At 46.2% G+C, this 270,285-nt stretch overlaps 1 protein-coding gene and 1 long non-coding RNA gene across 3 annotated transcripts; one reads left to right on the forward strand and one right to left on the reverse strand.

Annotated features, from left to right (window-relative positions):
- Nucleotides 1–53,180: 53,180 nt before the first annotated feature.
- Nucleotides 53,181–142,881, reverse strand: LOC134932821 (uncharacterized). The gene is made up of 4 exons (XR_010179497.1): nt 142,764–142,881; nt 89,876–89,974; nt 60,216–60,428; nt 53,181–53,388 (listed from the first exon to the last, which is right to left on the reverse strand). It is a non-coding gene; the product is annotated as an uncharacterized LOC134932821 (long non-coding RNA).
- On the forward strand, nt 142,680–237,059 carry USP44 (ubiquitin specific peptidase 44). Of its 2 annotated transcripts, none has more exons than XM_063927595.1 (6): nt 142,680–142,767; nt 146,251–147,751; nt 196,711–196,909; nt 215,606–215,714; nt 223,526–223,731; nt 236,838–237,059. In XM_063927595.1, the coding sequence occupies exons 2-6, from the start codon at nt 146,321–146,323 to the stop codon at nt 237,014–237,016; spliced, it is 2,124 nt and encodes a 707-aa protein (XP_063783665.1). In that variant the 5' UTR covers nt 142,680–142,767; nt 146,251–146,320; the 3' UTR covers nt 237,017–237,059. The 2 variants fall into 2 exon arrangements, with proteins under 2 accessions (XP_063783665.1, XP_063783664.1); XM_063927594.1 differs by lacking the exon at nt 142,680–142,767 and adding an exon at nt 142,870–143,103.
- Nucleotides 237,060–270,285: the final 33,226 nt, after the last annotated feature.

A 270,285-nucleotide genomic window follows, 5' to 3' on the forward strand; every position in this document is an offset into this window, starting at 1 on the left:
GTTCTCCTTATGAGCTTTAGCACTCTTGAAATGAGTGGAAGTGGAGGAAACACGTACACCGACTGGAACACCCACGGAGTCACTAGGGCGTCCACCGCCATGGCTTGCGGGTCCCTCGACCTGGAACAATACCGCCGAAGCTTCTTGTTGAGACGAGAGGCCATCATGTTTATTTGAGGTATACCCCAAAGATTTGTCACCTCTGTGAACACCTCCGGATGGAGACCCCACTCTCCTGGATGGAGATCGTTTCTGCTGAGGAAGTCCGCTTCCCAGTTGTCTACTCCCGGAATGAAGATTGCCGACAGCGCCAACGCGTATTTTTCTGCCCAGAGGATGATTCTTGTTACCACTGACATTGCAGCTTTGCTCTTCGTTCCGCCCTGTCGGTTTATGTAAGCCACTGTCGTTACATTGTCCGACTGCACTTGAATGGCCCGATTTCTCAGAGGATGGACTGCTTGGAGAAGACCGTTGTAGACGGCTCATAGTTCTAGAATGTTTATCGGTAGGCCGGCTTCCAGACTTGACCACCTTCCTTGGAAGGTCTCCCCTTGAGTGACTACGCCCCAGCCTCGGAGACTTGCATCCATGGTTAGAAGGATCCAGTCCTGAATCCCGAACCTGCAGACCTCCAGAAGGTGAGGTAGTTGCAACCACCAGAGGAGTGAAATCCTGGCCTTTGGCGACAGATGTATCTGCTGGTGCATATGTAGATGGGATCCCGACCACTTGTCTAGGAGATCCAGTTGGAAGGATCGAGCATGAAACCTCCCATACTGTAGAGCCTCGTAAGAGGCCACCATCTAGCCCAGAAGGCGAATGCACTGATGAACCGACACCCGGGCTGGCTTCAGGACATCCTGGACCATTGTTTGTATCACCAACGATTTTTCCTCTGGAAGAAACACCCTCTGCACTCCCATGTTGAGGATCATTCCCAGAAAGGACAACAAATTTTATTTTGGAAGATTCAGGATCCAACCGTGTTCCCTGATCAGGAAGGTCGTGAGAAGTATGGACTGTAACAGCTTCTCCTTGGATGGTGCCTTTATCAGCAGATCGTCCAGATATGGAATTATGTTCACCCCCTGTCTGCGGAGGAGAACCCTAATTTCCTCCATCACTTTGGTGAAAACCCTCGGTGCTGTGGAGAGGCCAAATGGCAGAGCCTGGAACTGATAATGACAGTCCAACAGTGCGAATCGGAGATAAGCCTGATGCATGTGGAGGTACGCATCCTTGATATCAAGGGATACCAGGAATTCCCCTCTTCTAGACTTGATATCACCGCCCTCAGAGATTCCATTTTGAACTTGAACTCCTTCAGAAAGGGGTTTAGCGATTTTAGATTCAGAATGGGTCTGACCGAACCAGACGGTATTCGGTACCACGAAAAGGTTCGAATAGTAACCTTTGTTTTGAACATGAGGAGGGACCGGTACAATGACCTGTGCCTCCACCAACTTCTGGACGGCTGCCTGCAGGACAGCCCTGTCTGCCAGCAAAGCTGGCAAACCTGATTTGAAGAATCAGTGAGGAGGGAGATCTTGAAATTCCAGCCTGTACCCTTGGGACACGATATCTTGCACCCAGGGGTCCAGGCCGGACGACACACAGACGTGACAGAAAAGCCTGAGTCTCGCTCCCACCGGCCCCACCTCCGGGGCGTGCAGTCCACTGTCATGCAGAGGACTTCTGCATACCTGAAACAAGTTTTTGTTCCTGGGAACCGGTCGCAGCCGGTTTCTTGGATTTGGGCCGGCCTCCCCTAAAGAAGGTGTTGGATGGTCTGGCCTTTCTTGGCTTGGCAGCCCGAAAGGGCTGTGATGCAGTTGAAGAAAAGGGTTTCTTCGTAGCAGGTGCAGCTTAAGGAAGAAAAAGTGACTTACCCGCCGTAGCAGTGGAGATCCACGCATCTAACGCTTCCCCAAAGAGAGCCTGACCTGTGTAGGGTAGGGTCCCCACACTTCTCCTGGATTCCGCGTCGGCAGACCACTGCCGCAGCCACAATCCTCGACGAGCTGAGACAGACATGGAAGAAATTCCTGCAGCCATGGAACCCAGATCTTTCATGGATTCTATGAGAAATCCTGCCGAATCCTGAATGTTACGCAAAAACAATTCAACATCAGATTTATCCATAGTATCCAAATCTTCAAGTAACGTGCCTGACCACTTTACTATAGCTTTGGCAATCCAAGCACTGGCAATAGTGGGACGTAATATAGCCCCTGAAGCCGTGTACATGGATTTGAGCGTATTATCAATTTTATGATCAGCCGGCTTTCAAGGCGGTGGATCCTGGAACAGGTAAAACCACCTTTTTTTGAGAGTCTGGATACAGACGCGTCAACATTGGGCGGGTTTTCCCATTTATTTCTATCCTCCACAGGGACAGAAACGCCACCAGGACCCTTTTAGGGATCTGGAATTTATTTATTTTTTCGGGTTTTCCCATGCTTTTTCAATAATAGCATTTAATTCTTTTGACGCAGGGAAGGTTGGCGAAGCTTTCTTATTTTCAGTAAAGTAAGCCTACTCAACCTGCTCAGGTGTTGTATCAGTAATATTTAACACATCCCTAATGGCCTCTATCATCAACTGCACCCCTTTTGCAAGAGATGCTGCCCCCCTGAACACATCCCCATCACCGTCCTCAGTGTCAGAATCAATATCCGTGTCATCTTGCATAATCTGTGCAAGAGCACGTTTTTGGGAATATACAGCGGGGGGCCCTGAGGTAACAGAACTGGGCCAGACTGCCATAGAGCTCTGTAAAGCCTGAGTTGCAGACTCATTCTGTGCAACCCTAGTAGAAATCTGAGAAATCATAGATTTGATCGAGGATAACCACTCAGGCTCCCTTGCTGGTATCTGTGCAATCCTGATTACATGGAATGAGATCATCCTGAGAGGACATATCCTCTGCAGCATATGACACAGAGTCCCTGGACATAGCTTAATGGAGACCGCAGACACTCCACCCACACACACACACACACGGGGAAGGGCAGACAGAGTTTCACCCCCAAGAATGGCAAGAGAGACACAGAGATTGGAGCCAACCCACACACAGCACTTTTTAGGTAAAGGGAGACCCCCAACAAGCGCTGACTGTGCACCTTAATAGGTTACACAGCCTGTATAAGCCCCCCCCCCCCCTTCTACAAACCCCTGGTACCGTGAGTGATAGCTGGAGTTGTTCTGGAGGGACTTGCTCTTCACTGACAGCGTTGTGCAAGCAGGAAAATGGCGCTGAATGCTGCTGGGTCCGCTCTGAGGAGAAGCTCCGCCTCCAAAATGGCTCTGTCTTCCCGCTCTTCATAAGATTATACTGGCCTGAGGAATTATGCTGGCAGCGATCCAGAGACCCTGACAGGCTGGAAGGTCAGTGTAGGCGCTGGCTCAGGGCGCCCCTCACAGCGGCGCACCATGTACCGCTGAGTCCCGGAGTGCAGTTAGTACTGCGCTCCATACCCTGTTGCCGCCATCTTCACACCAGCCCCCCGCTTGTTAGGGGGGTCAGTGACTCACTCGCCACCAATCTTCTGGCTCTGTAAGGGGGTGGCGGCATGCTGCTGGGGTGAGCAATCCCCTGTGGCGGGGAACGATCGATCCCCTCAGGAGCTCAGTGTCCTATCAGCGGAGATAGTGGCTCAGACCCCGCAGGGCGGACACTACTCCCCCCCCCCCCCCCCCCCCTTAGTCCCACGAAGCAAGGAGGCTGTTGCCAGCAGCCTCCCTGTAAAATAATAAACTCTAAACTTTTACTAAAGAAGCTCTGTAGAGCTCCCCTAGCTGTGACTGGCTCCTCCGGGCACATTTTCATTGTTACTTGGTAAGTAATGTTTCAGCGGTTGCTGCGTTTCAAGCTAGTTAGCTTGATATGCCTTGTATGTGTGAGCTGGTGTGAATCTCGCGACTATCTGTGTAAAATCCTTCTCTCGAAGATGTCCGTCTCCTCGGGCACAGTTTCTAAACTAAGTCTGGTAGGAGGGACATAGAGTGAAGAGCCAGCCCACACTCTAAACTCTTAAAGTGCCAATGGCTCCTGGTGGACCAGTCTATACCCCATGGTACTAATGTGGACCCCAGCATCCTCTAGAACGTAAGAGAAATTGCTTAGTGTGTACACTCAATTTCGTTTGTCAGGGCTCTGGGAAGTTCAAGGGAAATGCTTATCTTCCACATTGTTCATCTTTCACATTGGTCATGTCTTCTAGTGTGTAGGGCCCTTAATAAAACAAGACTGGTAATATAGCAGACATAGAGGTAATAGGGCCCTGCTCGCAAGTTTACATTCTATAGGGAAATACTGTAGCTCAGTGGTTTCCAAACTTTTTTGAATCACGGCGCCCTAGAATATCAGAATTTTTTTCACGGAACCCCTAGGCCAAAAATTTCTTATTGAGAAATTTAGAAAGAAATATTACATTAAGTAGATTGCGTTTATATGTCATCCTTAGGGTCAGTTGTGTGGTGAGGGACAAGGTTTGCTTCTGTTTGGCCACATATTTTATGATTGGCAGCCACCAGCACTGGTTTTGCCTATTATATTGACCATGAATAATTTGAATTGGTCCTGGACCACCAACCCAGGGCACCCCTGCAAGTGTCCCGAGGCACCCCAGGGAGCCACCGCACACAGTTTGGGAACCTCTGCTGTAGCTATTGATACACAAGTGCTAAATATTGCAGAGGTTCTTGGTGGGCTGTATGATTCAGTAACACAGCAATGTTGGCCTAGGGTCAGCAGGATGTGAAAGTGAAGAAACAGAAAATATGTAAAGTTATGTGTTTACTGTACAGAGGGGATGCAATTGGGTAAGATAACTTTTGGAGGTTATGTGGGTGGTTCTAGAATTTGATAAGCTTGTCTGAAGAGGTATGTTTACATGGAGAGCCTGAAGGTTTGAAGACTAGAGGAAAGTCTTACTGTGCTTGCAAGGGCGTTCAGCCTCCCTCCTACAAGACACCCCACCTAGCACATCCTCCATTCCTACTGTCAGACATCTCACATAACATGCAGCTCCTCCATCCTGCCAGACATCCCATCTGCCACACTATATCTCCCTACTACCAGACACCCCTGTTTAAACCTTAGTTTAAAGTATCCATAATTTATACATTATATTTAACATATGTTATTTTAATTTAAGTGAAAGCTATTTTTTTGTTATTGTTCCTTGCTAGTTATATGACACCACTGTAGCTCACCAAGGCTGTGCAGCTACATCTACTTGAGTCACTGTTTTTAGCTCTTCAGCTGCCTGGCAGACGTGTTGACTTAGGCACTAACTTAATGCTGGCATCTGCACAATTAAAAAGTTCTATTTTATATTCCCCTACCACCACATTTCCTCAGTGGGCCCCTTATAACTCAGTCTGACATTGGAGTGTGCCAACAGAATGTGTGTCAGTTGGAATTCTATGCTGCTCTCCTACCTATTTTTGCAGCTGCGGGTTCATAAGCTTCGTAACTTGGCCAAATTGTGGAATATTTAGGCCTGTTTGAAGATGAGATAAGAAAGGTAGTAATTACCTCCAGGAAAATGAGTGAACACTCTAAGCCACCCAAACTAACCACTCCCAACGTGAAAGCAATAGTAACCACTTACAATAAATAAACCCCATCCCTCCAACAAGGCCTCATAATTAATCCAGATTTAACATTGTATTATTAGCTCCTACAACATATTAATAAACCCCACTAGCCCACATTATATTAATAGATCCCAAATTTAATAACAAGAGACCCCACATTAAATGTATTGCCCTCACCTGCAACCTTACACTAAACCCCCCAAATTATATAAATAGCCTACACTAACAATCATATTAACTTCATATATATTTTATTACGTTAATATTTATATAAAACCAGTATATTCCATTGCGTTTTACATTTGTATAATCCCCACATTACATTAACAGACCCACATTCAATAAAAAAGTGAACCCATATAAAATGAATAGCCCTACATTACATTAATAGCCCTACATTACGTTAATAGACCAACATTACAACAATAGACCTACATTACAATAATAGCCGCACTACCACAGGGTGACTTAAGGTACACACCTACGGCACCTAAAACAATGTCTGAGTAACATAATATAATTTGCTGTTAATGTCCCCACGCTATATACCAGCCACTGACATGGCAAAGAAAAAGGCAGCGGTATCTCACCTGTAAAGCTGTTGGATGTTGTTACTCAGTACAAGCGATGGTCTGGGATTGGGGTACTGTCTGAAAAATAGTGATGAGCGGGTTCGGTTCCTCGGGATCCGAACTTCACCCATTTTACACGGTTCCAAGGCAGACTCGGATCTTCCCGCCTTGCTCGGTTAACCCGAGCGCGCCCGAACGTCATCATCCCGCTGTCGGATTCTCGCAAGATTCGTATTCTATATAAGGAGTCACGCGTCGCCGCCATTTTCAGTTGTGCATTGGAGATGATAGCGAGAGGTGTCTCTGTGTCGTCAAGTATACTACGCATCCGTACCTGTGCTGCATTTTAGTTGTGCGCAGTATAAATAGGAGGGGACAGTGCAGAATGTTGCTGTGACCACCAGTATATATATAGCAGTACGGTACAGTAGTCCACTGCTCTACCTCTGTGTCGTCAAGTATACTATGCATCCATATCTGTGCTGCATTTTAGTTGTGCACAGTATATAGTAGGAGGGGACAGTGCAGAATGTTGCTGTGACCACCAGTATATATATATAGCAGTACGGTACAGTAGTCCACTGCTCTACCTCTGTGTCGTCAAGTATACTATGCATCCATATCTGTGCTGCATTTTAGTTGTGCGCAGTATATAGTAGGAGGGGACAGTGCAGAATGTTGCTGTGACCACCAGTATATATATATATATATATATATATATATAGCAGTACGGTACAGTAGTCCACTGCTCTACCTCTGTGTCGTCAAGTATACTACAAAAGTTCAGTAAAATTACCCAAAAATAAAAATTAAAAGCGTCTGATGAGAAGCATAAACTTGCCAATATGCCATTTACGACACGGAGTGGCAAGGAACGGCTGAGGCCCTGGCCTATGTTCATGGCTAGTGGTTCAGATTCACATGAGGATGGAAGCAGTCATCCTCTCGCTAGAAAACTGCAGTGCCACTCCTAGATGGGCCAGGTGTTTGTGTCGGCCACTTGTGTTGCTTAGCTTAGTCACACAGCTACCTCATTGCACCTCTTTTTTTCTTTGCATCATGTGCTGTTTGGGGACTATTTTTTAAATCTGCCATCCTGTCTGACACTGCAGTGCCACTCCTAGATGGGCCAGGTGTTTGTGCCGGCCACTTGGGTCGCTTAGCTTAGTCACACAGCTACCTCATTGCACCTTTTTTTTTCTTTGCATCATGTGCTGTTTGGGGACTATTTTTTAAATCTGCCATCCTGTCTGACACTGCAGTGCCACTCCTAGATGGGCCAGGTGTTTGTGTCGGCCACTTGGGTCGCTTAGCTTAGCCATCCAGCGACCTTGGTGCACCTCTTTTTTTCTTTGCATCATGTGCTGTTTGGGGACTATTTTTTAAATCTGCCATCCTGTCTGACACTGCAGTGCCACTCCTAGATGGGCCAGGTGTTTGTGTCGGCCACTTGGGTCGCTTAGCTAAGCCATCCAGCGACCTCGGTGCAAATTTTAGGACTAAAAATAATATTGTGAGGTGTGAGGTGTTCAGAATAGACTGGAAATGAGTGGAAATTATGGTTATTGAGGTTAATAATACTATGGGATCAAAATGACCCCCAAATTCTATGATTTAAGCTGTTTTTGAGGGTACTTTGTAAAAAAAACCACCCAAATCCAAAACACACCCGAATCCGACAAAACATTTTCAGGGAGGTTTTGCCAAAACGCGTCCAAATCCAAAACACGGCCGCGGAACAGAATCCAAAACCAAAACTCGAAAAATTTCCGGTGCACATCACTACTGAAAAATGACCAGGTAAGCATTTGGTCAACATTTCTGGAAACCACCATTTGTAGGAACAAATCTTCAAAGAAATATTTACTGTATATTTTCAAAAATATACTCTCACCAGGAGACACTGCTTAAGTGGATCAGAGAAATGCTTTGTGCCACTGTTTCTGTCTGGTGCTAGGAGAAGAAGTGTGACATTAAGGCTAATTCAGACCTGATCACTGCTGTGCGTTTTCGCACAGCAGCCGTTCAGGTCTGAACTTCGCATGCACCGCCGCCGACAGCCGTCTCAGCCCTGTGATCGCCTCTGCCTGATTGACAGGCAGAGGTGGTCGCTGGGCGGGAGGGGGTGTGCTAGCTGCCGTTTTAGGGGCGCGGTCTGGGCAACGCAGGCGTGCCCGGACCATGCAGGGGGCGGGCCATGATGGCTGCATGACGTCACACACAGCCACTGCGACCGGAGATTGACGAGTAGCTCCCTGCCAGCACGCAGGAGTTGCGCTGGTAGGGAGCTACACTTCAAGTACAAAAGCATCGTCGCTGTTCGATGCTTTTGTACTTGAGCGGCGGGGTGGCACCTGACATGCGGGGCGGACTAGCCCTGTGCTGGGCATCCCCTCATATGTCAGGGAAGCTGATTGTAGATGTGCTAAATTTAGCACATCTATGATCAGGTCTGAATTAGGTCCATTGTGCTCTGCTGCAAAAATAAAATAAAAAAAAAAGAGACAAAGGGAGTAAGTTTAACTGAGGTACATTCATATGCCAGAAAATGGGAAACCTTGTCACACAAGAATAATAGGTAATTCCCATTCTGTGTATATGGTTCATTTACTAGATATCCTTTGTGCTGTATACTTCCCTTTTCTTTCTATAGGGGGTCATTCTGACCCGATCGCTCGCTGCAGTTTGACGCAGCACAGCGGTCGGGTCGGAACTGCGCATGCGCCGGAGTGCGCCGGCACATGGCAGCTTTCGTTACGTAGCGATCGCCTCTGCCCATAGGCCCAGTGGGCCTATGGGCACGAGAGCCCTCTATTGTTTGTTGACACATGTGGGATGGTGCTTCCGCCATGGTTACACGGTATACCTCTGGTGCTACCCATGTGAGGCCATTTTTACACATTTTTCCAGGTCCACTTTCAGTTCTCAATCTGCCACTGTATAGGAGCTACATGTGCGACATGTATAGGAGCTAATGTGCATACGTTACTGCCAGCACTGTATATATGCACACAGGTGCAGTGGTGGAACTTGCAGCGGAGCAGTCGATGCATTGCATAGAATGCGTTTGCAATTAAATTGCGAACGCACCGCTGGGTGGCCTTGCCCTGTGCTGGGCGGTCCCCAGCATGTGAGTAGATGGACGCAAATCTTGCTGCGGGAAACAAGAGCTGCGTCTATCTCTGAATAGTCCCCCTTGTTCCACCTTTGCTTTAATTAGGCTCAAGGGTCCCGACATGGATCTACAGAAAACCCAACCTGTGACACTTATGCTTCAACCTACTGACTTTTCCTCCTCCACCTACTTTTATTTGCTCCATCTTTCTCATTTGCAAAGACATCATAGAACATTATCAAGACATTAATATGTTCTATATTTCAGCCCATGGTGCCCCAGTTCTGAAGAACTGCAATTTGGGCTTTCATTACATCATCTGAAAGCTCATACAATTTTGCAGCATATTCTTGGAAGAGCAGATAAAGGTATGCGGTTAGCATACCAACACACGGGATCCCAGCAGTCAAAATACAAATGCTGGTATCCCGATGGGGGCACCATACCGCTGCTGGTATACCGGAGAGGTAGGTTATTCTCCCTCTGGTGTCCACGACACCCATAGAGGGAGAATAGATCCTGTGGCGCCCCCCTGCCCGCATTCCACCACTCGAGATGCCGTTGTCATACAGAATCCAGATAAGGGCCATCTTTCCCAAAGACACATTTCCCAAAATGCTATAGGGCCTGCACTTTAACATTACAAAATATGGCAGCTTTTATTTCAATTAATAATAACATATTGTTGTCTAAAACACAAATTAATACATTATGGACATAATTTACAATTCAATCCAGTCCAATTGTGTGTTTGTGTAATACATGGTTACTGATTTCTACAATGTAGCTTGAGGCATTTTTCTTGTAAGCACACTGTATGGTTATCTTAGCAACCTCTGACCGTTCAAGATATCCTGCAAGTTGGGCAAGCCATTATATAACTTTTTACGTCAACAATTATACTATGAACTGCATAAGGTACAAATAATCTTGATAAAAATTGTAGAAAAATATTACTGATATCAGGGGCAAATGCAGGATTTATGGAGAGGGGTTTCCAAATAATTGGTTTTGGGTAAAGAAAAACATATACTTTGGAGGGTTGTTTTATCCTGTGTGAGCAGGCCGTCTTTTCACATGGGCTCAATGGCTAGTTGCCCATGTGCCCCAGGAGTAAAAGGGCCTTAGGCTGATAGCTGAAGGTCCGCTTTTTCCAGGGGTACCAGATTTTTTAAATCAGCGCTGGGGCACCGGAGATATCCGAATTCAGTGGTCCCTATCCGAGCCTGATATGCATTTGCTTGGCCCAAGGGCCCACACTTCTCTTAAGACGGCCATGTGCGTGAGTATTAAAAAACATTGCTAAAAAAATGCAAAAATAGTACAATTAGAAAAGAACAGTATATATAAATGTATGTATAGAAATAGAATGAGGCATATAGTAAGCTACATAACTAAATTATTATGACCCTCCTCTAAATAAATGCATCTTGACCATCTTACTAAACAAATAAACCTTGTACATTAATACAACTTTACGATATGAATAATAAATTCCCTAAACATTCAATTAAAGTAAAAAAAAATACAGTTAGTGTCACAGTTATATCCCTTTCAGACTGCCACAATTACCTGAGTTATTGCTGGATCGATCCGGGTCACAGCTCAGTCTGAAAGGGGCCAGGGAAAATAACCCGGTCGGGTAACCTGGCAATCCAACCTGAGCAGCTACCAGGGTTGGACACAGGACATGTTATTTTGATCTGAAAGGGGTATTACCCACCCAAGGCCTGCTTCAGGCCCAATGTTTGTTGAGTTGAGCGATTTTGTAAGTACTACGCATGTGTTTGAGTCACATTGCGCATGTGTCGAGATTGGTTACCGACGGTGGCCACAGTGATAATTTGGAGGCAGAGTTATTAACAGTCATTGTGTGTTTGTGGGAGGTAAGTAAGGCTGTGACTATACAAACACAGGTATGACGTGACCAGTTCATGGGTGTACTACAGCCAGTGACTGCATTTGTATAGGCAGTTTGCCAGACATTCTGAGCAACGATCAGAAGTTCAGTGGTGCGACCGATGTTGCATCTTTGTAAGATCAGAGAGGCTGGGGGGCATCTCTGTACACATCCCATCACTTGCGGCATTAGCATATTTTTCCAGGTTTGCTGCGTACAAAGACGCAGTTACAAATACATTTGTGTACACCTCTGAACCAGGCCCCCAGTGTTTCACAACACTCTTAGTTGCCTGGAAAATTCAGCAGACCATAGCTACTTTCCTTTTACCATAGTTTTCTTTTTCCTAAAGTCACAGAAAATGATACAATAGAGCCAAAAATAAACAAGAAAAATAATTGTAGCAAAAATTGATTAAAACATAGGGGGTAATTCCGAGTTGATCATAGTTGTGCTAAATTTAGCACAGCTACGATCATGTTCCCAGACATGCGGGGGGACGCCCAGCACAGGGCTAGCCAGCCCCGCATGTCTGTCCGGCCCACCCGCACGAGTACAAAAGCATCGCACAGCGGCGATGCTTTTGTACTTGTTGAGTAACTCCCGGCCAGCGCAGCTCCTGCGGCTGACCGGGAGTTGCTCGTCCCTGCCCCTGGTCGCAGCGGCTGCGTGTGACATCATGCAGTCCCTGCGGCCTTCCCCCCTACACGGTCTGGCCACACCTGCGTTGGCCAGACCACGCCCCCAAACCGGTGGCCAAATGCCGCCGTGCCGCCCCCTCTCACCCAGCGACCGCCTCTGCCTGTCAATCAGACAGAGACGATTGCTAGGGAACGCATGCACAGTTCCAACCCGATCGCTGCGCTGCGAACAACTGCAGCGAGCGATCGGGTCGGAATGACCCCCATAAGGCAGATCCCAACAATGAGACAAGACTGCAAAGAGTTGTTATTATTATTATTTAATGCAGGCATTAACTGGGAAGAGTGTATAAGTTGTTTACTATCTAAACCACAGAACAGCCATGATTTGAGTGTGCATGTGTTGGGGGAGGAAGTTACTGGGCAACCAGAAATCCTCCCTAAGGGGCTGATTCTGAGCCGGACAGATTTCTGCACATGGATACAAAGAGTCTTGTTGGGAGGTATGCATAAGGTACACAACTACAACCACTGTGCACCCTTACTGCTCCCCTGGATATTACTGATATAGGGTAGGATGTACTAAGCATTGCTTACGCAATGCGGTACATCCTGCCACTTACTGATTTTATATTAATCGCATACGTACTTATTTTTGCAATTTGTATCGCAAAGGACAGCTTTCCTGATAAGAGCAACCCTTTGCGATGTCGGGACTTCCGGGTTTCGTCCCCGGGAGTCCCTCTGTGTATGCGCAGCGGGACACGGCGGCTTTGGGAGGGATCCGATTGGAAAATGCAGAAAGAAGTTCATAGGCTTCTATAGGGTAACACCAAGAAAAACTGGCGTTACCCACCACATCCAAGCCCCAGAATGCATCGCATTTCAGTGCTTATGGGAAATGTGGCCAGTGTCCGAAAACTGCGTTTTATGGGTTTTGGACGCATTTTCCCTTTAGTAAATCCCACCCATAATCAAGGCCATTGAGAGCCACGCCAGGTCCCGGTAAAGGCCTGGGGGTGTGGCTTATTAAGTGGGCGTGATTATGCACTTTTGTATAAAAATATGTAAATTATAAAATAATTGCGGGGCCGCCGAGTGTGCTCCACAAGGGGGGATGCCATTTTAACATACGGGTGCACCTTTTTAACATAGAGGGGGCAAAGGGGAGGGTACCCGCTGCCTACCTTGCTTGATCTGGAAGCGTTCCCTCCCCAGCCAGCTCCATCTTCCCAGTGATATTTGGGAAGATGATGGTGGCCACTAGAGAGCAAAGACTTTCTATGCTTTCTATTTGCGGCACCATCTTCCCAAAGATATCACCGAGTGGATAGCACCACCACCGGCCGGCCACAGTACCGGTATCATTGGGGAAGGGGGGTTTTAGCGGAAAAGTAATTTTGAACGGACAGATCTTTTAAGAGTCTCGGGTATATTTACTTAAGGTTGATTTAGATCGATTTTAAATTGATGTTGTGTTTCATGGGCTAAAACACACATTTACTAACATTTAAAAATCAATATAAAAAATCATCTGTTAGTAAATGTGCATTATAGTCCCTAATATATAACATTCATTTAGATTGTTTTAGATCAATTTAAAAGCAAATGATCAAAATTGACACTTAGTAAATATGCCCCTCAGAGCAGAGGCGTCGCTCACCGCCTTAACACCCGGCGCGATGGCGGGAAAAGGGTGTGTGGCTTCGCCTGAATGGGTGGAGCTTAATTAGAGGGGTGGAGCTTCACCGGTGGCACACATTTTTCGTCCATTGACTGCCCGAAAAGGGGACGGGGCTTCGCATCCCGGCACCCATTTTTTTGTCACTTGAGGGGTGTGGGAGGTGAGGGCTGACTCCTGGGGAGTGCTGTCCCTGCAGTGCTGGCTCCTACACAGTGACAGGACCCGGCATTTTGGTGTCACCCCTCGGCGGGTGACACCCGGGAGCGGGCCGCACCCCCCATGTGACACCACTGTCTCAGAGTCTACGAGATTATAAAACGGTTATATTGTATAATATATTTTCAAGTACTTGTAGTTTTATGTAATACAGATATGTCCTATGTCCTCATAATAATAAGACTAATAATAATAATAATATTATTATTATTTATATAGCACTTTTCTGCTAACTGAACTCAAAGGGGGTATTCAAGTACCAGCGATCATTGATTGCAGGTAATTGTCTCGCCAGGGGCTATTCGGTTAGCTCCAATAACCTGGCACAGCTTATCAGGGATTTTGTTTTACCTGCCTCAGGCACGCAAAGCATGGGAGCAGGGGAGGGTTAGGGTACTTTCCAGTGGGCTGCCGTGATCCTGATGGTTGGGATCGCGCTGTCGGTATTCTGACCGCTGGCATCCCGTCCATTGGGATCAGGGGTGTAGTGAGGGTGGCTCTGGTGGAGCGCGAGCTCCGGGTGCTGGAAAAGATAAAGGGCGCGCTACCGCCTGACCAACCCCCTCTCTCCGTCTGCTATACCATGGGCCGCTGTACAGGCAGCCACAGAGCAGGACGAGGAGAAGCAGAGGGGCGGACACTGATTCTGACTCAGAGACTAGGTAGGGTACAATGCAGACCAGAGGCGATAGCAGGAGACACTGACAGCCAGCACATGCAGGAGCTCTGCCGCCCTCATTATATGTCTCACTGTCTGCTTGTAGCTGTGAAGCAGGGTTATTTCTGTCCTGCAATACCACTCTCTGCCCCAGCTGCTGCAGCACCTCTCTATATCCAGAAGCTGCAGGACCTCTTTCTGCCCCAACTGTTGCAGCACCACTTTCTGCCCCACCTGCTGCAGCACCTCTTTCTGCCCCAACTGCTGCAGCACCTCTCTCTGCCTCGGCTGCTGCAGCACCCCACTCTACCCGCCTGCTACAGCACCTCTCTCTACATTGATGCTGCAGCATCTCTCTCTGCTCCAGCTGCAGCACTTCTCTCTTGGCATACTGTGTATTTGTGTCTCTACTGTGGTGTAACGTATATAAGTGGCTCTACTGTGGTGTAACGTGTATAAGTGGCTCTACTGTGGTGTTACGTGCATAAGTGGCCCTACTGTGGTGTTACGTGTATAAGCGGCTCTACAGTAGTGTAACATGTATAAGGGAGTCTACTGCGTGTCGTAAAGTGTATAAGGGGTATTACTGTGTAGTGTAATGTAACGGACACTACTAAGTGGTGTAATGTGAATAGCGGACTATACTGTGTGGTGTAATAGGTACTATTATGTGGCCAAGCCCCTTCCCCATGATGCCACGCCCCCATATTTTTGTGCGCGACTTCGATGCGCACTGTCCCTACATTAAACATAGGGGCACCCAAAGGAAACTTCCACCCTTACCTCCACAAGGTCAATTTAGGATTTTTAAATATTTTTTCTTTTCAAATGTAACATGCCACCACATGTTGGCCAGGCCCTTCAGTACAGGGGAGGGGGCGCCAAAACATACCCTTGCTCCGGGCACCACGGCACCTAGCTACACCTCTGATTGGGATATCATACTGAATCCTTTTTTAACTATATGAAGCTACTTGCACTTTGTAAAAAAAATAATCAGCATTGCAATTGAGCAGATCTGTATTTTTAAAGTGGCAATAATTTACAAGGCAATACCACCCTGTTACATTTACACCCAAGTGCTGAAGACATGGGAGTGAAACACTATGAAAACACCTCTATGGCTTATACAAGCAAATAGGAAATAATTTGTACAACGAGTTGGGAAATTTTCAATCAAAATTGTGGAGTCTTTTGTGGCCATTTTTACCTTAGCATATTTGATAAAATGACATAAAATGTACTAACACTTGGCAATAGTTTTACACTGTACATTACAAAGAAGTACTAGCTTACTATTACAGTCAAACATACATTTGTTACCCTAATGTGATTAAAAATCATGTATTATGGTGATGTGACAAGGTATGATAAAAGTACTTTATTTAGAAGTAACATATAACAGACAAGAACACATGTAATACCCTATTGCCACCTAGTGTACATTGCTAGGTTTGCAAACAGGACATAATCTGTGATTATTACTGTAGATTAGTGATGGGCAACAGGTGGCACCAGGAGCTATTACTGGCAGCCCCCAGCTCCTTCCTGCTTTGCTGTCATATGTGTTAGTTTGTTATGGTTGTTTAAAATGCCTGTTATGTAATAAGAGATAGGTCAGGTATAAAAAAATGGATGAACACAATCATTTAGACAAACTGGTTAAAACCATCTGTTTTTGTCCGTCTTCCAATGTTTGGGAGCAAAAGGTTGATTGTAATTTGCTTCCAGATGTATCTTTCAACCAGTCAACTAGTTGGATGGTTGGGCAGACAATATTAAGGTGTTGGGCCAGCTATAAATTGATCAACCTGTAGAGCAGAGCTAAGTCACCGCTGAGCTTGTCTGATCGATGATGTAGAATAATTTCAGCCAATCTGTATCAATAAACTTTGAAAAATATAAGAGACCCCTAAGCACTACTACAGAGAGAGGTAACAGTACTGGACAATCATCATACAGATGTAACATACTGTATATGAATATATATATATATAAATACTATAAACAAACATGCAAACAATTCCGCATTATAGCAAATAGGTTGATACAATTATGCATAAATCCAACAGGAGAGACACACAGGATTTGATTCAATTATATGAAACTTATTCGCATCAGCAAGTGTGGCTATAGAAGCAGCATTTACTAGATCACCGGACTCACAGATTTTTGTTCACAGCCTGATAGGTGAGATCGGGCAGGGGGGGGGGGGGGGGGGGGGGGGCAAGTTGTGGGGCCTTTACAGATGTTTCCTCGCCATTACAACAGCAATTTGCCTCTTTGTGTCTAAGTGAACTGACCCCATAGAGTATGAGTTGTGTGCGTACAATAACAGATACTGGTGTGAATTTTGTGGGTATGAGTAAACAAACATCATGGCACTAACACAAAATTCTGCTAAAGAAAGGCAAAGGACTCACAAGTTAAATGGACAGTGCAGGGGCAAACGCAGGATTCATTGGCGGGGGCTTCCACATACATACATATATATGTGTCACTATATAACGTATACACACATACGTTGTACACACATACATACACTACACGCATAGGCTACTGAACATACAGTACATAAATACATACAGTACATACAGAACACACCACATACAGGCTATGGTACATTATTATTATTATCCTTTATTTATATGGTGCCTCAAGGGATCCGCAGCGCCCAATTACAGAGTACATAAACAAAATAATCAAAATAGGAAAACAGTGACTTACAGTTGAAGACAATATAGGACAAGTACAGGGTAAATGAACATAGTTACAGCAACAGACATATGGACTTAAGTATTAGGGTGGCAGAAAACCGCAGAATTTGGTGCCATCGAAGATAGTTTAAGTAAGAGAAGGATAGTCACATGAGGGTTGAGGGCCCTGCTCATGAGAGCTTACATTCTAAAGGGTAGGGCAGAGAGACAGGGGTGACACAGATGGGGTAGAGGGTTAGGATAAGATTAGGTTGGGTTTGGTGAAGAAGTGGGTCTTCAGAGCCAGTTTTAAGTTTTGTAGAGAGGTGGAGAGTTTTAAGGGAAGAGGCACAGAATTCCAGAAAAAGGGAGCAGCACGTGAGAAATCTTGAATATAGGAGTAGGATGAAGTAATCAGTAGTCTTTGTAAGTGAGTGTGAGAAGTTTGAAATGGATTCTGAAAGGGAAGGGTACATACATGCATACTCATACTGTACATACCAGGGGCCAAGAGGAGGCGACCATAATACGGCTCAGAGACTACCAATACAATTAATGGGTAAGAATTTATTATATGCTACTTTTCGATCCATGAACTACACTAGGATATTTACTACCACTACGGTGTAATTGTTGGACTACCATTATAAAGTTTCTATATGTGTCTAAACAACTTGCGCTACCAATTATTACACTGTCTCCATTGCAGCACCTATTAAGTGTGACTGCATTCATTCAAAAGACTTTTTAGCACTCCTGCCATCTGTTCTTTGGTTTTATAATTGTCATGTATCTTTGGACATTTATTTTATTCTATTTTATTCATTTATTGCATTCAGAGATGTAAAAAGAAGCTTTGTATGAAAAATGTATTGCACCCAATGAGCGCTCCCACTCAAATGTGTTTGTATTTGTTTCTTTTTTGGGGGTCAGCCCACCCCATTGTTGGTGAGCAGCTCTCTGGATGTTCTTAGTTGATTGACACTTTATAGCGCCAGTACTGCATCTGTTGCCAAGAGGAGAAGACTGATGGCAGCCAGGCTCTGCATATTGATTGTGAGGTCTGGAGAGAGCTGATTTGGCTGAGATGGCTCATGTGCTGCAGCTCCCACACTCCTTCTTATGCATAGAGCTCTGCAGATTAGAGTTCCCAGCAGCTACAATCATGATTGCGATCGGGGTCATAGTTAGTGTTAAGATGGAGACAAAAGCAATTTGGCCCATCAGGGGGGGGGGGGGGGGGGGGGGGTCTGGGTACTCGGAAACCCCCCCTGCGTGCGCACCTGTGGTGCATGGACAAGAGAAAAAAAAAGGTAGAGAGAACCCCCTAAAAAGAGGAACAGATGACACTGGGGATTCCATGAAGCATCAATGGTTATGTGAAAGGTCAATTTGCTCCTGTAACTTTTACTGATCTCCAAATCAAATTCTCGATCCCAGCCTCTTCCCATTACCAATATGTACAGATTATGAGTTTCGTTAACTCTCAACTTCCTTCTAACAAACTCTGCCTGTTGTCCCCGTTTGAACACCTTTGTACATACTCTGTAGGCCGCAAAGGTAACATTTCTGTTATTTACCGCTCCATTTGGACTCCACATCCCCCTGATGAGAACCTCACAAGCTCATCTGGGAAGCCGGTCTTCCCACCCCTATTGATGAAGAATGGTCCGCCATTAGTGTGAGAACGGCGTCTATTAGCATGGCCATCATAGAGGCCTGTTACAAGGTTTACACAAGATGGTACCTAACTCCATCAAAGCTTCACAACATTTTTCCATCGACTTCAAATTGATGCTGGAGAAATTGCAGAGCAGTGGGTACATTTTTTCACATATGGTGGTCATGTCTGGTTATTTCTGATGTTTGGAACCAAGTGTGGGCGTTACAGACTAGGATTTTAGGTACTCCTATCTTAAATGATGCTAAAGTGGCTATATTTTGCTCCGGTTCGATCTGTTAGTGCTCACCAGGATAAACTTATAGTACACTTGGAATGCCTCCAAATCATTGATTGCTAAGAATTGGAAATGTTGGTTGGCCCCGTCAATGACTGCTCTTTGCGTACCTGTTCATTTTGTAGTTTCTATGGAATAAATTACGAGTCTACAAAATAACACCATGACTACCTTCCATAAAGTATGGTCTCCCTGGTATCTTTTCCATTCTTCCCCCCTTCCTGGACTCTCTAAGATTGATTTTTTTGTGACAATTTGTCCTTCTCCTTTTGTGTTTTGTGCTTATTCAGTTTACGCTGTTAGTAATGTTTTCTCTATATTTGTTATATATATATATTGTGCTGAAGGCCCTCTGCTTGGGTCTCTGATGATTATTTTCTCCTGTACTCTGTATCAAATATGACTGTAGTACCACGTACATTACTTTTATGTATTCTCAGTTTTCTTTTTAGGTACTTTGTATGCCGTATCAATGTTGTAATTTGGTATGTCAAGAATAACTGATAAAATAAAAAAATAATATTGTTTATAAAAAATAAAAATAATAATAATAATAATAGCAGCATAATCCTTCAAAATCAGATGTCCACCTGTGCAGCTGCCTGTCAGCCCCTGTGCAGCGTGGAGCGCATCACCCACACTATTTTTTTTAGGGGGTATGGTCATGCCCACCAGCACCCCATCCTGTGGACGTTGTCTTACTATTTTTTCAATCATTTTTTTTACGGGGTATATTTATGTCCACCAGTACCCGAGCCGGTGGCCACTCTCAGGCAGACAGATGGCAGGCTGAAGGTGGTCAAACACTACCGCAACATATCTTAAGTTAATATCGCATGTGATTTCCCTTGAACTCCCTCCTGCAGCTTCCCGGGAGTCCTGTACTTACTATTTTGCACACAATTGCTATTTCCACATATGATTTACTCACAATATAGCACATAATGGTGACATAGATTGCATAAGATATATCTGTAGAACACACATTACTCACAATTTATCTTAAGATTCCTTATAAATGTAAATAATAGGCAGGACTATAGGGTATATAAAGCAGTGCAGGGATGTACATCGGTGGACAGTGTGTACAGCACCTACCAAAATCCGCTGGATGGTACTGCTCCCGCTTGTGTGCTGCTGCCGCCGCGGGGGTCGGCGCGTCCAGGGAAATCCTAGTTAAGTAACTCAACTGCAGATGTATCATGTGATAAATCGGAGGTACTAAATACACTCACAATGTGCACCGTTTCGCATGCAATTAAGATAATTCCTTATTGCAGCACTGACAATCTGACCGCGCATCGGATCAGAATTGTAAGTAAATTACATACGATTTGACATTTTTCACGCGAATTATCATCCCGATTTGTCAAAATCGCCACTAGTGTATGACCACCTTGAGATTTATCACCTCAGTAGGGTGATCATGTGACTGGCCTACATCATAAACCGTCTTTGTGATGTCATTCAGCTTTCTAATGCAGGGTACACACTAGGATGATGGATCAGACATCCCACTGATCTGCCGACCTATCTGATGATTAGTAAGTGGATACACACAAACCAATGGTTAGCCCAATGAGTCGTGCCTGACATCACATGTGTGCGGGCATTTACATGTGCTCACCCAGTTGTGCTGTCAGTCACCGGCGGCCTCTGCAGCTATTGTACAGGGTGGTCGACGGACCACCCATACTTACAGCACAATGCACCAATATATTGGCCATCGGCTGTGCTGCAGGGCCGAAGCAATATGTTTGTGAATGATGTTCACAAACATATCCCTGCTAGTACATACCCGCCAACACACCCTCGATATATTGGCTGTTTGATTGAATGGCCGATATATTGGTCAGTGTGTACCCACCTTGAGTCACTGCTTGGTATTGAACTGTCACTTACCAACTGTGTCTGCTGATAAGACACTCAACTTTTCAAGTAAGCTTATTTAGACCTAAATGTTATATGAAAATAATGTTAACTGGATAGAGAGAGTAAAGGACAGAGGTAAACAATGGTCCTGTTTCTGAGTCACATGAAATCCCGATATTCCTGTAAATGGTTAATGTTTTTCAACAGCGCATGTCTATGTACTGGGGGAGATTCAAATGTGTGAAAAGTCGGTTGGGTGTCTGTTTTTTCCTGTCTATTAGATACTGTAGGTGGCAATCATTTACACTGCAAAACCAGGTTGATCTTGCTGCATAAATTTACAAATATTAAATTTGGCCCATAGAGTGAATCTCTTAAATAGATTTTACATATTGATGCTTTTGATAAATATGAGTCCAATTGCAGAAAAAAATGGTTAGGAATATGATACATATTTAGGAACTACTTATTACACTATGGGGGAGATTCAAATGTTTGAAAAGTCAGTTGGGAGTCTGTTTTTTCCTATCTAATAGACAGGCAAAAACAGACTCCCAACCGACTTTTCAAAAGTTACAGCTGGTCGTGTACTGGAAGATTTTCTTTTTCTTTTTCCAAGATTTAAGGTGAAATGTAACAGGGTATGATAATCAGAAAGTGAGAGATTTTGGTAAAATTCTCCTGTTTTTTTTTTTTAAAGTGGGACATTTCCATGGCAAAATCAACCTGGTTTTGCCATGTAAACGATTGCCACTTTAAAAAAAAAAAAAACCATGATAATTTTACCAAAATCTCTCACTTTCTGATTCTCACACCCTATTACATTTCCCCCATTTATCATCTGATATTCCCACTAGCTGTGATTCCTAATGCAGATTGCTTTAACAGCACATGTGAATTTGATACTTACAAACCCAGAAACTGCAGGGGAATTTTGTAGCTGTTACACGCAATGTTGATTTTTTTTCACAATTTAAGGATTTCTAGAAATCATCTATTTGAAGAATTACATTACCTCCAACAAAAATGTTATTAAATGCTTTGATTATGTAAATTTAAGTTTGTGTGAACTAAAATATCCATCACATGATTAGTGGTGGTGGTGTGTGAACACAGGTCACGTTTTTTCATTTACTGACACAGGAAAGGTGTCTCTTGTATTATCAACTACTTACTATATATTTTGGATTAATTCTGTACTTCTATTTTTTTTTATGCACAGAATTCTTTGGGGATTACTTCATTCTGGAAACAGCTATGAATTGTCACATACATTCAAAACTTTTCTTTTATATTGGACTTATATATATTTTTTTTATCTAGAGTTTATTTAGAGCGTCAATATTTCACTTGTTGATGTAGTATATATTTAATATATACCCTTCCCACGGTCACAGTTTTCTCCACCAGTCTTTCCTTACAACATTTAAGGGGTGCAGCAAGCAGTTCCACTGAGTTCATACAATGCCGCCATAGGCAAACGCAGGGGAGGTTTCTGGTTGCCAGGAAACCCCCCTCCTCTTGGCAAGTGGCTCAAATTATGACAATAGCAATGGTGTATAATAGGATTACTAGAACTGCAAGCAAATCATGCAGTTTAAGGGACAGAGCGGAGCTGCTGCGCATGCCCAGTGGTAGTAGCTTCTTCTACCAAGTTTGCTGTGTGCGTGGATCTGAGTTCTCAATCAGTGCACTGGACCAGAGAGTATGTGTGGTTAGAAAGTGCAGTACTGGTTCTATTATTTTTGTGTATTTCTTTAATATGGTATGTTTAACCTTTTCCTGACCACTTATGTTATTTACTGTCTATGATTTAAATATGTTTGATACAGCCTATACTATAGACAATCTATAGTGTTAAATATTAATACTGCATTCCTTACAATTTTCAGTGTATAAAAAGACCAATGTGTACATTAATGTCCAGGGTTGTTACTGGATTCTTCTACCGCTCCCTTAGACTCCCACACTTGACACAAAGTTCTGCAGAGTGGGATTGTGGATTGCATTTTGAAACCCCCCTCTAGAAATCCTGCGTTTGCCACTGGCCGCTGCCCCAGGGTATCCTTGTATTTAGAAATACTGTGGCTGCATGGCGTGAACAGTCCTGTTACAACATGCATCCACAGTAATTCTATAGCCACTATAACCAGCTGTGGTGGAACTAATGTCGCAGCAGGATCGGTATGATATGCCAGCTGTCAGGATCCTGGCGGTCAGGAGACCGATGCCGGGATCCCGACAGCCGGAATCCTGTCGCAGCATGCCATGTCAGTGGCTGTTATAGCATAATGGGAAATGTGAGTTAAAGGCTATCATAACATTTTTACTAGATCTTATGTTTTTATTAATTCATATATTCACACACTTTGTGGACTGGTCACACAATTTTCCACAGGCTGGACGGCGGGCCCCTACAGTTGGTTTTCCCAGTGGGCCCTTCACGTCCTGAAGTTACTCACACACATACGTAGTGAAAGTGGACAAAATACATCTGTTCAACACTCAGGGCCTAATTCAGACCTGATCATAGCCCCCCTTCCCCGCACAGGTACAAAAGCATCGCATGGCGGCGGTGCTTTTGTACCTGAAGATCACGAGTGTTAACAGGAAATGGGTCGCATCGATCTGGCTCCCGTTTCTTCACCGCATAGCGAGCTGGGTTGAAAACGAGTTCATCATCAAGGGAGACACAGGAACATCCAATCAGTACCTTTTTTTGCGTACTGGGTTGAATAACCCGAGTCAGACCCTTTTACATTGCACATCGACCCGGGTTTAACCCTGCATTAATCCTGGGTTGAAATGCCGGGTTCACTTTGGCACTTTCACATTGCAGCTCAACCTGGGTCAACTCAGCAATAACTCTGGTTATTTTGGCGATGTGAAAGGGGTATTACTGTCCAATTGCTGTGCTCCTGAGGAAACTGGAGTTTGCAGCAGATAACAATTGAGGACCTAGGTGGTTATTCAGAGTCAGTGCCAGATTAAGGGAATACATACTGATTACCGGCGGACGGATCCCGTCCGCCAGTATGCCGGCAGCGAGGGAGCTAGAAAGCCCCTTGTGGGCTTGCCACAGGTTATATGACACCCTCTATGGGTGTCGTGAAATTATAAAGAGCCTATTGTGCACCACTGCAAGGTAATGTGACCAGCATGGTAGGGATGTGACTGCTTATATGGGGGTGTGGTCGGTGCAGTCCCTGTCCCAGTGGAGCTGGGATTCCCTACCACATGTACACGCACACACTAGAATTAATTTTGTTGTGAGCTAACTAACCTACCAGTATATTTTTGGATTGTGGGAGGAAACCCATGCAAGCATGGGGAGAATGTACAAACTCCCTACAGTTAGGGCCGTGGTGGAAATTGAACCCATGACCTCAGTGCGGTGAGGCAGTAATGCTAACCACTACACCATCTGTACTGCCCATGGTATATGTACCTGGACTTATCACAGCAGGAACTTGCACATAAGGTGAAAAGACTTTATCAGCGACTAGGAGCTTACCCCAGCTCTCCCCCATATTCCCAGTCCCCTCCATTTGCATTGTTTCCCTATTGTCTCTGTCTGTTACCCAGCAAAATATGGCACTTCATCAGCATCTTGTCATGATCAGGGCCGGTTCTAGCCCTTCTTGCGCCCCGGGCGGGAAATAGGGGTGTGGCTTCATACAGGGGGCGTGGTCAGTTACGCCCCCTGTACAGTAGAGCTGCTGAAATGCTGAGCGGTGCACGATGACGTCATCGCGCACCGCACAGCAAAGGTCCTCTCCACGAAGGAAAACTAGACGCCTAGCGTCTAGTTCCCTTCACAGGGGGACACAGCCGGGGGACACAGCGGGCAGCACAGCAGTAGCGGTTCTTGCCGTGGTGCGGCGCCCTCCGGATGGCGGCGCCCTGGGCAAAAGTCCTGCTTGCCCGTGGCAAGATTCGCTACTGGTCATGATCTGTGGATGCACAAACCCTGTCAGCTGCTAGCAACATAGTATTCATCAAAAACTACTGTTCACAACGTTATAGTATCATCTATAATCAAGCACTTCTGAGCCCACATCCAAATACACTGGGGGATATCCAATTAACTGCTGTAAATTACCCCGTTTAATGGATTCCCCAGGGGCTAGCCAATAAGCTCCTGACCACTGGTGCTTATTTGGAATTAGGCTTTGCGTGTAGAATCCCTGATAACCAAACCTCACAGACCTATTTTTGCGCAATACTCATGGGTCCGAGAATTTATCCCAGATCCCATGTGTTGTCGCTCCGGAAACGGGTAATTTACTGGCGACAATTGGATACCGACAATTGTGTTATTGTTGTTCAGCCTATTGTTACTCAGTTCATTTTAATACATCACAAATTGCCTAATTATTATATCAGACCCACTGATTCTCAACATATGGAATGATATTTTATTGTTTTCCTTTTATTATATATTAATAAACCTATTTGATACCTTTCATATTCTACTATACATCTGTTTACAATCCAAATGCTTATATAAAATATACATATTTTTTATCACACACTAATTTTGTTAAGTTATTATTAAACCAATTTTTGAGACTAATCTCCTTGTATTTAGACCATCTGAAACATACTCACCAAATCATACATTCCAGGTAATCCATCCTTACTCCACAGGTGAGCACTATCTACGGGTGTAGTATGAGTGACCGGCGATTGGGATCCCGGCGCCCAGCATACCGGCGCAAATGAGCCCCTTGCGTGCTTGCTGCGCACACCACGCTGCGGGCACGGTGGCGTGCCACGCTCTTTATTCTCCCTCCAGGGGGGGTCGTGGACCCCAAGAGGGAGAATAGTTGTCGGTATGCCAGCGCCGGTATACTGAGCGCGGGATCAGAACAGCCGTCATACTGAATACCACCCCTGTCTACTGTATATGATTCTGCACGTCCTCCCATCTAAAGGACACACACAGGTCACACACTGCCTCTGGTAGCACTATACTACCCCCTGTATTTCTGTAAGTTGTGAGGGTCACCCTGTGATCTGGCAGAATGGAGGGGATTTATGGGGCCTCCTGCCCTAAACATACATTAGCCTGAACTCACACACCCATCCTGTGCCGAAGTACTAACTATTGGTGATACATGAGATTAGACACATTGGGAGGGAGGGACAGAGGGGTGTTCAGATTTAATTGGTTATCATATTCTCTCCCCTGACAGTAAGTGTGGCTATATGCTGCACTTAGTGTCCCGCTTGACTCCATGATTTTTGTGAAAAGAGTGCTTTGCTTTGAGTAGAAGCAGATTGCTAATTTTAATTGAACAAAATTGTTGGCCATTGCATAGAAACATGAATTAGGACCAGTGTACAGACAGGACTTCTGCTTCTGTAGTCCATACGATATAATGTGCAGCGTACTGTTTGTCAATAGGCCATGAGAACAGGTTCCTGATTCAGATTATCTGTAATTTCATGCACTGTTGCCCATCTCTGGGACTGAACAAGTATGAGCACTCTCAGTTCCATTCCAGCATCCAGTAGCAGTTTATGACCACAGGCCTTGCGCTCAGACCCACTTTTCTGACTGATAGTCTATTCTGTGCATAATGTAACAATTTCCAGTGCAGCTGTTTTGCTAATGCTTCTGCAAGTGCCAATAAACATTCCACGTTCAAAGTCCATCGTATTACAGCAATGACCATTATTCAACGAGTGATACACTTTATTGGTCTGCACGTACCTTCACCTTTCCGTTCTGTTACAAAGTCAGACATTCTACATCATCATTATCTGTGTAATAGCTACTGTGCATAAAATTGCCTGGTATCCATAATAATTCAACTACTCAGCTTATACACCGTGGCAATATAACGCTAGATGGCAATAGTGAGCCATGCATTCTGTGTGGAGCAGGAGGGATCCGCCCACACAGGGAAGAAAAAATGTAATCTCACCTAAGGGTTGTGGTGTGGAGACAGTCCAAGAGGGACTGTGCAGTCAAATGAGGCTGCTGTGTGGTTAATAGAAGCTAAGTCAGGCTGCCTGTGGAGACAATCCAAGTGGAACTGTGGCAGCCAAAGAGCCCAGTGAGCGAGGACGCCAATTTACAAATCTTCAGTCGGCATAAAGGATCATAAAACTCTGTGACTGTGCATATGAAGTTGTGGAAGCCAGGCCAGGCTAAGGAACCCATTCTTGTGATAAACAGGACTCAAAAGGGGTGAGGCTTTGCATGCAGACCAGCTGCCTATTGAAGAGTGGGATTCAGTATGGGATCCCGGCTTTGCTCTCCACCACCGGAGGGGGAGTACTGGGAGTGTGTCGGGATTCTGTGCTCCGGCATGTCACTCGTTGTTGGGATTCCGGCATCTGTATCCCGACGTATCCTGACCGCCGAGATCCCGACCGCCAGTAAATTAAACGCATCCCGTAGAGGGGCAAAGAATTGAGCTAGTAACCTGAATGAGGACAAGGCTTTTTCTTTGTTTGTTTTTTGTATCCAATGCTGTGTAAGCTGACAATAAAAACTCCATTGCATATTTATTAAGCCTGGAAAAGCTGCTTGTTGACCTTGATTTCTGCACCTAAACAATGCGCCATTAAATACTCTACTCAGCTAAATACCCCAGATTGCCACGTATACAGTATATATATATATATATATATATATATATAATTTTTTTTGTTTCTCATGTGACAGGAAATCACATATACCGGATAAAAGTCCGACACACTATTACCAGCACAGGCAGGCTACAGCTACATACACCAGGCTTGCAGTTTAGGTTATTAGGCAGTTCTCAAAACCACATATGGTTGCAGCAGTACAGGATCATATCAGCATAGCAGCACAGTATCATATCACAGGCTCAGTGGCCCTGACATCCTCACACCCCCATCTGGATGCTAATAACCATCAGAAGCCCCATTCTGTGCTCTGAACACATTCTTAAAGGCTGATTACAGGTGTAGTTTAATTAATTAGCCTAGCTTCTGGCTGACAAGTGATTGAGGCAACACTTAAACTGGACACTTTAGTCCTGCTAAATATGGGATGTCTGGACATTCCACATTAACTTCATGTGGAACTATGGTGTCCCTGCCACTATATATATATATATATATATATATATATATATAGTAAACTTTCTACGTTTCGGGGTACGCAGCCCCTTCGTCAGGATAACCAGCATATAACAAATACAGTGTTTAAATACCTTAACCCACGAGGACGCTCCGCTCAGCCTCCATTCGCGTCGCCCGGGTTCCGGATCTGTCTCACCGGAAGTGACGACATCCCGGCCCGACCAGCCAGCGCCTTGGAGCTGTAAACAGAGTAACCATAGTTACCATGTAAATAACAGTGCACCACATATCATAACTGCTCATAACACAACATATCTACAGACAAACAATCACATAGACCTAACCCAATCGAATTTGCATAATCCGCCCTGCCATTAGCTATCCCCTGGATGTTGTGACTATACACATTTACTAACTGAGAGTTTTTCTTTACTCATATTAATTGATACTGGACCCCCCTCATGTGGATCCACCTCTCACAGTTGTCCATGTTCTCATCCCGCTGATCCCAAGCTTCTATCTGTTACAAAAAACATTTAAAATTGATCGTTTCATTAAGACCCTTGGGAACAATGGTATTTAGTTTGTTAATCCACATAGCTTCCACCTGTAACAGTCTTTTTGATCTGTCCCCACCTCTTATAGATCGTGGGACATGGTCTATCAATTTGTACCTTAATGTGGATACATTGTGCCTTGCCTGTGCAAAGTGCCTTGCAACAGGCTGCTCGCTCTGTCCAGATTTAATGGCCTCCCTTATCGCATACCTGTGTTGGGCCATGCGTATTCTGAACTCACAATCTGTTTAACCCACATATACCAATCCACATGGGCAGGTCAGTGTATACACAACAAACTTAGATTTACATGATAATGGGAACCGTATAGTGTATTTTCTCCCAGTATGTGGATGTTGGAAATATTCACCTGGGCTTAAAAAACTGCAAGTGGTACAACCACTGCAGCGAAAACATCCCTATCTCTGTTTCAAGAAGTGTGTTGGTTCAGAATTACATTTTTGACAAGTCCGTTTTCACTACCATGTCTCTGATGCTCTTATTTCTTGAGTAGCTAAATAATACCTTACTACCTGCTGTTTTCCCTAGCTCCTTATCTGTGGCTACCATTGGCCACAGCTTTTTTACTTGTTTGGCTAGGTGTGGGCTGCTTGAATTGTATTGTGTTACCCATGGAAATCTGTTGCCTAGTTCTTTCTTGTTACTGGGTGCCAGAAGTTTATCACGGGACTTTGACAGGGCTTTCTTTTTAGCTTTCTCTAAATCCGCTGCCAAGTACCCTCTTTGTAAAAATTTTTGGACCATTAACTCCAACTGTCTATCCCTCTCAACTTTATCACTATTGATCCGACATACCCGTAATAATTGGGAATATGGCAGGCCTTGTGTGGTTGATCTTGGATGAAAACTATCCGCCCTCAGTAAATTATTTCTATCGGTGGGTTTGCTAAACAGACTTGTCATTATATTCCCTTCATTTAGGGTAATGCAGACATCAAGAAAGTTTATTTGTTTTCGATCCATGGTAGCTGTAAATTTAACCGGACTGTCAGTCATATTATGCTCTTCCACAATACTGGTTAAGCTAGCTTCATCACTATTCCAAAAAATGATCACATCATCAATATACCGAAGGTACAATGTCAATAGTGCTGAAATATTGGGGTTCATCAGGAATAGATCTCTCTCTAGTTCCCACATATAAGCATTTGCGAATGCCGGCGCTACGGCCGACCCCATCGCACAACCCGTGCATTGGATAAAAAACTCCTTCTCATACAGAAAAAAAAATTTTGTAAGTGTAAATTCTAGCATTGATAAGAAAAATCCAATCTCTGGCCCGCTATACCGAGCATTATTGGTTATCAGATGTTTGACCGCCGCTAGTCCCGCTTCATGCGGGATACACGTGTAGAGACTCATGACGTCTAGTGACGCCAATAGTGTTTTGTCAGGAATTTTCCCCATCTCTACAAACCTTCGTAAGAGGGAAGAAGTATCTTTCAAATGCGTGGAGGTTTGTTGGATACATGGCTGTAGAAAACTGTCACAGTATACTGCTAAAGGTTCGTTTAAAGAGCCCCTGGCCGAAATTATTGGCCTGCCTGGGGGTTTCACGGGGTCTTTATGTAATTTAGGAATTACATAAAAAACTGGTGTGACCGGGAATTCCACTGTTAATGCTTTACTGACCGAAGGTGGTATAATATTATCCTTCACTGCCTGTGTCAGTAATGCACCCAGCTCATCCTTGAATTTAAGTGTGGGGTCTGACTTAAGGGGTCTATATGTGAGAGCAACCGTTTACATTCTTGTTTATAATCTGCTGTATCCAGAATCACAATTGCTCCCCCTTTATCTGCGCCCCGAATTATTATATCTTCCCTTTTACTTAGCCCTGTGGGTGAACGCCTGGGTATTCAGGGTGCCTTGATTTAACACTTGATCCACCACTGCGGGTTAACAAGTTAACAGCAGTTGAGGTAGACAGGCAGAATGATGTTCTCCCCTTACAGGTGAGAAGGTTCTCCAAATCAACTTTTGAACCCTATTCTGTCAATTCATCTATTAAAACGTTTAGTAGAATGTTAGAATGTTTACCAGGTGATTACACTGAATGTCTACATCCTAATTTTTCAAAAATTGAATCTGATGCACTAAGAGGGCTAAGTAAAAGGGAAGATATAATAATTCGGGGCGCAGATAAAGGGGGAGCAATTGTGATTCTGGATACAGCAGATTATAAACAAGAATGTAAACGGTTGCTCTCACATATAGACCCCTTAAGTCAGACCCCACACTTAAATTCAAGGATGAGCTGGATGCATTACTGACACAGGCAGTGAAGGATAATATTATACCACCTTCGGTCAGTAAAGCATTAACAGTGGAATTCCCAGTCACACCAGTTTTTTATGTAATTCCTAAATTACATAAAGACCCCGTGAAACCCCCAGGCAGGCCAATAATTTCGGCCAGGGGCTCTTTAAACGAACCTTTAGCAGTATACTGTGACAGTTTTCTACAGCCATGTATCCAACAAACCTCCACGCATTTGAAAGATACTTCTTCCCTCTTACGAAGGTTTGTAGAGATGGGGAAAATTCCTGACAAAACACTATTGGCGTCACGAGTCTCTACACGTGTATCCCGCATGAAGCGGGACTAGCGGCGGTCAAACATCTGATTACCAATAATGCTCGGTATAGCGGGCCAGAGATTGGATTTTTCTTATCACTGCTAGAATTTACACTTACAAAAAAAAAATTTCTGTATGAGAAGGAGTTTTTTTATCCAATGCACGGGTTGTGCGATGGGGTCGGCCGTAGCGCCGGCATTCGCAAATGCTTATATGTGGGAACTAGAGAGAGATCTATTCCTGATGAACCCCAATATTTCAGCACGATTGACATTGTACCTTCGGTATATTGATGATGTGATCATTTTTTGGAATAGTGATGAAGCTAGCTTAACCAGTATTGTGGAAGAGCATAATATGACTGACAGTCCGGTTAAATTTACAGCTACCATGGATCGAAAACAAATAAACTTTCTTGATGTCTGCATTACCCTAAATGAAGGGAATATAATGACAAGTCTGTTTAGCAAACCCACTGATAGAAATAATTTACTGAGGGCGGATAGTTTTCATCCAAGATCAACCACACAAGGCCTGCCATATTCCCAATTATTACGGGTATGTCGGATCAATAGTGATAAAGTTGAGAGGGATAGACAGTTGGAGTTAATGGTCCAAAAATTTTTACAAAGAGGGTACTTGGCAGCGGATTTAGAGAAAGCTAAAAAGAAAGCCCTGTCAAAGTCCCGTGATAAACTTCTGGCACCCAGTAACAAGAAAGAACTAGGCAACAGATTTCCATGGGTAACACAATACAATTCAAGCAGCCCACACCTAGCCAAACAAGTAAAAAAGCTGTGGCCAATGGTAGCCACAGATAAGGAGCTAGGGAAAACAGCAGGTAGTAAGGTATTATTTAGCTACTCAAGAAATAAGAGCATCAGAGACATGGTAGTGAAAACGGACTTGTCAAAAATGTAATTCTGAACCAACACACTTCTTGAAACAGAGATAGGGATGTTTTCGCTGCAGTGGTTGTACCACGTGTAGTTTTTTAAGCCCAGGTGAATATTTCCAACATCCACATACTGGGAGAAAATACACTATACGGTTCCCATTATCATGTAAATCTAAGTTTGTTGTGTATACACTGACCTGCCCATGTGGATTGGTATATGTGGGTTAAACAGATTGTGAGTTCAGAATACGCATGGCCCAACACAGGTATGCGATAAGGGAGGCCATTAAATCTGGACAGAGCGAGCAGCCTGTTGCAAGGCACTTTGCACAGGCAAGGCACAATGTATCCACATTAAGGTACAAATTGATAGACCATGTCCCACGATCTATAAGAGGTGGGGACAGATCAAAAAGACTGTTACAGGTGGAAGCTATGTGGATTAACAAACTAAATACCATTGTTCCCAAGGGTCTTAATGAAACGATCAATTTTAAATGTTTTTTGTAACAGATAGAAGCTTGGGATCAGCGGGATGAGAACATGGACAACTGTGAGAGGTGGATCCACATGAGGGGGGTCCAGTATCAATTAATATGAGTAAAGAAAAACTCTCAGTTAGTAAATGTGTATAGTCACAACATCCAGGGGATAGCTAATGGCAGGGCGGATTATGCAAATTCGATTGGGTTAGGTCTATGTGATTGTTTGTCTGTAGATATGTTGTGTTATGAGCAGTTATGATATGTGGTGCACTGTTATTTACATGGTAACTATGGTTACTCTGTTTACAGCTCCAAGGCGCTGGCTGGTCGGGCCGGGATGTCGTCACTTCCGGTGAGACAGATCCGGAACCCGGGCGACGCGAATGGAGGCTGAGCGGAGCGTCCTCGTGGGTTAAGGTATTTAAACACTGTATTTGTTATATGCTGGTTATCCTGACGAAGGGGCTGCGTACCCCGAAACGTAGAAAGTTTACAATAAAAGATTTATGCACTTTATTCCAAGTCTCCGAGTGCCGCCGCTGTCTGCTATGTATTGGTGAGGGACTGGCTGTCACTCAAAGAGGAGGGCACAGGAGCAAACAGTTTGGATTCCGTGGGGACGGAGGGAATGCCTGATTTCTCTGGACATTATATATATATATACACACAGGTTGAGTCTCCCTTATCCAAAATGCTTGGGACCAGAGGTATTTTGGATATCGGATTTTCTCTGACGTCCTAGTGGATGCTGGGACTTCCGTAAGGACCATGGGGAATAGCGGCTCCGCAGGAGACTGGGCACAAAAGTAAAAGCTTTAGACTAGCTGGTGTGCACTGGCTCCTCCCCCTATGACCCTCCTCCAAGCCTCAGTTAGATTTTTGTGCCTGAACGAGAAGGGTGCAAGCTAGGTGGCTCTCCTGAGCTGCTTAGAAGTAAAAGTTTAAATAGGTTTTTTATTTTCAGTGAGTACTGCTGGCAACAGGCTCACTGCATCGTGGGACTAAGGGGAGAAGAAGCGAACTCACCTGCGTGCAGAGTGGATTGGGCTTCTTGGCTACTGGACATTAGCTCCAGAGGGACGATCACAGGTTCAGCCTGGATGGGTCCCGGAGCCGCGCCGCCGGCCCCCTTACAGAGCCAGAAGAGCGAAGAGGTCCGGAGAAAGCGGCGGCAGAAGACGTTCCGGTCTTCAAATAAGGTAGCGCACAGCACTGCAGCTGTGCGCCATTGCTCTCAGCACACTTCACACTCCGGTCACTGAGGGAGCAGGGCGCTGGGGGGGAGCGCCCTGAGACGCAATAAAACACTATAAAAACCTTATATGGCTAAAGAAATGCATCACATATAGCTCCTAGGCTATATGGATGCATTTAACCCCTGCCAGTTTTCCTGAAAAAATAAGAATTTACTTACCGATAATTCTATTTCTCATAGTCCGTAGTGGATGCTGGGACTCCGTAAGGACCATGGGGAATAGCGGCTCCGCAGGAGACTGGACACAAAAGTAAAAGCTTGAACTAGCTGGTGTGCACTGGCTCCTCCCCCTATGACCCTCCTCCAAGCCTCAGTTAGGATACTGTGCCCGGACGAGCGTACATAATAAGGAAGGATATTGAATCCCGGGTAAGACTCATACCAGCCACACCAATCACACCGTACAACCTGTGATCTGAACCCAGTTAACAGTATGATAAACGAAGGAGCCTCTGAAAAGATGGCTCACAACAATAAACAACCCGATTTTTTTGTAACAATAACTATATACAAGTATTGCAGACAATCCGCACTTGGGATGGGCGCCCAGCATCCACTACGGACTATGAGAAATAGAATTATCGGTAAGTAAATTCTTATTTTCTCTAACGTCCTAAGTGGATGCTGGGACTCCGTAAGGACCATGGGGATTATACCAAAGCTCCCAAACGGGCGGGAGAGTGCGGATGACTCTGCAGCACCGAATGAGAGAACTCCAGGTCCTCCTCAGCCAGGGTATCAAATTTGTAGAATTTAGCAAACGTGTTTGCCCCTGACCAAGTAGCTGCTCGGCAAAGTTGTAAAGCCGAGACCCCTCGGGCAGCCGCCCAAGATGAGCCCACCTTCCTTGTGGAATGGGCTTTTACAGATTTTGGCTGTGGCAGGCCTGCCACAGAATGTGCAAGCTGAATTGTACTACAAATCCAACAAGCAATCGTCTGCTTAGAAGCAGGAGCACCCAGCTTGTTGGGTGCATACAGGATAAACAGCGAGTCAGATTTCCTGACTCCAGCCGTCCTGGAAATATATATTTTCAGGGCCCTGACTACGTCCAGTAACTTGGAGTCCTCCAAGTCCCTAGTAGCCGCAGGCACCACAATAGGCTGGTTCACGTGAAACGCTGAAACCACCTTTGGGAGAAATTGAGGACGAGTCCTCAATTCTGCCCTATTTGTGTGAAAAATCAGGTAAGGGCTTTTATAAGATAAAGCCGCCAATTCTGAGACACGCCTGGCTGAAGCCAGGGCTAACAGCATTACCACCTTCCATGTGAGATATTTTAATTCCACAGTGGTGAGTGGTTCAAACCAATGTGATTTTAGGAACCCCAAAACCACATTGAGATCCCAAGGTGCCACCGGGGGCACAAAAGGAGGCTGTATATGCAGTACCCCTTTGACAAACGTCTGGACTTCAGGCACTGAAGCCAGTTCTTTTTGGAAGAAAATCGACAGGGCCGAAATTTGAACCTTAATGGACCCTAATTTTAGGCCCATAGACAGTCCTGTTTGCAGGAAATGTAGGAAACGACCCAGTTGAAATTCCTCTGTAGGGGCCTCTTTGGCCTCACACCACGCAACATATTTTCGCCAAATGCGGTGATAATGTTTCGCGGTTACATCCTTCCTGGCCTTTATCAGGGTAGGATGACTTCTTCTGGAATGCCTTTTTCCTTCAGGATCCGGCGTTCAACCGCCATGCCGTCAAACGCAGCCGCGGTATGTCTTGGAACAGACAAGGTCCCTGCTGGAGCAGGTCCTTTCTTAGAGGTAGAGGCCACGGGTCCTCCGTGAGCATCTCTTGAAGTTCCGGGTACCAAGTCCTTCTTGGCCAATCCGGAACCACGAGTATAGTTCTTACTCCTCTCCTTTTTATGATTCTCAGTACTTTTGGTATGAGAGGCAGAGGAGGGAACACATACACTGACTGGTACACCCACGGTGTTACCAGAGCGTCCACAGCTATTGCCTGAGGGTCCCTTGACCTGGCGCAATATCTGTCTAGTTTTTTGTTGAGACGGGACGCCATCATGTCCACCTTTGGTTTTTCCCAACGGTTTACCATCTCTTGGAAGACTTCTGGATGAAGTCCCCACTCCCCCGGGTGAAGGACGTGTCTGCTGAGGAAGTCCGCTTCCCAGTTGTCCACTCCCGGAATGAACACTGCTGACAGAGCTATCACATGATTCTCCGCCCAGCGAAGAATCCTTGCAGCTTCTGCCATCGCCCTCCTGCTTCTCGTGCCGCCCTGTCTGTTTACGTGGGCGACTGACGTGATGTTGTCCGATTGGATCAATACCGCCTGACCCTGAAGCAGGGGTTTTGCTTGACTTAGGGCATTGTAAATGGCCCTTAGTTCCAGAATGTTTATATGAAGAGATGTTTCCATGCTTGACCACAAGCCCTGGAAATTTTGTCCCTGTGTGACTGCTCCCCAGCCTCTCAGGCTGGCATCTGTGGTCACCAGGATCCAATCCTGAATGCCGAATCTGCGGCCCTCTAGTAGATGAGCACTCTGCAGCCACCACAGAAGAGACACCCTTGTCCTTGGCGACAGGGTTATCCGCTGATGCATCTGAAGATGCGATCCGGACCATTTGTCCAGAAGATCCCACTGAAACGTTCTTGCATGGAATCTTCCGAAAGGAATCGCTTCGTAAGAAGCCACCATTTTTCCCAGGACCCTCGTGCACTGATGCACTGACACCTGGCCTGGTTTTAGGAGATTCCTGACTAGCTCGGATAACTCCCTGGCCTTCTCCTCTGGGAGAAACACCTTTTTCTGGACTGTGTCCAGAATCATTCCTAGGAGCAGGAGACGTGTCGTTGGAATCAGCTGCGATTTTGGAATATTTAGAATCCACCCGTGCTGACGTTACACTAACTGAGATAGTGCTACTCCGACTTCTAACTGTTCCCTGGACCTTGCCCTTATCAGGAGATCGTCCAAGTAAGGGATAATTAAAACGCCTTTTCTTCGAAGAAGAATCATCATTTCGGCCATTACCTTGGTAAAGACCCGAGGTGCCGTGGACAATCCAAACGGCAGCGTCTGAAACTGATAATGACAGTTTTGTACTACAAACCTGAGGTACCCTTGGTGAGAAGGGTAGATTGGGACGTGGAGATAAGCATCTTTGATGTCCAGAGACACCATATAGTCCCCTTCTTCCAGGTTTGCTATCACTGCTCTGAGTGACTCCATCTTGAATTTGAACCTCTTTATGTAAGTGTTCAAGGATTTTAGATTTAAAACTGGTCTCACCGAGCCGTCCGGCTTCGGTACCACAAACAGCGTGGAATAATACCCCTTTCCCTGTTGTAGGAGAGGTACCTTGATTATCACCTGCTGGGAATACAGCTTGTGAATGGCTTCCAAAACTGCCTCCCTGTCGGAGGGAGACTTTGGTAGAGCAGACTTCAGGAACCGGCGAGGGGGAGACGTCTCGAATTCCAGTTTGTACCCCTGTGATACTACCTGCAGAATCCAGGGGTCCACTTGCGAGTGAGCCCACTGCGCGTTGAAATTTTTGAGACGGGCCCCCACCGTGTCCGAGTCCGCTTGTAAAGCCCCAGCGTCATGCTGAAGACTTGGCAGAAGCAGAGGAGGGCTTCTGCTCCTGGGAAGAGGCTGCCTGGTGCAGTCTTTTTCCTCTTCCTCTGCCCCGGGGCAGAAATGAGTGGCCTTTTGCCCGCCTGTACTTATGGGAACGAAAGGACTGAGTTTGAAAAGACGGTGTCTTTTTCTGCTGAGAGGTGACCTGGGGTAAAAAGGTGGACTTTCCAGCCGTTGCCGTGGCCACCAGGTCTGATAGACCGACCCCAAATAACTCCTCCCCTTTATACGGCAATACTTCCATATGTCGTTTGGAATCTGCATCCCCTGACCACTGTCGCGTCCATAACGCCCTTCTGGCAGAAATGGACATAGCACTCACTCTTGATGCCAGGGTGCAAATATCCCTCTGTGCATCACGCATATATAGTAATGCATCCTTTAAATGCTCTATAGTTAATAAAATACTGTCCCTATCCAGGGTATCAATATTTTCAGTCAGGGAATCCGACCAAGCCACTCCAGCGCTGCACATCCAGGCTGAGGCGATTGCTGGTCGCAGTATAACACCAGTATGTGTGTATATACCTTTTAGGATATTTTCCAGCCTTCTATCAGCTGGTTCCTTGAGGGCGGCCGTATCAGGAGACGGTAACGCCACTTGTTTTGATAAGCGTGTGAGCGCCTTATCTACCCTAGGGGGTGTTTCCCAACGTGCCCTAACCTCTGGCGGGAAAGGGTATAGTGCCAATAATTTGTTAGAAATCAGCAGTTTTTTATCGGGGGAAACCCACGCTTTATCACACACCTCATTTAATTCCTCTGATTCAGGAAAAACTACTGGTAGTTTTTTCACACCCCACATAATACCCTTTTTTGTGGTACTTGTAGTGTCAGAAATGTTCAATGCCTCCTTCATTGCCGTGATCATGTAACGTGTGGCCCTACTGCACGAGAGTCCTGGGAAAAATGGTGGCTTCTTACGAAGCAATTCCATTCGGAAGATTCCATGCAAGAACTTTTCAGTGGGATCTGCTGGACAAATGGTCCGGATCGCATCTTCAGATGCATCAGCGGATAACCCTATCTCCAAGGACAAGGGTGTCTCTCCTGTGGTGGTTACAGAGTGCTCATCTTCTAGAGGGCCGCAGATTCGGCATTCAGGATTGGATGCTGGTGACCACGGATGCCAGTCTGAGAGGCTGGGGAGCAGTCACACAGGGAAGAAATTTCCAGGGCTTGTGGTCAAGCATGGAAACGTCTCTTCACATAAATATCCTGGAACTAAGGGCCATTTACAATGACCTAAGTCAAGCAAGGCCTCTGCTTCAGGGTCAGTCGGTATTGATCCAATCGGACAACATCACGGCAGTCGCCCACGTCAACAGACAGAGCGGCACAAGAAGCAGGAGGGCAATGGCAGAAGCTGCAAGGATTCTCCGCTGGGCGGAAAATCATGTGGTAGCACTGTCAGCAGTATTCATTCCGGGAGTGGACAACTGGGAAGCAGACTTCCTCAGCAGACACGACCTCCACCCGGGGGAGTGTGGACTTCACCCAGAAGTCTTCCAAGTGATTGTAAACCGTTGGGAAAAACCAAAAGGTGGACATGATGGCGTCCCGTCTCAACAAAAAACTGGACAGATATTGCGCCAGGTCAAGGGACCCTCAGGCAATAGCGGTGGACGCTCTGGTAACACCGTGGGTGTACCAGTCGGTGTATGTGTTCCCTCCTCTGCCTCTCATACCCAAAGTACTGAGAATCATAAGAAGGAGAGGAGTAAGAACTATACTCGTGGCTCCGGATTGGCCAAGAAGAACTTGGTACCCGGAACTGCAAGAGATGCTCACGGAGGACCCGTGGCCTCTACCTCTCAGAAAGGACCTGCTCCAGCAGGGACCTTGTCTGTTTCAAGACTTACCGCGGCTGCGTTTGACGGCATGGAGGTTGAACGCCGGATCCTGAAGGAAAAAGGCATTCCAGATGAAGTCATCCCTACCCTGGTCAAGGCCAGAAAGGATGTAACCGCAAAACATTATCACCGCATTTGGCGGAAATATGTTGCGTGGTGTGAGGCCAAGAAGGCCCCTACAGAGGAATTTCAACTGGGTCGTTTCCTGCATTTCCTGCAAACAGGACTATCTATGGGCCTAAAATTAGGGTCCATTAAGGTTCAAATTTCGGCCCTGTCAATCTTCTTCCAAAAAGAACTGGCTTCAGTGCCTGAAGTTCAGACGTTTTGTCAAAGGGGTACTGCATATACAGCCTCCTTTTGTGCCTCCAGTGGCACCTTGGGATCTCAATGTAGTGTTGAGTCTCCTAAAATCACATTGGTTTGAACCACTCACCACTGTGGAATTGAAATATCTCACATGGAAAGTGGTCATGCTGTTAGCCCTGGCTTCAGCCAGGCGTGTCTCTGAATTGGCGGCTTTATCATATAAAAGCCCTTACCTAATTTTTCATTCAGACAGGGCAGAACTGAGGACTCGCCCTCAATTTCTCCCTAAGGTGGTTTCAGCGTTTCACATAAACCAGCCTATTGTGGTACCTGCGGCGACTAGGGACTTGGAGGACTCCAAGTTGCTGGACGTAGTCAGGGCCCTGAAAATATATGTTTCCAGGACGGCTGGAGTCAGAAAATCTGACTCGCTGTTTATCCTGTATGCACCCAACAAGCTGGGTGCTCCTGCTTCTAAGCAGACGATTGCTCGTTGGATTTGTAGTACAATTCAGCTTGCACATTCTGTGGCAGGCCTGCCACAGCCAAAATCTGTAAAAGCCCATTCCACAAGGAAAGTGGGCTCATCTTGGGCGGCTGCCCGAGGGGTCTCGGCTTTACAACTTTGCCGAGCAGCTACTTGGTCAGGGGCAAACACGTTTGCTAAATTTTACAAATTCGATACCCTGGCTGAGGAGGACCTGGAGTTCTCTCATTCGGTGCTGCAGAGTCATCCGCACTCTCCCGCCCGTTTGGGAGCTTTGGTATAATCTCCATGGTCCTTACGGAAGTCCCAGCATCCACTAGGACGTCAGAGAAAATAAGAATTTACTTACCGATAATTCTATTTCTCGTAGTCCGTAGTGGATGCTGGGCGCCCATCCCAAGTGCGGATTGTCTGCAATACTTGTATATAGTTATTGTTACAAAAAAATCGGGTTGTTTATTGTTGTGAGCCATCTTTTCAGAGGCTCCTACGTTTATCATACTGTTAACTGGGTTCAGATCACAGGTTGTACGGTGTGATTGGTGTGGCTGGTATGAGTCTTACCCGGGATTCAAAATCCTTCCTTATTATGTACGCTCGTCCGGGCACAGTATCCTAACTGAGGCTTGGAGGAGGGTCATAGGGGGAGGAGCCAGTGCACACCAGCTAGTCTAAAGCTTTTACTTTTGTGCCCAGTCTCATGCGGAGCCGCTATTCCCCATGGCCCTTACGGAAGTCCCAGCATCCACTACGGACTACGAGAAATAGAATTATCGGTAAGTAAATTCTTATTTTTCCGTATTTTGGAATAATTGCATACTATAATGAGATATCATGGTGATGGGACCCAAGTCTAAGCACAGAATGCATTTATGTTTCATATACACCTTATACACACAGCCTGAAGGTCATTTTAGCCAATATTTATATATATATATATATATATATATATATATATATATATATATATATATCTATCAGCAAAGAAGAGGCGGCACTCGTAGACTTAAAAAGTGCAAATGGTTGTATTACACAAATAGACTTTCGGGGTCAATATGCCCCTTTGTCAAAGTGTACAATGTGTGAACAACGTACCTTAAATACCAAAGAATCCCGCTTTGTGCTCAGACGCCGGCCCGGCCGCGCTGTTTGCCGCTTCACTTCCGGACTCCCACTGATGCCGTCATTGGAATCGCGTCTGGTTGCCATGGTAACCATAGACGCCAAGCGGCCGGGTTGCGGCGCTGTGTGAAAAAAAGGAAAAGTGGATGACTATTAGTACAGTACCCTACTACCGTATTGAGGAGAAGAGGATTTAAAGAGAAAAACAACAAGTTCCAACTGGCACCCTGATTTGTGTTTTAGACGTAGTCAGTCTGTACACTAGTATCCCCCACGAGGAAGGCCTGTCAGCTATGGAGGAATTTCTGAAAAGTGAAAAGATGGAGTCGCTTGATCTTCCCTTCTTCATGACCCTCCTTTGTAGGACTTTAGAAAATAATTATTTCCTCTTTAATGGTAAGTTTTACCGCCAGAAAACTGGGTGTGCGATGGGGAGCAATGTCTCCCCATCGTTCGCCAATATCTTTATGTTTAAAGAGGAATTTGATGCGTTTTTCAGAGATGAATCCACAGCTGCCCACATCCTTCTGATCACACGGTACACAGATGATTTGTTCATCTTGTGGACAGGAGGTGTGGATCAGTTTAATTTACTTATGCTTACCATCAACTCCGGGGCTTCTAGCATTAAATATACGTTTCAGACAAGCACCAGCACTTTAAATTACCTGGATGTCCAGGTTACCATCCAGGATGGGGCATTGCATACCAGTCTTTATTGCAAGCCCACAGACAGGAATACTCTTCTCAAGGCCAGTAGCCATCATCTTAAGGCCCTTAAGGAAGGCCTCCCTCGGTCCCAAATGATCAGGGTATCCCGAATTATTAGTGATCGCCTTACCTTGGAGCACGAATTGGATCGCATGGCGTCTAAATTCTTGGAGAGAGGTTATAACCGTCAGCTCCTCCTTAAGCATAAGGAGGAAGTGATGCGGATTCCTAGAGAGTTGCTTTTAACTTCAAGACCTCAACAACAAAAATCTGTCATCCCATTCTCTTCAAGATATAACAGCTCCAGCCCAGTGGTGCAAAGAGCCACCAGAGCCCTGTGGCCTATAGTGGCCACTGATCAGACACTTCCCTCTCTCAATAGTAAAAGACCAATGATGTGTTACCAGAGAGGTAGGAATATTAAGGACAGAGTAGTCCATTCGGATGTCACGGGTTTTCAAGCCGAACTGGATAGACAAGGAAGGCTCCATTCTGTGTTCTTGGAGAAGAAACCGGGCTGTTACAAGTGCATTAAATGCACTACGTGTGAACATATGATTACCGGCTCCAGCTTCAAGCACCCTTACCGTGATAAAGTCTACAGCATTAAGCATGTTCTCACATGCACTACCACCCATATCATTTATATCATCAAATGTCCGTGTGACCTCCACTACGTGGGGAAGTCTATTAGAACCTTCATCGCTCGGCTGTTAAACAAGCGCTGCAGGATAAGGACTCCGAGCAACCAGTGGCGAAACATTTTGCATCAGTAGGTCACACTATGAAGGACTTACGACATCTAATCATTGACCATGTCCCTAAACATGTCAGAGGAGGGGACAGGGATGGCAGACTGTTGCAGTTGGAGGCCAGGTGGATATATGAACTTGGAACTACCAGTCCAAATGGCCCTAATGAGAAATTGAGCCTGAACATCTTCAAGTAGCTTTCTTTGCTTGTCTATCTATTGCCTCTTACTTTTCTAGTACCTTTTTGGGGTTATGTATCTTTATACAAACCACTGAGACATTTGTCAGGACCCATATGCAGTTCTTGTGGTTCAGCTGTGGGTCTGTTTATTTATTTATTTACTGGTATTTGGTTTTTCCACCCCCTTACAGTTGTCTTTCACGATCAGTCTATGATTTGTGATTGCCCTCCGTACCTCTTTAAGCCTGAACCCTGTCAAAGTCAGAAAAATATCACGCTACACACTGCCATATATGCACCTCATGCGAGTGCCTGCTGCGTGTGCATGAGCCCTCCCGTGCGTGCGCATACTCTCAGTTGCGTGCACCCGCAGGCGCACGGTATGCGCATTTACGGTAGAGTTTGTGTGCGTCTAGCGGGCGACTCAATCGTAACATATTTTAGTCATATAATGTATTTTGTAGATTATGGTCCCTTTGATAGAATCTGAAAGTTTAGTTAATGTAGTATGTTCAGAGACAAAGAGATCCCTCTTTGTATGATACGAAGGGTCAGACAGGGGTTACACAGTGGTGTTTAGTATCCATCGGAAGAGAATATAATTAGCAATATTCCGGTGTTGGTTTGAAGCGGATTAATCGCTCGTGCGTATAGTTATGGACATAAGAAGTTTATGGACATTTACTATATTTGCACTTTATTACCCATGCGGCGGGAAACCCAGTTTCCCACCCACCTGAGCAGTTAGGAATAGTCACAGCCCACCTGTATGAACCAACCTATGACCTTTTGTTATAATGCGAAGACGAATTCCTGTGTCCAATGAACAATAAGAATGTAGGGACCATTGTACTGTATTGTGTGTAGTGTATAAAAGGACAAGCCGATCTGGGCCAGCTCTCTACTCTCTTCAACGGTTCTCATTGCTGATAATCGGGAGCTGGATATCCAGAAAAGGCGCTTGCGATTGTTTCCCCTGGTGCGTAAGTTCTCTGCAACCATATTGTCTCTTATTTTAATGTTATAAGCTATTCTCTCTCTCCTTCCCCCTTAAATGTAATTGTATCTTTATTGTATTTTATGTGTAGTGATTCGGTTAGGTATTTTATGTTATCTTGGTAGTGTATAACTTGTATTGTATTATTCTTTTGCAATTGAACGTTCATTCATTTCCTTAAAAGGCGTTAGACCCTTAGACCGGTATTTGAGTGTTTATTATATTGCTAAGGGGTTCTCTGAGCGTCACATACGCTCATACAGCTTTTAAACTAACAAGGTTACACTGTGTTGCATTTACACCTTATCACTGCACAAGGGTTTACAGTATAAGTACATTGTTTATGGTATAGTTATAAAGGTTTAACTCTGTGAGCGTCAGCGCTGCTTGTGATCTCCTCGTGGTCTCGAGCGTCCGCTACGCTGATAGCGTATCATTACGTTAGTCGGCAGCCTATAGCGTGCTTGCCTTTACGCTCTAAGCCGTGAGCGAATGTGCCGCTCATGCGTCTCGTCCACGGCTAAGCGTTCGCTACGCTACGTGCGTACTCTTACGGTATTCCATACGCCAATTGCGTACTGTGTTCTTTAACCTTTTAGAGTGTTTTATACAAGGTATAGAATAGGCATTGTCAATTGAGGGCTCCTCCGGTCTTCACATATCTGCACTAGGTAATTTCAGCAGACATTATCGGTCAGCAAAAGGCGGGAGGTAATATTCCTCGTAGTGCTGACCAGATAAGCGTCTGCTTCGCTTAGTAAGGAGTGCTGAAGGAATCCAGAACCGGAAGGTAGGAACAGTACGTTATTGTCTTTTAAAACCTGTTTAGTTTCTGTTTTGCGAACGTAAGCAATAAGCATACACATCTGTATTTCTTGTTTAGTATTGTTTTCGTGCCTCATTCTCCTGATTGCCACATACTAGTGATAAACGTGTTGAGACATTTGTTGTTATTAATAGTTAAAAGTAATATTTAAGGGAATAATTGTAAAAGGCACGTACACAATCTCGCCTAGAATACAAGGGAGATTTGAGTGGTGGTCAGTGAAGGATTACTGTTAAAGATCATTCACATTGATAAACGTGTAGTGTGTAACTGTGGACGTACTTGGTCTGTGTACACGTGTCCTTACAAGGGCAGGGCGTACGCAGCAAGGGTCGACGCACGGAGCGTGTATTACGCAACGGAGCGTACGGATACGCCCACATGATACAAACCGCACGATAGTATTGTTTAGTAAGCGATAAGAAAGTAACGCGAAAATAACACAAATCTATCTCAAATCCAAAAGTTTAAAAGTTAAAAGGAAAAGACTTTCTCTGTTGCAATTCTTCTGGGTTAAGCTAATACCGAATGAAAGGATTTCTGCGCAGAAATACAAATTAAAGTGTACATGTGGTAAGAGTGTGTGTATATATAAGATTTCTCTTTTATTACGGAAGTGGGAACCATAGGCCAGTAGAAAGAGATACACCAGCGAGAGTGATATCGTGGGGTGGCTTGGGAGGCGTCCCTTGTTAGACTCGACACATTAATGAGCAGTAGAGTCTGCTGAACATAACAGACCAGGAGGTCACGGACCAGGAGGTCACGGACCAGGAGGTCACAGAACAAGAGGTTCAGGTACAGCAGACTAGAAGTAGAGAGCACAACCGAAGAGGGGTTGGTGCGAGACCCATATAGGCCAAAGAAGCTCATCGCTGAAGGAATTTGCAGCAGAAATTTTCAATTCCACTGATCGTTCCGCACATAAGATTAGTTGCTTGTGTGCGGATACGATTGTACCGCATGTGATTGTGTGCATTAGCGTGTCTTAAATTCAGAAGAACGGTACTTGCACATTGTTAACGTGATTTGTGTAATTTTTTTTATTTTAAGGGAAGTAGCCTGATCACTCGGGGACATTCCAACAACCGATACTTGCTGGGGACTGGAAGGTCCAACACGCCCCAGTAAATAAAGGTTCATAGGGGCCCTAGGTTGGGTACAGCAGCTCTGGGAACAGTGATTGCAGTACTGGCCAACGTGGGCGGAGTTAAGTGGGCGGACCTCGAGGCAAAACCCCCACCGCAGCCTTACCCCGGACATTTTGGTTTTCTGTGAGGGTTGCCGGAGACCCTGATTGGAAGTCAGAGGTAGTGAAAGCAACGCCTGCAGAGATGGGGGCCGCTTGTTCAGGTAAGGGGCGATCAACCCTGGTTCAGGTTGATTTGAAACCGATCAATCAGGTCGGCAAGGTAATGTGTGAGAAATCAGACCAAGATGGTCATCACACAGAAATATTATGCAATGAATGGGAAGGGATGACTGTACATGACGGGGAAAAGTTTTCCCGGGTAGGTACTTTTAACCCAGAAGTATTACAGAATTTAAGGAGAAGAGTGTGCCTGATTAAATCTTCAAAAAGGCGTATTAGACATTATGATGATTTAAAATTGTGGCAACAGGAAAGTGAAATGCAAAGAAATTTAACTTACATATCTGACTCTCATCTTGGGAAGAGAGACATGGCAATGGAGAGGATTATGGTTGCAGAGAATGGCGCAATGGTGTACGATAAAAATGCACTTAGCAACTGTATTATAGATGATAAGACTAATTGTAATAAACGTAACGATGATAATTGTAATACTGTTAAATGTACAACTATTAACCCATGCAAGTTGCACCCCATGTTAAACTTCCCTCAGTATTACAAACAAGAAAGTGAGCCCAGCACGATGTCGGTACCTCTTCCAGAAGCCATCCTACAAGACATCCAGGTGGACGCGACCAAATCGGTAAAGGCAGTAATCAAACCCCCTAACGGAGGGTCAGGTGAGGTCGTGTCCACAGGTACGTATGGTGTTATATATCACGCACAAACAAATGTACCTCATATTGTAGAACCAACACAGGGTGATGTAATTGAATTTAGTCCTGTCAGGGTGATCACAGTCCCCAATGGGAAGACTGACGATCAGGGAAGCATTCCCGTCAAGGACAGTGCAATGCGCCGTCCCTGGTCCCGGATGGAATTGAGAGCAATTATGTCTGAATTCCCTGATCCTAGGAAAGATCTAGTTGCATGTCAGAGATTTATTAAAGAACTAGGAAACTCTATTAAAGAACTAGGAAACTCAACAGCCAATATCTACACCGATTCTAGATACGCCTTCGGGGTAGTCCATGATTTCGGAGCCCTATGGCGCCTCAGAAATTTCATGACGGCAGCTGGTACACCGGTAGCGCATGCAGCTCACATCAAAAGGCTTCTAACAGCGATACAGGAACCCGACAGAGTGGCTGTTATCAAGTGTAAAGCACATACATATAGTCAAGACCCAGTATCACTTGGTAACAGCCGAGCAGACGAAGCTGCTAAATTAGCAGCAGGTACCCCCAGACAGACAGAAACCACACAACTGATGGTATTTAATACCGTCAACACACAGAAATTGTGTGAAATTCAAAATTTGTGTTCCACACAGGAAAAGGCAGTTTGGAGGGCAAAGGGATATGGCCAGGAGTCCTCAGGACTCTGGACAGATGGACAGGGTAAACCAGTGGCACCCAGAGCATACCTTCCAAGTTTGGCTGAAGCAGCACATGGGCTGACTCATCTAGGCAAGGAAGGGATGTGCAAGTTGGTAAGAGCATATAGGTGCGCCCCAGGATTTTCTTCCCATGCGGGAAAGAGAGCAATGTCATGCCTCACCTGCTTGAGGAAGAATATCGGAAAGGCAATACCAACAGAACCATCTCATATCCCACCTACAGGCGGTCCTTTTCAGGTAATACAGATTGATTTCATACAATTACCCCCTTGTCGAAATTTGAAGTATGTACTAGTTTGTATAGATGTGTTTTCAAATTGGGTCGAAGCATTTCCTGCGGCCACAAATACCGCAATGTTTACTGCTAAGAAAATTGTACAGGAATTTGTGTGTAGATACGGTATCCCTAGAATAATTGAAAGTGATAGGGGTACCCATTTTACAGGTGATGTCTTTCAAGGAATGTGTAAGTTGATGGGAATTGATAGTAAGCTGCACACTCCGTACCGCCCCCAGGCGAGTGCGAAGGTGGAAAGAGTGAACAGCACTATTAAAAATAAATTGAGCAAAGTTATGGCGGAAACAGGATTGACATGGCCAGAAGCTTTGCCCCTTGTATTATACAGCATCAGAACCACTCCCAGGTCCCCTCTTAATCTGTCCCCTTTTGAAATTCTGTTTGGTCGACAACCGCATGTCATGATTAACCCTCAGGATGATTTGAAGTCTAACAATGAAGTGACTGTAAAGTATTTGGTTAAGATGAGTAAACAGCTAAGGAATCAGAATGATAATTTGAAGCTAGTGATTCCTGATCTGCCAGATAGTAATTGTCATGACATTGAACCTGGGGATTATGTAATGATACGGAATTTTCTACGCTCAGGTTGCCTTATTGACAGATGGGAAGGACCATACCAAGTCTTATTGATTAGCACGACAGCATTGAAGGTTGCCGAGAGAGAGACTTGGGTTCATTCGTCCCATTGTAAGAAGGTTGCTGATCCAGAGAGGTCCCGTGATAAAGAACAGACGGTAGAGGAAGTTGTATCACTGGAGTGTCTGTTTCAGGAGGACTGAAACGGCACCTGAGCATTGAGAATAATAAGATCGGAGGCAGTTGTCGATTCCCTGTTCCCTTTTATTGTTTTTCTCCACTTCCCATCCCATCTCCCTCAATTGTTTCTTTCCCCCTTCTCATTCTTCTCCATTTCCTCCTATAAGATGGACTTGCCCCAAGAGACTGTGATCCGGATTTTCCTGTTGACCATGATGTTGACCAGAGCAGTCTGTTCCGGCGAGAGTACCATGGAGGTCGAGAGAGGTTCTGGAATGGGTTCTGATGACAGAGATGGAGGCGTAGATTTCCAAGAACAACATAATCACTGAGTAAAGGCGAGTATCAGAAAACGATCTGGTAGCATTGACAATAGAAGAAATTGTGAAGGATTGTTAGCTGAAGAGAACTGTATCTGTAGACTCTGTGACAGTGTAGTTGAGGATGGGTGTATCAAGAAATGTCAGTCCAGTTTTAATATCCACATGGACCGGCATCCATTGAGTGACTATCATTCCTTAGTGGGTAAAGTGTTAAATCAGACAGATTGTTGGGTATGCTCTCAAGTACCTCAAGGCCATAGCAAATCAGGATTAGTACCATTCCCTTTAACTATAGGGGAGGTACTTGAGCTAAGTGGTGGGAGGCCGGTGGACAGGAGGCTTAATATCTCCAGTCCTCCTAGTTTGAAGCTCCACCAATATCATGTGGATAGATCCCTAGTATGTTTTAACATTTCCAATCCCCGAAAGCCGGGAAATTGGGAAGTGTCATGGAATAACCAAACCATGACCTTTTCATACAGAGCCGATAGAATGCCTACAGATACAGAACTTATACGCCACATAGCCGGTAGTGGAAAATATTTCCGATATAGGTATACCCTAGGAAGTAGGACCATGAGAGTTGGAGAGGTATCACCAGGATACTGTGCACATATCGTACAAACTGATACGTGTACTAAACAGATGGGAGAATTAGGGTTAGGAGATTTCATATGGAAAATGTGTAATATGGTAATGTCCTACTCCGTCCCATATGTTCTCCCCGATGATGCATACTTCATATGCGGGAGGAAGGCGTATAAGTGGCTTGCCCCAAACTCAGAAGGGTTATGTTATATTGGAAAAGTACTGCCTGAGGTAATGACCATATCCCACACTAAAATGAAGGATATTCACCGCAGTGCCCAAGCTCCTTATACTCACACTCATTACGAACACATCGTTAAACGGCACCTAATAGAAAGAACAGAGCATCCGGCCTCTGACCTGATCAATGAATCCACCGGGATTCAATTCCTAATCGCGTTAGATATCACTCGTACCGCCAGAGGAGTGATAAATTATAAATATATATCTGCGCTTGCAAATTTATTAGACAATATCACTGAAATGTATGATGACACATTCAGGTATACCGGAAGGGAGCTCCAAGCTTATAAAACAGAACTGGTTCAGCATAGGATGATTCTCAATTATCTCACAGCTGTGACGGGCGGGTATTGTGTTACCCTAGCGACTCAGTATGGAATAAAGTGCTGCACATATATTACAAACAGCACCGAGGACCCGGTCGAGGTCATAGACAAAAAGATGGATGACATTTTGCAATTAAAATGGGAGTTCCGAAGGAAACAAAATCTCACCCTTGCCGCTGTGGGTAATGAGCTGACCAGTTGGGTGTCATGGTTGAACCCACGAAATTGGTTCTCTGGTTTAGGAGAATGGGCTCAAGGAATTATCATGGATGTAGGGAAATTTCTTTTGTGTATTCTGGGTGTCATCATATTGGTCGGTCTGATATTTAGATGCGTTCGGGTTTTAACAAAGTGTAAACGTAGCGCCCGAGTGATGAGTTTAGGAAGTGAAGATACTGTAATAACAACGACTGATTTGGTTTATGACCCAACGATAGAGACAATGTTGTGATGAAAATGTGATTCCACGGTCCGTTTCTTTCACCCGTTTCTCCTTTGTTTTCCTCCAAGGTACAAAGACATCCGCTTGGAAGAAGAATTTGACAACCTTTTACACAGACAACTGATGGACTATGCCATAGACCTCCCATATCCCTAGTACCTTTAATTTACGCTAGCCCAACACTTTTTGTAAGTCTATGGACATTGAAAAAGCTTTTTGCACACCGTCTATAGCAAAAGCATCGGGAGACTACAGTCAACATGTACATCGAGACAAGACAAGACAAGACACAAGACAAGACCTCAATCGGCAAATGTATATTAAACTCACATAGTTTATCACTGCATTTACCATAATTGTTCTTTATCTTCATCTCTACAACCTTCAGGTAATAACACACATAGTCGATAGGGAATATAGGCACAGATATCAGCACTCACATATTCCCCCATTCATGTATCATCAACTAAAATGTGCTCCCCCATTTTGTTGCAACCAAAAGCCGAAGAGAGCTCGGTAAAGTTTGACAGCCCATCCACAGACCCGTACCACGGGATAAGAAGGAATTCAAATGTATACTTCGCAATACCTCGAAGCTTGATTTAAAACACGTACGGCACGATGATACATGACCCCCCAAACATGGATTCATACATACATGCTTTTGCTATCTCACTAGGTCATACCCTTTTCCTACCTTCTCCTCTCCTCCCCTACCCAATCATAGAAATGTATTATACATGACATATATTTTTCTCTTTTTGAACTGTTTTAGGAAGTGGCAGTTATTGGTGACTGCCAAAGGGTGGACTGTCAAAGTCAGAAAAATATCACGCTACACACTGCCATATATGCACCTCATGCGAGTGCCTGCTGCGTGTGCATGAGCCCTCCCGTGCGTGCGCATACTCTCAGTTGCGTGCACCCGCAGGCGCACGGTATGCGCATTTACGGTAGAGTTTGTGTGCGTCTAGCGGGCGACTCAATCGTAACATATTTTAGTCATATAATGTATTTTGTAGATTATGGTCCCTTTGATAGAATCTGAAAATTTAGTTAATGTAGTATGTTCAGAGACAAAGAGATCCCTCTTTGTATGATACGAAGGGTCAGACAGGGGTTACACAGTGGTGTTTAGTATCCATCGGAAGAGAATATAATTAGCAATATTCCGGTGTTGGTTTGAAGCGGATTAATCGCTCGTGCGTATAGTTATGGACATAAGAAGTTTATGGACATTTACTATATTTGCACTTTATTACCCATGCGGCGGGAAACCCAGTTTCCCACCCACCTGAGCAGTTAGGAATAGTCACAGCCCACCTGTATGAACCAACCTATGACCTTTTGTTATAATGCGAAGACGAATTCCTGTGTCCAATGAACAATAAGAATGTAGGGACCATTGTACTGTATTGTGTGTAGTGTATAAAAGGACAAGCCGATCTGGGCCAGCTCTCTACTCTCTTCAACGGTTCTCATTGCTGATAATCGGGAGCTGGATATCCAGAAAAGGCGCTTGCGATTGTTTCCCCTGGTGCGTAAGTTCTCTGCAACCATATTGTCTCTTATTTTAATGTTATAAGCTATTCTCTCTCTCATTCCCCCTTAAATGTAATTGTATCTTTATTGTATTTTATGTGTAGTGATTCGGTTAGGTATTTTATGTTATCTTGGTAGTGTATAACTTGTATTGTATTATTCTTTTGCAATTGAACGTTCATTCATTTCCTTAAAAGGCGTTAGACCCTTAGACCGGTATTTGAGTGTTTATTATATTGCTAAGGGGTTCTCTGAGCGTCACATACGCTCATACAGCTTTTAAACTAACAAGGTTACACTGTGTTGCATTTACACATTATCACTGCACAAGGGTTTACAGTATAAGTACATTGTTTATGGTATAGTTATAAAGGTTTAACTCTGTGAGCGTCAGCGCTGCTTGTGATCTCCTCGTGGTCTCGAGCGTCCGCTACGCTGATAGTGTATCATTACGTTAGTCGGCAGCCTATAGCGTGCTTGCCTTTACGCTCTAAGCCGTGAGCGAACGTGCCGCTCATGCGTCTCGAACCACGGCTAAGCGTTCGCTACGCTACGTGCGTACTTTTACGGTATTCCATACGCCAATTGCGTACTGTGTTCTTTAACCTTTTAGAGTGTTTTATACAAGGTATAGAATAGGCATTGTCAACCCTTAGCCAGTGTGAAAATTATATATGTGGCCTTCCAACTGATTCATGTTATGCCACATGATTAATGCCTGATGTCTCAGTGGTTGTTTTTCTCTTTAAATCCTCTTCTCCTCAATACAGTAGTAGGGTACTGTACTAATAGTCATCCACTTTACCTTTTTTTCACACAGCGCCGCAACCCGGCCGCTTGGCGTCTATGGTTACCATGGCAACCAGATGCGATTCCAATGACGGCATCAGTGGGAGATCGGAAGTGAAGCGGCAAACAGCGCGGCCGGGTCGGCGTCTGAGCACAGAGCGGGATTCTTTGGTATTTAAGGTACGTTGTTCACACATTGTACACTTTGACAAAGGGGTATATTGACCCCGAAACGTCAGTCTATTTGTGTAATACAACCATTTGCACTTTTTAAGTCTCCGAGTGCCGCCTCTTCTTTGCTGCTGTTTGAACTGTACCCGGAGGGCACCGGAGCTCTTACCTATGGGGACGATGGAGTGCCGGTCCGTGTGGACTAATTATATATATATATATAACAACAAAATACAGCGTCACTCCAGGGCTTAAATAAAACTCTGCGTATTAACAAATCACAGTTCCAACGTTTCGGGGCCCGTAGCCCCTTTGTCAAGGTGTGAATAAGTGAAAGTGACAAACCTCTTACCTTTAAAGCTGTGGTCCACCACGTGTGCGGCAGAGTTTTCCCCGCGCTGCTCATTCGCTCCAGGACCCGAAGGGTTTCCGGCGCTGGGCTGGTGACGCCACATCCGCGCCGTCTCGCCGCATCCGGTCTCCCGTTGCCATGGCATCACGCTTGGTCCCTGGTCGGGTTGTCTAGGCAACCTAGCCGCTTTCCAATGCGCAAACGCGCCGGGGCCTACAAGGTGCAAATAGTGACAATAGTGACAATACCAATACATGTGTCCACATTCTTTTTTTTTTTTTTTTTTTTTTTTTTTATTGAGGCAACAAGGAAATAATACACATAAATCACAATAGTTACAATGTTACTTTGATAAATCTAGACACAAAGCGTGAGCAAAGTAAATATCATATCGTAGTACAAACTCTGGTATATGGAAGATAATCATAGAAATGCGTAACTCTCGTCTAGCATTCAGTGTCCATAGTACAGATTTCTCAGTTTTGAATAAAACTTATTGTATACAGTAGAAATCAATAACCGGCAATAGTAAAGTCCCAGACATTGTATTTAGACATACAGAGATTAATAATCAATTAAGTGATTCATTAAAACTAATTAAGACTGCGAGTCCTGAAACATAACAAAGGCCAGCAGGTAACAAGTGAGGATCCCTCTCCTCCTACGCTAAGGCAATCGGAGGATCTTGCATTATTAGCCTGGAAAGATACCAGGTGGTATCTTTAAGACTATAGTGAATCTGATTTCTAATTATGAGTGGGAGGGTGTCTATATATGATTCCCAGAGTGAAAAAAAACGTTCCACTTCCTTTTCTTTATGTAGAAGTGTCTCCATCCAGTCCATTCGGAAGAGAAAATATAATTTATTAAAAAACAACGGTAATTGAGGGGGTGAATTATCAAGCCAGCTTTGTAATATAGTTTTTTTACCCGCTGCGCTAATAGCCAGTAGCAATTTCTTACTACCTGGGGTGATTCGTAGCGCAGGATTGACCATTCCAAAAATTGCCCACTCCGGGGTAAATGGGACAAAATTTGTCAATTTCAATTCTGTATATCTACGTACTAAGTGCCAAAAGTATTTTACAACAGGGCAAGCCCACAGGCAATGGTAGTTATCTGCCTCCTCCTGATGGCACCTGGGGCAGTTATGAGTCGTGGAGGTTCCTATGTGAAATCTACGTAGCGGGGAAAGGTATGCATTATGAAATATGTTCAGGAATAGTTCAGTATACATGCTGGAAGGAAGTGTTTTGCGTGAATATAGAAGGGCCTTTTCCAGATCTTGGACTGTTAGTTCGGGAAAGTGAGACAACCACCCCACCACTCCTCCCGACACTTTAGTATGATCCATAACATCTCTGAGAAACGTATAATGGACCGAAATAGCCCTACGTTGAGGGACTGCAGTTTTCAAGTGGGTGTCTAGGGGTCTGTCCCAGTCTTTGTCAGAAAAGTGTTGTAGGACATGGTTTATATAGAAGCGTGCCTGTAGGAAAGCCAAAGGATATGGTCTAACCATGGCGTAATTAGTGGATAGTTCTGTGAAAGTGAGAGGGCGTTTCTCTTTTGACACCAGAGTCCCAATATTTTCTATTCCCGCAAGTCTCCATAGGGTGAAGGGATGGGCAGCCATGCCCCCTAGGAACTGAGGATTTTTGACCAGGGGTAGATGTAAAGAATAAAAACCATTGAGTCCAGCCTTGTGACGCAAGATGTGCCAAAGCCTCCGCGTTGACCATGATATGTTCCTCCACTTCTCGATCATGTTGGTGTAATAAGCCTATTAATGCAGTGTCCCTCAGAAATTCTTGTTCCAAAGAGACATCAGTATAAATCGATGTCCTCTGTAACCAATCTCTTAAATGTCGCAAGAGAGCTGATTGATTATACCCAGTTATATCAGGGAAGTTAATCCCACCGTTTGATTTTGGTTGGTGTAGCTTCCGTAAGGCTATGCGTGCGCGCCCTCGTTTCCATATAAATTTCCTAATTAAAGCGTTTAATTGAACCGTGTCCGCTTTAGTCAAAAGTACTGGAAGGTTTTGTAGTGGGTATAATATTCTAGGTATTGCTACCATTTTTAAGAGATCTGCTCGTCCCAGAAAAGAGAGTGGCAGGCGTTCCCAACGCTTTACATCGTTCATAAGGGTATGTATTACCTTTTTAATATTAAACTGGTATAGGTTGGCCGGATTTCGGGGCAGAATTATTCCCAAGTAGGGGATAAATGTTCTGGCCCATTGCAGAGATAAATGGGATGCCCAGCGGGGTTGGGTTAATGTACCCTTAAGGAGCATTGCAACAGACTTGTCCATGTTAAGTTGTAGGCCCGATATGGAATCATACAAGTTGATCATGTGTAGAATTTGGTCTAAGGAGTGTTCCGGGTTTGATATATACAACAATATGTCGTCTGCGAATGCAGAGATCTTTATTTCTCTGCACCCAATCCTGACACCCTGAAAGGCATGCCATTGTTGAAGAGTGCGTAATAAGGGATCTAGTGCTATGTTAAAGAGGAGGGGCGATAAGGGGCAGCCCTGCCGGGTGCCTCTTTCTAGTGTAAAGCTTGGGCTTACGAGGCCATTTACCAGCAGGGAGGTATTTGGATCATGGTATATGTACTTTATAAAATTTATAAAAGTATCATGAAAGCCTTTTTTTTCTAATACAGTATAAAGGTGCGACCAGAGTATAGAGTCAAAGGCCCTATGAATATCTAAGCTGACTAGTATATTTTGAGTGGGTGTCGGGTTTTGGGCCGCCATGACAGCCGCTATAGCCGTCCTGATGGCCTTAACTGCATGACGTCCCTGTACGAATCCCATTTGATGGTCCGAGAGGACGGATGGTAATATAGTCTGTAGACGTGTTGCCATGATTTTGGCCAGTATTTTGTAATCGACATTTAACAGGCTTATAGGTCTGTAAGATGTCAACAAACTCGGATCTTTATCTGGCTTGGGAAGTAGGGTCATAAAAGCATCATTAAAAGACGGGTAGGGAGTTTTCTTTTCATGTATAGACCTAAATAATTCTAGCAAGGTCGGGGCAAGGTGGGCTTGCAAGATTCGGTAGTAGTCACCTGACAGACATGTGTCCACATTCTTACATGTTTTGATAAAGAAACATTATCTGTTACAGCTATCTACATAATTTACTTTATATTACCACAATTCTTATACGAGGGAATCTAGACTTGGAGTCAGCCAATATCCCCATAGTGGGATCCACAGGTCACCATAGTCTACCTATCACTGATGCAATCATATTCATAGTGGGGGATACCTTTGAGATGTGGTATGTCAACTCTAACCAACATCCCAAAGGCGTTGAAGGTGGAAAGAAATGCCGGATAGGTGTTAAGGCAACCCTTCACCAACTACTCTTCGACCCCCATGTGGTACTCATAAATATAATATATTTAATATATAGTATATAGTGGGGCCTTAAGGGCTAAATAGTTCGATGTCTTCTCATGGATCAGTTCCTGCCCAACGTGTTCCACAGAATTTGTTCATTGAGGCCCTTCGGTTTTGTTGTCTCTAACTTAAAGATCCATCTCGCCTCCAATTTTAATAGTTTTCCATTCCTGTCGCCGCCTCTCAAATTACTGGGCACATGATCAATCACCATATGTCTTAATGAACTTAGTGGGTGCTGCTTATCCACAAAATGTTGAGCAACTGGTTGCTCCGATCTTCCACTCTTAGTTGCCGCAGAGATGGCGGAACGGTGAAGTGCCATCCGTTGTCGCAGATTTCTGATGGTCTTACCCACGTAGCCAAGCCCACATGGGCATAAGATGAGATACACTATATGGGACGTGGTGCAGGTCAGGGTATGACAGATATTAAAGGTACGGTCTTTACTTGGATGCTTGAAAGAGGTTCCCACCATCATAGATTTACAGGTTGTGCATCCCAAGCACTTGTAGCACCCTGGTGCTTTAGTTAGGAAATTCTTCGGTGTCTCGGTTCCAAAACCTGTGATATCGGCATGAACCAAGTTATCTTCGATGTTTCTTCCCCTCGTGAAACAGCACATGGGTCTTTTAGATCTGAAGCATCTGAGTTTCTCATGGCTTGCCACTATGGGCCACAAAGCTTTAGTAGCTCTTTGGGCTACCGGGCTAGAGGTATTAAATTTACTAGTCCATGGTATCACGTCTTTGGAACTCCTATCAGATTTGGTTAACAGCTTCTCTCTATCCAGGTTAAGGACTTCCATTTTCTGTTCCTGTAACATTGCTGCATCATATCCTCTTATTTTGAACCTCTCTACCACTTTGTTCAATTCAGCTTCCAGTGTAGCATGGTCACTATGGATTCTTGCTGTTCTCAATAACGGTGACCTAGGGAGGCCCCTAATTAGGGGTTTTGGATGGTGACTATCTGCCCTTAGTAATGTATTTTTGTCTGTTGGTTTAGAAAAGATGGTGGTAGAGATGTGATTGTCCGTAATTTTTACTGTGACGTCCAGATAGTTCATGCTTGCAGAGTCATTGAGGTCTGTAAATTTAATATGCGTTGCTTGCATGTTGATATCCTCTATCATTTGCTTAAATGACTCCGTTGATCCTGTCCACAGCATGAATACGTCATCTATGAATCGGCAGTATAGTAGGATGTGTTGGGCCCTGTCTCTGTTATCGAAAAACAGTTTTCTTTCTTCCTTAAACATAAAAATGTTGGCGTACGCCGTCGCTACGCTACTGCCCATTGCACACCCGTTTTGCTGTAGGAAAATGTTTCCATCAAATAGGAAATAATTCCTATGCAGTGTTAGGAATAGGAGCTGCATGAAGAGATCCACATCCACGTCCTTCATATTCTCATCGATCAAGAATTCTCTGGTGGCTTGTAGGCCCTCGTTGTGGGGTATACTAGTATAGAGGCTACAGACGTCCATCACGCACATCTGGGTGCCTTGTGGTATAGACCCTATGCTATTGAGTCTAACCAGGAAGTCTGTTGTATCCTTGATGAACGTGGGTTGCTTAACTACCAGTGGTTGTAGTACACTGTCTAACAACTGTGCAATTGGTTGGTACAGAGAATCCCTTGCCGATATGATCGGTCTTCCGGGTGGCCTTGTACTGTTTTTATGGATTTTCGGAGTAGTGAACAGGACCGGTACAACAGGGAACCTCTGTGTAAGCGCTACTTGCATCTTAGGGGAAATTTTACCCTCTTGTTTGGCCTCCTCTAGGGTCGCATCCAGTTCTAATTTATATTGGATGGTGGGGTCTCCCTCTAGCTTGCTATATGTCAGCGTGTCACCCAGTTGCCTGTAGATCTCTTCCCGATAGTCACTTACATCCTGTATTACTAAACCCCCTCCCTTATCTGCCTGTCGGAAAAGGACATCCTTGTAGTTGCTCAGGTTCCTCAGAGCCTCTCTCTCCTCTCTTGTCAAGTTGTTCCTCTGCTGGGTAGGGGTCTTGATGTAACGGGTTACTGAATCGTCCAACAGACGTGTGAAAGTCTTCAGGGAGTGGTTGGTTGAAGGTGGGTCAAAGGTTGAAGCTGATCGTGCCAACAAAAATTTGTCAAATATCGTAGGGGTAGTTTGTGAATTGCTGGAGTCTTGGAAGTGTTCCTGGAGTCTTAATTTCCGAGCAAATTTATGCAGATCGTGCTTCCATGTGAAATCATCATGTTTATTCGTCGGGATGTAAGACAACCCTTTGTTCAGGACTGCCATCTCAGATGGTGTGAACATCCTGGACGAGAGATTAAAAATCATACTTTGTTCTTGGCCGCTCGGCTTCTGTAATCTCTTGCTCTGGCCCCCTCTGCGGGTGGGCGTCCTTTTGCTCTTTGGGCCTTGGCCTGCTCTCCCCCTAAAGGGATGCCACCTGGGGTGGTAGTTTCATCTGAGTCTGGGGCCATGAATTCACTGTCGCTGTTGGAAGAATTGCTCAGTTTATTACCTCCTTCTCTCTTCTTTCTCCAGTCTTTCTTAAACGTATAACCCCGCTGGGTAGATCTTTGGGTGTCCCCTCCCAGGAGCCACCTGTAGACTTGGTTGTCTTCATAGTCACTTTTTACAATAAGGTGCTTATTCCTCTTAAATCTGATTAATTCCTTTTTGTACTAGTCACATTGGGTCTGGAGTTTCTTCATCCAGTCCTGGGATGGATCTTCCTGGAGTGTTTTCAAATTATCTTTTTCAAACGACAGAATCTTTTCTTTAGTCACTCAGTTCCCTTCCAACTTCCTCCACAACCAACAACACAAGGTCCAGACTGCATTTATTAAGGATTCCTGTCCATTTCTGGCAGAATTCCGGGTTAAACCTCCCAAGTGTGGGGACATTCTTTATCCTGAACCCCCTGGGGATCATTTGTTCCCGGTAGTATTGTGACAATGAGATCCCGTGCATTAGGTAGTCAGTCTCTTTTTTCTTTAATTTCAGCAGTTGGAAAAAGGTATCCTGGGCATCTAACTGAAGGTCGGCATCTGGGAGGGCGTCCTTAAATAGAAGCCTATCTGCATCACCTTCGTTAAAACTGAATAAACCCCCTTTATGTGGAAGGGGCATCGGATTCAACTGTAGTCCACTGCGGGGACCCTGGCTGGGAAGCTCCATGTCAAAGAGTTGACCCTCCATTGCTGCTGTATCCATGGGACACGTGCTGGTGTGCTTACAAGTGGTTAGTGCAATAATGCCAAGACTAAGTGCTAAGTGTCCGTGCTCCTAATGTGCTACCCGCACAGCTTGACTTGGTATTTATTTTCCAAATAAATTCTCATATCCTCATTACATGGACTCCTATGGGTGCCCTGGCTCGGGCTGGCCACTGTGTAGTATGCACTGGGCCAATATGCACTGTAGTCTGGTGCCCGGCACTCCTGGTCCTTAATTCCACTGGCCTGGGTGCCTTCCGTTATCAATCAAGTGACATAACAAAATACGGGGTCACTCCAGGGCTTAAATAAAACTCTGCGTATTAACAAATCACAGTTCCAACGTTTCGGGGCCCGTAGCCCCTTTGTCAAGGTGTGAATAAGTGAAAGTGACAAACCTCTTACCTTTAAAGCTGTGGTCCACCACGTGTGCGGCAGAGTTTTCCCCGCGCTGCTCATTCGCTCCGGGACCCGAAGGGTTTCCGGCGCTGGGCTGGTGACGCCACATCTGCGCCGTCTCGCCGCATCCGGTCTCCCGTTGCCATGGCATCACGCTTGGTCCCTGGCCGGGTTGTCTAGGCAACCTAGCCGCTTTCCAATGCGCAAACGCGCCGGGGCCTACAAGGTGCAAATAGTGACAATAGTTCATTAATGAACGAGATACCGTTCATATCTTTGAGTGTGGAGGCACCAGCGATGAACGATGCGTGGCCCCGCGCTCGTTCATCGCTGGTGCCCTGTCGGCTGTGCATGCAGGCCAATATGGACGATCACGTCCATATTTGCCTGCACTGCTGCGGAGCCGGGTGACGGGGGGAGTGAAGTAACTTCACTCCCCCCCCCCCCGTCACTGCCCCCGCCGCCGGGTCGGCCGTATCCGTCGGATTAGATTTGGGTGGGTTATTTTGTTTCTGTGCAGGTTAAATACTGGCTGCTTTATTTTTACACTGCAATTTAGATTTCAGTTTGAACACACTCCACCCAAATCTAACTCTCTCTGCACATGTTATATCTGCCCCCCACCCCCCCTTGCAGTGCACATGGTTTTGCCCAACTGCTAACAAAGTTGCTGCAACGATCAACTCTGAATTACCCCCCAAATCTATCTTTTTGCACTGTGTTCATTTGTATGCTTGCTTGTGTGTATATATATATATATATATATATATATATATACACACACATACACACACACATATACAGGTTGAGAATCCCATATCCAAATATTCCGAAATACAGGCTTTTTTGAGTGAGATAGTGAAACCTTTGTTTTTTGATGACTCAATGTACACAAACTTTGTTTCATACACAAAGTTATTAAAAATATTGTATTAAATGACCTTCAGGCTGTGTGTATAAGGTGTATATGAAACATAAATGAATTGTGTGAATGTACACACACTTTGTTTAATGTACAAAGTTATAAAAAATATTGGCTAAAATTACCTTCAGGCTGTGTGTATAAGGTGTATATGAAACATAAATGCATTCTGTGCTTAGATTTAGGTCCCATCACTATGATATCTCATTACGGTATGCAATTATTCCAAAATACGGAAAAATCCGATATCCAAAATACCTCTGGTCCCAAGCATTTTGGATAAGGGATACTCAACCTGTGTATGTATATATATATATATATATATATATATATATATATATATATATCTATCTATCTATCTATCTATCTATCTATCTATCTATCTATCTATCTATCTATCTATCTCTCTCATTGGAAATCCGCACTCACATCAGAAATACATAGACACATGTTTTGGGTGCACCCAGTGAAACTGACAAGTCAGCCACAAATACAAAACAGGAGTTCCACAAAAGTGGAAGGGGCACTCGCAATCAAGAAAAACATACAGAAAGTTAAATCTCATAAAATATTCATGGTTTAATAGTTGGATAATCTGTTGCACCAACTCGCCCTTAATCGACGTTTCGACCCCATATCTGGGTCTTTTTCAAGATAGGCAGATGCGGTGAGATTCAAACAATTTTTACAGACGTACATGTGATAACATCAGTAGAGATCTAGAAAAGAAATAAAACATAAAAACACACTTAGTGCCTCCCAGGCCTCATTGTTGCGCATTACATACTTCTTAATTACACAAGGCGCACTCACAGTGTACTCATCAGGTATACCTTAAGACCAGTGGGTAAAATACAATGCTACAGTGACCACCAATGTGAATCCAATTTACAAAAGGCTTACATAGACAAATCACTTTGGGAGATGTCCAGACAACACCTATCCATTCAACAGGTGGGCGTCCCAAATGCCTCTGAAACCGATATATACAAAATATCAGATGAATAGGGAGAGGAAGCATCACTTAATTTGACTCAAAAACAGTTCGCAAGTGACTACATACTCCAGTGGCCGTGCCTCCACAAACATCGGCTTGTTAATTCTTATTGTGTTGCTCACTTGTTACTCTCCCTATAAACAAAGGGGAAGCAAAGCTAAAGACTATAGGGGTATACACTGAGGCCATGTATAGACATAATAATCACTAGCTACTCACTATGTGCAGGCAATCATTCAAGTATGAATGTGTCCAGGCTGGCCACTTAATTAATTCCACAGTAGGTCAAAAAGATCACTAAAATAAAAACAATATACAATTTCAGTGTCAACCACCTGGAGTATAACTTTTAAGACAATAGTCATGACCACTAGAATGTAGGTACTCACATAGCCGTTGTCAAGCAGTCACATTGCACATGGCTCCACAAACACTGTCTCGGCGCCGGGGGTTATAACCCCAAGTAACAGGAAGTAGACGCGACATCACTTCCGCTCGATAAATTCATCTAAAAAATCAATATCCACATAACAAAACGAACACTGGAGTGGCCTCCCCACCTCCAGGTGGTGGCGCTCTCAGGCCTGCCGCTTTCCAATACCCTAAGGTCAGCCGCTAAACACAACGGTCCAGGACGCGCTCTGCGTCTCACGGACCGGAAGCGCATCCGCTGGCACGGTCCGGGAGGCGTCATGCGTTCCACAGACCGGAAGCGGAAGCATGCGTTCCACCGGGTAAAGGTGAGACACACCAGTTCCTACAAAATAGACACTCGCTTCATTCACTTACTGCGCTATCGGGATGAACCCACAAATACCGGCAACTGACCTGGCAGACAAAGTCCTTAGCAATATACCCACTGGGCTAACCTCACTGTGCGCTCAAATGACTTTAATTTAATAAATAGTGAACAGATGACATACATAAATATATATGTTCCTCATATTTAATATTGAAGTTGAAAAATAGATCAAAGCGCTCCAATAACACCCAAGGTTATAAATGTACACCAAACGGTGAAAAAATAAACCAATAGCAGTACCGTGATATATAATATCGATACACAATTATCAGACTTTGTAATTGATTTGTAGTTCCTTCACCTAAAAGAGCTTTTTACGGCTCAAAAAGGGAATAGAAAAGATAAAGTGCAATAGTGCAAATTATCTTTTTTTACAATAAAGAATTTATTTGATCCATCACATTTGTACCTAACGAAAATCAGTCACTGGCATATAGATATCCTCATAGGCAATAACAGCAGCAGGTGACCAAATCTTTGAAGGTTGTAAATCGAGACTCCACGGATGGATATTTCAATACCAAGATGTAACCCCTTCACACCTATATGAGTATGAATTACTCGTGGGGAGTATAAGTGATAAAAAGTGCAATAGTGCAATTAACCTTTTTAAAAGCATACACATTTATTTTTAAAACATCGCACTTACACTAACACAGACGTTAAAGAACACAGAAAAGTGTCTCCACATGGATTCAGCAGCAGCAGGAAACAGGGTTCTGAATGCTCCAGATGGAAAATGGAACCAAGGATAGGGGCTCCGGAAACCACGGTCCAGGTCAGCAACCCGATGCCAGCTGAAGATGTAAGTCCACACAGAGTACACCAGGGAGACACATACGCTTAACGCGTTTCAGACACAGTTTGTCCTTCCTCAGAAGCTTCTGAGGAAGGACAAACTGTCTGAAACGCGTTAAGCGTATGTGTCTCCCTGGTGTACTCTGTGTGGACTTACATCTTCAACTGGCATCGGGTTGCTGACCTGGACCGTGGTTTCCGGAGCCCCTATCCTTGGTTCCATTTTCCATCTGGAGCATTCAGAACCCTGTTTCCTGCTGCTGCTGAATCCATTTGGAGACACTTTTCTGTGTTCTTTAACGTCTGTGTTGGTGTAAGTGCGATGTTTTAAAAATAAATGTGTATGCTTTTAAAAAGGTTAATTGCACTATTGCACTTTTTATCACTTATACTCCCCACGAGTGATTCATACTCATATAGGTGTGAAGGGGTTACATCTTGGTATTGAAATATCCATCCGTGGAGTCTCGATTTACAACCTTCAAAGATTTGGTCACCTGCTGCTGTTATTGCCTATGAGGATATCTATACGCCAGTGACTGATTTTCGTTAGGTACAAATGTGATGGATCAAATAAATTCTTTATTGTAAAAAAAGATAATTTGCACTATTGCACTTTCTCTTTTCTATTCCCTTTTTGAGCCGTAAAACGCTCTTTTAGGTGAAGGAACTACAAATCAATTACAAAGTCTGATAATTGTGTATCGATATTATATATCACGGTACTGCTATTGGTTTATTTTTTCACCGTTTGGTGTACATTTATAACCTTGGGTGTTATTGGAGCGCTTTGATCTATTTTTCAACTTCTATACTATATCTGTTATATTTTTTGGTGCAAAGGGATATGCACTGTGAACTATAGATTTTAGCTGCACCGGTAACGTTTGCGCAGATTCTCATTATCTTTCTACTTCTTGTCATATTTAATATTCAAAACATCACGCAACAATAGGACCTGAGGACTAATTGTGGGGCAAATTCCACATCGGTCCTGCCCACTGTGTCCATACTTCAAAGATTAGCTTTTCAAAAAATTACGTGCATAGTTGACAATACAATATTCCAAATACAGGTTGAGTATCCCTTATCCAAAATGCTTGGGACCAGAGGTATTTTGGATATCGGATTTTTCCGTATTTTGGAATAATTGCATACCATAATGAGATATCATGGTGATGGGACCTAAATCTGAGCACAGAATGCATTTATGTTTCATATACACCTTATACACACAGCCTGAAGGTAATTTTAGCCAATATTTTTTATAACTTTGTGCATTAAACAAAGTGTGTCTACATTCACACAATTCATTTATGTTTCATATACACCTTATACACACAGCCTGAAGGTCATTTAATACAATATTTTTTAATAACTGTGTGTATTAAACAAAGTTTGTGTACACTGAGCCATCAAAAAACAAAGGTTTCACTATCTCACTCTCACTCAAAAAAGTCTGTATTTCGGAATATTCCGTATTTTGGAATATTTGGATATGGGATACTCAACCTGTATTACATAGAGCAGTTCATACATGTGATCAACTGACCATAAATCACACAGATACAATTTATTAACAGCAAAAATAAAAATACAAATCCACACCCCCAAGAATATGTATGGGAAACATGCTGTCAAAACACAAACTCCATATTGGACAGAACATCCCCATATCAGTAATGTGTTACAATCCAATACATTTCTGGGAGGTGTGACACTGGGATAACACATTCAATGTTTATATAGAACAATGTAAAAAATAAATCAATACATAAATGTTATATCATATCAGCATGCTCGTTTTAGTCAACTTAAGTGCAATGTTTAACAATTTTGAAGATAGAGACAGAGGCAGAACCACAAAATCTTGCCTGAGGGACAGACGTCTCCAGGCGAGACCATAACACTTGATCGGAGATTCCCTTTTAAAAGGGACACCTTCAACCAGTCTACATGCAAGCAAAAAGGTTTACCAACCAAGACGTGATAGGAACCCTCATTGGGGTGCCAGTACATAAACTCTAGTTATGAACAGCGGGGTGACATACCAGCCAGATATGACCCAAAGGCCGTTTACCGTTTGATAAAAAGATTCAATGGGAGACTTCCGGTGGGCGGGCCATCCAGCATGGCTGCTTTTTAGCTAAGCTCTGACATGCAGGTGGAAAATCCACTGACATCCCCTGCTAACTACCCTTTTCTCGCCTGAGAATCAGCCTACATCAATCCCTACAACGTAGGGAAGCTAACAATACCTCGCAAGGGTAGGAGCATACTTAAGTGCCCCCGAAGTTTGGCCCTCAAGAAGAAGGCCTGCATGAACGCCGGCGTGGGTCCCGGCGCGAAGATTAAAAGACCGGCAGCACTTGTCATCTGCTGATTAAGTGGAGACACCCCGGTACCTGAAACATACTGGTGGCGAATCAGCGTGGCAGCGGTGAAGAAGCTCCGGGTGATTCTGGTGGACCGGCGGCTCCCGCTTCCGAGTGCTCGGCTTCCCCTGAGGACTAACCGAGGTGAGGCACTGCGCAGACGGGGACCTCTGGTGCGGCAAGCCAAACCCGACACCCCCCCCCCCCCCCGCGTCAGCCCCCGCGTCTCCTCCCGGGACTGTGCGGCGGTGTCTGAGGACGAGACTGACAGGCAGGACGGCAGCGGACTGAAGACGGCGAGGCGTTGTGGCGGAGACGGCCCCTGAGACGGAGGAAGCTGGCATGACGCCCCCCTGCTGTCTAGCTTGTGCTGCGGTGAAGAAGCTACGGGTGATCCTGGTGGACCGGCGGCTCCCGCTTCCGAGTGCTCGGCTTCCCCTAAAGACTACCCGAGGTGAGGCACTGCGCAGACGGGGACCTCTGGTGCGGCGAGCCAAACCCGACACCCCCCCCGCGTCAGCCCCCGCGTCTCCTCCCGGCGGTGTCTGAGGACGAGTCCGACAAGCAGGACGACAGCGGACTGAGGACGGTGAGGCGTTGTGGTGGAGACGGCCCCTGAGGCGGAGGAAGCTGGCGTGACGCCCCCTTGCTGTCTAGCGTGTGCTGCGGTGGCCGGAGGAAACCCTGGGTGATCGGCTACAGCAAAGACGGGGCTCCCTTCTACATCTGTTGCACCGAGGCTGCAACTAGAGGGCCTCTGATACTAGTGCTGAGGCTCGGACGTAGGGATTGCCTTGTCCCTGTACATTGCAGCGGAGGTGTGGATCGGGTCGAGTCCCGGTGCCAACACGAGTGAACCCCTCAAGAGGAAACAACAAGCTGTGAATTGCCTCTACAGAGCTGCTGTCTGAACTGGCTGCGTGGTCCTGTGACCAGAAACTACAGCTTCCAACAGAGACCTTATACAACTCCCGGGTATAGTGCTCACTCTCCTCTTTCTACTCAAACCCCCAGGATATTGGGATGTGACAACACGGACACCTCTCATACTACTCCTTCTGCTTCCTGCTGGTCTCTTCCTTTCTATCCCTATACTTCTATTGCTATACTCTTCTCCTGTCCCTTTCTGTTTGCTGAAAAGCGAATATGCTGGGATTTATGTGCAATGATGTTGTGAGGTTACACTGCCATCTGGTGGCTACTTGATTATTGCACGTACTTGGCCACACTAATCCACTGGTACCTTCTATTGAGTTTCTTGCATTTTTACTTTTACTTTTTCTCAGGGGCAATTAATAATATCCCTCCCAATATTTGTCCTACGGTTGTTTTGCCCTGACATAAGCTACAACCAGGAGATTTCAGGGTACGGTGACATGGAATTACCCATATCTGTTCCACGTGTAAAGTACCCTCTATAAAGCTTCCTTTCATTTTTTTTTTTTTTTTTCTCAGAGGCAATTGATAATATTTCTCCCAATACTTGTCCCACGATGGTTTTGCCCTGACATAGGTCCCAATCAGGTGATCTCAGGGTACGGTGCTACTACACTACCTATATCCGTTCTACGTGTACAGTAATGTCTATTTAAATTTTGTTGTTATTTTTTGTAGCTGAGTAGCTCTGACATATCAGCTGACACAAATCCTTACGTAAGGTGTTTTATTATCATATATTGCAGGGTGTTGGTATAAAAGTCCCTAGCTGATTACAGTTAACGGTCTACGGACCGGGGGATGGACAAATACGTCCATAAAACTCCAGCGGTTAGATCTTCCCAGTCCTCAGTTACTACAAGAATGAGTAAATCCAAAAATACGACGGTAAAGCCTAACTCCCCCTCACCCCCGGAGACGGGAGGCTCCCGTGACCAAACTCAGGAGGTGGAAGCGCTTCCTGATCAACCATCGTTGGTACATATGGCGCAAGAGCTCTCCCGCCTCCTCATGCCCCAAATTGACAAGAAACTTGAGAATATCCCTTTAATTGATAAAAGGCTTGAACAGATACAGACATTACTTGACTCGACACTTGCAAAAATTGACCATAACACCTCACGGATCACCTCATTGGAACAGCGGGTTAGTGATGGTGAGGATCAGATACATACACTCCAGCGCTCCAATGACACCCAGGATTCCTCTCTTAAAGCCTTACAGGCGAAAATAGATGAGCTTGAGAACAGGGACAGAAGATCGAATCTACGATTCGTGGGCATCCCTGAATCAGTTAGGGACAGACAATTGTCAGATTTTGTAACGACTGATATATTTCAGGCCTTGGGAATCACAGATGCCCCATTCTTACCACATATTGAAAGGGTGCATAGAATTGGTCCTGTCCGACCTGATGCTGAAATTAAATCTAGGCCCGTCATTGCGAAATTCATGGACTTTCGTATGAAGGAACATGTGCTGCGCTCCTATCGCAAGCTCCCGCAAATGGTAGTGCAGGGAAAACGTATTTTAATTTTTCAAGACTTCTCGGCCTCGGTTGCGCAAAAGAGGAGGGAGTTCTCGGATGTTTGTAAAATACTACATGAGAGTAATACAAGATTCGCATTGATGTATCCCGCCAAATTACGCATCCATGACAATGGTCGCACATTGATTTTTGTTGATCCCGACACTGCACACTCCCATGTTACACACATGTTGAACCCTGTGAATCCACCACAACAAGACTAAATATTATGTGGTTGAATACTTTGTGTCAGAGTTGGTACAGATTCTACTCGAGAGAGACATTGGGTCTCTTTTAATGCTACTCAGCTTAAATTCTAATGTTAAATATTATTTTGATAAGCTTCTCGCCAGTGCTACCGGAGGGTCTAGCACTTGCGCGGTCTTTAGTTTGGTTTGGAAAAAATGGAAAATGTTATGTGAAGCAATGCGTGTTTTTTTAATTTACTTTTTTTTTGTTGTTCTGCCCGTGCCGTGCCTTCCTCGCCCGATCTGCTCCTGGGCTCTATGACATGGTGTGGTCTCGCTCGTTCCTCTCCGCTCGCTGGGAAGGAGGGGGACGGCAATGTGACATGACAGTCTCGTTGGAGTGTCACCCTAGGGTGGGTGTGGGTTGATGGACAATGACAGATCCTAGAATAGGGACCTCTACCACAGATTCTAGTTTTAAAATTTTATCCTGGAACGTGGGCGGCCTTAACTCCCCGATAAAACGTAAGCGGGTTGTTACACACCTGAAGCGGTTTAGACCTCAAATTATTTTTCTCCAAGAAACCCACTGGATGGTGGGCGCCTCCTCTGCTCTTCGGGCACCATGGTTAGATAGATGTATCTCTGCAGATAACACGAGGAAGACTAGGGGGGTGGCGATTCTATTTAGCAAACACCTACACTATACTGTTTTAAACTCTGTAGCTGACCCGGGGGGACGTTATTTAATTTTGGACGTAGAAATTTGGGGTAACAAATACACACTGGTTAATGTATACGCACCGAATAGCGAGACAGCTGCTTTTTTCCAAGAAATCAGCTCTCAACTGCTTCAACGCGATAATTCTCAGCTTATCCTGGGAGGCGACTGGAACACAGTTGATGATCCCACTATTGATAAACGCCCTATCCCGCGCACTGCCGGTTCCCCTTCTTGGACACATCTCCAGACACTGCAAACCTCCCTTCAGCTTACTGATATTTGGCGTCTCCTCAATCCCTCTGACAGATCATTCACTTTCTTTTCCGGGGTTCATAGCTCCTGGTCCAGGATTGACTCCATCTTGGTTGCAGACTCCTTAGTGACACGAGTAATGAAGGCTGATATACACAACATTCTGATATCAGACATGCTCCTGTGACATTGACGCTGCAAAGAACTCTTCAGTCAGGGGGCTCTAGGATTTGGAGATTTCCAAGCTCTCTCTATAATTGTGATGATTTTAGAAAATTCTTGATAACAGGTTGGGCCAATTATTTAGACGATAACTTAGAGCATTGGGACCGCCCAAACATTTTTTGGGGGGCGGCAAAAGCAGTCTTAAGGGGTCAAATTATTGAGTATGTTCACAGATTGAAAAAGAAAAACTTAGCGATTTATACCACCTTACACTCAGAATTAACCGATACAATGCATCGCCACCTTACCCTACAGACTGAGGAGTCCTTGCGGCTTTATTTACAGGCTAAACAGCTCTTAAACGACCACTTACTAGCGCAAGCAAAACGTGATGTGGTATTTTCTTCCCATAAATACTACAGATGGGGTAATAAATCCGGTAGACTACTGGCAACCATGGCTAGGAAAAAAACGACTCGCAAATTCATAACAGCTGTTAAACATCGAGCCTCGGGACAACTCATTACCACTTCCCCAGACATATTAGATCATTTTGAATCTTACTTTGCTGACCTATACTCTGATCTCCCCTTCAACGAATCCACCCACACCACACTCCTACCAGACACTTTATTACCGCCGATCACGACCGCACAATCGGATCTACTAGTGAGAACTATTACAGAAGAAGAATTGATCTCGGCAATGTCCAAACTCAAGTTACACAAATCTCTAGGCCCGGACGGCCTATCTAATGAATTTTACAAAATCCTCCAACCCCATGTGGTTCCGACTCTGCTGGAAGTGTTCAACAGTCTTTTACAACATCGTTCCCCCTTTCACCATTTCACGACAGCACACACTATTTTAATCCCTAAACCTACGCATGACCCACAGTTGGTGTCCTCCTATAGGCCTATTACATTGCTAAATACCGACATAAAACTATTTACTAAGATTCTAGCAGACCGGCTGCAAGTCATTCTCCCCCACACTTTAACTAACCACCAACTTGGCTTTGTTCGCAACACTCATTCGGTTAAAGGAATTAGAGCGGCGATCGCGGCAGTTGTAGCTTCTGCTCAATCACCCCAATCCAGAAATATACTCCTCAGTTTAGACACCACCAAGGCCTTTGACACAGTACTCTGGCCCCATCTATTCAAAGTCCTGGAACGTAGAATGTTCCATCAAGACTTTATTGAAACTATTCGCTACCTATATGATTCTCCCTCGACTTCCCTTTTGCTTAATGGATATATGAGCAACCCGGTGGTGATGCATCGTGGCATGCGGCAGGGTTGCCCCTTATCTCCCCTGCTGTTCATAGATCCCTTACATCGCTTGTTGTTAAACGATAATCAGTTTCAAGGAATCCAGATTGGTCGCAGAAAACTAAAACTTACTGCTTTTGCCGATGATCTTCTGCTATACATCTCCGATCCAGAGGCTTCATTGACACATATATTTAATCTACTACAGGCTTATGGCCAAGTTTCAGGCTTTAACGTTAACTGGGCAAAATCGGTGGCACTCAGATTGGGAAATGGTTCATTTTTGAGGCAGGGGGCGATGAATCTACCTTTACAATGGAGTTCGGATCACATAACATATCTAGGGATTCGAATATCGAGAAAGCCTGAACGATTATATCCCCTAAATTTTACCTCGGCCATCCGAACAATAGAAACAGAACATGAGACTTGGAAATCTATGCCTTTATCATACTTGGGGAGGGCTAGCTTGATCAAAATGATATCATTCCCCCGTTTGATGTACTTCATTCAAGCCATGCCACACACACTTCTACCCAAGGACGTTCAACGTCTCAATTTTCTCTTTAGGAGATTCATCTGGCAGGGAGGGAGACCGCGTATAGCGCTAATCAAACTGCAGCAGACTGTGGGGAATGGGGGAATTAACTTCCCTAATATCCTCTGGTACTCCCAGGCGGCCCAACTGCGTTACCTACATGACTGGATGCAAAACGATAACACATACACAAATACAGACATAGATAGAGAATTTATACAGGAGGGGGATCTTATTACATTTCTGCATCTGCATGATCAGGAGGTGTCCGAGGAGCTGAGGGGAAACCCCTTACTGTGGAACGTAAAAAAACTATGGAAGGAAATGCGACATAAACTGAATCTAAATGCCCACAAATCATTACACCTTCCGTTCGTGGTTAATCCTGACTTCCAAGAAGGCCAGGCACATTACCCGTTTACTATATGGAGGCTGGGGGGGGGGGTGTCCAGGATCGGTGATTTAGTTGACATGCGGGGCTCGAGGCCGCTCACGTTCCAGGAGGCCACTACTAAATACCCAGCTCTGAGGGCCTTTCCTGTAGCCTTTCTTCTGGCTCAACATTATATTTCATCCACTATCAGATGTTTTTCACCTGGGGATTGGGATAATCCGATGGATAGAATGTTGAAACAAACCCCTAGGGTTAAGAAAGCAATATCGAATGCGTATGGGTACTTTCGGAACATCCTAGACTACTCAAGGGGTTCGGGAGGGGTTATGTCTTGGAGAGAATGTCTTCCAAATGTTGAAATTACTGACCTACTGGCGGCACATGTTAAAACCTTCAAATTCTTTCCCTCTGCTAGATATAAAGAAATGTCTCTCAATATTTTGCATAGGACTTATCTATCGCCCCGTAGACGACACTTGATAGGACTGGCTGACACACATACTTGTTGGAAATGTGGCACTCCTCAGGCAGATATGTTTCACTGTCTGTGGACATGTCCTTTAATCAGACAATTTTGGATTCAGATCCGAAATTACTTGACGGCCAATCTGGTAAATTATTGGAGGTTGTCTCCGGAGTGGGCGCTCTTTGGTATTATACCACCGAATCAGCACCTCTCTTTGGGCAGTAAAAAACTGTTGCTGGCAGTTAGTTTGGCGGCTAGAAAAGCCATCTTACAGGTGTGGATAGCGAAAGATCCACCAACTCTATCATTATTTAAAGCCAAATTATTCTACCTCTTTAGGATGGAGTGGATAAGTGTCCTGCTAGAAAAAGACACCAAGATACACAATTTCTTCGAGGTTTGGGAGAGTTATTTAACGACCCTGTCAACAGCGGTTAGGAAACAACTCCACGACTCGTTGTCCAACACAGAATGGTTTCTCACTAGAATGGCTGCGGGGGATCCGCCGATTGTACTTTAAAAATTAATTGACAAACGGGGCACTGTGGGCGGTTTGGGGGGAAAATCGGGCACGGCACGGGTATTGCACATACGTGTATATATATGTGTGTGTATATTTGCTTTATTTTTTTTATTTATTTTATTATATTTTTTCCTATTGTAACTTCCTTCTTTTATCATATTCGATAGTATAAATATGGGTCAGTCAACTGAGCTGGATCTCAGATCAGTAAGACAGATGATCTCCAGAGGTCTTGTTACTTAACACTGTGATGCTGTTGATTGCTTATAACAGATCTGCCTCTTGACTAAGGACTCAAATGTATTCTTCTTGTTCTGTTTTCTTAAAATACCCTTATATCAAAGACTTGAAACATATTGAACATCTATGTATGTATAACATGTATTGCTTCAATAAAAAGATGTATTAAAAAAAAAAAAAAAGATTCAATGGATTATATTCATTCATTCCCTTGGGGGCGACAGTGTCCAGGGTGTAAATCCAATAACTCTCGCGCTGCTTAAGCGCGAGCACCCTGTCTCCCCCACCCTGTTTGGGTGGGACCCAATCTATCAGTTTACACCTCATGCTGGAAACCTGATGTCTATTTTCGAGGAAATATCGGGCTACTGGTTTATCAGTGAATCCAGTTTCAAAGGCTGCACGTATGGAGGTGCGGTGGTTGGCCATTTGATCTCTAAAGGCCCTAGTGGTGAGCCCCACATAATACAAACCGCAAGGACAAATTAGTATATAAATAACATGGTCTAAACGACAGTGCAAATGATATGTGATCCGTATTTTCTTCCCAGTTTGAGGATGTATCACAGTGGGACCCATCACCATGGATCTACAGGTCACACATCCCCCACAGGGGAAGCATCCAGGTTTCTGTTTCATAAGGATCTTATCAGGAGTGTCATCAGGGAACACCGTAGGGCGCATCAGAAGCAGTTTCAAATTCGGTCCCCTACCAAACGCCGTCATCGGTCTAATCATATTAGTAAAGGGTAATGCAGTGTCAGAGGTCACAATAGGCCAGTGTTTATTAATAGATCTCTGAACACAGCCAGACATCCCGTTATACACGGTGGAGAATGTAATTCTGTTAGTATTAGCTCGTCTAGCCCTAACTTCACCTTTAAATATCATTGTGGCTTTCCTTAGGCATCCCTTGAGGACCCTACGCTTGTAACCCCGTTCAACAAACCTGGCAGTCATCTCTGCAAGTTGTGCATCCATTGCCCCTGTCTCAGAGTTTATACGCATAACCCTGAGGTACTGAGATACCGGCAAATTATCTTTTAACAATGGGGGGTGGTGACTACTGGCCAACAGTGTGGTGTTACGATCAGTAACCTTCCGGAAGAGAGTGGTCACTAATCTCCTCTCTCGGACTACTATCTTAATGTCCAAAAAACAGTTCTCCTCAGTCGATACAGTGTATGTAAACCTAACCGGATTCACCAGCTGATTCAAATCCTCCACCATATTGACAAAAGTCTGCTCAGAGCCCGCCCATAATATAAATACATCATCAATGAATCGTTTATACAGACGTATAAATTTACCGTATTTCGGATAGATATACGTTTCTTCATATTGTGTCATATATAGATTGGCGTAGGAAGGGGCCAGGTTTGAGCCCATGGCCGTCCCTGATTTCTGCATAAAGAATGAATCCTTATATGAAAAGTGATTCAGACTCAAGACAAGCCTGACCAACTCCAAGATATACTCAATGGGTTGTTTAAGATTAACTGACCTCTGTAAGGCAATGGTCACTGCCTCCAGACCCTGATCATGCGGGATAATTGTGTATAAGGAACACACGTCCATTGTAGCCAATACCAGTGTTTCATCTAGCAGAGTGAAGGTCCGAATGAGCTCAAGAAAGTCGTTCGAGTCCCGAATATGACTCTTACTTTCTAATACTATTGGTTGGAGTATACTGTCGATATAAATAGCTAACGGTTGAAGCACGGACCCCTCTGCCGCTATGATAGGCCTCCCCGGTGGCTTATTTAAGGTTTTATGCACCTTGGGGAGGGTGTAGATAATAGGGCATTTTGGGTAATCAACCGTGAGATAAGCGTATAACTCCTGGTCCAACCAACCACTTTCCAATCCACGTGTCAAAGAACCATCAACCTGAGATTTGATCCCTATCACCGGGTTGTAATCTAATTTCAGGTAAGTATTAGAATCAGACAATTGTGATAGAATTTCACTATCGTAATCGGTCCAATTCTGGACCACCACCGCTCCCCCCTTATCCGCTGGGCGGATAACTATATTGGGATTATCTCGTAATTTATTCAAGGCATTTCGCTCATCAGGGGACAGGTTATCATACATTTTCGGAGCCTGACAGTCATTAATGTCCTTCTGGACAATACGTGTAAATGTTTTAATACTAGCATTTGAGGACATTGGATCAAACTGTGACTTAGGTTTGAACTTCGATACATTGGTGTCCGATGGTTTATCACTAAAAAATTCTTTCAACCTAAGGTTACGACTAAATCTATATAGTTCAACGGTGTTTTGGAACTTACTGTGCTTGGTTGTCGGAACAAATGTCAAACCTTTCAACAAAAGTGCTATTTCAGAATCACTTAATCGATAGTCCGACAAACACAGAATCTACCGTCGTCGCCTTCGTCCTCTTCTTCGGGTGGCCACCCCGCCTCGTGTGCGGCCGGTGACTCTTGGGTCTTCTATCAATGCTGTGGACATAGGATTGCTTACGCCTAAAAAATGTGTACCCTCTTGTTGTACTTCCCCCGTATCTGTGTCAGAGGTTGAATATGATGATCCAGGGTTATGGGTAACTGGTGTATAACGGCGTCTATACTGTGGCCGATAGTATCTATCCTGCCCCTCCTGTCCAGAGTTCCCCAGCAACCAACGGTAAACCATGTAGTTCTGATAGTCTAATGTCACTGCTGTTAACTTTTTCCTTTTGAATGAAATCAACTTGTTACGGAATGTCTCCATCTGTGTCTGTAGTCTGTCAATCCAATTACTGGATTTGTCATCGCATAGCAACATTAGTTGTTTCAATGTCAATTTTCACCTTTTTGAGATCACTTCCGACCTCTTCGATGTCAAGTGCAATAAGGTCAAAAGAACATTTATTTAAAATGCCACACCATTTACTACAGAACACTGGGTTGTTTCTACCGAGGGTGGGTATATTGTTCAAACTAAATCCTCGTGGGATCTGTTTGCACCTATGATATTCCGAGAAGGGACAAGAGGGAAGGACGAGCATAGACGGTCGTCACCCAAGGAAGGCTTACTTTGTGGTGCACTCTTTTTTAATATAATTTGTTAATGTTATAAAACTTAACATTTATTGAAAATATTAAAATGAAGTAGTCAGAAAAATAGGACATATAAACAGAGCAGGTTAATCATGATATGGTTTGCATCTGCTATAACAAAAAATATAGTCAAGGTATATGTATATTGATAATCAATTCATAATATAAATAGCTTATAATTAATTCCATAGTGGGAATGACCCATACAATTGTAATTGCAAAAATGCAGTATTAGAAAATGTGAAAAAAATGAAATATCAATTGAATAATATTACGGGTTACTCCAAATTTCCAGAGATCTTTTTTGTTAAATAATTAGATCTCATCCTGAGAATGTATACCCGTTGTGGCGGCCTCTGTCTATTAAATTGGTGTACAAACCCTTTTTAAAGGGAGTCATGGTCCTCCAAGAGGACAGAAATGGCTCAAATACACGATCCAGCAATCTATAATAGTTGATATCGCACCTAATACATCAAAAGATCAATTAAGGGATAATCAAATAACAGTTAGTATCTTAATTTTTAAACAATACACGTTTGTAAATCAGTTTCTTGATTGTCCAGGTTGTTATAACGCTTACATCTCCCAATTGCGCGTAGTGACTGCTGTCACTAATACAGAACTAACATAGTAACAATTCATTGAGAAACATCAGATGTTGTATCTGTTAGTACCAACATTGTTTCATAGTGATATATACCTTGTTGCGAGTAAATGTGCATGGCCCCTTGAGACTATACGTCTCTTTCTCCCTCTTTTGAATATTTACCTATGATATTCCGAAAGGAATTGGCCATGGAGTTGTAGCTCTACTTCACGTTGATGTAGTTTAAGTAATTTGGACAATGAAGAAAACAAAATGTAGACACTCTAGTAAACAAATCCCATCTGCTGTCTGACCTCATCCATGAGCGGAGGAAAGATGAGAGTAGGACCGTCGACTGTGCCGTGCAAGTGAAAAAGAAAGGAACACTGGCTAGGGACCCAGTCGTGGTGTTAGATGGGCCCTGGTGCTTATAAGGCCTTGCAGGGTCTAAATGCGCCACTAGGGTCTGAGCCAGAGTCCGAAATAAAAAAGGAAAAAAAGAAGAAAAAAAAAGGAAAAAAAAAGGGATCAAATTAAATTGATTTGATGATGCTATCAATTTGTATAATATGAGAGATGAGATCAATATATCTCTCTGTGGGTAGTCCCTGGCATATACTCCCCAGGGCAAAAAAAAAAAGAGAAAGGAAAAGTGTGGAACACACATACTGTATAATAATGCCACCTTAACCTTAGAGAAAGATTTTAATTTGTACTGCAATTGCCCATACCAAAATTACTCTTAATAGATAATGTTGCTATAGAGAATGATTATAGTGTATCTTTGTGAGCACAGACTAAATGATATCTCAGGTATTAATATAAGCACATTGGTTGGACTTTGCTCATTGCCATACTGCTCAAAGAGGTTGATACCTATTATAGTAGCAGACATACAAAAAATAAGATTTTACTCACCGGTAAATCTATTTCTCGTAGTCCGTAGTGGATGCTGGGACTCCGTAAGGACCATGGGATTAGCGGCTCCGCAGGAGACTGGGCACAACTAAAGAAAGCTTTAGGACTACCTGGTGTGCACTGGCTCCTCCCACTAAGACCCTACTCCAGACCTCAGTTAGGATACTGTGCCCGGAAGAGCTGACACAATAAGGAAGGATTTTGAATCCCGGGTAAGACTCATACCAGCCACACCGTATAACTCGTGATACTATACCCAGTTAACAGTATGAAATATAACTGAGCCTCTCAACAGATGGCTCAACAATAACCCTTTAGTTAGGCAATAACTATAAACAAGTATTGCAGACAATCCGCACTTGGGATGGGCGCCCAGCATCCACTACGGACTACGAGAAATAGATTTACCGGTGAGTAAAATCTTATTTTCTCTGACGTCCTAAGTGGATGCTGGGACTCCGTAAGGACCATGGGGATTATACCAAAGCTCCCAAACGGGCGGGAGAGTGCGGATGACTCTGCAGCACCGAATGAGCAAATTCTAGGTCCTCCTCAGCCAGGGTATCAAACTTGTAGACTCTTACAAAAATGTTTTAACCCGACCAAGTAACAGCTCGGCAAAGTTGTAAAGCCGAGACCCCTCGGGCAGCCGCCCAAGAAGAGCCCACTTTCCTCGTGGAATGGGCTTTTACAGATTTAGGGTGCGGCAGTCCAGCCGCAGAATGTGCAAGTTGAATCGTGCCACAGATCCAGCGAGCAATCGTCTGCTTAGAAGCAGCTTGTTGGGTGCATACAGGAGAAATAGCGAGTCAGTTTTCCTGACTCCAGCTGTCCTGGAAACATATACTTTTCAGGGCCCTGACTACGTCCAGTAACTTGGAATCCTCCAAGTCCCAAGTAGCCGCAGGCACCACAATAGGTTGGTTCACATGAAAAACTGATACCACCTTAGGAAGGAATTGGGAACGAGTCCTCAATTCCGCCTTATCCATATAAAATACCGATAAGGGCTTTTGTATGACAAAGCCGCCAATTCTGATACACGCCTGGCCGACGCCAAGGCCCACAGAATGACCACTTTCCACGTGAGGTATTATAGCTCCACGGATTTAAGTGGCTCAACCCAATGCGACTTCAGGAAATCCAACACCACGTTGAGATCCCACGGTGCCACTGGAGGCACAAACGGGGGCCGACTATGCAGCACTCCCTTAACAAAAGTCTGAACTTCAGGCAGTGAAGCCAGTTCAATTTTGGAAGAAAATCGATAGAGCCGAAATCTGGACCTTAATGGAACCCAATTTTAGGCCCATAGTCACCTCTGACTGTAGGAAGTGCAGAAATCGACCTAGCTTAAATTTCTCCTTTTGGGGCCTTCCTGGCCTCACAGTACGCAACCTATTTCCGCCATATGCGGTGATAATGGTTTGCGTTCACTTCTTTCCTAGCTTTAAATAGCGTAGGGATAACTTCCTCCGGAATTCCCTTTTCCTTCAGGATCCGGCGTTCAACCGCCATGCCGTCAAACGCAGCCGCGGTACGTCTTGGAACAGACAGGCCCCCGGCTGCAGCAGGTCCTGTCTGAGCGGCAGAGGCCATGGGTCCTCTGAGATCATTTCTTGGAGTTCTGGTTACCAAGCTCTTCTTGGCCAACCCGGAACAATGAGTATAGTTCTTACTCCTCTCCTTCTTATTATTCTCATTACCCTGGGTAAGAGAGGCAGAGAAGGGAACACATACACCGACTGGTACACCCACGGTGTTACCAGAGCGTCCACAGCTATCGCCTGAGGGTCCTTGACCTGGCGCAATATCTTTGTAACTTTTAGTTGAGGCGGGACGCCATCATGTCCACCTGTGGCCTTTCCCAATGGTGTACAATCATTTGGAAGACTTCTGGATGAAGTCCCCACTCTCCCGGGTGGAAGTCGTGTCTTCTGAGAAAGTCTGCTTCTCAGTTGTCCACTCCGGGAATGAACACTGCTGACAGTGCTAACACATGATTTTCCGCCCATCGGAGAATCCTTGTGGCTTCTGCCATCGCCATCCTGCTTCTTGTGCCGCCCTGTCGGTTTACATTGGCGACCGTCGTGATGTTATCTGACTGGATCAGCACCGGCCGGTGTTGAAGCAGGGGTCTAGCCTGACTTAGGGCATTGTAAATGGCCCTTAGTTCCAGATATTTATGTGTAGGGAAGTCTCCTGACTTTTCCATAGCCTTGGAAGTTTCTTCCCTGTGTGACTGCCCCCCAGCCTCGAAGGCTGGCATCCGTGGTCACCAGGACCCAGTCCTGTATGCCGAATCTGCGGCCCCCTAGAAGATGAGCACTCTGCAGCCACCACAACAGCGACACCCTGGCCCTTGAAGATGCGACCCGGACCACTTGTCCAACAGATCCCACTGGAAAATCCTTGCATGGGACCTGGCGAATGGAATTTCTTCGTAAGAAGCTACCATCTTTCCCAGGGCTCGCGTGCATTAATGCACCGACACCTGTATACGTATTAGGAGGTCTCTGTCTAGAGACGACAACTCCTTGGACTTCTCCTCCGGGAGAAACCCTTTTTATCCTGTTCTGTGTCCAGAACCATACCCAGGAACAGTAGACGCGTTGTAGAAACCAGCTGCGACTTTGGAATATTCAGAATCCAGCCGTGCTGTTGTAGCACTTCCCAAGATAGTGCTACTCCGACGAACAACTGCTCCCTGGACCTCGCCTTTATAAGGAGATCGTCCAAGTACGGGATAATTATTTCGGCCATTACCTTGGTAAATACCTCCGGGGACAGACCAACGGCAACGTCTGGAATTGGTAATGACAATCATGTACCACAATTTTGAGGTACTCCTGGTGAAGAGGGTAAATAGGGCCATGCAGGTAAGCATCCTTGATGTCCAGTGATACCATGAAATTCTCCAGGCTTGCAATAATCGCCCTGAGCGATTCCATTTTGAACTTGAACCTTCGTATATTAGTGTTCAAGGCTTTCAATTTTAGAATGGGCCTCACCGAACCGTCTGGTTTCGGTACCACAACATTTTGGAATAGTAACCCCGGCCTTGTTGAAGGAGGGGTACCTTGATTTCACCTGCTGGAAGTACAGCTTGTGAATTGCCGCCAGTACTACCTTTCTCCGAGGGCAGCAGGCAAGGCTGATGTGAGGTAACAGCGAGGGGGAGTCGCCTCGAACTCCAGCCTGTATCTCTGTGATACTATTTTCAGAACCTAGGGATCCACCTGTGGGCAAGCCCACTGGTCCCTGAAGTTCCCGAGACGCGCCCCTACCGCACCTGTCTCCACCTGTGGAGCCCCAGCGTCATGCGGTGGACTCAGAGGAAGCGGGGGAAGATTTTTGATCCTGGGAACTGGCTGCTGGTGCAGCTTTTTCCTTCTTCCCTTGTCTCTGTGCAGAAAGGAAGCGCCTTTGACCCACTTGCTTTTCTGAAGCCGAAAGGACTGTACCTGAAAATACGGTGCTTTCTTAGGCTGTGAGGAAACCTGAGGTAAAAAAATTTCTTCCCAGCTGTTGCTGTGGATACGAGGTCCCAGAGACCATCCCCAAACAATTCCTCACCCTTATAAGGCAGAATCTCCATGTGCCTTTTACAGGCAGCATCACCTGTCCACTGCCGGGTTTCTAATACCCTCCTGGCAGAATGGACATTGCATTAATTCTGGATGCCAGCCGGCAAATATCCCTCTGTGCATCCTTTATATATAAGACGACGTCTTTAATATGCTCTATGTTAGCAAAATATTATCCCTGTCTTAGAGTTATCTGACAGGGTATCAGACCACGCTGCAGCAGCACTATTTATGCTGAGGCAATTGTAGGTCTCAGTATATAACCTGAGTGTGTATATACAGACTTCAGGATAGCCTCCTGCTTTTTATCAGCAGGCTCCTTCAAGGTGGCCGTATCCTAAGACGGCAGTGCCACCTTTTTGAGAAACGTGTGAGCGCCTTATCAACCCTAAGGGATATCTCCCAACGTGACCTATCCTCTGGCGGGAAAGGGTACGCCATCAGTAACTTTTTAGAAATTACCAGTTTCTTATCGGGGGAACCCACGCTTCTTTACACACTTCATTCATTCATCTGATGGGCTGCTGCTTTTCACTGGCTGCTTTTTCTCCCCAAAAATAAAACCCCTTTTATGTGGTACTTGGGTTCATGTCAGAAATGCGTAACACATTTTTCATTGCCGAGATCATGTGACGGATGTTCCCAGTGGATTGTGTATATGTCTCAACCTCGTCGACACTGGAGTCAGACTCCATGTCGACATCCGTGTCTGCCATCTGAGGTAATGGGCGTTTTTTGAGCCCCTGATGGCCTTTGAGATGCCTGGGCAGGCGCAGGCTGAGAAGCCGGCTGTCCCACAGCTGTTACGTCATCCAGCCTTTTATGTAAGGAGTTGACATTGTCGGTTAATACCTTCCACCTATCCATCCACTCTGGTGTCGGCCCCACAGGGGGCGACATCCCATTTATCGGCCTCTGCTCCGCCTCCACGTAACCTTCCTCATCCAACATGTCGACACAGCCGTACCAACACACCGCACACACACAGGGAATGCTCTGACTGAGGACAGGACCCCACAAAGTCCTTTGGGGAGACAGAGAGAGCGTATGCCAGCACACACCAGAGCGCTATATAATGTAGGGATTAACACTATAACTGAGTGATTTTTCCCCCAATAGCTGCTTGTATACATATATTGCGCCTAAATTTAGTGCCCCCCTCTCTTTTTAACCCTTTAAGCCTGAAAACTACAGAGGAGAGCCAGGGAGCTGTCTTCCAGCTGCACTGTGAAGAAAAAATGGCGCCAGTGTGCTGAGGGAGAAGCCCCGCCCCTTTTTCGGCTGACTTTTCTCCCGCTTTTTTATGGATTCTGGCAGGGGTAATTTATCACATGCCCTGGGACTATATATTGTGATGATTTGCCAGCCAAGGTGTCTTATATTGCCCTCAGGGCGCCCCCCCCCAGCGCCCTGCACCCATCAGTGACCGAAGTGTGAGGTGTACATGAGGAGCAATGGCGCACAGCTGCAGTGCTGTGCGCTACCTTGGTGAAGACCGAAGTCTTCTGCCGCCTATTTTCCGGACTCTTCATGCTTCTGGCTCTGTAAGGGGGACAGCGGCGCGGCTCCGGGAACGAACACCAAGGTCGGGTCCTGCGGTCGATCCCTCTGGAGCTAATGGTGTCCAGTAGCCTAAGAAGCCCAAACTACCACCTGTTAGGTAGGTTTGCTTCTTCTCCCCTTAGTCCCTCGCTGCAGTGAGTCTGTTGCCAGCAGATCTCACTGTAAAATAAAAAACCTAAATATACTTTCTTTCTAGGAGCTCAGGAGAGCCCCTAGTGTGCATCCAGCTCAGCCGGGCACAAGAATCTAACTGAGGTCTGGAGGAGGTCTTAGTGGGAGGAGCCAGTGCACACCAGGTAGTCCTAAAGCTTTCTTTAGTTGTGCCCAGTCTCCTGCGGAGCCGCTAATCCCATGGTCCTTACGGAGTCCCAGCATCCACTTAGGACGTCAGAGAAACAATACCTATCAAATATGAGACTGAGATAAAGCAGTAGGCACTCCAGTTCACTGATCCCATCTGCTGTCTGACCTCATCAAATGCCAGGTGAGCAAGCCAAGGTGGTGAAACGTACGTCCAATAACGGCCTTACGCACGGACTCCTCACTGCATGGGGAGCCGTGATTAGCAGCAGCAATTCATAGTGATCGAGCGGTTTGGATCGACTGAATCCGGGGATAGCGCGGTCAGCAGCGGTGACATACAGCGACCCGCGTTTTGGATACTACAACCCGGTACTCCCCATACCTTCTCCCCCCCTTTCTTTTCCCCTCTACGGAAGGACACTTGGTTTCCGGTGGCGCATCCGGACCCTGCAAGGCAATCAGCACCAGGGTCCGCCTAACACCACTTACGGCTTCTCAAGTTGCCATTCGTCTTTTTTTGTATTCTACGGCACAGCCCACGATCCTACTCTCATCTGTCCTCCGCTCATTTGATGAGGTCAGACAGCAGATGGGATCAGTGAACTGGAGTGCCTACTGCTTTATCTCAGTCTCATATTTGATAGGTATTGGTATTGTTTTTGTATGTCTGCTACTATAATAGGTATCAACCTCTTTGAGCAGTATGGCAATGAGCAAAGTCCAACCAATGTGCATATATTAATACCTGAGATATAATTTAGTCTGTGCTCACAAAGATATACACTATAATCATTCTCTATAGCAACATTATCTATTAAGAGTAATTTTGGTGTGGGCAATTGCAGTACAAATTAAAATCTTTCTCTAAGGTTAAGGTGGCATTATTATATGTGTGTTCCACACTTTTCCTTTCTCTTTTTTTGCCCTGGGGAGTATATGCCAGGGACTACCCACAGAGCGATATATTGATCTCATCTCTCATATTATACAAATTGATAGCATCATCAAATCAATTTAATTTGATCCCTTTTTTTCTGTTTTCCTTTTTTATTTCGGACTCTGGCTCAGGTCCTAGTGGCGCATTTAGACCCTGCAAGGCCTTATAAGCACCAGGGCCCATCTAACACCACGACGGGGTCCCTAGCCAGTGTTCCTTTCTTTTTCGCTTGCACGGCACAGTCGACGGTCCTACTCTCATCTTTCCTCCGCTCATGGATGAGGTCAGACAGCAGATGGGATTTGTTTACTAGAGTGTCTACATTTGTTTTCTTCATTGTCCAATTTTTGTTCTCTTCACTGTCCATGTTATATTACAACATAATCTTTGTCATTCAACCCTATATGCATCAATGTGATTCCGGAATACAGACAGTTGCCTAGATGTATAGGATCTGTAATGTATATTGATACCTTTATCTAAACATGCTCATGTGTTGATTGGTTTACGTGGTTTGCTGAATGGTGACTAGAAATTGGTCCAAATTAAAAGGTGGCTGCCTAGGCACCTGCATCTGTTACACACACAATTGGATACAAATTACTAATGTGTCAGGATCATGCTTAAGAACACACAAAAAGGATACATATGAACTAAAAATGCAGATGATGTGCCCAGCATAGTCAAATCGCAACCATGTATTCTTTATTCAGTAAACAAAGACATGTACAGTATTTCTGATTGATTTCCATGGAAGAGGTACCAATCTTTAATGCACAAGTGCTTATTGAGGTGTGGGGAGAAGCCAATCCTAAGAAGGTATTTAGCACTATTCATACCGCCTGTTATAATCCAGACACATTATTGGTTTGGATTTTATATGAGATATCTAAGTTTCAATACTAAACACTAATGAGTTGTCTGATTAAATGTGTTTAAAATAATATCACTACTGCTGCTTGTTAAAAGTTTGATAGATTACTATCATTGCCTTTTTACTATTCTTTGAGCAAAATACATAATTTCAAGACGACAGTATTTGCTCCCATTTATAGATTTTTACCACTGTTTATAAGGGGATTCACCAAATGATATTCATAATATACCCCTTTCATTTTTTAGTCAAGTACTGAATAATAAAAGTTATGTTTTAATCAAAATAAATTATCCACGAATTCATACATATCATAAAAAAAGAGTGCTCCAAACAAAGGAATTGCTTTTCTTTTGGTGAGGTGTGGGTTTTTTCTACACCCACCAAATTAATTTGTATCTGTTACATTATTCCTGGGAGCACCTCCAACACAAGAACAGTTACCCATTGGGGCCTAATTTTACTTTGTTTAGTTGGTGATCACTACTTAATCAATTAATTATATTTAGTCTGGTGCAGGATAAACCTTGATTCGTAATATTCAACACATCCCTTATAGCCTCTATCATCAACTGCACCCTTTTAGCAAGAGATGCGGCCCCCTAAGCACAACCCCATCACCGTCTGCCGTGTCAGAGTCGGTATCATCCTGCATGATCTGTGCAAGAGCACGTTTATGGGAAACTCCTGAGGGAGGCCCTGTGGTAACAGAACCAGACCAAACTGCCATAGAGTTCTATAAAACATGAGTTGCAGATTCATTCTGTGCAACCCTAGTAGAAACCCGAGAAATCATGGATCTGATAGAGGATAACCATTCAGGCTCCCTTGCTGGTATCTGTGGTAAAACAGTGCAATCCTGATTACATAGAATGGGATCATCCTGAGAGGAAATATCCTCTGCAGTATATGACACAGAGTCCCTGGACATAGCTAATGAAGACCACAGACACTCCACACACACACACACAGGTGAGTACAGACAGAGTTTCACCCCCAAGAATGGCAAGAGAGACACAGAGATTGGAGCAAACCCTCACACAGCGCTTTCAATGGTATAGGGAGACCTCAACCAGCGCTGACTGTGTACCTTAATAGGTTACAGTCTTTACACAGCCTCCCGCCCCCCACACTCCCTTCTACAACCCCCTGGTACCGTGAGAGATAGCTGGAGTTGCTCTGGAGGGACTGCACATCACCGACAGCATTTCTGCATGAAGGAAAATGGCGCTGAACGCTGCTGGGTCCGCTCTGAGAAGCTCCGCCCCCTTAATGGCGCTGTCTTCTTGCTCGTCATAGGATTATACTGGCCTAAGGATTATTGCTGGCAGAGATCCCGGGACCCCGACAGGCTGTGTGACCAGTGTAAGGTGTAGGCGCTGGCTCAGGGCACCCCTCACAGCGCCGCACTATGTACCGCTGAACCCCGGAGCGCAGTTAGTACTGCGCTCCATACCCTGTCGCTTGCCAGGGGGGCCGGTGACTAAATCGCTACTGATCTTCTGGCTCTGTAAGGGGGTGGCGGCATGCTGCTGGGGTGAGTGATCCCCTGTGGCGGCGAACGTTCGATCCCCTCAGGAGCTCAGTGTCCCGTCAGCGGAGATAGTGGCTCAGACCCCGCAGGGCGAACACTACTCCCCCCCCTTAGTCCCACGACGCAGGGAGGCTGTTGCCAGCAACCTCCCTGTAAAATAAAAAAACTCTAAAATAAAAACTTTTACTAAAGAAGCTCGGTAGAGCTCCCCTAGCTGTGACTGCCTCCTCCGGGCACATTTTCTAAACTGAGTCTGGTAGGAGGGTCATAGAGGGAGGAGCCAGCCCACACTCTCAAACTCTTAAAGTGCCAATGGCTCCTAGTGGACCCGTCTATACCCCATGGTACTAATGTGGACCCCAGCATCCTCTAAGGCGTAAGAGAAAAGTATTTAAAGTATACTACCGTAAGCTTAATATAGTAAAAATTGTTATATTTTTATAAGCAAGTCTCTCGTGTATTCACTATATGAATTCACACAATTATATGAATTAAAGGTATATATTTAATATCTACAGGTTGAGTCTCCCTTATCCAAAATGCTTGGGACCAGAGGTATTTTGGATATGGGATTTTTCCGTATTTTGGAATAATTGCATACCATAATGAGATATCATGGTGATGGGACCTAAATCTAAGCACAGAATGCATTTATGTTACATATACACCTTATACACACAGCCTGAAGGTCATTTTAGCCATTATTTTTTATAACTTTGTGCATTAAACAAAGTGTGTCTACATTCACACAATTCATTTATGTTTCATATACACCTTATACACACAGCCTGAAGGTCATTTAATACAATATTTTTAATAACTTTGTGTATTAAACAAAGTTTGTGTACATTGAGCCATCAAAAAACAAAGGTCTCACTCTCACTCAAAAAAGTCCGTATTTCGGAATATTCCGTATTTCGGAATATTTGGATATGGGATACTCAACCTGTATTATCAGAACATCAAGCGCAATAATATTATATTTTATTGTTGTTTTTTCCCTTGGAGCTTTTGCATTAGCTCCAATTATTTGTAGCTGATGGTTATCTGATCGTGCTTTATACTGATTACACTTGCGCTGGGAATTTGGGTGGTTTTCCACTTTAAATAATAGATCGGAATGTGAAGGTTCGCATCCTTGATATCTAGGGATACCAGAAATTCCCCCTCCTCCAGACCTGAGATCACCGCTCTCAGAGACTCCATCTTGAATTTTAATTCCCTCAAATAAGGGTTCAATGATTTTAGGTTCAATATTGGCCTGACCGAACCATCCGGTATCGGTACCACAAACAGGTTTGAGTAATAACCTTTGTTTGTTAAGGGAGGTGGAACTGGAACAATGACATTTGACCTTAGCAATTTTTTAATGGCTTCCTGTAGGATAGCACTTTCTGTCAGCGAATCTGGTAAGCCCGATTTGAAGAATCTGTGAGTTGAGTTCTTGAAACTGCAGTCTGTACCCCTGGGTGACAATATCCTGTACCCAGGGATCCAGGCACGAGGACGCCCAGACATGACTGAAATTTCTTAGTCTTGCTCCCACCTGCCCGATCTATATGCTGGGAGGTCCATCGTCATGCCGAGGATTTTGAGGAAGCAGAAACGGCTTTCTGTTCTTGGGAACCTGTTGGTGCAGGTTTCTTGGATTTCCCCTGACCTCCTCTAAAGAAAGTGGAAGGGGCTTTGGATCTTTTAACTTTTGCGGTCCGAAAGGACTGCATTGTAGACGTAGAATAGGATTTCCTAGTCGTAGGTGGTGCAGAGGGAAGAAAAGTGGACTTACCCGCAGTTGCAGAGGAGATCCACGCATCTAACGCTTCCCCAAACAGAGCCTGACCTGTGAAGGGTAGATTCTCCACACTTGGATTCAGCATCCGCAGACCATTGGCGCAGCCAGAGCCCCCTACGTGCCGAGACAGCCATGAAGAAGCCCTCGCATTCAGATGTCCAAGGTCCTTCATGGCCTCCACCATGAAACCTGCAGAATCCTGTATGTGACGTAAAAACAATTCAATATCACTTCTATCCATGGAATCTAATTCCTCTAGTAAAGTGCCTGACCACTTTACTATGGCCTTAAAAATCCATGCACAAGCAATAGTGGGTCTTAAAGCTAAGCCATTAGCTGTGTATAACGATTTGAGTGTAGTCTCAATCTTGCGGTCAGCCGCCTCTTTTAGCGCGGTTGAACCAGGGACAGGTAAAACCACCTTTTTAGACAATCTAGATACAGAAGCGTCTATTACAGGGGGGTTTTCCCACTTTTTCCTGTCCTCCTCATGGAAAGGAAAAGCAATGAGAACCCTCTTTGGAATCTGGAATTTTTTCTCCGGGTTTTCCCAGGATTTCTCAAATAATGCGTTTAATTCCTTAGACGCAGGGAAGGGAGGCTTTCTTATTGTCAGTAAAATAAGCCTCCTCTACCTGCTCAGGAACCTTATCAGTAATGTGTAAAACATCCCTAATAGCCTCAATCATGAGTTGCACCCCCTTAGCAAGGGAAGCCTCCCCCCAAGTATATCACCATCACCTGAATCAGAGTCGGTATCCGTGTCGACTTGCATTATCTGGGCAAGAGCACGCTTTTTAGGGTACATACCAGGGGCTTTTGATGAGGCAGTGGGAGCTGAATACGACAAAACCTCTACAGATTTTCTTAAAACCTGTGTTTCAGTCTCATTATGAGCTATCCTAGATGAAATCTGGGATATCATTCCCTGGATAGAAGCCACCCATGGGGGTTCGGATTCAGAAGCCTGGGACAGAACATTACATTCCTGAGTACATGGAATAGACTCTTCAGGAGAAGATACACACTTTGCAGCACAAGACACAGAGTCCCTAGACATGGTAATGTGAGATATATAAACACACACACACACACACACACACACACACACACGCACACACACACACAGGAAAATGCAGACACAGTTTCCCCACAGAGACAGACAGAGTATAAGGAGCCAGCACACACAGCACCCCAGTAGGCAGTTATTATGATAATTGCCTGGCACTGACTAAACAACCCATATAGATCAAACAGTGAAAAATAACCCTATCCCCCCCCCCCCCCCCTTTGTCTAATACACCAACCCTGCGCTCCAACCCTTATGCTGCCATTTCACGCCGGTGACCCGCTTACCGGGGCACTGGCGTCATACTCACCACACCATCTTCTGGCTCTGTTAGGGGGTGGCGGCAGTGATGCGGGAGTGAGCGGTTGTCTCGTGGGCTTGCGATCATCACCCTCAGGAGCTCAGTGTCCTGTCAACAGAGATAGGAGCCATTAACCTCTAGGATTGGATCCCACTCCCCCCTAAGTCCCACGGAGCAGGGAGGCTATTGCCAGCAGCCTCCCTGCGCCTAACTCTATTTAAAAAACCAATAAAACCAGAGAAACTCCTAAGAGCTCCCCTAGCTGTGACCGGCTCCACCGGGCACATTTTGTAAACTGAGTCTGGTAGGAGGGGCATAGAGGGAGGAGCCAGCCCACACTAGTAAACTCTTAAAGTGCCCATGGCTCCCAAAGTACTCGTCTATACCCCATGGTACTAATGTGAACCCCAGCATCCTCTAGGACGCAAGAAAAAATAATTATATATATATATATATACACACAAAAAAAATGTCTTCCACCCCGCGCTCAACCCACCAGCAGCAATATGGAGAAAGTCCCTGTTAGTGAACTTTCAAAGAATAACAAACAAAACAATAACCAATTGCGCTTGGTATAACTTTAAAACACTCAGATTTTAGTATTTCCAGTAGCTGTTCTTCCACGGTGTGGATTCTTATAACTGGTATCACCTGCAAGTATACCCTCACACCAGAGAACACACCCGAACAAAAAGACGGCCAGAATGGCCTAAATTAGATATGATACCAATTTGTTTTTATTAAAAAAAAAAAAAAAACATATAGAATTCCATAAATTCATATGAACATTTTTTTTTTACATATAAAAGGTTCCATACATTCATATAAACATTCTTAAAAGAAATACATCCATATACAGTCAATAGGTTTTCTGTTCAAGCCTTTAAAGAACACCCTCACCCTTATAGGTGTATATTCTGTAGGGTGTACTGATGAACTAGATAAGAGACCGTAACGGATTCGACCCAACACGTTTTGTCAGAACGACTTCATCAGGGGTTTCTGTATGGTACCACTAAAACATAAAACGGGTGATTGGATGGTCCTTTAAAATTTCTAGGATAATTTTTATATACACACATATATGCATATACACATAAGGAAGGAAAATGGAGGAGAAAAATGGAGAAGGAAATATATACATACCAAAAAAAGGAACAAAGGCCTTCATGGATATAAAACATCCATAGTCCATATATATAGGACCAACTTTTAATAGAGATGGATAATTCACCCAGAATGGTTGTAGGATGGTAAAACCTATGGATATTATTAATTGGTTAGAAGTCCATAATTTTAATATTCGGACATATTTTTACTGGGTGCTATCAGGTGTGGGGTCTTATCATATAATTTTATACATACCAAGCATAAACGCATACGCCTTTAAGGGTATTCAGCTAGTTAATGAACCTGATTGCAGACTCTTTTCAGTTTGTATGCAGGGTCTGTTAAATTTGAACCCTAAAGAATATTTAACAACATTTCAGCTACATATACTTTAAAGTGCAATTATATCACAAACTCCAAAAAATGAATAATAAACGGTGTGTTCAATAAATTTACATATAGTGAATAACTGCACCACTCAGTGTCGATTTCTATGACATAGAGCTAATTTCATATATAATACTAATAATGGTATCCAATCTCATTACAATTGTGTTTCTTTCAATACCACATAGTTGCATCATATCTAACTCGTTTTCATAATATCTATTTAATATTCATTCCATTCATAATTTTAATACATAATACAAAAAATCAGGTGCTCACTTAGATCACAATATCAGTGATTACAATTTAAACATACAAGTCTTACATATTAGACAAATACAGTCTAGTACAATGCATTCCAAATACTTACTGCAGCCACCAGGAAAGAGACACAAGTAACAGCCAAATACAAAATGAACTGGCACAGCACTGAGACTGCTATTTATTCATCTCAGTGCAAGTCTCACTTCCTGTAATTAGTGGCTCTAATTATTAGTTTTTCCTGGATACTGCTCCTATTCTAAACATAATTCCACACTTAAAAGGATTAGAATAATCCCTAGATTTAGATGATCATTTTAATTTGAAAGAAAAAAGTGAATTGTGTTTAAAAACAATTTAAGTGTCTATGAACTAACTATCAGGTGTGTGGATACTGATTTCCTGCATGTGTTCCACTCAGCAAAGGCTGGAAGGCATATGTAAGGAGACAAAAAAAAAAAAGGGTTTAAATCCTATACTTCATTTATATATTGCTAATGCAAAAAAAGCAAGTGTTTGTGTTCAATATGCCTATTACCGCTAATCTTTATATCTCCATAGTAAATATCGACATTAAAAAAAAAAAATATCTAAGATTGGTATTGAAAAAGAATTTAGATCCTATATCTTATTTATAATTTGCTAGAAAAAGTGTCAAAAACCAAATGTTCGTGTTCAAAATATATTTTACCACTAATCTAGGTGGAGCAATTATCCATCTCTATTAAAAGTTGGTCCTATATATATGGACTATGGATGTTTTATATCCATGAAGGCCTTTGTTCCTTTTTTTGGTATGTATATATTTCCGTCTCCATTTTTCTCCTCCATTTTCCTTCCTTATGTGTATATGCATATATGTGTGTATATAAAAATGATAAACATTATTCTAGAAATTTTAAAGGACCATCCAATCACCCGTTTTTTTTTTTTTTTTTTAAAGTACTGTTTATTGACATTTTCGTCAACATACAATAGACATTGTAAAGAAAAGGGGGGTGGGGGAGGGGAAAGACAGAAGGAAAGAGGGAGGAGGGGGGGAGGGAATGGGGTACAGCACAGCTAATATGTGAAACATCAAATAAGCAAGTATATCAAAACCCAAATGTCAACGGGGCGGGGGGGGCATTTAAAGTGTGTCATCCATGGGGACCAAGTCTCAGTGAAAGCTACTGTCTTGCTCTCAATCACGCTAGAGAGAAACTCCATGTGGTAGGTATCCCAAACGGCCGCAACCACCGCCGCAGTGGATGGGACTGTGTGTGACTTCCAGTGAAAGGCAATCCTACATCTCAGTGCGGTCGCTATGTGCCATATGAGTTTTTGTGAGGGTTTTGGGGTTCCCGGGATTGGCCTCGGGAAGAGGAAGAAGGATGGGGAAAAGGGCATGTTTACTCCGGTGATTCGCAGAATCAATCTCCGGATGGCCCTCCATATCGGTGCTATCTTGGGGCAGTCCCAAAAAATGTGGAGCAGGGTACCCTCTAATCCACAGCTCCTCCAACATCTATCCGAAGCGGAAGGGAATATTTTACTCAGTCATGTCCGGACCAGGTACCAGCGGACATATATTTTAAACGCATTCTCTCTATGTCTGATAGAGGTCGCTGAGGAAACTAGATTCTGTTTTATCTGTTCCCAGGAATCTGGGCCAATGTGGTCCTGTAATTCAGTTTCCCACGCTATTTCATGAGGGGCCATTGTGGGTAGGTCATGAGAAAGCATAAGACGATATATTGAGGATAATAGGCCCTTTGAGGGAGAGCGAAGGAAGCATAGTGATTCTAAGGGAGAACGGGGTGTAGGGCTATGTGGTTGGAGAGATGCAGTGTGAAAACTACGCAGTTGCAGATATTGGTAGAAACATTGCAGCGGAAGTCCATATCGACTCTGTAATTCAGAGAAGGCTGGGAAAGAGCGAGATAGGGCGATATCGTTGATAAACAATAGGTCGTGTGCCCACCAATGTTGGAAAGAGCGTGGGGTCCGTCCACCGGCGAACAGTGGGTTGTCCCACAGGGGTGTGAGAGCGGGAGGAGAGGAGAGTAAAGCAAAGGTCTTAGTAAGTCTGTCCCATAGCGTGATGGTGAATGCCACAGACGGGGAAATAGTGTATTCCGGAGGGCTGTGTGAGCGAGGGATCCAGAGCAGGGTGGAAATGGAGCGCATCCGCACAAGTTCGGATTCTAATTGAACCCATCTACGGGAAGATGTGCGCGAGTGCCAAAGGACGGCTTGAGATAGTTGAGCTCCGTAATAATATAATTTAATGTTGGGCACTCCAAGTCCACCTTCCCTGGCCCTGCAATAGAGCGTCTTGAGACGAACCCGGGGTCTTTTGCCCGACCATAGGAAGTGAGAGAATTTCTTCTGCAAGGCCGAGAGCACCTGTGAGGGGATTCGGACCGGGAGCGCCTGAAAGAGGTATAGGAGGCGGGGCAGAACGTTCATTTTCAGGGCGTTGGCTCGTCTAGACCATGAAATGAACTGATCTGACCATCTCTGGAGGTCACTAGTAATGCCATGGATCAGCCCAGGGTAGTTGGCTGAATATAATTGGGAGTATTGTCTGGTGAGGAATACGCCTAGATATTTCAAACGTGATTTTTTCCAGTCGAATTTAAAGTTGTTACAGAGGGAAGCTTTCAACGGGGCCTGTAGGTGGAAGTCTAGCACTTCTGTCTTAGCAGCGTTGACTTTAAAGTTGGAAATAAGGCCGAATTCCTGTATAATTTTAAAAAGATTTGGGAGGGAGATATGCGGGTTTGAGAGGGTGAGCAAAACATCGTCTGCATATAGGGAGATCTTGAATTGAGAGGAGCCCACAGTGATTCCCGTAATATAAGGGCAGCTGCGAATCCTTGACGCCAGTGGTTCCATCATTAGTGCAAAAACCAAGGGTGACAAAGGACAGCCCTGTCTTGTGCCATTCGCAATCGAGAATGGGGGGGATAGTAGACCATTCACTAGGACACAAGCCGACGGGGAGGCATAAAGGGACGCTATGCCCGTAAGGTAACGGCCCGAAAGACCGAAGCGTCGGAGGGTGCGATCCATATATGACCATGAAATGCGGTCGAACGCTTTCTCAGCGTCCAGTCCCATCACCAGGGAGGGGATTCCCGAGGAGTCGGCAAAGTGTAGGGTATCGACTGCTCGTCTAATGTTATCAAAGGCTTGTCTGCCCGGAATAAACCCAACCTGATCCGGGTGGACCAAGGAAGCGATCATCCCCGCTAGACGGTTAGCCAATATTTTTGCAAATAGTTTCAAATCAGAGTTCAATAATGATATTGGGCGGTAGCTGCCACAATCTGTGGGGTCACGGCCAGGTTTAGGTATGACCACTATTTCTGCTCTAGTAGTGGCGCTGTCGAAGGGGGTACCAGCTAGGATCGCATTGAAAAGTCCCGTCAGGGCCGGGGTTAGTGTTTCACTAAACTTCTTATAGTATAAGGCCGGTAGTCCGTCCGGACCCGGAGCTGAGGCATTCCTCAATGACTTGATTGTGATGTCCACTTCCTCAATGGAGATCTCTTCATTGAGTAAGTCTATCTGTTGCTTAGATAGTGCCGGGAGGGGGCAGGAAGAGAGGAAGTTGTCTATGCGTTCTTGCAAGCTAGCGGGGTCGCCTGGGATGGGAAGGTTATATAGGGATTGGTAATACAACTTGAAACAGTGGGCTATTTTCTGAGGGTCATAGGTCAGCTTGTGGTGTTGGTCTTTTAGCGAAAGGATCCTGTTCCTCTGTTTGCGGGCGCGTAGGCGGGAAGCCAAGAGGGAGTCGGCTTTGTCACCCTTGGAATAGATTTTATGTTGTAACCATCGCATGGTCTTAGCAGCTTTGGCAGACAAAATTTGATATAGTTGGCCTTTGAGGGACAGAAGTTTGCTATAAATCGAGCGTCTGGGGGTTTGCTGATGTTGAGTCGTTAGCTCCCCAATTTGTCGTTCAAGGTCCGCAACTGCCCAGCGGTCCTCCAATTTTTGTGCTTTAGCTAGGGATATAAAATGACCTCGGATGGAGGCTTTATGTGCTTCCCATATGATTGCAGGAGAAATCTCATCTGTGGTATTTAAAGTGAAGAATTCTTTTAGGACTTTAGTAGTCTGGACTATGTTATCTTTTTTCAGAAGGAGAGCGGAGTTCAATCTCCAACGGAAGGTGGAGGGGGGCGTAGGGGAGGAGTCAATGGTTAAGGACACTGCTAAGTGATCTGACCACACCACTGGGGCGGTTGAGGCTTTGATCAGGCCCTGTACAGTGGAAGAGTCTACTAGAAAAAGATCTATTCTGGAGTGTAAGTCATGAGGGACTGAATAATGTGTGTACGTGCGTTCATCCGGGTACAATACCCTCCAAGCGTCGTAGTACCCAGAGGACATTATGTAATCGGATAATCGTCTAGATTCTCTGATTGTCAGTGGGCTGGGGGTGCGAGATTGGGTGCGGTCCCATACTAGGTCAGGGACGGCATTGAAGTCTCCACCAATAACCACACGTCCCTTCATTAGTTTATCTAGTTGGGGGCGGAAATCGTTAAGGAAGGCACCCTGCTCCAGATTAGGGGAGTAAATCGAGGCTACTGTTAAAAAGGAGTCCCCGAGTTGCAAAACTACAATGTTGAAGCGGCCCTCTGGGTCTGAAAAGGAGCTCTCAATAGCGTAATGGAGCGAGGCGCGGAGCAGAATGGCTGTACCTTTACGCTTTTGGGGGGTAGTGGAATAGAAGACCTGAGGGTAAGCTCTCGAGGCCAGAGAGGGGTGTACCGTTTTAAAGTGCGTTTCTTGTAAAAGAATTATATCAGCTCCCTGTTTTTTGAAAAATTGAATGGCCATGGTACGTTTTTGGGGGAAATTGAGTCAGTTGATATTTAGTGAAACAATGTTAAGAGTCATGGGGGGTACCAGAGCCGATTACGGCTCAAGGGGGGTCTGGGTCCCAACGAAGGAGTGCTGAGCTGTATAGGGGGGGTATGAGTGGAACTGGGAAGGCTAGGGGAGAGGAACAACAGGGGTGGAGGCCTTGCGGCCAACCAGGTATCCGAAAAAGGTCGCAGTCTTAAAGACACGACAAACAACACCACTAATGGGCTCCATCCATGTCGGAGGGGGGCCTGGTGTTGTGGGGGCGAGGCCAGGAGGTGGCCAGAAGTGCGCCAATAGTCAATCATCCAGATTGACAAGAGAAGGAGGGCCAGAGACGCGGACATGGGGGGGGGGTGGTCTGCAAGGCAGCAGGGGGGATACCACGGTATCTTTTTAAATAGGGATTAAGTGAATTTCTACTGGGGAGGGTTTACTCCGGTGACAACCCATTCCCTGTAAAGGAGCGGATGACATCCTATTGTATCAAAATGAGTCATCACAGATCAACACATGAACATAAGAACATAGAGAAAAAAAAATAAGAATTTACTTACCGATAATTCTATTTCTCATAGTCCGTAGTGGATGCTGGGACTCCGTCAGGACCATGGGGAATAGCGGGCTCCGCAGGAGACAGGGCACATCTAAAAAAGCTTTTAGGTCACATGGTGCGTACTGGCTCCTCCCCCTATGACCCTCCTCCAAGCCTCAGTTAGGTACTGTGCCCGGACGAGCGTACACAATAAGGAAGGATCTTGAATCCCGGGTAAGACTCATACCAGCCACACCAATCACACCGTACAACTTGTGATCTGAACCCAGTTAACAGTATGATAACACAAACGAAGTAGCCTCTGAACAGATGGCTCACAACAACAGTAATAACCCGATTTTTGTAACAATAACTATGTACAAGCATTGCAGACAATCCGCACTTGGGATGGGCGCCCAGCATCCACTACGGACTATGAGAAATAGAATTATCGGTAAGTAAATTCTTATTTTCTCTAACGTCCTAGTGGATGCTGGGACTCCGTCAGGACCATGGGGATTATACCAAAGCTCCCAAACGGGCGGGAGAGTGCGGATGACTCTGCAGCACCGAATGAGAGAACTCCAGGTCCTCTTTAGCCAGAGTATCAAATTTGTAAAATTTTACAAACGTGTTCTCCCCTGACCACGTAGCTGCTCGGCAAAGTTGTAATGCCGAGACTCCTCGGGCAGCCGCCCAGGATGAGCCCACTTTCCTTGTGGAATGGGCCTTTACAGATTTAGGCTGTGGCAGGCCTGCCACAGAATGTGCAAGTTGGATTGTACTACATATCCAACGTGCAATCGTCTGTTTAGACGCAGGAGCACCCAACTTGTTGGGTGCATACAATGTAAACAACGAGTCAGATTTTCTGACTCCAGCTGTCCTTGAAATATATATTTTTAATGCTCTGACAACGTCCAGTAACTTGGAGTCCTCCAAGTCGCTAGTAGCCGCAGGCACCACAATAGGCTGGTTCAAGTGAAATGCCGAAACCACCTTAGGGAGAAATTGAGGACGTGTCCTCAATTCTGCCCTGTCCGAATGGAATATCAGATATGGGCTTTTGTATGACAAAGCTGCCAACTCCGAAACTCTCCTGGCTGAAGCCAGGGCCAACAGCATGGTTACCTTCCATGTAAGGTATTTTAAATCTACCGATTTTAAAGGCTCAAACCAATGAGATTTGAGAAAATTTAGAACCACGTTCAAATCCCACGGTGCCACTGGAGGCACTATTGGGGGTTGTATATGTAGTACACCTTTGACAAAAGTTTGTACTTCAGGCACTGACGCCAATTCCTTCTGGAAGAAAATTGATTAGGCCGAAATTTGAACTTTAATGGACCCCAATTTGAGGCCCATAGACAATCCTGCTTGCAGGAAATGTAAGAATCGACCCAATTGAAATTCTTCCGTTGGAGCCTTCTTGGCCTCACACCACGCAACATATTTTCTCCAAATGCGGTGATAATGTTGTGCGGTCACTTCTTTCCTGGCTTTAATTAAAGTAGGAATAACTTCCTCAGGAATGCCCTTCTCTTTTAGAATCCGGCGTTCAACCGCCATGCCGTCAAACGCAGCCGCGGTAAGTCTTGGAACATACAAGGTCCCTGCTGAAGCAGATCCCTTCTTAGAGGTAGAGGCCACGGATCCTCCGTGAGCATCTCTTGAAGTTCCGGATACCAAGTTCTTCTTGGCCAGTCCGGAGCTACCAGTATTGTTCTTACTCCTCTTTTCCGTATAATTCTCAGTACCTTTGGTATGAGAGGCAGAGGAGGGAACACATACACTGACTGGTACACCCACGGTGTTACCAGAGCGTCCACAGCTATTGCCTGAGGGTCTCTTGACCTGGCGCAATACCTGTCCAATTTTTTGTTGAGGCGAGACGCCATCATGTCCACCTTTGGTTTTTCCCAACGGTTCACAATCATGTGGAAAACTTCTGGATGAAGTCCCCACTCTCCCGGGTGAAGGTCGTGTCTGCTGAGGAAATCTGCTTCCCAGTTGTCCACTCCCGGGATGAACACTGCTGACAGTGCTACGACATGATTCTCCGCCCAGCGCAGAATCCTTGCAGCTTCTGCCATTGCACTCCTGCTTCTCGTGCCGCCTTGTCGGTTTACGTGGGCGACTGCCGTGATGTTGTCGGACTGGATCAACACCGGCTGACCCTGAAGCAGCGATTTTGCCAGGCTTAGAGCATTGTAGATCGCTCTTAGCTCCAGTATATTTATGTGAAGAGACGTCTCCAGGTTTGACCACACGCCCTGGAAGTTTCTTCCCTTTGTGACTGCTCCCCAACCTCGTAGGCTGGCATCCGTAGTCACCAGGACCCAGTCCTGTATGCCGAATCTGCGGCCCACTAACAGATGGGCAGTCTGCAACCACCACAGGAGAGACAACCTTGTTCTCGGTGACAGTGTTATCCGCTGATGCATGTGCAGATGCGATCCGGACCATTTGTCCAGCAGATCCCACCGAAATGTTCGTGCATGGAATCTGCCGAATGGAATCGCTTCGTACGAAGCCACCATCTTTCCCAGGACTCTTGTGCATTGATGTACTGACACAGTTCCTGGTTTTAGGAGGTTCTTGACAAGTTCGGATAACTCCCTTGCTTTCTCTTCCGGGAGAAATACCTTTTTCTGAACCGTGTCCAGAATCATGCCCAGGAACAGCAGATGTGTTGTCGGGGTCAATTGAGATTTTGGAAGATTTAGAATCCACCCGTGTTGCTGAAGCACTACTTGTGTTAGCGCTACACCGACTTCCAGCTGTTCTCTGGACTTTGCCCTTATCAGGAGATCGTCCAAGTAAGGGATAATTAATACGCCTTTTCTTCGTAGAAGAACCATCTGTCGAAGTCAGAAAAATGTCTCTATGCACACTGCCATATTTGCACCGCACACTGGTCCGGGCTGCGCATGCGTGCGCTCTCCCGTGGAGGCGCATACCCGCAATAGCGTGCACTCGCAGGCGCGGTATGCGTATTTACGGTAGAGTTTACGTAGTCGTAGCGTGCGACCCATTCGTTACAACTGTTCACAATTAATGTAGTTTATAGATCATGGTCCCTTGGATAGATTCTGAAAGTTTGGTTAAAATAGAATGTCCCTGAGCTGAGGAATCCCTCTTTGCATCATACGAAGGGTCTAACAGGAATCATACAGCAGTGTTTGGTACCCATCGGAAGAGTATTTAATTAGCAATATTCCGGTGTTGGTTTGGAGCGTATTAATCGCTCGTGCGAATAGTTATGGACATAAGAAGTTATGTCCATTTATTTATTATTATTTGTTCTTACTTAGTCATGCATCTGAACAGTTGGAGACAGGCATCAGTAGGTCTCAAATGTCTCTTTGACCTCAGAGATCCCCCAAACAATAGTTTGCATGTTAAGAGGGCCTCATATCTACACATGCATAAGGTAAACACAGGAATAGTAATTGAAGATCAATTGTACTCCAAATCAGTATCTTTCCCGCAGACGGAGTACAATAGCCTTTAATTACACTGAGCTTTTGAGACTCAATAAGGAGGGCCAACACCTGTGTTTACAAATGGGGCTGGATTTGTATACAGGAGAATGAGGGCTGAGATGTCATTGTCTCAACTGAAAGTGGACATCATGAATATAGAACAAAACCCAGACAGGATTCTGTTTTGTATTCGCCAAACAATAGCTTCTCACTAGACAGGAATGTGTTGGTCATCACCCATTGTGTTACATAACCAAGGCCACTGATGCAGCTGGCTCACATGCTGGGAGGGACACACACTTCCTGTGGTTGACACACCCCCACAGCTGGAATGCAGGTATGATATACCCACTGGAGATCACAGGGCTGACTGACACTCAGAACTAAGCTAGCATCAAGCAGCATGGCGGCTACATCCCCAGGACAGAATTCCTTCCCAAAGGCTAAGTATAGAATCACATGGCTATAGAAGGAAATATAGACATATTGCTTTCTGGTTTAAATAGGATATTGTAACTTGGCTGTGATGATTGTTGGGTGTTAGTGTTGGTGCCCTGTGGAATCTGTGATGGTAGCTGGGATCTTGTTAATCATAAATACCACCATGCAGTACTTTTGAATATGTGCTGGTAGCAATGGCAGGCTGATACTTGTGAGTACCTGGTGGTCTGGTCTTGTGATAACTCATATGCTCTGGTTATAGAGATACTGTGTTTGCTTGAAATTGTGAAAGGTGATTTAGATTGTTTGGAATTGTAAAATCAGAACATATGCATTGTTTTGAGGCTTGGACATTTTGGAATAAAATGGAGTCTAGCTTCTGCCCCATGCGGCATTGTAGGGACGATTGTGTAGCTGGGTGTTGTGTATATAGGGACAGGCAGCATGGGTAAGCTCAAGTACTTTCTAAACAAAGATTCTCAGCATTGATTAACTGCGCAGCGATTGTTCCTCACATGTGTAAGCTTCGCTGCAACCATATTGTCTTTTAATGTTATTGTGAGCCAATCTCTCTCAAATCTCTCTCTCTCTCTTGTCTTCTCATCTTCTCTTATTTCTCCTTAAACTTAACTGTATTGTATTGTAGTGTGTTTCCTGTATAGTTATCTGGTTAGGTGGTTTATGTTATACTGTAGTGTATCATTTGTACTGTGATTCCTTTTTGCAAGTATATTAGTTATAATACATAGTTAATAGGCTTTGGAACCTAAACCAGTATCTGTGTATTTTCTATAGTGTTAAGTGTTCACTTGAGCGTCGGTGACGCTCAAGCAGCTTTGTAGTTAGTCAGGTTACACAAGGTTGCACTTACACCCTGTACTCACATTAAGGTATTCAGTGTATTTCATTGGTATAAGGTTTTAACATAAAGGTATAGTGTTGTGAGCGTCTGCATCGCTGGTGACCTCCTCGTGGTCTCGAGCGTAGGCTACGCTACAGCGAATCATTCCCCTAGACATAACCAATAACGTGTCCTGTGATCACTGGGCCGTGAGCGAACGTGACGCTTGAGCGTCTCGCCTACGGCTTAGCGATCGTTACGCAGATAGCGTACCCATACGGTATTTCTTAAGCAAACAGCGTACAGTGTTCTTAGCTTCATAAAGGGTTGTTTATACGACAAAAGTATTTAGTATTGTCAATTGGGAACTCGTCCTATACTTCTCACATCTGCACTAGGTAGATCAGCAGACATTATCCCCCAGCAAAGGGTGGGAGATTGTCTCATAGTGCTGGCGGGATAAGCGTCTGCTTCGCTTAGATAAAGAGTGCTGAAGGAATCGCGGCCGGAAACATCGATTCCATTGATCTTTCAGTACATGACAAGTAGTGCTCGTGTACTGAACGATTGGACCGCACGTAATTGTGTGCAGTAGTTAGTAATCTGACCTAATACCATTAGAGTAAAGTGGTCACAAACGCTATTTGTACATTCTGACGTGATTTGTGTAATTTTTTATTTTTGGAAGGGAAGTTCGCTGGTCACTCAGGAACTATCCAACAACCGATACTTGCTGGGGAACGCGCCCCAGTAAATAAAGGTTCACAGGGGCCCTGGGTTGGGTACAGCAGCTCTGGTTACAGTGATTGCAGCACAGGCCAACGTGGGCGAGAAGTAAGTGGGGTACTTGATAAACCACCACCGCCGGCCTGCCCAAGGACATCTTGGTTTGTTTGTAAGGGTTCGCTGAAAACCTTGAGATAAAGATCCAAGGAGGAATAAGCAACGCCTGCAGATTATGGGGGCCATTTGTTCAGGTAGGGGGCGATCAACCTCGGTTCGGGTTGATTCAGAGAACCGACCAGTTGGGTCGGCACGATATGTAATGTGTGAAAAATACGGTAGTCACACAGAGGTTTTATGTGATGAATGGGAGAGAATGACTGTACAAGACAGGGACAAATTCCCAAGAATAGGTAGCTTCAGTCCAGTAGTGTTACAAAATTTAAGGAGGAGGATAAGTCTCATTGAACCAACGAAGAGACAAAATAAACATTATGAATATTTACAGTTATGGCAACAGGAAAGTGAATTACAAAAAGAGTCTATTGACTTTTCTGACTCTTATCTTGAGAGGAGAGACAGTGGCATCAGGAGAGGGGTTGATTGCGGAGAGAAAGACACAAGGGTGAACAATAAAAACGCTCTTAGCAACTGTAATATAGATTATAAGAATAAGTGTAATAAATGTAACAATGATTATTGTAATACTGTTGAATGTACAACTATTAACCTGTGCAAGCTGCACCCCATGTCAAACCTCCCTCAGGAATACAAACAAGAAAGTGAGCCCAGAACGATGTCGGCACCTCTTCCAGAAGCCATCCTACAAGACATCCAGGTGGACACGACCAAATTGGTAAAGGCAATAATCAAACCCCCTAACGGAGGGTCAGGTGAGGTCGTGTCCACAGGTACGTACAATGTTTTATATCACGCACAAACAAATGTACCCCATATTATAAGACCAAAACAAGGTGATGTAATTGAGTTTAGTCCTGTCAGGGTGATCACAGTCCCCAATGGGAAGACTGACGATCAGGGAACCATTCCCGTCAAGGACAGTGCAATGCGCCATCCCTGGTCCCGGACAGAATTGAGATCAATCATGTCTGATTACCCAGATCCTAGGAAAGATCTAACTGTATGATCAAAGATTCACAGAAGGTATATCAACTCCCTAGACAACGACATAATCATGGTATCCAAGGAATCAGGTAGGTACAGGGAAAGCGGTTGATGGTGATGAGCATCCAAGCGTTTGAGGAGGCATCAAATCAACCAAAACCCCAGGCCATTGGCACATGGAGGAACTTAAGGATTTGTGATCTGTGCAAAAGAGAAGGGCATTGTGCTAGCAACTGTAATAACCCACATAAAGTTAGACCCCCTAGACCAAGAAATGAGCAAAATTACAATACACACCATTATAATCAAGGATCACATAGGCAGGAAAGGTGATTATTAGGAATGGAGGCAAGCCTGAAGTAACGGTTAATGAAGTGGGAGGTCATTCACTAAAGACACAGGAATGACCAGGTGAAAAGTTGTAAATGTATTTGTGAAAAATGTTTTTCTCTCCCTCTCTCTATCCCCATCTCTGACTAGTAGTGGTAAGAATTCACACATTGCATACCCACTTGGTCCTTGCAGAAGTCTACCAAACCCCAGCATGACCTCCGCCACAATGTATTTCTGGCCAGATACAGACAGTGGAGTAATGCAGGTGCTGGTGGGGAGGGACTGCTCAAGGAGACCAGTAGACACATAGATATGACAGCCTAATAAGTCTGACAATGTTTTTCTAATGCTAACAATGTTTTCTTACAATGTTTAAAAATGCTTTGTTTCTCTTTTCTTATTGATGGTTATTGTCGAGTTATGTAATGTATATATGCACATGAATTGTTCTCTATCTCTTTTGTTTTTTTTTATTTTCTCTCTCTTCTCACTCATGTTTCCATGGTTTAAAGATGCTATGTCACCCCTCAGTTGGACCAATGGTAATGCCAGATTTTTGCTCCTTACAGAAAGATCGTCGGTTAGGAAGGAATATTGCATCACCAGAATGATCGTTTTTGAAGACTGAGAGACAACACCTTTGAGAGGACAGCAGAACAAGAAGAACAACAAGACGAGAGAACTTATTATCGTAACGAGTTCTCTCCCCCTCAAACTGATTTTCTTATACCCCATTTACAAATTTCTTCTTTTCTCCTCCTGTAAGATGGACTTGCCCCAAGAGACTGTGATATGGATTTTTCCCGTTAACCATGATGTTGACCAGAGCAGTCTGTTTCGGTGAGAGTACCAGTGAGGTCGAGAAAGGATCCAGAAAGGTCCTGATGACTGAGACGGAGGTGTAAATTTCCAATAGCAACCCAATCACCAAGCAAAGGCGAGTACCGGGCACGATCTAACAACCATGTTATTTGTAAACAACTGTGAAGGAATGTTAGTTCAAAAAGAAAGTTGTATCTGTAGGCTCTGTAACAAAGAAATGCCAATCCAGTTTTAATATCCATATGGACCGGCATCCATTGAGTGACTATCACTCTCTAGTGGGTAACGTGTTAAACCAAACAGATTGTTGGGTATGCTCTCAAGTACCTCAGGGTCACAGCAAATCAGGGCTAGTACCATTTCCTTTAACGTTAGGGGAGGTACTTGAGCTAAGTGGTGGGAGACCGGTGGACCGGAGGTTTAATATCTCCAGCCCTCCTAGTTTGAAGCTCCACCAATACCATGTGGATAGGTCCCTCATATGTTTTAACATCTCCAATCCCAGAAAACCGGGAAATTGGGAAGTGTCATGGAGCAACCTTACCATGACCTTTTCACACAGAGCAGATAGAATGCCTACAGATACAGAGCTGGTACGCCACATAGCCAGTAGAGGAAAATCTTTCCGGTATCGATATACCTTAGGAAATAGGATTACTAGAGTTGGAGAGGTATCACCAGGATACTGTGCACATATCATACAAACTGATACGTGCATTAGGCAGATGGAAGAATTAGGGTCAGGAGATTTCACCTGGAAGGTTTGTAACATGGTCATGTCCTTCTCCGTCCCATATGTTCTCCCCGATGATGCATATTTCATATGCGGGAGAAAGGCGTACAAGTGGCTTGCCCCAAACTCTGAAGGATTGTGTTATATTGGAAAAGTATTGCCTGAAGTGATGACTGTTACACATGACAAAATGAAGGACATACACCGTGGTGCCCAAGCTCCTTATACTCACACTCATTACGAGCACCGAGTTAAAAGACAACTGTCAGAAAGGTTAGAGCATCCGGCCTCCGATCTTATCCATGAATCCACCGGGATTCAGGTTCTGGTAGCGTTAGATTTCACTCGTACCGCTCGAGGAGTGATGAATTATAGATACATTTCCGCACTCGCCAATTTGTTAGATAATATCACTGAAATGTATGATGACACGTTTAGATACACTGGAAGAGAACTTCAAGCCTACAAAACAGAACTAGTTCAGCATAGGATGGTTCTTAATTATCTTACAGCAGTAACAGGCGGATATTGTGTTACATTGGCAACACAGTACGGCATAAAGTGTTGCACGTATATCACAAATAGCACCGAGGATCCGGTAGAGGTCATAGACCAAAAGATGGACGATATTCTCCAATTGAAGTGGGAATTTCGTCGAAAACACAATCTCACCCTTGCTGCTGTAGATAATGAGCTGACTGGTTGGGTGTCATGGTTGAACCCGCGAAATTGGTTCTCCGGTTTGGGAGAATGGGCTCAAGGAGTCACAATGGATGTTGGAAAGTTTCTACTATGTATCTTGGGTGTCGTTATATCAATTGGATTGATATTTAGATGCGGGCAGGCTTTAATGAGCTGCAAACAAAGTACAAAAGTGATGAGCTTGAGGAGTGAGGAAACTGTAATTAACCTGGATTTGATTTATGACCCAATGATAGAAACCAGAATGTGATGAAAAATGCGATTATACGGTCCGTTTCTTTCACCTGTTTTTCTGCTTTTCTCCAAGATGCAAAGACCCCCTTGGACGTGGAAGTTGACGAGACGCTATACAGACAACAGACAAGCACCAAAGATGAAGTTTTGACAACCTATGATATGGACACTTGATGAACTTTGCCATGGATCCCCAGTTTCCCTAGTACTTTTAAACTCACGCTAGCCCAACATTTTTTGTAAATCTGATGGCTCAGACAAAGCTATTTGCTCATGCCTAAGGAGCAATACAGCGCAAAGAAGACGACTCTCAACAGATACCGAACACAACCTCAACGACAGATGTACATTTCCCTGACATAGAATATCATTGCATTCTCCATAAGTGTTCTTTATCTTCATCTCTACAACCCTCAGGTAATAACACACATAGTCGACAGGGAATACAGGCACAGATATCAGCAACCACATACCTCCCCCATTCATGTATCATCAACTAAAATGTGCATCCCCATTTTGTTACAACCATAGCCGAAATGAGCTCGGTAGAGTTTGACAGCCCATCCACAGACCCTTAGTACGGGATAAGAAGGAATTCAAATGTATACTTCGCAATACCTCGAAGCTTGATTTACCACACGTACGGCACGATGACACATGACCCTCCAAACATGGACTCATACACACATGCTTCTACTCTCTCACTAGGTCATACCCTTTTCACACCTACTCCTCTCTTCTTCCTTACCCCACCATGGAAATCAATTAACCCCTGACTTACATTTTTCTCCTTAAACGTTTTGTGGCAGTTATTATTGACTGCCAAAGGGTGGACTGTCGAAGTCAGAAAAATGTCTCTATGCACACTGCCATATTTGCACCGCACACTGGTCCGGGCTGCGCATGCGTGCGCTCTCCCGTGGAGGCGCATACCCGCAATAGCGTGCACTCGCAGGCGCGGTATGCGTATTTACGGTAGAGTTTACGTAGTCGTAGCGTGCGACCCATTCGTTACAACTGTTCACAATTAATGTAGTTTATAGATCATGGTCCCTTGGATAGATTCTGAAAGTTTGGTTAAAATAGAATGTCCCTGAGCTGAGGAATCCCTCTTTGCATCATACGAAGGGTCTAACAGGAATCATACAGCAGTGTTTGGTACCCATCGGAAGAGTATTTAATTAGCAATATTCCGGTGTTGGTTTGGAGCGTATTAATCGCTCGTGCGAATAGTTATGGACATAAGAAGTTATGTCCATTTATTTATTATTATTTGTTCTTACTTAGTCATGCATCTGAACAGTTGGAGACAGGCATCAGTAGGTCTCAAATGTCTCTTTGACCTCAGAGATCCCCCAAACAATAGTTTGCATGTTAAGAGGGCCTCATATCTACACATGCATAAGGTAAACACAGGAATAGTAATTGAAGATCAATTGTACTCCAAATCAGTATCTTTCCCGCAGACGGAGTACAATAGCCTTTAATTACACTGAGCTTTTGAGACTCAATAAGGAGGGCCAACACCTGTGTTTACAAATGGGGCTGGATTTGTATACAGGAGAATGAGGGCTGAGATGTCATTGTCTCAACTGAAAGTGGACATCATGAATATAGAACAAAACCCAGACAGGATTCTGTTTTGTATTCGCCAAACAATAGCTTCTCACTAGACAGGAATGTGTTGGTCATCACCCATTGTGTTACATAACCAAGGCCACTGATGCAGCTGGCTCACATGCTGGGAGGGACACACACTTCCTGTGGTTGACACACCCCCACAGCTGGAATGCAGGTATGATATACCCACTGGAGATCACAGGGCTGACTGACACTCAGAACTAAGCTAGCATCAAGCAGCATGGCGGCTACATCCCCAGGACAGAATTCCTTCCCAAAGGCTAAGTATAGAATCACATGGCTATAGAAGGAAATATAGACATATTGCTTTCTGGTTTAAATAGGATATTGTAACTTGGCTGTGATGATTGTTGGGTGTTAGTGTTGGTGCCCTGTGGAATCTGTGATGGTAGCTGGGATCTTGTTAATCATAAATACCACCATGCAGTACTTTTGAATATGTGCTGGTAGCAATGGCAGGCTGATACTTGTGAGTACCTGGTGGTCTGGTCTTGTGATAACTCATATGCTCTGGTTATAGAGATACTGTGTTTGCTTGAAATTGTGAAAGGTGATTTAGATTGTTTGGAATTGTAAAATCAGAACATATGCATTGTTTTGAGGCTTGGACATTTTGGAATAAAATGGAGTCTAGCTTCTGCCCCATGCGGCATTGTAGGGACGATTGTGTAGCTGGGTGTTGTGTATATAGGGACAGGCAGCATGGGTAAGCTCAAGTACTTTCTAAACAAAGATTCTCAGCATTGATTAACTGCGCAGCGATTGTTCCTCACATGTGTAAGCTTCGCTGCAACCATATTGTCTTTTAATGTTATTGTGAGCCAATCTCTCTCAAATCTCTCTCTCTCTCTTGTCTTCTCATCTTCTCTTATTTCTCCTTAAACTTAACTGTATTGTATTGTAGTGTGTTTCCTGTATAGTTATCTGGTTAGGTGGTTTATGTTATACTGTAGTGTATCATTTGTACTGTGATTCCTTTTTGCAAGTATATTAGTTATAATACATAGTTAATAGGCTTTGGAACCTAAACCAGTATCTGTGTATTTTCTATAGTGTTAAGTGTTCACTTGAGCGTCGGTGACGCTCAAGCAGCTTTGTAGTTAGTCAGGTTACACAAGGTTGCACTTACACCCTGTACTCACATTAAGGTATTCAGTGTATTTCATTGGTATAAGGTTTTAACATAAAGGTATAGTGTTGTGAGCGTCTGCATCGCTGGTGACCTCCTCGTGGTCTCGAGCGTAGGCTACGCTACAGCGAATCATTCCCCTAGACATAACCAATAACGTGTCCTGTGATCACTGGGCCGTGAGCGAACGTGACGCTTGAGCGTCTCGCCTACGGCTTAGCGATCGTTACGCAGATAGCGTACCCATACGGTATTTCTTAAGCAAACAGCGTACAGTGTTCTTAGCTTCATAAAGGGTTGTTTATACGACAAAAGTATTTAGTATTGTCACATCATTTCGGTCATTACCTTGGTAAAGACCCGAGGGGCCGTGGACAACCCAACGGCAGCGTTTGAAACTGATAATGACAGTCTTGTATCACGAACCTGAGATACCCTTGGTGTGAGGGGTAAATCGGGACATGTAGATAAGCATCTTTTATGTCCAAGGACACCATGAAGTCTCCTTCTTCCAGATTCGCTATCACTGCTCTGAGTGACTCCATCTTGAACTTGAATTTCTTTATGTACAGGTTCAAGGATTTCAGATTTAGAATAGGCCTTACCGAACCGTCCGGTTTCGGTACCACAAATAGTGTGGAATAATACCCCTTTCCCTGTTGTAGGAGGGGTACCTTGACTATCACCTGCTGAGAATACAGCTTGTGAATGGCTTCCAAAACCGACGTCCTTTCTGAGGGAGACGTTGGTAAAGCAGACTTTAGGAACCGGCGAGGGGGAGACCTTTCGAACTCCAGCATGTAACCCTGAGATACTATCTGCAGGACCCACGGGTCCACTTGTGAGTGAACCCATTGATTGCTGAAAATCTTGAGTCGACCCCCCACCGTTCCTGAGTCCGCTTGTAAAGCCCCAGCGTCATGCTGATGGCTTTGTAGAAGCCGGGGCGGGCTTCTGTTCCTGGGCAGGGGCTGCTTGCTGCCCTTTCTTACCCTTTCCTCTGCCTCGCGGCAGATAAGACTGTCCTTTTGGTCGCTTTTTATAGGAGCGAAAGGACTGCGGCTGAAAAGACGGTGTCTTTTTCTGTTGGGAGGGGGTCTGAGGTAAAAAAGTGGATTTGCCGGCAGTTGCCGTGGCCACCAGGTCCGAAAGACCGACCCCAAACAATTCCTCTCCTTTATATGGCAATACTTCCATATGCCTCTTGGAATCCGCATCACCTGACCACTGTCGCGTCCATAAACTTCTTCTGGCAGATATGGACATCGCGCTTACTCTTGATGCTAGAGTACAAACATCCCTCTGAGCATCTCGCATATAAAGGAAAGCATCCTTTAATTGCTCTAGAGTCAATAAAATACTGTCCCTATCCAGGGTATCAATATTTTCAGTCAGAGAATCCAACCACACTACCCCAGCACTGCACATCCAGGCTGAGGCTATTGCCGGTCGCAGTATAACACCAGTATGTGTGTATATACTCTTCAGTGTAGTTTCCAGCCTCCTATCTGCTGGATCCTTGAGGGCGGCCGTATCAGGAGACGGCAACGCCACTTGCTTTGATAAACGTGTGAGCGCCTTATCCACCCTAGGGGGTGTTTCCCAGCGCGCCCTAACCTCTGGTGGGAAAGGGTATAATGCCAATAACTTCTTGGAAATTAGCAGTTTTCTATCGGGGTTAACCCACGCTTCATCACACACGTCATTCAATTCCTCTGATTCTGGAAAAAATACAGGTAGTTTTTTCACCCCCCACATAATACCCCTTTTTGAGGTACCAGCAGTATCAGAGATCTGCAAAGCCTCCTTCATTGCCGTGATCATATAACGTGTGGCCCTATTGGAAAATACGTTTGTTTCTTCACCGTCGACACTAGATTCATCTGTGTCGGTACCCGTGTCGACTGACTGAGGTAAAGGACGTTTTACAGCCCCTGACGGTGTCTGAGACGCCTGAACCGGTACTAACTGGTTTGCCGGGCGTCTTATTTCGTCAACTGACTTTTGTAATGTGCTGACATTATCACGTAATTCCATAACTAAAGCCATCCATTCCGGTGTCGACTCCCTAGGGGGTGACATTACCATCATCGGCAATTGCTCTGCCTCCACACCAACATCGTCCTCATACATGTCGACACACACGTACCGACACACAGCAGCCACACAGGGAATGCTCTAATCGAAGACAGGACCCCCTAGCCCTTTGGGGAGACAGAGGGAGAGTTTGCCAGCACACACCAAAAGCGCTATAAATGTATATAAACAACCCTAGAAGGTGTTGTTTACTATATATGCGCTCTTAATATATAAATATCGCCAATTTATGCCCCCCTTCTCTTTGTTACCCTGTTTCTGTAGTGCAGTGCAGGGGAGAGACCTGGGAGCCTTCCTCACCAGCGGAGCTGAGCAGGAAAATGGCGCTGAGTGCTGAGGAGAATAAGCTCCGCCCCTTTTTCGGCGGGCTTTTCCCCGGTTTTTAAGAAACTGGCCTGGGTTAAAATACATACATATAGCCTTAATGGCTATATGTGATGTATTTATTTTGCCACTAAAGGTAATTATATTGCTGCCCAGGGCGCCCCCAGCAGCGCCCTGCACCCTCCGTGACTGAGTCAGTGAGCCGTGTGACAACAATGGCGCACAGCTGCCGTGCTGTGCGCTACCTTCAAGAAGACTGAGGAGTCTTCTGCCGCCTGCTTTCCGGACCTCCGTTCTGCCGTCTCTTCAGCGTCTGTAAGGGGGATCGGCGGCGCGGCTCCGGGACGAACCCCAGGCTGACCTGTGTTCCGACTCCCTCTGGAGCTAAGTGTCCAGTAGCCTAAGACTCCAATCCATCCTGCACGCAGGTGAGTTGGAAATCTCTCCCCTAAGTCCCTCGATGCAGTGATCCTGTTGCCAGCAGGAATCACTGAGATTGAAACCTAAAAAAAAACTTTTCTAAACAGCTCTTTAGGAGAGCCACCTAGATTGCACCCTCTCGGACGGGCACAAAAACCTAACTGAGGCTTGGAGGAGGGTCATAGGGGGAGGAGCCAGTACGCACCATGTGACCTAAAAGCTTTTTTAGATGTGCCCTGTCTCCTGCGGAGCCCGCTATTCCCCATGGTCCTGACGGAGTCCCAGCATCCACTAGGACGTTAGAGAAAAAAACCTTAAACAAATAACAGTTAGAGGAGAAAGATAGTTATCATCTGCATAGGTGAACGTATCCCCGTCGGACAACGGGACGGGGCACCCCCGGGGAATTCGTGCGGTGAGATCGCAATGTCAATGAGACAGTGCATCAGGGGGACGGCCTGTGAGGGCATGTAAGGGGGCCCCATGCCGTCATCCAGGGGGACCAGGCAACAAACACATCTACAATATAAGCAAAAGAACAAACTGCATCTCTATAATTTCAACTTAGAGAGGGAAAAACATTTTGATAGTCCATGTAACAAACATAAAACCTGAAAGACTCGAAGTCGGGAAATGTGATCAGCGGGCAGTCGACCATTCGGCACGTGGGGGCGATCTCGACTTCGGGTTCTCAGAGGAGTCTGAAGATGATGCCGGGGGAGAGGTTGAGAAGAGCCCCAGTCGTCTCAGGACCGCCAAGCCATCGTCGGGGTTCTTTACCGAATGGTTTCGACCATTGAAGGTGAATTGTAAGGCAAACGGGAATCCCCATCTATATAGAATCTGGCGGTTGCGTAAGGCCTTAGTGACGGGTAGCATTTCCCTCCGTTTTTTAAGGGTGGAGGGAGCCAGATCCTGGAAAACGAGGAGATTTGACCCCTTGTATGGGACAGCAGGGGTACCTCTGCAGGCATTGAGTACTTTAGACTTGATGTGGAAGAAATGCATGCGGAGGACAACATCTCTCGGAGGTTGGTCCGGGGGTGGTTTTGCGCGGAGAGCTCTATGTGCTCTATCCAGCAAGAATTGTTCATCCGAGAGGTCCGGGAGTAGCTGTTGGAAGAGGCCCAGGAGATACTCAGGTAGCGTGGCAATGTCTATCGATTCAGGCACATTGCGTATTCGAAGATTGTTTCTGTGCGAGCGATTTTCCAGGTCCTCGACCTGTTCGCGCATGAGCTCAACTTCCGACCGTAGCTCCGAAACTTCCTGGGTGACCACATCCTGATAGTTGCAGATATCATCTGTTTTACGCTCTAAAGCGTCGGTGCGGGAGCCAAGGGAAGATATCTCTGTTTTAAGTTCTTGAATGGCTGCCCGTAGTTCAACTCTGAATGTGGTCGCAATCCTCTGTACCAGTGAGTCATATGGATCTGCGTCTACCGTGAGGGCCGAATCAGATCTGGACGGGGAGGATCCCGTGTCCTGTAGTGTTCCGGGCGAGGCCGGGTGTTGATTTGTGTTTTTGCCTCGTTTAGGACCAAAGAATGTCGATGAGTCTCCTGGGGGGGCTTTACGGTTTCTGTTAGACATGGTCACTACGATTCAGGGTGACAATGTATGGATGTAAAGGAAAAACTGTGACGCGGATGAAGTGGGTCCCAGTGCCTTGCAGATGGGTAAGGGTAAATCACATGGGTGATGCGGGGATGTTACTCAGGGACAATTGGAGACCCGACCAGCGGCGGCTCCTGTGCCTCGAAGGCCCAAGGTTATCCTGGGTTCAGCAGATCCCTGGCGTATGAGGGTGTAGCAATAGGGAAATAGGAGGGGTACCCTGTATTCAATGAGCAGGGGGTGGGAGGATTGGTGTTAAGTCGAGTGAGTGAGTAGACGGCTAAAGGTAGCTCACCTCTCTGCTGGCTCCGTTCTGTCGGAGTATCGAGAACCTGATGTGAAGGGGACTCCTCTCCGATTAGGGGTGGCTCCGGGTGATGCGCTGGGCCAGTTATGGGTTCTCCGGGCCGTACCGCGTTTGAGTGGGGGACCACTGAGAGGCCGCGCTGGTTGCTGTGTGGTCTGAGGGTGGATGTCGGGTCTTCGCCTCCCGGAACCCGTCGGCCGCCCTGCGGGTCGGCCACAAGGTCCGCGAGGGAGCTGTGGGTATGAGCAGGAGCTGCGGACCAGGGTGTCTGTTCAGGTAGACGTCTAGGCCACGCCCCCAGTCTTCTTTATTTTAATAGAGCTCAGTAGGGTATTGCAGGGGAAGCCAGGCTGCAGACAGTGAGCTTTGTGGGCATGCAGCCCACAACCAATATGGCGGTGCTGGCTTCAACTCCAGGGCCTTCAGGGACGGGTTATCTGCTGTGCCCCCAGAGCAGTCTGGATCATTGGTGGCAGTGGAGGGAGCCCCCAGTTATCGAGGCAGGTTGGTGTTCGAGCAGGGCGGCGGGGTCCGGTGCACTCCTGCGCGCGGCAACGCCAGCTCCGGCGCTCTGCCGTCACCCGCCGTCAATCTGCGAGTCTCCGCTCCGGGCCGCACGGAGGAGACGGAGCGCCTCAGCAGAGCCCGCCAGACAGGGGGAAACGCTGTGCAGGTGAGAGAGGGATGGGGGAGTCTCCGTGTCCCTTCACTCCGGCGGGGCAGCGACTGGTTACCTCCGGCTGGGTTAGCTAAAAATTGAGTCCCCGGCTTCGGGTGTGCAAGTAGGCCTCAACCTGCACGGATGCAGGAGGCACCCGCCGGCTCTACAGGTCACTTTGCCCAGGGGAGAAGAGGGATAGGGGTATGGAAAGAAAGAAAGGGGACCTCGAAGATTCTGCTTAGCAGGGATAAATTGGTATCTCGGGAAGGAGCTCTAGTATCATACTTCTGCCTGGGTTCAGCTCCAAGCCTCGCCCCAATCACCCGTTTTATGTTTTAGTGATACCATACAGAAACCCCTGATGAAGTCGTTCTGACAAAACGCGTTGAGTCGAATCAGTTACGGTCTCTTATCTAGTTCATCAGTACACCCTACAGAATATACACCTATAAGGGTGAGGGTGTTCTTTAAAGGCTTGAACAGAAAACCTATTGACTGTATCTGGATGTATTTCTTTTAAGAATGTTTATATGAATGTATGGAACCTTTTATTTGTAAAAAAAAAATGTTCATATGAATTTATGGAATTCTATATGTTTTTTTTTAATAAAAACAAATTGGTATCATATCTAATTTAGGCCATTCTGGCCGTCTTTTTGTTCGGGTGTGTTCTCTGGTGTGAGGGTATACTTGCAGGTGATACCAGTTATAAGAATCCACACCGTGGAAGAACAGCTACTGGAAATACTAAAATCTGAATATATATATAAATATATAATAAGAATTTACTCACCGGTAATTCTATTTCTCGTAGTCCGTAGTGGATGCTGGGAACTCCGTAAGGACCATGGGGAATAGCGGGCTCCGAAGGAGGCTGGGCACTCTAGAAAGATTTATGACTACCTGGTGTGCACTGGCTCCTCCCACTATGACCCTCCTCCAAGCCTCAGTTAGGACACTGTGCCCGGACGAGCTGACATAATAAGGAAGGATTTAGAATCACGGGTAAGACTCTTACCAGCCACACCAATCACACCGTACAACTCGTGATACTATATCCAGTTTGACAGTATGAAAACAACTGAGCCTCTCAACAGATGGCTCAACAATAACCCTTTAGTTAACAATAACTATTTACAAGTATTGCAGACAATCCGCACTTGGGATGGGCGCCCAGCATCCACTACGGACTACGAGAAATAGAATTACCGGTGAGTAAATTCTTATTTTCTCTGACGTCCTAGTGGATGCTGGGAACTCCGTAAGGACCATGGGGATTATACCAAAGCTCCCAAACGGGCGGGAGAGTGCGGATGACTCTGCAGCACCGAATGAGAGAACTCCAGGTGCTCCTCAGCCAGGGTATCAAATTTGTAGAATTTTGCAAACGTGTTTGCCCCTAACCAAGTAGCTGCTCGGCAAAGTTGTAAAGCCGAGACCCCTCGGGCAGCCGCCCAAGATGAGCCCACCTTCCTTGTGGAATGGGCATTTACAGATTTTGGCTGTGGCAGGCCTGCCACAGAATGTGCAAGCTGAATTGTACTACAAATCCAGCGAGCAATAGACTGCTTAGAAGCAGGAGCACCCAGCTTGTTGGGTGCATATAGGATAAACAGCGAGTCAGATTTTCTGACTCCAGCCGTCCTGGAAACATATATTTTCAGGGCCCTGACAACGTCTAGCAACTTGGAGTCCTCCAAATCCCTAGTAGCCGCAGGCACCACAATAGGCTGGTTCAGGTGAAACGCTGACACCACCTTAGGGAGAAATTGGGGACGAGTCCTCAATTCTGCCCTATCCATATGGAAAATCAGATAAGGGCTTTTACATGATAAAGCCGCCAATTCTGACACTCGCCTGGCTGAAGCCAAGGCCAATAACATGACCACTTTCCACGTGAGATATTTCAGATCCACGGTTTTTAGTGGCTCAAACCAATGTGATTTTAAGAAACTCAACACCACGTTGAGATGCCAAGGTGCCACAGGAGGCACAAACGGGGGCTGAATATGCAGCACTCCTTTCACAAATGTCTGAACTTCAGGTACTGAAGCTAGTTCTTTTTGAAAGAAAATCGACAGAGCCGAGATCTGTACTTTAATGGAGCCTAGTTTTAGGCCCATATTCACTCCTGCTTGCAGGAAATGCAGAAATCGACCTAGTTGAAATTCCTCTGTTGGGGCCTTTTTGGCCTCGCACCATGCAACATATTTCCGCCATATGCGGTGATAATGCTTTGCCGTAACATCTTTCCTGGCCTTAATAAGCGTAGGAATGACTTCTTCCGGAATACCCTTTTCCTTTAGGATCCGGTGTTCAACCGCCATGCCGTCAAACGCAGCCGCGGTAAGTCTTGGAACAGACAGGGCCCCTGCTGTAGCAGGTCCTGTCTGAGCGGTAGAGGCCACGGGTCCTCTGAGAGCATCTCTTGAAGTTCCGGGTACCACGCTCGTCTTGGCCAATCCGGAACCACGAGAATTGTGTTTACTCCTCGCTTTCTTATTATTCTCAATACCTTTGGTATGAGAGGCAGAGGAGGGAACACATAAACCGACTGGTACACCCACGGTGTCACTAGAGCGTCCACAGCTACCGCCTGAGGGTCCCTTGACAATATCTTTTTAACTTTTTGTTGAGGCGGGACGCCATCATGTCCACCTGTGGTTTTTCCCAACGGTTTACCAGCATCTGGAAGACTTCTGGATGAAGTCCCCACTCTCCCGGGTGGAGGTCGTGTCTGCTGAGGAAGTCTGCTTCCCAATTGTCCACTCCCGGAATGAACACTGCTGACAGTGCTAGTACATGATTCTCCGCCCATCGGAGGATTCTTGTGGCTTCTGCCATCGCCATCCTGCTTCTTGTGCCGCCCTGTCGATTTACATGGGCGACTGCCGTGATGTTGTCTGACTGGATCAGCACCGGCTGGTGTAGGAGCAGGGATTTTGCTTGACTTAGGGCATTGTAGATGGCCCTTAGTTCCAGAATATTTATGTGAAGGGAAGTCTCCTGACTCGACCATAGTCCTTGGAAGTTTCTTCCCTGTGTGACTGCCCCCCAGCCTCGAAGGCTGGCATCCGTGGTCACCAGGACCCAGTCCTGTATGCCGAACCTGCGGCCCTCTAGAAGATGGGCACTCTGCAGCCACCACAGTAGAGACACCCTGGTTCTTGGAGACAGGGTTATTAAGCGATGCATCTGAAGATGCGATCCGGACCACTGGTCCAACAGGTCCCACTGCAAGATTCTGGCATGGAACCTGCCGAAGGGAATTGCTTCGTAAGAAGCCACCATCTTTCCCAGGACCCGCGTGCAGCGATGCACTGATACCTGTTTTGGCTTCAGGAGGTTCTGACTAGAGATGACAACTCCCTGGCTTTCTCCTCCGGGAGAAACACTTTTTTCTGGACTGTATCCAGAATCATACCCAGGAACAGTAGCCGTGTCGTCGGAACCAGCTGTGACTTTGGGATATTCAGAATCCAGCCGTGCTGGTGCAGCACCTCCTGAGATAGTGCTACTCCCACCAACAACTGTTCCTTGGACCTCGCTTTTATTAGGAGATCGTCCAAGTACGGGATAATTAAAACTCCCTTTTTTCGAAGGAGTATCATCATTTCCGCCATAACCTTGGTAAATACCCTCGGTGCCGTGGACAGTCCAAACGGCAGCGTCTGGAATTGGTAATGGCAATCCTGTACCACAAATCTGAGGTACTCCTGGTGAGGATGGTAAATGGGGACATGCAAGTAAGCATCCTTGATGTCCAGGGATACCATGTAATCCCCCTCTTCCAGGCTCGCAATAACCGCCCTGAGCGATTCCATCTTGAACTTGAATTTTTTTATGTATGTGTTCAAGGATTTCAAATTTAAAATGGGTCTCACCGAACCGTCCGGTTTCGGTACCACAAACATTGTGGAATAGTAACCCCGTCCTTGTTGAAGTAGGGGCACCTTGACTATCACCTGCTGGGAATACAGCTTGTGAATTGCCTCTATCACAGCCTCCCTGCCTGAGGGAGTTGTTGGCAAGGCAGATTTGAGGAAACGGCGGAGGGGAAATGTCTCGAATTCCAGCCTGTACCCCTGAGATACCACTTGAAGGATCCAGGGATCCACCTGTGAGCGAGCCCACTGATCGCTGAAATTCTTGAGGCGGCCCCCCACCGTACCAGGCTCCGCCTGTGGAGCCCCACCGTCATGCGGCGGACTTGGCAGAAGAAACGGGGGAGGACTTTTGCTCCTGGGAACCTGCTGTTTGTTGCAGCCTTTTTCCCCTACCTCTGCCTCTGGATAGAAAAGACCCGCCTTTTCCACGCCTGTTTTTCTGGGTCCGAAAGGACTGAACCTGATAAAACGGCGCCTTCTTAGGCTGTGAGGGGACATGGGGTAAAAATGCTGACTTCCCAGACGTTGCTGTGGAAACTAGGTCCGAGAGACCATCCCCAAATAATTCCTCACCCTTATATGGCAACACTTCCATGTGCCTTTTAGAATCTGCATCTCCTGTCCACTGGCGAGTCCATAAGCCTCTCCTAGCAGAAATGGACAATGCACTAACTTTAGATGCCAGTCGGCAGATTTCCCTCTGTGCATCTCTCATATATAAGACTGAGTCTTTTATATGGTCTATGGTTAACAGGATCGTGTCTCTGTCTAATGTGTCAATATTTTCTGACAGTTTATCTGACCACGCAGCGGCAGCACTGCACATCAAAGCTGACGCAATAGCTGGCCTAAGTATAATGCCTGAGTGTGTATACAGACTTCAGGATCGCCTCCTGCTTTCTATCAGCAGGTTCCTTGAGGGCGGCCGTATCCGGAGACGGTAGTGCCACCTTTTTAGACAAACGTGTGAGCGCTTTATCCACCCTAGGAGGTGTTTCCCAACGTGACCTATCCTCTGGCGGGAAAGGGAACGCCATTAGTACCTTCTTAGGAATTACCAATTTTTTATCAGGGAAAGCCCACGCTTCTTCACACACTTCATTTAATTCATCTGATGGGGGAAAAACTACCCGTAGTTTTTTCTCCCCAAACATAATACCCTTTTTAGTGGTACCTGTATTTATATCAGAAATGTGTAACACCTCTTTCATTGCCTCAATCATGCAGTGAATGGCCTTAGTGGGCATCAGGTTAGACTCATCGTCGTCGACACTGGCGTCAGTATCAGTGTCGACATCTGGGTCTGCGGTCTGAGGTAGCGGGCGTTTTAGAGCCCCTGATGACCTGTGCGACGCCTGGACAGGCACGAGCTGAGAAGTCGGCGGTCCCACATTTGGCATGTCGTCAAATTTCTTATGTAAGGAGTCTATACGTGCACTCATTTCTTTCCATAAGCTCAACCACTCAGGTGTCTGCCCCGCAGGGGGTGACATCCCTTCTAAAGGCATCTGCTCCGTCTCCACATCATTATCCTCATCAAACATGTCGACACAGCCGTACCGACACACCGCACACACACAAGGAATGCTCCAACAGAAGACAGGACCCACAAAAGCCCTTTGGGGGGACAGAGTGAGAGTATGCCAGCACACACCAGAGCGCTATATAATGCAGGGACTAACTGAGTTATGTCCCCTATAGCTGCTTTTTCTATATAATTTATACAGCGCCTAAATTTAGTGCCCCCCCTCTCTTTTTTTTACCCTTTTCTGTAGTGTAGACTGCAGGGGAGAGCCAGGGAGCTTCCTTCCAGTGGATCTGTGAAGGAGAAATGGCGCCAGTGTGCTGCAGGAGATAGCTCCGCCCCTTTTCCGCGGACTATTCTCCCGCTTTTTTCTGGATTCTGGCAGGGGTATTTTCCACATATATAGCCTCTGGGGCTATATATTGTGGTATTTTTGCCAGCCAAGGTGTTATAATTGCTTCTCAGGGCGCCCCCCCCCCAGCGCCCTGCACCCTCAGTGACCGGAGTGTGAAGTGTGTGTGAGGAGCAATGGCGCACAGCTGCAGTGCTGTGCGCTACCTTGGTGAAGACTGATGTCTTCTGCCGCCGATTTTCCGGACCTCTTCTTGCTTCTGGCTCTGTAAGGGGGACGGCGGCGCGGCTCCGGGACCGAACACCAAGGACTGGGCCTGCGGTCGATCCCTCTGGAGCTAATGGTGTCCAGTAGCCTAAGAAGCCCAATCCGGCTGCAAGCAGGCGAGTTCGCTTCTTCTCCCCTTAGTCCCTCGCTGCAGTGAGCCTGTTGCCAGCAGGTCTCACTGAAAATAAAAAACCTAAATCTATACTTTCTTTCTAAGGGCTCAGGAGAGCCCCTAGTGTGCATCCAACCTCGGCCGGGCACAAAATCTAACTGAGGCTTGGAGGAGGGTCATAGTGGGAGGAGCCAGTGCACACCAGGTAGTCATAAATCTTTCTAGAGTGCCCAGCCTCCTTCAGAGCCCGCTATTCCCCATGGTCCTTACGGAGTTCCCAGCATCCACTAGGACGTCAGAGAAATATATATACTAGGTATTCATCGCGCCCTGCGGGCGCTCTTCACACCGTCGTGAGGGGCTACGCCCCCTTAACCATTGCACACCCTTGTGGCGTGCAATATTTTTATTATATGGAGTATTACCTCCAATCATAATTGTGTGAGTGGTTAAATATTGCACAGACAAAGGGCGTGCAATGGTTAAGGGGTCGAAGCCCCTTGCAATGGCGTGAACAGCGCAAGCAGGGCCTGATGAATTACCAAGTAGGTGCTGTGGTTGGGGGAGTGGCGGGTGCGGGGAAGAAACGGATGGGATACAGGGGTGCCGTAGGAGGGGCGGTTGCGGTGGTGCTGCAGGTGGGGGAGGGGCTGGTGCGGTGGTGCCACAGATGGGGGTCCGGAGCCACCGCGGGTGGGGGAGGAGCAGTTTCGGGGGTGCCCCGGGTGGGGGATGGGCGAATGCGGTGGTGCGGGGGGGGGGGGGGGGGGGGGGGGCTGGTGCGGGGTTGCTGCAGGTGGGGGAGGGGGCCCGGAGCTACCGCAAGTGCTGGAGGGTGTGTGTACGGGTGCCGCAGATGGGGCTCAGAGGAAATGTGAGTGGAGGAGGGGCGGGTAATCCTTATCCTGCTTTTCCTCCTGTCAGCAGCTAAGCTGCTGTCCTCCCTTTGGCAGTGGCTCTCCCGGAGACTCGCACAGCAGCCAGTCACTATTGTTAGCGCCGGTGTCCCAACGCGCTGCATTACAGGGAAGAAGATGCACTCTATAAACTACAGCTCCCAGCAGCCCTAAGGGCCGAAATGCTTCGGCGCTAAAGGCTGCTGGGAGCTGTAGTTTAGGGGGTGTTACGTGTGTACGCATCCCTGGTACAGGGGGCGTTACGTGTGTAAGCATCACTGGTACAGGGGGCATTACGTGTCTAAGCGGCACTGGTACAGGGGGCGTTACGTGTCTAAGCGTCACTGGTACAGAGGGCATTACGTGTATAAGCGGCACTGGTACAGAGGGTGTTACGTGTGTAAGCGTCACTGGTACAGAGGGCATTACGTGTCTAAGCGGCACTGGTACAGGGGGTGTTACGTGTCTAAGCGTCACTGGTACAGAGGGCATTACGTGTATAAGCGGCACTGGTACAGAGGGTGTTACGTGTCTAAGCGGCACTGGTACAGAGGGTTTTACGTGTGTAAGCGTCACTGGTACAGGGGGCATTACGTGTGTAAGCATCACTGGTACAGGGGGCGTTACTTGTGTAAGCGTCACTGCTACAGGGGGTGTTACTTGTGTAAGCATCACTGGCACAGGGGGCGTTACGTGTCTAAGCGTCACTGGTACAGAGGGCGTTAGGTGTGTAAGCGTCACTGCTACAGTGGGCGTTACGTATATGTAAGCGTCGGGTACAGGGGGACGTTGCGCGTGTAAGCGTCACTGGTACAGGGAGGGCGTTACATGTGTAAGCGTCACTGGTACAGGGGGCGTTACGTGTGTAAGCGTCACTGGTACTGTGGGCGTTACTTGTGTATGGTCACTGGTACAGGGGGGCGTTACATGTGTAAGCGTCACTGCTACGGGGGCAGTACGTGTGTAAGCGTCACTGCTACAGGGGGCATTACGTGTGTAAGCGTCACTGGTACAGGGGGGCGTTACGTGTGTAAGCGTCACTGGTACAGGGGGTGTTACTTGTGTAAGCGTCACTGGTACAGGGGGGCGTTACATGTGTAAGTGGCACTGGTACAGGGAGCGTTACGTGTGTAAGCATCACTGGTACAGGGGGCGTTACGTGTCTAAGCGTCACTGGTACAGAGGGCGTTACGTGTCTAAGCGTCACTGCTACAGTGGGCGTTACGTATGTATGCGTCGGGTACAGGGGGACGTTGCGCGTGTAAGCGTCACTGATACAGGGAGGGCGTTACATGTGTAAGCGTCACTGGTACAGGGGGCGTTACGTGTGTAAGCATCACTGGTACAGTGGGCGTTACTTGTGTATGGTCACTGGTACAGGGGGGCGTTACATGTGTAAGCGTCACTGGTACAGGGGGCATTACATGTGTAAGCGTCTCTGGTACAGGGGGCGTTACATGTGTAAGTGTCTCTACTACAGGGGGTATTATGTGCGCTGTGCCTTTGTAAAGTATGCAAGGTTGCCAATTTATAGTTTGCAGGGGGGTGCCGAACACCCTAGCACCGTCCCAGACTGCACACCCACTGCACTGCACAGCACTGTCACCTTTTACATTGATTCAGCGTCCAGACATTACCCTCCGCGATATCACCCACTCTATACGTTACATTAGCCATCTCGGGGCTTCCAGGCCTGCAGCCCAGGTGCTGTGTTCCGGAGTCAGCGCCTCTGGGGATCTGGGTACGGCTGTGGCTGGGAGGCACTTCACACGCAGAGGAGGCTCTGGGGCTCAGAGAATATGCGATGCAGGGAGGGCTATGAAAGTCTTCTGCTGCGCCGCTTTCATACACATCTATGCCGGTGGCCGCAGCAGCTTTTGTTCCACGTGCGCGGCGGCAAGGGAGTGGGGATTGTTGATGCTGGAGGGGGCAGGCGGACCGGCAGCAGGACATAGGACGCTGCAGTAAAAGGATGTTTTTTCCCCTATCTGCAGCGCAGAGACTTGCTGCACATGCAGTGGCATACCCTCCAGCTGGACCTTTTTGGCAGGTACAGTACCTTTTTATAATGGTTTGTACCGATTTTTGACTCTCCAAGCTTCCATTGAAAGTATAGGAAAAGGGGCGTGGCCACGCGGGTATACCCGTGGCCACACCCCTTTTTTAATTTGCATCAATTTTAATGTGTCAATTGTTGGAGGGTATGTTGCTGCAGATGCAGTGTGGCTGTTTTGGGGTGTGGGGCTGGAGCTGCAGCTCCATCAGTCCCATTGCTAATCCTGCTCTGTGAAAACACAGCAGGCAAAGGGCAGAGCCTCCCTTTGGATGTAACCTGTGTGGGAGGGCGTTTCTCGTCCAATCAGCTGTGGACTGGCTGTGATAGACCTGCCACTAACCCAATGAGAGATGCGTTATACACACAGTCACAAAGTCACAGAGCTGTGCTATTATATAGAAGATATAAAAATAAAAGAGTTATTTCACTTTTAGAGCCAGCACTTTTAGATATATGTATATATCTTGGAGTCCTTCTTCTTCCCACACTATTGGCTTCACTGCTATCACAGCTCTGGTCTGTTTTCCTTAATCCCTCCTTACTACTGCTCAGTCTCTCCTTGCTCCCTCATCGTGTATAAGGAGCACTACTGTGTGGCATAACATTAATAAGGGGTACAACTATGGAATAACTTGAATAGGGGACACTGCTGTGTGATGTATGTGAATAAGGGATAGTATGCTATTAAGTGTAATGTGACTGTCACTATTGTGCAGCATAATTTGGACTGGGGGTACTATTCTTTTAAAATAGGGAGGTGTGCACCAATGCACTGTCTGGCACAGGGCACCAAAATCTCAAGTTACGGCACTAGAGGTAGCGTAGTAATATAGTGAGCGGATGCAGCGTAGTGATGCAGTTCAGTGATCTAGTACTGGAATGTAATGTGGGGTGGTTGTACAGTGATCCAGTGCTGGGATGTAGTGTTGGGAGGCTGTGCAGTGATATTGTGTGTGTGGTTGTAAAAATAGGATTTTAATACCTACCGGTAAATACTTTTCTACTAGTCCGTAGAGGATGCTGGGGACTCCAAAAGGACCATGGGGTATAGACGGGATCCGTAGGAGACTTGGGCACACTAAAAAGACTTTGACTGGGTGTGAATTGGCTCCTCCCTCTATGCCCCTCCCCCAGACCTCAGTTATAGGAACTGTGCCCAGGAGAGACTGACATTTCGAGGAAAGGATTTTTGTTAAACTAAGGGTGAGAAATATACCAGCCCACACCACAAACATACCGTACAACCGGATTAGCAGGAAACCAGATAACAGTATGAATTAACAACAGCAACAAGCTGAATATAACTGATACACAAACCTCGTGTAACCGAAAATAACCAGTATCAATACAACTGCAAGGAACAGTCCGCACTGGGATGGGCGCCCAGCATCCTCTACGGACTAGGAGAAAATAAGAATTTACTCACCGGTAATTCTATTTCTCATAGTCCGTAGTGGATGCTGGGGACTCCGTAAGGACCATGGGGATTAGCGGCTCCGCAGGAGACTGGGCACAACTATAAAGAAAGCTTTTAGACTACTGGTGTGCACTGGCTCCTCCCACTAAGACCCTCCTCCAGACCTCAGTTAGGATACTGTGCCCGGAAGAGCAGACCCAATTAGGAAGGATTTTGAATCCCGGGTAAGACTCATACCAGCCACACCAATCACACCGTATAACTCGTGATACAATACCCAGTTAACAGCATGATAACAACTGAGCCTCTCAACAGATAGCTCAACAATAACCCTTTAGTTAAGCAATAACTATATACAAGTATTGCAGACAATCCGCACTTGGGATGGGCGCCCAGCATCCACTACGGACTATGAGAAATAGAATTACCGGTGAGTAAATTCTTATTTTCTCTAACGTCCTAAGTGGATGCTGGGGACTCCGTAAGGACCATGGGGATTATACCAAAGCTCCCAAACGGGCGGGAGAGTGCGGATGACTCTGCAGCACCGAATGAGAGAACTCAAGGTCCTCCTCAGCCAGGGTATCAAATTTGTAGAATTTAGCAAACGTGTTTGCCCCTGACCAAGTAGCAGCTCGGCAAAGTTGAAGAGCCGAGACCCCTCGGGCAGCCGCCCAAGAAGAGCCCACTTTCCTTGTGGAATGGGCTTTTACTGATTTAGGATGCGGCAGTCCAGCCGCAGAATGTGCAAGCTGAATCGTACTACAGATCCAGCGAGCAATAGTCTGCTTAGAAGCAGGTGCACCCAACTTGTTGGGCGCATACAGGATAAAAAGCGAGTCAGTCTTCCTGACTCCAGCTGTCCTGGAAACATAAATTTTTAGGGCCCTGACTACATCCAACAACTTGGAAGCCTCCAAGTCATTCGTAGCCGCAGGCACCACGATAGGTTGGTTCAGATGAAAAGCTGATACCACTTTGGGGAGAAACTGGGGACGAGTCCTCAATTCTGCCCTATCCATATGGAAAATCAGATAAGGGCTTTTACATGACAAAGCTGCCAATTCTGAAACACGCCTGGCCGAAGCCAAGGCCAACAACATGACCACTTTCCACGTGAGATATTTTAAATCCACGGTTTTCAGTGGCTCAAACCAATGTGACTTTAGGAAATCCAACACCACGTTGAGATCCCAAGGTGCCACTGGAGGCACAAAAGGGGGCTGAATATGCAGCACTCCCTTAACAAAAGTCTGAACTTCAGGTAGTGAAGCCAATTCTCTCTGGAAGAAAATCGATAGAGCCGAAATCTGGACCTTAATGGAACCCAATTTAAGGCCCATAGTCACCCCTGACTGTAGGAAGTGCAGGAACCGGCCCAGCTGAAATTCTTCCGTTGGGGCCTTCCTGGCCTCACACCACGCAACATATTTTCGCCATATGCGATGATAATGGTTCGCGGTTACTTCTTTCCTAGCTTTTATCAGCGTAGGAATGACTTCCTCCGGAATGCCCTTTTCCTTCAGGATCCGGTGTTCAACCGCCATGCCGTCAAACGCAGCCGCGGTAAGTCTTGGAACAGACAGGGCCCCTGCTGCAGCAGGTCCTGTCTGAGCGGTAGAGGCCATGGGTCCTCTGACATTATTTCTTGAAGTTCCGGATACCACGCTCTTCTTGGCCAATCCGGAACAATGAGTATAGTTCTTACTCCTCTTCTCCTTATTATCCTCAGTACCTTTGGTATGAGAGGAAGAGGAGGGAACACATAAACCGATCGGTACACCCACGGTGTTACCAGAGCGTCCACAGCTATCGCCTGCGGGTCTCTTGACCTGGCGCAATATTTTTCTAGCTTTTTGTTTAGGCGGGACGCCATCATGTCCACCTGTGGTTTTTTCCCACTGGTTTACAATCATTTGAAAGACTTCTGGATGAAGTCCCCACTCTCCCGGGTGGAGGTCGTGCCTGCTGAGGAAGTCTGCTTCCCAGTTGTCCACTCCCGGAATGAACACTGCTGACAGTGCTAACACGTGATTTTCCGCCCATCGGAGAATCCTTGTGGCTTCTGCCATCGCCGTCCTGCTTCTCGTGCCGCCCTGTCGATTTACATGGGCGACTGCCGTGATGTTGTCTGACTGGATCAGTACCGGCTGGTTTTGAAGCAGGGGTTTTGCCTGACTTAGGGCATTGTAAATGGCCCTTAGTTCCAGAATATTTATGTGCAGGGAAGTCTCCTGACTTGACCATAGTCCTTGGAAGTTTCTTCCCTGTGTGACTGCTCCCCAGCCTCGAAGGCTGGCATCCGTGGTCACCAGGACCCAGTCCTGTATGCCGAATCTGCGGCCCTCTTGAAGATGAGCACTCTGCAGCCACCACAGCAGAGACACCCTTGTCCTTGGAGACAGGGTTATCAGACGATGCATCTGAAGATGCGATCCGGACCACTTGTCCAACAGGTCCCATTGAAAGGTTCTTGCATGAAACCTGCCGAATGGAATCGCTTCGTAGGAAGCTACCATTTCTCCCAGGATCCGCGTGCAGTGATGCACCGACACCTGTTTTGGTTTTAGGAGGCCTCTGACTAGAGATGACAGCTCCTTGGCCTTCTCCTCCGGGAGAAACACTTTTCTCTGTTCTGTGTCCAGAACCATCCCTAGGAACAGCAGGCGTGTCGTAGGGACCAGCTGTGACTTTGGAATGTTTAGAATCCAGCCGTGCTGTTGTAGCACTTCCCGAGATAGTGCTACCCCTACCAACAACTGCTCTCTGGACCTCGCCTTTATCAGGAGATCGTCCAAGTACGGGATAATTAAAACTCCCTTCCTTCGAAGGAGTATCATCATTTCCGCCATTACCTTGGTAAAGACCCTCGGAGCCGTGGAGAGACCGAACGGCAACGTCTGGAATTGGTAATGACAATCTTATACCACAAACCTGAGGTACTCCTGGTGAGGATGGTAAATGGGGACATGTAGGTAAGCATCCTTGATGTCCAGCGATACCATGTAATCTCCCTCGTCCAGGCTTGCAATAACCGCCCTGAGCAATTCCATCTTGAACTTGCATTTTTTGATATATGTGTTCAAGGATTTCAAATTTAAAATGGGTCTCACCGAACCGTCCGGTTTCGGTACCACAAACATTGTGGAATAGTAACCCCTTCCTTGTTGAAGTAGGGGCACCTTTACTATCACTTGTTGTGAATACAGCTTTTGAATTGCCTGTAACACTGCCTCCCTGCCTGAGGGAGTGGTTGGCAAGGCAGATTTGAGGAAACGGCGGGGGGGAGACGTCTCGAATTCCAGTTTGTACCCCTGAGATACTATTTGAAGGATCCAGGGATCCACCCGTGAGCGAGCCCACTGATTGCTGAAATGCTTGAGACGGGCCCCCACCGTACCTGGCTCTGCCTGTGGAGCCCCAGCGTCATGCTGTGGACTTAGAGGAAGCGGGGGAGGACTTTTGCTCCTGGGAACTGGCTGTTCCTGGCAGAAATGGACATAGCACTAATTTTGGATGCCAGCCGGCAAATATCCCTCTGTGCATAAAAGTGCGTCTTTTATATGCTCTACGTTCAGCAAAATAGTGTCCCTGTCTAGGGTATCTATATTTTCTGACAGGGAATCTGACCACGCAGCAGCAGCGCTGCACATCCGGGCTGAAGCTATAGCCGGTCTCAGTATCACACCTGTGTGTGTATATATAGATTTCAGGATAGCCTCCTGCTTTCTATCAGCAGATTCCTTCAGGGCGGCCGTATCCGGAGACGGTAGTGCCACCTTCTTCGACAAGCGTGTGAGCGCTTTATCCACCCTAGGGGATGTTTCCCAGCGTGACCTATCCTCTGGCGGGAAAGGGTACGCCATTAGTAACCTCTTAGAAATTACCATCTTTTTATCAGGGGAAGCCCACGCTTCTTCACACACTTCGTTTAACTCTTCAGATGGAGGAAAAGCTACTGGTAGTTTTTTCTCTCCAAACATTATACCCTTTTTTGTGGTACCGGGGTTAACATCAGAAATGTGCAACACATTTTTCATTGCCTCAATCGTGTAACGTGTGGCCCTACTGGAAGTTACATTAGTCTCTTCGTCGTCGACACTGGAGTCAGTATCCGTGTCGACATCTGTGTCAACCATCTGAGGTAGCGGGCGTTTTAGAGCCCCTGATGGTTTTTGAGACGCCTGGGCAGGCACAGGCTGAGAAGCCGGCTGTCCCACATTAGGTATGTCGTCAAACCTTTTATGTAAGGAGTCGACACTATCACGTAATTCCTTCCACAGCACCATCCACTCAGGTGTCGACCCCGCAGGGGGTGACATCACATTTACAGGCATCTGCTCCGCCTCCACATAAGCCTCCTCATCAAACATGTCGACACAGCCGTACCGACACACCGCAAACACACAGGGAATGCTCTGACAGAGGACACAAAGCCCTTTGGGGAGACAGAGAGAGAGTATGCCAGCACACACCAGAGCGCTATATAACACTGGGATCCCACTATCAATGAGTGTTTTCCCTATAGCTGCTTTTTTATATATATTACATATATATATATATATATATCTATACTGCGCCTAAATTTAGTGCCCCCCCCTCTCTTTTTTACCCTTCTGTAGTATTCTCAGACTGCAGGTGAGAGCCAGGGAGCTTCCTTCCAGCGGAACTGTGAGGGAAAAATGGCGCCAGTGTGCTGAGGGAGAAGCCCCGCCCCCTTTTCGGCGGACTTTCTCCCGCTTTTTCTGTGATACTGGCAGGGGTGATTTTACATCTATATAGCCTCTGGGACTATATATGATGTATATTTTGCCAGCCAAGGTGTTATTTATTGCCCTCAGGGCGCCCCCCCCCCCCCAGCGCCCTGCACCCATCAGTGACCGAAGTATGAGGTGTACATGAGGAGCAATGGCGCACAGCTGCAGTGCTGTGCGCTACCTTGGTGAAGACTGAAGTCTTCTGCCGCCGATTTTCCGGACCTTCTTCGTGCTTCTGGCTCTGTAAGGGGGACGGCGGCGCGGCTCCGGGAACGAACACCAAGGTCGGGTCCTGCGGTCGATCCCTCTGGAGCTAATGGTGTCCAGTAGCCTAAGAAGCCCAAACTACCACCTGTTAGGTAGGTTCGCTTCTTCTCCCCTTAGTTCCTCGCTGCAGTGAGTCTGTTGCCAGCAGATCTCACTGAAAATAAAAAACCTAAATATACTTTCTTTCTAGGTGCTCAGGAGAGCCCCTAGTGTGCATCCAGCTCGGCCGGGCACAAGAATCTAACTGAGGTCTGGAGGAGGGTCTTAGTGGGAGGAGCCAGTGCACACCAGTAGTCTAAAAGCTTTCTTTATAGTTGTGCCCAGTCTCCTGCGGAGCCGCTAATCCCCATGGTCCTTACGGAGTCCCCAGCATCCACTTAGGACGTTAGAGAAAAGGATTTACCGGTAAGTATTAAAATCCTATTTTCTCTTACATCCTAGAGGATGCTGGGGACTCCAAAAGGACCATGGGGTCTATACCAAAGCTCCAGACCGGGCGGGAGAGTGCGGACGATTCTGCAGCACCGATTGAGCAAACATGAGGTCCTCATCAGCCAGGGTATCAAACTTGTAGAACTTAGCAAAAGTGTTTGAACCCGACCAAGTAGCTGCTCGGCAAAGTTGAAGTGCCGAGACCCCTCGGGCAGCCGCCCAAGATGAGCTCAGCTTCCTGGTAGAATGGGCCTTTACTGACTTCGGCAACGGTAGCCCAGTCGAAGAATGAGCGTGCTGAATCGTATTACAAATCCAGCGTGCAATAGTCTGCTTAGAAGCAGGATTTCCAATCTTGTTGGAAGCATACAGGACAAACAGAGCCTCCGTTTTCCTAGCAAGAGCCGTTCTGGCGACATAAACTTTCAAAGCTCTTACAACATCAAGAGATTTTGGGACTGCCACAGCATCCGTAGCCACAGGTACCACAATAGGTTGATTTATGTGAAACGAAGAAACCACCTTCGGCAGAAATTGTTGACGAGTCCTCAATTCCGATCTATCCACATGAAAAAATAAGAATTTACTCACCGGTAATTCTATTTCTCGAAGTCCGTAGTGGATGCTGGGAACTCCGTAAGGACCATGGGGAATAGCGGGCTCCGAAGGAGGCTGGGCACTCTAGAAAGATTTCAGACTACCTGGTGTGCACTGGCTCCTCCCACTATGACCCTCCTCCAAGCCTCAGTTAGGATACTGTGCCCGGACGAGCGTACACAATAAGGAAGGATTTTGAATCCCGGGTAAGACTCATACCAGCCACACCAATCACACCTTACAACTCGTGATATGAAACCCAGTTAACAGTATGAAACAACTGAGCCTCTCAACAGATGGCTCAACAATAACCCGATTTAGTTAACCATAACTATGTACAAGTATTGCAGATAAACCGCACTTGGGATGGGCGCCCAGCATCCACTACGGACTACGAGAAATAGAATTACCGGTGAGTAAATTCTTATTTTCTCTGACGTCCTAGTGGATGCTGGGAACTCCGTAAGGACCATGGGGATTATACCAAAGCTCCCAAACGGGCGGGAGAGTGCGGATGACTCTGCAACACCGAATGAGAGAACTCCAGGTACTCCTCAGCCAGGGTATCAAATTTATAGAATTTTGCAAACGTGTTTGCCCCTGACCAAGTAGCAGCTCGGCAAAGTTGTAAAGCCGAGACCCCTCGGGCAGCCGCCCAAGATGAGCCCACCTTCCTTGTGGAATGGGCATTTACAGATTTTGGCTGTGGCAGGCCTGCCACAGAATGTGCAAGTTGAATTGTACTACAAATCCAACGAGCAATAGTCTGCTTAGAAGCAGGAGCACCCAGCTTGTTGGGTGCATATAGGATAAACAGCGAGTTAGATTTTCTGACTCCAGCCGTCCTGGAAACATATATTTTCAGGGCCCTGACCACGTCTAACAACTTGGAGTCCTCCAAGTCCCTAGTGGCCGCAGGCACCACAATAGGCTGGTTCAAATGAAACGCTGACACCACCTTAGGGAGAAACTGGGGACGAGTCCTCAATTCTGCCCTATCCATATGGAAAATCAGATAAGGGCTTTTATAAGACAAAGCCGCCAATTCTGATACTCGCCTGGCAGAAGCCAAGGCCAATAACATGACCACCTTCCACGTGAGATATTTCAGATCCACGGTTTTTAGTGGTTCAAACCAATGTGATTTTAAGAAACTCAACACCACGTTGAGATCCCAAGGTGCCACAGGAGGCACATATGGGGGCTGAATATGCAGCACTCCCTTTACAAATGTCTGAACTTCAGGTACTGAAGCTAGTTCATTCTGAAAGAAAATCGATAGAGCCGAGATCTGTACCTTAATGGAACCCAGTTTTAGGCCCATATTCACTCCTGCTTGCAGGAAATGCAGAAATCGACCTAGTTGAAATTCCTCAGTTGGGGCCTTTTCGGCCTCACACCATGCAACATATTTCCGCCATATGCGGTGATAATGATTTGCTGTAACCTCTTTCCTGGCTTTAATAAGCGTAGGAATGACTTCCTCCGGAATGCCCTTTTCTTTCAGGATCCGGCGTTCAACCGCCATGCCGTCAAACGCAGCCGCGGTAAGTCTTGGAACAGACAGGGCCCCTGCTGTAGCAGGTCTTGTCTTAGCGGCAGAGGCCACGGGTCCTCTGAGATCATCTCTTGAAGTTCCGGGTACCATGTTCTTCTTGGCCAATCCGGAACCACGAGAATTGTGTTTACTCCTCGCTTTCTTATTATTCTCAATACCTTTGGTATGAGAGGCAGCGGAGGGAACACATAAACTGACTGGTACACCCACGGTGTCACCAGAGCGTCCACAGCTATCGCTTGAGGGTCTCTTGACCTGGCGCAATACCTCTCTAGTTTTTTGTTTAGGCGGGACGCCATCATGTCATGTGTGGACGATCCCACTGATGTACAATCATTTGGAAGACTTCTGGATGAAGTCCCCACTCTCCCGGGTGGAGGTCGTGTCTGCTGAGGAAGTCTGCTTCCCAGTTGTCCACTCCCGGAATGAACACTGCTGACAGTGCTAGTACATGATTTTCCGCCCATCGGAGAATTCTTGTGGCTTCTGTCATTGCCATCCTGCTTCTTGTGCCGCCCTGTCGATTCACATGGGCGACTGCCGTGATGTTGTCTGACTGGATCAGCACCGGCTGGTGTAGGAGCAGGGATTTTGCTTGACTTAGGGCATTGTAGATGGCCCTTAGTTCCAGAATATTTATGTGAAGGGAAGTCTCCTGACTTGTCCATAGTCCTTGGAAGTTTCTTCCCTTTGTGACTGCCCCCCAGCCTCGCAGGCTGGCATCCGTGGTCACCAGGACCCAGTCCTAAATGCCGAATCTGCGACCCTCCAGAAGATGAGCACTCTGCAGCCACCACAGAAAAGACACCCTGGTTCTTGCAGACAGGGTTATCAAGCGATGCATCTGAAGATGCGATCCGGACCACTTGTCCAACAGGTCCCACTGAAAGATTCTGGCATGGAACCTGCCGAATGGAATTGCTTTGTAAGAAGCTACCATCTTTCCCAAGACCCGCGTGCAGTGATGCACCGATACCTGTTTTGGTTTCAGGAGGTCTCTGACTAGAGAAGACAACTCCCTGGCTTTCTCCTCCGGGAGAAACACTTTTTTCTGGACTGTGTCCAGAATCATCCCCAGGAACAGTAGACGTGTCGTCGGGACCAGCTGTGACTTTGGGATATTCAGAATCCAGCCGTGCTGGTTCAGCACTTCCTGAGATAGTGCTACTCCCACCAACAACTGTTCTTTGGACCGTGCCTTTATTAGGAGATCGTCCAAGTACGGGATAATTAAAACTCCCTTTCTTCGAAGGAGTATCATCATTTCCGCCATAACCTTGGTAAATACCCTTGGTGCCGTGGAGAGTCCAAACGGCAGCGTCTGGAATTGGTAATGGCAATCCTGTACCACAAATCTGAGGTACTCCTGGTGAGGATGGTAAATGGGGACATGCAGGTAAGCATCCTTGATGTCCAGGGAAACCATGTAATCCCCCTCGTCCAGGCTTGCAATAACCGCCCTGAGCGATTCCATCTTGAACTTGAATTTTTTTATGTACATGTTCAAGGATTTTAAATTTAAAATGGGTCTCACGAACCGTCCGGCTTCGGTACCACAAATAGTGTGGAATAGTAACCCCGGCCTTGTTGAAGTAGGGGTACCTTGATTATCACCTGCTGGGAATACAGCTTGTGAATTGCCGCTAGCACCGCCTCCCTGTCTGACGGAGCAATCGGCAAGGCAGATTTTAGGAACCGGTGGGGTGGAGCCGCCTCGAATTCCAGCATGTATCCCTGAGATACTACTTGAAGGATCCAGGGATCCACCTGTGAGCGAGCCCACTGATCGCTGAAATTTCTGAGGCGGGCCCCCACCGTACCTGGCTCCACCTGTGGAGCCCCACCGTCATGCGGCGGACTTGGAAGAGGAAGCGGGGGAGGACTTTTGTTCCTGGGAACCTGCTGTCTGTTACAGCCTTTTTCCCCTACCTCTGCCTCTAGACAGAAAAGACCCTCCTTTTCCACGCTTGCTTTTCTGGGTCCGAAAGGACTGAACCTGATAAAATGGCGCCTTCTTAGGTTGTGAGGGAACATGGGGTAAAAATGCTGACTTCCCAGAAGTTGCTGTGGAAACTAGGTCGGAGAGACCATCCCCAAATAATTCCTCCCCTTTATAAGGCAAAACTTCCATGTGCCTCTTGGAATCTGCATCTCCCGTCCACCGACGAGTCCATAAGCATCTCCTAGCAGAGATAGACAATGCACTTACTTTAGATGCCAGCCGGCAAATTTCCCTCTGTGCATCTCTCATATATAAGACTGAATCTTTTATATGGTCAATCGTTAGCAGAATAGTGTCTCTGTCTAGTGTGTCAATATTTTCTGACAGTTTTTCTGACCATGCAGCGGCAGCACTGCACATCCAAGCTGACGCAATAGCTGGTCTAAGTATAATGCCTGAGTGTGTGTATACAGACTTCAGGATTGCCTCCTGCTTTCTATCAGCAGGCTCCTTAAGGGCGGCCGTATCCTGAGAGGGTAGTGCCACCTTTTTTGACAAACGTGTGAGCGCTTTATCCACCCTAGGTGGTGTTTCCCAACGTGACCTATCCTCTGGCGGGAAAGGGAATGCCATTAGTACCTTCTTAGGAATTACAAATTTTTTATCAGGGAAAAGCCACGCTTCTTCACACACTTCATTTAGTTCATCTGATGGGGGAAAAACTACGGGTAGTTTTTTCTCCCCAAACATAATACCCTTTTTTGTGGTACCTGGATGTAAATCAGAAATGTTTAACACCTCTTTCATTGCCTCAATCATGCAGTGAATGGCCCTGACAGGCATTAGGTTTGACTCGTCGTCGTCGACACTGTTATCAGTATCCGTATCGACATCAGGGTCTGCAAACTGAGGTAGCGGGCGTTTTAGAGCCCCTGACGACCCCTGAGGCACCTGGACAGGCACGAGCTGAGATCCCGGCTGTCCCACATTTGGCATGTCGTCAAATTTCTTATGTAAAGAATCTATACGTGCACTCATTTCTTTCCATAAGTTCATCCACTCGGGTGTCTGCCCCGCAGGGGGTGACGTCCCTTCAAAATGCATCTGCTCCGCCTCCACCTCATTATCCTCATCAAACATGTCGACACAGCCGTACCGACACACCCCACACACACAGGGAATGCTCAACAGAGGACAGGACCCACAAAAAGCCCTTTGGGGGGACAGAGTGAGAGTATGCCAGCACACACCAGAGCGCTATATATATACAGGGACTAACTGAGTTATGTCCCTAATAGCTGCTTTTCATATAATATATGTATATATACTGCCAAATTTAATGCCCCCCCTCTCTTTTCCCTCTTACTGTTACTGTATATTGCAGGGAAGAGCCAGGGAGCTTCCTTCCAGCCGAGCTGTGAGGGAAAAATGGCGCCAGTGTGCTGAGGAGATAGGCTCCGCCCCTTTTTCGCGGCCTATTCTCCCGCTTTTTACGGAATTCTGGCAGGGGTATTTACCTCATATATAGCCTCTGGGGTTATATATTGAGGTATTTTAGCCAGCCAAGGTGTTATTATTGCTGCCTCAGGGCGCCTCCCCCCAGCGCCCTGCACCCTCAGTGACCGGAGTGTGAAGTGTGAGAGGAGCAATGGCGCACAGCTGCAGTGCTGTGCGCTACCTTGGTGAAGACAGAGTCTTCATGCCGCCGATTTTCCGGACCATCTTCTTGCTTCTGGCTCTGTAAGGGGGACGGCGGCACGGCTCCGGGACCGAACACCAAGGACTGGGCCTGCGGTCGATCCCTCTGGAGCTAATGGTGTCCAGTAGCCTAAGAAGCCCAATCCGGCTGCAAGCAGGCGAGTTCGCTTCTTCTCCCCTTAGTCCCTCGCTGCAGTGAGCCTGTTGCCAGCAGGTCTCACTGAAAATAAAAAACCTAAGTCTATTCTTTCTAAGAGCTCAGGAGAGCCCCTAGTGTGCATCCAACCTCGGCCGGGCACGAATTCTAACTGAGGCTTGGAGGAGGGTCATAGTGGGAGGAGCCAGTGCACACCAGGTAGTCTGAAATCTTTCTAGAGTGCCCAGCCTCCTTCGGAGCCCGCTATTCCCCATGGTCCTTACGGAGTTCCCAGCATCCACTAGGACGTCAGAGAAATCAAATATGGGCTCTTGTGAGACAAAGCCGCCAACTCGGACACTCGTCTGGCAGACGCCAAAGCCAAAAGCATGACCACTTTCCAAGTGAAAAACTTTACTCAACCTTACGCAAAGGTTCAAACCAGTGAGACATAAGAAACTGCAACACCACATCAAGATCCCCTGGCGCCACAAATGAAGGATGGATATGCAGCACTCCCTTCACGAAAGTCTGAACTTCAGGAAGGACGGCCAATTCTTTTTGAAAAAAAATAGATAAAGCCGAAATCTGCACCTTGATGGAACCCAATTTCAGGCCTGCATCCACGCCTGCCTGCAAAAAATGGAGGAAACGACCCAAGTGAAAGTCCTCCGCAGGAGCTGCTTTGGTTTCACACCACGACACATACTGTCTCCAAATACGGTGATAATGCTTCGCCGTGACCTCCTTCCTAGCCTTAAGGAGAGTGGGGATGACCTCCCCGGGAATACCCTTCCGAGCTAGGATTTGGCGTTTAACTTCCACGCCGTCAAACGCAGCCACGGTAAGTCCAGAAACACGCAGGGCCCCTGCAGTAACAGGTCCTCTCTTAGAGGAAGCGGCCAGGGATCTTCCACTAGTAATTCCTGAAGATCCGGATACCAGGCCCTCCGTGGCCAATCTGGAGCGACGAGTATAGCCTGAACCCTTGTTCATCTTATGATCCTCAACACCTTTGGAATGAGAGGAAGCGGAGGGAACACATACACCGACTGAAACACCCACGGAGTTACCAGGGCGTCCACTGCACAGGCTTGGGGGTCCCTCGACCTGGAACAATACTTCGGAAGCTTCTTGTTGAGGCGAGACGCCATCATGTCTAACAGAGGAATTCCCCAACGCCTTGTCACTTCTGCAAATACCTCTTGATGAAGAGCCCACTCTCCTGGATGGAGATCGTGTCTGCTGAGAAAGTCTGCTTCCCAGTTGTCCACGCCCAGGAGGAAGACTGCTGACAGAGCGCTCACGTGCTGTTCCGTCCAGCGGAGAATTCTTGTGGCTTCAGCCATTGCCGCCCTGCTCCTTGTTCCGCCTTGGCAGTTTACGTACGCCACCGTTGTTATGTTGTCCGACTGGATCAGGACAGGGAGACCCTGAAGAAGGTTCTTCGCTTGCAGGAGGCCGTTGTAAATGGCTCTTAACTCGAGAACATTTATGTGGAGACAAGATTCCTGGCTTGACCATTTTCCCTGGAAACTTCTTCCTTGCGTGACTGCGCCCCAGCCTTGGAGACTTGCATCTGTGGTCAGCAGGACCCAGTCCTGGATTCCGAAACGACGTCCCTCTAGAAGGTGAGAGCCTTGCAGCCACCACAGGAGAGAAATCCTTGCCCTGGAAGATAGACTTATTTTCCGGTGCATGTGCAGGTGAGACCCGGACCATATGTTCAGCAGATCCCACTGAAACACCCGGGCACAAAACCTGCCAAACGGAATGGCTTCGTAAGCCGCAACCATCTTCCCTAGCACTCGAGTGCATTGATGAATCAACACTCTTGTCGGTCTCAGAAGCTCCTTGACCATGGTCTGTATTTCCAGAGCTTTGTCCTCCGGAAGAAACACTCTCTGTAGCTCCGTGTCTAGGATCATGCCCAGGAAGGGCAGCCGAGTTGTCGGGATCAACTGAGACTTTGGCAAATTTAGAATCCAACCGTGATGTCGCAGAACCGACAGGGAGAGTTCCACATTTCTTAGCAATTGTTCTTTTGATCTTGCCTTTATCAGGAGATCGTCCAAGTACGGGATAATTGTGACCCCTTGCTTGCGAAGAAGTACCATAATTTCTGCCATAACCTTGGTGAAAACCCTCGGGCCGTGGAAAGCCCAAACGGCAACGTCTGAAATTGGTAATGACAATCCTGCACCGCAAATCTCAGGAAGGCCTGATGAGGAGGATATATCGGGACGTGTAAGTAGGCATCCTTTATGTCGACTGATGCCATAAAATCCCCCCCTTCTAAGCTGGAGATCACAGCTCGAAGAGATTCCATCTTGAACTTGAAAGTTTTCAAGTATGGATTGAGGGATTTTAGGTTCAGAATCGGTCTGACCGAGCCGTCCGGCTTCGGCACCACAAATAGGCTCAAATAGAACCCTTCCTCCCGCTGGGACAGGGGAAATGGCCCAACGACCCTCTGTTGACACAGCTTTTGTATTGCAGCATTTACTACTACTCTTTCTGGAAGAGAAACTGGCAAGGCCGACTTGAAAAAGCGGCAGGGGGGGCATCTCCTGAAACTCCAGTTTGTACCCTTGGGACACTGTGTCTAAAACCCAAGGATCCAGGGCCGATTGAAACCAGACCTGACTGAAGAATCGGAGACGGCTCCCCATCGACACGGACTCCCGCAGGGGAGCCCCAGCGTCATGCGGTGGACTTGGTAGAGGCGGGGGAGGACTTTTGGTCCTGGGCGCCTGATACTGCAGGCGACCTCTTTCCCCTTCCTCTACCCTTTGAAGCGAGGAAGGACGAGCCCTTTCCTCTTTTGTATTTATTAGGCCGAAAGGACTGCATCTGCTGATGGGGCACCTTTTTCTGTTGTGTGGGAACATAAGGAAGAAAAGATGACTTACCCGCAGTAGCGGTAGACACCAGGTCAGCAAGGCCGTCACCAAACAAGACACTACCTTTAAAGGGGAGAGCTTCCATATTTTTCTTGGAGTAGGCATCAGCATTCCATTGATGAATCCACAGCGCCCTCCTGGCCGAGACCGCCATGGTATTGGCTCTTGATCCCAAGAGGCCAACATCCCTCGCCGCATCCTTTAGGTAATCTGCAGCATCCTTGATATAACCAAGAGTCAAAAGAATGTTATCCTTATCAAGGGTATCCATATCAGAAGCCAAATTATCAGCACACTTAGCAATAGCACTACTCACCCATACCGACGCCACTGCAGGTCTGAGCAATGCACCAGTATTGACGAAAATGGCCTTCAATGACGTCTCCAGCTTGCGATCCGCTGGATCCTTGAGAGCAGCCGTGTCAGGAGACGGAAGCGCCACCTTCTTGGACAATCGGGACAGAGCCTTGTCGACATTGGGAGATGACTCCCATTTCTCCCTGTCATCAGAGGGGAAAGGATATGCCATAAAAATTCTCTTGGGAATCTGCCACCTTTTGTCCGGCGACTCCCAAGCCTTTTCACAAAGAGCATTCATTTCATGAGAGGGGGGAAACTTCAACTCAGGCTTTTTTCCCTTAAATAAGCAAACCCTTGTGTCTGGAACAGCAGGTTCCTCAGAGATATGTAAAACATCCTTAATAGTCACAATCATGTACTGAATACTCCAAACTACCCTTGGGTGTAAAGTAGTCTCATTGAAATCGATATCGGAATCAGAGTCCGTGTCGGTATCTGTATCTACCATCTGGGTAAATTAGCGTTTTTGGGACCCCGAGGGGGTCTGTACCTGAGCCAAAGCGTACTCCATGGATTTCCTCCATGTTTGTGTCTGAGAATCAGATTTATCCAGCCTCTTAGACAATAAAGCCACATTTGCATTCAGTGTACTCAACATATTCACCCAATCAGCAGTCGGCTGTGCCGACAGAGTCATTCCCAAATCCCTTTCTGCGCCCGCAGTAACTTCCTCCGGGGAGGAACACTCAGCCTCAGACATGTCGACACGTAGTACCGACACACCCACACTCACACCGGCCAAATCAAGGTGACAGACCCACAGGGAAGCCTGCAGAGAGAAACACAGAGGGAGTATGCCAGCTCACACCCCAGCGCCTAAATACTACAAAGCAATAATATATGTGGTTAGGGGTTTGTGGTTCATCAAATTGACAGTATCTAGGTCGACAATGTTTAGGTCGACCACTATAGGTCGACAGTCACTAGGTCGACATGGATGGAAGGTCGACAGGGTTTCTAGGTCGACATGTGCTAGGTCAACAGGTCTAAAGGTCGACATGAGTAAAAAAAAAATTTTGGGTGTCGTTTTCTTCGTAGAGTGACCGGGATCCCAAATTAGTGCACCGCGTCCCCTCGCATGGTGCCTTCGCTCCGCTACCGCTTCGCTCGGCACACTTTACCGTTCCAATCGTAGTCCACGTGGATCGTTAAGTATGAAAAAATTAAAAAAAAGATTTTTTTTTTTTTTTTTAAACTCATGTCGACCTTTAGACCAGTCGACCTAGCACATGTCGACCTAGAAACCTGGTCGACCTTCCATCCATGTCGACCTAGTGACTGTCGACCTATAGTGGTCGACCTAAACATTGTCGACCTAGATACTGTCGATCTTCAGACCGGATCCCGTGGTTAGTGCTGCCATATAATAATAAAAAGCACCAAAATGCCTGTGCCCCCCCCCCCCCCCCCCCGGTTTGCTCCCTTTTACTTGGAAGGAGCTTGGGGGTCCGGGCCAGGGTCTCTGCAGCGGCTGTGGAGAGAAAATGGCGCTGGTGAGCTGTGCGGCTAAGCCCCACCCCTTCCCGACGCGCTGTAGTGTCGCTAAAATTTGACATTTTAATACTGGCGGGGGTATAGTATACGGTGCCCGGGCACCGAATATGCCTTCTGCCAGTTTAATTTGAGCCCAGTAACTGCTGCCCAGGGCGCTCCCCCCCAGCGCCCTGCTCCCTGTAAGTGCCGTTGGTAAAGTGTGTGGGAGCATGGAGCGCAGCGCTACCGCTGCGCTGTACCGTTACTGAAGTCTTCTGCCGTCTGATGTCTTCTGTTCTTCTAATACTCACCCGGCTTCTTTCTTCTGGCTTCTGTGAGAGGGGTGACGGCGTGGCTCCGGGAACAAGCAGCTAGGCGAACCAAGTGATCGAAACCTCTGGAGCTAATGGTGTCCAGTAGCCTAAGAAGCAGAGTCCTTAACTAAGAAGAAGTAGGTCTGACTTCTCTCCCCTCAGTCCCACGATGCAGGGAGCCTGTAGCCAGCAGGTCTCTCTGAAAATAAAAAACCTAACAAAAGTCATTTCCAGAGAAACTCAGTAGAGCTCCCCTAGTGTGTGTTCAGTCACTCCTGGGCACAGAGTCTAACTGAGGTCTGGAGGAGGGGCATAGAGGGAGGAGCCAGTTCACACCCAGTCAAAGACTTTTTAGTGTGCCCATGTCTCCTGCAGATCCCATCTATACCCCATGTTCCTTTTGGAGTCCCCAGCATCCTCTAGGACGTAAGAGAAACAATGATGTAGTGTGGGAGATAAGTGAGTGGATGTAAGGTAGTGATTCAGTCAGTGTGGGGAGATAGTGCAGGGATGTAGTGTGGGTAGGTAACATGGTGATATAAATAAGGCCTGGGTCAGAGTTGTACACTGTGGTGGCGTTGGACGCAATCAGTCGTTTTCAATCTATGAATGCATCTGTGTAATACTGTGTATGCCGCTTGATGGTAGCAGCTCAAAGACCTAGATTGAAATTGCATGCATTTGAAGGAGTTGGGCTCCAAACCGATATGTTGCTTAGGGCCCCATGAGATCTAAATCCGCCTCTGACACCAACCCATGGCACCGCTGACATATCTGTATGCACTGGAGGCTCTAGTAAAATTACCATAATTTATTTCTAGACGTGTGTGACCATGTACATATGGCAGCATTTACTGTATGTAACATCAGCAGCAGCATAGTGTAAGATGCGGCCCCATTCCCTGGGTAAGGCGAGCACGCAGCAGTATGCATATACAGTCAGTGTAATGCAGAGCGTGTTCATGTATCCGGCGCTGAACATCCATCAGACAGCGGTACATGCGGAGAGGGTCTCGGTAGAATCCCGCAGCCTCAACGATCACCCTCTAAAGAGGTCTCCAATACGAGCCGTTATATAACGATTGTGAGGAGACCGAGAGCTTCCACGGGAAGGCGCTGTATACCGTGCGCAGTAACACAGTGTCCGAGCTTACCACAGTAGGTTCTCCTGCACCGCATGGGTTCATGTGCCCGGACATAACATGGCGCTCAGCCGCCGTACATGCCTACCCCACCACTTCCCAGCGCACCAATAGGCGTCCCGAGCTCCCGCTGCTCCCTCCCAGGACACGCCCACCCCCGGCGGCAGCGCTGCTGTGTGCCCGGATTCCCCATGGCTCCTCCCCCTCTCCCCGGCCGTCCCCAGACGTCATCCACTTCGTCACCGTCGAGAGAGAGCGAGAGAGCGGCGGGCTGAGCGAAAACCCCACTTTGTTGTTATTGTTGTCCGTGCTCCGCTTCTCCCTCCCCGGGGAGCAGCCCCACGTCTGCGCGGTGAGTGCCTGCCTGTGATCGGAGCTGTCCGCCGGCGGCTGCCTCACCGGACAATGGGACAGATGTCCTCCCGGGATGAGTGCGGCCGCGCCAGGCTATGTGCCCGCAATATGCACATGTCACCCGGCTATCAGCTCGGGGCTACTCTGCGTCCACACAAAGCATAGCCTGCCTGTCCCGGCACTGCTGGGGTTAATTATTGATGGACAAAGACCCTCGCTTGCATGCCAGCCGGGGCAGGGGTCTGGCGTCCGAGGTCTCCCCTCTCGCATACACAGGGAGCCCTGAGCCCACCCCGGGTGCATTACTAAGGTCAGGAGGGATAGTAGTGCAGCTGTGCCCGCTGCCCCCATGCCCCCTCACATGGGCAGCACACACACCACACTGACTCACAATAAAGTTCATTACTGAGCTGCAGTTACCGGGATACTACTGGTGTTACCTCTACATTGTACAACCCTTATACCATAAGTGGCATTATATGTATATCTATATATTACACACAGGAACCAGTAAGTGTTGTGTGGCTGCTGTGATTGTGTGTGACAGCCTTGTGCCACTCTTGCAGGACGCATAGCACATCAACAGAATCAATAAGTCCCTTCATTTCATTTGTAACAGTTGAATATCTGAGATACTGTCCTCCTTATAGTTCCAACGTCTTTGTGATTTGCTATACACATATCCTACTATGTAATATTTGTACTCCAGCTATATTACCAATATTGAAGCTTCAGCAATCATATCTTGTGTAGCGTTGGCAGCCTTTTGAGTGTGATAAAGAGCAGTTGATTTAGCCATGTTATTCTGTGTGGGGCTGTGGTACATATTTGTATGGGGATGCAGTTAATATACGGGCTGTCGGTATCCCGGCATTCAGATTATCGACACTGGAATCCCGGCAGCCGTTGAAATGCTGGCGGTCGCAATCATGACCACAGCCCCGTACTCCCAGTCGGGCGGGGGGGCCACGCCACCACCCGAGTGGGAACATAAGTTGGCACAAAGTATGGCGGGCACAGCAAGCCCACGAGGGGACTCGGTGCCTCGCAGCTGGGATGCTACTGTCGGTATAGTGACAACCGGCATCCCGTCTGACGTTCTCCCGTATGTATTCCTTTGTATGAACGTATGTGCCTTTCCTTCTCTAACGCTACCTTACCTCAATACTCCCTTTGATGGCACCTACTGTAACCCTTGTTTTCTTTTATATACCTTGTGCTTATCCTATATTATCTCAAACTATAAGTGCATTTTTCTTGTTTTGCTCATTTGTTTATCTATTCTGTAATGGGCGCTGCAGATCCCTTGTGGCACCATATGAATAAAGGATAATTATACCATTACCAGACTTCTACTTAGAATACAATAACTTTCACAATCACTGATATTGCAGATGTTTACTCTGCTTTTAATGTTATCTAATCCAAAGCATAAAGGAGCATAGGGGTCAATTCAATTCAACGTAAATTGAATAGCGCCGGGAGTCAGCTCCCGGAGCTATTCAATTCAGCGTGATGTTATTGAGGATTTCTTCTTGCACCCGTCCAGTAGTGCGAGCAGAAATCCAACAAAACTCATGACGTGATGCTGTTTCCTGCCTTTAGGACGCCACACACAGCATCGCGCCTAGCACTTAAGTCAGAGAATGCCGGCTCTCACAACTGATCACCATGTTTAAGGCGCGAGAACCGTCATTCTCCGACTTAACATCACACAGAATTTAATAGCTCCGGGAGCTATTCAATTCGCGTTGAATTGAATTGACCCCACTGATTGATGACCAGCAGTACTCCAATAAATCCCTTTGATTAGATGGGGGAAATTCAAGTAGCGGCCTTGGTTGTGAGGGACTTTTTCTGTGGCACCTCTTAAGTACAACATCTCTGATTTTTCCTAGCACCCAATAGAGATGAATAGGAAAATCTGTGATCCTGAGGTTCTGTAATAAGCAGTATTATACACATCCGCACGTTGTTGCCAATTAAATTGCCCTATATGTGTCCATATTATTATGCATTATTATTCATAATGTTTCTTATATATTGTGTTCTCAAATAGTAGCTCACACTTGCTTTTCCCATTCATGTCCATTTTGTACAGCTCACTGTTTTGTTACACTTTTTTTTATATTTGCTGGTTTATTAGTAATTAAATATTTTGGTCATTGCAGCATTTAAACTATAAAACAGTGAATCTTTTAAATGGTACACTTGGTTAGTAATCTTTTTTTATTCTGTCACTTTAATGCAACAATGTTGACTGGACACATAATAAGCTGCCTCAGGAGTTATTGGTAGCCAAAATAGTATAAACACCTTTTGTAGGCTGAAGAGTCTTGACTCCTGTATTAAAGCATTTTCTGCAAATACTACAGACTTACATTACAAACTACACTATATAGTCGGTATTATAAATTTAGAGATCTCTATATAGTATAAAGTCTTCACAGTCTATCAAACAAAGATTGCACACATGCAGTATATTCTGGTATATTATCTAGTGTATTTTATTGTTTTTAACTTCTATGCTGCTGATCCTTCCAAGGTCCCTGATTTACTTATTAGGGGGTATTTATGAATGCATGGAGCTTCTGTCATTTTTCAAACACAGCCTGTAAAATGACAGAAGCTGTTTGGTTAGTGCTTTATAACCCTCCACGCTAAGTTTAAATGATGCCAGAAAGTGGTTTGAGTGACTAAACTACTACTAGTCATTTATCTATGTCCACCCAAGTTCTTATCTAAAGTCTTAACAAGCACCCTGTGTGTTCTCTGTATTCACTGGCTACCTATGAATTCATGAGGCACACATCCCAAGAATTGCGGTAGAGCAACATCACAGATTTTTCTATGGACCTCTAAGGCCCTTAAGGAAAAATCTGTGATGTCTGTGACCGCCAAGTGTCACCAGAATTATCGGAAAGCCGGCACCTTGCAGCTTTCGTCGCTAGTTTAATTGCTTCCATTGACTGTTAGTTTATTGTTATACTCTAAAGCCCTGTCTCACAAATTGGCCAGAGAGGGCCTTGAAATAAAATATTTATTTTTTAATTTGGGTATTTGATATATGTATATTTTTGTAAGGTATACTGAAAATGTAATTGCACATTAATAATGACCTATTAATCATTTTATTTATTTGCAGGTAAAAATGTGCATGCTAAAAGCTGCAGAGCAGGTGCCACCAAGCTGACCACAGAATTTGAAGGTACAAGATGGATAAATGTAGGCATGTGGGCCGATTGCGGCTTGCTCAGGACCATTCAATACTGAACCCTCAAAAGTGGCACTGTGTAGACTGTAACACTACAGAATCTGTGTGGGCCTGCCTGAGCTGTGCACATGTGGCATGTGGTCGGTACATTGAAGAACATGCACTTCGACACTTTCAGGAAAGTAACCATCCTATGGCACTGGAGGTGAATGAACTGTACGTTTTCTGTTACCTCTGTGATGATTATGTTCTCAATGACAATGCCACTGGTGACCTTAAACTTTTACGCAGCACATTGAGTGCAATTAAAAGTCAAAACTATGACTGCACAACGCGTAGTGGCCGGACATTGCGATCAATGGTAGCTGTTGATGATGCATATTCTTCTCCTCAAGGTACAAAGGCACTTCTTCAAAATGAAGACCTCACGTTTACTGCTCTTTGGCATCGGAGACATGCTTTGTTAGGGAAAGTATTTAGATCATGGTTTTCTCTGACTCCCAAATGTAAACAAAGGTTAGAAGAAGAACGGCTCAAGGAGGTGACAAAACAAAAGAGGGAGGAAGCCAGGAAGAGACGTCAGATGCTAAAGCACAAGTTAAAAGAAGAGATGGAAAGCAATCCCCCAAGAAAGAGTTCCCGCTTGCAACAGCAATTGCAAACGCCGCCCAAGACGGTATCTCCAACATTGCAGAAAATGCACCAAAAAGCTTCTCCCACCACAAAACAAGAACAATCAGGACCTACCTCGGAGAAAGCATGTAAGACAAAGTTAGGTGATTCTCCAATAAAAAGGAAACCCACTGTGACCCCTGGGGTGACAGGACTAAGGAACCTGGGGAACACTTGTTATATGAACTCTATTCTTCAAATATTGAGTCATTTGCACGTTTTCCGGGAGTGTTTCTTACAGCTTGATCTCAATGAAACTCAGGAGTTATTAGCAGTTGCAGCCAATGGAAAGCCAAGATCGCAATGCCAGATACCTCCTCCTTCACATTACTCAAACACAAGAATAAAGCACACTAAAGTGGAAAGGTATTTGGTAAAGCGCCAAAATTCCTCATCTGGTCTAAGTGGCGGGGCGTCAAACAGTAGAAACATGGAACTCATTCAGCCTAAACCTAGCTCAGCACATATCTCCTTATGTCATGAGTTGCATACACTCTTCCAAGTTATGTGGTCTGGTAAGTGGGCGCTCGTCTCCCCCTTTGCCATGCTTCACTCAGTCTGGAGGCTGATCCCAGCCTTTCGTGGGTATGCACAGCAAGATGCTCAGGAATTTCTATGTGAACTTTTGGATAAAGTACAACAAGAACTGGAGACATCTGGGACCAGGTACCCAACCCTGATTCCCAGCTCTCAGAGGAAACTCATCAAACAAGTCCTGAATGTGGTCAATAATATTTTTCATGGACAGCTCCTCAGTCAGGTATGTTGATTAGTTGCAGCATGTAATTAGCAGATTCAGCCTGAGACTATTGCATTGATTTACGTTGGCTTAAGTAAGCTAAATTTTGTTGTGATTTTAGATTTTCACAAAAATGTGGTTATTGCACTGACAGATTATTCAAATATGCCAAATCTCACTTATAGATAATACTATTTGTGACTTTGTGCTCATGTCACAAAGCAGAGGCTTAAATGAATGTATCACAGTATGGATAAATGGGGTTTACAGGTTATCTGTTGTTCTTGGTTCACCAGATCCTTGTCTGTCATCACTATCTGTTATGTGAGCTCATGTTGTTCTTCCCTCATTAGTGGCATCTTTTTAATGTGTCGAGACATGTCATTAAACAGTTGCGTGAATCGTGTAGAGCGGTGGATAACATTGTGTGTTTAGGTAATCCCAAAGAGGATAAATTTGTGGGATTAATAAATTAATATGATGTTTAATTCTATGCTGTGTAAACCAAGGTTGGTTTATACAGCATAGAATTAAGCATCGTATTAATGTATTAATCCCACTATGGCTGGGTATACTAGTCACTTCAGGCTTCCAGACTGTAAAAGCTATACTGTGTATGTATATGTCTGGCTCATGTGTTTGTACCGTTGTTGGCCTTACATACAGAACTCTGTGCCATACACTGCTAGCAGGCATGGATTTTTTTAACCTTTCTAATTCATAAAAAAGCTCAGAGGAGCTTTTTCTTTGGTACACAGTGGTCAGTGGAAAGAAACCTTTTCACAGGCAGCGAAGCATAAAATCGAATCCTACCAAGGGCACGCTGAATTGAATGCAAGTGTTGTGAACAGAGTACTAGCAATCTCTCCTCGCCTGCGTGTCGTTGTTATTGAAGCCATTCTGGAGGGATTTTTCATCCTTGCTTTGTGTGTCTCATTTAAATTTTTAATCTTGAAACCAGGCCATAGTTTCCTAGGCTAGTTTGACGTTCAAAAAGCACTTAACGAAGTATATTCTTGTAAACCTTGGGCTGGCCATTTATACCACTTTAGTGTATTTATCTTGAACACTGGAATTTGTGTATGGAAGAGTAAATATAGCCTTTTATATAATTTGCTTGATCTGCTTTGCGCTTAATTCTTAGTATAGGCAGAACCTATTGTAATTCTTCTAATCCAGTTATTTTCTTTGCTCCACTGCTGTGTATTTGCCTGTATGTTTGTGTCATGTTGTTACTGTTATACATGGTGTGCTCTGTTAAAAAGTTGTGTTTACTCCCCCCCCCACACCCCACACACACACACCGCTTAATCCTAACCCTCCTGCTAGTGCCCAACCCTAACTGTGACCCCAGTACTTGCCATCGCGACGCCGCTGCTGGTATTCTGACAGTCGGGATGGTGGCTGCCGGGATATTAACTACATCCCTCTCCTGCATGACTCTGTTAACGTGTTTCATTTCTTGATGATGAAAGGTTAGTGATATATTCAAAAATCAAAAGAAACTCTTACATTTGGCTAGAGCAATGTTGTGCAACATGCAGCATGGGGAAGGGAAAGTGCTGTGCATTCTACAACACCTGCTCTCCCTCCTTCCTCTGTGAGTTCTTGTGGGGCAAATAACTGGGTTTAGACCTTGTGAGGACTTTTCAGTGGCATGTTGGGAGAAAATAGGAAAAGTTGTATGTAGGTGACTTTTGGATTTGAGGGAATTTTGTGGCAAAGAAGGGTTGACTGTCTGGTGCTGGGAGGGACATTTCTGAATGAGTCATGTGAGCATGTCAAGATTATTTTAGACTGTTTTTCATTCTGCAATTTAAGGTTAATACTGTATGCTAGCCCTTTTTGAAGGTTTAGGGTCACACATGCCACCCTTGAATTATAACTGGTTGCCCATTGATTGTCTAGAGCTGGAATGCAGTTAAAATGCCAGCTGTCGGGATCCCGGGGTTTAGGATACCGATGGCCGGAAGCCTGACAGCCGTCATTTTACCGACGCCTGGAATCCTGACCACCCGCCCCATTTTCCCACTCGGTTGGTGAGTACATGCCACCAACCGAGTGGGAATAGAACCTGTGGCGAGCAAAGCTCGCCACTGTGCCCGAAGCGCGGCAGAGAGACCGTGAGGGGACTCGCTGCCGGGATTCTGGAATATGAGATACTGCTGTCGCTATACTGACAGCTGGCATCCCGTCTACTGGTATTTCATACTGGACTCCTAGAGCTCACATATGGTTTTTCATGCATTTCAGTCATGCAAACAAAATAATTGCTGATTACATTTTGGTTTTGAATATTATTTTGTCACTTGCAAACTTGGTTGCTAGGACGGGCCTTTTGACTGCCCATTTTAATGTTGTGCATGTGATTTGATGCAGAACTTAGGAACTTCTTTTATGAACATTGAGACACTATCAGCTCAGCTTGCAGTGACATTTACAAACTATTAGAATTATGTTGTTTCTTTCAATGAAGAATTTTCCCACTGTTCATGGACAGTGGAGTTTAAAGTGTTCCCTCTTATGTTTTTATGTCATGGTTAAACTTCATGGTTGCTAAAGACTAGTGGTTAGTTTACTCCAGGGGTAGGCAGCCTGTTGCACTCCAGTGTCTGTGGAACTACACATCCCAGCATGACCTGCCACAGTTTTGCTGCTGTATCATGCTAAAACTGTGTCAGAGCATGCTGAGATGTGTAGTTCCACAGCAGCTGGAGTGCCACAGGTTTCCAACCCCTGGTATACTTAGAGGTGCTGCATAAATGAAGTGAGCATTCCCATGAAATGGCCTGCCCTGTCTTCTCCCTGTCTCCTACGCACCTGTTCGTTTGGCACCTCGCCCTAGTTTGTCACAGTCTTCCAAGTTGTGTACGTTGTCTGATTTATCGCCCAATGAGCCCTTTCCTATGTGTGTATTCTTCCATTCATTCATTTATTCCTTCCTCCTTGCGTTTAGGAAAAGTATATTGTGTTTAATCCCTGTGCTATATACTGTCCCACCATCTGCAGTGGAGACCAGCTATGAATCACCAGACCATGCCATCTTTAGGGCACCTAATTGGTTCCTAGCATTTATCCCTTACAGACATAGAGCCTGATTCTGAGTCGAACTGTGCACAGATGCAAACGGTGAGCTTTTGTATACAGTTTGTGCACAGATGCGAATTTCTGCACTTTGTGTATGTCTGTCCTATTCTGAGTTGTACGGAGCTTGGTTGGATCTGTCTTTGCGTGGAATTGGGCAATTAAGGGAGGCAACCATGTGAAGGCACGGAACATCCCTGTGGAAGTGTTGCGGGTGTATATTTAAAGCGTTAAGCAGTTCTGAATTGTGCATATTTGGAAGGGAAGACTCTCTCTGACAGATCTCTTGCAGCTTGTATGTGGCTAGTGCAGATACTAATGACTGTTGCTGCGGCTGGCGTCAAATCAAGGGTTGGCACAGGTTTCCACTCGCAGACACAAATACCCCCGCCACCAAAGTCTTACAGATTCTTGCATAAGCAGCTTCCTGCAACTATAGCCACTTTGCGTGCAACTAGAAATCATCTCCATGGCGCTCAGGTGTGTGCACCACTATTACTACATCCTCAGCTGGAAACTGATGTTCTGTGACTTGGTAGTAATGTAATTGCACAGCACTGAATATTTGTCTGTAGATTCCAGACCTCCATGCTTACATTGGGAGGGCGAGATCATTTTCGGATAAATCTGTTGTAATTCTTATTGTGAAGTCCAGGCTAGAATGTTAGCTTTATTGTGAGGCCACAGACTATTATAGTGTGTTTTACTATATTGGACTGTGTATAATATTCTCAATAGTTGCTATGCTTAAGATCTAATTCATTTTTCAAGCAATTATTTGCTGTTCGGTGTAAGGTAGAACTCTTTCCTGACTTTCTCAGTGGCCTGCAAATGTTTATTTCTACAATTGCTGACTTCACTACATTTATGCAGGCATCTAGCATAGACCAGCTATTATAACTCTTAATATTTTGCTGAATCCCATTTGCAAACCTTCTGTCATATCTTTGCACATATACAGTATGCTTCTATGTGATTCACCATGACACATACCACACCCACAAGGAGGAGTGCATGCAGCCCACATGTGGAATTAAACCTGCTTCAGTTTACCAGTCATTAGGAGATTTAAGGGTGTATATTACAGAAGAAAGGACAGTGAACTGTTTACCTGCTTATCTCCATGGAACTGTTTCTAATTTCATGAGACTAGGCGAGGAAAATTGCCTCATTTGCATAGACATTAACTCTGCATTCTAGTCCTTGTTTCTTTGAATATATAATTAGGTCATTTTGTGCTGATTTGCATATTGTTTGCTACTGTTGTATAAGAAAGGGTGAAATTAGCCCCTGTATTTTAGACAGGATTTCTTAACCATTTCAGTTTCCTGACTTGACAGAAACATGATTGCTATGTGATGGGTCAGACTCATCAGAATGGCTTTTTAGAACTCTGCAGGCAGGCGGCATTATTTCCACTATTTCAGAGACAGGGAAAAGTTGTAGACAGTTGTCCACGCCGCCATCATCTTTTGATTGGGTTGCCAGGAACGGCATTCTGGGACATTAAAAAGGCCACAGGCCCATAAATCACTGGTCTCCCAGATGACTTCTGGTACAGTATCTGTTAAAATTTATAGTAAGTAGGGTGTTATACGGTCGGATTCAGCTGCCGACGGAGACAAATGTCCCCCTTTGCAGTGTTCTAGCCCTGTGCCCGGGCCCCATTAAGATCTTGGCAGCCATGGGTATTATATCATTGTAACAAAAAGCCCCAAAAATACCTTTAACTGCTCTCCTGTTATTTTGTTTTTTTAATTGTTATTTTTTCTTTGAAAAGTGTATGTGGTAAAAAAAAACATACCAACCCCCCCCCCCAGAAAACATCAAATCAAAATAATGTAACCTAGCGAGAATGTCAAAAGGCACAAGCAAATGACAAGTGTAACCAGAACAGGCATGACAGAGAACATGCATAAAGAGCATACACCAAGCTTGTAGACAGCAAGAATGACAACGAAGTATAACAGAGGAGTTCTAATAAGGAGGTAATCATATGTAAAATAACATGGGGACATCGAATAAACGGAGGGTGGATAGACCATTACAAGTCAAGACAGGAAGGCTCCTGTAGACAACTGCTAGAGGGCCCAGACCCTGTTCAATCTAAGAGGACATTTTCTCTTGTTATACATAAAGCGTTCATCAGAGATTGTAACAGTGACCAGATCTCAGGGAGCCCAGCCCATCAACCCCTGACTGAGAAAGAAGAGAGGGATCAGCGCAACGTCTGAACAGGGGACCCAGATAAAACAGGGGTGTCCTTCCTCTGCTGTGCACAGAGGGCATGTCTGAGCTACAGATATGTGAAAAACAGTTGGGACGGAAGGCCATACGTAGACGACAGATTAGCAAAGGAGCGTAAGATCCCATTTAAGTACAGACTCTTAATTTTCATGTGTAGGGAAACCCATAGATTTCAGAACTTTCTACGGAATCTATGGGTTAACGTGCATTAACCCATGGCTGAGAAAATGCTGGATAATTGAATAGCTCCAGGTGTGAAACCCCAAACTTAATTCCCCCTGAAGGTATTTTCTGCCCCCCAAAAAGTATCATTTGCATGGGCTGTGCATAGAAAAATCTGTGATATTGATGTTGTAACAAGTGCAAATATGAAAAAGTGACTTCAAGCATGTAATACCCCTTTCACACCGCAGCTTATACCCGGTATTTTGCCGTTTTAACTGGCTTCCTAAACAGGTCAAGCTGCGATGTGAAAGGGTCCCCTTCAATTTACCGTTTTCAAAATACCGGTATTTTGAAACGGTAAAAAAGCAGGGTCCTACCCGTTTCAGTCCCATTTCACTGTGCAGTGTGAAAGGGACTGAAACGGTATTTGCAAGCCCCAGAAGATGATAGGCTGTCTCCATGTGTGATGTCACCAGCCACAACCAGGAAACAGCTTGGAAAACATAGGAGACACATGAGAGAGTGGCTTTATACACGTTTAAATGTGAAAAACACGGGAAAAAATGGCGTGGGGTCCCCCCTCCAAAGCATAACCAGCCTCGGGCTCTTCGAGCTGGTCCTGGTTCTAAAAATGCGGGGAAAAAATTGACAGGGGATCCCCCGTATTTTTAAAACCAGCACCGGGCTCTGCGCCTGGTGCTGGTGCAAAAAATACGGGGGACAAAACGAGTAGGGGTCCCCCGTATTTTTCACACCAGCATCAGGCTCCACTAGCTGGACAGATAATGCCACAGCCGGGGGTCACTTTTATGCCGTGCCCTGCGGCCGTGGCATTAAATATCCAACTAGTCACCCCTGGCCGGGGTACCCTGGGGGAGTGGGGACCCCTTCAATCAAGGGGTCCCCCCCCAGCCACCCAAGGGCCAGGGGTGAAGCCCGAGGCTGTCCCCCCCCCCATCCAATGGGCTGCGGATGGGGGGGCTGATAGCCTTTGTTGTAAATGAAAAGATATTGTTTTTCCCAGTAGTACTACAAGTCCCAGCAAGCCTCCCCCGCAAGCTGGTACTTGGAGAACCACAAGTACCAGCATGCGGGAGAAAAACTGGCCCGCTGGTACCTGGTAGTTCTAATGGAAAAAAATACCCAAATAAAAACAGGACACAGACACCGTCGACAGTAAAACTTTATTACACACTGCCGACACACACATACTTACCTATGTTCACACGCCGACATCGGTCCTCTTCTCCATGTAGAATCCAGGGGTACCTGAAAATAAAAGATCAATATACTCACCTCAGCCATGGTCCAGAGATAAATCCACGGACTTGGCAAAAAAAGAAAACGAACACCCGGACCTGCGGACCGAAAGGGGTCCCATGCTGACACATGAGACCCCTCTCCCCGAATGCCGGGACATCACGTGACTCCTGTCACTGAAGTCCCTTCAGCCAATCAGGAAGCGCTACTTCCGTGGCGCTCACCTGATTGGCTGTGCACTGTCTGAGCTGTCAGACAGCGCATCGCAAAGCCGCTCCATTACTTTCAATGGTGGGAACTTTGCGGCTAGCGGTGGGGTCACCCGCGGTCAGCCGCTGACCGGCGGGTGACCTCACCGCTAGCCGCTAAGTTCCCACCATTGAATATAATGGACGGAGCACAGACAGCGCACAGCCAATCAGGTGAGCGCCACGGAAGTAGCGCTTCCTGATTGGCTTAAGAGACCTTTCTGTGACAGCTGTCACTGACAGGTCTCATTCGTGGAAAGGGGTCTGATGTGTCAGCATGGGACCCCTTTCAGTCCGTGTGGTCGGTTGTCCGGTTTGTTTTTTTCTCCAAGTACGTGGATTTATCTCTGGACCCTGGCTGAGGTGAGTATATTGATCTTTTATTTTCAGGTACCCCTGGATTCTACATGGAGAAGAGGACCGATGTCGGCGTGTGAACATAGGTAAGTATGTGTGTGTCGACGTATGAAATAAAGTTTTACTATCAAGGTGTGTGTGTACTGTTTTTATTTGGGTATTTTTTTTCCAGTAGAACTACAGGTACCAGCGGGCCCGTTTTTCTCCCGCATGCTGGTACTTGTGGTTCTCCAAGTACCAGCTTGCGGGGGAGGCTTGCTGGGACTTGTAGTACTACTGGGAAAAACAATATCTTTTCATTTACAACAAAGGCTATCAGCCCCCCCATCCGCAGCCCATTGGATGGGGGGGGACAGCCTCGGGCTTCACCCCTGGCCCTTGGGTGGCTGGGGGGGGGGACCCCTTGATTGAAGGGGTCCCCACTCCCCCAGGGTACCCCGGCCAGGGGTGACTAGTTGGATATTTAATGCCACGGCCGCAGGGCACGGCATAAAAGTGACCCCCGGCTGTGGCATTATCTGTCCAGCTAGTGGAGCCCGATGCTGGTGTGAAAAATACGGGGGACCCCTACTCGTTTTGTCCCCCGTATTTTTTGCACCAGCACCAGGCGCAGAGCCCGGTGCTGGTTTTAAAAATACGGGGGATCCCCTGTCAATTTTTTCCCCGCATTTTTAGAACCAGGACCAGCTCGAAGAGCCCGAGGCTGGTTATGCTTTGGAGGGGGGACCCCACGCAATTTTTTTCCTGTATTTAACCATTCCATCTAAAAAAAAAAATAATAATTTTAAAAAATATATAAATAATACTTGTGCCTCCAAAAAAGACAAACCAAGTACCTAATCCCATCTAATAAAAATAGATATGCTTCAAGCTGCTGGGTTCCATCGTACGACTATCCAAATTATTAATAATGAATTAATTAGTGATTAATAATAATGTGTGGGCCAGAAAAGTCCATTTATAATGACAACCACTGTTTTCTATGGGTGAAACGGGTTCAGTGTGAAAGGTACCAAAACGGGAATGAAATGGTAATTTACTGGTTACAACATGAGATGTGAAAGGGGTTTAACTGCTCAGACCCGTTTTAAGAACCGTTTCAAATACCATTTCAAAAGCAGGTTTTGCGATGTGAAAGCAGCATAAGGGATACATCCTCAGCAGTGGAGGGGACTTCAAGCATGTAAGTGATACATCCTCAGCAGTGGAGGGGTTAATATAAAAATGTTGCAAATGACTATTACTATTTGAAATAACTGATTTAGAACCACATATGACCGTAAAGCCCCATTTTCAGCATCCGTTACTTCAGTGTAGTAGTGGCAAACTCTTCGCTTATCATAAATTGTTTTTTTTTTCCCAATGTTAATTGTTTATTAGAAAATCCATTATAATTGTGTACGCACAATTGAAGCTGAAACCCATTATTCTGTTCAGTAAAAGCAAGTTGATTGTCTTACCCTGGGTTACAAGCTACATTGGTACTTACAGTATAAAGGTCAATTCTGGGCTCAAAAATTTAAAAACAAAACAGCTTTCTCAAGAAAAATGTTTTTTTTTTCAGTAAAACGGGCAAACTGGATCTAACTACAATAAAAAAAGTGGAAGGCCCAAATGCACAACTACACAAGAGAATGGAAACATCAGGATTAAGGATTCATGGGGGTCGATTCTATTCGGCAACTAATGAATAGCGCCGGGAATTAGCTCCCGACGCTATTCAATTCAGCAACTAATTACCTGCAATTGTCGGGAATTCTTCTCTCATCCCCGGGGGATGAGAGAAAAAACCTGATTAAAGTGCTGCCTCGCGGCCGGCGCGAGGCTGATTCTGTCGGGAATCTGCCTCGCGCCGTAGAGTTAAGTTGGAGAATGCCCGTTCTCCCGACAATTCAGCCTGTATTGTCGGCGAGAACGGGCCATCGCCGACGTAACTAGTTGCTGAATTGAATAGCGTCGGGAGCTAATTCCCGGCGCTATTCATTAGTTGCCGAATAGAATCGACCCCATGGTGCATAGGGATATAGAGCTATAGGGGTATATGCAATTCCGGGCGAATTGCGGCTTTTTTTCGCCCGTTTTTAAATTCGACACAATCGACCGTCGAATCCCGGCCGGCGGGTGCCGGAATTCGACATATTCAATAAAAAACGGATTCGACAGTCCCGCTGTCGAAAATCGAACCAATTGACGGATAAGTGCGTCCTGGATTCGACTTTTCGGACGGCACAAAAATGGTTAAAAAACCCGGAAAAAAATTGCTTGGGGTCCCCCCTCCTAAGCATAACCAGCCTCGGGCTCTTTGAGCCGGTCCTGGTTGTAAAAATACGGGGGGGAAATGGACAGGGGATCCCCCGTATTTTTAGAACCAGCACCGGGCTCTGCGTCCGGTCCTGTTGCAAAAAATAAGAATTTACTTACCGATAATTCTATTTCTCGGAGTCCGTAGTGGATGCTGGGGTTCCTGAAAGGACCATGGGGAATAGCGGCTCCGCAGGAGACAGGGCACAAAAGTAAAGCTTTTCCGATCAGGTGGTGTGCACTGGCTCCTCCCCCTATGACCCTCCTCCAGACTCCAGTTAGGTACTGTGCCCGGACGAGCGTACACAATAAGGGAGGAATTTTGAATCCCGGGTAAGACTCATACCAGCCACACCAATCACACCGTACAACTTGTGATCTAAACCCAGTTAACAGTATGATAACAGCGGAGCCTCTGAAAGACGGCTTCCTACAACAATAACCCGATTTTTGTAACAATAACTATGTACAAGTATTGCAGAATAATCCGCACTTGGGATGGGCGCCCAGCATCCACTACGGACTCCGAGAAATAGAATTATCGGTAAGTAAATTCTTATTTTCTCTATCGTCCTAGTGGATGCTGGGGTTCCTGAAAGGACCATGGGGATTATACCAAAGCTCCCAAACGGGCGGGAGAGTGCGGATGACTCTGCAGCACCGAATGAGAGAACTCCAGGTCCTCTTTTTGCCAGGGTATCAAATTTGTAGAATTTTACAAACGTGTTCTCCCCCGACCACGTAGCTGCTCGGCAGAGTTGTAATGCCGAGACCCCTCGGGCAGCCGCCCAAGATGAGCCCACCTTCCTTGTGGAATGGGCATTTACATATTTTTTGCTGTGGCAAGCCTGCCACAGAATGTGCAAGCTGAATTGTACTACAAATCCAACGAGCAATAGTCTGCTTAGAAGCAGGAGCACCCAGCTTGTTGGGTGCATACAGGATAAACAGCAAGTCAGATTTCCTGACTCCAGCCGACCTGGAAACTATATTTTCAGGGCCCTGACAACATCCAGCAACTTGGAGTCCTCCAAGTCCCTAGTAGCCGCAGGTACCACAATAAGCTGGTTCAGGTGAAACGCTGACACCACCTTAGGGAGAAACTGGGGACGAGTCCACAGCTTTGCTCTGTCCGAATGGACAATCAGATATGGCTTTGTGAGATAAAGCCGCCAATTCTGACACTCGCCTGGCCGAGGCCAGGACCAACAGCATGGTCGCTTTCCATGTGAGATATATCAAATCCACAGATTTGAGTTGTTTAAACCAATGTGATTTTAGGAATCCCAAACTACGTTGAGATCGCCCAGTGCCACTGGAGACATCAAAAGGGGGTTGTATATGCAGTACTCCCTTAACAACTTCTGGACTTCAGGAACTGAAGCCAATTTCTTTCTGGAAGAAAATCGACCGGTCGAAATTTGAACCTTAATGGACCCCAATTTGAGACCCATATACACTCCTGTTTGCAGGAAATGTAGGAATTAACCTAGTTGAAATTCTTCCGTGGAGCCTTCCTGGCCTCACACCATGGAACACATTTTCACCTAAGCAGTGATAATGTTGTGCGGTCACCTCCTTCCTGGCTCTGACCAGGGTAGGGATGACCTCTTCCGGAATGCCTTTTTCCCTTAGGATCCGGCGTTCACCCGTCAACGCGGCTGCGGTAAGTCATGGAACAGACATGATTCTTGCTGAATCAAGATCCTTTCTAGTATCTCTTGAAGTTCCGGGTACCAAGTTCTTCTTGGCCAAACCGGAGCCACGAGTATAGTTCTCACTCCTCTCCTTCCTATCATTCTCCATACACTGGGTATGAAAGGCAGAGGAGGGAACACATACACCGACTGGTACACCCACGGTGTTACCAGAGCGTCCCAGCTATTGCCTGAGGGTCTCTAGACCTGGCGCTTCATGTGGGACGCCATCATAACCACCTTTGGTCTTTCCCAACGGTTTACAAACATGTGGAAACTTCCAGATGAAGTTCCCACTTTTCCGGGTGGAATTCATTCATGCTGAGGAAATCTTCCTAGTTGTCCACTCCCGGAATGAACACTGCTGACAGTGTTATCACATGATTTTTCGCCCAGCGAAGAATCCTTGCTGTCATTGCCCTCCTGCTTCTTGTGCCGCCCCGTCTGTTTACGTGGGCGACTGCCATGATGATGTCCTACTGGATCAGCACCGGTTGACTTTGAAGCAGAGGTCTTCCTAGGCTCAGAGCATCGTAAATTGCCCTTAGCTCCAGTATATTCATGTGGAGAGAAATCTCCAGACTTGACCACACTTCCTTGGAAATTTCTTCCCTGTGTGACTGTTCCCCAGCCTCTCAGACTGGCATCCGTGGTCACCAGAACACAGTCCTGAATGCTGAATGTGCTGCCCTCTAGAAGATGAGCACTCTGCAGCCCCCACAGAAGAGACACCCTTGTCCTTGGAGACAGGGTTATCCGCTGATGCATCTGAAGATGCGATCCGGACCATTCGTCCCGCAAATCCCCCTGAAAAGTTTTTGCGTGAGATCTGCCGAATGGAATCGCTTCGTAAGAAGCCACCATTTTTCCCAGGACTCCTGTGCATTGATGCACTGATACTTGGCCTGGTTTTAGGAGGTTTCTGACTAGGTCGGATAACTCCCTGGCTTTCCCCTCCAGGAGAAATACCTCTTTCTGGACTATGCCCAGAATCATTCCTAGGAACAGCAGACGTATCATCGGAAAACAGCTGCGATTTTTGGAATATTTAGAATCCACTCGTGCTGTCGTAGAACTACTTTAGATAGTTCTTTTCCGACCTCCAACTGTTCTCTGGAAACTTGCCCCTTTCAGGATATCGTCCAAGTAAGGGATAATTAAGATGCCTTTCTTCTTTTAAGAATCATCTTTTCGGCCATTACCTTGGTAAAGGCCCGGGGTGCCGTGGATAATTCAACGGCAGCGTCTGAAACTGATATTGACAGTTCTGTATCACGAACCAGAGGTACCCTTGTTGAGAAGGGCAAATTTGGACATGGAGGTAATCCTTGATGTCCAGGGACACCATATAGTCCCCTTTTTTCCGGTTCTCTATCACTGCTCTGAGTGACTCCATCTTGATTTGAACCTTTTTATGTAAGTGTTCAAAGATTTCAGATTTAGACTATGTCTCACCAAGCCGTCTGGCTTCAGTACCACAATATAGTGTGGAAGACTAATACCCTTTTCCTTGTTGTAGGAGGGGTACTTTGATTATCACCTGCTGGAAATACAGCTTGTGAATTTTTTCCCAATACTGCCTCCCTGTCGGAGGGAACCGTTGGTAAAGCAGGCTTCAGGAACCTGCGAGGAAAAAATGTCTCGACTCTCCAATCTGTACCCCTGGGATAATACTTGTACGATCTAGGGGTCAACTTGCGAGTGATCCCACTGCGCGCTGAGACTCTTGAGACTACCCCCCCACCTCACCTGAGTCCGCTTGCACGGCCCCAGCGTCACGCTGAGGACTTGGCAGACGCGGTGGAGGGCTTCTTTTCCTGGGAAGGGGCTGCCTGCTGCAGTCTACTTCCCTTTCCTCTATGTCTGGGCAGATATGACTGGCCTTTTGCCCGCTTGCCCACATGGGAAACGGAAGGATTGAGGCTGAAAAGACAGTGTCTTTTTCTGCTGAGATGTAACTTGGGGTAAAAAGGTTGGATTTCCCAGCTGTAGCCGTGGCCCCCAGGTCCGATGGACCGACCCCAAATAACTCCTTCCCTTTATACGGCAATACTTCCATGTGCCGTATGGGATCTGTATCACCTGACCACTGTCGTGTCCATGACATCTTCTGGGAGATATGGACAACGCACTTATCTTGATGCCAGAGTGCAAATATCCCTCTGTGCATCTCGCATACATATATATAGAATGCATCCTATTAAATGCTCTATATCAATAAAATATTTTTAGTCAGGGAATTCGACCAAGCCAACCCAGCACTGCATCTCCAGGCTGATGGCGATCGCTGGTCGCAGTATAACCACCGTATGTGTGTATATACTTTTTAGGATATTTTTCCAGCTGCCTATCAGCTGGCTCCTTGAGGGCGGCCGTATCTGGAGACGGTAACGCCACTTGATAAGCGTGTGAGCGCCTTATCCACCCTAAGGGGTGTTTCCCAACGCGCCCTAACTTCTGGCGGGAAAGGGTATAACGCCAATATTTGCTATCGGGGTAAACCCACGCATCATCACACACTTCATTTTATTTTATCTGATTCAGGAAAAACTACAGGTAGTTTTTTCACTCCCACATAATACCCTTTTTTATGGTACTTGTAGTATCAGAAATATGTAACACCTCCTTCATTGCCCTTAACGTGTGGCCCTAATGAGGAATACGTTTGTTTATTCACCGTCGACACTGGATTCAGTGTCCGTGTCTGTGTCTGTGTCGACCGACTGAGGTAAATGGGCGTTTTTTTTTTTTTTTTTTTAAAAACCCTGACGGTGTTTCTGAGACGCCTGGACCGGTACTAATTGTTTGTCGGCCGTCTCATGTCGTCAACCGACCTTGCAGCGTGTTGACATTTTCACGTAATTCCCTAAATAAGCCATCCATTCCGGTGTCGACTCCCTAGAGAGTGACATCACCATTACAGGCAATTTCTCCGCCTCCTCCAACATCGTCCTCATACATGTCGACACACACGTACCGACACACAGCACACACACCTGGAATGCTCTGACAGAGGACAGGACCCCACTAGCCCTTTGGAGAGACAGAGGGAGAGTTTGCCAGCACACACCAAAAAACGCTATAATTACATAGGGACAACCTTATATAAGTGTTTCTCCCTAATAGCATCTTTATATATATATTTATATCGCCAATTAGTGCCCCCCTCTCTGTTTAAACCCTGTTTCTGTAGTGCAGTGCAGGGGAGAGCCTGGGAGCCTTCTCTCCAGCCTTTCTGTGAGAGAAAAAATGGCGCTGTGTGCTGAGGAGATAGGCCCCGCCCCTTTTCCGGCGGGCTCGTCTCCCGCTCTTTAGTGAAGTTTGGCAGGGGTTAAATATCTCCATATAGCCTCTGGGGGCTATATGTGAGGTATTTTTAGCCAGTATATAGGTTTACATTTGCCTCCCAGGGCGCCCCCCCCCAGCGCCCTGCACCCTCAGTGACAGCGTGTGAAGTGTGCTGAGAGGAAAATGGCGCACAGCTGCAGTGCTGTGCGCTACCTTTAGAAGACTGTCAGAGTCTTCAGCCGCCGATTCTGGACCTCTTCTAACTTCAGCATCTGCAAGGGGGCCGGCGGCGCGGCTCCGGTGACCATCCAGGCTGTACCTGTGATCGTCCCTCTGGAGCTGATGTCCAGTAGCCAAGAAGCCAATCCATCCTGCACGCAGGTGAGTTCACTTCTTCTCCCCTCAGTCCCTCGTTGCAGTGATCCTGTTGCCAGCAGGACTCACTGTAAAATAAAAAACCTAAGCTAAACTTTCTCTAAGCAGCTCTTTAGGAGAGCCACCTAGAATTGCACCCTTCTCGGCCGGGCACAAAAATCTAACTGGAGTCTGGAGGAGGGTCATAGGGGGAGGAGCCAGTGCACACCACCTGATCGGAAAAGCTTTACTTTTGTGCCCTGTCTCCTGCGGAGCCGCTATTCCCCATGGTCCTTTCAGGAACCCCAGCATCCACTAGGACGATAGAGAAAATACGGGGGACAAAAGACGTAGGGGTCCCCCGTATTTTTTACACCAGCACCGGGCTCCACTAGCTGGAGAGATAATGCCACATACGGGGGACACTTTTATATCGGTCCCTGCGGCCGTGGCATTAAATCCCCAGCTAGTCACCCCTGGCCGGGGTACCCTGGAGGAGTGGGGACCCCTTAAATCAAGGGGTCCCCCCCTCCAGCCACCCAAGGGCTAGGGGTGAAGCCCGAGGCTGTCCCCCCCCATCCAAGGGCTGCGGATGGGGGGCTGATAGCCTTGTGACAAATAAAAGAATATTGTTTTTTGCAGCAGAACTACAAGTCCCAGCAAGCCTCCCCCGCAAGCTGGTACTTGGAGAACCACAAGTACCAGCATGCGGGGGGGAAACGGGCCCGCTGGTACCTGTAGTTCTACTGCAAAAAAATACCCAAATAAAAACAGGACACAGACACCGTGAAAGTAAAACTTTATTACATACATGCCGACACACACATACTTACCTATGTTCACACGCCGACTCTGTTTTTTTGCCAAGTACGTGGATTACAAAAAAAGAACAGGACACACTGGATTTAGGTGAGTATAATTTTATTTTCAGGTACCCCGGATTCTACTTGGAGAAGTGGACAGAGGTCGGCGTGTGAACATAGGTAAGTATGTGTGTGTCGGCATGTATGTAATAAAGTTTTACTTTCACGGTGTGCGTGTCCTGTTTTTATTTGGGTATTGTTTTGCAGTAGAACTACAGGTACCAGCAGGCCCGTTTTCCTCCTGCATGCTGGTACTTGTGGTTCTCCAAGTACCAGCTTGCGGGGGAGGCTTGCTGGGACTTGTAGTTCTTCTGCAAAAAACAGTATTCTTTGATTTTACACAAGGCTATTGGCCCCCCATCCGCAGCCCATGGATGGGGGGGACAGCCTCGGGCTTTCCCCCCCCCCCCCGTATGTTTTGCACCAGGACCGGACGCAGAGCCCGATGCGGGATCCCCTGTCCATTTTCCCCCCGTATTTTTACAACCAGGACCGGCTCAAAGAGCCCGAGGTTGGTTCTGCTTAGGAGGGGGGACCCCACACATTGTTTTTTCTGGATTTTAACCCATTCCCACCCCTTCCCACTGAAAACCATGCTCTCTCTATTTTAGTCAGTTTAAAAAAAAAATATTATTTAAAAAAATATATAAATAATAGTTGTGTCTCCTAATAGACAAACCAAGTACCTAATCCCTTCTAATATAAATAGATATGCTATTAGCAATAAAAAAAAACACAAAAAAAAACATGTTTTTAAAATTTTTTATTAGATTCCGCCAGCAAAGTGAGGCGGAATGAAATTGACGAAATTACTGTCGAAAAGCACTGTTGTCGAATCGACATTCTTCAATTGAATATACTTTTGTCGAAAAGCCGCATTTTTACCATTGCAGACATGTCGAATTTGACAACTGTCGAATTTTAAAAAGTCGAATCTGAAAAGTCAGTTTTTTTGTCGAAAAGTACTGTATTGCATTGTCGAATATTTTTTTTGTGTTGAAAATGTCCTGTTTTTCGACATTTGCGGCAATTCGACCGCAATTGCATATACCCCATAGAATGGGGCACACAATATAGTGTCTCCGTCCATCTCAAAAGAGTTGTCATCGTCTGGGGACTGCAGCAGCTCCATTTCCTCCTATATCCCATGGTGCTTGCAGGAGCCCAACCCCCTGCACTGACTCTACCCCCTCCTTCTCCCACCTGCAGTGCATACAGCTCCACAGATGTAACTTAATGGTATCGTACTGCTGCCCCCATTGTAATATGGCTTTGCTGTGTCTCTCCTAGATCATGTTGTGATTGCGATTCATGACAATAACTGGGACTCTTATGTTAGATAGATGTCCTATATAAGGACTATATAAGGACTGAAACGTCTGTTGATATTTCTGTTGCAAAGTGTTAAATAAATGAACACTAACCATGGGCCTGACAGACCTGAACAATTTTCACATTTGTAAATAAAACAAAGAAACAACTTTTTTAAAATCTGATATCTTCAGTAGCTTACTATAATATAATTAGATCTATATCAGCCATACTTCGGACATTTGCGGAATGTTGATAGTTTAGCTGTTATAGAGAAAACGGGTCTCTCAGACCCATGGTCAGCGTTAAGGTGTGTACACACGGTGAGATTTTTTCTTGAGATTTTGACTATATAGTCAAAATCGCAAGAAAAGTTAGTGCAAATCGCAAGGTGAAAGTCACCTTGCGATCCCGATGCGCGGCCCCGCCAGGTCGGCATCGCAAGAAAAGATAGACTGTGCAGGCAAGTCAATCCTTGCTAGATCGGTGTACTATCTAGTTCATCTCACATGTCAATGACATCTCACATAAGCCAAAATCTCACATAAGCCAAAATCGTAAGCACACATAGTCCATATCTCAAGAAAAGTTAGTCAAAATCTGTCCTATCTGGGCTCCGGGGAGTTCAAGGGAAATCGCAAGTAAAAATCGAACATAGCAAGGATCTCACCGTGTGTACACACCCTATAGTTTGAAGCAGTTTGACAATATACTCACCCTGGTTTCGTATGATCTAAAGTGACCAAAGTTTGTTGTTTTGCTATCTACAATGCACTCTGGAAAATACATCAATCCTACAATTGAGAAACCAGATATAATAACAACATACAAAACCACCAAAGGAGCAGTGCACAGATTTGACCAGTTGTCTCTATTGCCTCTTGCAGCGGAAAAAACAGCCAAACAACCAAATGATGGCCCTTATGTGTATTTTATGGTGTACCCTTGAGTTCTGAAATGTGTACTTTATTAGAATAAATATTTATTGATTAGTGCCGGAACAGTGTGGATCTAAAGGGTCCCATACACTAGGACGATAATGCCCGATTTAATCCGATTTCGGGCATTAGGCCCGATATATCGGATGATATTGGGCATTTTGGAGGCGTTTCCGATCCGATCCGATGCGCGTTCCCGTGAGCATCGGATCGGATCCTCCAGATTGAATGTGCTGCACATTCAATCTGGTCTGACCCCGCAGGCATGGCTGGGATCGCCCAGGATCGCCCAAGATACATCGTATGCAAAAGGACAGCATCCGATGTATCTTGGGCGATCCTGCCCCCCGGGAGGCTGCCGGAGTGATCGCCAGATCGATCATGCAGACATGTCGCGTAAGTGTATGGGGCCCTTAAGCTGGGTACACACTGGCAGATATATCTGCAGTTCAATTGATCTGCAGGTGTATCTGCCGATGGTGGTTGTTCATACACAAAGAATGATGCGCCAATATATCTTAAAGATATATCTCCTGTTCAGTCTATCTGCAGCTCTGTATGCATCCCATAGACTCTAAGCTTATGAGCAGGGCCTTCCTATCTCTTTGTCTGTCTGTTTTTAGCCAGTTTTGTTCTATTACTGTTGTTCTAATTGTAAAGCGCAACAGAATATGCTGCGCTTTATAAGAAACTGTTAATAAATAAATAAATAAATAAATATGGGGTTTGTTCATACACACAGAAAGATGCACCAATATATCTGCTGTGTTTCACAGCAGATGCAATATATCTGTGAAAAGAAGTTTATACAGACATATTGCTTGTACACACCTGCAGATCGGCAAAAGATATACAGGTTGAGTCTCCCTTATCCAAAATGCTTGGGACCAGAGGTATTTTGGATATGGGATTTTTCTGTATATTGGAATAATTGCATACCATAATGAGATATCATGGTGATGGGACCTAAATCTAAGCACAGAATGCATTTATGTTACATATACACCTTATACACACAGCCTGAAGGTCATTTTAGCCAATATTTTTTATAACTTTGTGCATTAAACAAAGTGTGTCTACATTCACACAATTCATTTATGTTTCATATACACCTTATACACACAGCCTGAAGGTCATTTAAAACAATATTTTTAATAACTTTGTGTAGTAAACAAAGTTTGTGTACATTGAGCCATCAAAAAACAAAGGTTTCACTATCTCACTCAAAAAAGTCTGTATTTCGGAATATTCCGTATTTCGGAATATTTGGATATGGGATACTCAACCTGTATTAGCCGATCAATTGATTGGCCAATATATCTGCCAGTGTGTACTCAGCATTAGTAGTTGGGTCTCTCAAACAAATGGTTAGTGATAAAAAAAAATGTTTTTTATTTTAAGGTTATGGTACCCATACACTTGTGCGATGCCCCGCGATGCGAGATCGCGGGGCATCGCACCGGCAGTTCAGGTGCAATGAAATTGCATCTGAACTGCCAAAGTGATTACCATGCAATCATGCGATAGAGCTCATGGTAATCACGTGGTGGACACGTCACCGCTGAGTGGGAGCGGCCTCTGGCCACTCCCACCGGGTGCCCATCACACATTGCAGTGCGATATATCGCATGTGGTTTTAAAATTATGCAATCGCACTGTGATGCGAGAAATATTAAGTGCAGCACATAATATCTTGAGACGCGACATTCGACCGGTGTGCCCGCGCATCGCGTCTCAAGGTACCTAAAATGTGCATACAATCCTTCGATTTCTCTCACAGATGAGGTCGAAATCAAAGGATAGCACCGATTATCTCACAAGTTTATGAGCACCATAAGTGTTCCAGGGCTAAATAATCTGATGTGTGCACCACTTGTTTATTCTATACTATGGACGCTGGATTAATATCCCTGCTTCTAATGTGCTTCACACAAGTTAGCTACTAATTATGATGTAACTGTGGACCAGCTTTATAGATATTTAAATATCTTGTGTGATGTGAAATATGTTTATGTTGACATGGTCTCTGGATAACGTCCACACAATTAAGTAGATCAAAATAAATAGTGTCTTACTTGGCGATCCCTAGCACTGATGTGATCGGCCAGCTGGACCGGCATCGATTGACCTGCCCACAGGAACTAGTACCTATGTAAAGGCTAAGCTTCACCCCAGCAATAACCTAATTACAATATTTAACAACCATTGTATCTGGTTGGTCCAGAGAAATGCAGACTTCAGTTACCAGTCATCTTACCATGGCCACATGGGGCCATTTAAGAACTGAGGAGAGTGTAAAATGACTGTTGAGAGAGGGTACCCCAATGGGCATGCCCTTTTATACAGTGCTGGGTACACGTCTCTGGTCACAGCTGACGTTAGTCCTATTTTTTCTGTGATGCTAACATTTCCCCTGATTAGCCCAAGTGCTCTGTATTGCTCATGTGACTACAGCTCAAAACTGGGGTTTGCCAACAATATATGTATTACTAGAAGTTGTGCCTGATGTTGCCTGTTTTTTTTTTTCTGTCTGTCATATCCCCCATCCTGAGAGCTCATCATTTCTCTCCTTTATTAGTTCCTGCTCTCAAATACATCTGTCCCATCACCCATAGAATTGTGTGTGTATGTTTTAAAAACCTCACGGCGCAGGGTTTTTCCTATTCAATTGAAGGGGAGAAAATGAGTCAAAGTGATTTGGGCATTTTTCTCGCACCCCCAGATTAAGTTTTATTTTTCCTAACATTGTTATTTTTAGGAAACATTGGGGGTAATTCCAAGTTGATCGCAGCAGGAAATTTTTTAGCAGTTGGGCAAAACCATGTGCACTGCAGGGGAGGCAGATATAACATTTGCAGAGAGAGTTAAGGCCCGTACACACTGGTCGATATATCGGCCATTCTCTTGAACGGCCGATACATAGCGGGACCGTCGGCCAGTGTGTACGGGCGATACGTCTGTGAATCCGTCGTTCACAGACGTATCGCGTCGGCTGCGCAGCACAGCCGACGGCCAATATATCTGACGATATATTGGTGCGTCGCTGTGTGTGTGCAGGGCGGTCGTCCGACCGCCCGTACACATGCTGCGGTGGCCGGCGGTGATTGACAGGTGAACTGGGCGGGCGCCCGGCCGCCCGCCCAGTTCATGACGTCAGTCCCCCGACGGATCGGGCAGTGTGTATGCACAGCACACTGCCCGATCCATACATAGATATATCTGCAGATCAATTGATCTGCAGATATATCTACTAGTGTGTACCCACCTTTAGATTTGGGTGGGTTATTTTGTTTCTGTGCAGGGTAAATACTGGCTGCTTTATTTTTACACTGCAAATTAGATTGCAGATTGAACTCACCACACCCAAATCTCTCTCTCTGTACATGTTATATCTGCCTCCCCTGCAGTGCACATGGTTTTGCCCAACTGCTAAAAAATTTCCTGCTGCGAATTACCCCCATTGATAGGACTTGCGCAGGAACCTTAGTAGCACCCCACCCTCCCCCATGACAATTTATGCATTTGGAAGTTTCCAATTAGCTTAATTAGTCCTTTCTGCAGCGATGTCTTCTTCCTCCAAGGGCTGGTCTTCTGCAGCAGTGGTGTGTATGTAAGTATGAGTGTGTTTGAGACCCCAGTGTCCCCCTGTGTGGGTGTGTGCCCCCACATGTGTCCAGAGACAGCAGCAGCCCCCTCCCAGTATCCTCCTCCGCAGTGGAAAAATGTCAGAGAGATGACTGGGAGCCGCGGAGACCACTGGACTGACCTAAACAATGGTATCCTTTTTTTTTTTTTTTTCACACTGCGGAGATTTAGCCCACAAAAAAACTTTGACCGATTTTTTGTATTTTTCTTTATTTTTTTACATTGAATGCCACGGGTATTGGGAGTGCGCATATATGTAGTAATCCAAAACTGGGTGCGAGGTCCACAAAGTTTTTTTGCAGCCAAAACATAACACCTAATTGGATAACCCCCAAACTCTCCTCCCTCTCTCTGCCTCTCTCGCTTTCTGTCTCGTCCTCTCCCTCTGCGTGTCAGGCTATGCTTGGGTAGTGATAGTCTGTGAAAGTCACAGCTCTGTGCCATGTCATGTTGGGTTGCTACAGAGCACATGATTGGTGGCCTGCTGATTGTTTTGTTGCTGGGCTCCGCCCACGTAGCAGCTTCTTTGTGACCTGTGACTGATGGAGCTGTAGTGATAGCGATTATTACATCACCCGCTACCTGATCTCTGTATAGCACAGGGCAGAGATTCTGGGGACGACTGTACACTGGGGATGTAGTTGATTTGCCGGCGGTTGGGATCCCAGAGGTCAGGAGGCCTACGCTGGAAAACATTGTTATAGCTGGGGTGCTGTAAGCAGACTGGAGAGGGAGTAGGTGGAGTCTGAGTAGGGAATATGTAAGGTGAAGGAGGAGTCATAATTCTGTTTGCCTTATATATTTCCTATTTATCTAATGCACTTTCTTCATTCCATCTGTTTCCAGCTAGGAAAGCAAAGGTTTTGGTTATGTTTGCAATGTTATGCAGAATGAAAGGTTATTAGCACTGAAATGATCTGCTCTATCCATACTATGCTGGTGCCGTGCTTCTGCTTCCATACAACTGCAGTAGCTATGAAGGGAAAGTGTTAACGTGCAAATAACTATCATTAGGAATTCAGGGTTACATTTACTAAGCAGTGATAAGAGCGGAGAAGTGGGCCAGTGGAGAAGTTGCCCATGGCAACCAATCAGCACTGAAGTAACATCTATAATTTGCATATTAATTATAAAATGATACAGAGCTGCTGTTTGGTTGATGCAGCAACCTCTCCACTGGCTCACTTCTCCGCTCTTATCACTGCTTAGTAAATGTCCCCCTGAGTAATGAACAAAATCTGTGCTTGTCATTTAATACTGCACAGCCAGCCAGCCAGGAAAATCTCTGCAAAGGAAAATAAGATTTTACTCACCGGTAAATCTATTTCTCGTAGTCCGTAGTGGATGCTGGGACTCCGTAAGGACCATGGGGAATAGCGGCTCCGCAGGAGACTGGGCACAACTAAGAAAGCTTTAGGACTAACTGGTGTGCACTGGCTCCTCCCACTATGACCCTCCTCCAGACCTCAGTTAGGATACTGTGCCCGGAAGAGCTGACAGAATAAGGAAGGATTTTGAATCCCGGGTAAGACTCATACCAGCCACACCAATCACACCGTATAACTCGTGATACTATACCCAGTTAACAGTATGAACATAACAGAGCCTCTCAACAGATGGCTCAACAATAACCCTTTAGTTAACAATAACTATATACAAGCATTGCAGGCAGTCCGCACTTGGGACGGGCGCCCAGCATCCACTACGGACTACGAGAAATAGATTTACCGGTGAGTAAAATCTTATTTTCTCTGACGTCCTAAGTGGATGCTGGGACTCCGTAAGGACCATGGGGATTATACCAAAGCTCCCAAACGGGCGGGAGAGTGCGGATGACTCTGCAGCACCGAATGAGAGAACTCGAGGTCCTCCTCAGCCAGGGTATCAAATTTGTAGAACTGACCAAGTAGCAGCTCGGCAAAGTTGTAAAGCCGAGACCCCTCGGGCAGCCGCCCAAGAAGAGCCCACCTTCCTCGTGGAATGGGCTTTTACAGATTTAGGCTTTGGCAGGCCAGCCGCAGAATGCGCAAGCTGAATTGTGCTACAAATCCAGCGAGCAATAGTGTGCTTCGAAGCAGGAGCACCCGGTTTTTTGGGTGCATACAGGATAAATAGCGAGTCAGTCTTCCTGACTCCAGCCGTCCTGGAAACATAAATTTTCAAGGCCCTGACTACGTCCAGTAACTTGGAGTCCTCCAAGTCCCTAGTAGCCGCAGGCACAACAATAGGTTGGTTCAAGTGAAAAGCTGATACCACCTTAGGGAGAAACTGGGGACGAGTCCTCAATTCTGCCCTATCCATATGGAAAATCAGATAAGGGCTTTTACATGACAAAGCCGCCAATTCTGATACACGCCTGGCCGAAGCCAAGGCCAACAACATGACCACTTTCCACGTGAGATATTTCAAATCCACAGTCTTAAGTGGCTCAAACCAATGTGACTTTAGGAAATCCAACACCACGTTGAGATCCCAAGGTGCCACTGGAGGCACAAAAGGGGGCTGAATATGCAGCACTCCCTTAACAAAAGTTTGAACTTCAGGTAGTGAAGCCAGTTCTCTCTGGAAGAAAATCGAAAGAGCCGAAATCTGGACCTTAATGGAACCCAAATTTAGGCCCATAGTCACCCCTGACTGTAGAAAGTGCAGGAAACGACCCAGCTGAAATTCTTCCGTTGGGGCCTTTCTGGCCTCACACCACGCAACATATTTCCGCCATATGCGGTGATAATGGTTTGCGGTTACTTCTTTCCTAGCTTTAATCAGCGTAGGAATGACTTCCTCCGGAATGCCCTTTTCCTTCAGGATCCGGTGTTCAACCGCCATGCCGTCAAACGCAGCCGCGGTAAGTCTTGGAACAGACAGGGCTTCTGCTGCAGCAGGTCCTGTCTGAGCGGCAGAGGCCATGGGTCCTCTGAGATCATTTCTTGAAGTTCCGGGTACCAAGCTCTTCTTGGCCAATCCGGAACAATGAGTATAGTTCTTACTCCTCTTCTCCTTATTATCCTCAGTACCTTTGGTATGAGAGGAAGAGGAGGGAACACATAAACCGACCGGTACACCCACGGTGTCACTAGAGTGTCCACAGCTATCGCCTGCGGGTCTCTTGACCTGGCGCAATACTTTTCTAGCTTTTTGTTTAGGCGGGACGCCATCATGTCCACCTGTGGCCTTTCCCAACGGTTTACAATCATTTGGAAGACTTCTGGATGAAGTCCCCACTCTCCCGGGTGGAGGTCGTGCCTGCTGAGGAAGTCTGCTTCCCAGTTGTCCACTCCCGGAATGAACACTGCTGACAGTGCTAACACGTGATTTTCCGCCCATCGGAGAATCCTTGTGGCTTCTGCCATCGCCGTCCTGCTTCTCGTGCCGCCCTGTCGGTTTACATGGGGCGACCGCCGTGATGTTGTCTGACTGGATCAGTACCGGCTGGTTTTGAAGCAGGGGTTTTGCCTGACTTAGGGCATTGTAAATTGCCCTTAGTTCCAGAACATTTATGTGTAGGGAAGTCTCCTGACTTGACCAAAGTCCTTGGAAGTTTCTTCCCTGTGTGACTGCCCCACAGCCTCGAAGGCTGGCATCCGTGGTCACCAGGACCCAGTCCTGTATGCCGAATCTGCGGCCCTCTCTGAGATGAGCACTCTGCAGCCACCACAGCAGAGACACCCTGGTCCGTGGAGACAGGGTTATCAGCCGATGCATTTGAAGATGCGATCCGGACCATTGGTCCAACAGGTCCCACTGAAAGGTTCTGGCATGGAACCTGCCGAATGGAATTGCTTCGTAGGAAGCTACCATCTTTCCCAGGACTCGCGTGCAGTGATGCACCGACACCTGTTTTGGTTTCAGGAGGCCTCTGACTAGAGATGACAGCTCCTTGGCTTTTTCCTCTGGGAGAAACACTTTTTTCTGGACTGTGTTCAGAATCATCCCCAGGAACAGTAGACGTGTCGCAGGAACCAGCTGTGACTTTGGAATATTTAGAATCCAACCGTGCTGGTGTAGCACCTCCTGAGATAGTGCTACGCCGACCAACAACTGCTCCCTGGACCTCGCCTTTATCAGGAGATCGTCCAAGTATGGGATAATTAAAACTCCCTTTTTTCGAAGGAGTATCGTCATTTCGGCCATTACCTTGGTAAATACCCTCGGTGCCGTGGACAGGCCGAACGGCAACGTCTGGAATTGGTAATGACAATCCTGTACCACAAATCTGAGGTACTCCTGGTGAGGATGGTAAATGGGGACATGCAGGTAAGCATCCTTGATGTCCAGTGATACCATGTAATCCCCCTCTTCCAGGCTTGCAATAACCGCCCTGAGCGATTCCATCTTGAACTTGAATTTTTTTATATATGTGTTCAAGGATTTCAAATTTAAAATGGGTCTCACCGAACCGTCCGGTTTCGGTACCACAAACATTGTGGAATAGTAACCCCGTCCTTGTTGAAGTAGGGGCACCTTGACTATCACCTGCTGGGAATACAGCTTGTGAATTGCCTCTATCACAGCCTCCCTGCCTGAGGGAGTTGTTGGCAAGGCAGATTTGAGGAAACGGCGGAGGGGAAATGTCTCGAATTCCAGCCTGTACCCCTGAGATACCACTTGAAGGATCCAGGGATCTACTTGTGAGCGAGCCCACTGATTGCTGAAGTTTTTGAGACGGGCCCCCACCGTTCCTGGCTCCGCCTGTTGAGCCCCAGCGTCATGCGGCGGACTTAGAAGAAGAAGCGGGGGAGGACTTTTGTTCCTGGGAACTGGCTGTATGCTGCAGCTTTTTTCCCCTACCTCTGCCTCTGGGCAGAAAGGACGCGCCTCTACCCCGCCTGCTCTTTTGGGGACGAAAGGACTGTACCTGATAATACGGTACTTTCTTTGGTTGTGAGGGGACATGTGGTAAAAATGCTGACTTCCCAGCCGTTGCTGTGGACACTAGGTCTGAAAGACCATCCCCGAACAACTCCTCACCCTTATAAGGCAAAACTTCCATGTGCCTTTTAGAATCTGCATCACCTGTCCACTGCCGAGTCCATAACCCTCTCCTGGCAGAAATGGACAGTGCACTTATTTTAGATGCCAGCCGGCAAATATCCCTCTGTGCATCTCTCATGTATAAGACAGCGTCTTTAATATGCTCTATGTTTAGCAATATAGTGTCCCTGTCTAGGGTGTCAATGTTTTCTGACAGGGAATCTGACCACGCAGCTGCAGCACTGCACATCCATGCTGAAGCAATAGCTGGTCTCAGTATAATACCAGTGTGTGTATATATAGCCTTCAGGAGAGCCTCCTGCTTTCTATCAGCAGGTTCCTTTAGGGCGGCCGTATCCGGAGACGGTAGTGCCACCTTTTTTGATAAGCGTGTAAGCGCTTTATCCACCTTAGGGGGTGTTTCCCAACGTGACCTATCCTCTGGCGGGAAAGGGTACGCCATTAGTAACTTTTTAGAAATTACCAATTTTTTATCTGGGCAAGCCCACGCTACTTCACACACTTAATTTAATTCTTCAGAAGGGGGAAAAACTACTGGGAGTTTTTTCTCTCCAAACATAATACCCTTTTTTGTGGGGTCACATCAGAAATGTGTAAAACATTTTTCATTGCCTCAATCATGTAACGAGTGGCCCTATTGGACATTACATTAGTCTCTTCGTCGTCGACACTGGTATCAGTATCCGTGTCGACATCTGTGTCTGCCATCTGAGGTAGCGGGCGTTTTAGAGCCCCTGATGGCCTTTGAGACGTCTGGGCAGGCACGAGCTGAGAAGCCGGCTGTCCCGCATTTGGCATGTCATCAAATTTTTTATGTAAGGAGTCGACACTTCCACGTAATTCCTTCCACAAGTCCATCCACTCAGGTGTCTGCCCCGCAGGGGGTGACAACACATTTACAGGCATTTGCTCCGCCTCCACATAAGCCTCCTCATCAAACATGTCGACACAGCCGTACCGACACACAGCACACACACAGGGAAATGCTCTGACAGGAGACAGTACCCCACAAAGCCCTTTGGGGAGACAGAGAGAGAGTATGCCAGCACACACCAGAGCGCTATATAATACAGGGATTAACTAAATTATATCCCCTTATAGCTGCTATATATGTATATTGCGCCTAAATTTAGTGCCCCCCCTCTCTTTTTTATCCTCCTGTAGTGTAGACTGCCGGGGAGAGCCAGGGAGCTTCCTTCCAGCGGAGCTGTGAGGGAGAAATGGCGCCAGTGTGCTGAGGGAGATAGCTCCGCCCCTTTTTTCGGCTGACTTATCTCCCGCTTTTTTATGGATTCTGGCAGGGGTATTTATCACATATATAGCCTCTGGGGCTATATATTGTGATGATTTTGCCAGGCAAGGAGTTTATATTGCTGCCCAGGGCGCCCCCCCCCCCCCCCCCCCCAGCGCCCTGCACCCATCAGTGACCGCAGTGTGAGGTGTGCAAGAGGAGCAATGGCGCACAGCTGCAGTGCTGTGCGCTACCTTGTTGAAGACAGGAGTCTTCTGCCGCCGATTTTCCGGATCACTTCTGGCTCTGTAAGGGGGCCGGCGGCGCGGCTCCGGGACCGAACATCAATGGCCGGTTCCATGCGGTCGATCCCTCTGGAGCTAATGGTGTGCAGTAGCCTAAGAAGCCCAAGCTACCACCAGTTAGGTAGGTTCGCTTCTTCTCCCCTTAGTCCCTTGCTGCAGTGAGTCTGTTGCCAGCAGATCTCACTGTAAAATAAAAAAACTAAAATATACTTTCTCTCTAGGAGCTCAGGAGAGCCCCTAGTGTGCATCCAGCTCAGCTGGGCACAATATTCTAACTGGAGGAGGGTCATAGTGGGAGGAGCCAGTGCACACCAGTTAGTCCTAAAGCTTTCTTAGTTGTGCCCAGTCTCCTGCGGAGCCGCTATTCCCCATGGTCCTTACGGAGTCCCAGCATCCACTTAGGACGTTAGAGAAAGACACCCAGGTATTGACAGAGCCAATAACCGTTCCCACCCTAGCAAAGGCGGTTTCCAAAGGTGCAGTTTTCTGAACATGGGTGCCTCTCCCTCCTCTGCCATCAGCTGCTAGTGTCTGAATCATCTAGTCCCCCCTCCCCATGTTGGTATGTGCAACATTTGCATTCTGTCATCAGAGGTGTCCTTTTTCCTTCAAGTCACTTCTGTAATCTACTTGGAAAGCAGCAGCCTGTGTTGCATAAATCAAATAACAGTGTCAGGCTTCACTATGTGATGCTTTAAACATCACCTTCTTTCAGCTTGGCGAGCTCAGCTTTTTGTTTTAGCTAATATACTTGAATTGTACCTGACATTCATATACTTCTATGTTTTGTAAGACTGTGAAGACCAACTGCTGTATGTCTGCAGTCCTTTTTGTAAATGGTGTCGTAGAAAAGAGAAGTCTCTCTGTGTCATACACACTGTGTAACGTTTGGGAATGTTATCCCACTCCTTGGTGTTTACAGCAAGTTCAGGCACCTATTGATTATGTGTCTTACTAGATTAGATCAGGTGGCTTTCTTTGCAGACGATCCTCACATCTGCACTGGGCACAGAAGCAGAAAAGCTGATGGCTGAAGTGCGGATGGATGCTTGGGTTGTGTGCGGAAACAGAACTCTCTACCCTCCTGTCCAAACATATATGATAACTTCCACAAAGCCAAAATTATTTTCTTACTATTCTCTACACGTATATGTATGAAAAATATATTCTAGCTAAATTGATTCCTAGCAGAGCTACTGTACATCAGCCACGTGAGAAGTATATATATTGGGTGTGAGTATGTATATGTGAGTAGAGGTGTTTAGGCTTATATGTGAGAAGTTTGCGGGGTCGAACAGAAATCTGCTTTAACTAGGGCTTTGGACTAGTCGCAGGCTCACTGGGTGTGGTAACAGCATCACGTCCGGCACAAAACACGGGAGATGCCGGGTTACCCTGACTAAGCCCCAGGCATGAGTAGCAGGAAACTGTATCTCCCAGGTTAAGTGCTGGGCACGATGCAGTCAATTGAATAGCTGAGTCACTTAACCCAGACACTACATGTCTGCGATGCCCCCTATAAATGGTTATAGATATATGTACAAGAGTTATCACAGGTTACAAATGTTTTCCGCATGGAATTCACCTTGAACTTGGTTTCCTACCAAACTTTGACCATTCCCACAAGTCATAAAAAACAATCCTCCTGCACCTGAAAAAGGGAATTAAACTGATCGACAACATGACAGGAGACAACGGGGGTCATTCCGACCCGATCGCTCGCTGCAGTTTGTCGCAGCGATCGGGTCGGAATGGCGCATGGCAGCTTTCGTTACCTAGCGATCGCCTCTGAGACAGAGGCGGTCGCTAGGCGGGAGGGGGCTGAACGGCGACGTTAAGCCGCCGTTTAGGGGGAGCGGTCCGGCCAACACAGGCGTGGCCGGACCGTTGGGGGGGCGGGCCGCAGCGGCTGCGTGACGTCTCACGCAGCCACTGCGGCCAGCAGGAAGCAGGAGCGACGAGCAACTCCCGGCCAGCCGCAGGAGCTGCGCTGGCCGGGATTTACTCCTCAAATACAAAGGCATCGCCTCTGTGCGATGCTTTCGTATTTGTGGGGGGGGGGGGGGCGGCACTGACATGCGGGGCGTACTAGCCCTGTGCTGGGCGTCCCCCCGCATGTCTGAGTTAACGATCGTAGCTGTGCTAACTTTAGCACAGCTACGATCAACTCGGAATGACCCCCAATAAGCAGACATTTAGTGGTTAGGCACTTTACTGCAACAGAAGTCACCAGATGGGCTCGTAGTGTTCCGTGATCCATCCAGATAGTAGCACAAGATTAGATGGCTCTGATTGGCAGCAAAGTGTCCCTGGAAAGTATTTTAAAATGTCCTCAGCAAAGGCATGCATGGTGGGGTTTGGTTTGTTCACATCCCTGTCCTTTTCTTTATTTTGCATTATTTCTATAGCATGAGAATATGTTACATCGCTTTAGAAATGTTTGCAAACACTGCAATTATACATGGTAAATGGAAGTGCAATTCTATATATTTAGTATTTTTTTAAAAAGACATTTTAAACATGAGATATTACCCATATTCCCATATTGCCCATACACATGTCACATATTGCTTTTTGGCCCAGTCATTGTAGAGAGAGGAAGCGGTTAAAATACCGCTAGTAGGGATATCAGCAGTCACAATGCTGATGCCGGAATCCCGACTAGCGGTGAAATGCCGCTGACAGAATACTGGCGCCTCAGTCTATTCTCACTCTGTGGGTGTCCACGACACCCATAGAGGGAGGGGATGCGGTCAACATCCCGCTGGACGGGATCCTGGCGGTCGAAATACCGACGACGGAATTCTGACCGCCACAGTCCCGACATATTCTCCCTCCGCGGGTGTCCACGACACCCATAGAGGGAGAATATAATAGTGTGCCGAGCGTAGCGAGGCACCGTGCCCGCAACGTGGTGAGCGAAGCGAGACCGCAAGGGGCTGCGTTCCGCTCGCCACCCCTGTCGGGATTGTGTGGTCGGGATTCCGGCGTCGGGATTTCGACCGCCGGGATCCCGTCCAGCGGGATTACGTACTGATCCCAGAGGGAGAATAGAACCTGTCGCGAGTGCAGCGAGCAACTGTGCCCGCAAGGTGCTTTCTAGTGCTCACCCCGCTGCTGGCATTACGGCGGATGGGATCCCGCTGACAGGATCATGACAGCTAGGATCCGGTCCGCCGGCATTTCATACTGATCCCGTAGAGTGAAGTTAATCGGGTAAAATAGCCTACAGAGGTTAAGAAGGTGGTACAGGAATGTGATGAGGCTACCTGAAGAGGTGAGGATTCAGGAAACAGTTGGAAGTTTGCAGGTTAGGGTGAACATCTTACTGTACACATCCTTGCCATTTGCTACAGTATATTCTTAATGCCCATTTGTTTCCCTAAAGGTGCATACACGTGGTGCGATTTGAACTACCTATATGAACTATATAGTCCATATCGGTAGAAAACATAGTACATATAGCACCGTGTGTATACAACTTATGATGTTGATTGGCACTCCTAAGGGGTCGGTATCGCAAGAAAAAATAGACTATGCAGGCAGGTCAAGTTTGACTAGAAAGTGTACCATATAGTTTCTAGTATAGTCAAAATTGTACATAGACAAAATTGCACCGTGTGTACAGTCAGAGCCGGTGCTAGAGTGTTCGGTGCCCTCCTGCAAACTATAAATTTGCGCCCTCCCATACTTTATAAAGGGACAATGCACATAACGCCCCCTGTAGCAGTGACACGTATACACATAATGCTCCCTGTAGTAGTGCTGCTTATACACAACGCCCCCTGTAGTAGTGCCGCTTACACACGTAACGCCCCCTGTACCAGTAACGCTTACACACGTAACACCCCCTGTACCAGTGACGTTTACACACGTAACGCCCCCCTGTATCAGTGATGCTTACACATGTAACGCCCGCTGTACCAGTGACTCAATGCCCCCTGTACCAGTGACGCTTACGTAACGCCTGGAGCAGACACACTGCACTGACACAGGGGAGAGGAGAGGAGGCTTCATGCTGCCGGTGCCGCTGCCTGCCATAGAGTGTGACAGGCGCAGCAGCAGCAGCAGGGTGACATCAGATCAGTACAGGGATGCAGCGCAGGGAGAGCACCTCTCCATTCCTGGCACCTCCCTGCACTGCATCCCTTTGCTGAGCGGCTTGCGTCGGCTCTGTGTACAGTCTATATCGGTGGTTCTGGGCTCCGGGAAGTTCAAGGGAAGTTGCAAAGTCACAATCAGCATTATGCAGAATCGCACCATGTGTTTGCACTGTAAAAGTCAGATAATCCTCCATATGTTTCAGTATCCCACAATGTATTAGCCCTGAAGGCAAATTATCCTTTTGCTGCAATACAACTACATTTCACATGTATAACAATCACTCTGATATCAGCAGGACAGTCGCTGTTTGAGGGCTCTGTCCTGCTGCCATGATCAGGACTTCATTGTCCCAATCTGCCTGGGAGTTGGGAGGTGCGACCCATTTCTGAATGGATGGTACAGGTATCGTAGAAAGGGTGGTAGGAGGGGGGACAAGGGTGGGATCAGTGGTAGCCTAGAGGCTTCAAGACCCTGGCACATGGAAATACCTCCTCTGTGATATGGACATGCCCCTACTTGATATTGATATCCTGTTCCTTCAGTCAAATTATTCTCATAAATTATTTTCTGCAGCGGGGTACACTGGTATTCCACAGGGAATAACATTGGGGTGTAGAGTTGGATCTTGATCCGAGGCATCAACAGGCTAAAGCTTTGACTGTTCCCATGATGCACTGCACCACCTCTTCTCTAACCCCGTCTCCAGGCACTGGAGCTCAGTTTGTAAGTTGGTGCCTGCAGTGCAGGTCACTAACAGGTGGGGCGGCACTAGGCAGCCCTGAAAAGAGCTTTGTTAGAAGAAAAAGGCTCCACAGTACCCGGTGGTGAAGTCCAGCAGAGGGGATAAGGCGCTGACCTGTAGCCCCTCCCCCAGCTCCAGGCACCATTTACTGCTTGTGTTCCCGTCCTGGAGCTGCATCTCTATTTCACTCCCTGAAGCAATTTTGGCGCCATTACATAGCTATGTTAAAAGCCCGTTAACCAGCTTCGGCTCGGATTTATTACAGAGTCTGGAATTCTTACTTCACCTGGTGTGCTGCTAAGAATTATGATACATGTACTTTCAGACTGTTGGCTTTTCTATAGCAAGGCCTAGACTTGGGCCTTCATCTGGCCTCCCTCAAGGTTCATAGCTCTGTCTTGTCGTGTGGTTTCAGAGAAAAATTGCGTCTCTTCCTGACGTTCGCACTGTTACTCAGGGTGTTCTACGGATTCAGCCTCCCTATGTTCCTCCTGTGGCTCCATGGGATCTGTCTGTAGTCTTGAATGCCCTGCAAGAGTCTCCATTTCAACCTCTTGAGTCTGTGGACCTTAAATACCTTACGCTTAAGGTCGTATTTCTGTTGGCTATTGCATCTGCTAGGTGGGTGTCGGACTTAGGCGCTTTGTTCTGTCGTCCACCCGTTCTGATTTTTCACCGTGACCGGGCTGTTCTTCGAAACTCGCCCTGGTTATTTGCCTAAGGTGGTATCATCTTTTCACTTTAACCAGGAGATTGTGGTTCTGGCTTTCACCTCTTCTAGTCTGTCTTCCAAAGAAAAATCTTTGGCTGTAGTACAGGCTCTCCGTGTTTATGTGGACAGGACTGCCTTCATCAGGAGGTCAGATTCCCTTTTTGTACTTTTTGTTTTTCACAAAAGTGGCTGGCCTGCGAATAAGCAAACCCTGGCCAGATGGATTAGAATGGTGATTGCACAAGCTTATGCGCAGGCTGGGCTGGGCTCCTAGCTCCTGCTGCTATCAAGTCCCATTCTACTCGGTCGATTGGACCTTCTTGGGTGTCCCGCCGTGGCGCATCCACAGAACAATTGTGCAAGGCGGCTACGTGGTCCTCTGTGAACACGTTCATCAGGTTCTATTTCTTCGATACCTCCGCCTCCCAGGATGCTTCCTTTGGACGCCGGGTTCTTGTGCCCGATACAGTGCGTCCCCTCCCATGAGGAACTGCTTTAGGACATCCCCGATGTTATTCCCTGTGGAATACCAGTGTATCGCACTGCAGAAAAGGAGATTTATGGTAAACTTACCATTGTTAAATCTCTTTCTGCGATGTACACTGGATTCCACAGGGTGCCCACCCTGACGCACTTAGCTTCTTTGGGTTTGTATGGCATTAGCCGCTAGTCCCTTCTCCTGTCGTGAGAATGTGGTTCTATGTGACTAACATCTACCGTCTCTCTTATCTGCTACTGCATTGGACTGGTTAACAAAACTGAGCTCCAGTGCCTAGAGGCGGGGCTATAGAGGAGGCGGTACAGTGCATCCTGGGAACAGTCAAAGCTTTAGCCTGTTGGTGCCTCGGATCAAGATCCAACTCTACACCCCAATGTTATTCCCTGTGGAATACCAGTGTACTCCGCTGCAGAAAATAATTTATGAGAATAATTTGACTGAAGGAACAGGATATGAACCCATATCTACCAACCTTAGAGGGTAAGCTAATGGAGACAGGGGCATGTCAATATCAGGTAGGGGCATGTCCATATCACAGAGGAGGCATTTCCATGTACCAGGGTCTTGAAGCCTCTAGGCTACCACTGACCCCACCCTTGTCCCCCCCCCCTCCTACCACCCTTTCTATGCCATTGATACCTGTACCATCCATTCAGAAATGGGTCGAACACATTATAAACCAAAAAGAAGGTGGCTTTTGAATTTTCTACTCCATTAGAACTATAAGTTCCAGCATGTCCCTGAGACCTTTACTTGCTCTTTCCTACTTTGTCATAATAGCTTTAGTACCTGGCGTTGCTTGGGTAAGGTCGTGACATTAAAAGGGGATTGACGTTTAAAGTAATATTCTGAAGAACAAAAACAATGGTATGGATGTTCGCCTTTTTATTGGAAGATTTGAACAAAGTTAAAGGTGCTATGTCTAAACTGGCTTGCGACATCACTGCACGATGCCATGTGAATGTCCTTCCAACTGTCAGCACTACAGATCTTCTTATGTGCTCTGCACGGATGGGTCCGAGCTGCGCATTCGCATTGGATTTCGGTATGCCAGTACCTCCAAAAGTGGATTTGAAAAACGAGACAGGAAAGTTTGCCTGCAGCTGCACGTAATTTGACAAATGACAGTGTAAAGGAGCTGAAAGTACCAGGACTGTGTAAACAGTTTTTGTAAAACAGATCCCAACATCTATCAGTATTCTTAGTGCTTAGAGTGTGCACCTGCGTTTTTCTTTTTCCTGTATGTTACTAGAAGCCTCAGCATGGTAGCACCTCTTATTATTTTTAAAATTAGGGTTTGGAGTCCAAGTCCCCCGCCCCCCATTTTATCTATAAATAACAGCAATCAGTAGACATGACATGTTTATTGTAGCAGACTTCTACACATCTGACCAAAGACAATGGGCCTAATTCGGAGTTGATCGCAGCAGCAAATTTGTTAGCAGTTGGGCAAAACTGAGGGACGCTGGGGGTGGACCGACACCGGCCTCCTGGAGGAGCTGAGTCGGATCCCGCTGACCGGACAACGGTCCTGAGGGTTAGTGTACCGCAGGCATGGCGCTGTCGCGCACACACCCGCAGAATATCGCACACCCCAGCACAGAGCCTGAAGATCAAGGTGGTAAGTGTTGCTGGGGGTCCCCCCTGTTACTGGTGCGGACTGGTCGCTAGGCGGGCATACGGACTCCCCCTATAGCCTCCCTGCGCAGACTGGCAGCGGTAGTGAAAATAGGTGCTTGTACCTCAATTTACATATTGTATGGGACTTTGCCAGTATAAATATGCAAGTAGCTCCAGCGCCATTGGAGGGGGCGGAGCTACCCCAGAGCAGAACCAGCAGCTTCCTAATGCCAATTCCTGCACTGCAGCAGGAAAGTCACCTCCTCCAGAGGATACTCCACGGCCAGACACTGGTACAGGGGTGTAGAAAAGGCTGAGAGCCTGCTGTGGGAACCTTATATTAGGCTCCTGACACATAATTATACCATATTCTGATATCTTCATTGTTAGATACAGGCTGGTGCTGGTCCCTCCTTTTCTGAGTCTCTCCACACATACTGGGCTGGGCTGGCTTGCTTGTACCTGTGTATTTGTGTGGATGTAAATGTTCCCTGTCAGCATGGTGAAAAAAGCTGTGTGTTCTCTCTGTCACACTAGATTTTCTCCCTCCCCTGCAGATTCTCTCATGTGTGAGCAATGCAGTCATCCTTCACAGGATAGTGGGGTGATTTGCAGGAACCAGCTTGGTTGAGTTCTATTAAATCTATGATGGTTGACATGTCCAATGAATTGACTACTGCTAGGCACGAAAGGCAGCAGTTGCAACAGTCCATGGCTACTCTGATTAAAGATAAATCAGTGGGCAGCCGTGTAACCCCTTTCTCACTTCCACTACCCCAAAAAAGGGAGTTACCTGACATCCTCTGAGGAGGAGGTGCCTGAGGTGGAAGAGGGGGAGGAGTTGGAATCAAATACTGAAGTGGATGATTCCTCTACAACTCAAGGAGTGGAGTCTCTCATCCTTGCTAATAGAGATGTCTTGCATGTTCCTGGGAACGAGGCAGATGCTCCACAATCCTTTTTCGCTGCACAAAAGAAAGTGCTAGTCACCTTTCCTGATTCTAAAAAACTGGATGATCTTTTCAAGGAGCCATGGGCTACTCCTGAAAAGAAATTCCAGGTGACAAAGAATTGATTGCTGCATTTCCTTTCACTCTAGTGGGGGGAAAAGTCTGGGAAACACGCCCTGCTGTTTATGCTTCAGTATCACGCCTGTCAAAAAATACGGTACCACCTGTTCCAGGGGCTACTGCCTTAAAGGAACCTGCAGACAGAAAAATAGAAGCCACTTTGAAATCTTTTTATGTGGCAGCAGGAGCCTCTCAGAGGCCTGTTCTGACTGTTGGATGACCCACGCCATACATACCTGGTCAGATAACATTCAAGAGGGCCTCACTGGGGATAAGTCCCTGGTTCAGCACATTCAGGATTCTGCTTGGTTTTTCTGTGAAACTATTAAAAGCATAGGTACTATAAATGCTCGTACTTCTACCATGGCGGTTCCTGCACGCAGGGCGCTGTGGCTACGCCAGTGGGTGACGGACGCAGAATCAAAGCGGAGTGTAGAGGCTTTACCTTTCACAGGTGCTTGGGTGTTTGGAGGTGAATTGAACACATGGATGTCGAAGGCTACCGCATGAAAATCCACGCTCCTACACAGGACCTTCACTACAATCCTATCGAACTGCTAGGTTCAAAGGGAAAGCAAGAGGCGCCTCAAATGCGACTAGAGGCTCCAGAGGTAAGTTTCGTAAGCCTGCCACCACAGGATCTCAGGACCAGGGCGTTAGCTCTGTCTTCTCAAAATCCTCAGCATGACGGTGTCCCTCAGCTCATGGGCAACCTCAGGGTGGGAGCCCGGCTGGGATTCTTCAGCCTTATTTGGGAAAGCTCCTGCCAGGATGCTTGGGTGAATGACCTGGTCTCCCAGGGCTACAAGTTGGAGTTCGAGAGTTCTCCACCTCACAGGTTTTTTGAAATTGGGCTTACTGGCTTCCGAGGACATGCGCCTCACGCGACAGGGCTATTCAAAAATTGATCCAGACTTCAAGTCATTGTCCCAGTGCCACTACACCAATGAGGCGAGGGTTATTGTTCCAGCCTGTTTGTGGTACCAAAACCGGATGGTTCCGCGAGGCACATTTTGAACCTAAAATCGTTAAACCCATATCTGTGGGTTTTCCGGTTCTAAATGGAGTCTCTGAGCAGTCATCTCAGGTCTAAAGGAGTGGGAGTTCTTAGTCTCTCTGGACATAAAGGATGCATACCTCCATATTCCAATATGGCCACCTCACCGAGCCTACCTCAGGTTTGCTCTGCTGGACGAACACTACCAGTTCCAGGCGCTGCCCTTTGGCCTATCCATGGCCCCAAGGGTTTTCACATGATAGCGGGGATGATGTTCCTACGCAGGATTCAGGGAGTGAACATTGTCCCCTACCTGGACAATCTGCTTATAAAGGCAAGATCGAAGGAACAACTGTTGGACAGAATCTGTCGCACAACAACACTACTGTCACACCACGGTTGGATTCTGAACTTGCAGAAATCCCATCTTGAGCCGGCCCAGCGTCTCCATTTCCTAGGGATGATATTGGGCATGGTGGCTCAATGTTCCTTCCTGTGGACAAGGCCAGGAGTTGGTACGAGTGGTTCTGCAGCCGAACCGTTTATCGGTACATCTTTGCACCCGCCTGTTGGGAAAGACGGTGGTCTCCTACGAGGCCATTCCATTCGGCAGATTCCATGCGAGGACTTTCCAACTGGATCTCCTGAAGAAATGGTTGGGTTCGCATCTCCAGATGTACCAGGTCACACGCCTCACGCCGCAGGCCAGAATTTCTCTCCTGTGGTGGTTGCAGTCGTCCAACCTCCTGGAGGGTCAGAGCTTCGGAATCCAGGATTGGGTTCTCTTGACCAGGGATGCAAGACTTTGATGTTGGGGAGCTGTCACCCAAGGGGAACAGTTCCAGGGCAGGTGGTCTACCCACAAAGTTGTTCTTCCAATAAACATACTGGAACTCAGAGTGATCTACAATGCTCTGTTGCAGGCGTCTACTCTCCTTCAAGGTCAGGCCATTCAGGTTCAATCAGACAATGCCACGGCAGTGGCATACATCAATCGGCAAGGAGGGATGGCCTGCATGCAGGAGGTCTTCTAGATACTCCTTTGGGTCGAAAGGAATGCAATGGCGGTGTCGGCCATATTCATTCCAGGAGTGGACAACTGGGAGGCAGACTTCCAAAGTTGTCACAACCTACACCCAGGAGAGTGGGGTCTCCATCCGCAGGTTTTTTGGATGGTGGCGGATCGGTGGGGCTATTCACAGATCAATCTGATGGCTTCTCAGCTCAACAAAAAGCTCTGGCACTATTGCTCCAGGACAAGGGACCCTTAAGTGGTGGCAGTGGACGCACTGACGACGCCCTGGGCCTACCAGCTAGTTTACCTGTTTCCTCCGATCCCATTGCTTCCCAGGGTGCTAAAAAGAATCAGAAGGGAAGGGGTTCAGGCAATTCTGATTGCCCCCGACTGGCCTCAGAGAGTTTGGTACACAGATCTTCTAGCCATGGCCATAGAAGACCCCTGGCCTCTACCTCTTCGGGAAGATCTTCAGCAAGGGCCGTTCGTCTACCTGGATTTACGGTGGCTTCGTTTAAAGGCAATGGCGGTTGAGCGGAACATTCTAGCTGAAAAAAGTCTTCCAGGTAAGGTTATTACAACCATGATTCAGGCCAGGAATGCTGTCACATCAACACATTACCACCATATCTGGAAAAGGTATGTCTCTTGGTGTGAGGGCCGAAGGCATCCTTCTACAGACTTCAACCTGGGACGCTTTTCGCGTTTCTTACAAGCAGGTGTGGACATGGGCCTGCGATTAGGCTCGCTCAAGTTGCAGATCTCTGCCTTGTCCATCTTCTTTCAGAAGAAATTGGCTGCTTTACCTGAAGTCCAGACGTTTCTACAGGGTTTCCTTCACATCCAGCCTCCTTTCGTACCTACCACGGCACCTTGGGATCTAAATGTGGTTTTGGCCTCTCTGCAGTCCTCTTGGTTTGAACCGTTGATGTCGGTAGAGGACAAGTACTGTACATGGAAGATGGTTATGCTGTTAGCCTTAGCTTCGGCCAGGCGTGTTTCGGAACTCTGAGCTTTGTCTTGCAAGAGTCCCTACTTGGTCTTTCATGAGAATAGAGCAGAGCTCAGTTCCTGCCGAAAGTGGTTTCTGCTTTCCACCTGAATCAGCCTATCGTGGTTCCGGTGGCTTCGGCCACTTGCTCCATTCCTGAGTCCTTGGATGTGGTACGAGCCCTGAGGATCTTTGTCAAGAGGACAGCTGCTGTCCGAAAGTCGGGTTCCCTCTTTGTGCTGTGTGATGCTCACACGAAGGGTTGCCTTGCTTCGAAACAGTCTGTTGACTGTTGGATTAGGCTTACTATTCAACAGGCCTATGCTTCGGCGGCCTTACCTATTCCTAAGTCTATCTAGGCCCTCTCTACTAGGTCGGTGTGTTCTTCCTGGGCGTCTGCCCATGGTGTCTCGGCTTTGCAACTATGCTGGCCCGCTACCTGGTCAGGGACAAACACGTTTGTCAAATTCTACAGGTTTGATACCCTGGCAAAAGAGGATGTCCAATTCGGACATATGGTGTTGCAGGTTTCTCAGCACGTTCTCACCCATTCTGGGAGCTTTGGGATGTCGCCATCGTTCTAAGTGTACCCAGTATCCCTTATGGATGTTAGAGAAAATAGGATTTTAATTACTTACTGGTAAATCCTTTTCTCGTAGTCCATAAGGGATACTGGGCACCCGCCTCTGGGCTTCCACTTCCTGCAAGTTCTTGTTTGAAAGTTGTTTGACTCAGCTGTTGCTGTTTTGTTCACTGGCTGTTGCTGGTTTGTTTGTTATGTTGTGTGCTGGTTTGTTAGTCTAACCACCTGGTGTCTGATCATGTTTCCTCGTCTAAAGTATGTCCATCTCCTTCGGGCACAGTTTTTATAGACTGAGATGTGGGGGAGGGCATAGAGGGGAGGAGCCAGTACACCCTGTTTGAAGTTTTAAAGTGCACCAGCTCCTTTGGACCCCATCTATACTCATTGTACTAAGTGTCCCCAGTATCCCTTATGGACTACTAGAAAAGGATTTACCGGTAGGTAATTAAAATCCAATTATTTCTTATGTACAAATGTATATCAAATGGTCTTCTTATTGTTGTAGCATACTTCACTAGATTTGAAGCTGAACACTTCTCTCTCGATACATTTGTATCTGGTCAGAATATTAATATGTTCTGAATGTCAACAGTCAGAATGTTGACAGGGACCTTTGGTCAACATAGTTGAAATATTGACATGTTCGTAATGCAGACATTTGCCATGTTGACTCCAGAATGTCAACAGTACAATTTAATGTTATTGTTAAGGTAAGGCTCAAATCTACCTTTCCTCCCCTGAGCTCTCACCTGCTCTTCTCACTTGTGTATCCAACTGTCTCTCTGCTATCTCTAATTGGATTTCCTAGCGCTTTCGTAAGCTTAAGATGTCTAAGACTGAGCTGATCATCTTACCACACAACCTCACCTCCCATGATTTAATTATCTAATGATGGCACTACTATATCCTCTAACCCGCAAGTGCATTGTCTTGGAGAAATTCTTGACTCCTCCCTGTCCTTCAAACCACACACTCAGCATCTCATGAAGATTACAGTAGTCCAGTCGGGAGATGTCCAGTGAGTGGATAAGGGTCTTAGTGGCATCCTGGATGAGAAAGAGTCTGATCCTGGAAATATTTTGGAAATCATTTTGATTTCCAAAATATTTCCAGGATCAGACTCTTTCTCACCCAGGATGCCACTAAGACCCTTATCCACTCACTGGACATCTCCCGACTGGACTACTGTAATCTTCTGCTGTCTGGCACCCCTGACAAATATCTCTCCCCACTCCAATCTTAATGCTGCTGCCCGGCTCATTTTTCTCACCAAACGTACTACATCCAGCTCTGCTCTATTACAAGCCCTTCAGTGGCTCCCCTTGCCTTTCAGAATCCATTTCAAGATTATCACACTCACTTACAAAGCCCTCACCAAGTTACACCTCTGACCTTATTTCCCTCTACACTCCCACCCATCCTCTTCGCTCTGCTAATGAACGCCGCCTCTTCTGCCAACTTATTACCTCCTCCCACTCCTACCTCCCAAGATTTGCAAGTTCTGCTCCCTTTTGCTGGAATTCTCTACCTCTCCCCCTCAGACTCTCCACCTCTCTACAAAGCTTAGTCTTTTAAGACCACTTCTTCACAAAACCCAGCCGTCTCCCATCATAAACCCAGGGCCGTTTCTAGCCAATTTGGCTCCCAGTGCGAGATTTCAAAATGCGCCCCCCCCCCCCCCCATTGCTATAAAAAAAAAATGCGCCCCCCCCCCCCCCCCATAGCTATAAAAAGAAAAAGCATGCGCACGCTCCTGACAAGGGTGTGTGGCCTGATTAAAATGGGCGTGGTCTCATTAAAGTGGGCGTGTCCACATCTGATATCATCACAGCCACCACAGGGGAAAAAAAATAAAAAATAAAAAGTCCCCATTTTACACATTACAGCAGGCAAGTGTCCCCATTTTACACAGTATGGCAAGCACGTGTCCCCATTTTACACAGTACGGTAGGCAAGTGTCCCCATTTTACAAAGTGCGGCAGGCAGGTGTACCCATTTTACACAGTACGGCAGGCAGGTGTCCCCATTTTACATAGCGCGGCAGGCAGGTGTCCCCATTTTACACAGTACGCAGGCATGTGTCCCCATTTTAAGCAGCGCAGCAGGTAGGTGTTCCCATTTTACACAGCACGGCAGGCAGGTGTCCCCATTTCACACAGCACGGCAGGCAGGTGTCTCCATTTTACACAGTACGCAGGCAGGTGTCCCCATTTTAAACAGCGCGGCAGGCAGGTGTCCCCATTTTACACAGCACGGCAGGCAAGAGTCCCCATTTTACACAGTGCAGCAGGCAGGTGTCCCCATTTTACACAGCACGGCAGGCAGGTGTCCCCATTTTACACAGTACGCAGGCAGGTGTCCCCATTTTACAGAGTGCGGCAGGCAGGTGTCCCCATTTGAAACAGTGCGGCAGGCAGGTGTCAAGTGGGGGGGGGAGGAAGGGAGAGAGAGAGAGACTACTTACACATAGAAGATCTTCCCGCTCTTCGGGTCGGGCCGCCTCACCTCCCTCGCGCCGGCCGCCTCCTCCAACGCTTGTCTGCTCCTCCTCCCTGGCTTGTCTGCTCCTTCTCCCTCTTGAGTACTCCTGCTTGGGGGGGCGGGATTTCGCGGGAGGAGGGAGACATAAGTACATGCAAAGCCCGCTAGAAACGGCACTGCATAAGCCCTCTGTGGCCCACACTCATTTTCTACCCCATCTGTGTCACCGCTGTCTGTGTGCCCCTCGCCTTTAGAATGTAAGCTCACACGAGCAGGGCCCTCTTCGCTCGTGCTTTTATGTCTCTTACTTAACCTATAGTCTTTTCAATATTCCCCTTTGACGGCACCAAATCCCTCGGTTTTCTGCCACCCTGGAACTTATTTCAGTGTTGTCTGCTAATGCAGCCATGTTCATATACCCTGTACTTGTCCTATATTGTATTGAATTGTAAGTCATTGTATTTTTGTTTTATGAACTCTGTAATTGGGTGCTGCAGAGCCCTTGTGGCGCCATATAAATAAAGGATAATAATAAAATGCAATAAAAAAAATGGTTTGCCGACATTAAATGTTGTAATTTTGACCATGGCGGGATTTTTTCTGTCGATCTCACATCCATGTTGCCTTTTCATACCACACCCGACACATTAAATTTGTTTTTGTGTAGTGTGTGTACTACTTAAAGAAAAAAAAACTGTTTAGAGATTGGGGTACACAAAGCAAAAAAGATGGAGAGGGAGAGTAGTGCACAGTAAATATTGCATCTTCTGCATTAGCTACAAAATGATCAGAAGAAAATAATAATTACTTTCTGTAGCATTTCAGTGAAAGTGGGGACTCAACTCTGGTTGTCTAGTCATTATTGAGAGGCAATAAGGGAATTGTAAAGAATCCCCATCGTGGTCAAGCTTGGGGAGCTAACCATGTTGGGGGTAATTCTGAGTTGATCGCAGCAGGAATTTTGTTAGCAGTTGAGCAAAACCATGTGCACTGCAGGGGGGACAGATATAACATGTGCAGAGAGAGTTAGATTTGGGTGGGTTATTTTGTTTCTGTGCAGGGTAAATACTGGCTGCTTTATTTTTACACTGCAATTTAGATTGCAGATTGAACACACCGCACCCAAATCTAACTCTCTCTGCACATGTTATATCTGCCTCCCCTGCAGTGCACATGGTTTTGCCCAACTGCTAAAAAATTTCCTGCTGCGATCAACTTGGAATTACCCCCCATGTTGCTAAGAGCTTATACAATGTGTTCGAGAGAATACATGAAATTTACTCCATTATATACACAAGTCAGACCCTGTGAGTGATGGTGTTTAGGGAAGGGGCATTTGGCCTTATCTCGAATGATGAGTTGTGACCACGTGTGCAGTTACGTATATTTCATATTGAGTGTTGAGTATGTTTAGGTGTCTTGAAATGAGAGATTAGGGGAGACCATGAGGCATAAGAACTTGTGTAATGGTAGAGATAAGGGATGAACTTTTCTATACAAAGGTTTATTTCCAAAAATGCAGTGTGCCTTTCTGCCCTCTACCGTGCTAACAAAGAGGCTTCAAGTAGTATTGTGTGCATCTGAGTAGGCACGCAAGGGAAGGTAGTGACATCATTAGAGCTAATGCTGGCACAAGTCTGTATTGAGGCCAGACCTCCTTAATATCAAGTGTAGTGGGTAGTGTGATCTCTATGTCTGCAGATAGAATACATTCACTCTTCAAAGATCAAATCTTTCTACCAACCCCCTCTATATGAAATACCACTTTTACATTAGCTTGTTGTGTCCAAAATTTGACAAACTGGTAATTGCTATTTTTATTTTCCACGCCAAACAAACATCTGTCCTGTCAGCATTGGCATAACTAAAATGAGTGTAGTGTTAGAGGTGCACATGGGTCCAGGGGCCCCACACTGCAAACCCTGCAGTTATGTTTAATGACTTACCTCTCTGGAGTCCCACATTGGTGCTGCAGCAGATATCACCCGGAAAATGGTGCAGCTCCTATTTTCCTGGTGATTCACACATTCGCAGTAGAGATTAGTCCAAGGAAACATGGCAGGTGCTTTGTTCCTGGAGACCTGCACATGTGCAGTAGACTCTGGCCGAGTGTTAGCGTGTTCTACTGCACCGCAGAGAGAAGGGGGCCCGCACGCAGTCTGCACATGGACCCCTCCTTTCTTAAACCGCCCAGCTTGTCAGGAAAGTTTATGAAATGTATTATGTTAAGGCACTGTAACAGCCAATCAAATGTTTACTTATATTTTGGAAACGATAACAAAAATGACAGAATCAATGTAAAAGTTTGCCTGGAAAGCTCTTCCTGTCATAGGCAGTTTAATTATTCGTTTGACAGTAGTAGGAGATATTACATAGTCTGCAAAATAACAGAAAAACAAAACACTGCTATACCAAGCAAAAAATTTTAAAAATAAAAAAGGTTAAAAAACCGAGCTTGTGCACTGATTTCTTAATCTAATTTATACAGTATATAGTTATGAACTAACCTTGTAAGTTCCTCCTCTGTGATGCTAATGGAAATTGTGTCTTGCCAGTTTCATCATTGACTCTTATAACAAGAAGCTGTATATTGTAAAATATTGATACCTTTGTCTTCTGAGGAAGTCATGGAGACCAGAGAAACATGTTTTCTAGGAAGGATCTCCTATCATAGTTGCTAGTGCTCTTCTTTTGTTTCCCTTATTTTTATCCATCTGTACATTTTTTTATTTTTTCCTGCATTTAAGGTAAAATAAGCTTTCCTTACACAGCATGATGTGGCATGAATAAAGTGTTCCTATATACAGTACACACTCCCTCACATACAGCTGATAACAGTTCTGTGTGTGTGGACCCATTGTGAATAAATGTTGGGAGGTATATGTGTGTGTGTGTATACAGGTGTGTCCTTATACATCTAATCTATCCCCTCCGTACGCCACGCAGCATGACCGGAGCTTGACAGGTCCTGTGCAATTTTGCTAGCATCAGGTGTCTTTTTTTTTATTATTTTTTTGCTGAAAATGTTGTAGTCGTAACACAATGCGACTAGGACTCACCAGGAGACTTTGCTGATTTACTTTTATATGTAACACTTGTATAGCTGTGTGTGCCGGAGTCTGTATACGATGCACAACTTGGCATGGAAAAAAGCCATGGCCACTGCATCATAGTACTTTGCATGCACATTCAGAGACTCAGCCACACCGATACATGTGTCACATAACAAACTAATCAGCACAGTTTCCGGCTGTGTCTAAGATACATTTTCTGTAGAAAAGACGCTAGCAGAGACTCGTGGGCTCTGACGTGCTGAGAGGGGCTGTTTGGCGTGACATAAAGCAATGGTGTATGACACATCTGCATCGATATATGTTTATATATTTATGTGTTTCATCATACGTATAGATATATATAATGTTTGTATATGAAACATTTTTATCTTTCTCTACTAGCTGTATAGAGGTCCGAGGAAGTGTTGAATAGTTTTATATGTGGAACGTAATACCTTTCGTAAAGCACTTTATTGTTTATTTCCTAGTCACCAGTGCATATCGCTTTTAATTTAGAGTTCAGATACTTTTCTAGTCAGCTTCCTCTAGTGGTTCTCTGAAATCTTTCAATGAATATAAATCATCTGCTGATCTGTGGAGAGTCATTTAATTTAAATACCTAATGTTTGCCTTCATCCAAGCCAGAAATATGTAGGCCGAAGGCCGGGGAGAATTTTATTTTTTTTAACAGTAGTGATCACAATTTTAAACTGGATTGATATCACTGTAGAAGATCTGTAATATTAACTTATACAACTTAGGGCAGTGTTTCCCAACCTCAGTCCTCCAGGCCTACTAACGGTCCAGGTATTACGGATAGCCACACTTGAGTGAGCACAGGTGACTTAGAGGCAGATATATTATCCTCTCCTTACCGTTCCTTAAGCGTGCTGTGTCACTTCTCTTCTTTTTCGCGGTGATCTGCCTGTGCAGATCACCGGAATGTATGACCCGCTGAGCAGCTGTCATAGCGATGCGCTATGACAGCCCTGCGGCGATATCTTCCTGGTTCGTTCGGTGTGGGTGCGCTCATGCGCTGTCCCCCGCTGGATCGTTTGCACATGCGCAGTTGACGGCGAAAGACGCCGGGAAAGGATGCTGTGTCTGGCCAGGCAGTGCATATTCAATAAAGTTTTTTCAAATACAATAAAAAAAAAAAAAGGATAGGAAGGAAGAACAAGGAAATGCCTGCAACGTCAGGTCGGGGGAGGCGAAGAGTGCAGGGAGGCATAACGTGGTGAAAAGCGCAGTATCCCCTTTCATACATTAGGTATGGTTCGCCTTCCTATGCACACAGCGCGGGATACGTTACAGTCCTGAGCGCTGTGTGCATTCATTAAAACTGCACTGACAGCCAGTTCTTATATCAGGGAGAAGCGTGCACTATGTGCACAATGGTACATAGCGCACTTTCTTACATCTGCCTCTTAATTAATTAGTACCTCAGTTATTTTGATTTAACCATCTGTGCTCAAGCATGGGTATCCTCAAAATCTAAACTGTTAATGTGCCTTGAGGATAGAGGTTGTTAAACACTGACTTACGGGAAGAAGTATTTCCTACAAAGATTTACATCTATGTTTAGAACTAGCATTTGCCTTCAGCTTCGCTTGCGTGGATGTCTGTTATTGCTCAGTGGAACTAATTTTACAAAGACCGTAGTGCCAGCTAATATTTTGATGTACAGTATATTGTACACGCTGATCAGAAAATGTCCTTGTAAACAGTATTTGCAGTTTATCCTTCAGTGATTAACATAAAAAGATGCTTGGGGCTACTAGCTTGTGAGCAAGCCACGTAAAGCTGCCCATGGGAGAAGCAGATGGTCCTGAGATCTACTGCTGCAGCACTGAGTGTTTGCGCCAGGGACTTGTTGACCATCATAGCGAAGCAGACACTTTCAGGAAACTGCGGGCGCTTGAATTGAAAAGGAAAATTGTTGTGGATAAAGGGGTATATGTGGTTTAAACACAGTCTCATCTGCGCCACATCCCGTTAGAATCTCTGCCTCAATGAGGTTCCTCTACAGAGCAATCACTTTAAGCTGGGTTCCGTTGCATAACTTGGGTAGACTCAAGGGGTGTGGTTCATAGGGTCGACAGTGTCCACTATTGGTCGACATGAGGTTTTTTAAAAAATGTTATGCCGTTTTCTTCATAGAGTGACCGGGAACCCCAATTAGTGCACCGTGTCTGCTCGCCATGCTTCAGGCAAGGTACCTCGCTGCGCTCGGCACAGGTTACCGTTCCCAATTGTAGTCCACGTGGATCGTAAAGTATGAAAAAGTTAAAAAAATGAAAAAAATTGTGAAAAACTCATGTCGACCTAGTGACCATGTCGATCTAGAAACCCTGTCAACCTATTGCATGTCGACCAGTAGTGGTCGACCTTATGACTGTCGACCTAAGTGTGGTTGACCTAGAGACTGGATACCGACTCAAGTTCCCCTGAAGCATGATCGCAATACCAACTTTCAGCGCACTGAATGTCAAATGTCTGTTTATTCCTTTATTGCTCCTCTCCCCGATCTATCAAATCGAAATCATACATACCTCAGTTTCTGTCTAGGTTGCTAAGCTATACAATAGTGAAAGTGTGATGCAAATTTATCTATTCGTTTTTGTGTGATGTTGGAACGAACAGGCAGACAAAAATTCTTAATTTTTTTTTCATCTCCATAGCTCATAAATAGTCCATAGAAGTATATTTCTCCAACAAATTGCTATATACAGACACAACCTTTACCTTTATTTTATATGCATTGATAACTTCAATATTTTGTCATTTTTGATGAAGAAACCTTAACTTTGTTTATTTATGTGTTTAGGTCACCTGTCTTGCCTGTGATAACAAGTCCAACACAATAGAGCCATTCTGGGACTTATCTTTGGAGTTTCCTGAAAGGTATCACTGCAATGGTAAAGAGAACGCTTCCCAGCGACCTTGTCTGTTGACGGAAATGTTGGCTAAATTCACAGAGACAGAGGCTTTAGAGGGGAAGATCTACGCCTGTGATCAGTGCAACAGTGAGTAGATGCAGTATGTATTAGCAAGGATATTCTGTTCTAAAAACATGTCAAATGCCCTCCTATGCAGACCACAGCGTGGCACTTTCATAGTCTTTGTAAAGCACATCTCCATACTGATTAAAATGAAAATATTCATGAATCAATTTGAAGACCCATGATTTAGTCTCTGGCTGGTATATTTGACAGGTTTGCACTCAATTCTTGTCTCACATTATTTCTCTAACGTCCTAAGTGGATGCTGGGACTCCGTAAGGACCATGGGGAATAGCGGCTCCGCAGGAGACTGGGCACAAAAGTAAAAGCTTGAACTAGCTGGTGTGCACTGGCTCCTCCCCCTATGACCCTCCTCCAAGCCTCAGTTAGATTTTTGTGCCCGAACGAGAAGGGTGCATGCTAGGTGGCTCTCCTGAGCTGCTTAGAGTAAAAGTTTATTTTAGGTTTTTTATTTTCAGTGAGTCCTGCTGGCAACAGGCTCACTGCATCGTGGGACTAAGGGGAGAAGAAACGAACTCACCTGCGTGCAGAGTGGATTGGGTTTCTTAGGCTACTGGACATTAGCTCCAGAGGGACGATCACAGGTTCAGCCTGGATGGGTCCCGGAGCCGCGCCGCCGGCCCCCTTACAGAGCCAGAAGAACGAAGAGGTCCGGTGAAATCGGCGGCAGAAGACGTTCCTGTCTTCAACTAAGGTAGCGCACAGCACTGCAGCTGTGCGCCATTGCTCTCAGCACACTTCACACTCCGGTCACTGAGGGTGCAGGGCGCTGGGGGGGAGCGCCCTGAGACGCAATAAAAACAGAAATACCTTAGGATGGCAAAAGAAATACATCACATATAGCTCCTGGGCTATATGGATGTATTTAACCCCTGCCAGTTTTCCAGAAAAAAGCGGGAGATAAGGCCGTCGTGAAGGGGCGGAGCCTATCTCCTCAGCACACAAGCGACATTTTCCCTCACAGTTCCGCTGGAAGGACGGCTCCCTGACTCTCCCCTGCAGTCCCTACAGAATCAGGGTAAAAACGAGAGAGGGGGGGCACTATTGGCAGCTAAATTATAAACAGCAGCTATAAAAGGGAGTAACACTTATATAAGGTTATCCCTATATATATATATAGCGCTCTGGTGTGTGCTGGCAAACTCTCCCTCTGTCTCCCCAAAGGGCTAGTGGGGTCCTGTCCTCTATCAGAGCATTCCCTGTGTGTGTGCTGGGTGTCGGTACGATTGTGTCGACATGTATGAGGAGGAAAATGATGTGGAAGCAGAGCAATTGCCTGTATTAGTGATGTCACCCCCTAGGGAGTCGACACCTGACTGGATGGTTGTATTTAAAGAACTACGTGACAATGTCAGCACTTTACAAAAAACTGTTGACGACATGAGACAGCCGACAAATCAATTAGTGCCTGTCCAGGCGTCTCAGACACCGTCAGGGGCGATAAAACGCCCGTTACCTCAGTGGGTCGACACAGACCCAGACACGGATACTGAGTCCAGTGTCGACGGTGAGGAGACAAACGTAATGTCCAGTAGGGCCACACGTTACATGATCACGACAATGAAGGAGGCATTGAACATTTCTGACACTACAAGTACCACAAAGAAGGGTATTATGTGGGGAGTGAAAAAACTACCAGTAGCTTTTCCTGAGTCAGATGAATTAAATGAAGTGTGTGATAAAGCGTGGGTTTCCCCCGATAAAAAAGTGCTAATTTCTAATAAATTATTGGCACTATACCCTTTCCCGCCAGAGGTTAGGGCGCGTTGGGAAACACCCCCTAGAGTAGATAAAGCGCTCACACGTTTATCTAAACAAGTAGCGTTACCGTCTCCTGATACGGCCGCCCTCAAAGAACCAGCGGATAGAAGGCTGGAAAATATCCTGAAGGGTATATACACACATACTGGTGTTATACTGCGACCAGCAATAGCATCAGCCTGGATGTGCAGTGCTGGAGTGGCGTGGTCGGATTCCCTGACTGAAAATATTGATACCCTGGATAGGGACAGTATATTACTAACTATAGAGCATTTGAAGGATGCATTACTATATATGCGTGATGCACAGAGGGATATTTGCACCCTGGCATCAAGAGTGAGTGCTATGTCCATTTCTGCCAGAAGAGCGTTATGGACGCGACAGTGGTCAGGGGATGCGGATTCCAAACGACATATGGAAGTATTGCCGTTTAAAGGGGAGGAGTTATTTGGGGCCGGTCTATCGGACCTGGTGGCCACGGCAACGGCCGGAAAGTCCACCTTTTTACCCCAGGTCACCTCTCAGCAGAAAAAGACACCGTCTTTTCAAACTCAGTCCTTTCGTTCCCATAAGTACAGGCGGGCAAAAGGCCACTCATTTCTGCCCCGGGGCAGAGGAAGAGGAAAAAGACTGCACCAGGCAGCCTCTTCCCAGGAGCAGAAGCCCTCCTCTGCTTCTGCCAAGTCTTCAGCATGACGCTGGGGCTTTACAAGCGGACTCGGACACGGTGGGGGCCCGTCTCAAAAATTTCAACGCGCAGTGGGCTCACTCGCAAGTGGACCCCTGGATTCTGCAGGTAGTATCACAGGGGTACAAACTGGAATTCGAGACGTCTCCCCCTCGCCGGTTCCTGAAGTCTGCTCTACCAAAGTCTCCCTCCGACAGGGAGGCAGTTTTGGAAGCCATTCACAAGCTGTATTCCCAGCAGGTGATAATCAAGGTACCTCTCCTACAACAGGGAAAGGGGTATTATTCCACGCTGTTTGTGGTACCGAAGCCGGACGGCTCGGTGAGACCAATTTTAAATCTAAAATCCTTGAACACTTACATAAAGAGGTTCAAATTCAAGATGGAGTCACTCAGAGCAGTGATAGCAAACCTGGAAGAAGGGGACTATATGGTGTCTCTGGACATCAAAGATGCTTATCTCCACGTCCCAATCTACCCTTCTCACCAAGGGTACCTCAGGTTTGTAGTACAAAACTGTCATTATCAGTTTCAGACGCTGCCGTTTGGGTTGTCCACGGCACCTCGGGTCTTTACCAAGGTAATGGCCGAAATGATGATTCTTCTTCGAAGAAAAGGCGTTTTAATTATCCCTTACTTGGACGATCTCCTGATAAGGGCAAGGTCCAGGGAACAGTTAGAAGTCGGAGTAGCACTATCTCAGTTAGTGTTACGTCAGCACGGGTGGATTCTAAATATTCCAAAATCGCAGCTGATTCCAACGACACGTCTCCTGTTCCTAGGAATGATTCTGGACACAGTCCAGAAAAAGGTGTTTCTCGCAGAGGAGAAGGCCAGGGAGTTATCCGAGCTAGTCAGGAATCTCCTAAAACCAGGCCAGGTGTCAGTGCATCAGTGCACGAGGGTCCTGGGAAAAATGGTGGCTTCTTACGAAGCGATTCCATTCGGAAGATTCCATGCAAGAACGTTTCAGTGGGATCTTCTGGACAAATGGTCCGGATCGCATCTTCAGATGCATCAGCGGATAACCCTGTCGCCAAGGACAAGGGTGTCTCTTCTGTGGTGGCTGCAGAGTGCTCATCTACTAGAGGGCCGCAGATTCGGCATTCAGGATTGGATCCTGGTGACCACAGATGCCAGCCTGAGAGGCTGGGGAGCAGTCACACAGGGACAAAATTTCCAGGGCTTGGGGTCAAGCATGGAAACATCTCTTCATATAAACATTCTGGAACTAAGGGCCATTTACAATGCCCTAAGTCAAGCAAAACCCCTGCTTCAGGGTCAGGCGGTATTGATCCAATCGGACAACATCACGTCAGTCGCCCACGTAAACAGACAGGGCGGCACGAGAAGCAGGAGGGCGATGGCAGAAGCTGCAAGGATTCTTCGCTGGGCGGAGAATCATGTGATAGCACTGTCAGCAGTGTTCATTCCGGGAGTGGACAACTGGGAAGCAGACTTCCTCAGCAGACACGACCTTCACCCGGGGGAGTGGGGACTTCATCCAGAAGTCTTCCAAGAGATGGTAAACCGTTGGGAAAAACCAAAGGTGGACATGATGGCGTCCCGTCTCAACAAAAAACTAGACAGATATTGCGCCAGGTCAAGGGACCCTCAGGCAATAGCGGTGGACGCTCTGGTAACACCATGGGTGTACCAGTCAGTGTATGTGTTCCCTCCTCTGCCTCTCATACCAAAAGTACTGAGAATCATAAAAAGGAGAGGAATAAGAACTATACTCGTGGTTCCGGATTGGCCAAGAAGGACTTGGTACCCGGAACTTCAAGAGATGCTCACGGAGGACCCGTGGCCTCTACCTCTAAGAAAGGACCTGCTCCAGCAGGGACCTTGTCTGTTCCAAGACTTACCGCGGCTGCGTTTGACGGCATGGCGGTTGAACGCCGGATCCTGAAGGAAAAAGGCATTCCAGAAGAAGTCATCCCTACCCTGATAAAGGCCAGGAAGGATGTAACCGCAAAACATTATCACCGCATTTGGCGAAAATATGTTGCGTGGTGTGAGGCCAAAGAGGCCCCTACAGAGGAATTTCAACTGGGTCGCTTCCTACATTTCCTGCAAACAGGACTGTCTATGGGCCTAAAATTAGGGTCCATTAAGGTTCAAATTTCGGCCCTGTCGATTTTCTTCCAAAAAGAACTGGCTTCAGTGCCTGAAGTCCAGACGTTTGTCAAAGGGGTACTGCATATACAGCCTCCTTTTGTGCCCCCGGTGGCACCTTGGGATCTCAATGTGATTTTGGGGTTCCTAAAATCACATTGGTTTGAACCACTCACCACTGTGGAATTAAAATATCTCACATGGAAGGTGGTAATGCTGTTAGCCCTGGCTTCAGCCAGGCGTGTCTCAGAATTGGCGGCTTTATCTTATAAAAGCCCTTACCTGATTTTTCACACGGATAGGGCAGAATTGAGGACTCGTCCTCAATTTCTCCCAAAGGTGGTTTCAGCGTTTCACGTGAACCAGCCTATTGTGGTGCCTGCGGCTACTAGGGACTTGGAGGACTCCAAGTTACTGGACGTAGTCAGGGCCCTGAAAATATATATTTCCAGGACGGCTGGAGTCAGGAAATCTGACTCGCTGTTTATCCTGTATGCACCCAACAAGCTGGGTGCTCCTGCTTCTAAGCAGATGATTGCTCGTTGGATTTGTAGTACAATTCAGCTTGCACATTCTGTGGCAGGCCTGCCACAGCCAAAATCTGTAAAAGCCCATTCCACAAGGAAGGTGGGCTCATCTTGGGCGGCTGCCCGAGGGGTCTCGGCTTTACAACTTTGCCGAGCAGCTACTTGGTCAGGGGCAAACACGTTTGCTAAATTCTACAAATTTGATACCCTGGCTGAGGAGGACCTGGAGTTCTCTCATTCGGTGCTGCAGAGTCATCCGCACTCTCCCGCCCGTTTGGGAGCTTTGGTATAATCCCCATGGTCCTTACGGAGTCCCAGCATCCACTTAGGACGTTAGAGAAAATAAGAATTTACTTACCGATAATTCTATTTCTCATAGTCCGTAGTGGATGCTGGGCGCCCATCCCAAGTGCGGATTGTCTGCAATACTTGTATATAGTTATTGTTACAAAATTCGGGTTATTATTGTTGTGAGCCATCTTTTCAGAGGCTCCTTCGTTTATCATACTGTTAACTGGGTTCAGATCACAGGTTGTACGGTGTGATTGGTGTGGCTGGTATGAGTCTTACCCGGGATTCAATATCCTTCCTTATTATGTATGCTCGTCCGGGCACAGTATCCTAACTGAGGCTTGGAGGAGGGTCATAGGGGGAGGAGCCAGTGCACACCAGCTAGTTCAAGCTTTTACTTTTGTGCCCAGTCTCCTGCGGAGCCGCTATTCCCCATGGTCCTTACGGAGTCCCAGCATCCACTACGGACTATGAGAAATAGAATTATCGGTAAGTAAATTCTTATTTTTTTGATGAATTGAGGGCACATTGGGACCAATTAGATGATGACAAAATTGCACATTTGAGGATAGATACTCATTGGGAATTGCCCACAAATCTGTTCTGATTGCGCAGAGCGACTGGATCTAATATTGATGCATGGAACTTTTTTTCCAGCTAGCTGATGACTTCTTACAGTCTCTAACTCTCATATGAAAAAACAGTGACACCCAGATTCAGTCTCCACTGATAAAAAGTGATAAAAAGTCCTGAGCAGTAGTTCTTGGAAGTACTTCATTAGTAAACACTGATGTCAAGGTGGAACCTGGTTTCAGCTTCTGCAGGCCCATTCAGGAATGGCGAATGGTTATGCAAAGCTGGAACACTGAGGGGTATATTCAATAACTGTTTGAAGCTGGGCAGCTTCCGACAGTTTTAGGTCGGAAGGGGTTCCGACCTATTCATTAGGGCCACGTTTATTCCGACAAGTCGGCAAACCCGACTTGTCGGAATGCACGCTGATCGGCGGCTTCAGCCACCGATCAGCATGCATTGTCGGAAGCGGGGCCAAACCCGACAGGTTTTAGCCCCGTTTCCGACCATCTCAATCCAACTTTAAAAAAAGTCAGATTGAGATGAGGTAAACTGAGAGCAGGAGACGGAAGGGGAAGGGGGGTCAGCGGGTAGAGCAGGAACCCAGCGGCAGCGTCCACCCGGCTCCAGCAAGCGAGGTCCTGCTTGCTGGAGCCGGGTGGACACCGCCGTGAGCCTTCGCTGCTGCAGCCGCTGCTCCCCCGTCTCCTCTCCGTCTCACCCTCCTCCGCTGCTCTCCCACTGCTGCCCCCACCGCCCCAGACATCCCTCCCACAGTAGCCGCTGACAGCTCCCCTTCCTCCTCCACCCCCCTTCCCCCCCCCCCCAGCAGTGGCATGACAAGACACCGGGAGCGGCCAAATCCGACAGTCTGAATTGGGCACTCTTTTGAATAGGGTTTGTCGGGTCCATTTCGACAACTGCATGTCGGAATGGACCTGACTCTTATTGAATATACCCCTGAGTTGTAATGATGAGCAACAGCTGGCGTGAGTAAGATGGAAAATCCTTTATTTGGAAGTCCAGTGCCTCTAATGAACCTGAGTAATTCAGCTAAAAGCGCACTGGATTCATAGCCTCACACATACACACGCTGTCCTTATAGCCTCACACACACACTGTCCTTATAGCTTCACACATACATACACTGTCCTTATAGCCTCACACATAAACACACTGTCCTTATAGCCTCACACATACACACACTGTCCTTATAGCCTCACATACACACTGTCCTTATAGCTTCACACATACATACACTGTCCTTATAGCCTCACACATAAACACACTGTCCTTATAGCCTCACACATACACACACTGTCCTTATAGCCTCACACATACACACACTGTCCTTATAGCTTCACACATACACACACTGTCCTTATAGCTTCACACACACACTGTACTCATAGCCTCACACACACACGCTGTACTCATAGCCTTACACAAAGGGGTGTATTCAATAACTGTCGGAAGCTGCCGTCTTGTCGGAAAGACGGCAGCTTCTGACAGTTTTAGGTCGGAAGGGGTTCCGACCTATTCATTATGGCCCCATTTTTTCTGGCAAATTGGGAGACCCGACTTGTCGGAATGCATGCTGATTGGCGGCTTCAGCCGTCGATCAGCGTACATTGTCGGAAGCGGGGCTAAATCCGACAAGTTTTACCCCCGTTTCCGGGGGAGCTGAGAGCAGGAACCCAGCGGCAGCGTCCACCCGGCTCCAGCAAGGGAAGTCCCGCTTGCTGGAGGCGGGGGAACGCTGCCGTGAGCCTCCAGTTACGCTGCTGCAGCCGCTGCTCCCCCCCGTCTCCTCCTCTCCTCCCCCGTCCGTTCCGTCTCCTCCGCTGCTCCCCCCACCACAGCAGTCATCTCCGCCCCTCACACACACGCTGTACTCATAGCCTCACACACACAGGCTGTACTCATAGCCTCACACACAGGCTGTACTCATAGCCTCACACACAGGCTGTACTCATAGCCTCACACACAGGCTGTACTCATAGCCTCACACACAGGCTGTACTCATAGCCTCACACACACGCTGTACTCATAGCCTCACACACACGCTGTACTCATAGCCTCACACACACGCTGTACTCATAGCTTCACACACACGCTGTACTCATAGCTTCACACACACGCTGTACTCATAGCCTCACACACACGCTGTACTCATAGCTTCACACACACGCTGTACTCATAGCTTCACACACACGCTGTACTCATAGCCTCACACACAGGCTGTACTCATAGCCTCACACACAGGCTGTACTCATAGCCTCACACACAGGCTGTACTCATAGCCTCACACACACGCTGTACTCCTAGCTTCACACACACGCTGTACTCATAGCCTCACACACACGCTGTACTCATAGCCTCACACACACGCTGTACTCATAGCCTCACACACACGCTGTACTCATAGCTTCACACACACGCTGGACTCATAGCCTCACACACACGCTGTACTCATAGCCTCACACACACGCTGTACTCATAGCCTCACACACACGCTGTACTCATAGCTTCACACACACGCTGGACTCATAGCCTCACACACACGCTGTACTCATAGCTTCACACACACGCTGGACTCATAGCCTCACACACACGCTGTACTCATAGCCTCACACACACGCTGTACTCATAGCCTCACACACACGCTGTACTCATAGCCTCACACACAGGCTGTACTCATAGCCTCACACACACGCTGTACTCATAGCCTCACACACAGGCTGTACTCATAGCTTCACACACACGCTGTACTCATAGCCTCACACACAGGCTGTACTCATAGCCTCACACACAGGCTGTACTCATAGCCTCACACACACGCTGTACTCATAGCCTCACACACACGCTGTACTCATAGCTTCACACACACGCTGTACTCATAGCCTCACACACACGCTGTACTCATAGCTTCACACACACGCTGTACTCATAGCCTCACACACACGCTGTACTCATAGCTTCACACACACGCTGTACTCATAGCTTCACACACACGCTGTACTCATAGCCTCACACACAGGCTGTACTCATAGCCTCACACACAGGCTGTACTCATAGCCTCACACACAGGCTGTACTCATAGCCTCACACACAGGCTGTACTCATAGCCTCACACACAGGCTGTACTCATAGCCTCACACACACGCTGTACTCATAGCTTCACACACACGCTGTACTCATAGCCTCACACACACGCTGTACTCATAGCTTCACACACACGCTGTACTCATAGCCTCACACACACGCTGTACTCATAGCCTCACACACAGGCTGTACTCATAGCCTCACACACAGGCTGTACTCATAGCCTCACACACAGGCTGTACTCATAGCCTCACACACACGCTGTACTCATAGCCTCACACACACACACACACACACACACACACACACTATACTCATAGCCACATACACACTGTACTCATAGCCTTACACACACACACTGTACTCATAGCCTTACACACACGCACACTGTACTCATAGCCACATACACACTGTACTCATAGCCACATACACACTGTACTCATAGCCTTATACACACACACACACATACTGTACTCATAGCCACATACACACACACTGTACTCAGTCTCACACACACAAACACAAGCTGTCTTCACAGCCTCTCTCTCTCACACCCACACACACACATACATCGTATTCATAGCCTTACCCCCACACACACACTGTGCTCGTAGCCTTACAGTGGAGAAGCAGTCACTTTCTCTTTCATCCACTAGGGGACACTGGAACAGCATTATACAGTAGGGGTGTGAAGCTTGCAACCGGAGGTGTGGCACAATCTAAAATTAAACATTGTCTGCACAGCCGGCTCCTCCCTGTTCACATACCTCATCCCTCAGTTTGAAAAATTGTGCTAGGAGGAAAGAAGCACATGGGAGCTCTGCTCCAAAAAGAATTTTAATTTTATTTAATTTTTTTAGTGTTTTGTCATTAAGACTGGCCCAATCCCTCCTATCTAAAAGGAGGTTGCAGGCTTTATCAAAAGAAAAAAGTGCCCAATCCCTCCTAAATGAAAGGAGGGTGCAGGCTTTACTAACAGAAGTTCGGACTACGTCAACCTACTAAAAGGGGGACAAGTGTCTTCAGAATTGAGAGACAAGGATCCCAGCTAAAGGGATCTACATCTCTCAACTGGAAAATCCGATGCAACATCAGGATTACAAGTACAGTGAGTACTGGTGGTAACAAGTCCTAGTTCGTATAGTCCCAAGGAGCTCCTATACCCTAATGGTTAGGGCTCCCGTCCTGCAGCTCAGCTTACGGTTTAATTACCCTGTTTAACTACAGCACAGAGCACGCTGCTGCCTTCTCGCTAACACTGACAGTCTAGCAGCGCAGCTTCCCCCGCTCCCCCCCCCCCCCTCCCTCCACTGGCTCTGTCAGTGTGTCCCACGGCTGGCAGCCGCTGCATCCATCTCCCTATGCCGCTCTTAGCGTACCCTGTCCCACGCACCCTACCTCCGGCTCTGTGTCTCCCGCGGCTGGTAGCCGCGGCATCCAGCTCTCCCTTTGCCGCTCTTGGCGTACACTGTCCCACGCGCCCTTCCTCCATCAGCACATCAAGCGGAGGTTCGGCGGGGACGGCAGGGGGATAGTGATACGCGCGGCAAGGGACCCGGTTTTATCCGCGCTGGGCGTTACAGTACCCGGGAGGGCAGTCAGGACCCAGAGCGCGGGAGGAGGCAAGAGAGGAGCAGTGACTCCAGCATACAGTGGGACCTGGGCTCCAGCCACCGATAAGAAGTATCCACAGTATTGTGGTTTAACACAGCGATGCTCAGGTAAAAGCCCTGAGTTAGAGGCCACAGAGTATGCCATTTTATAAACACTGGGTTTAGATGAGGTGTACTTTAATTTTCAGTGGTGACCATTTTTAAATAAGTTCAAGGCGCCAGAATGCTGAACAGTAGGGCTATACACATCAGTGGTGCCATATTTCCTGGCCAGTCAGATCAGGGGAAGGGGTTTTATTATAGAATACTCCCTCTGCTGGCTGCTTGTAGATAGACTCATGCAGAGGATTTTCCATGTGTTTCAATCAGACATGCTGTGAAAATAATGGGAACGACTGGATATCAACCGCGACCTCAGAACTGGATCACAGTTGGGTGTACGCGGTTTGCAACGAGGCTGTTGTTTAAAATCATTTTTATTTATTTATTTTCTCAATGAAGCCAGCCAGGTGAATCCAGTGTACATTTGTTCCCGTCATCCACTACGGTATTCCGTTGCCTATTGTAAAGATAAAATACACTGCAATGTATTCTGTGGGGGTGCATTTTCAACATCAATGCACAAACCAAGCACGCTAAGCCATATTACCAGCATGTTAAGTCCAGTTACCTTTGGCGTACATCTAATATAGATGTATATACATAATGTCTCCATCGGACGCTGCTAACAGGTTCGACGGAGGTGGGAGCTTCAGATATTGATACCCAATTCAACGCTACCTGTATCAGCAGTTGGTGGTTTTGTAGGTGATAGTTGGAGTATTTATATTAATAAATTGTTTATTTTTCAGCGGTTTTGAAAATACTCTTCAGAGCTCCCAATATTCCTACGGCTTTTCTCCTCCTATTCTCACAGGTGAAAATCCGGCTGAGTGGTATGTATATGTTTATCTAAGTAAAAAGGAAGGAGTTGCTCAAATCAATGAGCAATACGGTAAACAGCCCGGGGGTGCGCAACAGTTGACAACGGGCAGACAACTTTTAAGTATGGGCTGAGCACCCATCCGAAACAGGGAGGAATTCAGAGTTAGAATTACTCCGTCCACACAGTATAATATGATGGCCGAAAATGGTAATCCCCTTCCTACCCTAGCGTAAGAGTGGGGAGAGACGGTGGCTTCGTAACGGAGGGCGAACCGTTACAGGCTAAAAAGAATTGAGGTAAAGAGTGGGCGGCCAGTAAAGGCTTCCAAGTTACCCAAACACAATTTTTGACTAGCAGAGCATATCTGAGAGTTAGCCATGTATACTTATCAGGCTACTAAGGAGGTTAGCATCCCGATCTCGGATATATTGCCTAATGGTTCGGTGACTAACAGAATTTCGGATTCTACAGATGGGCTTACCTCTGCCTAGTCTGTAAAGGGGACATTCTTATTTTTTATATTCCCTCTGAAGAACAGGCATATGTAGTTTCTAATGGACATAGCGATCCAACCTCTAAGTGCAAGACCATCTCAAACGGACCTAGGATGTTCGTGTTTCGGTAAAGAGGCTAGAGTTACTGGTTTGGAAGACTTTTCCCTGGGAAGGGAAGCTTTCCTGGGTCCAAAAGAGAGTCAGACGGAATTTCTGCCTACCGGGTATCATGCAGTTGGGCCAAGGGGCAGTAGAAGTGACTCTGGTCCTTTATTCAACTAGTTTGGTTCCCAGTCTGGTTCTGGTGGAGTCTCGGATAACAAAGACTGTTCCAAATAGCCAGTAATCAGGTCTCTACAAATTCTCACCTTAGACCTCCTATGGGGAGTAGGGGTTGGAAGGCGGAGACCGGGTCCGAGACTTGAAGAGGGTTTGTCTCCTTACATTAACAATAGACCTCTACAACGCCCAAGCTGTCAGTCCGTTCAAAAGCGATAGGAATTACAAAAATTCAGAACTTACTTCCAAATACCAGACGGTCAGACTGATACTCAATTTAAAAGTTTTTAACCAGTTCTAACGGCCTATAGACTCAAGATGGAATCAATCCAATCTGTCATTACTGGCCTAGAATAAGGGGAGTTCATGGTGTCTGGGGGCATTGAGAATGCATACCTTCAATATCCCGATTTGGACTCCTCACCAAACATACTTACGAGTCATACTGGTGAAGGATCATTACCTGCTCTGAGCCTTACCTTTCGGTGTATCTTTGGACCCGAGAATTTTTAGAAAGATCAGGGTGATATGGGTCGCAAGATTGAGAAGGTTAAGGGTCACGATCATATCTTATCTAGACGATCTGCTGATCAGGGCCTCCTCTCAGAACAGCTGGCAAAGATGCTCAGACGACCCATCATTTTCTCACTCAACATGGGTGGATTCTGGATTTCCAGAAATCCAACCTACTGCCAACTCAAGGGACTCAATTTCTAGGTCTCACAGAGAACAAGATCCATGACATACAGAGGCTGGTGGCTCAAGTATTACAGGCACAGATGGTTTCCCTACACCTGGGTGTGTATCTGCTAAGGAAGATGGTGGCTCTACAGTATGACAGATTACAGGAACCTCATTGCTCAGGGAGCAGGTTCGCACTAGTTTCTATAGTGCAAATTGCGGATTTTACACGGGTCCAACCTTCCCTAATTTGGTGGTCGTTACATAGAAATCTCGCAAAGCAGCCAGAGATTCAGCATTTGGGATTGGAGGATCCTCGCAACGCATGCCAGTCTCAGAGGTTGGAGTGCCGTCCCTGAGGAACATCGGTTTCAGAACAGAGGGACGTCACGAAAGAGCAGTCTATTCCATGGAGATTCTCGGGCTCGGTGCTATTACAATGTAACTTCTCTTAGCTGGAGGCTTAGTGATGACTCACCACCTGCAGATGCAGTCGCACAATGTCACAACGATGGCATACATAAACCGTCCAGGAAGACCAAGACACAAGATGGCATTTTGATCTGGTTTTTGGGCAGAGAGGCGTAACAGCGTTCTTTGGGCATAGTTCTTTCCAGGAGTGGAGATCTGGGAACCAGGGTATCTCAGTCGCCAGGACGTGCATCCAAGAGAGTGGTGTCTACACCCAGTAGTTTTCGAGATAGTTGTAGGAGGATGGGGCCTACCTCGAGTAGACCTCTTGGCATTACGACACAACCATAAACTGCCCAGGTATGTGACCAGAACTAGGAATCCAGCAGCGGAAGCAGTGGACGCATTGATACTTCCTTGGTTTTACAGAACCTTTTCTTCTCAGACCCAGGGTAATAATGAAGGCCAAAACGGATAAGAGTGTGGGCAATTCTCATTGCTCAAACTGGCCCCGCAGAGGTTGGTACTCTGATTTGAAGAGGCTACTAGCGGAAGATCCCTGGAGGCTACCTCAGCGGGATGACCTGCTATCACAGGGGCAGTTCCTCCACCCAGACTTGATCAGGTTGCGTTTAACGGAGTGGTTATTGAGTCCCGGATATGGTGAAAGACAGAAATACCAAATGTGGCTTTCCCTACAACGATACAAGCTAGAAAGCCGGTCACTATTACAGTATATGGATGACAGCATAGACTGGTGTCAACGAGGGTTGGTTTCCAGGACTTTCTTTCGGCAGGTGCTGAGTATACAACCTCCTTTCCATCCTCGCACGACGCCGTGGGACCTAACCTGGGGGTTGGCCTATATCAGATCGGCTTTAGAACCTTTAGAAAGAGCAGGATTGAGATGTCTCTCCTGGACAGTCAAGCTGTTACTTGCCTCAGCTTCGGCCAGACGGGTCTCTGTTTTGGGGGCTTTATTGTGTAAGAGTCTTTTTTCTAAATTTCGATTCAGACAGGGCGGAACTCAGTACGACAGAGTTCTTCCGAAGATAGTACAAGGTTTCAGGTAAACCAGCAAATTGTGGTTCCATCTTTTCACGGAGTTGCAGATGGGGACGTGTCTTTGAACGTTGTCAGAGATTTACGGATTTACGTACAGGTTATGTTGTACATCAGACAATAGGAACATTTTGTTTGTTTTATTATGATAGTACAAAGGCAGGTTTGCCAGCATCTAAACAAATTTTAGCCAGATGGATTAGGCTTCCTATTCTGAAATAGTTATCCTGTGGGAACCGGGTTCAGGCTGGTACCCAAACCACCGGATCCGTGGGTGCCTCCCGGGTGGCCGCCAGAGGTGCCTCTACTACTCAGCTTGGCAACGTGGTCATCAGCACATACGTTCACGAGATTCTACAAGTTTGATACGTTGCGTCCGGAGATTCTAAGTTCGGACGTTTAGTTTTGCAGGACTCTGACAGCACTCCCACCCTTGGGAGTAACTTTGGGACGTCCCCTACTGTATAATGCTGTTCCAGTGTCCCCTAGTGGATGAAAGAGAAAAGAGGATTTTGGTACTTACCGATAAATCCATTTCTCTGAATCCTTTAGGGGACACTGGACGCCCGCCTCGGTGCTGTCAGCCTGCTGTGTTCCATAACCAGTTCATGCAAGCAGCGTTAGTTTTCTGTTAACAGAATTCTTGGATGCTGTTTGAATTGTTGTATGGTGGGCTCCTCGCCATTGGTTGTAAGTCTCATGTTCTATTCTCTCTGTCAAATTTTCCAAACTGAGGGATGAGGGATGTGAACGGGGAGGAGCCGGCTGTGCAGACAATGTTTAATTTTAGATTGTGCCACACCTCCGGTTGCAAGCTTCACACCCCTACTGTATAATGCTGTTCCAGTGTCCCCTAGAGGATTCAGAGAAATGGATTTATCAGTAAGTACCAAAATCCTCTTTTTGGATTATATTTAGCATGTTATTCAAATGGTGCCCTTCTGTGTGTGATCCCTTACATTCTACATGGACAATACACAGGTCAGACATACAAGCTTCAGGGTGCTGCATATTGATTATCAGTTATACACTATGTGAGACTATAGAACAGAAAAAAATATGCAAGTGTGATTTTCACCATCTAAGCTCTGTAGTTTTCTTCCCTATATGCAAAGAGATTTCCACTCCTTATAGCCTCACACATACACACACTGTCCTTATAGCCTCACACATACACACACTGTCCTTATAGCCTCACACATACACACACTGTCCTTATAGCTTCACACATACACACTGTCCTTATAGCCTCACACGGTATCCGTTCACATGGTCGACCATGTTATGGTCGACCACTATTGGTCGACATTGACATGGTCGATATGGACACATGGTCGACACATGAAAATGGTCGACACATGAAAGGTCGCCACATGAAAAGGTCGACATGAGTTTTTTAACTTTCTTTTCTTTTGGGGAACTTTTCCATACTTTACGATCCACGTAGACTACGATTGGAACGGTAATCTGTGCCGAGCGAAGCGGTAGCGGAGCGAAGGCACCATGCCCGAAGCATGGCGAGCGAAGCAAGCCATGCGAGGGGATGCGGTGCACTAATTGGGGTTCCCAGTCACTTTACGCAAAAAACGACACCAAAAAAAGTTAAAAAAACTCATGTCGACCTTTTCATGTGTCGACCTTTTCATGTGTCGACCATTTTCATGTGCCCATGTCGACCATGTCAATGTCGACCAATAGTGGTCGACCTAATGACTGTCGACCATAACATGGTCGACCATTCATACCGGAACCGCCTCACACATACACACACTGTCCTTATAGCCTCACACATAAACACACTGTCCTTATAGCCTCACACATACACACACTGTCCTTATAGCTTCACACATACACACACTGTCCTTATAGCTTCACACACACACTGTACTCATAGCCTCACACACACACGCTGTACTCATAGCCTCACACACACGCTGTACTCATAGTCTCACACACACGCTGTACTCATAGCCTCACAAACACGCTGTACTCATAGCCTCACACACAGGCTGTACTCATAGCCTCACACACACGCTGTACGCATAGCCTCACACACACGCTGTACTCCTAGCCTCACACACACGCTGTACTCCTAGCCTCACACACAGGCTGTACTCCTAGCCTCACACACAGGCTGTACTCCTAGCCTCACACACACGCTGTACTCCTAGCCTCACACACACGCTGTACTCCTAGCCTCACACACACGCTGTACTCCTAGCCTCACACACACGCTGTACTCCTAGCCTCACACACACGCTGTACTCATAGCCTCACACACACGCTGTACTCATAGCCTCACACACACGCTGTACTCATAGCCTCACACACACGCTGTACTCATAGCCTCACACACACGCTGTACTCATAGCCTCACACACACGCTGTACTCATAGCCTCACACACACGCTGTACTCATAGCCTCACACACACACACACTATACTCATAGCCACATACACACTGTACTCATAGCCACATACACACTGTACTCATAGCCTTACACACACGCACACTGTACTCATAGCCACATACACTGCACTCATAGCCACATACACACTGTACTCATAGCCACATACACACTGTACTCATAGCCTTACACACACGCACACTGTACTCATAGCCACATACACTGCACTCATAGCCACATACACACTGTACTCATAGCCTTACACACACACACACACACACACACACACACACACACACTGTACTCATAGCCACATACACACACACTGTACTCAGTCTCACACACACACACACACACACAAACACAAGCTGTCTTCACAGCCTCTCTCTCACACACACACACACACATACATCGTATCCATAGCCTTACCCCCACACACACACTGTGCTCATAGCCTTACAGTGGAGAAGCAGTCACTTTTGGATTATATTTAGCATGTTATTCAAATGGTGCCCTTCTGTGTGTGATCCTTTACATTCTACATGGACAATACACAGGTCAGACATACAAGCTTCAGGGTGCTGCATATTGATTATCAGTTATACACTATGTGAGACTATAGATCAGAAAAAAATATGCAAGTGTGATTTTCACCATCTAAGCTCTGTAGTTTTCTTCCCTATATGCAAAGAGATTTCCACTCATACTGTGGGAGAAATATGAACTTGTGAATAAGGTCTTGTAATGCCATGCTTCATGCATGGTATATGTTGAGCAATAACATAGCATAGCATGTGTTACTGCTCTGTATGCATACAGCAGTCACACTGAACAGGAATTCAGCAGTTCCCATTGATTATTATGTACCAGTAAACAAGATTCTGAACAGCTGCTGAAAGCTACACTTCCTGGGCTTGCCACACAATGCACCTGTGATACCACTGCTGAGACATACCGCTATTTACCATATTGCATGTCTGTGAGGGAATGACTGGTTTCATTGCACAGCGCTGCTTCTGACTGCTACTAGCAGCTGGAGGCATTGGATTTATAGCCGCAGGCTTACAAAACGATGAGTCTGCTTCAGAGCTTTTTTATTTTATTCATTATGGGGCGTACACCGTTACACATGACGTTCAGACAGGATTTAGGGTAAAAGCAAGCAGCATGAGGTTAAGGTACATTTTTCACCTGGATAAACAATACTGTGATACATGGAGTGCAAATGTCATTTCTGTCAGTATGCTGGTAAAATCCAGCCTGCTCCAACATATGGCACAAGTACTAGGCAGCTTTACATTTGCACTGAAATTTAGAGATGAGCACAAATCTGTATGCACAGTTCATATTTGTCTACACTGCAGCACAACGTGGGTTACGTAGCTGGATTCCCTCTAAATCTGGCCTTACGAGTTTACTTTCTCCAGCAGGGGACAGTGGGAAAATGCTAGCTTCATGTCATACACAATGTAAATCATACCTGTGGCCAATATATGCGATTGCACAAGGGGTACGTTGCATATAAATCAACTCGTACTCCCTTTTTACAGCTTTTTTTTTTTTTTTTTTTTTGCTTACACATGTCATTCTACAATACAACAATGATTACATGTACTGGACTTTTTTGGCTTCATTTTGTGCTTTTTTAGCTAGAATATTGATATGTATTATGACTACTTAAATTAGCAGTGCATACACCTTGGTGCTCATTAAGAAGAAGAATCTGGTTAGCAGCTGACTGTGTCTTTCCTGTAATATGTGCAGCAAAGCGCCGGAAATTCTCATCCAAACCAGTTGTCCTTACAGAAGCCCAGAAACAGCTGATGGTGTGTGGACTACCTCAGGTTCTCAGACTGCATCTCAAGAGGTTCAGGTAATGGGATATGCATGTTGTGGGCTGTATCACTTTACATTCACTTCACATTCAAAGCCCATATGACCTCTGTCCCTTGGCGCTATAAGGTATTTTATAGATTGTGCAAATCTTAGAATAGAAGGAATTTTGCCCTGTGCTTATACAGTCAGATGGGCTCCTGAACTAGAATGTTGCAGAATTATTATTTTCGTGTGTGATTCATATAGATCTGTTGTAGAGACATGGACTGCCTTGGATCCCTACCACCACTAAATGTGCTACACAGTCAGTTCCATATATATTTGTACACATACACAATTTTTGTTATTTTAGCTGTTTACCAAAATATTATCAAGATATAATGAATATAGTTTTAACGTGCAGATTATGAGCTATAATTTGAGGGTATTCACATCCAAATTGGAGGAAAGATTTAGGAATTACATCTGTTTACTATACGGTCCCCTTTCAAGGGACCAAAAGTAATTGGATAATTGACTCAAAAGCTAGGACAGGTATGGACTAGTCCTTCATTATTTATCAGTTAAGCGGGCAAAAGGTCTGGAGTTGATATCAAATGTGGCATTTGCATTTGGAAGCTGCTACTGTGATCCTGCAACATGTGGTCAAAGGGCCAGTCAACGCAAGTGAAACAGGCCGTCCTTAGGCTGCAAAAAAAAACAATCCATCAAAGAGATAGCAGGGAACTTAAAAATGTTCAAATCAACAGTTTGGAACATTCTGAGAAAAAAAGAATGCACTAGTGAGCTCAGCAACACAGAAAGTCCTGGACGCCCAGAGAAAACAACGGAGATGGATGATTGCAGGAGCAATTCCATGGTAAAGATAACCTCCTTACAACATCCAGCCATGTGAAGAACACTCTACAAGGGGTGGGGATATTATTATCTAAGTCTACCATAAAGAGAAGAAAAGAGAAATACAGAGGGTTCACCACAAGGTGAAAACCATTCATAAACCTCAAGAATAGAAAGGCCAGATTACACTTTGCTATATATATATTAAAAAAAAAAAAAAATTCTAAAAAGCCAGCCCAGTTCTAGAACATCATTCTTTTGAGAGATTAAATGAAGATCAAACATGTACAAGAATGCGGGAAAGAAAAAAGTATGCAGAAGGCTTGGAATGGTCATGATTAAAAGCATACTACATCACCTGTAAAACACGGTGGAGGCAGTGTAATGGCATGGGCATGCATGGCTACCAGTGGCACTGGGTCACTAGTGTTTATTGATGATGTGACAGAAGACAGAAGCAGCCAGATGAATTCTGAAGTTTTTAGGGATATATTGTTAGCTCAGATTCAACCACATTCAGAAAAGTTGATTGGATGGTGCTTCACAGTACAGATGGACCCAGGAGTTTTTTAGACAAAGAAGGGGAATATTCTGCAATGGCTGAGTCAGTCACCTGATCACAATCCAAATGAGCAAACATTTCACTTGCTGAAGACAAAACTAAAGGCAGAAAGTCCCACAAACATACATCAACGTACATGAAGACAGGTGCAGTAAAGGCTTTGCAAAGCATAACAAAGGATGTCTATGGGTTCCTGTCTTCAGGCAGTGATTGCCTGCAAAGGATTTTTGACAAAGTTTAAAAATTCACATTTTAGTTATGATTATGTTCATTTGTCCAATTACATTTGAGCTTCTGAAAGTAGGGGTCTGTGTATAAAATGGTTGCAATTCCTAAATGTTTCATACAATATTTTTGTTCAACACCTTGAATTAAAGATAATAGTCTGAACTTCAATTGCATCTCCATTGTTTAATTTCAAATAGATTGTGGTGGCTTACAGAGCGAAAATCATGAAAATTGTCAGTGTCCAAATAGATATATGGACCTAACTGTATGTGGTAACCAACATTCGCAATTGTTTTTTCCCCTATGCACCTAACTTAAACATTTATTGGTAGCATTTTAGCATTGTTTTATACTAGGGTAGCCTCCTGCAAATTAACTTGGTACAGGATCACCTGTAGGCCATTTGGTTGCATAAAAAAAATTGAAAGCAATTTTAATTGTTATTTCTCTTACGTCCTAGAGGATGCTGAGGACTCCAAAAGGACCATGGGGTATAGACTGGATCCGCAGGAGCTTGGGCACACTGAAAAGACTTAAACTGGGTGTGAACTGGCTCCTCCCTCTATGCCCCTCCTCCAGACCTCAGTTAGACTTTGTGCCGAGGACTGACTGGACACTCACTAGAGGAGCTCTCCTGAGTTTCTCTTGAAAAGTCTTTTGTTAGGTTTTTTATTTTCAGGGAGACCAGCTGGCTACAGGCTCCCTGCAGCGTGGGAGTGAGGGGAGAGAAGCAGACCTACTTCTTCTTAGTTTAAGGGCCCTGCTTCTCGGCTACTGGACACCATTAGCTCCAGAGGGTTCGATCACTTGGTGCGCCTAGCTGCTTGTTCCTGGAGCCACGCCGTCACCCCCCTCACTGAAGCCAGAAGAAAGAAGTCGGGTGAGTATGAAAAGATCAGAAGACTTCAGGACGGCAGCAGACTCCAGTGACCAGGTACAGCGCAGCGGTAACGCTGCGCTCCATGCTCCCACACATTATCAGGAAAGGCACTCACAGGGTGCTGGGGGGGGGGGGGGGGGGCGGCGGGCGCCCTGGGCAGCATGTTACTGAGGTCCGGGGCCGGCAGAAGCCTTTTCGGTGCCTCGGCACCGTTTCTCAGACCCCCGCCGGCATTTTTACATTTTCAAATTTGGCGGGCTGAAGCGCGCCGGGAAGGGGCGGAGCTTCGCCGCGCGGCTCACAGCGCCATCTTATCCTCCAACACGTTGCTGAAGGAGACGCTGCGCGGGACCTCCGCAACTCCTCTCACAGTAACGGGGAGCTAATCGGGAGGGGGTGGGCGCAGTTGTGGTGCATTTTATTGTGGTTTAAGCAGCGCTGGTCACATATATCCCTTGAGGGGATATATGGGCGCTGGGGTGTGAGCTGGCATACTCCCTCTGTGTCCTCTATCTGGGCTTCATTGTGGGCCTGTCCCCTAGCTGAGACATTCTGTGTGTGTCTGTGTGTCGTTACTACGTGTCGGCATGTCTGAGGCTGAATGTTATTCACCGGAGGAGGTTATTGGGGGAGCGGATGCAGGTCTAGATTTGGGCCTGTCGGCGCACCCGCCACCTTATTTACTCGCATTGCTCAGTACGATTAATACGAATGTGGCTTCTTTATCAAAGAGGTTGGATAAGTCGGAGTCACAGACACAGGTGTGGAAAAAGTAAATGGAGGAGGCTTTGTCTCAGGTGCAGACCCCATCGGGGTCGCAAAAGCGGCCGTTTAATCAAGTGGTAGATACTGATACCGACACGGACTCTGATTCCGACGTCGATTTCACTGAGGCTGCGTTACATCCACGATTAATTAAGAGTATTCAATACATGATTGTGGCTATAAAAGAGGTTTTACACATCTCTGAGGAACCTGCGGTACAGGAAACAAGAATTTGCTTGTTTAAGGGAAAAAAAACCTGAGGTGAAGTTTCCCCCCTCTCGTGAAATGAATACTCTTTGTGAAACAGCTTGGGAGTCGCCGGACAAGAGGTGGCAGATTCCCAAGAGGATTTACATGGCGTATCCTTTCCCCTCTGATGACAGGGAAAAATGGGAGTCGTCTCCAAATGTTGACAAAGCTCTATCTCGTTTGTGTAAGAAAGTGGCGCTTCCGTCTCCTGACACGGCAGCTCTCAAGGATCCAGCGGATCGCAAGCTGGAGACGTCTCTGAAGTCCATTTTCGCTAATACGGGTGCATTGCTCAGACCTGCTGTGGCGTCGGTATGGGTGAGTAGTGCTATTGCTAAATGGGCTGAGAATTTAGCTAATGATATGGATACACTTGATAAAGATAATGTTCTTTTGACTCTTGGTTAAATCAAGGACGCTGCAGATTACCTGAAGGATGCGGCGAGGGATGTTTGTCTCTTGGGATCAAGAGCCAATGCCATGTCAATATCGGCCAGGAGGGCGTTGTGGATACATCAATGGAATGCTGATGCCGACTCCAAGAGGGCTATGGAAGCTTTACCCTTCAAAGGTACTGTCTTGTTTGGGGACGGCTTGGCTGACCTGGTCTCTACCGCGACTGCGGGTAAGTCCTCTTTTCTTCCCTATGTTCCCAAACAACAGAAAAAGGCACCACATTAGCAGATGCAGTCCTTTCGTCCCAATAAATACAGGCGTGGAAAAGGTTCGTCCTTCCTCGCTTCAAAGGGTAGAGGAAGGGGAAGGAAGTCGCCTGTCGTGTCAGGCACCCATGACTAAAAGTCCTCCCCTGCCTCTACCAAGTCCACTGCATGATGCTGGGGCTTCCCTGGGGGAGTCCGGACCGGTGGGGGGCCATCTGCGAATCTTCAGTCAGGTCTGGATTCAATCAGACCTAGATCCTTGGGTCCTAGAGATTGTGTCTCAGGGATACAAGCTGGAGTTTCGGGAGGTGCCCCCTCACCGGTTTTTCATTTCGGCCTTACCAGCGTCTCTTCCGGAAAAGGGAGGTGGTGCTGGCAGCGATACAAAAATTGTGTCAACAGAGGGTCATTGTTCCCGTTCCCCCGTCCCAACGGGGGGAGGGGTTCTACTCGAGCCTCTTTGTTGTGCCGAAACCGGACGGTTCGGTCAGACCGATTCTGAATCTAAAATCCCTCAATCCATACTTGAAAGTTTTCAAGTTCAAGATGGAATCTCTTCGAGCGGCGATTGCCAGCCTGGAAGGGGGGGATTTTATGGCGTCAGTCGACATAAAGGATGCCTACTTACACGTCCCGATATATCCTTCGCATCAGGCCTTCCTCAGGTTTGCGATACAGGATTCTCATTACCAATTTCAGACGTTGCCGTTTGGGCTTTCCACGGCCCCGAGGATTTTCACCAAGGTCATGGCAGAAATGATGGTTCTCCTTCGCAAGCAAGGGTTACAATTATCCCGTACTTGGACGATCTCCTGATAAAGGCGAGGTCCAGGGAACGGTTACTGAGAAGTGTAAATTTGTCGCTGTCTGTTCTGCGACAGCACGGTTGGGTGCTCAATTTGCCAAAATCTCAGTTGATTCTGACCACTCGGCTGCCTTTTCTGGGCATGATTCTGGACACGGAATTACGGAGAGTATTTCTTCCAGAAGAAAAAGCTCTGGAACTGTAGACGAGGGTCAGGGAACTTCTGAGGCCAACGAGTGTGTCAATCCATCACTGTACTCGGGTTCTGGGGAAGATGGTTGCGGCGTACGAAGCAATTCCGTTCGGCAGGTTTCATGCCCGGGTGTTTCAGTGGGACTTGCTGAGCAAATGGTCTGGGTCTCACCTGCACATGCACCGGAAGATAAGTCTATCTCCCAGAGCCAGAATTTCTCTCCTGTGGTGGCTACAAAGTTCTCACCTCCTAGGGGGACGCCGGTTTGGTATCCAGGATTGGGTACTTCTGACAACAGATGCAAGTCTCCGGGGCTGGGGCGCAGTCACCCAAGGAAGAAACTTCCAGGGGAAATGGTCGCTCCAGGATGCTTGTCTCCACATAAATGTTCTCGAGTTAAGAGCCATTTACAACGGCCTGCAACAAGCAAGAAGCCTTCTTCAGGGTCGACCTGTTCTGGTACAGTCAGACAACATCACAGCGGTGGCACATATAAACCGTCAAGGCGGAACAAGGAGCAGAGCGGTAATGGCGGAGGCCACAAGAATCCTTTGCTGGGCGGAACAACACGTGAGCGCCCTCTCAGCGGTCTTCCTACCGGGAGTGGACAACTGGGAAGCAGATTTCCTCAGCAGACACGATCTCCATTCGGGAGAGTGGGCTCTTCACCAAGAGGTATTTGCAGAGGTGACAAAGCGTTGGGGAATTCCGTTGATCGACATGATGGCGTCTCGTCTCAACAAGAAGCTCCCGAGGTATTGTTCCAGGTCAAGGGACCCCCAAGCCAGTGCAGTGGATGCCCTGGTGTCTCCGTGTGTGTTCCAGTCGGTGTATGTGTTCCCTCCACTTCCTCTCATTCCAAAGGTACTGGGGATCATTCGACGAGCACGGGTTCAGGCGATTCTCGTCGTTCCAGATTGGCCAAGAAGGGCCTGGTACCCGGATCTGCAGGAATTACTGGTGGAAGATCCTTGGCCGCTTCCTCTAAGAGAGGACCTGTTGTTGCAGGGTCCATGCGTGTTTCCAGACTTACCGTGGCTGCGTTTGACGGCATGGAAGTTGAGCGCCAGATCTTAGCTCGTAAAGGTATTCCCGGGGAGGTCATTCCCACTCTCCTTAAGGCTAGGAAGGAGGTTACGGCGAAACATTATCACCGTATTTGGAAAAAGTATGTTTCCTGGTGTGAGTCTAAAATGGCTCCTGCGGAAGATTTTCACTTGGGTCGCTTTCTCCACTTTTTGCAGGCAGGTGTAGATGCAGGCCTGAAATTAGGCTCCATCAAAGTACAGATTTCGGCTTTGTCTATTTTCTTTCAAAAAGAATTAGCTGTCCTCCCAGAGGTGCAGACTTTTGTGAAGGGAGTAATGCATATCAATCCTCCGTTCGTGCCTCCGGTAACTCCATGGGATCTTGATGTGGTCTTACAGTTTCTTATGTCTTCCTGGTTTGAACCTTTGCGTAAGGTTGAGTTGAAATTTCTCACTTGGAAGGTAGTCATGCTGTTGGCGCTGGCATCTGCCAGGCAAGTGTCAGAGTTGGCGGCCTTATCTCATAAGAGCCCGTACTTGATTTTTCATTCGGATAGGGCGGAATTGAGGACTCGTCAACAATTTCTGCCGAAGGTGGTTTCTTCATTTGATATTAACCAGCCTATTGTGGTGCCGGTGGCTACGGATGCTGTGGCTGTTCCAAAGTCTCTGGATGTTGTGAGAGCTTTGAAGATCTACGTCACCAGAACGGCTGTTGCCAGGAAAACTGAGGTGCTGTTTGTCCTGTATGCTTCCAACAAGATTGGTCATCCTGCTTCAAAACAGACTATTGCATGCTGGATTTGTAGTACGATTCAGCAGGCTCATTCTTCGGCCGGGCTACCAGTGCCGAAGTCAGTAAAAGCCCATTCTACCAGGAAAGTGTGCTCATCTTGGGCGGCTGCCCGAGGCGTCTCGGCTTTACAGCTTTGCCGAGCAGCTACTTGGTCGGGTTCAAACACTTTTGCTAAGTTCTATAAGTTTGATACCCTGGCTGGTGAGGACCTTGCGTTTGCTCAGTCGGTGCTGTAGAGTCGTCCGCACTCTCCCACCCGGTCTGGAGCTTTGGTATTAACCCCATGGTCCTTTTGGAGTCCCCAGCATCCTCTAGGACGTAAGAGAAAATAGGATTTTGGTACCTACCGGTAAATCCTTTTCTCCTAGTCCGTAGAGGATGCTGGGCGCCCATCCCAGTGCGGACTGTTACTTGCAGTGTTTTCTTGCTGGTTAAATTAGTTTATACACGGTGGTGTATTTCTCGTTTTCAGCTTATTGCTGTTGTTAATTCATACTGTTATCTGGTTTACTGTTACTCCGGTTGTACGGTATGTTTGTGGTGTGGGCTGGTATGTTTGTAGCCCTTAGTTTAAACAAAAATCCTTTCCTCGAAATGTCCGTCTCTCCTGGGCACAGTTCCTATAACTGAGGTCTGGAGGAGGGGCATAGAGGGAGGAGCCAGTTCACACCCAGTTTAAGTCTTTTCAGTGTGCTCAAGCTCCTGCAGATCCCGTCTATACCCTATGGTCCTTTTGGAGTCCCCAGCATCCTCTACGGACTAGGAGAAAAGGATTTACCGGTAGGTACAAAAATCCTATTTTCCTTTATATATTGCTCATATTGCTGGGATTCTGTATTTTAGGTGGTCTGGTCGCAATCATCGTGAGAAAATTGGGGTACATGTTCGATTTGATCAAATACTAAACATGGAGCCATACTGTTGTAGAGAATCTACTGCAACCCTAAAGTCTGATTCCTTTAATTATGACTTGTCTGCTGTAGTGATGCATCATGGGAAAGGATTTGGTTCTGGCCATTATACAGCCTACTGCTACAACCCGGAAGGAGGTAACTAGTGAATGTGTTCAGTTTTTCGTCTGATTACTGCTATAGGACTATGAATAAATCCAGGAAGAATTAAGTTTCATATGATAGTGCCTTCAATAGTGGTTTTGTTTGTATTTTAAAGGGATATTCAACCTTCAGACAACTTGAATGTATTTGCAAAAAGGATAGATAAAATAAAGTGCACCAATTGAGGCAGCTCCTTGATCCCAAATGGAAAAAAAAAAAAGTGTTACCTTACACTCAAGAAATTTCATATAATCAAGTTCTCCAAATGGGTCCATGGGCACCCAAGAAATAAAGACAGATAAAACACACATAATGTAATATGTTCATAATATGTTTAAAATGAACTAAATATATTGGATAAGTCTCGTACCCAAACCAAAGGTCTACTGTTAGGGAGTAGACGACAGCGTGTGGTAGGGAGTCAGTACACTTAGCAGGATAAACAGCACTTGCAGCTTTTCCAATCAGGTATCTCTTCCTCAGTAAAGTTTATATGCAGAGAGAAGGAAAAACTTCCAATAGTGTCACACCATTTATTACAACACAGCATACATAAAAACAGGAAACAGAGAGGTTTTGATTGGTCTCTCACCATATGGAATGGTGAGACCTGCCATCTATCCAGATGATGGTCCTCCAAACGTCCCTCCTATTGAAAAGCCCTCCCACCAATGCGTTTCAACACACACAGGTGTCTTTTTCAAGGCATAGGGAGGGTCTACTATAGTCTCTATATTTATACCATTTTCTATAATTGAATGGACACGCCTATTTCCAGACATGGATCATCTAAGGTCTAAACATCCTATCTTACGATTAAGTCCTCAGTTCAAAAATCCACTCCAGTGTATGTTACTTTCAGCGGTGCCGGTCCGCCGACCGCAAGTTGTCATCCGCACTTAACTTCAACAGGGGGGACGTTTGGAGGACCATCATCTGGATAGACGACAGGTTCTGGGGACGCCTGGTTGTTACCATCTTTACTTATGCTGTTAAGTCTACTTGTTTGGTAGACCATTCCATATGGTGAGAGACCAACCAAAACCTCTGTTTCCTGTTTTTATGTATCCTGTGTTGTAATAAATGGTGTGACACTATTGGAAGTTTTTCCTTCTCTCTGCATATGAAATTCACTGAGGAAGAGATACCTGATTGGAAAAGCTGCAAGTGCTGTTTATCCTGCTAAGTGTACTGACTCCCTACCACACGCTGTCGTCTACTCCCTAAAAGTAGACCTTTAGTTTGGGTACGAGACTTATCCAATATACACTGCTCAAAAAAATAAAGGGAACACTTAAACAACACATCCTAGATCTGAATGAATGAAATATTCTTATTAAATACTTTGTTCTTTACATAGTTGAAAGTGCTGACAACAAAATCACACAAAAATTATCAATGGAAATCAAATTTATTAACCCATGGAGGTCTGGATTTGGAGTCACACTCAAAATTAAAGTGGAAAAACACACTACAGGCTGATCCAACTTTGATGTAATGTCCTTAAAACAAGTCAAAATGAGGCTCAGTAGTTGTGTGGCCTCCACGTGCCAGTATGACCTTCCTATAACGCCTGGGCATGCTCCTGATGAGGTGGCGGATGGTCTCCTGAGGGATCTCCTCCCAGACCTGGACTAAAGCATCCGCCAACTCCTGGACAGTCTGTGGTGCAACGTGGCGTTGGTGGATGGAGCGAGACATGATGTCCCAGATGTGCTCAACTGGATTCAGGTCTGGGGAACGGGCAGGCCAGTCCATAGCATCAATGCCTTCATCTTGCAGGAACTGCTGACACACTCCAGCCACATGAGGTCTAGCATTGTCTTGCATTAGGAGGAACCCAGGGCCAACCATACCAGCATATGGTCTCACAAGGGATTTGAGGATCTCATCTCTGTACCTAATGGCAGTCAGGCTACCTCTGGCGAGCACATGGAGGACTGTGCGGCCCCCCAAAGATATGCCACCCCACACCATTACTGACCCACTGCCAAACCGGTCATGCTGGAGGATGTTGCAGGCAGCAGAACGTTCTCCTTGGCGTCTCCAGACTGTGTCACGTCTGTCACGTGCTCAGTGAGAACCTGCTTTTAACTGTGAAGAGCACAGGGCGCCAGTGGCGACTTTGCCAATCTTGGTGTTCTCTGGCAAATGCCAAACGTCCTGCATGGTGTTGGGCTGTAAGCACAACCCCCACCTGTGGACGTTGGGCCCTCATACCACCCTCATGGAGTCTGTTTCCGATCGTTTGAGTAGACACATGTACATTTGTGGCTTGCTGGAGGTCATTTTGCAGGGCTCTGGCAGTGCTCCTCCTGTTCATCCTTGCACAAATGCTGAGGTAGCGGTCCTGCTGCTGGGTTGTTGCCCTCCTACGGCCTCCTCCACGTCTCCTGATGTACTGGCCTGTCTCCTGGTAGCGCCTCCATGCTCTGGACACTACGCTGACAGACACAGCAAGCCTTCTTGCCACAGCTCGCATCAATGTGCCATCCTGGATGAGCTGCACTACCTGAGCCACTTGTGTGGGTTGTAGACTCCGTCTCATGCTACCACTAGAGTGAAAGCACCGCCAGCTTTCAAAAGTGACCAAAACATCAGCCAGAAAGCATAGGAGCTGAGAAGTGGTCTGTGGTCACCACCTGCAGAACAACTCCTTTATTGGGGGTGTCTTGCTAATTGCCTATAATTTCCACCTGTTTATTCCATTTGCACAACAGCATGTGAAATTGATTGTCAATCAGTGTTGCATCCATAGTGGACAGTTTGATTTCACAGAAGTGTGATTGACTTGGAGTTACATTGTGTTGTATAAGTGTTCCCTTTATTTTTTTGAGCAGTGTATTTAGTTCATTTTAAACATATTATGAACATATTATACTATAGGGCAGATGTATTAACCTGGAGACGACATGAGAAAGTGATAAAGCGTTGATAAGTGCAAGGTAATAAACGCACCAGCCAGTCAGCTCCTAACTGTCAATTTACATATTGGAGCTGATTGGCTGGTACGTTTATCACCTTGCACTTATCACTGGTTTATCACTTCCTTATGCCGTCTCCAGATTAATACATCTGCCCCTATGTGTGTTCTATCTGTTATTATTTCATGAGTGCCCATGGACCCATTTGGTGAACTGTGATTATATGAAACTTGAATGTATTGCTTTGTACCTGCTCCCGTACCTGTTATATTAGTTACATTTACAAATAAATTTTCTCTTACGTCCTAGAGGATGCTGGGGTCCACATTAGTACCATGGGGTATAGACGGGTCCACTAGGAGCCACTGGCACTTTTAGAGTTTGAGAGTGTGGGCTGGCTTCTCCCTCTATGCCCCTCCTACCAGACTCAGTTTAGAAAATGTGCCCAGAGAAGCCGGTCACAGCTAGGGGAGCTCCATAGGAGTTATTTTAGTTTTATTATTTTAAATAGAGTTTAGGCACAGGGAGGCTGCTGGCAACAGCCTCCCTGCTTTGAGGGACTAAGGGGGGGAGTAGTGTCCGCCCTGCGGGGTCTGAGCCACTATCTCCGCTGACTGAGCTCCTGAGGGGATCGAACTTTCCCCACTACAGGGGATCGCTCACCCCAGCAACATGCCGCCACCCCCTTACAGAGCCAGAAGATCAGTGGCAAGTTAGTCACCGCCCCCCCCCCCCCCCCCCCCCCCCCCCGGCAAGCGGGGAGCCGGTGTGAAGATGACGGCAACAGGGTATGGAGCGTAGTACTAACTGCGCTCCGGGGCTCAGCGGTACATAGTGCGGCGCTGTGAGTGGCGCCCTGAGCCAGCGCCTACACTGACCACCAAGCCTGTCAGGGTTCCAGGATTGCTGCCAGCACTTTTCCTCAGGCCAGTATAATCTTCAGAAGAGCGGGAAGCAGCGCCATGAAAGGGGGCGGAGCTTCTCAGAACGTACCCAGCAGCGTTCAGCGCCATTTTCCTGCCTGCAGAAGCGCCGTCAGTGAGAGCTGTCCCTCCAAATCAACTCCAGCTATCTTATACGGTATCAGGGAGTTGTAGAAGGGGAGGCTGTATATCTGTACTGTGCAACCTATTAAGGTACACAGCAAGCACTGGTTAGGGGTCTCCCTATCTTGTAGCGCTGTGTGTGGGTTGGCTCCAATCTCTGTGTCTCTCTTGCCATTCTTAGAGGGTAAACTCTGTCTGCCCTCCCGTGTGTGTGTGTGTGTGTGTGTGTGTGTGTGTGTGTGTGTGTGTGGTCTCCATTAAGCTATGTCCAGGGACTCTGTGTCATATGCTGCAGAGGATATGTCCTCTCAGGATGATCCCATTCCATGTAATCAGGATTGCACTGTGTTAGCGCAGGTCCCAGCAAGGGAGCCTGAGTAGTTAGCCTCTATTAAAGCTATGATTTCTCAGATTTCTACTAGAGTTGCACAAAATGAATCTGCAACTCAGGTTTTACAGAACTCTGTGGCAGTTTGATCCGGTTCTGTTACCTCAGGGCCCCCTACTGTATGCTCCCAAAAACGTGCTCTCGCCCAGATTATGCAAGATGACACGGATACCGATTCTGATACGGCAGATGGTGATGGGGATGTGCTGCGGGGGGCGGCATCTCTTGCAAAAGGGGTGCAGTTGATGATAGAGGCCATTAGAGATGTGTTGAATATTGCTGATACAACACCTGAGCAGGTTGAGGAGGCATACTTCACTGACAATAAGAAAGCCTCCCTAACCTTCCCTGCGTCTAAGGAATTAAATGCTATATTTGAGAAATCCTGGGAAAACCCGGAGAAAAAATTTCATATCCCTAGAAAGGTTCTGGTTGCTTTCCCTTTCCCTGAAGAGGATAGGAAAAAATGGGAAAACCCACCCATAGTTGACCCGTCTGTATCCAGACTCTCAAAAAAGGTGGTTTTACCTGTCCCCGGATCTACCGCGTTAAAAGAACCGGCTGATCGCAAAATTGATACGGCTTCAGGGGTGATACTACGTCCTACTATTGCCTGTGCATGGATTTCCAAAGCTATAGTAAAGTGGTTAGGCACGTTACTTGAGGATTTGGATACAATGGATAAAAGTGACGTTGAATTGTTTTTACGTAACATTCAGGATTCTGCAGGATTTATGGTGGAATCCATGAAAGATCTGGGTTCGATGGCTGCAGGGATATCTTCCTTGTCTGTCTCACCTCGTAGAGGACTTTGGCTGCGCCAGTGGTCTGTCGATGCGGAATCCAGGAGAGGTGTGGAGACTCTACCCTACACAGGTCAGGCTCTCTTTGCGGAAGCGTGGATTTCCATGGCTACAGCGGGTAAGTCACCTTTTCTTCCCTAAGCTGCACCTGCTACGAAGAAACCTTTTTCTTCAGCTGCATCACAGTCCTTTCGGGCTGCTAAAACAAGAAAGGCCAAGCCGTCCAACACCTTCTTTAGAGGAGGTTGGCCAAAATCCAAGAAACCTGCTGCGGCGGGTTCCCAGGGACCGAAGCCTGCTTCAGGTACGCCAAAGTCTTCAGTATGACGGTGGACAGCTCGTCCTGGAGGTGGGGCCGGTGGGGGCAAGACTCAGGCATTTCAGCCATGTCTGGGTGTCGTCCGGCCTGGATCCCTGGGTGCAAGATATTGTGTCCCAGGGGTACAGGCTGGAGTTTCAAGATCTCCCTCCTCACCGATTCTTCAAATCAGGCTTCCAGCTTTGCTGGCAGACAGAGCTATCCTACAGGAAGCCATCCAGAAGTTGGTGGAGTCATAGGTCATTGTACCAGTTCCACCCCATTTGCAAAACAAACGTTACTATTTGAACCTTTTCGTGTTTCCGAAACCGGATGGTTCGGTCAGGCCCATTTTGAACTTAAAATCGCTAAACCCCTTTCTGAGGGAGTTCAAGATCAAAATGGAGTCTCTGAGGGCGGTGATAACAGGTCTGGAGGAGAGGGGTTTCCTGGTATCCCTGGATATCAAGGATGCGTACCTCCACATTCTGATTTGGCTGCCGCATCAAGCTTTTCTCCGATTTGCACTGTTAGACAGTCATTTCCAGGCCCTGCCATTCGGCCTCTCCACAGCACCGAATGTATTCACCAAGGTGATGGCGGAGATGATGGTTCTCCTCCGCAGACAGGGGGTGAACATAATTCCGTATCTGGATGATCTGCTGATAAAGTCATCGTTCAAGGAGAAGCTGTTACGGTCCATTGGTCTCATGACCCATCTACTCAGGGAACATGGTTGGATCCTGAATTTTCCAAAATCACATTTGGAGCCGACCAGGAGGTTGTCCTTTCTGGGAATGATCCTCGACACGTAAGTGCAGAGGGTGTTTCTTCCGGAGGAGAAAGCATTGGTGATACAAACAATGGTCCGGGATGTCCTGAAGCCAGCCCGGGTGTCAGTTTATCAGTGCATTCGCCTTCTGGGGAAGATGGTGGCCTCTTACGCGGCTCTCCAGTACGGGAGGTTCCAACTGGATCTCCTGGACAAGTGGTCGGGATCTCATCTACACATGCACCAGAGAATACGTCTGTCGCCAAAGTCCAGGATTTCACTCCTCTGGTTGCTACAATTACCTCACCACTTGGAGGGCCACAGGTTCGGGATTCAGGACTGGATCCTTCTAACCACGGATGCAAGTCTCCGGGGCTGGGGCGCAGTCACTCAAGGGGAGACCTTCCAAGGAAGGTGGGCAAGTCTGAAAGCCGGCCCACCGATAAACATTCTGGAACTAAGAGCCATCTACAACGGTCTTCTCCAAGCGGCCCATCTGCTGCGGGATCGAGCCATTGAAGTGCAGTCGGACAATGTAACGACAGTGGCTTACATAAACCGACAGGGCGGAACGAAGAGCAGAGCTGCAATGTCAGAGGTAACAAGAATCATCCTCTGGGCAGAAAAACACGCGTTGGCGCTGTCAGCAATATTCATTCCAGGAGTAGACAACTGGGAAGCGGACTTCCTCAGCAGACACGATCTCCATCCAGGAGAGTGGGGACTCCATCTGGAGGTGTTCACGGAGGTAACAGATCTTTGGGGTGTACCTTAAATAGACATGATGGCCTCTCGTCTCAACAAGAAGCTTAGGCGGTATTGTTCCAGGTTGAGGGACCCGCAAGCCATGGCGGTGGACACCCTAGTGACTCCGTGGGTGCTCCAGTCGGTGTACGTATTTCCTCCACTTCCACTCATTCCAAGAGTTCTAAAACTCATAAGGAGAACAAGAGTTCAGGCGATCCTCATTGCTCCGGACTGGCCAAGAAAGGCTTGGTACACGGATCTTCTGGATCTAATGCTAGAAGAGCCGAGGCCTCTTCCTCTTCGGGAGGACCTGCTGCAGCAGGGGCCGTTCGCTTATCAAGACTTACCGCAGCTACGTTTGACGGCATGGAGGTTGAATGCCAGATATTAGCTCGGAAGGGCATTCCGAACAAGGTTATTCCTACCCTGATACAAGCTAGGAAAGGAATAATATCTAAACATTACCATCGTATTTAGAAAAAATATGTATCTTGGTGTGAGACCAAGAAGTTTCCTACGGTGAAGTTTCAACTGGGACGGTTTCTCCTCTTCCTGCAAGCAGGTGTGTATATGGGCCTGAGGTTGGGATCCGTAAAGGTCCAGATTTCGGCCCTATCCATTTTCTTCCAGAAACAGTTGGCTTCCCTCCCGGAGGTTCAGACCTTTTTGAAAGGGGTTTTGCACATCCAGACTCCCTTTGTGCCGCCTACAGCACCATGGGATCTTAACGTGCTGCTGCAGTTTCTCCAATCGGATTGGTTCGAACCTCTATAGGAGGTTGAGGTCAAGTTTCTCACTTGGAAGGCTGTCACTTTGTTGGCCTTAGCTTCTGCTAGACGTGTGTCGGAGCTGGGGGCTTTGTCTTGTTAGAGCCCATACTTGATCTTCCATGAAGATAGAGCTGAGCTCCGGACACGTCAGCAGTTCCTTCCGAAGGTTGTGTCGGCATTTCATATCAACCAACCTATTGTGGTGCCAGTTGCTACTGACTCCTCAAATTTCATCAAAGTCCTCGGATGTTGTAAGGGCTCTGAAAACCTATGTGAATAGGACTGCTCGTCACAGAAAAACGGACTCCTGTTTGTCCCGTATGATCCCAAGAAACTTGGGTGTCTTGCTTCTAGGCAGACGATCTCTCGCTGGTTTAGGTTCACTAACCAGCATGCGTATTCTACGGCAGGATTGCCGTGTCCTACGTCTGTTAAGGCCCACTCTACTTGTAAGGTGGGTTCTTCCTGGGCGGCTTCTCGAGGTGTCTCGGCTTTACAGCTTTGCCGAGTGGCTACTTGGTCTGGGTTGAACATGTTTGCAAAGTTCTACAAGTTCGATACTTTGGCCTCTGAGGAACTGAAGTTTGGTCAATCAGTTCTGCAGGAGCCTCCACGCTCTCCCTCCCGTTCTGGGGAGCTTTGGTACATCCCCGTGGTACTAATGTGGACCCCAGCATCTTCTAGGATGGAAGAGAAAATAGGTAAATCCTTTTCTCGTAGTCCGTAGAGGATGCTGGGTGCCCGCCCAGCACTTCATGATCCTGCAGTGGTTACTTAGCTCAGTACTGCTTGGTTCTTGGTTAAAGTACTTTTTTGTTACTTGGTAAGTAATGTTCTTCAGCCGTTGCTGAGTTTTCAAGCTAGTTAACTTGGTGTGCCTTGTATGTGTGAGCTGGTGTGAATCTCGCCACTATCTGTGTAATATCCTTCTCTCGAAGTTGGCCGTCTCCTCCGGCACAGTTTCTAGACTGAGTCTGGTAGGAGGGGCATAGAGGGAGGAGCCAGCCCACACTCTCAAACTCTTAAAGTGCCAGCGGCTCCTAGTGTACCCGTGTATATCCCATAGTACTAATGTGGACCCCAGCATCCTCTACGGACTACGAGAAAAGGATTTACCGGTAGGTAATTAAAATCCTATTTACATTTTATAGTTTTGAAAGTAGTGTCCCTACTAGTGAGGCTCAGAAACCCCTTCTCGGATGTAATGCTTTTTGCTGCTTCGCGAGGGAGCTGCCAGCTATTCATATATTCCTTAGTCAGTGCATTGGGAAAGCAGTCTTGGCTTGTGCAGCTGACCGATTACTGTGATTAGTGATGTAAATGGTTTTGACTTTAACTCTGTATTTAATTGATTATGTTAACTGTATCCCCCACTCATAGAGTCACCCTAATACTATTAGTAAAGGCAGGCTATCAGATTTTAAGGTTATAGAACGCTCGGTGTCAGTGGGCTTTATAGATATGACGTATGTTCACATTTAATGTTATAATTTCTAACCATGATCGCAGCTTTTAAGTCCACCAGAATGCATTGCTGAAATCTTGCCTGGGCTGCTCCCAAACATCGAGCTGTCCTGGTGATGTAGTGACTTCCGCGTTTCCGACCCAACATTTGTAATGTGTGACCATTGGGCTTCCTGTGAGCAAGTGGTGACTGAGAGGGTTGTTAGCTATCAGGGCCCAGCTACAGACACGTTTACCAGATTGTAACTCCATAGAAGTGAGAGACCAATATCTGCTGCAGACCCAGATCATATGTATGAGGATTCCTGCAGTGATGCTGATAACCTCAGAAAAATGCAGTTTTCCAAGATTTTATCACAAAATCACTATGCTATGGGGTATATGCAATTGCGGTCGAATTCCCGAAATTGTCGAATTTCGGGTATTTTTCGCCAAAAAAAAAAAATTGTCAATGCAATTCAGTGCTTTCCGTCAAAAAAACGGACTTTCAAAATTCGACTTTTTGAAATTCGACTTTTTGCAAATTCGACTTTTCTGCAATGATACAAGTGCTGCAATTCGACAAAAGCATATTCAATTCAAGTTTGGAAATTCGACAGCAGTGCTTTTAGACAGCAAATTCGTCATTTTCAATCCGCCACACTTTGGAGGGTGAAACCAATAAAAAAAATGTAAAACATGTTTTTTTTCGTGGTAATATCAGATCTATTTATATTAGAAGGGATTAGGTACTTGGTTTGTCTTTTTTGGAGGCACAAGTATTATTTATATATTTTTAAAAATAATATATATATATATATATATTTTTTTTTATTTTTTTTTATAGATGGAATGGTGAAATCCCTGAAAAAAATGTCGTGGGGTCCCCCCTCCAAAGCATAACCAGCCTCGGGCTCTTCGAGCTGGTCCTGGTTCTAAAAATGCGGGGAAAAAATTGACAGGGGATCCCCCGTATTTTTAAAACCAGCACCGGGCTCTGCGCCTGGTGCTGGTGCAAAAAATACGGGGGACAAAACGAGTAGGGGTCCCCCGTATTTTTTACACCAGCATCGGGCTCCACTAGCTGGACAGATAATGCCACAGCCGGGGGTCACTTTTATACAGTGCCCTGCGGCCGTGGCATTAAATATCCAACTAGTCACCCCTGGCCGGGGTACCCTGGGGGAGTGGGGACCCCTTCAATCAAGGGGTCCCCCCCACCCAGCCACCCAAGGGCCAGGGGTGAAGCCCGAGGCTGTCCCCCCCATCCAAGGGCTGCGGATGGGAGGCTGATAGCCTTGGTAAAATGTCAAGAATATTGTTTTTTTCCAGAAGAACTACAAGTCCCAGCAAGCCTCCCCCGCAAGCTGGTACTTGGAGAACCACAAGTACCAGCATGCGGGAGAAAAACGGGCCCGCTGGTACCTGTAGTTCTACTGGGGAAAAAATACCCAAATAAAAACAGGACACAGACACAGTGACAGTAAAACTTTATTTCATACGTCGACACACACATACTTACCTATGTTCACACGCCGACATCTGTCCTCTTCTCCAAGTAGAATCCACGGATACCTGAAAAGAAAAGATCAATATACTCACCTCAGCCAGGGTCCAGAGATAAATCCACGTACTTGTTAAAAAAAAAAAACCGGACACCCGACCAACGGACTGAAAGGGGTCCCATGCTTACACATGGGACCCCTATCCCCGAATGCAGAGACCTCTCAGAGTGACAGCTGTCACAGAAAGGTCTCTAAAGCCAATCAGGAAGCGCAACTTCGTTGCGCTCACCTGATTGGCTGTGCGCTGTCTGAACTCAGACAGCGCATCGCACAGCTCCGTCCATTACTTTCAATGGTGGGAACTTAGCGGCTAGCGGTGAGGTCACCCGCCGGTCAGCGGCTGACTGCGGGTAACCCCCGCAGACGGCAAAGTTCTCACCATTGAAAGTAATGGAGAGGCTTTGCGATGCGCTGTCTGACAGCTCAGACAGCGCACAGCCAATCAGGTGAGCGCCACGGAACTAGCGCTTCCTGATTGGCTGAAGGGACCTCAGTGACAGGAGTCACGTGGTGTCCCGGCATTCGGGGAAAGGGGTCTGATGTGTAAACATGGGACCCCTTTCAGTCCGGCATGGCACGGGTGTTCGTTTTTTTTTGTTAACAAGTACGTGGATTATCTCCCGGACACTGGATTGAGGTGAGTATAATTTTTTTCACAGGTACCCCGGATCGTCGGAGACTGTGGCAGTCGGCGTGTCAACATAGGTAAGTATGTGTGTGTCGGCAGGTGTGTAATAAAGTTTTACTCTCAAGGTGTGTGTGTCCTGTTTTTATTTGGGTATTTTTTTTCCAGTAGTACTACAGGTACCAGCGGGCCCGTTTTTCTCCCGCATGCTGGTACTTGTGGTTCTCCAAGTACCAGCTTGCGGGGGAGGCTTGCTGGGACTTGTAGTACTACTGGAAAAAACAATATTCTTGTCATTTTACTCAAGGCTATCAGCCTCCCATCCGCAGCCATTGGATGGGGGGGACAGCCTCGGGCTTCACCCCTGGCCCTTGGGTGGCTGGGGGGGGGGACCCCTTGATTGAAGGGGTCCCCACTCCCCCAGGGTACCCCGGCCAGGGGTGACTAGTTGGATATTTAATGCCACGGCCGCAGGGCGCTGTATAAAAGTGACCCCCGGCTGTGGCATTATCTGTCCAGCTAGTGGAGCCCGATGCTGGTGTATAAAATACGGGGGACCCCTACTCTTTTTGTCCCCCGTATTTTTTGCACCAGCATCAGGTGCAGAGCCCGGTGCTGGTTTTAAAAATACGGGGGATCCCCTGTCAATTTTTACCCCGCATTTTTAGAACCAGGACCAGCTCGAAGAGCCCGAGGCTGGTTATGCTTTGGAGGGGGGACCCCACGCCATTTTTTTCCGGGTTTTTCCCGTTTTTTCCCGTTTTTTTAATTCGCGGCAAAATCCGGCAAATCGGCCGTTTTTCGCCCGCGGGACTGTCGAATCCGTTTTTCATTGAATATGGTGAATTCCGGCAACCACCTGCCGGAATTCACCTGTCGAATTGTGTCGAATTAAAAAACGGCGATAATTTGCCGCGATTCGCCGTGAATTGCATATACCCCTATATCTCTCCTATGGACACGTGACTTAAAGCCCGTTAGAAAAGTGACAGCGGTGAGCATGATGTTGGTGTGTAAAACTGTATTGGAAGTTTTATATTTTGTGAAGGGCAGTAGATTCATGCAACGGTATAGATTATCTACAGCATGGATATTGGAAGCCCCCAAAAAGTTTTTCTATGTGATCATATAATTCTAATTCTGTGTATAGGATACATTAAAATCAAGGTGACTTCTAATATCCATAATAATTTATAGTAGAACGAGTTTTATTCCTTATAAAAAGTCTTTTTTGTAAATACTAAAGCAAGGAAATCTGAACTCTCTATACAGATAACATTTCTATAAGTGACTGCTCCCATAAAGGAAGGCTGGCCAAGGCAGTTTGGTATTCCCAGTCAGATGTTTTCTCACAGCCTCCATATGAGCCGAACCCTCTGTGGCTAAACTCCTAGGCTAGGTATATACCATCCATGGCTCTGTCAGTATTACTTCCAGGGCAGAAACAGCTTGGTACATTAGAAATACTTTTCCAACTGTGTCTTTTTCTGTCAAAGCTACAATATTAGTGTGATACTTTAAACCTCTATATATACTGTATATGTGAAGTGGACAATGAAACTGCTTTGCCTCAACCCAATGACTCCTGTTCTCACACGTCTGTAACTGTAAACACTCAACTTGACATTCCCTTGATTTCTTTAGCGCCCATTGTCTGTGCTGCACACTCACATCTTGTTTATTGTAGTGTTAAATGTTGGACTTACTCTTTTTCACTAGGATTCTGGGTACACTGCAATGACTCCAAGTTGTACGCTTGCACAGTGGACGAGGTCTGCAAGGCCCAAGCATACATCCTATTCTACACCCAACGTGATACTCAGGAGAATGGACACTCGTCTAACAGGCTTTCAGATCGGGGCACTCTGTCTACGAGCCTACCGTCCACACCCTGCTAATGAACACCCATGAGAAAGTGAAAGTAAAAGGGCAGCTTCTGAACTCAGTGTTTTCACAGGATAAACTTCCTTGTGTATGTACATACTTTATTACCCAGTCACATGGGAGGAGTAAAATGAAGTGAATGAACAACAGTGGCCTATATAATGAGGCTGAAAAACTTCATTACTTTTTTTAACTTTTAATTCTCGTCTTTCTGACCTAAGCAGAAAGCAAATTGTAGTTCAAGTGTATATAACAAATGTCATCCAAAATACGTAGCAGATAAATACGTGCTTGTATGAGCATCAAGATTGTAAGAATGTGTTATTTCTCAGTTTTAATGTACAATATGTTTATACATTTTTGTATGGAATTGAACAGACAAAAATGTAATAAAATGATTTTAGCATTTTGTATATTGGCGATGTATAACGTTAAAGCATTTCCATCAAACTATATTTTTACTGTTCCCATGTAAATTTTGTAGTTCTGACCTCAGGCTGATTTTGGCTTTGTGATTTCTGGATGTCATTTTATGATTTTAGAAATGTTATTTTTTATTTTAATACATACTGCATTGTATTTTTATAACTACTGTGCTTCTGTCTTTACCATCTGGAATTCAAGCTGGTTATTGAGATGCCATTATTATTGCATTACTACCATGCTGGTCTTCTAATACAATTGTATGTTTTTACAATGACACCCATTCTTTAAAACTGCATTTAACTAAAACAGCTTTGCTTGATTTCTTATATTGCAGTATGATGGTGCACTGCATCTGGGGTTGTGTAGGTAGCATCAGTGATCCTCAGCATAATGCTGAATCTCTATTCACCCATATCTGCCTGCTCTGCCCTGTGCCCAAGTCTGGTTGCTAGCTCAGGCACACATTTTAGTTTAGTCATATCCACAAAATACAGAAGCAGGTGAATATTACAACACAGATCTTTTAACTAAATACATTTGCAGAATGGTATGCACAGTGTTTACAAGCAAAGGCATCTGTATCACGACATTGTGTGTGTTGTGTGTGTGTATACTGTATAAATGCCTTGGAATGTCTGTAAGTACTGTATTAGGAGCTTTATGAAGTCAGTCTCCAGAAAGCTGTGTGTCCTGTATGAAACGCTGCTAGAGAAATAATGGGCTCACGAAATTGTAATGTGAAAGGTCTGCTTTGTGAGGTAAGTTGAGCCTGGTTTATCTACCTGCTGAATGCAGCTCAGATTGATGTTAAATAGAATTAATGTATGCCCATGGAGAGGCTTGTGGCCAACATTCATTCTGACCTTCCAGACAATACATTCGGCTGCTTGAGTCAACATTACTGCAGCATTGAAGCTATGTTTTTTCTTCATGTGGTTGTTGCAAACGAATTCTTGTTCTCATATGGATGAAAAATAACACATACTGTACGTGTGTCTGTGTGGAGCTTACTGTACAAAGTGCAACAGCTTGTCCTGTTTTTAATCTGGCAAAACAACAGGCAAGATTGTTTTTCTTCTTCACTCCCCCATGGCAGCGATTACTGTGGGATAGTATCCCACTCCCTTTAGTTTTGACAGGAAGTTTTTTTAGGGACCGCCCACATGGTGTATAAAGCCTGGCTTCTCCTCTTCCCTCTTGTCTTTTTTCTGGTCTCCTTGTAAAGACTAGTGTAGGAGCCAGGCTCACCAGAAGACTCACAAATTCGACAACCTGGTGAAAGCCCGGCAGTGGTGAGCCGTGTACAGTGCATAACCGCATCCTGGCAGGAGCCTGTGGCGCGGCCAGACCTGGGAAATGCCATGCGCTGGGGAAAAAGGACCCTCCATTTTTGTATGAGCAATGTGGCATTCCTGATACTGCTTTCTGTGGATACAACCAAGATGGAATAAACAGTCTTCTCCCTACAACAGCCGGTGAGCATCCAAATGGTGTAAGTACTTATTAGGGGTGCTTAAATATGTTCTATGTTAGATTAGTAAGGATAATTAATGTATAGCATACCTAAAGTAATTCTATTTGCCTCCAGCATCAATGGGCCCTAAGTGGATGCATTTAAGAAGAAACATTTATGATACAACATGTGATAACAACTCTGTAGTACCCTGTGATGCTCATGCGCTTGGGCCTGTACCTGACCTTGAGCCTGAGCCAGTTGTTGGAAGTTATTGAAGTGATCACCCTCCTGGAGTTGCATTCAGCACACCTCAGTCCATGCATTCCTACCCTCCTGCATTCAGCGAGTAGGGTTGCCACCTCAGCCCTTTAATTTGGGACACATACTAATTACACAGGTTCTGTGGCTGGCTGACTTCAAGACTCCATTTCACCTGGTTTTAATCAGCCACAGAACCTGTGTAATTAATATGTGTCCAGAATTAAAGGGATGAGGTGGCAACCCTACCAGCGGGTAGGCTCTTGTTTTAGCAGCGTCCCCTGCTGCCCTGCAAATTAGTATACAGCATTCCCAGTGCAAACCCCTCCTGCTGAGAATCTGGACGGTGCATGCATGAGTCCGTAATTAATGGGGCGGAACCTGTAGGACAGACGTAATATGGCTTAAAGGCAGGTTGCCGACACCGTAGAGTTGTGGGCAGCGGTGGCCGTCTGGCTTCTAGCACTGCTGCAGCATCAAGCCAGGTAAGAGGATTTAGACAGAGAAGAGGCTATTTCTCGCAGCGGTGGAGGCGGCATTTGCATCAGTGGAGACTCTTCTCCCTTCTAGGTGGCTTGTTTAAAAACATTTAAAGAACTCCATTAAAGTTATCTCCAGAGCTGCATCATGGGTCAATGGAGGCTGGATGCTCAGTGTCACAGGCATTAACTGCATTCTGAAAGGGCAATCGCGACAGTCATCTATGGCTGACGGTGAGTGCTATATCTGGGGGCAGGTAATGCCTGTGACACTAAGCACCCAGCCTCTTCCCTTACTCCTGTCAGCATTTCGGTCTCACTATGTGATGTCGGTATGTACTATGTATCCCTTCTGTGTAATGTAGGTGGGATGTCGGTTTGTAGCGGCAAGGCTACACACTGACATTACACAGCAAGGCTACACACTGACATCACACCTACATTACACTGCAAGGCTACACACTGACATCACACCTTCATTCTAATGTAGGTGTGATGTTAGTGTGTAGCCCTGTAATATAGCTGTGATGTCAGTGTGTAGCCTTTTTATCACCTGCCACTGCAGGATAGGCCACTGAATGACAATAGATACGCCCATAGGCGGAGATAGACAAGCCCCTTGGGTGAAATGTGACACGCCCCCTCAACAGCGCAGCATTCCGTGTGGCGCATTATAGTGCGAGCTATAATCTCCCTGAAACTGCTTTTCAAAAGTAGGCAAGGATGCTTCAGACTGTGTGTCTGCTTAACTGGATTAATTGCTAATTAAGCAGCTGTGGTCTGTACCTGGGACTTGCTAATTTATATCTGCTGTTCCCAATGACTATACTTCTAGGGCAGGATATAATGAAGTCCGAGTTTGGCGGCCGTTCTAAAATGAGGCAATCATATACAAGGCATGGTTTAGCCTTGTACGTGATTGTCCCGTAAAAGAAAGTCCAAGTTCGGCCGATATCCCACACGACTGCCAAACTCGGACTTCGTTACATCTCGGCCCTAGTCTGAATTTTATCCAGTCTTCTGGCTCTCCAGGTTTTCAGCTAGGACCCTGCTACAGTGTTTTCATTCCTATCTGTGATTGTTATATAGTATATCTTCAAGTATTTTACAAGTACTCTGCATCAGATTTGTTCCAGTAATTGCCTTGTTTAGCTAGTGCCTACCAATCTACAGTGGTTCTGCAGCTTGGTGAATACTCCGCATTTCATCTATTATGACTCCGTTGGTGATTTAAGACTCAGAAGTTGGATAAACAGCAAGACAGTCTTGCCAGAATTTAAGACCGAGATCACGTGAATACAGTATGAACTGCTCTTTAACCAGTTACACAAAGGGGATGTTGCAGGTGTAGAATATCTAGAGCAACAGTTCCTTAGGATGGAGTCTCATTTAATGACACTAGATAAAAGGATGAAAGTTTCATCTAAAAGTTGCATGTCTCTACAGTAATTTCTTCTTATCCAGCTGTTACCTACGTTTCCAGGGCTTAAGGCCGTGAAGTTCATCTATGCACACCTAGTATACAGAATTTCAAAACAATGTATGTTTAAGGATTTGGTAGTAAGAAAAACTATTATGGCTGCATTTTGGATGCAGAGATGCGCTCTAAATAAATAAATAAATAATAAAAAAGCAACTTTACCATATGAGGAATCATTTTTTGTTATGTAAACTAGACTCAATGATAAAGAAAATGATGGACAGTAAGTCTGCAAGACTATCACAGGAGAAGCAGATCAGGCATCCGGTAATAGTAAGGCAGGCCAGAAATTGGAGGTCAATTCAACAATACAATAGAAGATATTCATCAGCGATGACAGGGCAGTCTTTTCATGAGACCTATAAGAAATCCAACCCAAAGCAGCAATGACTCCGACATCACTCACAACTAAGGAGTACTGAAGATGGTATCCCGTGAGTACCAAAGAGAATTCAAGGAAGTACCCAGGATGAACAGGCATGATTTCAGATTGCAACTATAGCAATAAAAATCGTCGCTATAGGGGACCGATTAAGAAAACGGATCACGTTACAATCTCTACCTCTGTGATAAAGGATTTTTTTTTTGTTTTCCTACTAAAGAAACTCTGTTGGTGCCAAAAAAATAGGGTCCACAGATTATCCACAGGATAAACATTGGGATGTGAGGTAGCATCAGCGGATTGGCACCAATGAGCAAAAGCTTTCAGCCTCCCAGAATACAATGGGCCAGTCCCCTATATCCCCGCCTCCTGGCTAATGCAATTCAGTTTTTTTTGTTGGTGCGGCAGGAGCCGGACCACGATCTTTGGTCTGCTGGTTTTTGCAGCCATAAGCTTGTTGTTTAATTTATTTTTATAGTCTTACTTTTTATGAGCGAAGTTTCTAAAAAGCGTCTTTCACATACCTTAGAAATAGTCGCTCCAACAACTCTCTGCCGGGTCGCGACAATGTTTACCCACGTGTACAGTGCTGTTTCAGCTGGCATCTGTGTAGGATGTACTAGCAAGTCCAGCAGACGTTACTAGGCTGTGGCCGGAGCATGGGAGAAGGTAAGGCGTCAGTTCCGCTTAGCGGGGGAGACACAAGGACACAGCCGCATTGTTTCTGGAAGGAGACTACCAAACAGTCGCTGACACGGCTGCCACCTTGGGTGCACCAACGCTAGGCCTCCAGGGATCATAGGCTCCAGGGATTAGTGTGAAACTGCAATCCCTGGGGTTGATGTCAGCAGTGGGGAGTAAGACGCTCCCCTGGTCGCCCCTCCCCCTGGTTCATGACCAGTTTTCTCTGAGTTTCCCGCCATGAACTGAGTTCCCGCTGTCTGAGACGCTGTGTATAGCATAGGCGGTTGTGTGACAGGTGCATCGGTGTTCACTTGGACGTCTGTGTTCACTGGGCGTTTGTGTACACTATTGGCGTCTGGATCCACTCAGCATTAACTAATGTATTGATCGATCCTGGAAGCGGGGTGAAGTCTCTCTGTATCCCACTCTCCTGAGCTAGGTGATACAGCACTAAGTCTCTACTTGCCGTTAAGTATGAGAAGTTGGATAAGTGCCTGATGCATATGAGTGTAAACTATTGCTGCTGTTTTCTTTTGCTGTGCGACTAAATACGTTAAAAGTCCTTTATAAGGTAATGCAGTAATATGTTTCTCATACATACTTGAAATGTATCTGTAGAATATGTGCTCATATTGCTTATTATACTAATGTATAACCTGTGACTGATTGCTAGTATGATTGCTGACGTTACTATTCACTCATTCAGTTTCTGTGTATATACCGATCCTCAATGCTGGTGCAAGGCAGGGAGGGATCAGATTGTATGTCACTTTAACAAGTTTTAAAGTAATTTCAGTCACAAATTGTGTAGTTAACACTGTACAGGTGTGTGATTTGTTTATCATGTCTAAGAGCGGAAAGGGTTAGGATAATGCAATCTCCACAGCAGCACCAACGCTGATTTCATGTTTGTCTTGCAAAGCTGGGTTAACATCTCAGGATCTGGTTCAAAATGGATTAGGTGCAAATTGTTTTAGCTTTCACCAAAGACTTCTGAATAATCCAAGGCAGGCACAGGTTCAAGTTGAACCCCCATGGGCGTCTTTTGCACAGACATTATCCAGGAGGCAGCAGAGCCTTTGTTAAAATCCAAGGCACCTGCGTTTAAACGTCCCAAAACAGTCAGGACTGAATTTCCAGATCAGAACAGCTGACAGATTATGCAAGAGGCTTGGGTAACACCCAGTAAGAAGTTTATAATTCCAAAGAAATGGAATTCCCATTATCCTCTTCCAGCTGGGGACTGTTTAAAAAGGGAGGTGGCTCCCAAAGTAGAGACGCATGTCAGTCGATTGGTACGAAAATCTACGTTGCCTCTGCCTTCAACATCATTAAATGAGGTTAAGGATAGGAAAATAGAGTTTTTTTAAAAATCACCAACATTTTCTCCTTGTCTGGGGCAATTGTAAGACCAGCCATGGCTTCAGCGTGGATGGCAAAAGCAGTGGCAGCTTGGGCTGATGCATTAGAGGATGATCTTTCATTGGCATCTAGAGAGCAATAATCCCATATTGCACATATTAAACAGGTGGCTATTTTTATGGAAGCAGCAGCCTCGGATATGGGTACTATTGCCTCTCAAGCATCCGCCTCAGCAGTAGCAGCTTGCAGAGATGTTTGGCTGCGTACAAAGAAGGCTGACTCAGAGTCCAAGAAAGTTCTAGAGTCTTCGCCTTTTACTGGATATATTCTTTTTGGAAAAGAATTAAACAATATTTTGGAGTCAGAAGCAGACGCCTAGAAAGTGAAGTTTCCTTCAACACATAAATCCAAACCTAGGTTTTCAGCTTTTCGTCACTTTTGGACCCAGGGAAAAGCAAAAGGAATGGGTTATGGCAAACAGTCTCAATCTGACAAGTCTGGCAAGACTAAAAAGCATTGGGCTACCAGAAGGCCTGCTTCCAAACCAGAGGATAAATCATCAGGCTGATGGCACAGGCCTCCACCTGGGGGACCCCAGGGTGGGAGGCTGACTTCTATTTGCACAGATTTGGCAGCAGTCCACCACAGATGTGTGGGTGCAAGAAGTGGTATCTCACAGTTATGCGTTTGCCTTCAAGAAACACCCTCCACAAAGGTTCTTTTATACCAGCCCATCTTCAGTGTAAACGAAGGCCAGTGCCTTTCAGAAGTTGCTTCAATCAGGAGTGATAATTCCAGTTCCTCCTGCGCAACGAGGACAAGGTTTTTATTCCAACCTGTTTATAGTCCAGAAGCCAAATGGATCGTTCTGACCCATTCTCAATCTCAAAGCTCTGAACAAATACATTTGGGTGCCTCGTTTTCATATGAAGACTTTACATGCCATTCTTTTGGCTATGGAGCCGGAGGATTGTATGGTATCCCTGGATATTCAGGATGCATACCTGCATGTTCCTATAGCACTGTCCCATCAGTGCTACCTCAGGTTTGCTATCCTCTAGCAACACTTTCAGTTTCAGGCCCTACCATTTGGACTGGCCACAGCTCTAAGAATGTTTACCAAAATTATGGTGGTAATGGCGACTTATCTCCGTCGGCATGGGATAAGGATTTTTCCATACCTTGATGAGTTATTAATCCTGGCGCAATCTCAGGAATTGCTTCAGTGTCATCTGCAACAGACTATAGCTTGTCTGCATGCTCATACATTGGGCAAAGTCTTCCCTTGTTCTGTCACAACTAATGACACACTTGGGTGCTGTATTAGATTCGGGTCTTCAGAGAGTAATTTTACCTCTGAACAAAATATCCACAATACAGTAGAGGATTCAGGAACTGCTACACAGTGAAAGGGTATCCATTCACGCAGTGATGTGTGTGATGGGATCTATGGTGTCGACTTTTTTTCTTTTTTTATTTAACTTGATCATTTTTATTAGAAATTTTGTTACGTTAAACACGGAAAGGGAAGAGGTGTACAAAAAAGGGAACATGGGGAGGGGTACAGGGGAAGGAATCAAGTCTATATGTCCAAAACAGAAACACATAGTTACATAGTGTATCAAACAATACAGTATACAAAAACATAATGGAGATAGAAAAAAGACAAAAAACCATTAAGTATAATTATTCCGAATCGAATAACAAGTTCACCCCAACACTTGAGGTCGAATACTCCTGCCAACGAGCCCACTTAAACAACGACGGGTTAACTCTGGATTAATAAGGCAGACTCATGGTCTCCATCTGTAAAGAATAATGGATTTTCCATACAATTCTAAAGACTGAGGGCGAGGAAGGTTTCTTCCAGTCTTGTGTTATTGCTGCTCTAGGCAATAAGAATGTGGCCGAGAACATAACGGTCTCTATTGGGTAATTCGGTAGGGTAAATATGTAATAACTCTCAAAAACACAAATTTGAAATCTGTATATACACCAACAGCGCTTTTGTAGAATAAAAATCAATTATAATGTAAATGTCACCATTACATCCCTTATTGTCAGTTTTCTGTAGTAGATCCTTCAATGGATTTTGACTGATGTGGTCTCTCCGGGATATAACAACATGTGGGGAAATATAAGAACAAGACACCAATGTGTAGTATGTTCCTTCTATTCAATCTTTTTATACAAGGACTAGTAGTGATTATGTGCGTACCCCACTCGCACTATAGTCAGATATTTTTAAGCTCATCAAGGTTTCTTTTCTAGTACCAAGGCTTGATTCACTTGAACTACGCCTGGTACAGTAGATATAATCAAATGATATACTGATGGAGCGTACCCCAAAACTCACACTCGCAAGCGGGGTGGTAAACACATCAAGGTATCTTTTCAAGACTTGTAAATGTCTATGTGGAGCGTACCGAAAGACTCACACTCATAGGGGCGATAATACACACATCAAGGTATCTTTAAGGTAACAGGAAAAATCTATGGATCCATTCATGCGTACCCAAACTCACAGTTCTTAAAATCTTCGTACTCCCATCAAGGTATCTTTAAGGTTCAACTTCCCTGTCCAGTATTCTTAGTGGTGACATATTAGAAATATTAAAAAAGGAATGGACTCCCATTCACTTTCTGCCCATTTTAAATTAGTACATGAGTGTCGCACCTCAGATATCAGTATGTTTTGTGGTCTAAGGCATATAAAAAGCTCTCAACGCAACAATAACACAGCAACAAGCCTGGCCAAAATGGAAATGAACTGCATTTTTAATTATAATACATTACACCCTACAGGCTTAAATAACGATTTTGAGCTTAAATGGTTTATGTGATTGGTTCGTTTTTTTAAATATCGAGTCACAACCACACTCCACCATGTCTCGATAAAGGCCCAGGCCAGGGCCGAAACGCGTTGACAGGCAGGAGTGTGAGTAGTGACAATTCTTTCCGGATTTTTATATTGAATTTTTATTCTTGATTTTATATTCTATCTAAAGGGGGTATCCCGTTGCTTTTTGGGAACCCCTCCAGCTTTCTTCTTGCCGGTTCTGCTCAGGAACTATTTTATTTTTGTACATTGTGTGTCTTCATGGTTTTAAGACAAATCTGTCTATGTTCGTGACTGTCAATAAAATTCTGTACCCCCCTATATAAAATCTGAGGAGATTGAGTTCCTTTACCTGGGGAGGCAAGAACGTCACCACTAAGAATACTGGACAGGGAAGTTGAACCTTAAAGATACCTTGATGGGAGTACGAAGATTTTAAGAACTGTGAGTTTGGGTACGCATGAATGGATCCATAGATTTTTCCTGTTACCTTAAAGATACCTTGATGTGTGTATTATCGCCCCTATGAGTGTGAGTCTTTCGGTACGCTCCACCTAGACATTTACAAGTCTTGAAAAGATACCTTGATGTGTTTACCACCCCGCTTGCGAGTGTGAGTTTTGGGGTACGCTCCATCAGTATATCATTTGATTATATCTACTGTACCAGGCGTAGTTCAAGTGAATCAAGCCTTGGTACTAGAAAAGAAACCTTGATGAGCTTAAAAATATCTGACTATAGTGCGAGTGGGGTACGCACATAATCACTACTAGTCCTTGTATAAAAAGATTGAATAGAAGGAACATACTACACATTGGTGTCTTGTTCTTATATTTCCCCACATGTTGTTATATCCCGGAGAGACCACATCAGTCAAAATCCATTGAAGGATCTACTACAGAAAACTGACAATAAGGGATGTAATGGTGACATTTACATTATAATTGATTTTTATTCTACAAAAGCGCTGTTGGTGTATATACAGATTTCAAATTTGTGTTTTTGAGAGTTGTTTTTGAGGTGTGGTGACACCTCTTGGTATCTGTTATATCAGTAGCTGCTTGGCGCCTGTCCTGGGACACTCCCAAAAAAATCTTTGTTCTAAATATGTAATAAAGCTAGGAAAGGAGACTTTGGAAGGTGGGTATGTAGAACATTAGAAGCTAGTACAAATACCTCTCTCCATAGCTGACGTATTTTTGGGCATTACCAAAACACATGTAAGGTATCGGCCTTCTCTAAGCAATTTCTCTAACATAAGTCAGAGACCGTAGGCCAGATTCTATGTAATTTAACAGGGGTGTAATAAAGATTGTTTAGTAATTTAAAGTGCATTTCTATGTGGTTTGTACATTTGGACATCTTATGCGATGAGATGAATATCGACTCCCATTGCTGATGGGAAAGTGAACAAGATAAGTCCGTGTCCCATTTAACGTGAGTAGAAGATTCCCCCCCACCCGATTTCCTTGTACAATAGAATACCAAAACCCAATAGACCCTCTGCAATTATCCCGTGACAATTTTGTCAATATGTTGGGAGGAGGCAAGAGCATTGGACCCGATGAGCGAAGCGATCACATTAACCAGTGTACAATACGAGTATATGTAAACAATTCTCCTGTGGGGAGATGGAATTGACTTTGTAAAGCACTAAATGGGGTAATCGCCATGCCATCAACTAATGCTGAGAGGGAGTCGGTGCCACAGGAAATCCATTTAATAAGATTTAAATCTGGAATCAGTTTGGAAAGGGCAAGTAGGAACAGTGTACGGGAAGGAAGAGATTTGTTTTGTAGAAACCACTAAGGAGTCCCACGCTGTGAGAGAATCTGTAATAGTACGGATAGGGGTAATAGAGGAGGGTCTCTGCTGGATCGGGATCCACAATAAATCTATCAAAGGAGTACGAGAGTACAGCCCTCTCTCCAAGTTAACCCATCGCTTCTGGCCTGCCGGCAAGGACCAACCGCTCATTTGAGCTACTAGGCATGCATATTGGTATTTCCTTAGGTCCGGGACTTCCAGGTCTCCACAACGTCTTGACTTAGTTAACCAGTTATACGCTATACGTGGGTTTTTTTCTCCTCCAAATATATTTCAATATTAACGAGTGTATGCAACCTATAATTCGTAGGGGAACTATGTAAGGGATTGCTCTGAAAAGGTACATTAACCTTGGCAGAATCGACATTTTAAATGCAGCTATTCTACCCAACCAAGATATCTCCAAACCAAACCATGATTTACATAGGGAATCAATGTGGTCGAACACTGGACCATAATTAATTTCCGTTGTAGTAGACAGGGAATTAGGTATAGCAATACCAAGATAAATAAGGGAATCTTTCTTCCAATTATAATTGTAAATAAGTTGAAGTGTTAAGAGCTTCTCTGGATTCAAATTAAATGGCAAGGCCTCTGTTTTGGACTCAGCTTGTAAAATGAGGCTGCACTGAAGCGGTCTATGATCTCATTAAGGACTGGTAAAGTAGATACGGGTTTTGTTTTAAATAGGAGCACATCGTCTGCAAAGAGGCTAACCTTATGAGTAGATGTCCCCACACCTATACCAAAAAAAGCAGAGGACTGGCGAATCGCTAGAGTGAGGGGTTCTACAGCTAATACATACATAAGGGGAGATAGAGGGCATCCCTGTCTTGTTCCATTGGAGATTTTGAAAGTAGAAGAAGAGAAGCTATTACTAAATACCACGGCATTTGGGGAGCTATATAACGCTGAGAGTGAAGAGAGGATGGGACCCTGTAAACCGAATTTAGCCAAAGTATCCTATAGGAAGCCCCAATGTAACCTATCAAAGGCTTTTTCGCGTCGAGAGAAAGGAAAAGTGCTTCCTCTCTCTTATTAGAGATATATTCGGCTAGGTCAAAAACCATCCTCGTGTTGTCTGGCGCCCTATTACAAAACCTACCTGGTCCGGATGTATCAACGTAGGAATAAGGGGAGATAGTCTATTGGCAATAAGCTTGGAAAAGATTTTCAAATCCGTGTTTAACCGCTATCGGTCTATAGTTCTGGCAAAAAGATGGGTCTTTGCCAGGCTTATGTATTGTAACAATATGGGCCTGTAACATTTCTTCTGGTAGAGATCTGCTAATAGTAGCATGATTATACAGGGCAGTAAGTGAGGGCTCAAGTACTGAAACATATTTTTTATAGAAGGAATTAGTAAATCCATCCGGACCATGGGCCTTCTCTAATGGTAGAGATTTAATAACTGAGATTATTTCTGCTGAGGACCAGGGTGCATTAAGGGGATCTAACTGAGCTAAAGACAACTTAGGAAATTGTAAATCTTCCAAAAAGAAGGCTATCAAGACGGGGGTAGGTTGAATAACAGTGGGGTCCGAGGCTAAATTATATAAATTATTATAAAAGGCAGCAAAAGCAATTTGGCGTTTGAATACATTTAATTATATTCCCAGTTTGGCGTAGTCTCAATTTATGGGCTAAAAATTTACCTGATTTATTGCCAAAAGAGTAAAATTTCTGTTGAAGTTTAGCTTAGGCTTGTTGCATACGATTCATAAACAATTTTTGGAGCTGGTTCCTAATTGAGACTCTCCCGTTTCAAAAGGCGGGAGGGTTGAGCTCTATTAAGAGACTCTGCCTGTAATAATTGTGTTTCTAAAGTTTCTTGGAGGTTCAGGAACTGTCTCTTCAACCTGGCCCCTGTTTGAATAATGGCCCCTCGTACAACTGCCTTCAAGGCACACCAATGCGTAGGAATAGATGTATCTGTAGGGGAATTTGTAGCTAAGTACGTGGATAAGGAGTCAGCGATCGCAGAGGACGCCTCTGGGGACTTTAAGATAAACTCCGGGAGTCTCCAAGTCCTATGAGAAAACTGAGATTGATTACTCTTCCACGACCACGTCACTGCCGCATGGTCGGACCAAGAGACTGGAAAAATATTTGATCTAGACGTAAGTTGTAGGGACCAATTGTCAACCAAAATCAAATCTATGCGAGAATATGTGTTATGTACATGAGAAAAGAAAGTATAGTCTTTAACTGTAGGGGAATGTACGCGCCAAACATCATATAAATCAAACTCCACTAGTAAACGAGCTAAGGTAGTCTGGGAACGTGACCCTCGTAAGGGTCTATTGGGGGGGAACGTTTTGTCCAGCCTCTCATCAGGGACCAAGTTGAAGTCACCCATCATAATCAACCGACCTTTCCACACCTTATGAATAGTGGTAAACAGTTTACGTAGAAAAGGCAGCTGATTGGTGTTTGGGGCATATAGAGAAACAAGTGTAACCTCAACATCTTCTAGTTTGCCCACTAAGATCAAGTATCTGCCCTCATTATCTGAAAATTGAGAATATAAATCAAATTGGATAGAGTTGTGAAAAAGAATAGGTACGCCATGTTTCTTAGAAGGGCCATTTGCAAAATAGGCTTTCGGATAGCGAGAATTTTGGAAAACTGGCGGGTCAGAGGCTCTGAAATGCGTCTCCTGGAGACCAACAACTCTAGCCCTCTCCTTAGAAAAGGTATCTAAAGCTTGACGTCTCTTACAGGGGGAGTTTAAGCCATTCGCGTTCTACGAAAAGAACTTAACCATTAGGGGGTGTAAAGAGTATCCATTCAGACTCTATGTAATCACTCAGGAGATTGGACTTTAACAAAGGGGGTAAGAACAGGGGAAGCAGGGAGAGTTGAGGGAAAAAGAAAAAGAAGAAAAACATCAGTAAAGGAAAATCAAAAAAGAGCCCTGACTTCAGGGCCACAATGTTTTCTACAAAAAAAACGTAGTGGCAAAACAGAAACCATCGTGGGAATAGGCTCAAATGGGTCTCATGTAAGCCATAAATAACCACAATATAAAAAAGAAGCATAAACCGATAAAAAACAGCAATAACTCCAACATCACCGCACACAAGTCTGTACGGTCAGCCAAGTGTATACCAATATAAGATAGATCCTATGTCATAACAACTGTGTATAAGAGCATTAACTAGCACATAACATACAAGACATAAGAACTAAGAGCTAAATCTGGGTACAGACATTGGCCCTTGTATCCAAAGGGTCTAGGATGACTATATTGACCTTCCTGACCTTCATTTTCACATCTAAGGACAAATAGAGTAATACAATCAAGCCAACGACTTCCGATTTTCATGTATCAGATACCTGAGCCGGGGTGGCAGCCTTAAGAGTGTGGAATTGAAATGTCCCAGTCGTCCAGTAACTTCACTCCTGCTTCAACCGTAGAGATTATATAAGAGGAAGAGTCATAGCTGATAATCAATTTGACTGGGAAGCCCCACTTACACTGGATGTCGTTATCTCTTAAGGCAGATGTAATCGGGCGAAGCGCCCGTCTCTTATCCAAGGTGAATTGAGATAGATCAGGATTTATTTGCAAACCGCCCATAATGTCAGAGTCCTCCGCTTGTCTGGCAGCTCTGAGAATATCCTCTTTGATATGAAAAAAAAATGAACTCTTAGCAGGACGTCTCTTGGGAAACTGGATGAGTAGCCACTCCACGGTTTAGGCAAGCGATGGACCCGATCTATAAGTAAATCTGGAGAAGACGCAGATGGAAGAAGACTGGAACAATTTAGTGACATAACCTCTTAGCTCCGCTGGAGCTACAGAGTCGGGCACACCTCTAACCTTAAGGTTGTTTCTCCTCGACCTGTCCTCCAAATCAGCAATCTTTTCACGTAATGAGATGACGTCATTTTGTAAGTCAGAATGTGATGTAAGAAGATCATTATGGGATGCCACCAACTCCTGCATTTTATCTTCGAGATGTTCGGTACGACCGGCTATGCCACTCAGATCAGCTCTAAGTGTTTGAATTGAGGAATCCACACCAGACAAGATATTAGAGCAGAATGCTGAGAACATCTTGAGCATCGTTTGAGTGGTAAGGGGAGCATGAGGGTCTAAATTCATTTCCAGGTCAGTCGATGGATGGGAAGCAGAAGATTTAGATAGGTTTGTGGGCGTGCCGAAGCTCACAGACAATGCAGTAGTGGCATTTTGATTGATTCCGGTAGCTTTAGGAAATTGTATAGGAGCTGGCTTCTTAGGGGGTTTTACCCCTCTTTTCGGTGGCATATTGGAGGGTTAAAATACAGCAACACAGAGAGATCAACCAGATACGAAGGGCAGGCGGATGCCTATGGAGACTAGAATGCTGTGATTACCGCATAGATAAACGGGTCTGTGACCCGTAGGGCATAAAGATTCAGCTTCAGAGCAGGAGACCCATTTAAAATCGCTACTTAGTAGTAGGAATAATAGGCAGCCATTGCAACTGGGCCATAATCAGCTATCAGTGAACATGGTATCCCCACCATGTTCGTACAGTGAGTGTATAGCAGAAGCTGCAGCGCCCTCATACAGCTGCGTGTGTGGTAGAGGTGTGGTGAACAAGGCTATATGGGCAAAGACTCCGCCGTCACAATAAGGTTTGGCTGCCCGGGCATAAGCTCTCCGACAGCCTCCTGCTGGCACCCAGATACTTCCAGGAGGAGAGGGCAAGCCACAGAAGGTGTCCTCAGATAGAGGGATGATGTGACCTTTAGTGCGCCATGCAGTAGGAGGTACAACAGGGCCCGAGTCTCTCACCTTCCCCCCAGCAGGCCCCCCGCGAGGGCACAACAGAGCACCTTACCCCAGGTAGCTAAAAGCTCAGGGAGTCAGGTGCTGGGTCTCCACTCTGGATCTCAGGGGATCCTGCACAGCCGCTAGGATGGGCGGCATCCTCAGCCCTTGGGCAGGTAGTCTGCAGCAGGGCTCAAAGGCGGCACAGCAGGCTGCAAAGAGAGCGACAGCGCATGGCGTCCAGCGGCCGGTCCAGACGTTCCCCTCACCCAGCGGCACCACGTCTACAGAACCGGAGCTCCGGGGGCGCACGGGAAATCCAGGCCCCGGCTTGATGGCAGGGGGAGGGCCGCAACCCGCAGAAAGGCAGGAGGCCTCCCTCGGCTCCGCAAACTCACTCCCCGGTAAGGCAGCAGGTAAGGTGGGCAAGGGGCAGTAGTTGAGGCAAATGTGGTAGGGATAGAGGGGTTTTTAAGCCTGAAATCGCCCACTAGTGTTCGGAGCACTTCCCAGGCACTTCCAGTCATGATGGCTGCCAAGCCACGCCCCCCTATGGTGTCGACTTTTGACATGGTGGAGTATGCTCAATTCCACTCAAGGCCTCTGCAACGTCTGATCCTTCCCAAATGGAATGGATGACATCAGGCAATAAAAACTCAGACTATGGTCCTTCCTCTGAAATTAAGGAGGTCATTAGCCTGGTGGCTACACACATCCCATCTGGACAAAAGGGAGACCCTTTTCGATCTCAGATTGGGAGGTTCTGACACCAGTTTTCAGAGCTGGGAGCAGTGACAGAAAGATGTTGTTTCCAAGGGCAGTGGACCAAGGAAGACCGTTGCCTGCCAATAAATATATTGGAACTTTGGGCCATATATATGGCACTCATTCAGGCAAAGGACATTCTTCAGGGGAAACCAGTTCAAATTTACTCGGACAATGCAACAGCAGTAGCGTTCCTCAATCATCAGGGAGGAACTCTCAGCCAAAATTCAATGAAGGAGGTAAGCCGCATGTTAAGGTGGGCACAACTTCATTATCCAGCCTTGTCCGCAGTGTTCATTCCGGGAGTCTTAAACTAGGAAGCGGATTATCTCAGTCAACACACCATTCATGTAAACGAATGGGCTTTATACCCAGAGATCTTCCAGACTCTGGTAGACAAGTGGGGGTTACCGGAGAGCTCATGGTTTCCAGTCAGAACAACAAAGTTCCCGCATACCAAAGGATCCCAAAGTGATCTTTGTGGATGCCCTGTCAGTAAGATGGGACTTTCGTCTGGCCCTTGTGTTTCCACCGATCGCCCTGTTACCCAGGATGATGCAAAAGGTAAAACAGAGAAAGGGCGCCGTAATATTAATAGCTCCGGCCTGGCCCAGAAGACATTGGTACACAGATCTGCAGAGGCTGTCAGTGGATACTCCGTTCCTACTCCTCAACGTCCAGATCTACTGTCTCAGGGTACTTGCTATTACAAGCACCTGGATCGGCTGTCTTTGACAGCGTGGCTCTTGAGACTTCCATCCTGAAAGCAAGAGAATTCTCACAACAGGTAATTCAAACAATGCTTAAAGCAAGGAATCCATCCTCAGCTTGCATTTATTACCGAATACGGCAGTCCTATATTCAATGGTGTAGTGACAGGAAATTTGACACTAGGTCTTTCAGAGTTTCCAGAGTCCTAGCATTCCTTCAGACAGGAATGGACAAAGGTCTATGGGTGGCTTCCTTGAGAGTTCAGGTGTCAGCATTGACTGTATGGTTTCAAAAGAAAATTGCTAACCTACAGGATGTTTGCACTTTTTTCCAGGGAACACTTCACAACCAACCTCCTTTTGTTCCTCCTACAGCTCCTTGGGATCTAAGTGTAGTCCTAAAGGTGCTTCAAGTTGCCCCATTTGAACCACTGAAGCAAGTGGATCTTAAATGGTTGACAGCTAAGGGTCTCATTCTACTGGCTATTGCTACTGCTAGAAGAGTTTCAGACGTAGGGGCATTGTTATGTCGCCCTCCTTTTCTGATATTTCATCCAGATAGAGCGGTTCTCAGAACTAAATCTTGTTATCTTCCTAAAGTGGTGTCTAAATTCCACCTTAACAAAGAAATTGTAGTTTTGACTTTCCAAGGGCCGGACCTTTCTGCGGGAGATGCATCATTGGACGTAGTCCGTGCCTTAAGGATCTACGTGGATCGTACCAGTGCCATCAGAAAGACAGATCCTCTTTATGTCCTCTACGGATTTCACAAGAGAGGATGGCGAGGTGGCTTCAGATGACGATTTCAGAAACATATTCTCAAGCTGATCTCCCTATTCCGGCTAATGTCTCTGCTCACTCTACTCGTAAGGTAGGTCCTTCATGGGCAGCACAATGTGGTGCTTCAGCTGAATAGATATGTAAGGCAGCCACGTGGTCTTCCATTAACACATTCGTTAGACATTATGCCTTTGATTCCTTTGCCTCTCAGGACGCTGCATTCGGGCGAAGGATTCCCTGTCCAATCCGGAGCGTCCCCTCCGCTAAAATTGCTTTGGGACACCCCAATGTTTTCCTGTGGATAATCTGTGGATCCTGCAGGAGAAACACAGTTATGGTAGACTTACCGTTGATAATTCTATTTCTCCTAAGTCCACAGGGATCCCACCCTGATGTACCTGATTTGAGGATCCTTACACCTACTAACCTCTTCCTTCTTGTACGGAAGTGTGTGCATCTTCTCGCCTGATTAGGGCTCTCTATGATGCTCCTGCCTTGAGCTTTGGAAAACAACTGAATTGCCTGAGCCAGGAGGCGGGGATATAGGGGACTGGCCCGTTGCATGCTGATGCTACCTCATATCCCAATATTTATCCTGTGGATACTGTGGACTTAGGAGAAATAGAGTTATCAACGGTAAGTCTTCCACATCTACGTATATCAAAATAAATATATGCAATTTAATTTTTATTTGTTTTTGCATGGAAATCCTGAAGTCAATCCTAGCGGGCATAAAGACAGATTTCTTGCGCTCTATGGGTTTGAAGAATGCCTACTTCTAGATGCCAGTCGGCAGTGTATTTGCATTTCTGTGTTCTAGGCAAACATTTTCCAATTTACTTGACTCACGTTCAGTTTGGCAACTTTGTGAGGGACATTCATGAGGGTTGTGAGTCATATAAGGAAACAAGTATTATCGGTCCAGCTCAGTGGCGGAACTAGCGAGCGGTGGGCCCATGTGCGACAAAATGCTTTGCCCCCCCCCCCATCTAAGTTCACCGCCTCACCCCTGGAGAGGATCTGGTGAGGGCGACCTGCTCAGGGCCAGAGAAATGGATACCTAGCAACAGTGCCGTAATTAGTAATTTTAGTGCTGTGTGCAAGAAATGGCACCGGAGCCCCGCCCCTCTATGTAAAACAGGGGCAATGCGCGCCGCAGGCGCGTGCAAAAAAATAAGGGCGTGGCTTTGTGGGGAAGGGGTGTGGCCACAAAATAATACCGATTCATATAACGGTGCACAGTAGTCTCCATTATTCAAATTACGCCGCACGGTAGTACCACTACACCAGGTAGAGACCCTTTTACACATTATGGCGGACAGCTTCCCCTTTTTTACACATTACGGCAGACAGCGTCCCCCTTTTTACACATTACGGCAGACAGCGTCCCCCTTTTTACACATTACGACAAACAGTGTGCCCTTTTTACACATTACGACAAACAGCGTCCCCTTTTTCACACATTACGGCATATAGCGTCCCCTTTTTACACATTACGACAGACAGCGTCCCCTTTTTTACACATTACGGCAGACAGCGTCCCTTTTTTACACATTACAGCAGACAGCGTCCCCTTTTTACACATTACGGCAGACAGCGTCCCATTTTTTGCACATTACGGCAGGCAGCGTCCCATTTATTACACATTACGGCAGACAGCGTCCCATTTTTTGCATATTACGGCAGACAGCGTCCCATTTATTACACATTACGGCAGACAGCGTCCCCTTTTTACACATTACGGCAGACAGCGTCCCTTTTTTACACATTACAGCAGGCAGCGTCCCATTTATTACACATTACGGCAGACAGCGTCCCATTTTTTGCATATTACGGCAGACAGCGTCCCATTTATTACACATTACGGCAGACAGCGTCCCATTTTTTACACATTACGGCAGACAGCGTCCCATTTATTACACATTACGGCAGACAGCGTCCCATTTTTTGCATATTACGGCAGACAGCGTCCCATTTATTATACATTACGGCAGACAGCGTCCCATGTTTTGCACATTACGGCAAACAGGATAGATAGATAGATAGATAGATAGATAGATAGATAGATAGAATAGGTATACTTACCGTTTCCGCTGGCTCAGGCTCCTCGTGCAGCTTCTGTTCTGGCAGGGGAGAAGAATGTGGAGGAGGGAGCCGCAGCAGCGCTATGTCATTGGTAGAAGCGCTGCTGCTGCTGGACCTCTCCTTTACCATAGGCTGCCCTTCGCCGCTGTGAATGCTAGGATGCGATGCGTATCCCAGCATTCACAGCGGCGGAGGGCAGCCTATGGTAAAGGAGAGGGCCAGCAGCAGCAGCGCTTCTACCAATTACACAGCGCTGCTGCGGCTCCCTCCTCCATCCCCCCTCCTCCTCCTCCCCCCCTGTAGCCGGTGCGCGCATCATCTCGGTGGCGGTGGAACACAGCGGCAGCCAGGCGGCATGTAATGAGTCAGTTTGACTCATTACATGCCGTTCTGGCTGCGGGCCCCTTGACAGTTGCGGGCCCCAGTGCAAGGCACTGCCTGCACTGGCGCTAGTTCCGCCTCTGGTCCAGCTATACTTCAAGGTATGTACTGCTCTCTGATAAATCAGAAGAGATAGGACAAAAGGATTTCTCCAATCCTATGACTGGATCATGAGTTGGGGAAAAAGCCAACTAACACCAGCATGACTGAAAGTTTCTAGTCACACAGGGAGATACTTTACAACATGCAATTATACTATTGGAGGGGTGATGCAAAAGATCCAGGAGTTATGCAACTCTGCGGCAGTATCCAGCTATGCACAAGGCTTCGTCTTCTGGGTATGATAGCCTCAACTATTGATGTAGGGCCTGATTGTTTGCAAAAATAATATGATGTTTGGAGGTCTGCACAGACCTGTTCCGCACATGTGTAAAACATCTTGAGATGTTGCTTGCAGCCCCGTCATTTGCTGCATGTTTGACATGCTGCTGCGTTAGGGGGGTGGCACCCAGCAGCATTCTTCAAAATATGTGGGTGTCACCCCCGTTTTGAAGGCATGACTGGTCCAGGGTCTGCATCGTTTGACATAGACTTCCTGGACCTCGGTGTTCGGACCCTACAGCCCGCATGAGAAAGCTTCAGCTTACACAGGCTGGCCAGTGTCTGTAACCATCACAAATCTTGACCGATGGTCGTGATGGTGATCCGAGGCTGCATCCTCAGACGCAGCATTCAAATCCTTGCTAATGCTAACAGGAGTAGTCTATCTCCTACAGACGCCTCCTGCTACATTAGAATTAATTAGATGGAATTGCACAGCTGCTTCCTTGCAATTCTACTGTATACAAAGATGAATCGGGCCCATAGTTCCATGGGTGAGAGTGTGAATTAAAACACTATAATGGAATATATTGTCGTACAGTCGAAGACTTCCTCTATACTACCAGGTACAGCTGGAACAATAAGTATATCTGACTTGGTGGAACATTGGAAAACAGGTTAACTTTACTATAACAGCCATATTTACTGATATTAATAACATATGCAAATGCATTAGGAGGGGGTGCATACCTGCTACAGCACATAGTAGAAGGAGGTTAGATCTCTTGATTTTTTTCCCCCTTAAAAACAGCGAGAAATGAAAACAGTATGGAAAGCAATAAGTCGTCCTATGGACCATTTGGAAGTAGTTCACCTGATAGTGTTCTCAAACGACTTGGCAGTGGCACCAGAGCAGTACCAAAGGCTGTCTTCTAAAGAGCAAAGTCACAAGAATCATAGCATGGACGGAAAGCACCTGAATTCCCTCTCCTCACTCCTATGTGCCAGGCAGAGAAAATATTACAGAGGGGCTTTCTCAGCAGAAAGAAGATCCCTCCAGGAAAATGGGAGCTACAGTAAATACACAAATGTTCTGGCCATGGTAAGAATTTGCTTGCCCAGAGATAGATCCTAAAGTATAAAGCTGATTGACTTCTTCTCCAAATATCGTCTGCCAGAGAGAAAGGACAACATAGACGTTTTCTCACTAAGGTGGGCATTTTTCATAAGAGTTATGTGTCCTCACCATTCCCTATGATAACTAGCAAGTGAAAATCAGCTTATGTGGGCGTAGTATCAGTTCTACCTTACTGGCTTAAAAGAGCAGGATTCTCAACCGCTCTCAAAATGGCCATAAAAGAGCCAATCAATTTGGACCTATCAGCAGGGGCCATTGCTCCAATCAAGTCTACCGAGTTTCACTTACTGATATGGAGATTGACAAGAAACTTGAAAAAAAAAGGACTGTCTGATCAAGTAATTCAACTCATTATATAGGGAAGAAAAAGAGCCCCCTCATAAGTGTCGTATCAAATGTGGAAAACTTTATTTCCTGGACAGGTTATAAACTTGACATTATGAAAATAGAAACGTCACAAGTCTGGCAGGATGGCTTTATGAAAGGTCTAGCGGCAGAGGCGTTCCTACACCCTGTGACACCTGGTGCTGCACAAGAGAATTCTACGTGCTTCGTCAAAGGGGGCATGGTCTCATGATGGGGGCCCAACCCTGTTTTCACCAGTCCGGGAGTCGGGAGATGCTGGGCTGTCCCAGGAGACTTGCAGTATTTGGTGCTGGCTCCTACACTATTACAGGAGCCGAGTGCTGCACGTAAGTTACAGGGCAGCACCCGACTCTTGTCATTGTGTAGGAGTCTGCACTTTGGTGTCACCCTTTGGCGGGCTGCACCCCCCTTGTGACACCACTGTCTAGCAGTATTAACAATTAATGTACAGCTACCCCCACTGAGCGTCTTTCTGGACAAGAGACGTAGAAGTTGTAAGATTTTGTCAAGCCATAAAGAAAATTGTCCACAAATTAGATCATTTAGAGCCCCTGGGATCGACAAAATTGTATATTTAATGCTCTGATATATTAGGTTATTCAGAGTTGTTAGCAAACCAAAAAAGTAAGCAATTGGGCAAAGCCATGTTGAACTGCAGGTGGGGCAGATGTAACGTGCAGAGAGAGTTAGATTCGGGTGGGTTATATTGTTTCTGTGCAGGGTAAATACTGGCTGCTTTATTTTTACACTTTAATTTAGATTTCAGTTTGAACACACCCCACCCAAATCTAACTCTCTCTGAATGTTACATCTGCCCCACTTGCAATGCAACAGTTTTTCCCAATTGCTAACTTTTTAGGTTTGCTAACAAATCTGAATAACCCCCATAATCACCAGTCATGTCCTTGCTTGAAGCTTATCTGAAAAATAGTATTCTTAATTATAATTACCCCAGCCAGAAGAGTGAATTGCAAGCTCTATGTGCCTAATTCTATGTGCCTAATTCAGTAGTGGTTACTGATACACATGCTTCCACATTGTTATTTCCTCTGTTAATTAACATGTAGTGGAGGTCATTAATAAAGCAGAAAAGGTCTAATGCACAACATGAACCTTCAGCCCACCCACACGCTTTAGTTTGTGCAAGGATAACTGTTAAGCAAAATGAGGAGCAGATGTGAAATATACAAATTATGTATGTTTTTATTAACGTCCAATTATGTGTTCCTAAAACAAGTGTTCATCAGAAATAAGGTTTGGCGTTACAGATGGATCATCTTTCATACAGTACCTAATGTGCCAGTTGTAGGATCACCACATTCTATCATTCTGAGCCTAATGGTGTGTACACACGGTGAGATATTTTCTTACGATTTTGACCATATAGTCAAAATCGTAAGAAAAGTTAGTGCAGATCGCAAGGTGAAAGTCACCTTGCGATCCTGATTCGATGCCGATGCGTGGTCCCGCGCGGTCAGCATCGCAAGCCTAGATAGACTCTGCAGGCAAGTCAATTTTGACTCTCTCTATAGAAGAGATAGTCAAAATTGACACTTAGCCAAAATCGCACAGTCAGTATCGCAAGCACACTCATTATGTGCTTGCGATGCCGACCTAGCCCCTGTCGCATAGTGAGAATCAGGCATTAAGTTTGTCATTTTAAAACAGACCTACATTTAATGTTATTTTATAAACTGGGTTCTGGACTGCGGATAGACAGTCCATAGGTCAACACCATATGGCTGATAGGGTCAAAAGCATTGGCGTTTCTATAATGGACAGCAATTAAGAATAGTAACCTGACCCTTCCCTGAAGCGTGGCAAGCAAAGTGAGACAGTAAGGGTCTATGTTACCACGAATTAGGGTCACAAGTGATGAAACATACAAAATGACACAAAAAATAATAAACTTGCTTAGACCTTTTGTTTCAACCATGACCCTGTTGACCTATTGCCGGTCTCTCTAATAAGTACAAATGTGTAAATATAGTAAGAGAATAATCTCAAACTATATAACCTGGCGCTGTGTATATTAGTATTCACCAAAAAGTATGGAGCCGCTGAGCAAAAACAGTTGGTTAGACTGAAATGAATTATGGTGCAAGACAGAAAAAAGAAGAATGCTCTGCGCTCCAGAAAGCAATTAATTGATTAATTAAATGCAGTCTAGCAGGGAGAATGATTGACTCAATGCAGCTCACTTTAAAATGAATATCTTTATATCAAAATAATATATAAAACAGACACACAGCTTAAAGAAGCGATTGATACATATGAAGCAAGTTAAAAGAAACAAAAGTTGCAACTTCTTACATGCACAATAGAGAATAATAATCACTGTCTCAGGAATGTGCTAGTTGAGACAGCATAAATAGTACTAAGTTAAATCTTGGACAAAAGCTCTCTCTAAAATAGATAATTAAGGATTAAAAACACTGGCGTCCCAGTGTAACATTGAATCATAAGCTCCACATTAATAGTGAAATTAATTAAGGCATACAAGCTGTGATAGTTACCACCGTGCTGGTTCCTGAATATTGCTACAGGGTCCTGTGTGCAAATGCACTTGGCAAATAAAGATGATGTGTTTGTTGCCTTTGAAAATAAATGTAGAGCAAACCCACTGGTATTGTAAACTCGATGCTGTGGAAGCAGTCAGTCATCAGCGGAATGTTGTTCAATGAGAAAACCTCACAGAGGAGGACGTCATCCGTTTAGCTGGCGGCAGCGGTGAGTGGCAATAACCCCGCAATTGGCCGGCGCTGTCTCAGCCTTACAGCGGGAGTCTGTGGGTATCCGGCTCCCGGAGATGGTATCCAGAGAACAGCTGTACAATGATGATCGTGGTGATCGTACCTCACTGCGGAGGTTTGGCTGAGATGGACTGGATAGCTGGGCTGTAAATGAGCAACGAAGTGCGGGAGTGGTAAATTGCAGAGAGCTGGACCGTGCTGCTGTGCTGTTCATTCAAACAAACTCTATAGTGGAAGGGGGCGTCCCCTTCCACTATTGAGTTTGTTTGAATGAACAGCACATCTGTTTTATATATTATTTTGATATAAAGATATTCATTTTAAAGTGAGCTGCATTGAGTCAATCATTCTCCCTGCTAGACTGCATCTAATTAAACTAATTAATCAATTAATTGATTTCTGGAGCGCAGAGCATTCTTCTTTTTTCGGTCTCTCTAATAACTGTAGCTCTTCTCTACCACACTTGTATCAACTGTTTCCATGTTTGAATTCTTGAACAAATTGATAAACAATAAATAAAACCAGTCACCTTGCAGGCAGACATGGTTGTAAGGCTGCTGAGGTTATGTCACAAGCTTATGTGCAGAGTTCCCTTTCATGTACTTGTGTGTGAAGCTGACACATGTAAAGAGCACAAAAGGAAACGCTAATCTTCAGCACTGGTTAAACAGAAAATAGTACACTTCGAACAAAGAACTTTCAAAAAGCTTTTGGTGTCATTCACCACAACAGTCTTGATGCAAATAAGTTACTGGATGTTTCTGCAAGTAACAGGTGTGGTAAGTGGTTTCCTCAGAAAAGACGAGGTCTGGCCCATTTCAAAATATGAAAAAAGATACATAAGGATTACAAAAAGCTCATTTAAAACTCGACAACTGAATGGCTTTTTGTCTAATTAGTAGCTGTGCTGGTTCTTAGCTGTGACATTCCTACATACTATTGCTGATCTGAACAAAATATGTAAGGGGGGTATACACCTAGAGATGTGTGCTGAGCAATCTATCACAGACCATTCAGCACACATCTCCCCCCCCCCCCCCCCCCCTGCTCAGCGCAATGTGTGCTGAACGGGGGAGGAGGGCGCTCACTTCACACAGCACTAAAGTGAGCGACCTGCTAGATTGAGCCTGCATTTCAGTTTCTGTGTGAAAGGGGTATTAGTCTTCCAAGAGAGAAGATTACAGAGTATATAGAAAGAACAGAGAGTGCTCAATTAAAACATCATCGGAGACAACAGTAACCGGTGAGAATATTGTACCCAAAGGAATCTACTATTCTGTTTGGATAACTGCATTTAAAGTGCTTGATATTACAGCTTACCATCAAACTTAAGCTATGAACAGAAGAGAGGGGCTTAACGTAACACACTCTGGCACAACAGCTACCTAAAAAATACAAAGAAGGAATAAGGAGATCAATGATACATACTGCAACTTAAGGCATATGCTGGAAGAGAAGGGCACAACAGTGCAGGGAGCAGTACAATATGTCATAATTTCAACAATGAGGAATAATGTGAATGGGGGATGGGGGGGGGGGGGTAGAGGGGCAGTAAAATAGGATTTTAATACCTACCAGTAAATCCTTCTCTTAGTCCAATGCTGGGGTCACATCAAGAACTATGGGGTATAGACGGGATCCGCAGGAGACATGGGCACTTTAAGACTTTCAAAGGGTGTGAACTGGCTCCTCCCTCTATGCCCCTCCTCCAGTTATAGGAACTGTGCCCAGGGAGACGGACATTTCGAGGAAAAGGATTTATTGTTAAACCAAGGTGAGATACATACCAGCTCACACCTCAAACACGCCGTACAACACGACATTCAACATAACGCAAGTCAACGGCATGAACAACGTCAGCAACAGGCTGACTAAAAACGTAACACAACATGTGTTGAAACGTAACAAAAAACTGCAGATACAGTACGCACTGGGACGGGCGCCCAGCATCCTCTACGGAATAAGAGAAAAGGATTTACCGGTAGGTATTAAAATCCTATTTTCTCATACGTCCTAGAGGATGCTGGGGTCACATCAAGAACCATTGGGTTATACCAAAGCTCTAGAACTGGCGGGAGAGTGCGGATGACTCTGCAGCACCGATTGACCAAACAGGAGGTCCTCATCAGCCAGGGTATCAAACTTGTAGAACTTCGCAAAGGTGTTTGAACCCGACCAAGTAGCAGCTCGGCAAAGTTGTAATGCCGAGACCCCCCGGGCAGCCGCCCAGGATGAGCCCACCTTTCTGGTAGAATGGGCCTTCACTGATTTCGGTAACGGCAATCCAGCCGTAGAATAAGCATGCTGAATCGTATGACAGATCCAGTGCGCAATAGTCTGCTTGGAAGCAGGAGCCCCAATCTTGTTGTGAGCATACAGGACAAACAGCCTCCGTTTTCCTAAACTGAGCCGTTCTGGCGACATAAATTTTCAAAGCTCTGACTACATTGAGAAACTTCGATTCCAGCAAGGCGTCAGTAGCCACTGGCACCACAATAGGTTGGTTCAAGTGGAACGATGAAACTACTTTCGGCAGAAATTGCTGACGAGTCCTCAACTCTGCTCTATCTTCATGGAAGATCAAATAAGGGCTCTTGTGAGAAAAGGCCGCTAATTCAGACACCCGCCTTGCGGATGCCAAGGCCAACAGCATGACCACTTTCCAAGTGAGGAATTTCAACTCTTACTTCTGTAAAGGTTCAAACCAATGAGATTGAAGGATTTACGACACCACGTTAAGATCCCACGGTGCCACTGGGGGCACAAAGGGAGGTTGGATGTGCAACACGCCTTTCACGAAAGTCTGAACTTCTCGAAGGGAGGCCAATTGTTTTTGGAAGAAAACCGATAAGGCTGAATTTGTACTTTAATTGAGCCCAACTTTAGGCCCGCATCCACACCAACTTGTAAAAAATGGAGAAAACATCCTAACTGAAATTCTTCCGTAGGAGCCTTCCTGGAATCACACCAAGACACGTATTTTCTCCAAATACAGTGGTAATGTTTAGACGTTACTCCTTTTCTGGCCTGAATAAGAGTGGGGATGACTTCCTTGGGAAAACCCTTTCGGGCTAGGATCCGGCGTTCAACCGCCAAGCCGTCAAACAAAGTTGCGGTAAGTCTTGGAACACGCACGGCCCCTGCTGTAACAGATCCTCCCTCAGAGGAAGAGGCCAGGGATCTCCTATGAGTAATTCCTGAAGATCTGGATACCAAGACCTCCTTGACCAGTCTGGAACAATGAGGATCGCTTGAACCTTTGTTCGTCTTATGATCTATATCACTTTTGGAACGAGTGGAAGAGGAGGAAACACATACACCGACTGAAACACCCACGGTGTCACTAGGGCGTCCACTGCTATTGCTTGAGGGTCTCTCGACCTGGAACAATATCTCTGAAGTTTCTTGTTGAGGCGAGCCGCCATCATGTCTATTTGAGGAATTCCCCAAAGACTTGTCACTTCTGCAAAGACCTCTTGATGAAGACCCCACTCTCCGGGATGGAGGTCGTGTCTGCTGAGGAAGTCTGCTTCCCAGTTGTCCACTCCTGGAATGAAGATGGCTGACAGAGCGCTTGTATGCCTTTCTGCCCAGCAGAGAACCTTTGTGGCCTCTGTCATTGCCATTCTGCTCTTTGTTCCGCCCTGGCGGTTTATGCACACTACTGCTGTTATACTGTCCGACTGAATCAAGACGGCCCAATTGCGAAGATGTTCCGCTTGCAGAAGGCCGTTGTAAATGGCCCTTAACTCCAGAACGTTTATGTGTAGACAAATTTCCTGGCTTGACCATCTTCCCTGGAAACTTTCCCCCTGTGTGACTGATCCCCAGCCTCGGAGACTCACATCCGTGGTCACTAGGATCCAGTTCTGGATCCTGAACCTGCGTCCCTCTAGGAGGTGAGAGCTGTGCAGCCACCACAGGAGTGAGATTCTGGTCTTGGAAGACAGGATTATCCTTCGGTGCATGTGCAGATGGGACCCGGACCACTTGTCCAACAGGTCCCACTGAAACACTCTGGCATGTAATCTGCCAAACTGAATGGCCTCGTAGGCCGCCACCATCTTCCCCAGCAACCAAGTGCATTGATGGATTGATACTTTTGCTGGTTTCAGAATTTGTTTGACCAGGTTCTGAATTTCCAGAGCCTTTTCCACTGGAAGAAAAACTCTCTGTAATTCTGTGTCCAGAATCATTCCCAAAAACGACATCCATCTCGTCTGAACCAACTGTGATTTTGGCAAGTTTAGGAGCCAACCATGTTGCTGCAGAATTGTCAGGGAAAGCGTAATGTTCTGCAGTAATTGGTCCCTGGATCTCGCCTTTATCAGGAGATCGTCCAAGTACGGGATAATTGTGACTCCTTGTTTGCGCAGGAGAACCATCATTTCGGCCATTACTTTGGTGAAAACCCTCGGAGCCGTGGACAGACCAAACGGCATCTGAAATTGGTAATGACAATCCTGAACTGCAAACCTCAGGTAAGCCTGATGTGGAGGATAAATGGGAACATATAAGTAGGCATCCTTTATGTCTACCGACAACATAAAATCCCCCTCCTCCAGACTGGAGATCACTGCCCGGAGAGATTCCATCTTGAATTTGAATTTTCTCAGGTAGAAATTGAGGAATTTGAGGTTCAGGATTGGTCTGACTGAGCCGTCTGGCTTCGGGACTGCGAACAGTCTTGAACAAAAGCCTTCTCCCTGTTGCGACGGGGGAACCCTGACAATGACTTGATTGTGACACAATTTTTGTATTGCGGCGCATACCACCTCCCTGTCCGGAATAGAAGCTGGCAAGGACGATTTGAAAAATCGGCGAGGGGGAACGTCTTGAAACTCCAGTTTGTACCCCTGGGACACTATTTCTAAAACCCATGGTTCCAGGGCCCAGAACTGACTGAAGAGCCTGAGACGTGCCCCCACCGGTGCGTACTGTCGCAGAGGAGCCCCAGCGTCATGCGGTGGATTTGGCAGAAGCCGGGGAGGACTTCTGCTCCTGGGAACCGGCCACGGCCGGTGATCATTTACCTTTTCCCTTTCCTCTAGAAGCAAGGAAGGAAGACCCTCGGCCTTTTCTGTATTTATTGGGCCGAAAGGACTGCATCTGATAGTGGTGTGCTTTCTTTTGTGGTGCAGGCACATAAGGTAAAAATGATGACTTACCCGCGGTACCATAGATACCAAGTCAGCGAGGCCGTCACCAAACAATACACCACCTTTATACAGTAGAGACTCCATAGCTTTCTTAGAGTCAGCATCAGCATTCCATTGATGAATCCACAATGCTCTCCTAGCTGAGACTGCTATGGCATTGGCCCTTGATCCCAAGAGGCCAATATCCCTCGCAGCTTCCTTTAGGTAGACTGCAGCGTCCCTGATATAACCTAGTGTCAAAAGAACGCTATCCCTATCCAGGGTATCTATTTCAGATGACAAGTTATCTGCCCATTTTTCGATAGCACTAATCACCCACGCAGATGCAATGGCTGGTCTGAGTAGCGTGCCCGTGGTGACATAATTGGATTTCAATGTATTTTCCTGCCTACGATCCGCAGGATCCTTTAGGGCTGCCGTGTCAGGGGACGGAAGAGCCACCTTTTTGGACAGCCGTGATAGAGCTTTGTCCACAATGGGGGGTGACTCCCATTATTCCCTATCCCCAGAGGGAAACGGATACGCCACTGGAATCCATTTGGGAATCTGAAACTTTTTGTCAGGATTTTCCCAAACCTTTTCACAAAGCGTGTTCAGTTCATGAGAGGGAGGAAACGTTACCTCAGGTTTCTTTCCTTTATACATACAGACCCTAGTATCAGGAACAGTAGGGTCCTCAGTGATATGTAATACGTCTTTTATTGCCACAATCATGTACTGAATGCTCTTTGCTAGTTTTGGATCTAATCTGGCATCACTATAGTCGACACTTGAGTCAGTGTCCGTGTCGGTATCCGTGTCTGCCAGCTGGGCAAATGAACGTTTTTGTGACCCAGAGGGGGTCTGGACTTGTAACAACACATCCTCTACGGATTTCTTCGATGCCTGGTTCTGAGACTCAGATTTATCCAATCTCTTATTTATCAGAGCCACATTTGCATTCAAAGCACTCAAAACATTCACCCAATCAGGTGTCGGCGGTGACGACAGGGCCACTCCCACAGCCATTTATGTCCCTAAAATAGTCTCCTCCTGGGAAGAGCACTACGCCTCAGACATGCCGACACACGTGCACCCAACACACCCAGACACACTGGGCCTATAGGGAACAGACCCACAGTAAAGCCTGTCAGGGGGACACAGAGGGAGTTATTGCCAGCTCACACCCCAGCGCTCAATCCCGGTCTGAAACACCACAGAAAATGCCCCAGACCTGCAGCGCTTTTATAATGAACATATAATGCACCAAAATTACTGAGCCCCCCCCCCCCCCCCCGTTTTTCACCCTGACACTTATGCAGCAGTGTGGGGAAGGACCGGCGTCTCTGCAGCCTTGTGTAGAGAAAATGGCGCCGGGTTGTGTGCTGTGAGGGCTAAGCTCCGCCCCCGTAATGGCGCGCTTCAGACCTGCTCTTTTCAAATAATTTTTTATACTGGTCGGGGTCCGGACATTGCCCTGGCACTATGTCTGCTCTTGCCAGTTACTTATAGAGGTCATATATGCTGCCCAGGGCGCCTCCCTCGCGCGCCCTGCACCCTGTAGTGCCGCTGTGTGTGTGAGAATGGCGCGCAGCGTACGAGCGCTGCGGTACCTCAGGAGCCGTCACTGAAGTCTTCTTTTCTTCTTCTACTCACCTGTCTTCTGACTTCTGGCTCTGCAAGGTGGGGTGACGGCAGGCTCTGGAAACGAGCATCTAGAGGTACCTAGCGATCAGACCCTCAGGAGCTAATGGTGTCCTGTAGCCAAAGAAGCAGAGCCTTTAAACTCACAGAAGTAGGTCTGACTTCTCTCCCCTAAGTCCCACGAAGCAGGGAGACTGTTGCCAGCAGTCTCCCTGAAAATAAAAAACCTAACATAAGTCTTTTTCCGAGAAACTCAGTAGAGCTCCTCAGAGTGCATCCAGTCTCACTGGGCACAGATTCTAAACTGGAGTCTGGAGGAGGAGCATAGAGGGAGGAGCCAGTTCACACCCTTTGAAAGTCTTAAAGTGTCCATGTCTCCTGCGGATCCCGTCTATACCCCATTGTTCTTGATGTGACCCCAGCATCCTATAGGACGTATGAGAAAATGTGTTATTTTTACTGGGGGTCACTACAATGTGGCATCAAATGTACTAGAGCACTACTCTACTGTATAAAATCAACCACCATTGTGGGGAGAGAGTCTTTAGAATCATGGGGACTCATTCAAAAAGTTAGGCACCTGTGTATGTGGACAAACATTTATATATACATTACATATAACATGCTTTTACATTTGACCATGGCTACATTACCCTGGTTAAGATCCTGATATTCACTCATATTTATCCTAGCGATATCAGTGAAGCAGCCATCAAACATAGAATTTGACAGCAGATAAGAACCACTTGGCCCATCTAGTCTGCCCCTTTTTTTTATCCATTTGGGGAATCTTAACCATTTTTGAACCTTAGTTCTTTGTAAGGCTATTCATATGCCTATCTCATGCATGTTTAAATTGCTCTACGGTCTTAGCATCTACCACCTCTAATGGGAGGCTATTCCACTTATCCACTACCTTTCCTGTGAAGTAATTTTTCCCTACATTTCCCCTAAGCCTCTGACTCTCCAGTTTTAGTGTATGTCCTTGAGTTCAAATACTTATCTTCCTTTGAAGAATATTTCCCTCCTGTACTTTAAGACCCTTGGTGTATTTGAAAGTTTCTATCATGTCCTCCCTTTCCCTTCTCTGCTCCAAACTATACATGTTAAGATCTTTTCACCTTTCCGGGTACGTTTTATGATGTAGGCCATGCACCATTTCAGTTGCCCTTCTTTGTACACTCTCTAATGTATTTATATCCTTCTGGTGATATGGTCTCAAGAACTGGACACAATATTCCAGA

This window comes from Pseudophryne corroboree, chromosome 6 (assembly GCF_028390025.1).
Source record: "Pseudophryne corroboree isolate aPseCor3 chromosome 6, aPseCor3.hap2, whole genome shotgun sequence".
NCBI lineage: Eukaryota > Metazoa > Chordata > Amphibia > Anura > Myobatrachidae > Pseudophryne > Pseudophryne corroboree.

Coding starts and splice junctions, on each gene's coding strand:
- USP44 (XM_063927595.1), top strand. CDS start 146,321: ATGGATAAATGTAGGCATGTGGGCCGATTGCGGCTTGCTCAGGACCAT. Junction 147,752..196,710: donor ATGGACAGCTCCTCAGTCAG/GTATGTTGATTA, acceptor TTATGTGTTTAG/GTCACCTGTCTTGCCTGTGA. Junction 196,910..215,605: donor CGCCTGTGATCAGTGCAACA/GTGAGTAGATGC, acceptor TAATATGTGCAG/CAAAGCGCCGGAAATTCTCA.